This window comes from Anopheles arabiensis, chromosome 3 (assembly GCF_016920715.1).
Source record: "Anopheles arabiensis isolate DONGOLA chromosome 3, AaraD3, whole genome shotgun sequence".
Taxonomy (NCBI): Eukaryota; Metazoa; Arthropoda; class Insecta; order Diptera; family Culicidae; genus Anopheles; species Anopheles arabiensis.
In genome coordinates, this window is record NC_053518.1 from 91,949,447 (window position 1) to 92,181,989 (window position 232,543).

General features: G+C 46.0%; 21 protein-coding genes across 47 annotated transcripts; 10 read left to right on the forward strand and 11 right to left on the reverse strand.

Annotated features, from left to right (window-relative positions):
- Nucleotides 1–1,860: 1,860 nt before the first annotated feature.
- Nucleotides 1,861–60,368, forward strand: LOC120903809 (receptor-type guanylate cyclase Gyc76C-like). Of its 10 annotated transcripts, none has more exons than XM_040313425.1 (16): nt 1,861–3,257; nt 15,530–16,356; nt 16,924–18,037; nt 42,603–43,321; nt 45,107–45,175; nt 47,445–47,654; nt 48,441–48,595; nt 49,264–49,483; nt 49,979–50,156; nt 50,312–50,508; nt 52,410–52,703; nt 53,477–53,809; nt 53,910–54,075; nt 54,158–54,467; nt 55,244–55,637; nt 55,704–60,368. In XM_040313425.1, the coding sequence occupies exons 4-16, from the start codon at nt 42,656–42,658 to the stop codon at nt 57,378–57,380; spliced, it is 4,869 nt and encodes a 1,622-aa protein (XP_040169359.1). In that variant the 5' UTR covers nt 1,861–3,257; nt 15,530–16,356; nt 16,924–18,037; nt 42,603–42,655; the 3' UTR covers nt 57,381–60,368. The 10 variants fall into 10 exon arrangements, with proteins under 10 accessions (XP_040169359.1, XP_040169360.1, XP_040169358.1 ...); XM_040313426.1 differs by having other exon boundaries at nt 16,927–18,037; XM_040313424.1 differs by having other exon boundaries at nt 15,530–16,343.
- Nucleotides 60,369–61,723: 1,355 nt separating this feature from the next.
- Nucleotides 61,724–63,680, forward strand: LOC120903812 (neuropeptide FF receptor 2-like). 3 transcript variants are annotated; one of them, XM_040313439.1, is made up of 4 exons: nt 61,724–61,902; nt 62,196–62,499; nt 62,563–63,062; nt 63,131–63,680. In XM_040313439.1, exons 2-4 carry the CDS (start codon nt 62,196–62,198, stop codon nt 63,611–63,613), a joined length of 1,287 nt encoding a protein of 428 aa, XP_040169373.1. In that variant the 5' UTR covers nt 61,724–61,902; the 3' UTR covers nt 63,614–63,680. The 3 variants fall into 3 exon arrangements, with proteins under 3 accessions (XP_040169373.1, XP_040169372.1, XP_040169374.1); XM_040313438.1 differs by lacking the exon at nt 61,724–61,902 and adding an exon at nt 61,937–62,126; XM_040313440.1 differs by lacking the exon at nt 61,724–61,902 and adding an exon at nt 62,026–62,122.
- Nucleotides 63,642–66,209, reverse strand: LOC120903814 (retinol-binding protein pinta-like). The gene is made up of 3 exons (XM_040313441.1): nt 65,660–66,209; nt 64,064–64,264; nt 63,642–63,997 (listed from the first exon to the last, which is right to left on the reverse strand). Exons 1-3 carry the CDS (start codon nt 66,131–66,133, stop codon nt 63,740–63,742), a joined length of 933 nt encoding a protein of 310 aa, XP_040169375.1. The 5' UTR covers nt 66,134–66,209; the 3' UTR covers nt 63,642–63,739.
- Nucleotides 66,210–66,945: 736 nt separating this feature from the next.
- LOC120904247 (retinol-binding protein pinta-like) lies at nt 66,946–68,575 on the reverse strand. 2 transcript variants are annotated; one of them, XM_040314110.1, is made up of 4 exons: nt 68,313–68,575; nt 67,636–68,160; nt 67,354–67,554; nt 66,946–67,286 (listed from the first exon to the last, which is right to left on the reverse strand). In XM_040314110.1, the coding sequence occupies exons 2-4, from the start codon at nt 68,107–68,109 to the stop codon at nt 67,029–67,031; spliced, it is 933 nt and encodes a 310-aa protein (XP_040170044.1). In that variant the 5' UTR covers nt 68,110–68,160; nt 68,313–68,575; the 3' UTR covers nt 66,946–67,028. The 2 variants fall into 2 exon arrangements, with proteins under 2 accessions (XP_040170044.1, XP_040170043.1); XM_040314109.1 differs by having other exon boundaries at nt 67,636–68,133; nt 68,313–68,572.
- Nucleotides 68,576–70,136: 1,561 nt separating this feature from the next.
- On the forward strand, nt 70,137–72,175 carry LOC120904010 (alpha-tocopherol transfer protein-like). Its single transcript, XM_040313710.1, has 4 exons — nt 70,137–70,565; nt 70,645–70,940; nt 71,007–71,382; nt 71,581–72,175. The coding sequence occupies exons 1-4, from the start codon at nt 70,497–70,499 to the stop codon at nt 71,842–71,844; spliced, it is 1,005 nt and encodes a 334-aa protein (XP_040169644.1). The 5' UTR covers nt 70,137–70,496; the 3' UTR covers nt 71,845–72,175.
- Nucleotides 72,176–74,706: 2,531 nt separating this feature from the next.
- Nucleotides 74,707–81,799, forward strand: LOC120902093 (glucose-6-phosphate isomerase). Of its 3 annotated transcripts, none has more exons than XM_040310591.1 (5): nt 74,707–74,843; nt 75,180–75,355; nt 77,243–78,065; nt 78,147–78,392; nt 80,886–81,799. In XM_040310591.1, the coding sequence occupies exons 2-5, from the start codon at nt 75,225–75,227 to the stop codon at nt 81,360–81,362; spliced, it is 1,677 nt and encodes a 558-aa protein (XP_040166525.1). In that variant the 5' UTR covers nt 74,707–74,843; nt 75,180–75,224; the 3' UTR covers nt 81,363–81,799. The 3 variants fall into 3 exon arrangements, with proteins under 3 accessions (XP_040166525.1, XP_040166526.1, XP_040166527.1); XM_040310592.1 differs by lacking the exon at nt 74,707–74,843 and adding an exon at nt 74,850–75,002; XM_040310593.1 differs by lacking the exon at nt 74,707–74,843 and adding an exon at nt 74,873–74,941.
- A 552-nt stretch (nt 81,800–82,351) lies between these two features.
- LOC120902096 (rho GDP-dissociation inhibitor 1) lies at nt 82,352–90,197 on the reverse strand. Of its 3 annotated transcripts, none has more exons than XM_040310598.1 (6): nt 89,917–90,197; nt 86,185–86,412; nt 86,005–86,114; nt 85,819–85,933; nt 85,483–85,491; nt 82,352–85,060 (listed from the first exon to the last, which is right to left on the reverse strand). In XM_040310598.1, exons 2-6 carry the CDS (start codon nt 86,363–86,365, stop codon nt 84,864–84,866), a joined length of 612 nt encoding a protein of 203 aa, XP_040166532.1. In that variant the 5' UTR covers nt 86,366–86,412; nt 89,917–90,197; the 3' UTR covers nt 82,352–84,863. The 3 variants fall into 3 exon arrangements, with proteins under 3 accessions (XP_040166532.1, XP_040166533.1, XP_040166535.1); XM_040310599.1 differs by lacking the exon at nt 89,917–90,197 and adding an exon at nt 89,446–89,640; XM_040310601.1 differs by lacking the exon at nt 85,483–85,491 and having other exon boundaries at nt 89,917–90,194.
- A 64-nt stretch (nt 90,198–90,261) lies between these two features.
- LOC120902097 (chromosome transmission fidelity protein 8 homolog) lies at nt 90,262–100,551 on the forward strand. Its single transcript, XM_040310602.1, has 4 exons — nt 90,262–90,444; nt 93,394–93,535; nt 93,605–94,441; nt 99,987–100,551. The coding sequence occupies exons 1-3, from the start codon at nt 90,425–90,427 to the stop codon at nt 93,947–93,949; spliced, it is 507 nt and encodes a 168-aa protein (XP_040166536.1). The 5' UTR covers nt 90,262–90,424; the 3' UTR covers nt 93,950–94,441; nt 99,987–100,551.
- Nucleotides 90,540–93,301, forward strand: LOC120902090 (general transcription and DNA repair factor IIH helicase subunit XPB). The gene is made up of 3 exons (XM_040310587.1): nt 90,540–91,007; nt 91,082–91,497; nt 91,564–93,301. The coding sequence occupies exons 1-3, from the start codon at nt 90,622–90,624 to the stop codon at nt 93,216–93,218; spliced, it is 2,457 nt and encodes an 818-aa protein (XP_040166521.1). The 5' UTR covers nt 90,540–90,621; the 3' UTR covers nt 93,219–93,301.
- LOC120901245 lies at nt 95,149–96,379 on the forward strand. Its single transcript, XM_040308946.1, has 2 exons — nt 95,149–95,873; nt 96,328–96,379. Exons 1-2 carry the CDS (start codon nt 95,149–95,151, stop codon nt 96,377–96,379), a joined length of 777 nt encoding a protein of 258 aa, XP_040164880.1.
- On the forward strand, nt 96,638–97,103 carry LOC120902092 (uncharacterized protein K02A2.6-like). Its single transcript, XM_040310590.1, has 2 exons — nt 96,638–96,962; nt 97,013–97,103. Exons 1-2 carry the CDS (start codon nt 96,659–96,661, stop codon nt 97,024–97,026), a joined length of 318 nt encoding a protein of 105 aa, XP_040166524.1. The 5' UTR covers nt 96,638–96,658; the 3' UTR covers nt 97,027–97,103.
- A 735-nt stretch (nt 100,552–101,286) lies between the features above and the next one.
- LOC120902091 (diacylglycerol lipase-beta-like) lies at nt 101,287–130,677 on the reverse strand. Of its 2 annotated transcripts, none has more exons than XM_040310588.1 (12): nt 130,533–130,677; nt 128,634–129,609; nt 122,526–122,732; nt 107,241–107,338; nt 106,922–107,134; nt 106,710–106,822; nt 105,358–105,910; nt 105,141–105,264; nt 102,663–103,166; nt 102,437–102,592; nt 102,262–102,374; nt 101,287–102,190 (listed from the first exon to the last, which is right to left on the reverse strand). In XM_040310588.1, exons 4-12 carry the CDS (start codon nt 107,333–107,335, stop codon nt 102,004–102,006), a joined length of 2,058 nt encoding a protein of 685 aa, XP_040166522.1. In that variant the 5' UTR covers nt 107,336–107,338; nt 122,526–122,732; nt 128,634–129,609; nt 130,533–130,677; the 3' UTR covers nt 101,287–102,003. The 2 variants fall into 2 exon arrangements, with proteins under 2 accessions (XP_040166522.1, XP_040166523.1); XM_040310589.1 differs by having other exon boundaries at nt 130,593–130,663.
- Nucleotides 103,162–105,294, forward strand: LOC120902094. 4 transcript variants are annotated; one of them, XM_040310595.1, is made up of 4 exons: nt 103,162–103,413; nt 103,464–104,245; nt 104,301–104,901; nt 104,967–105,294. In XM_040310595.1, exons 1-2 carry the CDS (start codon nt 103,341–103,343, stop codon nt 104,078–104,080), a joined length of 690 nt encoding a protein of 229 aa, XP_040166529.1. In that variant the 5' UTR covers nt 103,162–103,340; the 3' UTR covers nt 104,081–104,245; nt 104,301–104,901; nt 104,967–105,294. The 4 variants fall into 4 exon arrangements, with proteins under 4 accessions (XP_040166529.1, XP_040166530.1, XP_040166528.1 ...); XM_040310596.1 differs by having other exon boundaries at nt 104,340–104,901; XM_040310594.1 differs by having other exon boundaries at nt 103,464–104,901.
- Nucleotides 130,678–138,255: 7,578 nt separating the features above from the next.
- On the reverse strand, nt 138,256–141,203 carry LOC120904321. Its single transcript, XM_040314235.1, has 2 exons — nt 141,070–141,203; nt 138,256–140,996 (listed from the first exon to the last, which is right to left on the reverse strand). Exon 2 carries the CDS (start codon nt 140,882–140,884, stop codon nt 138,371–138,373), a length of 2,514 nt encoding a protein of 837 aa, XP_040170169.1. The 5' UTR covers nt 140,885–140,996; nt 141,070–141,203; the 3' UTR covers nt 138,256–138,370.
- On the reverse strand, nt 140,959–142,311 carry LOC120901246. The gene is made up of 3 exons (XM_040308947.1): nt 142,128–142,311; nt 141,070–142,013; nt 140,959–140,996 (listed from the first exon to the last, which is right to left on the reverse strand). Exons 2-3 carry the CDS (start codon nt 141,950–141,952, stop codon nt 140,959–140,961), a joined length of 921 nt encoding a protein of 306 aa, XP_040164881.1. The 5' UTR covers nt 141,953–142,013; nt 142,128–142,311.
- Nucleotides 142,312–142,925: 614 nt separating this feature from the next.
- LOC120902639 lies at nt 142,926–148,615 on the reverse strand. Its single transcript, XM_040311533.1, has 3 exons — nt 148,515–148,615; nt 148,236–148,335; nt 142,926–148,122 (listed from the first exon to the last, which is right to left on the reverse strand). The coding sequence occupies exon 3, from the start codon at nt 148,114–148,116 to the stop codon at nt 143,062–143,064; it is 5,055 nt and encodes a 1,684-aa protein (XP_040167467.1). The 5' UTR covers nt 148,117–148,122; nt 148,236–148,335; nt 148,515–148,615; the 3' UTR covers nt 142,926–143,061.
- Nucleotides 148,616–148,840: 225 nt separating this feature from the next.
- On the reverse strand, nt 148,841–151,086 carry LOC120902640 (uncharacterized protein F21D5.5). Its single transcript, XM_040311535.1, has 3 exons — nt 150,867–151,086; nt 149,226–150,789; nt 148,841–149,147 (listed from the first exon to the last, which is right to left on the reverse strand). Exons 1-3 carry the CDS (start codon nt 151,078–151,080, stop codon nt 149,024–149,026), a joined length of 1,902 nt encoding a protein of 633 aa, XP_040167469.1. The 5' UTR covers nt 151,081–151,086; the 3' UTR covers nt 148,841–149,023.
- Nucleotides 151,087–152,846: 1,760 nt separating this feature from the next.
- Nucleotides 152,847–164,340, reverse strand: LOC120901428 (synaptojanin-1). Of its 2 annotated transcripts, none has more exons than XM_040309375.1 (7): nt 164,125–164,340; nt 160,744–161,105; nt 156,972–158,417; nt 156,720–156,902; nt 156,533–156,644; nt 154,874–156,467; nt 152,847–154,796 (listed from the first exon to the last, which is right to left on the reverse strand). In XM_040309375.1, the coding sequence occupies exons 2-7, from the start codon at nt 160,868–160,870 to the stop codon at nt 154,485–154,487; spliced, it is 3,774 nt and encodes a 1,257-aa protein (XP_040165309.1). In that variant the 5' UTR covers nt 160,871–161,105; nt 164,125–164,340; the 3' UTR covers nt 152,847–154,484. The 2 variants fall into 2 exon arrangements, with proteins under 2 accessions (XP_040165309.1, XP_040165310.1); XM_040309376.1 differs by lacking the exon at nt 164,125–164,340 and adding an exon at nt 164,002–164,114.
- A 1,345-nt stretch (nt 164,341–165,685) lies between these two features.
- Nucleotides 165,686–173,417, reverse strand: LOC120901247. Its single transcript, XM_040308948.1, has 4 exons — nt 171,884–173,417; nt 170,453–171,818; nt 167,509–168,359; nt 165,686–166,934 (listed from the first exon to the last, which is right to left on the reverse strand). Exons 1-4 carry the CDS (start codon nt 172,786–172,788, stop codon nt 165,740–165,742), a joined length of 4,317 nt encoding a protein of 1,438 aa, XP_040164882.1. The 5' UTR covers nt 172,789–173,417; the 3' UTR covers nt 165,686–165,739.
- LOC120899717 (protein aveugle) lies at nt 169,565–170,370 on the forward strand. Its single transcript, XM_040305866.1, has 3 exons — nt 169,565–169,721; nt 169,789–169,902; nt 169,983–170,370. The coding sequence occupies exons 1-3, from the start codon at nt 169,668–169,670 to the stop codon at nt 170,166–170,168; spliced, it is 354 nt and encodes a 117-aa protein (XP_040161800.1). The 5' UTR covers nt 169,565–169,667; the 3' UTR covers nt 170,169–170,370.
- Nucleotides 173,418–177,794: 4,377 nt separating the features above from the next.
- On the reverse strand, nt 177,795–231,699 carry LOC120899716 (calbindin-32). Of its 6 annotated transcripts, none has more exons than XM_040305862.1 (15): nt 231,129–231,698; nt 211,720–211,771; nt 197,536–197,765; nt 195,157–195,242; nt 194,681–194,689; nt 192,145–192,234; nt 189,579–189,665; nt 189,368–189,424; nt 188,237–188,320; nt 188,044–188,099; nt 187,051–187,096; nt 184,072–184,092; nt 180,220–180,276; nt 180,068–180,139; nt 177,795–179,987 (listed from the first exon to the last, which is right to left on the reverse strand). In XM_040305862.1, exons 3-15 carry the CDS (start codon nt 197,675–197,677, stop codon nt 179,844–179,846), a joined length of 951 nt encoding a protein of 316 aa, XP_040161796.1. In that variant the 5' UTR covers nt 197,678–197,765; nt 211,720–211,771; nt 231,129–231,698; the 3' UTR covers nt 177,795–179,843. The 6 variants fall into 6 exon arrangements, with proteins under 6 accessions (XP_040161796.1, XP_040161794.1, XP_040161798.1 ...); XM_040305860.1 differs by having other exon boundaries at nt 230,868–231,698; XM_040305864.1 differs by lacking the exon at nt 184,072–184,092 and having other exon boundaries at nt 230,868–231,699.
- Nucleotides 231,700–232,543: the final 844 nt, after the last annotated feature.

The following is a 232,543-nucleotide window of genomic DNA, read 5'->3' on the forward strand; positions in this document are numbered from 1 at the left end:
TTTTTGTTGGTGGTGCGTGTTTTTTTTTTTGTTGCCAATTTGAGTTCCTTCTTTCTTTTCGCCGTCCCAAAAATATTGGCTACACTGCCAATCGCCAAAAACAAACAAAGTTCATCAGGTTATTATGGCCTAATGGTCGGAAGGAATGTGTTTAAATAAATTTACGACAAGGAATTCCAGGAAATAATTCCGATTCCAGCCACTATCAGCTGACCGAAAGTGTCTGTAGGTGGGGAGTGGGGGAAGCAGTGAAGGGAAAGGAAGACAAAAAACAGTTGAAGCCAGTCGTGCAATTAGCCACATTGAATGGGACGATGACGAAAGGTGCTATCAGCGAGAGAACCACGTGCGGGGTTTGGCAATTGCCTAGACATTGATATGCTGGAGGTCGCGAGCATTATGTTTGATTATTAGGCTCCTACCAGGTCTGACATTGAATCCTCTTAGCGGCAAACTTACACTTTTAGACGATGATTGTGTTTTGAGCTTTGCGAGCGTTCTAATCATCATAATATGTAATGTGATGAGTTCAACGGCTTGTACCGATTGGCTGACACTGAACTGCTCATTCGGGTCACGTCTGGCACCGGTGTCTAGTATTTTGGGGTGTCGCATCCCTACTTGACACTTGAAACGTAAGGTTGCAATGATCTCTAGCCACCAAAAGCTTTAATCGCTACTGGCCTACGTTTTCAAGCCTTTTTGTGCAATATTTTGTACTTCCTTTTCTTCTAATAACTAGATTTATATCATGTAAATGCATTCATTGCATTTCAATACAAACATAAATTAAAGCTATATAAAGCGTTAACCATATCATTGAGCAATGATGGTGCATACATATTTCCAAGCGTGCATCGTGATCTTTCAAACTGAAACTATTTCTTGATTTGCTATTTGGTGACCGATTTGCATAGTAAGCTATTGAACATTCGTGCGGAAATATTTAAAGAGAAAAAAAGAAAACCAGCAATCGCAATCACCCATATCTTCCGAGTGCTAAATTTACTCCTCCATCTCTATTAGCACTCAATTAGCTCCTATTAGCGAAAGACGGGGTGGTTTTTACACCTTCCTTAGATGAACGACACCAAAGTCTCGTTCAATTGTTTGAAAATAGCGTCACAGCCACGCTTAAAACACAAACCTTGTCCATGTGATATTCGCACATTGTCACTGCGCTTGGTAACAGACCCACAATGACATCCGCGGGACGAGATCATGACGCACGAATTGGTGAGCTTTGCGTGAATTTCGAGCGCAATCGACAGACATTTCGCGGACAATATCGAATAAATACAACAACAGAATGCATCTCTCGGTCTGCCTCCAATCGTCCATACAGTGCCGCACACTTGTTGCTTCATTTCAGCTGCATGCATTTGCTGCACGGCACTGTACCCGCGGGCACTGTACACGCACGCATTCCTCAGCCGTCGCTTCCGTTATCAGGAACGAAATGCATCAAACCGGCATTTTTGTGCAAGGCGCTCACGGTCTCTCACGCTCTCGCAACGAGCTCGCTCTTATCAGCGAATACGAATGCGCGCTCACACGACGACGACGACGACGACCAGGCCGTCTACACACCGTCATCGAAGGTATCCAACGGTGATGTGATGAGATGCCGAACTACAAAGGGCCCTCCACCAAACACCATGGCACGCTCGGATTGAAATCAACTTCCAGCCCGTGTGTCGGCCGTCCAACTGTGTGAGTGTTGGTCCCTTTCCCCGTTAGATGCTGCGTGAAATCAAAACAATCAGCCTCACACACAGGCCCATTCCACGATGAGATGACGACAGCCAGCCAGCCAGCCAGCCAGCCAGCCAGAGCGCGGTCAACGGCAGAGACACGGAGGCATCTCGTGAGATCCCTCGGCGTGATCGCGCGTGCAGCGGCTCGCGGCAAGTTGGGCCAGTTCGTGTTTGTTCGTTGAAATCGTGTCTCGGCCGGAGATGGTTGTGCGTGCCACACAGTGCCCCACAGTGCCACACAGTGTCGTCGTGCGTTAGTGAATGTGATTGATTGGGAGTCAGTCAGTTGTTTGTCGTCGTTTGTGCAGCACCTACACCACAAGGTGTAGTGTGTAATCGATTTACATCGTCCGATCGAATGGTCGAGCGAGGCTTTGGACAGGGAAATTCGAACCTGATCGCTCACTCAACGGCACGAAGGGACGGAAAAGGGAGTCTGTTGACTGTGTGTGACTGTGTGTGAGCATGATAATGGTAATGAAAATAGCAATAATGGGCCCTGATTGAACGAAACGGCGCTGGGAGACTGGAGCAATTTGGTTGCCTTCTTGGTGGTGGACTTGGTGTACGGGCCCTGGTGGTATGTTGTGTGTCGTGTTGTTCCGCGTGTGTACCATTGCGGGAGAATAGCGCGCGCGTGTGTGTGTGTGTACGTAATTCTTCTCGATCGCGCGCGCGGCCACTGCGGTAAGTGAAAAAGCGTGCGAAAGAGCAGATGATCGAAAGAGAAGAAAAAGGGCAGTGGAAAGGGCAGGGCAGGGCTGCGAAGGAAAAGGGAGAGAGAGTGAGAGTGTGTTTGTGTTGTGGCTCTGTGTGTAGCAACGTCTGCGGTGGGTTCGAGGATCGAACAAGTCGAGTTCAAAGCACATTATCAGAACTCGTCATCGTCATCATCATCATCACCATCATCATCATCGTGCCGAGAAAGAAGGAGAGAGTGAGAGGCTGTGTTGAACTGCGAAAGACTGTCGAGCGAGAGAGAGAGAAAGAGAACGTGAGCAAGTTGTGAAGGGTGTGCGTGGAACGAAGGGCTGGACGCAAGGGAAACACGAAAAACAGAGCAACAACAGGGCAGCAGCAGGGGACAACAAAGCACATGCAAACGAGAAACAGACGACAACAGCAGGCAGCAGGCGTTGCGTTGCGCAGTGAGTGAAGGAGAAGACGATAGAGGGTGCTGGTGGTGTATTTGTTGTGTTGATAATGCGTGCGCGCTAGAGACGTGTAAGTGTGATCAGGGGGCTGTTGTTGTTGCTCGTCGAAATAGTTGTTGTTGCGTTAAAATCGGTACACAGCAGGAAGAAGAAGCGATTGGCCCATGGAAGGGACTGATGAGGGTGAAGAAGAACGACTCGAAACGTCAGAAAGTGTGAGGCTGTGTACGTGTGTGTGTGTGTAGCAAGAGCCATCGAGAAACGAAAGGGAGAGAGAAAGAGTGAGTGAGAGAGTGAGCAGTTCGATCGAGTGCCATGTGAGCAAAGAACGGTGAGTCTGCGTGAGGTGAGTAGCAGCGCTGAGATGAGATCAGTGAGATGGAGAACAGCAAAGAAGGGAGAGAGAGAGAGAGATTTGCCAAAATATGTACGATCACGCGGTCGGAATGTGGAGTGGAATGGGGTGGATTGGGGAGGGTTGGGAATGTAAGACAAACAAATCCCCATCATCGATTATTCAATCAACGCGAGCAGCAGCAACTGTACGCTGGATCTTCCTCTTTTGTGGCTGAAGTCTTCCTTCTCATCGCCCTTATCAAGAGTAAGGGAAGTAAGGGGTCTGAGGGAGGGTGAGGATCGCGCAATGTATGATCGCGAGTTCGATCGTTATGCGTTTGATGGCAGAAGATTGGCCTCACTGATAGCAGGCAGGCAGGCAGGCAGGAATGCATGATGGTAACTCACTCTCCGACCGTCTGGACGGCACTGGACGGCGTCTGAAGATCGTCGATCTCCCCCTCTTGGGGTGGATTGAGGAAGGTGGCAATGGCGGAAGCAGCACACAACTCCCGTTGGAACTCTTCTGAAATCTCTGTTGAAATCGGTCGGGTTGAGGGATTTCGATGGGAAGTTGGAGGAAGATTATGGAGTCAAACACTCAGACGCGTCGAAATTTGGACGCAACAAGTGGCAGAATAAGCAGAAAATCACCATCTGAATGTGATTTAGCTTTGCGTTGTCAGCTGCTTGCCTTCGATTATTCGCTTGCGCACTTCGTTCGGTGGAGGTTGAATGTTGTACATCGACCGGTTGGTGCTGCAACGTGACCAGTGCACGGAAGTGTGCTTATCAAAGTGGGTCCCTGCTTGTTAGTGGGATTGTTTGTGTTTGTTTTTGCTGTTCGGGAATTCATTTATGGCTTCGATTTGTTTATTGGTTAAATTTCGCAGTGAAGTTATTTCATTGATCGAAGAACCAGTAATTTCACAAACAGTGAAGAACCTTTGCTTTAATCAATTTTCACAAAAAAAAAATCCACATAACCAACCTTTCCTATCAAACAACTTAAACACACACTGTCCATTTCAAAGTAGCTCCAATCTCAATAGAAACAATTTCTACGAATTTATCTGCATGCTACCAGCATACCATTCTTTTCAATATTTCATTCATCGGTCCAAGGTCCCGCAGCACCTTTCGCCCCCTATTGAACCATCTCCATCTTCAAACACTCCCTTCAAACTTGCAGCACCGTTTCATAACAAAAAAAAAACGGGAAAATATGTCCCATCCGACGCATCGTGCGCTATTGTGTGCGTGGCATCCTTCCTCCCATGGGGAAGACAATTTCCCAGCCATGATTGTTTCTCGGTATCGCCCTGACCTTGGCCATCCTGCCATCCACGGGTGTGTGTGCCGTGCCCTTGCTGTGTGTTGGATTTTTGCGGTGGCCTTTCCTGGAAAGCAAAACTTCATGTTTTAAAGCGCAGCTGGACATCGGAAATCTTCCAATATTGGCGCATCGCGCTTCTGTGCTGTTTGCATTGTTCGTTAAAGCGATACGGTTGACCATTTTCCGAAGAAACCATGCATGATGGCGGTTATGGTTGCATGTTGCTGTGCATGTTCTATACTTAACAGCTGGCTTAATTGTTCTGTCGCTGTCTCTTCTACTTCCTCCAAGTTCCTGGAAAGCAACGAGAGGGATGAAGCCAAACGGCAATGAATGAATGAAAATGCACTAGCCACCAATTGAGGGTAAATTGGTTTTTCCATGAATTGGATCCAGTGTCCAGTGTGCTCCTTCGTGGTATATGGAAATTGTGTTTATGTTTCCTGGAGCGTTATTAGCATTTATTGGAACGTACTGAAAAGGGCGTAAGAGCGTGAAGCCCACTTCAACCCGGGAAATGTCAATGACAAATTGGCAAATATATGAAAATTCTGCACAAATTTTAGAACATTGAAGTTGAGCCAAAAGTGAGCTTTCTTTGTCAATAATATCATTATTTAGGTGTCTCACAGTTTGGGTCATGTCCTCTATCGCATGATTGATCGTTTCCTGTGCTGTACGAAGTGCCGTTGTTCTTCCACGCTTCCCCCCTTGAAATCAACCTCACACATCCGCCCTCAAGCCTTTAGAGTCTCGTAGAAGGTGGCAGCAACACAACAACAAAAAAACAATCTTAATCCAACGAGGAAGCACACGAAACTAAAATCCCAAAAGCGAAACGGGTTTCAGCCGCAGGTCGTCGTAAGACTCATTTCCTCACGTCATTACGCCCCGGATGAGTTTGCTCGATCGCGGTGCCTGCGCGACAGCGGCTGTGATCGTGCTGTGACGCAAATGTCGCCACTATGGCTAATGTGCCCATCGGTTCAAGAGCCCGCCGCTTGCGTCAACGCTGTTTGGGGCTGCGTTGAAGGAGGGTGGAGCGATTTGGGGTGGTGGAATTAGCTTGGAACAAACGCACCGTGTGAATATGATGCCTTTAACAAGTGTTGTGCTGTGGTGATCGTGAAGGTTTGTTTTTTTTCTTCAACGAAAACAGGTATTGAAAACGACGAGCGGTCTTTTAAACGTTCTCGTAGGGAGAAAAAGAGAGTAGGAAGGGGTCAGAGCGAGAGAAGATGATTCTACTCAGCAATCAGTAGGGAAAAACTTTGTAGCTAATCATGCTGCGGGACCTGTAGACTGCTGGCAGATTGTCAACTAACTCCAGTGTGTTTGATAAGGGCTTTGGTCCAGAAATAGTTTCCCTTTGAAGCTGTAACACGCGCCGAAACACCCCTAGTGGAGGGCAAAAACGTCTCCTGTGAGCAGCCAGGGTTGCCAGTGAGTGTGTAATAAAAAGGTAAATAAAAAAACATAAAACTCTCCAGGCAGCACCAGACGATCTTCTTGCCCTGGTTGGATGGGCGATTGTAACCGAACAAAGTAACCGAGCAGCTTATCAGTGTGGCCGGCAGCAGTGTGTGACCTTGAGCGTGCAACACAGTGTGTGTGTCTGTGTGCTCATTTACCGCAAATAAAAGCGTTCGACATTGTCTTGCCGGGTAGGTTGCGCGTGTGGGGAGGCGAACAAACGGGGGAAAACGGGCGTTCAAATGCAGCCCCAGCCAAGTATCGGTACCCATCCGGTCAAACGATGACAGTTCCCGTTTTATGAAGCCAAACGATCGGCAAACGGATTTCATGTGTTGTACCAGCTCCTCACCAGCAGCAGCAGCAGTGTGGTGGCACAGGTGAGGGATAGTTTTGTAGCAGCAGTTGGCGCCTGCGAGAGCGTGATGAAATCACTCTGCCGGAAACAGGAGGCAGCTGGTGTTGGTCGGTGCCATTGTGTTTGCCAGTTCGTAATTAACTTCACAGCTTCGCAAAGCAAAATGACACCTTAATGCACGTATCACTTTCCGCACATTTGCATCATTACGGGAGCTGAGAACTGGTTGCTACAAATACAAAGTATCGAGTGGCCATTTGAAGCCATGTTCTTTGGAGTAATTTGTCGTACGTTACGTTCCAAGTTCCATTGAGTAATGTTGCAACAGTTTGCCTATACATTTCGTGATTTATTTCCGTGTTCAGAGCACTGTGTGTGAACGGTTACTGATAAGCTGTAGTATATTTTTAGTGTAATTACTGCGTAAACTGTACAACAGTAGTCAATTATTTGCAAGCACGTGTTATTGTAAATGGAGACGCATGGTCGTTTGTGTAAAAAAGGGTGTGTTGAGTTTTCTATTTTTAAGAATATTACTACGCTTTTGTGGTTAAACTTTTGATTGTCTTTAACACACTCATAGTTCTAAATAAGCTCAAACAAGCGACTGCTTGATGAGACACACGTTTAAATAAAGTGTGTAATGGTCACAAACGGCTTTGAAAATAATGCTAGAAATAATAAATGTTTCTTTTGTTAAGTAATGATATTTTATTTTGTTTATCTCTTAAACAAAACAAAACAGTAAAACAACAAAGTCATAAAATTACTTTCGCATCCCCATCAAGGTGCGTATACACATGGACGAATTTTGTGCACACCTAATGTTCTTCAAACCCCGACAAAAAGTGAAACACAGTATGCCTCGAGCGAACCGTTGGAAGAAGACAAAAAAACCGCTCAGCGTTTGCTTTGATTTTCGCACATTGTACCGTGGCGTACTTCTTTTGCGCTTCTCTTCATAACTTCTTTCTTTTCCCATTGCCCACTTTGTTTGCGCTGCCGGTGCTGCGCGAGTGCTTGTGTGTGTGTGTCTGCGCACCACCGTCTGCCGGTGCGGTTGGGAGGAAATTGAAAATTACTCGCGAATTATCTCGCATTTTGTTTATCCGCACGGCTAGACATACTGCCCTCCCTCCCCCTCGTGCATGCCATCCCCAGTGCGGGATTTGTATGTGTGTTTTTGGGGCATCGCCACCATCATTATCGCCGACCACCGACCCCAACCAGCACCACCACAGCCACCTTAAGCTCAGGTTCCGGTTGTCTGTTCGCTGTGTGCTGCTTTTTCCCCGTGCGCTATAAGGCAAACAGCATGCAAATGACGTGAACGCAAAACATCAAGGAAGGGGGGATCACGGTGGTGGTGGTGGGGGTGGTGGATGATGCTGTGTGAAGGGAAGAAGCACACGGGGCTGTGAGAGTGAGCGTTTTGTTAATTGTTAGCTGTGGGGTATCTTTTCTTACGGGGGTTGTTTGATTTAGATGTTATTCCGTTGAACATTTAATTAAGCTTCGCTCAACAGGTGACGGTGTGTGTGTGTGATACGGCTCTTTTGTGGGTCTCTTGCCTGTTGGGATCTATTCTCTACTCGCAGGCATTGTATGTACTCGGTTTGCTATTAAAAACAAGCTTCATAAATTCATAATAATTTCATTAAAAAAGTATGCAATTTTGCTCCACGTGTTAACGCCCAGTGGAAGAGCGATAAAAGAAGCATAAATGACCCCCACCACAAGCGTCGTTTTCTTTGCTCATTTTGTGTACCGTTTTGACACAACCGCACGCTACCACGCGATGGCCATATGATTTTTCGAATGCGCAGCGAATCGCGAATTAGCGCCGCATCATGTGGATCAGCCTCCTGTCTGGCTGCGTTTGTCGTGGCTCACCGCGCAAGAGTGACGTCACTTGCAATGGCAGTGTTTTTTGTTGTTGTTGCACGACCCCTGTCGCCTCTCCATGTGTTGGTGTCCGTCGCGGTAACAGTTGGACGGAACACGTATCACGATCCCATCGGCTCATCTGTACTTGCGTGCGTGTCGGTGGCGTAGTTTCTTCCTCACGCACACGCAGCGGGTGTAACGGGCACGTGAAGCTGGTCGTCGGTTTCTGTGGCTGGTTTGGCTGTTTGCCAATGTGTTTTTTTCTTCGCTTCGATCCTGCTTGTCTGTTTGGGTCGTTTCCTTTTTATCTGTCGTTGTCGTTGTTGTGTTGTACGGGGCCGGTTTTGTCTTTTTCGCGCTACCATTTCTTCCACGACGGTGTTTGCACGAAGAGCTGCGTCAAGTGTTGTTGGGTGCGGTGGTGGGCTGCGGTTTTTTGCTACACCGGTTCCGCGTCACATGCTTTTATTTGTTTCTCCATTTTGAGTTTGGCGATTTGTGTTGAGGGAAAAATGAGTTTGTGTGTGCGTGTTTGTAACCAAACGGTAGCGCACAATTTAAAGCGTTCTTTATCAACCGGTGGGGGGCTATTTTTAGTACCAAACCCCGTAGATTCAGTGCGTCAAACAGAGAGAGAGAGAGAGAGAGAGAGAGAGCGCGAGTGTGGTGTGGTCAAAGTATTTTGCGTCCGACAGTAAGTGTTGTAATTTTTGAACCACAAAACGCGATTGTCTGTGCCAACAATACTGGGGCAGTACGGGGCGTTACTTGCAGATAATTCCACGCCAAGGGCAGTCCCCGGCAATGGTAATGAGCCGCTGATTAGCGCCAGGCAGAACACGGACTGTGATTTTGTGTTGGTTGGGCTATATTGTGGGCTTTTTCGGGGTGGTTTTTTGTGGGTCTTTGTTCAGATGATTGCTGGTAGAAGGTTAGGTATCCAGTTTTTTATCAGTTTTTTTTTGTTAATAGAATTGAGAGTGTTTAGTAATGCTTTGCCCCTGTCTATCGTTGACATCAATTTATCGTTCAATTTCGTCTACTGACTGCTTGCATAATCTTTTTACTGCCTTTTCACCATATAGTCTTTATCAAAAACAATCGTCTTTAAATTAAATTCCCAACCTCAGATTATCCTTAGCTCGACGGGAGCGGAATCAAAAGGACCGCCCGTAGTGGCATGCCGAAGACGGCATGGAATCTTCTCTGGCATCTGACACGCATTTGCAACGCAAGCAGAAAGCTCAAAACAACCATCACGATAAATCATACCACTGCTATCACAGTTGGAAGAGGCCGATGCCAACCACAGAAAAACAGGCCGATAAAATTTCCCATGCAAATTGCCCACGAATCGAATCAACCAAAGTCATCCGAAATGCCGGCCTCTTCCTGCCCGGATCTACCACGGCCAGCAAAATGGGGGGGGGGGGTGTGGGAGTTTGCTTCCGGACGCTGAGACGTTTGCCACTGTGACGTGTACCGTGTGTACCACTGCTTACCATTTCCAAAGGCAAATCGGAAGCATGATTGGGGCGGTCCTTTGCTGTTGCTACGGGTATTGAACGCACGAAGCCCACCGCCGTCGTCGTCGTACATCAAACCTTCATTCTAAATTAAATCGAGTAGAGAACGGTGTGCTTGGGACGATTTAAGCCGGATAAATTTACCATTTAAGCTTCGAAATGGTACTACAGCTTTAAGTGTACGGAAGCTGTACGATGCCTCCTTTGCTTTACTCCATTACAACAAGCACTGATTGCGGTCCTGCCCCGGTCCATTCGTTGTTCCTTTCGCACGCCGTACGAGGGCCGACCTGTTGTCGATTCTCACCAACCGAGGTGGAAACGTGCGGAGGCGAGATGTACACATTAATTTTCTCGGAAAAAGGATTTTACTAGACGCAAGGCTCAATTGCAAAGCGAAATTTGCTGTGGGAGGTTCAATTGGAAAATGGGGAAAATAAAACGCGTTCACTCCGTGGGAGGTTTTGCTGTGTGTATACGAATCATGGGACCGTTTATAGTTTACTCAATTCCAGTAATGAGGGTTATAATGGATGAAAATACTGTGTGGGCAGTATGTATGCTTAGGGGAGTGTTGCAAAGGACAGTCTATTGGGAGTCTGTCATAAAGAGCTCTATCCACTTTGTTCTTCTCAAATGGATATTTCTTTCTTATAAGAAAAGCTATTAAACCCCTTGGTGCGTCATATCAAAGCTTACACGCTCAACGAAAGCGCAACGATCGCGATCATCCCGCTACCGCGTGCCGAAGTACCGATTGTACCGATTCCCGGCTGGAGCCACTGCTCTCTCTCTCTCTCCCTAACGCACCCATACACTCACACGCAATATTCTTTCCTTCCTTACGACAGTCTGTGTGTGTGTGTACTGGAACTGGGCGATAAGCCAATCGGTTGAACATTCGAGAGACACGTTTTTATGGGCGGCTCGCACAGACCTCTTAACGCGAAGGGGCGCTGGAACGAGTTCCAGAGGCAGGCGCGCGCGCGTTAACCACATTCTAAACAAGCTATTTATATGTTTGTTCTACGTGTGCGTGTGTGTGTGTCTGTGTTTTTTTACTCAGCGCCGATCTATTTTTAGACCCACCGTAAGCTTTTACCGAACCCATTCCCTTCCCCCTTGTTGTTTGTCCGGATTTGTTGGAGTGCTTTTTTATGACCACAGGCCGTCACACTCCCTAGGAAGATAAGGGAACACCAAGCCCAAGTCCAGCCCCAAAACTCTTGTCCTCTTGAGTTTAGACGTATGTTTGAAGAGATGACATGGGTTGGTTTATTGCTATGTTCTTTTCTCTCTCTCTCTCTCTCTTTCTTCTTCCTTCAAACCTTGTGTGCGTGTCTTTTGCGAAATTGAATTAATCGTTTGTTGCTGACAGTCAGATAATAGATGCCCACATTACTTTTAATGTCTCTCGTGTCAGGCAGCAGGGACTGGGGTTTTTGTAATTATTTATTGATGGGGCGATAGTGTGTCAGTGATTGTGTTTTAATAACTGGTGGACATGGTGAACATGGGTGGCGTGTGGTGAGTTTAAATTACTCGATATATTTAACCTGTTTGCTCGATACACCTTTTATTATCAATCGATGGGATTTATTATACTTCATTGACCGTTTTATTCTTCTTGCTGTTCATAAACTGAACAACAAGGGAAGCTTTTTATTAGAAAATGAAAAAAATCTCCCCGACCGATTGTTATCGCTGCTTGTTTTGCCCACGAATCGCAGGCAGCACGAAAAATGATCTAAATTGTCTCGCGGCAAAAGGGATACCGAATCGATAATGAGGAGAACAAAAAAAAGGGGAGGAAATCAACATCCTTTGGCATGAAAAATTGATTGAATCTTTAAAGGTTTTGCCTTTTCGTCTCGCTGTTCTTGTTTTGGGTGGACTTAATCAAAAATTCAATATTCAAATGAGCTCCAGAACATGATGCACTGTGTAATGTAAGATGACAATCAGCGATCGAGCTGTAATTTCATCCGTTTACACTCACCGTTCACTCCCACAGCATTCGAAGCGGGCTGCTAATGCAGTGCTCATTGCCAAACAAACTTTGGTGTGTTAATAATTGTTTTCTGCCAACTGTTTCCGTGCCGTTCCGTTGCACCGGAAACTTCGTTGCACCAACACCCCACCTCCGAACCATAGGCATGTGCATGTTGTTGTTTGTTCGCAACAACTTTGTGCGAGAGAACTTTATCCGGTTCCTGCGGTGGGTGGTTAGTGGTAGTGTTGCTTAAAATGGTCGAGTTTATCCTGAAATCTAGTTGGCGGAACTAATTCTATTGGCATTTGTTAAGGTATTTGTATCTATTTTCAATCCTGGTGCAATGAAGACATCTCCTAATTGGTTGTCTATAGGACGATGTTAGGACGTTTACTGAAAAGGGCTAAAATGGCTTCAACTTAATAAACTGCCCCTTTGATACTGGAATATTTATTGTCACATTATTATGCTTTCCAATGACATCACGTTGCTTGTTCGCATCCTTTTTGGCACTGGAAGACTTGTTGGAATGCTGACTTCCCGCTAGGAGCATAAATTCTGCACAAATCTTCATACAACAACACAAAAAACCCGCACAACTTCGTTCTCACGTACCAAGAGACGCTTAGGCAATATTCTTGGCTAACTGGTTTTGCGCGCTTTTTGCAAAATGGAATCAAGAATGGCAAACTAAATAAAAAAAACAAACATCCACAATCTAAGACCGTAAAGAGGAGGTATGGCGAGGCTCCCCACTGAAACCAGCTCCCCACTGGAGTCCGGACGGGGACCGATGGTTTCGTATCATTTTATGAACTGTTGTTTTATTTTTATCACCGATGGTGAAGCGTGTTGCCGGTCCCGGTTTCCCGGAACCGGTTCGAAAAAGGGGAAAAAACGAGCGAAGGGTTGGGAAGAGAGAGAAAGAGTGGCTATATGGGCTGGGAAGGCGGGAACATTCTGCGGTCGCTTGCCTCGCTTGCGGATATTAAAATTTGAATAATCCGTTTCCAGAGCGGGCGGGCATTACGCGGAAACCTGGAAAGCCAAGAGGGAATGTAGCGGGTGCGGGCGCACAACTCTAAAAATGATAAAATCAACTTGACCGTTTTGGAGTTATATTTGGTTATGCCGATTTGGCGTCGACTGTGGTCGGTACAAAACTGCACAAAACCAAGCAATGCTATTTCATTAATGCTGTCGACCGATCGACGATTGTGAGGAGTGCTCGTTTGTTTTTCAAATACCTTTGCGAGAGGGACGGAGGAAGAATTTTATGATTCGTGATTTCCTTCAACAGAGAGAGAAAAAAAGTGTCTGTCTGACAATGACACAAATAGCAACATGGCTTTGGGGCGGAAATGAGATTATTCTCTCGATGCAAATGTTCTTCACGCTGTGCCCCGGCGACGCAAAATTGGCGACGCGTGCTTTGAATTCGGCACTTTGGGTTTCGTGGCGCAGGGGCCTTTTCTGATGAAATGTAAATTTATGTATCGATTCCCGATAGTTTAACAACCATTTCGTGACCACACGCGTGTGTGTGTGTTTGTTTTGTTACCTTTACCGGTGCAATACGGCCTTAAACCTGGCGATCGGACACGCAAATTTAACGACCACCGGCTAAAATAGCTATAATTAGCCGCTCCATTCACAGTGCCGTGCCATTCAAATGGTGAAATAGAGCCATCTACGTACGCCATTCGGGCTGGATTGTGTGCGTTTTTTTGTGAATGAATATGTAAAATAGTTTGCCATCGCGGGTGAAGCATTCAACGCCATTGAGGAGACACCGATGGCCTAGAAACAAAAACAAATCTCCCGAAAAAAAACAGCCACCTCACAAACCGGTTATCGGTTTAAGAAATGGTGTCAATTAACGAAAATATCCCACCTTATCTTATTCGTTTACAGAAATAGCTTAACGTTGAAGCGTCGTTTTTACGGATGGGCGTGCAGGTTCAGCAAAGTAATAGTGTCGTTTTGAATGCGCCTCTGCTTGATAAATGATCGTTGGTGAACTTGATGGGGAGTGTTAAGCAAAGTGTTTGGTGGTGTACGGGTGGTCTTTGGGGGAGATTTTGTGAAACAAAGCTAGGGCATCAACGATGACATTAATTCCAACGCATCTGGGAATTGAAACATTCAACAGATTTGTAACTAAATGACCTGTTACAAGGGATGATGGAACAGCGACGGACTGGAATGTTGGAGTGTTTTACTGGAATAGGCTGAAGCTTAATTCTATTTAGCCTTTTATGTGTTCTAGCTATTTTTAACAGAGTCATAGAAAGTCATTTTTATGACATAAAAGAGCTTAGCGAGACTAACGTTCGATGACAAGAGCTTACCAATGGCAGTGGCCAATTTCCTTTTCAATGTTTGCGCTTTCGGGAGATTTTTACATGGTTCAATGTCTCTTTAGATGTCTCTATGTAAGCTCCAGTGCTGAGTGAACGTTTGATGCACCTTCGTTTGATGCTGAGTGAACGTTTGATACACTATAGTCTTGATAGATACTTTCATTGGAACACTTTTTACTTTGAATATGATTTCTGAGGTCTTCATCCCTGATGGAGGGATGGTCTTGTCTTGCATCAAGTTGAATAACCCCTTATTCCTAGTGAAGGTTAGGCAGCAACAGATTTGTTCCTGGATTTACAAGTAAATGATGTCTACAGATCTCATCAGACAAATATCAATTCCTGGATATTGAATTAAGGCAGTAGTAGACGTGTTTGATTGAGAAGTAAGTCAGGGTTCTACTTGGATTTTAGGAGAAATCAATATCCCAGATTTGTTCCAGGATGTTATAAGGGAATAATGTCTACAGATCTCATCAGACAAATATCAATTCCTGGATATTGGATACAGGCAGTAATAGAAGCGTTTGATAGGGAAATAATCCAGGGTTCTACTTGGATTTTAGTAGATATCAATCTCTCAGATTTGTTCCAGGATGTTATAAGTGAATAATGTCTACAGATCTCATTAGACAAACATCAATTCCTGGATATTGGATTAGGGCAGTAGTAGAAGCGTTTGATTGGGAAGTAAGCCAGAGTTTTGCTTGTGTTTTAGGAGACATTCCTATGTCTGTATAATCTCTAGCTTAAACTAGCCAATGGTTTTTGCTCACAAGGCTCTAATGTTCCTCCAAAAACGCATTCAAGCTCAACCTGCAGAGTCGTAAAACATTCTCCATAGCGTAAGCTCTCTTAATCGCGCAAATTAACATCGTCTCATTCGGCTAATTCAAGGTCAGAATCTTGAGAGAGAGAAAGAGAGAGAAAACGAAAGAAATAATTTGCCATCTTACACGCAGTTTGTAAAAACCCCTCCGTAGAACTGTTTCCCGTTGATAAGAGCATCCCATTTTTAGCATGAAATTTTTGCGCACCCGATTATAAATTACTCCTCCTCTCCGCCAATCCTTCCTTTCCTTGTTGAAGCTCACGAAAAAAAAGGTGGCGAGTAGGCAGGGAAGACACCAAATTGAGCAAACAATAAACACTTAAAACCCTCTTCCCTCTTCCCTAGCAATTGCCCTACCAATCGCCGGCCTCGTGTGTGTTGCAGGGTCGGTCAGTTCGCCCGGCAATAGTTTGGGCTTGGCTCGAACAAGATCGTCGTTCTCTCGTCCCACCATATCTGTTGTGTGTGAGTGTTGTTTTTACTCATCTTTTCCATCTTTCTGGTTTATTTTTAGCTCAACACCCCACCACACCGTGCCACCACCATGCCGCCCTTCCTGGGTACGGATCGCTGAAGTAGACGGCCCTTCCGACCCAAACACTCCCCCCCAAAAATGCCCCCGCTCGTAACGAGAGAGAAAGTGTGCGTGCGGGTTAACGCTCACTCGGAGCGCCGGGATCTGAGCCTTCTTCTCCGGTTCGTGTGACCGTGTGTGTGTGTGTGTGTGGGCACACGCAATTGCCTAAGATGAGTTCGACGACGGCCCAAAGACCCTAAGAAGCGGATGCGAGACGCCACCCAATAGGCCACCACGTCTGTCCCCGCCTCAGAACGGGAGAACCCAACGGGCAGCAGCTTAATTTCGCTCTCGCAGCCATCGCTTTCTATAGCAGCAAAGAAAAACTGCTCTCTCAAGCAAATGCTCTCGATGATCTTCCCTTGCTTCATCCCCCAAAGCGTGAGAGAGAGCGCACACTTCTCAACCCCCGACAGAGTGAGAGCGAAATTGCGTGCGCGTTCCCTGGGTAGTAGTGGCGTGCGTTCTCTTGCACCACCGCCAGAAACGACGCATCTCCCGTGGGAAACGGATCGTTCGATCATTCAGTGTGTGCTGGCGAGGCGCGCGCCCGCTCGTATGTGTGTTTGCCCTGTAGATTTTTGTTGTTGTGGCGGGCCTGAGCCGGGTGTGTTACGAGTGTGTGTCTCTCACTCGCCGGCCTGTGTGTCTGTGTGTGTGTGGGTATGTTTCCGTGGAGAGTTGGCGTGAAGCAAACAACGGGTCGCGGAGCGGAAATATCGTGACGTTATCGGTTCAGTTCTTAGCGCGAGTATGTTCTCTGAGTGAGTGTGTCACACTTCATGTGGCTGATCGTGTGGACTACAAAAGGCCCCCCCTTCCCGGCCCCGATTAAGTGGACGATCTTTACAAGCGTTAGGCAAAATATTGTGTGTGAAACTGCTCCCTTGCGGAAAGGGAAAAGCGTGCACAGAGAAATGGAATTTTGCATGTTTGCTTAATTGTCACCGTACCATCTCAGATCGGCTATCTTAATCTTGTGTGCAGCAGATTAATCAACGCAAACCCTTCCCCGAACGCAACGCAAACTTATCATCCCTCTTTGTCTCTCTCACTCTCTCTTTCTCTCTTGCGCTACGTGTCTTTTGCAGCAAGAACGGAAGAACGGCTGAGTTTCTTCTGGGTTTACTCTTGTCTGCTTCCACTTCTGGGTTTACTCTTGTCCGCCCCTTCCCCCCTTTCCACCCCACCCTCTATGGATCAGTCTCGATTCGGTCCCAGTCCAGCTCTTCGCATTTGTTTCTCACGATCACGTCTTGGCCCGTGTCCGTCCGTCTTGCGGTTCTATTGTTCTCTTTTGCTCATCTTTTCCTTATCCTCTCCCCGCTCAGCAGCAGCAAAGTTACGTCAGTGAAATTAGTGTGTGTGTGTGTGTGTGTGTGAGTGTTTGTGAGTGATTGTGAGTGTGAAGTGTAGGCCTTTTTGGAGTGAATATTCAAGCTAGCACCCCGATTGCCAAACTCAGCCACAACGGCAACGGAAGTTGATGCTGCGTGCCGTAACGATTTGCGTATGCGATCATACGCTCCCGTTTTGCGTGTGTGTGATTTGTGTTTGATGGTGGTTGGTGATTGTGAGTAACACACACACAGATACATGTGAAAAAAGTGCATAGAAAACAAGGCCCAGAAGGTTGACAAAAATCGCAAAAAAGTGTTTGCTGTGAAAAAGAAGTGAAGCTGTGTTGTGAAAGCTCCATGTGTGTGCAAGTGTAAAATTGTGTAAGTGGCTGTTGTGTGTATGGAAAATGAAATGCTAATCATCCCGTGTACGTCCTATGTGTGTGGCATTTATTCTCCGCTGCTTTGCCGTGAGTTCATTCAGTTGTGTGTAGGAGAGTGTGCGAAAAAAGAGTAATTTTCGGCGTGCAAAGTGGTCCAAAAAAAAAGCAAGGTGAAAGAAGTAGCAAACAGCAGGGAAGAAAATAATAGGTCAGCAAATTAGCAAAAAGTGCCACGTATTATCACCAGCATCGGCGTTGAACCCAGGTTCGGGTCCAGTGTATCAACGATCAGCGCAAATTGTTCGCTTCCTTCGTTGTAAAAGGAACGTCTGTTTTGTTTTGCTAATTGGGAAGAAGCTCCCTCCCCCCATAGAAGTGGAGATGAGCTAGTTCCAGCGAGGGGAAGATAGTTCATTGATCGCAACCAAACGGGAGGCGAAAATTCGGAAAACAAAAGTGCAATACCATTCCTCAAGTCCATCAGTGAGAACGCATTCTCGCTTTCGGTGGTCCGTCTGCAGTGAGAGAAAAAGAGCAAAATAAATCTCACTCCCCTCCCGACACGATCACGATCGTGCTGCAGAGTGGCGTGAACAACCTCCTTCCTCCCCTACCCATCTCCGTGCAACCGGCGCCGGCATCTTTCACACCCCACAGGACGACGATTTCACGTTCAAGGCGAAGCGCGCGAAACTATTCTCAGTTCGGCCTTCGAACACATGGTAAGTTTCGGGGTGTTGTCGTTGTGTGTTTAAGATTAGCTCCAATGGGGACGAAGGGGGAGGAATGAAAGTCTAATAAAAAGGCAGGCAGTGGCCGGCTGAAAGGGATGAGGGGTTGTGTCGTTAAAGCACACAAATACACACACACGCACACAGAACAGTTGCAGGGCATAACGGGTGTCTATTTTTAATCCATGTGCTGCAAAACATGTGGAGCGAGCTGCTGCAAGATCGCTCAGTGTGTGTGATTGTAACAGAAGAACGGGGGAAGCGGACGTTGCAGAAGGAAGCAGTGGTGTCTGTTTATATTTTTACTGCACCAGAAAACTGTTTGTGTGGCGAGCGTTTGTACCGAGGCGGCAGGCGGCAACAAGCGGTTAGCTGCAGCCCCCTGCCAGGTTGGGGCTCGTGCATGTTTATTTGTGGTTTGCAGTGTACGTATTTACCACCATTCATTGCGATTAGACCAACGGACCAACGGAGAGCAAAAGCAAAAAGAGTTGAAGTAAAAAAACATAGATTTGCACTGGCCGCTTTGCGCCGCAACGATTCGATTATAGCGCGCTTCGCTTTCGGGAAGGGTTGGGGGTTGTCCGTTTACGATGCGAAATATTTTGGCAACTCGAGCTCGAGGGGTGTCGGGATAAAGATGGGATTGAGCGGGGACCAAGGCAGTTGAAATTCAACTGTGTGTTTGTTTCTGTTTGAAAAATAAATCAATTTCTCATTTCACTTTCAATTCAAATGCAAGCAATTCACGACCAACGCTGAGATTATTGTTGATTGCGATGATTAATTTTAAAAATAAATAAACCAGAAGCTGATGGCCGATCGATGATGATGATGATGATGTTGTTATGCATAACAAGGATTGGTTTTGATAAATAGAACAGCTGAGCGCTTCCATTAACATTCTTTGAACAAATAAAATGGCTCGAAAAAGGATGAAAGTTTTAATGCTAACAATGCCAAACTTTTGTTGTGTAATTTCCTGTGAAAAGACTCTATCATTAGAGGAGATTTCTAGGAATTGTCATAAACGCAATAAGTTTTTAAAAGCTGCTCTATGTATGTGGGATGAATATTTTCACCTCCGGTAGTTTAAAATGTTCAAACAAGCATAAACTTTGCCCTTTTAAAAGGAACACTATGTTCGGTCAATGGCCAGTACCGTTTAGGCAAAGTGTTTTTCTAGCTTTTAGAAAATAAGTGTATCAGTAGGTGACCTTTCGAAAGCGCTTTCCTTATTTGTTTACAATCCTATTTTTCCTCACTCAGGCGGGTAACGATGGCAATGGAGCCGCCAGGTCACCCGTACTGAACGGGTCGTTTTTATTTTGGAAACATCCGCATCCGTATGAATTTGTATTGTTCCTACAATAACTACCCAAAAAAAAACAGAAAGACTGGAAAAAAAAATCAATTACAGAGAGGTGCTTTGAATACAACAGCTCATAAACGGGATGAGAACATAAAGCAAGACCATAAACACGGTTTGCCTTAATATCGGTTGCCATGCGCTTGAAATAATCTCTTTTTTTTTTGGTTTAACTCCACTTTCAAATCCACCCCTTGACGATTCTATCACCGTGCAAGAATAGCTTTTATCAGAGCAGTTGTTAATTACAAAAAAAAGAAAACAAAAGTTCAATGTTCTTACCGCACTCCGATGCTGTCTCTAGTTGAACATCATGTTGATGCTATTTAGCAAAAAGTCGAGTCTATCTTTGCGTCACATTGCACAGCATTCTGCGAATAGCAGCTACACGTAGAACAATGTCCTACGGATGCCTTCAAGCATCAAGAACCACTTTTAAGCGCGCCTCAGCTTCTTGGAAAGCACGAAGCGAAATGGTCCTTCATCGGCGGCGTTGGGTTACGCAAAGCTCTCCTACCTTTCAGTCTCGGGACGGCAACCGATGCCGAGGACTGGGCGACGCCACGTGACAATAAATCATTCCACTGGGCGAAAAGTTTTCGGTTTTGGGCTGTGCAAGTGCCACACCGGAACGGCGGATTGCTGTCTGCCCGCGCATGGTACACGTGGTTCAAAACATTTCTATCCCTTCCGTCCGTTTCTCTTAAATGCCTCTTCATCGTGAAAACTTTAAACCCCTGCTAAGTGAGCAAGGTTGTAGTGGTGGTTTGAGGCTAGGTTTTGTTTCGCCTGCCCGGAGATCTCACACTGGAAACTGATTTTACCCAACTCAGGGGCAGGTCGTAGTGGAAACTCCCTGAAGTATTGTTAACATTTACCGGAAAATGTAGGACACATTCCAGCAAAGGGGAAACCATGTCGGCGGGATTCGCGTGTAGCTTACGGTCGGGAAGCTGGTTGGTTAGTGTTAAATGTATAAATAACCCGAAGCAAATGAAACGAGATGTACGTGGGAATTGATAGGAACGGTTGTAGAAAGTATTCTCAAGCTTTGCCAGCGAGAAGCAACTTTTAAGCAGAAAGACAAACAAAGAGAAATAACAAACATACATTAAAATAAGCAGGCAAATCACTCTCACTTCTTTACTCCTGTAAAAGCTGCAATAAAGGCATCCTTGAAACATAAAACATAATTTGACAGCAAAAATAAGCTTCCGAGAAGTAATCACTCTCGTCGCCGGTAGACTTTTAAGCTGCAAAAGTTCCTTCAAGTGTCCCATTTTACTTTCTACAATGTAGCACACACACAATGGCAAAACTTCTTTATTAAGCTGCTATTTTACAGGTACAAAGGAATTATTAAAACAAGTATTTCCACCCAAAAAAATACCCCAAAAGCCTGTACACGACTCAATCAACAGCGAGTTCATTGACATTGGTCGGTCCTTGAAGCGCTTCGGTTCGGTGTTTTCATGCTTATGATAAATTAAATCGCAGCGTGCAGCGTGCCCGATCGCTTAAGTACTCCCGCCCGGTACAGAGTTGGCTCACAGAGAGAACAACTTTTACATTCACTTTGGTTCTACTGTAGCCTGCAGCTCATGTTCATCGACGGGGAAGGTATCGTAATGCAAGGCTTTCCTCGTAACTGCATGCACGTGGAATGTAACCGTAGGTAGTACAAAGTACAAGGGAAACTTTTCCCCCGACGCAAGGTTGTTGCGCCGTAAAAGGATGCACCGGTAGTGCTTCTGTTTCTAGAAAACGCCAACATTAGCTTACGAGCTGTGCACACTGACGGTTCGGAAGCATTAAAGCCCACCGCGTGAATGAAGCAACACATCCGATCCGAGGAAAGTAAAGTTTAATTTAAATAATTCTCAATTTTGCAACCAATAAACCCCACACCAACCAAACTGTGTAGGACGGAGAAATCACCCACAATGCTCCTTGTGTCCATCCATGACACAACCCTTTAGCCGTCGGTGTGTGTGGGGTAGAGTTTGAGCTACAGTTTGAACCCGCCTAATGGACAGGATCGGCCCCGAAGAAGGCTTGGCACTACTTCGATCGGCGCTAAGCATACAACATAACTGTCAGCCCGTCGGCGGCATAAATTAATGGCTAATTGTTGGTTTTATCGGCCCGGCCAGGCCACACCAGAACAGCAACGGTGAGCCCCAACTGCCGCCTTGTTGGTTTGTTGGGAACCCTTTTCTTTTTATCGGCCTCCTATGGTGTGAGTGGAGTTTTGATGCTTCAAGGATCGTCTTCGTTCGGCTTCGAGGCCGCTGGACGGTTGCTTTTGGGGTGGTGGGTGCAGGTGCGGGAAGGTAAATAAAACCCGCTAGCAACATGGAGGTGGACATCCCCGGCCCGCCGGGGTTAGGGCAAACAACGCGCTGGTGCGCGTGTCGATACGCGTTTCGGTCTCATGTTGCAGCCAGCCCCCGTCGCCCTGGTGGTTGGGCTGGAAAACATCCTTCTTGTGAGCGATTTAGTTGTGTTTGTTAAATGTTTTGAAAGTTAAATAACGAAACAATGTTACGCTAACTTATACCTTAAAGCTCCAGTGGAATAGCAAACAACGCGGGTGCCTTTCGCTCGTAAATGTCATTGACACTACGACACCAAGAGGGGCAGACACGTGACAGATCGCGACGTTTCAGTGCGATGGCACCGCCTGCTTGATAGTGCTACACGTTTGCACAAACAAAACACACACACACACCCATACACATTGATAACTTTCCAGTCCTATTTTTGTGTAGTCTAATAACGGTGTTAGAGAGAATCGCAATAACAACAAAAAAGCGCTCCAAAGTCTCGTCATCGTCAGTTTGCAAGTCGGCGGCAGAGACCGGGCAAGGGTGCCAACTGTGCGAACATATATCGGCGAACAACCACGGCATCACTCCGCCCTATCGTTTGGTCTGTGTGTTTGGTTGGGCGACTGTTTGGTTTGTTCCTGTTAGGTGATAATTTATCGTGATGGACGAGGGTAAATATTTAATTAACACATTCGACAGCCCGGGAATGGAGGAGATAAATATATTTAAGCGGCTGGCTCTCTCTCTCTCTCTGAGAAGGACACATGTTTCGTGGTGTCGCGAATTGGCGTTTTTTGCGTCGTGGTTATCTGGGTGGGCGAGATGCGTTTTGTTGTTGCGTTTACTGTTGCTCTTCCCTGCAGTAGAGAGTGTAAGAAGGGGTTTAACGATGATTGAAATTGAAAAATTCAACCACGTTCCCGTGGTTTGCGATCGTTTCGGAAGTGTTGTTAAGTACGGACGGTGGATTTGCAACGTCGTACTGCTAAGGAAGCGCCCTAAACATTCATCCCTTACCCTCAGCGACAGTGGGGAATATACACAGAACAACAAAGCCTCGATGAAATGCAAACTTGGTAATGCGCACGATACGCGATAAGTGGACGTGGTCAATTAGTAACTTAGGGCGGACAATCTAAACCCACCGCCAGGACTGAGCGCCACCGCCCAAACAATCTTGATTAGGAGACACGGGTGCTACTTGTTGGCTGTTGCTTGTTGCTTGCTAGTTGCCCGATTAGCGACGAGCTTAATGTTTGCTGCGCAAATCATCGATCCACTCGAAGTGGATTTGAGTTGATGCCACTAGTGGAACGTTTTGTTTTGATTAGAACACACGTTAATTAAAAGGTATTAAACATGAGGTTTTTTTGGGTAAAATGATGGTAAATGAACGGAATATGTATGACAAACTACCATTATTTACATTCCATCAGTGTGTAAGTAGTCTAATTATATTTGATATAATATATAATATATCATAAAAGTGAACTAAAATACATAAAACTAAATACAAATAATGAAAAACCTTGAGATAACGTGTGTAGTTCTTAAAGATATGCAAATATACTATCAATTGCACATATTTGACCGATAGATATATACCCACTGATATCAAAACATAACAAGAGGCGGTGATCGAATGGTTCACAAGAGCGCCATCTATTGCAAAACCTATGCAATTACTTCAGAAGAGTGATGATGTCTACTAATGCTCATTTTTTTCACGTCAAACGATAAACGATTTGTTTAGTTTTAATTGCAACAACATTGAAATAACACACACAAGATGAGCATTTGAATATAAATTGCAAAATGTATGTTAAACTTACAGATGGACGCCTTTTCACGCAATTCACTGTAAATCACTATCATTTTCTAGTGCTATCACAGAAAAGGTAAATATTTACAAATGCTCACAAGGTGTTTCAGCGTTGTGTTTGTTTTCCCCGTTGGAAGAAAGTCTTTACCACACACGAAATGTGGGGACGACCTACTGCTACTAGTGCTAGCACCACCATCACCACCACTACCGTTACTACTACTACTACTACTACTACTGCTATTACTCGTCACCCATTCGCATCCTCTCCGTGCACGGGCTTCCCGAGACAAGGCCAACGAATTGCAGCCAGAAATTAATCGCCCACCGGTCCACAAAACCGGTGACGCGTCGAGAGCAAGTCCCAGGGAACCGGCACCTCTCTATGGTCTTCGTTGTCGCTCGTCGCAGGTATGTTTGGAACCGCCTTGAGAAGCTAGTCCCCGCCACCCTTAGACTTGGCTTCGGTTTGCGCGAAACAGGTTAGACCGGGCCGGATCCCGCGGCTTCCCGTGGTCTGCGAGTTGTTGTGATTCCGGTGACACTCTCTGCCGGGGTTTGCGAGCAGATGTCATCCCGGGGAAGTTCCCGAGACGAGGCCCCGTTGTGTTGGGTGCTGGGTGTTGTGTTGTGGAACGGGTGCGAGAGGTCAATGAAACTGCTGCACAGCCTAGGCAAAGTGGTTTTTCGAGGCGCGAACGGGCGCCTCGTGTGCGCTCGCGTGGTTGTGGTTTTGGTTGACTTGCAGCGTGCAGCTTCCCCGGGCACTACATGAGCTCAGTGCAAACTCTTTGAAGTGTTGCAAGTGCAATTTGTGAATATTTGTGCCAGAAGTCGTGCTGGAAAGATCTTCCTTCATTTGGGAATTAGTGCAAAGTTTGCATTTAATTACAATTAGGCTGGAATTTGCAGCAGCACAGTTTGGCCATCAGCTCCGTTCAGCTTTCTTAACCCATCCAGCTGTAGTAGCAAGCCACTGCAATCACTAGCCACTAGTTCTGTACGGGGTTTTTCCTCTTCACCGTGCCGGCAAGAAGCGGAGAGAAATGTGATTTAGAGGAAAAGTGAGGAAGAAAATACGAAACACCCTGTCAACACAACCAGGCACACCGGAGTGCGATAAAATGTAGCCGTATGATAGCGAATGATCCTCAACACAACGAGTGTGTGTGTGTGTGTGTGCTGGAAATGAAAAACGTCCAGTCGTGTGCATTCGAGCGAGCTTCCGATGGCTCGGATGGCTGTCCTTTTGCGACATGCACACGCGTGGCACTGAGGCACTGGATGATAGTTGCCTCCCAGCCCGAAACCGAACCTAGCTTTTGCCACAAGCTTTTGCCACCGGAAAATACACAATTCTGCAGATGTGTGTGTTCGTGCGAGTGTTTGCAAAAAGTTCTTTTTTCCAATCCCAAGTTGCCCATGGAGGATTACTCGTTTCTTGGCAATCCTATTCGTGTCACTTTTTTTTTGCCTCCGTAGAAGGCGGTAGAGTGCATTAATGCAACGCGTGTCGGTGACAGCACGCAGCGTAATGTTTTGTGTTGCGCTTTTGTGTTGCTTTTTTTCTTCCTCTTCTTCTCGTAGCTCGACCTCCCCTGGGGTACAGTCGAGTCACGGTCAAGGCAGTCCATTGCAGAGAGGAAAAATCAAAAGCTTGTTCGTACACAAAAGAGACAAGATAAAGGCATGCTTTGAGAAGGCTTTTTTGTGTTGGATAGTTCTTTAAAACTATCTTTATTTATTATACTTGTTTAAGACAAGGAAGCTTTGTATAATAACTCAATGTTGTGTTGACAGAACGGGTCTAATCATCATAATTGAAGCAAACGTTAAGGAATCATTCACTACACAGTGCAATCGTGCCCTCGTTAGCATGATCTGATTGGCCAAAAATAGTTCATCAATATAACCGAAACCGATCAGTTCCCCGTTTCCTTACGACAGTCGTCGATTACTTCCCCCCGTTCGCCCCGGCTTTGCCCTCCGAAACTTTACCCAATCGCTCACACTCGTCCAAGCGTTTCGGAATCCGGCACAAACCGGCTCGCGTTGGCCGAAACATTTCACCCGCCATAACTGAACCCATCCATCATGCTACTTTGTTTGGGTCTGATTGGCACACGTTTCGCAGTTTGAAGTCGTCATGAACTGTACACGCACACACACACGCATGCGAGCACACGCGTACGTACGTTTTTCAACTCTTTTTTCATTACCATTTGGCGACTGGCCGATTTCCGGTTAGCTGTTGCCTGACGAAGCTGTACGCCAGAAGAGCGAACTGATGATCACCAGCGATGACCATGAAATTTCCGTGCCCGCACCAAAGCACCCGATCGATCATCGGCAGAACTTACGTGCTCCCGCCGTTTTTTTTTATGCTTCCACTGCTGTTGCTGCTCCTTTATCGTGTTTCTCTTAAACGCTATCCCATGCTACGTAGTGACTACGGTACGCAAAAGGGCGGTTGGACGGAAGATAAACTTTTTTTTCTTCTCTTCAACATGCAAAAGCCTACCCCATTCCCCTTCCCTCTGGGTGGGTTCATGCGGTTGGCAAATCAATTAATTTAGTGTAAAGAGAGCGAGAGAGATGTGGCAAAAGACGAAGGGTGGTGATGGTGTACTCTCTTCCTGTCTCCTGCGCCACTGCGCTATCGATCGGCACGGCAGCACACGGGCACGGGAATATCAAGACATTCCGAGACAATGTTGCAAAATTGCCCATTTGACTTCCCGACTTTGCTGAACGGGGGCGGAAGGAGGGGGTATGGTGGTATGTAAAGCTGGTTTTGGACAAACGTGCCGCAACGGCCGCCGAGAGAGGTTCCCCGAGGTCTGGCTGACTTTGATCGACTTGAACTTGACCAGCCCCCACCCTTGGAGGGGGAACTGGCGCGCGGGGTCGAACTCCGTCCACCTCGGGGGCCGACGACGTTGCGGTCGCGCTTTTGCTATGCGCATAACGTTTTACAGCCCCCGACTATTGATTGATAAGTGGCTTGGAGGAAGTGTGTTCATCTCTTTTGTGGTATAAACAAATTTCAAGTAGGGATTCGGTTTCTAGTTTTAGTTGTGTTGTAATAAAAATGTTGCCGTCTTTCAATGTGAATCATAATCCCGAGCCTAAATCATATTATTCTTATGGTATAAGGAACATGAATGTCGAATATTAATTTCCCATATTCATCCATTCAAGGCTCGAACTCGGGATTGTATCTATGCATTGTCGCGCGTATACGATGCTACCATGGAGTCAGTTTGATCGAATGAGGTTATAACGCGTATTGGTTGATCGACCGATATTGTCTTGAAATTTGTATCCTTGACTGTTTTTAATGTTTTGCTCATGTTTCATACTTCTTTAAACAATGGATCATAATAAAATAATTCAATCTTACGTTAAATATTTATGGGCGAAAATCTGCTTAAAAGCACACACTTTTCATCATGAATAAACAGCAAAGCTCGTTGATGCGTATTCCCGAATCTTTGCGTGCAACGATTGCTGGCGCAAAATAAATTGATGAGTCAAGTGAAGAAGGAAGCAAAAGAAAGCCACAATACCGCAAAAGCAGAAGAAGAAGACGAAGACAACCCGTCTCGATCCTCTTTCCTCGATCATTCTTCCCCCTCACTGCTGGCGGCCGGTCGTGGGACGGTGGCACCCGGTCGTCCGATCGATTATGATCAGGCATAAATTATTGGCTCGAAGATTCCGTTTCGTTTCGTCCGTTAACGGCCGGCTAAAGCGAAGCGAATCAGCCTGGGGAGGAAGCTAGCTGGTTTGGTTTTAATTCGATCGGGGACCACCACGAAACACCACCGGCATGCTGGTCAGCCGCTCGCAGTACTCCCGGGGCCTTCGATGGTCCAAGGTCTCCTGTTCCGGGAAGCAAGTCCCCGTTCGGGCGTGATTCCAATGACCGTGGCAAGAGGCGGTTTGCGCGCCGGAACGGTTAAAAGACGCACTGCAATGTACAGCCACAGTTATTACTTAATTAGTGAAACAAACCACCACCACCACCAGCAGAGGGAATAGGGAAGCGGCGGCTGTGTGGCACAAGCAAGCGTCAATTCCCTCTCCGTACGCACGCGTTGCTACATGCCGCGGCGTAAAGATAATTCTTTTGCGGATGACAAACTATGACAGCGCTACTGAGCCACTGAGGCGCGTCCGTCCGCCGGTGTGTACACTTCCGGGCGCTGCGTGGGACAAAATAATTGAATCGCCACCACAATGTGACGGCGTTCTGTGACATTTTGTTAAACCTTATGCATTGTACCTGATTATGCTTTCATTTCATTACAAAACATAACATTAATGAATTGCTCTTATTGTTCATAGCTGATATTAAAAAAGGATCTGCAACGAATGCAAATATCTTCTAAAACCAGATTCTACGCTGACAGTGAAGAAATTTCCATAGAAAATCAATCCACTGTAGACACAGCACTCAAATTAAATCACACTCATGGCTCAACCACAGTTTACACTTGACCTGGCTTCACGTTTTCCCGGAAAAAAGTCAAAAGAAGGGCACAGCCACCCACGGCTCAAATCACAACTTCGATCCATAAACTCTTCATTTGAATAGAATTCGTTACAACAGCAACATCGGAAGAGAAGCAAAAAAATTACTCACACGAACAAGAGCATAAAGCCGACGAGAGCATATGTAAACGAGCTGTAGCTTCGATTTCTCGGTCTCTCTCTCTCCCTACAGTCGATACTTTCGTTAGTCTGAGCCACTCTGAGGCGTGTGCAAGGATGCGTGTTAGACGCTGCATTGAATGTGCTGCATTTGCAACATGGGAAGAGTATAAGCTGAGCTTCTTTTTTCGGACTGGGTGAAGTGAACCCAATCCATCAATCTAACCATTGAGGGTTATTTTTTTGCTGCTCTCCTTTGCCATTGATGCATTTGCCGTTCATCGAGTTTAATGAATTCCATTCAAGGATTCCGGGCAGGCTCGCTTGACGGGCCCAGATGGAAGGGAAGGGCCTGCCTGAACGATCGCAGGGGATAAGAATTTCCATACCGTGCTTGTGCTTGTGGCCTGGTTCACGTCTTTTGCTAGGCTCGTGTTACGGCACCCAAATATATACAGTTGTAGATGAGTGTGTGTGTTGAACTCGTTTGCAAGTTTTACTCACTAACATGCATACATTCTTGCAACGATATCGTTTACCAATTGATCATTTCATGTGAACATTTTTCCCCCGGTGAAATGAAACATACCGCACGCGCTCGCGAGCTGCATGTCCTTTTGTGTTGAACTCTAACATTACTTCCATACCTGTAACGCACCACGCTTTGCTAACGGTGCACCGGCTGAACGATGCATCATTGAAAATTCTTGCCGCACGAGTGTGTAAACTGCCATTTGCCAAAGCGGCCCGGGGTAGGTGGGGGAGATTGAATTTTGCCCACGCAAATGTTGCACGCTTTGTGAACGTCTGAAGGCAGCTTCTTCGATGAGGTTTTGAATGTGAAACATGGTCCATTTTCCACGCAATTTTCCCTTTGCTAGATTGCATTTTTGTGCAAACGACAAAGAGATGTTGTGAGATTATTATTTCAAACAGCAACGCGACAATGGAATGTGGAACGCGAAACTAAAAATGACACTTCGATTACGGTTCCACTGATACAGGACCTCTTTTTCCAATGAATCTGTAATTTAGCTGCGCTGAAAACTGGCTACAAAAAAGGCTCATCCCACAAAGGGCTGCTGTTCTGCCGGCCACCACCGGCCACGCCGGATAGTGCATTGTTTCTTATTGAAATTGGATTCGAATGAGTTTCATCCGATTAGCATTAGTACGGCACCGTCCCGTGTCGGCCTTTGCGAACGTGAATCCAATAAAGAGCCGAGCCGAGCTCGCAAATTGCCACGGGCAGCGGGAAGCGGCTAATATTCTCCACGCTCCACGCTTCATACGGGATGAAAGGAACAGTGTGGTGCAAAAAGTACGGCGTCAACTGTGTCGTTGTCTGTATCTTTTGTTCCAGTTTTAATGTCAATGTTTCGAGAGCTTTGAAATGAGATTGCCGCTGCACACAGCTCACTCGATTGCGTACACATTCTAACTGTACCTTAATCTAGTTCCAATTGGAATCTTTTGTAAATTCGAACTCTCGACTGGGCTGGTGCAATAGTGAGCCACACTGTGCAATCAACAGGTCGTTCTCGAAAAGCGCACTGTTTACGGCTGCTACCGGAAACTGTACCATCGTACCGTCGCCTGTTGCCTTTCTCGCAACCGACCGTGCCGTGTCGGCCAGCATCTTTGACGACCTTTCGTTCCAATGGCGTATGAAGGCGGCGCACGACCCGGGGTTGACGGGGGTTGAGGAGCACGCGGCCGCGAGATCATTGGTATGGGGGGTACCAGAGCCAGTGCGAGCGCCGTCATTCAGTGATTGATTAAATAGCGCTACCCGGGTTCTGTTTCCATTGGCTTGTTGGTTCAATTAGATTCACCTCCTTCACGCAAATAACTCCATCGACACACACACACACACGCTCAAATACGGAACGGAACGGGCACATTCCGTTGTTCTGGTAGAATCGTCTGCCGAGCCGAGTCGATCGTTGGGACGGCAATATTCGTTGATGCTCGTACGAACCAATGGGAGAGCCAATGTTTGCACCTACATTTCATTTATTTCCTGAACCCTCTTGGCTGCTGCTATCCCCCCTCCCGCTCCCGGGCTGCCATCATGATCAATTAGTGTCGACAATCGGTTGTACCAGTTGAATGGGAAGTGTGAGCGAGAGAGGGACAGGGAAGCCCGATTGACAATTTAATTTCGAGCTTCGACGCAAACCGTTTCCCGTCGTGTTTGTGAAGCGGGTGGCCGGTTTCGATTTAACATTTGGTTTGACGTCGAGAACAAATCATCGTTGCTTTACCGTATCGATCAAATGATCAGTATGCGTGTGTGATTTATGATTGTGTGTGTGCGTGTGCTAGAGTAGATGCAGTTTAATTGAATTAAGTGATCGTAGAACGATCATACTTGTCATATTATGCCTGTCGAATGACTATTAAGATGTTAATAGATCAATAGATCAGTAAAACGGCGTGGAGACAGTAATGATAAGAATGATTACAACTGAATAAGTGAAATTATACAAACCTCAATATAGATTATGTACTCCAATTTCATTTGTAATAAAAATAATCCAAATTATCATCTCTTTAGCTCGAGTAATCATAAAATAATTATACTCAATCGATCACGAACGATCCGTCATGCTTTGTAGCGCATCGTAGAACGTTGCGCAAACCCATTCATGCACCACCAGCCACACACACACACAAATTAAAAGCATAGCAATCCAATGGTTGCAGGGCTGTGACTGAGGTTTAGAACTCAACAGCCACAGAACAGGTTGTGTACGATCGCGTCCGAGGCAACGGGCGTCCGAGCGATCGCGTGTGTGTGTGTGTTGTTGGCTGCGCGATAGCCCATGCGGTCCGCATGCGGCTCGTACTTGCCAACGCCGGCCCCGGGGTCGACACCAAACCAAGGCCAGTTATTTATACCGATATCGGCGGTGGGGCTAAAAATAGCTACACTTTTAATAAATTATCTACCCGATTGCTGCACCCCCCCCCCCCACTCCCCCCTTCCCGTTCCCTTGGTGATTGTTGTGTACTGTTGTTTGTGTCTCCATTGGGGTGTGTGCTGGCGCATTCGAACACTTTCGACACTTGAGTCGTCGGTTGAGCAACGGGATTATGTGAAAGAGAGAGAGAGAGAGTGTGTGTGTGTTGCACTGCTGTTGTTGTCGATGGAAAGGCAAACACCACGCAGCCATTGGACGGACCCTTTTTTTGATAGAAGCGTCTGTGCTGTGTGTGTGTGTTTGTGTGACTACCCCAGTCCCCGGCAAAGATGCTTGACTTTGTGTGCTCCTGCTTGAGAACGTGCTCCTCCAGCATTCTCTCGGGCTGGAGTGCTATTTACAGCCAACTCCAAAGTCTTGAACGGAGCGTTTGTGTGCTGATGTCTTGGAGTCTTTCGTGCCCGGCTTTTGCACAGAACGTGCGCTGAACCGTCAACGTTGAGAGACAGAGAGAGAGAGATAGAGAAGGGCGCAGAACGAAGACGATGGATGGCCCCCGTGCGTAAAAGAACGCAATGCAATGTAGTGTTCATTCGCAGCTCATCAGAATAAATTAAACCACTCAATAGCACAGTGGATCGTTGGGAGGGAGAGAAAAAAAAACACACACACACACACACTGGAAGACGACGATAAGTCACCCAGGGAGCACACAACAAACCATCCCCCGGTGTCCCTTAGCGACAAACACACGCGCCTCTGGTTCGATAGGAGGTAAGGTTTGATTGGGGAAGTTGTACGGTGTGCTGGGACGAGAGAGTGTGCGCGCGCCCGTTTGCGCGTTGATTGACTCTGAGAGGAACACATTGAGCGCGGCATATATCCATCTATCTCCAACAATGCACACGATTGGAATATCACTTTTCAACAACGGGGGCACGATCGCCCCTCCCCGCACTCTCCGTTCCGGGTGGATAATAACAACAGAGGCGGGAGAGGTTTATTGTGATTTTTAATATGGGTGTTGTTTATTGGTCATAATGTTTAATCGCTTTTCGCGCGTGCTGTGTATAAGGAAGTGGAAGATATACACAACAAAGTAGGGTTGGATGAGGGAGAGCTCTTTTACCAAATGTCAAAAAACAAACGATCATTAGCACGTGTTTAGTATTATTAAAAACGCTTCACAATATTAACAATCATTTCGATATTTGTCCGGAAAAGAAACTTCATAAGAGCTTAGGAAGAGAATTGAACCAATACCGTTTGCTGTGGTTACTCGACAGTTTCGCATGACGCCATGGGGACGCTCGTAGTACTGGAAGATTAATTAGCGTATAAGACAAGTCGCAAAGGATGTTTAAATACGAAAAGATTAGCCTACGTGGATTGAAGGAAGCTTTTAGATGCTTGCGAGGATAATTCAATTTTATTATTATGTTATTTTTTGGACTGGTTTTCCTAAATTGATATTGGCGCCATATGGTGACGAATTAACGTGCCCAAGATCAAGATGCTTGGGTTCATTTTATGACCTCTAATCATATTCTGATTTGTTTTATACCCCTACTTCCAAACAATTCTTAAAATTAATCGTCCTAAAACACATTTTCATCATTTAGAGTGGAATGTTTCACTTTTATTTTGTTGACGATTAAATTGAATTCACTCTAAAGCGCAAGCTGTTTTCCAGCCGAGCGCCGTTTAGTGGTTACTGGAGTATGTTTTTGTAACACTATCGGCGCGACATCGGTTGAAACGGAACCACAATCCACAACACCGCAACACAAACCACAACAACAAAAAGAAGGAAAGAACGATGAAAGAGGAAACCTTAACACGATCGCTCAGCCACCACAGAGGCTGGTTTGAGTATGGCAACTGGAACGAGAGAGAGAGAGAAACACACACACACACTGGGCTCCCCTCCGTACACATTCCGGGTACGTCGATCTCGTTCCATCCATCATGCTGCTGCTGTTGCTGCTGCTGTGGCGAGCCTTTGCAACCGGTTGATCCGGTAGTCACGACCGCGCGCGCGGTTTCGGTACCACGGTGGAGCTATTTTTAGAACGAAAAATAATATTTATTTATTTACTGATACTGTGTCGAGCCGTAGTGTGTGTGTGTGTACGGGTTGTGTCCTCCCCTGTACATTCCAGTCCGCCCGTCGTAGCATCGTAGAGTTGGATGATGAGGGTTTGGTTGGTTCGGCTGAACGGACCTGTTGCTGGAGCGGCCGATTTACAATATATCATCCCCAGCAGCAGCAGCAGCAGCAGCCTCGACGGTCCTCCTCCTCGTGTGTCGTCGGCGGTCGTGTCCGGATGATTAACGTTTGGCGATGATGGGAGGGCTTTTGTTGTGTGGCCTCCCTGCCATGGTTGGTGTGGATTTTGGAGATGGCCACGAGTGTTTTGTGGTACACACACTCACACAGCCATTGCCAGACAGTGGCAGTGAACTCTCCAAGAGGGAGCACCTGGAATAAGGGTTTGGTTTTTGGTATGGACGACCTCAACGACTTGCCCTTTGAGGGTTAAAACACATGAACACATGCAGTTTTTTTATGTGCTCCTATCAATTCCTGTCAATGAATCTCCTTGAACTATTCTTCTTTTGCTGTGAAATCGAAAACAGCTCGTACCCCTTCTTCCCATACCACTCCAAACCTTGTTTGCTTGTACAGCTGTAATTGAAATGGGTACAAACAGCGCGGTAGAGAAAAAAAAACGGCACAATGACGACGAGCTCCATGGAAACGACATGGCCGATATTTTTAGCGCCAACGTGTACGCCCGCTGTACGGCAGCTTCATTTCATATTCCTGTCAACGACACTGCCGGACACAGCCAACCGCAAACGGATCTGCCGCGCACCAAACAATACGATCCACTGTGGCGGTAGTGTTTGTGCGTGAATGGAATTTGTCAAAAGCACTGCCGGGCCCCGTGTGGACTGACCCTATGATAAAAAACACAGTCAACAAGGATGTTGCTTGGAAAGTGGTGCGCACCGTGTCTGCGATGGGACAACCAGCCCTCTCCCCTTCCCATTGTATTAGCATAAAGTCGCGCGCGCACGGCCTCAAAAGCACCAATGGGGCGCGGGTGATTGATGTGTGGTTCGTGGAAGAATTTTTGATGTTCAAAGACAAAAAACAAACAAAAAAAAAACAGCCACGCTCTTGAAGAATGGAAGCGCGAATGGGAGTGGATTGTGTAATGTGTACAAAAAAGGGGGATAAAATACACATTTGGGAAGGAAAATAAAATAAAAGAGAGAAAGAGAGAGAGAGAAAGGAAAACGATAAACATGCTCAAATCAAAATCAAATTAAAAAAGGCGAACGCTTTCACATCAAACGATCGTGAGACGCCGGGTGACGTCAAACCGGCCGGGTATAGCCAGAGAACTGTTTATAATTACACCTAATGACGTTCTAGGTGTAAATTACTAGAATGGAGAGGGGCTCCGACCAAAGCTTCTAAATAATCCTCAAATTGAGATTTAATGATAGATGATGTGGAGCAATTTTCGAATCAAATGGGACTTTTGGTGCTTAAACTTTAATTACTGTGATTTACATCGTTGTTGATTAATGTTGGCATTATGATTGGGTGATGGCAATAAATTAAACATCCATATTGAATTTTTCAGTAGGTAAATGGCCATCAATATAATATAAATTATTTAATTTTCTCATCATCGATTACACAACAAAGTCAACGTGTATGCGCTTTCAATTGGAAAAAAAATCACCAAAATTCAATCATATCACCATAAAATCCCAAAATCTCATTCGAATGTAGTAAACAAAGACAGCGCAAACGGGAAGGCATATGCGCACACCCGTGCGCTCTCTTGCGACAGGCCAACGAAACCTCAATTTTGGGTTAAACCCCCCCCCACCCACTCTCCCGTCCCGTCGCAAAACGTGCACCACGAAACGCTAAATGTTATTTTTACCAATCCGGTTTTGCGCTTTTGTCTGTCGTCCGTTTGTCGTCACCCATCGTCGTCTAGCGGGGTTGTACGCACCTTTCGCCCGAGAGGACCTTCGCCGTCTTCTCTTCCTGGGCGGGAGAGCGAGCAGGACTCAAAAGACAAGCTTCCACACCGGCAGCTTCCAGCGTGTTTCGAATTTTAGTGGTCATTGATGATATTCGGCTCGGTGTATTTTCGTGGTCACGGCAACGATCATCATTGGCGCGGTGACCGTGGTGTTGGTGGTGGTCGTTGCCGTTGTTTGGTATGCCGCACCGAAACCAGGCACCGCCTGCTGGCTGTGTACAGTGCTGTGCTTATTTATGGGTGCATGGAGAGGTTTTTAAACTTATTGAAGATTTAAATTTAATAATTGTTGTGTTCGGATTTGGATATGTGACGCGAACACAATTAATACAATTAAAACTTATATATTAACAAATAAAATTATCAATCACGACACACGTCTGCTCGCAACCAAGCCCGAATCAAGAGAGACCGATCTGTCCATCTCCCAAGCCCTGCACGGCTCTCCGAATTCCAATCCTAATCAATCTGCTCTCATTACACAATTACACCTAATTTGCCGCCTTCCTAGCATCATGGTCCGACACCGGTCATGAGCCAGGGGAGTACAACTCGCAGCCACAACATCTCCTTCCCTTAATTCAGTTGGTACGGTTCAAATCTACAAGCCGGTCTTCTAACACGAGAAGAGCGGCGAGAATATCGTTCCAACTGGCATGCACTACTATGACTTTGCCGCGATAGTATATCTAATGGCAGTTTAGCATTTTTCCTGATCATTGGTCGGATTACACTTTCGTAGTTGATTTATATGCCGTCTATACCTACGGTTATCACCAGTATTGATCTCATACCTAACATTTCCTATACGTTTAGTTACTTTGCCGGAAATCCATATATAATTATTTTGCATGAAATATTTCATATATATCAATTCGCCTACATGCAACCTCGGTGTAACATCGACCGGTTTAATCTCCCCATAACTAGGTTTAATTAAAAGTGACTTTGGCCAATTTACTATTTGGTCTTTTGATGATGCTTGTACTGCGACCTGACATGTATTACAATTGTTAACCACCTTAGCTATGTCTGTTTCTATTAATGGCCAGTAAATGCAACAACGCGCTTTTGCTTTCATATTAATTATGCCTGGATGACCCTTATGCAGCTGGTCAAGGCATCGCTTCTGTAGTGCATTTGGTATTACTACCCTCGCTCCAAATATTATGCACCCTTTTTCTATAGTTAAGCCATCTTTAACGTTGTAAAAACTTTCAAGCTCTTCGTTAAATGGAATTTCACACGGCCAGCCATTCTTTACATAATCGTATAATCTGCTAAGTATTGTATCTCTACGCGTAGCATCGGCAACTTCCTCATGAACCATCGGAATTGCGTTTAAATAATCGTTTGCTACACACTTTAAATCATCATCTATCTGCACATTGGCGATCATACCTTCTATATCAGGATATTTATGGTTATTAATCATTAATTGGCTTGAAAATGCATCCATTGGAATTGAACCTAGCTTCAAAACATCAACCAAATCTGCGCCAAGAAGCATCAGGTTAATTTCTGTAACCCGTATTGTCGCCTGCGCTGTATGTTCACCTAAGCTAACGGTACACACAAATTCACCATCAATTGCCAACCGTGACCCTGAAGCATTTTTCGTTAGAACTGACGATGGTGCCAAACTAGGACTTCCAATATGTTGCCATGTCTCTCGATTTATAATAGTTATATCAGAGGCTGTGTCCAATTGGAGACGGACTGGAGTGTCGTTAAGCTTAACATCCACGAAACGACGGTGAGCTTTTACATTTGCCACATTCACTGTCATAACGTTAGTTTTAGAAACATGCCGACCATTATATCCTGAATCCTTTTTACACTTAAAATTCTGATACTGATTCTCCTCTGGGTTGCAATAACCGTCTTTGTGACCAAAACGTTTGCAATCACTGCACTTATTGTTGCGAAACGGACACTCGCTAACCCAGTGTTGCTCACCACACTTGAAACAAAGGTACCTGGGCTTTCTAGGTTGCACTGGTTGCGAGCGTTGGAACCGCTGTTCCCGAGACTGCACGGCAAATACATTACTATCCTGAGCATTCGATTCAATCATCGCACTGTCTCGTTTTAGGTTTATGACCCTATGGCACTCGGCAGATAACTGTTGTAAAGTTACATCTGGCTTATCCTCAATGCGTGCTAGCATCCTAGTTCTCATATCTTTATCAGTTTCGTCTTTTAGACCGCACACAAAAAGCAAACACTTTAGTTGCTCCTCGCCCATTTTGTTAAGCTCAAAATCTACGCACGCTTTGTTGAGCCGGCACGCAAACGTAAGATGGTCCTCACTGCTTTTTTTTACATAATTGTAGGCACTTAAAACGCTTACTTAGCAACGATTCACGCGTATCGAATAACGTTTCGAGCTTTAATATCGTTTCCTCAAATTGAAAATCACTCGCGCGCGCAGGTAGAATAAAGGATAAATACCTGTCGTGCTCCATGGGACCTAGCTTGCGTAGCAGCAGACGCACCTTCGCTGCATCATCGATACGGGCAGCATCTTTCTTAAACAGCTCATCGTAGCGTGAGAACCACGCTCTGAAGGTGATACCGCTCTCATCATCAAAACGAAACTCCGTGATGTTCCTGGAGAGCGCTTCGATAATTTGCTCCGGCTGGAAGCTGGGGACAGTTGGATTCGGCGTATACATCCGCTGACCCAAAATCTGCTTCAATAATTGCTGTTGCTGTGCCATCTGTTGTTGAAGCAATTGTAACGTCTCTGCCATCGTGTTGCCGCTGGTGCTGGAACCCGAGATCATCGACCCCGTTGGCAATGGTTGCGATGGTCCATGTTGAACAGCAAAGAGCGATGGCGGAGGGACACCCGAGTGCAATGGCGCAGGCCGGTCATCTCGCCCAAAATTTGCAGCTTGCTCCGGAAAGGGGCCGGGATGGTGCTGCGTTACACTTCCAATAACTGATCCAATGTGTTGTTGCACCGGGTCCAATGCACTGGATCGTCCAAATGACGAACGCCGCTGATCTTCTTCGGGCTGCACGCCGGCACCGTTAGCTTCATTGGTGCTCATCCTCCGTCGTTTACGTTGTGGTCGCGGAATTTTCGACACGTGGGTAAAATAAAACAGATAAAACGAAAAATATTAGACTCGTCGCCACTGTTGTGTTCGGATTTTTGATATGTGACGCGAACACAATTAATATAATTAAAACTTATATATTAACAAATAAAATTATCAATCACGACACACGTCTGCTCGCAACCAAGCCCGAATCATGAGAGACCGATCTGTCCATCTCCCAAGCCCTGCACGGCTCTCCGAATTCCAATCCTAATCAATCTGCTCTCATTACACAATTACACCTAATTTGCCGCCTTCCTAGCATCATGGTCCGACACCGGTCATGAGCCAGGGGAGTACAACTCACAGCCACAACAATAATTTAATCAAATAATATACAGGATAGTTCGAAAAAAATATAGTAAAATATATCCTTATTTGTCTTAAATTCATAAATTCAGTTACTGAAGTGTAGCTATCATCGAAAAAGGACCAAACTTAATTACTTTCACCTGTTCTATGCGTTTTGTTCGGAAAAGTTATAAAATCACGCTCAAATCAATGTGTCCCCTTTACCCCATTTCCAACGAATTGACCAAACAGCAAGCTCGTTCAGCGCAAACAACGCACCAAATTGGCTTCAATATTGCTCGCACCGTAACCAAGGCGACCAGATGCTCCAACACCAGACTTTTCGCCCCAAACAACAACAAAAAAAATACGAAGCTTAAACAAACAGAAAGCTCATCCCCGACCCCAATCACTGAAAAACTCAAACGGTCTCAAATGGGGTTCGGAAAATGTCACCCCGGAACAAATGCCGAAATTCGATAAAGCCGTTCGGGTTTAGGTTTTGCCCATTAGTCAGGTCGGCCCCTCGCACACGCCCGTTAATCACCGTTACGTGCGAACTCTGCGCACCAATGGCGCACGGGCGCGAACGCGAGGTCAAGGTTTCGCCCGCGGGACGCCCGTGCTCTCCGTGGTGGTGGTGAAATGTTGTTCCACAGCAGCAGGAAAGAAAGAGAGGAAAAGAGTGGCGTAGGTGCCTGTGTTGGCGTAGGAAGGTGTAACAAACGCGCGTTACAACGCTCTCTCCACTGTTCGGCGGTGGAAAGCAACGTTTCCTTGATGTTGTTTGTTATTTTAAATGTGGTCCGCCCATGGGACAGCGAAACCGATTTGGCCTGAACAATATTTGAGCAGCTAAAATAACATTATTCCGCGTGCGAGCAGCAGTTGAATAATTAAGCTTCCAATCCAATTGCAAACTTTTGTTTGCTGTTGGGCCACGTGGATGTGGGCATTTTTCGATCAGCACAATCTTCTAAGTGGAAATATTTCGCGATAAGCAAAAAAAGTCTTGTTAACTGTGTTTGGTTTTCCATCCGAGCATGGGGAAGAGTTTTGGAACAATATGTTCAGCCCTCCGAAGCCTGATACTCTACACGATGACGGTGCTTTTTTCGGAGTTTATATCAACTTCTGAAGCCTGAAGGCAGGTACGGAGCAATAGCTGCAAGGATACCGCCAAAGAGCTTGTATTATTTTTATGTTGTAGTACAAACACTCCACCTCCACAATCGACAAACATACTTCGGCCCACATACTTTCGTAAAACTGCCTCCACAATCCTCGCCACCGCGTGTTCGGCAAAACAGGCAGATAATCCGCCGCGTCTGTGTCGAACTGGTCGGTTCCTTTAACCGCAACAAATTTACATAATCGTATCTCGCATGTAATTGAACCCATCATTAATTATTACTAATCGTTCGTCAGTGCTCGTCTGCGTTGTCAGCACTCAAGGAGGAAATACACGCTCCAAAGGATCGCTTTTTGGGTACGGGAAATAAAACTTCCAAAGTGGATTAAACAACCAAGCAACCGACCAGAGAACGAGTGTTTATCTTTCCGTCCGTGTCATTACTTGCAAAGCGCTTAGCTGTAATCGGGGATCAAGTAACAAATCAACCGCTTGTTGTTGTTGTTGTTTGTTCCTCGTACCCTTTATTTACTAAACAAGCAATACCAAAAAAGTAATATTTACATCACCGCCAACGAATTCTTGGAATTTGAAAAAATGAGTTTCAAAATGGATTAAAGAAAATACGATAACAGATAAAAGTGGCAAGGTGTAGGCGATGAGGCTAGGCGTCCATCAAAACTTTTGATTGGAGTTTGAAGGAAGGATTATTCGTGAGAATGGTTCAAAAGATCAACCAGCATGATCTAAATTGGAATCGAATCTTTTGTGGTTTGCTAGAGTTTCTAGAGCTTTAATTGGAAACTTTGCAAAGGTGTGCGAAAATCGTATAAGAATAATGGTCGATTGGATGGCTTAACGAGTGTTTGACGACCACTTTTCGGTTGGTTTTAATAATTCTACTTAATACTGATCGTTAAGAAACCAGTGTACATTTCAATCTACTTTCCACTCCTTCAATTTCGGTTTCTCGCTTCTCGAACCAGCATTTTAATTGCATGTTTAAATTACCTGTCAAATGTGCAATGAAAGATCAAAAGCATCGATTAAAGCCAAGAACCGACTGCGTAAAATGGGGTTTATATGTTTCGAGGTAATTATTAATTATAATGATGTGAGTTCAGTGCATTTAAACACCGGTAAATCGACGGTTTAATATGAACAAACACTGTGAATAATAATGTTCCTAAATAGCACAGTTCCTTGTCAATTAGTCTTGTTAAAATCTCACTCCGTACACACATTTAAACACACAAAACACGGTCGAGTGTCAGTGAGTATGTACTTCATTTTCGGGGGATCAAAATCCCTTCACCGAACCGATTGTGGACATCATTACGTACCGGCAGGCAGCTGGAGTGTGCTGGCCACGTGAAAGCATAAAGCACTACTTTTACTATTTGCTCCGGTTACCCTCCTATCGCTGCTTCCCAATCCCCTCCAGCACACAAGCGCCACGGTACGACATTTGATCGAATAATCCGGCACACTCCCGGCACGTGACGACCAGTCACCGTGTGTGTGCAGCGAAATGTGGTATGGTAAACTGGTGGGTTCCCGTTCAGCTGAGCAACAAGTGCCAACCTGGTGGAGGTGGACGTGTGTGTGGACCGGTCACTGTGAATCTCGTTGTGATCAGACGCCAACCGTATTTGCACGTTCCATCCATTTGTGGCGCATCGTGCCGGGCCGCCGTGTAGGGAACAATAAAGAGTTGAGTGTGTTAACGAGAGGGAAGGGCAATTAGTTGTGCGAGAGAGTTATACAGTACAGTGCGAACCAAATCCTGTTGCATGATAAGTCTATCAGCACCATTTAAGGTAACATTACTTGCTCTAAATCATTTAAAACAATTCCTTGTCACACAATTTGTACTTTTCCAACAATTCTGGACAACTACGAAGTTCGTTTGCTGTGTAATTAAAGTAAAGGAAGGCATCGAATTTTTCTCAGAATATTGCACTGCCATGTGTATGCAAACTTTTCCACCCACCAGCTGCACCATCACGTGCTGAAATGTGAAGCTGATTAATTAAGTGTGCCCCCTCTTACGAGACCGAACAGTTGTGTCCTGTAGTGTGGTTTCGGGTTTACCGTGTTCCGCCACTCCACGCCACTCGTCAAAACCCATTAACTAGTGGTTCGGTAGTGATTACTAAGCAGCCTAACATAATTAGATGCATGAGTGAGCGATTGCTCCGTGCGCAGGTGATTACATTTGCGTATTATGGAGTGAGCATGTTGAAGCAAAGGATTCGAGTTCGAGCTGGTACACTGGTGGACATAAAAATAGGAACTTTTTTCTGTGACCGAAAAACATAGTTCTTGTCGGAAATATTTGGTAGCCCTGAAAAGGACTGTTTAAGTGGTTGTTAGGAGGTGGTGTTGCGGTGTTCCACAGAGCGGAAACATATTCTAACGGTCAATGTGTTGACCGTTATTCGCTATCACTTCCTTAAAAAAACACACAACAAATTTTTTTCCTATCTTTTTGTCCACCAGTGTACCTTGTTCTGCTAAATCCTCCCTGGGGGAAATCGTGGGATACAGCTCAACCTCATCAGTGGGTTTAGCATTAGTTGGCAAGTAGCGTAGCAGGCACAGATTATGCTCTACTTGATGTTGGCAGCAGGCGCTGAACTTTGTGACATGGGAATGTGCTGGAAAAGTTATGATGAAGCTATGCGCTCCCGGTGTGATGGATTGAAAGTGTTCCGTGTAGAGGAATTTTAAAGGGGATGATGTGGCACAAGCTGTACTTTAAGCTCACTGAAATGTAATTTATCCTCAATTTTACGCAAAATTACACATAAATTCTAACGATTCTGTGTCTTTCTATTCCACAGCCGGTGTTCGAAATCGGTTGGAGTCGCGCTGATCGGCCCCATTCGAGGGGGCCATGACGCGTTGGCCCGTCCTACTGCTTGCACTGCTCTCGGTGGCGTTCGGTCATGTGCCGGCCGCGGTCGCCCTAGTGCCCGGCCCGAATGGCATCGGTGGCGGCAGTCTCACGCCGAGCGGTTCCGGCGGTGGTACCGGGAGTTCGAGCGCGCCCGAAGCGTCTGCCTCGGCCGCCCTTCCCTTCTATCATGATCCGTATCAACCTCAGTCACTGCTGCTGCAGCATCAATCAACGAACCAGCAGCACCAGCAGCAACAGCAGCAGCAGCAGTCGCAGCCGCCGCAACAGCAGCAGACCCACTCATCCGGCTCGTACATTACGAAGATGCCGGAGAACTCGCCGCACCAGAAGTTCCGCAACAATCGGACGGTGCTGACCCTCGGCTATCTGACCGCGGTCAAGGGTGATCTGATCGAGAAGCAGGGCCTCACCATCTCGGGCGCGCTCACGATGGCGCTGGACGAGATCAACAACGATCCGGAGCTGCTGCCGAACGTGACGCTCGCGCTACGGTGGAACGATACGCGCGGCGAAACCGTCGTCGCGACACGTGTCATCACCGAGATGATCTGCGACGGGGTGGCGGCATTCTTCGGCCCGGAAGGTACCTGCCAGACCGAGGCGATCGTTTCGCAGAGCCGCGACATACCAATGATCTCGTATGTGAGTATTGCAATTGGATTCTATGTTATCGTGGAGTAATAGGAGCCTTTCTTAGAAACATAGAAGAATGTACACGAATTAGACACTCTAGCGGGCGTATTCACACACTAGAAACCATTGCCCCAGAATTGCAATCAAACCATTCACTTAGTGTTTCGTGCCATCTTGTTCGTTCCTTCCCAAGAGCAGCGCGTCTTCAATCAGCCGATGTTTTCTTATCAATAATCAAACCATTTGACCGTTGCCCGTTACGTTCCATCAGCCCTGCTCGTAGCGATTACAGCGCGCGATAATGGGAGATGGAAAGCGATGGATTCGACCTTTCGGCTTGTTAGTGGACGTTGACGCCCTGAACCACGTTGCGATGCCTCTTGTTACAACACTGTGTTTGTGTGTTAGATGTGTTGACCTGCTGTGTCGCCCCAAGCACCAAGAACAATGTGTGCAAAAGTGTCGCACGAAAATGAATAATGTAGCGCTAAAAATAAAACCCACTGGTTGGGTACTGCTGCCCCTGCTGGTGCTGCTGTCCAGTTGTTTGTATGCTTGTGATGCATTCCAAGTCTCCCTCGCCCGATGACATCCGATGCGTCAAAGGAGTTGATTGCTGCTGGGACAAGGAGAAGCAGGAAGGCAGGCAAATGATAAATGCAGAAAAGATGAGTTGGTTCATAAGGGCAGGGGCACGGGCTGGGTGCAAGATGCTCCATCCTGCATAATTATAAGCATTCTTGGGGTGTTCGATCGAGCTTCGGGGGTTTGTTTACTCGCCCGGGCGAACACTTGGCCTGGGCGAACGGAAGGCATGGAAGGCATTCGGTATTATGGTAATTGATGATTGCTAATTAACTCAACAATAGCAAACATCATCGTTCCGCGTTGGGCCAACAGGGCGACAGTATGACATCGATAGCGGCACGGTGATCTTTAGATAGCCATCGATCCGTATTTAATGAGGGAAAGGTTGCCGTTTAATTAGGAAGAGGGACAATATGACATTTTATACATTTTCTAGCAATTTGTTTGTTATTCTGGTGGATGGTGGATAAATAGTAAAAATAATAAAACATTCAGTGGCGACCACCGAAAGTCGGACACCTCATGACTTTGTGGCACCCTTGATGACCGCCTAAACTAGTTGATGGACCTTTAGTAACTGATTTCAAATGATTTAAGAACCATATTGGTCAAAATTGGCATGCTTCGTAGTCGTTTAGCTATGAAATGCAGACAATTTTTTTAACCTTATATCACATTTATGCATGGTGTTTCGAGATTTTGTACGATATCGATCTGATTTTTTGCAGAGACATAACTGAAGAGTGTCCTCAACGATGGGATGGGTTTTCCGATTAAAGGTCTAGGGAACTGTCCAGGGTGCCGCAAAGTCAGATTAAAGGTGAAAATATGAGGTATCCGACTTTAGATGGGCGCCGCTGTATATAAGCCGCCACAGGAAAAGACTTTACTAGTGCTAGTACTAAAATAAATCAGCTTAAAAAAGGAATAATTTCATAGTTTAATATATTTAAAAGCAGATAGTTATTATGTATGATAGGTTGAATGCAAAATGCAACACAAAATAGGATTAAATCTCGAGCAATTCATGGTTTACATTCATCGTATCGTACAACAAACTGCGCACTAAAAACTCCGCCAAAAAATGAGCCCCCCTCCCCCTCCTATTCCCTGCACCTCCCCCCTCCCCGGACTCCAAACTACACCTTAAACCTGAATCCGATTACGAGTTTAAAGCTTGTGGTGTTGATTTTGTTCTATTTGCAGAGATGTTCCGAGCTGCAGCGTAGCTCACCAATTCCTACCTTCGCCCGCACCGAGCCACCCGATACTCAGGTATGTTTGTGTGTGTTTGTGTTTGTGTTCTATTTCCCTCCCCCCCCTCCCCGGGGAGTGCTAGTGACAAATTGTCCGCTCTATCCCTCACTCCTTCTCTTTGTATACAAACATGTTACCGATTAGAGAAATATGTGAAAATAGGTTGCGCTGCTTTATTTGTTTCATTAAAAGGATGTTCTTTATTCAGTATCCTTCATTACCCATTTCTCCTTGCCAAAGAACAACATCAAAGCATCTGTTTTGGATGGCACAATTCAAAAGGTTGTCCTAAATAAATAGCTCTTATTAAACGGAGTGTGTTAAGGCAGGAAATTAGTTAACAGGATGGCAAGACAACATTCAAGCAAAAATAATAAAAAAGAAGCGATTTCCTTCTTCGTCTGCGATATCATCATTAAAATATGATTTTCGTTCACATTTCATTCTCCTGAAATAGCTCCGAAAATAAGGCAATTGCACACACACACACAGAAAATCCCCACAAAATCAAACGGAAGCGTGTGTGCTTAGCATATTGATCGATTTTGTCAATCGTCAAATCGAAAATAAAGCAAAAAAATGAAAAAAGCTATAAACCGGAACAAGCACAGCAAAAGAAAATATAATTACGTTCTACGCGTACGGCACATGGCGGTTCCAGTCCCGGATCTCTTCCGTGCTCTTCTTCCAAGTCTTCCAATTACCTTTACGGGCGGCGGTTGAGCCGAGCAGTTGACTCACAGTTTGCACCGCGCGATGGAGACCAAATTGGAGTAAAGGCGTTCAATTTCGCTGACAATTTAGCAAAGCAAAAAGATAACGCACAAAAAAACGCGCACCCTACACACCACCTGTTGCTTTGCGCATTCATACGCAAGCACGGTGCGTAAAAGTGGCGTACATGATTCCAGCGATACCCCACGGTCAGCGGAATGTTCTTCCGAAGCGTGTCCTCTAAAAATAATGTTGTGCATTCGCCTGCTGAGATGTGCAAAAGCAACAAACAAACCCAAAAAAAGCAAACACTACAGAAAATTTGCCTCTCTTGGGTGACGCTTATTACTTCCGGATTGAGTTCGTGTGTGTGTGTGTGCGTGTGTGTCTGCCGAAGCTGAGCTGAAGGTGTCGGGAAAGCTGACACATGACACTCGACACCCTCAGGGCTCAGGCGGGTAATTTATTTTTGCAGCACCGATCGGAAGTACTGATGGAGCAGTTTTTGCACCGGAGCAAAAGAACCGAGCTTGTTTTTATTCCCCTTTTTTGGTTTTAGTTTGTTCGGCTGCTTCGGCTTCTGAATGAATGGAAAATTGACTCCAAAGTGAATTATTACACCGCCTGGCCACGTCACGTTGTGCCGTACCGACGATCCGCGCGGCACGGCACACGCGCGCTTAAATGCTTGGGGAATCAAATTTCTTGCGCCGATTATGTGGCGCTCGTGCGGCATCAATGAAATACCAGAGACTCGAAGAGCATATGCCTGAAAAGAGGTGGAGTGGTTTCGACATGGAAGTTGTTTTATGGAAAGGGTTTATTTGTTAATGTAGAAATGCCTACAATATACGGACTTTAATCCTGGTCATGGCACCAACATACAAGCAGGATTACGAGGCTGCAGGACTTTGAAATATGATTTTCTAAACCATTTCTGACTCGTGTCCTCTGAAAATATGCTACATAATTTTATTTACTAATTTGAGAATGTCCGTTCCCTCTTTTGAATCAGTGAAACATTTTAAATTGACTCGTACATTGGCCATGTATTTGAAACTGTCACTCTATTTGCCTCCTTACTTCGTTGCTGTGCCACTTAAGCTCAGCTGCAGGTGACATTTGAAAGATGAAAGATTCCAATACACGCTGTGCTCGATCTGTGCTATTCTAACATCCCCTTCCCGAAGCAAAAAATGAATAAAAAGCTACACATTTCTTCATCTTGTACATGAACTCTTGAGGTTGCCAATGTTGGAATGTTACTCTCCCTCCAGAGGATGCTCCCTGCCCGAGTCAGTAGTTCGTTTGATGTGATACAGCGCTGGTGACATTTCAATTTCAAAGACCCCTTGCTCGATGCGCAGCTCTGTCTTCTCACAAATATAAATTAAATATCATTTACAGCATAAAACGCAACGCATCTACGGTGAAGGGGGAAATATGCGCGCAGAAAACTACCTTTCAGCCAGCTAGCAACCGCTCAAATTGCCCGAATTTGTTACAGTTTTGATAACGCTTTTCGTCTTATCCCCTTTCTCTCTCTCTGTCTCTCTCCCCTTGTCTATGTCAGGTTACCAAATCCATCATCTCGCTGCTGACGTACTACGGCTGGCGGAAGTTTTCGATCATCCACGAGCAGCTGTGGAAGAACGTGGCCACCTCGCTGGAAACGCAGGCCAAAAACAACAACCTGTCCGTCAACCACGTCGAGATGGTGTTCGACAACTACAAGTGCTGCCAGGACGATATGGACTGCTGCCGTAGTGGATATTGGTACACGGTATTATATTATTACAATAAATAATTAAATGTTGTCTAAGCGCAGCGGCGCTGTGGCGTTGTTGTTAGTGCTTTGGCCGTCGTTTTGTGCCCATCATCCCCATTCCCCATTTTCATCATTGCACATACCCATGGACGAATGCTTTAGACTATGTTGTACGCTGATTTTGGAACATGTAGCTCCCTCGTGTCAGGACGTCTGGCCTGGACGTGGGGCGCCGTTTAGTTTGAGTACGGTTGAGTACGGCTTTGGAGGGTTTTGCGCGTTCGTTCAACGGAATTGTTGCCAACTATTGTTGATAGAGACTTCGAAAGTTGAACAATATTTTCCAATCGAAATTTCAGGAGTTAAATTTAACTAATTCTTGGTAGATAATAGATAGACAAAGCCCAACCACCCTCCCGTATCCTGCCCGGGACATGTGTAAGCGTGCAACAAATGAAAGCGCGCTTCTCATCCATGTTACACTCATCCGCTCTTAATAGGACCGTGTTTAAAGTATCACTTTCCATTATTTAAGCTGCTTTCTTTTGAAATCCATCCCATCCACTAATAATGCACTAATGCTCAAACCATGTCACTCCTTCTCTCGTTCATCCCGTTGCTCACCATTAACGATGTGTATGGTTTTGCGCGTTTTAATGTACTCGTATGTGTGTGTGTGGCCGTTGCGGCACCGTGTTTCCTGATCAGCTCTCGTGTTTCAACGTACGCTTTTCCGTTTCTTCTTCTTCTTCTTCTTCATTCTCTGCTTGGCCACCTGGGGCGCCATACCCACAACCACAGGTCATACAGAAAACGATGAACAGGACGCGCATCTACGTGTTTCTCGGGAACAGCAACCAGCTCGTTGACATGATGGCCACCATGGACGGGATGCAGCTGTTTGCGAAGGGCGAATACCTGGTCATATCCGCCGACATGATGACTTATTCGCCGAAGTAAGTAAGCGAGCTGCCTGTGTGCCCCTCTCTAACGCCAAGTGGGATGGTTTTGGGGGATGGAAAAGATACAGATACAGATACAGGAAGCAACATTCTCCCAGCAACATTGGTAGCAACGGTAGCAAAATTGAATATGGTAGTTTTAGAGAAAGTTTTCCCCGGAAAATAAAGTTTGATTTTCTATTTTTCCTATCCCAACCTGCTAGAAGATGGTAGCGGTACATTCAAGGACAGTTCTTCTTCGTTTCTTTGGAGTGCTTTCCTAGTTTAGCGTGGTAAAATTTAGAACTTTTCTTTCAATGACGTCTCCGGTTTCTGCTTCCAACTCGAGCAAAAGGACTTGAAATGAGCAGAGTTCGTTTCATTGGCCGGTTAATATGTTCAGCTCTGTGCAGACTCGAGCAGGGTTGAGAATATTTTGACTTGAAGCTGTAATCGTGTATGTTATAAGCTATTTAGTACACATTTCCACAGAACTGTGAGTTGATAATGGTAGTCAAGTTAGAAGGCCAGTGGCACAAGAGAAGATTTCTGATTCAGTTTCTTATTACACAACTTGAGGAGTTATATCTGAAACCCACGTTTTAGCCACTTTTAGCTCCAAAACTGTAATAAAACATTACTTCTAAATCACTTTTTTTGTTTGCTCCCACACCCACCCACAGACTGTCGAACAAGTATCTGTGGCGCGTCGAGAAGCCACCGAACGTGAAGAACTGCATGGACCTGCCGGGGGACTTTGAGCGGCGCAGCAAGAGCTTGCTGGTGGTCGTCGCCTCCGAACCGCTGCCCACGTTCGAAGCGTTCACGCACAAGGTGCGCGAGTACACGCAGAAGGAGCCGTTCTTCTTCAAGCAGCCGTCGCTCTTTCATCAGTTCGTAAAGGTAAGGGAGCCCCTTTTGTTGCTTTGAGCGCCCGTATTCATGTTCTGCCCGTGCTCGTCGTCAAACTTTCAAAAAGGTTCTAATTTTGCGTTCGTCACTTTGTTGTAAGCTTTTTCATTAAATATTCTTTCATTTTTGATGTTTCATTTCAAATGTGCCTTTGTACAGCACACACGTTTTGTTCTTAATGTCTTCAGTAGGTAAAAAGGTCGCCCTGAACCTTCAATACCAAGATAAAAAAGGTAACATTGCATAGCTTCGGGCGCTTCTTGCTTTTTAAACAGCAAGAATTTCTTTTTGACTACCATCAAAGCAATCCTTGGCAACCGTTTCAGTGGAGGACTATTGTTTCCATCTCACTCCCTCTTTCCAATCCAATGTAATGGAGTTTTCTCTTTCATTTCGTTTCGTACACTTGGATTGAGTCGGCTGTTTTTTTTAACCATCGCTTTGTTTTGTTCCTTTGCATTCCTCGGTCTCGCATATTCCCATCAGTACGTGTCGATCTATGCCGCCTATCTGTACGATTCGGTGAAGCTGTACGCCTGGGCCCTGGACAAGCTGCTGAAGGAGGAGCAGCAGCACCGGCCGCTGACGAGCGACGTGATCCGGGACGTGGCCAGCAACGGTACCAAGATCATACAAACCATCATCAACAACCGAACGTACCACAGTGAGTATAGTAGCGTGTAGCTGCCACTGCAACACACACACACACACACAAAAAGCCATCCCCCGAAACATATTGCGCGAATGGTGCGAACATATTCACATTTCCATTTTCCCCGGGCGGGGGCATTTTTTTCGTCCATTTCTCTCACCATGCAGGCGTTGCCGGTGCGACGATTAAAATCGACGACTACGGCGACTCGGAGGGTAACTTTTCGGTGCTCGCCCTCAAGCGGGAGTTCTACGAGGAGGCGAACTTTTCCTGCGAGTTCCAGATGCGGCCGGTCGCGCACTTCCAGATGCGGCAACCGCAGCACCTCAACGACACGAACCAGCACCGAAACGATGAAATTCCAGTGAGTGAGTCGTGATTGTTTCCGTATTTGTTTTAACAATCGGGTGGGTTAGGAAGAGGGTGTGTGTGAGCAACAAGGGGAGGGGTTTTTGTGGGATTCGTGTCGAAAGCACGGTCCAAGCTAACCGAACACAGCGTACCGAAAAATAATCCGAATTATTTGAAGTGAAGGATTCATTAAAATACGAATTGGTTTTGTAGATTTTGTGGTGCGCTAGCTCGATAGAGTGAGGGAGATAGGTAGAGAGAGAGAGAGAGAGGGAGAGAATAAGCAACGAGAGGGATATACCAGTCAGAGATGTGTTATTTGATTTACAATTATATATGCAGGATCTATTGCTGACATTCGAGCACGATGATGAACGGGGAGCTTGTTAAAGCGTTGTTCTGCTCGAAGGATTTAAGGGAAGGATGGAGATTGTAAATTGTTTTAAATCCTTTAGACTATTTACACAATGTTGTGTGTTCCGCTACACCGCTACAAATTGCTGTATCAATTTATTAGCTTAGTTGGTCAAGCGTTTAGAACATCTATTCCAGGTGTTAAGTAATTGACATGTTCTTCGATAGAGTTCTACAGATACAAGTTATTACGGATTGTGAGGTTGAAAGTTAAAAAGTTGTTGGTGTATTTTGAATTATTACTCCATTACATACACTCCCAATACTGTAAATTATTTGATTATCAAAAAAAAGGCAATATAATGTATCAAAGTTATCACTAACTTATTTGTACACCCAACAAACCGCAGTTCAAACGAACATTTTCCTCAATGAACCGGACTGGCAGTGAAATTACGAGAATGAATTTAGTGCTGTAGTGTCCTTGGGTTGGTGCCTAGGTGTGGGTGACTAATTAAAAGTGGCATATTGTAACGAACGCAACACTGTTGGCGATGTGTACAACACGCAACCACATTGCTCTAAGCAAAGCGCAACGAAGATCTCTCAAGTGAATGGATCTGTAGTTTTGTTACTCCTCTGCCCATCCAATCGGGAGTTCGAAGTTTGTTACACTGTCTGCAGTGTGGCATTGATTCACCATCGTTGCCGTGACCGCGCGGTAAACACTGCGAACACAGAGCCACAAACAGAAGGACGCTCAATACACTCAATCAGCATCGTGACTATGTACTCAATTTCAGCTCGGGCAGCAAGTTGACTAACTTCCGCGAACGAACACAAAGTGACACCGCGAAACAAAGTTGAGTAAGGAACGAGGAAACAACCAATCGCATGGATGTCCCACCGAAATGTAAATCAGCGAATGAGCTGCTGGACAACCGCCATAACCCACGCTCGCACACCCATCCGGCGTACAATTGGATTGGGATTTTGTGCGACGACTCCTGAAGGATTATCAATTATTTTTAACCACTCCGCGCTCTGGCGGCATCAGGCCCCGCTGCGTTGATCCGGTTGGAACTGGTTGGCCGGTAACGAGCTTTGCATTGTATGTCTCCACGGTTGCCACGGTCCACTTGCATCCCCGCTGGCCCCCCCAAGGGGTAGTAGTTAAGCTTCCGATTGTTCCATTCTATCACGTGCAATCAAGCGCAGGACATTGTGTTATGGAAAAGGGGAGCAGCAGGAGATGATGAAAAAGGCGCTTTCTCAGAGATTCAGATTGATTTGATTTGGTAGTTCCAGGGAAAGAGCACAATGCGAAGCAGGATATTCACTGTGAGGAGTTGTCTTCTTTTTTTTCGTTGCGGGAAGGGAGGATTTTGTCTTTCAATTGTGTTCCTCTTGTTTCGCCAGATAAAACGAACAGATCGTTCTTTTTTCTTTGGTCACACACTCTCACACGCTTGAACAGGGATCAATCTATATGTCGGCTCTCTTTCACAATAACTAACCACAAACACACACACACATACACACACCCGTCCATCATTGCAGGAGTTTAAGCTGTCCAAGGTGGGCAACGCGATCGACTGGCCCGGGTCGGACCGGCCGATGGACGAGCCGTCGTGCGGTTTCATGAACGAGCACTGCATGAAAGACGACACCCACATCATGTCGATGGTGGTGGCGGGCGTCCTGGCCCTCATCCTGTTCTGTGCCGGCGTCATCACGATGAGCATCTATCGCAAGTGGAAAATCGAGCTCGAAATCGAGGGCCTGCTGTGGAAGATCGATCCGGGCGACATCAAGGGCTACTTCAACACGGAAATCGTATCCTCGCCGAGCAAGGTAGGGTTTTTTCTCATTGTGCCGGTGGGTGGGATGAGCATTGTGAGAGGGATGTAAACAGTAAATGGGAGTTTTTTTTGCGCAACGACCCTCTCAGTGCGGTAACGCATCACACAGTCTCGTTAACCTGTGTAGAGCCTAGGATCAAACTTGAACGAATTTATGGAAACGTCTATGTTTGGTACATTTAACTTCATTCTTATGTTATTTTTATGAACGAAATGTCCTATTTCATGCTATCTCTTACCTTTGCTTTAAGCGGAAGTGTTATGTATAAACAATTCTGGGAAAAGGGTAGAGCTTTAAGACACTCTAACCTGTTCTAAATGACTTGAAAGTCCGCTTCAGGTCCGATTTATTGGAAAATTGATGCTTCAAGAAGCCTCCAATAACCTAGCTTCACAACTATACATAGATCTTGGATTGGTTTCGAAGTAATCGGATAACATTTACCTTCAGGATAATGCAATTTACTTATCCATCCATTTCGCCAATCGGCAACCACTGGAATTCGTCCGCTTTAACCATTTTCCATCACCGTAATTGCATACGCATGGACCGTTGGAAAAAGCTTTAAAGCCTCAGCTCACCGATTCCAGAACAGTTTGTGCGAGTGAAAGCGTACGAAGCGTTTCCGGTGTTGGTCAAACTCGTAAACTTCACCACCGAAACCGCTCTCCAACCGACGGACGCCGACTAAGTTTGTTTCTCCATTTATTTCCACCCATCATTCTCATCTCTTTCTCCTTCCTCTCTCTTCCCTCACCCAACAGCTCAGCCTGGCCAGTGCCCAGTCGTTCGGGTCGCGGTGCTCGAACCAGGTGTTCACGCCGACCGCCCGCTTCCGCAGCGTGGTGGTGCGCATCAAGGAGCTAAAGTTTTCCCGCCGCAAGGACATCTCGCGCGAAATCATGAAGGAGATGCGGCTGCTGCGCGACCTGCGGCACGATAACATCAATAGCTTCATCGGGGCTTGCGTGGAGCCGATGCGGATATTACTAGTCACTGATTATTGTGCCAAGGGAAGCCTGTACGATATCATCGAGAACGAGGATATCAAGCTAGATGATTTATTTATTGCATCACTGGTGCATGATTTAATTAAGGTGAGTGAAGTTTGCGTTTGTCCGCTTTGGTTCGGAGTTTGCTGTTGAGATTCTTTTCTCGCTAATGGGTTATTTTTCGCTTGCGCTTCCCATTCTTCAGGCAATGATCTACATTCACAGTTCAGCTTTAAACTATCACGGTAACTTGAAATCGTCGAACTGCGTCGTGACGTCGCGCTGGATGCTGCAGGTGACGGACTTTGGTCTGCACGATCTGCGCCACTGTGCGGAGAACGAGTCGATCGGCGAACATCAGCACTACCGAAGTGAGTCACACTACCAGCTTTCCTTGATACACACCTCTTCCTTCCAGCGATACTGAACACAATCCTCTTCACCTTTTTACAGATCTGTTTTGGAAGTCACCGGAGCTGCTTCGCCAACCAAGCGTGTACGGCACGCAAAAGGGAGATGTGTACGCGTTCGCGATCATCCTGTTCGAAATCATTGGCCGGCGGGGCCCGTTCGGGTACACCGAGCTCGAGCCGAAGGAGATCATCGATCGGGTGAAGGCGCTGCCCGAACCGGGCAAGGATCCGTTCCGGCCCGACATCGAGAGCGTGATCGAGAACGAAAATGTGTCCGACTATGTGATCAACTGCATACGCGACTGCTGGGACGAGAATGCAGACCTGCGGCCAGATTTTCCCAACATTAGGTAAGTGAGTGCTGAGCTGCATGCTGAGTTAGAATGCATGAATGAGTCGAATCTGTGTTAGGAACAGCTTGCTTAATCTCATTTGGGGTTTAACTCATTGCACCGATTAGGAACTTCCAGTGAGTGAAATAACTCTTTTGAGAGTCAAATTTCAATGAGCGAATTAACTCTCAGTCCCGGAAGCTAGTTCTCACAATGAGCTTTGGTGAGTTACAAAGCTCTCTAAAGAATTAAATCTTGATGAGTGATCTAACTCTTCGCATCAATTACTAGCTCATTGCAGAGTTTAATTGTTTTAGAGTTAAATAGTAACTCGTTCGAAAGCTTCATCACAGTGAGTTATGAAATGAGTGAACACTCGTTCCTGACTAGTTGATGACTCACAGAGAGTTGAGCTGGAATGAGTTGTTTCAAGCTCCAGGACGACCACTCACTACCTCATAGTGAGGTAACTCATGCGAAAGAGGAATAACTCATTCTAGAGCTTAGAAAGTTGACTCTTTGTGTCAAATTGTAACTCATGTGAATGATTCGTGAGTTTGAAAGCTGATTATAGGTCTAGACTTCGATGACTCGATGACATGACTCTAGAGAGTCCAAACGCTTTTCTGACACATTCATTCTGAGTTCACTCATGCTACCGAGTGGCTATTCTGATCACCAGAAAGATCGCTCTTTTAGTGTGAAATCTTTTCTTCAACTGATCACAACGTAATAACAATCTCTCTCCCCCCTCTCTCCCGCTCTTCTCAACCCATGCACTCACGCAACTCCAGGAATCGATTGAAGCGTATGCGCGGCGGCAAATCGAAAAACATCATGGACCAGATGATGGAGATGATGGAGAAGTACGCGAACAATCTCGAGGAGATCGTGCAGGACCGGACGCGCCTGCTCTGCGAGGAGAAGCGCAAGACGGAGGATCTGCTGCACCGGATGCTGCCCCAGCCGGTGGCGGAGAAGCTGACCAAAGGGCTCGGCGTCGAGCCGGTATCGTACGACTCGGTGACGATCTACTTCAGCGACATTGTTGGTTTTACAGCGATGTCGGCAGAGAGTACGCCGCTGCAGGTCGTCAACTTCCTGAACGATCTGTACACGGTGTTCGATCGCATCATCAAGGGGTACGACGTGTACAAGGTGGAAACGATCGGCGATGCGTACATGGTGGTAGGTATTTCCGACGGTCCGCCCGCCTTTAGCTTTGCCACTAAAACCTCTCTTTCTTGGTGTCAGGTGTCTGGGTTGCCAATAACGAACGGGAACCGGCATGTCGGTGAGATCGCCTCGATGGCACTGGAGCTGCTGCAGGCCGTCCGGAGCCACCGGATCGCTCACCGGCCGAACGAAACGCTGAAGCTGCGCATCGGCATACATACGGGGCCGGTGGTGGCGGGCGTAGTCGGGTTGACCATGCCCCGGTACTGTCTGTTCGGCGACACTGTCAATACGGCCTCGCGCATGGAGTCGAACGGGGAGGCGCTGAAGATTCACATCTCCCAGCAGTGCAAGGACGCGCTGGACACGCTCGGTGGGTACGTGATTGTGGAGCGTGGTCTGATTGCGATGAAGGGCAAGGGCGAGGTGATGACGTACTGGCTGGAGGCGGCCACCGAGCAAGCGATCCAGAAGATCCCGGTCGATGTGCGCGATCTGCCACCGCCACTGTTCTGTCGGCCGCGTCGCAGCCCCAAGATGACGTACGATTCGCGCCATCCGAGCATTATCGGGCTGCCGGGCGGTGGTATGATCACGACGGTGAGCGGCATGGGCAGCTACATGCCGGGCAGCAGGCGCCAGTCCTGTGCGCATCGGGTCGGTGGAGGGGCGGACCACGAAAGCAGCTACAGCCTGCAGGGCTCGATGTTTGGCCCGATGGTGCCGATGATGCGGGCTGATTCATCGCCGCCGCCCCGCCATCGACTCGATGCGGTCTATCGCGAGGGTTCGATCGCACTGATGGACGACGGGGAGGATGGTTACTCGCAGTGTACGCTCGACCAGCGACCGATGGGACCGACGGCCCCCACCGTCACCACGCTCGGGAGTAAAATCGCTTCGAGCGACAACCTGAAGCGCGCGCTGTTCGGCACAAACAGCCCTGGCCGACGGTTGAGCCACAAGCTGCGCTCGATCACGTCCGCGGACGATTACAAGCAGCTGTGCAGCAGTATGGCCGCCAATGGGGGCCGATCGCCCGAGGCGGCGCTACTTCGCGAGAGCCGCTCGCTCGATCCCTTTCCCGTGACGCTCGAGCCGCGCCGCAAACGGTTGGACGCGCTGACCAAGCGGGTGCCCCGGCTGGCGAAAACGATCGCCGCACCGTCCCGCACCGGCTCACAGTCATTCGTGTCAGTGCCGCCCGCCGTCTCCACCATCAGCCACGAATCGATCGCCGACAGCACGGTGCGACTGGAGGACGATCAGCACCTGCAACGGTTGAGTGGGTCGGGCCATGGCAACGCCAAACCGCCCAACAGTCACGGCGAGACACAGCACCACCACCATCACCACCACCACCACCACAAGTATCTGCACAACAACAACTGCAACGGGTCGATCGGAAATGGGGCGGCGGAAGAGCAGGCGACTTGTCCGCTGCTGACGCGACAAACCTCACTCACCACGCCGCAGGAGCACGAGCACCACTGCCCGGGGCTGTACACGAACAACAGCAGCAGCAAGCGGTGGTACTCGCTCGAGCACGTCGGCGTGCCGGACGAGGACAGCTGCAGCAAGAAGTCGCTCACGCGCAGCTCGCTCAAATCCTGGCTGGTTGGGTTCATACACGGGAACGGCTTCAAGTCGAGCGACAGCTCCCTGCGCAAGGTGGGCGTCCTGCCGGTCGGTGTCGGCGGTGTGACCGGGTTCGGGGAGCTACAGCCAACGCCCGAGAAGGAGAGCATGGTTTGAGGCGCGTTCCACTGCACTTTGATTCCATCCCGCTAGTGAGAGAGAGGGAGAGTGAGAGATAGAGAGAAAGAGAGAGAGGGGCACACACAAGTACGTTGTAGAAACTGGCTTACCAAAACAAACAGACGGGAGTGGGGCAATTTTACGGGGCAGTTACGTATCGTTAGAGCGGGCGGGATAAGGGGGGGGGGGTTATTTTATGTTTTAAAAGTTTTAATTTTGTTTTTTTGCGAGTGTATGTGTGTGCGAGTAAGAGCGTTTTTTTGTAATTAATTTCCTCATGTATTTTGTAGCCTGATTGTAATCTGAGTGCCATCTGCGTTTTGCAAAACAAAACAAAAAAGCGAAACAAGTGTAATAAGCATAAAACAGATAGACCTGTGCTGTGTGCGCGTGTGAGTGTGTGTGTGTATGGAAAGGAAGAACCCGTTCTAATTGTAAAAAGGACGACTGTGTGTGTGTGTGAGAAGGGATTATGGTAACTCACCCTTGAGGACTTGTTCCACTTTCTTGTTTGCTGTATTTTCCACTTTTTAATGTGGCTTGCCCATGGCACACTGTGTGCTGAGCAGGGCACTACTGAGATGGGGAGAAACGTTCTCAGCTACGTGCGCCTGCCCCACGATTTCAATCTAGGCAGCACAGAACGGCAATGATTGAATAAACAAGAGAGGGAAATGTGTAATGGGGAAGTGATTTCATAGAAGAAAACCCGTAAAAGGATGAATGGGGAAAAGATAGAACGTAATGTTGTTTGTGTGAATACGTAAAAGAAAGAAGTGAAAAAGAAAGAATCGCTAATTGAAAAGCAAACAAAAGGAAGGGAAAACAAAAGAAAAAGAGAGAAGAGAAAGGAACACAGAGAGAGAAAGAGAGAAAAACACAACTAGGCTGTGAAAATAGAAGTTAATCAATTAAGAATGTTTGTCATTTGTCTTTCTGCCTCCGATTGTTTTGGGGCGAGAGGCGGGCTGGTGTCCTGACTCCCTCTCTCCACTTCTTCATTTCGGTGGCCATTTAGGGTATGTGTGTGTGTGTGTTTATGTACGGGCGAATGAATGTGAAAAAAGCATTCTTAGTGTTCGGTGTGCTTTATAATTCGATCGGAGGGACATTTAACGTAAAGCTGTGTCCAAAGTCCCCTCTCACCCTTCCCTAAAGAGGAGGTTAGAAAGTCAGGGAAGTGACATCATCCACATTACTCGTGTATGTTGATGATATTGTTGTTGTTCTTGTTGTTTGGGGTGAGAGTAATGCGTGAAAAAAGGCTATAGAAGCTGATTACCGCCATCACCGATTACTCCTCTTGTACTCTGTACCCCCGCCCCCCCTCCCCACCCATAATCGGTATCTCTGTACGTGAATGTATGTGACTGAGTGTCTGTGTCAGTGTATGTTTGTATGTATGTTGGTTGTTATTTCCGCAGACCGTTCGCAACAACCGCGCACCACAGCACAGCACAGCCGTTCGTTCGTTCGGTGTTTTATTTTTGTGCAAAATGTACTTTAAACAAACAGTGTAACAGTGTAGGGCGATTTTTTGCATAAGAAGAAGAAGAAGAAGAAGAAGAGGAAAAACACACGCAGACACACACATACAAAAGTAAAATAAAATAGCAAGGGAAAAAGGATTGCGCACGCACACAGTCAAATACGCAGTGGGGAAACAATTGAACGTGAGCTTAACGTTATGTATGTATGTATGTATGTATGTATGTATGTATGTATGTATGTATGTACGTGTATGTGTGATTATTTGTTTACAATACTTCTACTCGCTAGGTTAACCGCAGTGCAAAGTGCTCTGTGCGCTTAAAGGCATATCCCTCTGTGTCTGTGTGTGTCTGGGTGTGTGTGATTGCGAATGTATTTGTATCATAGCAACGGGTTTTTAACCATAAAGCGCACGATAAAGTTACCGTACAATTAGCGAAGCAGAATAATGTAGTGTGTGTGTGTGGCTTTTCAGCTCTTGTAATCAATTTTACAACGAAAGTGCACAAACACACAAAAAAGTGCAACAAAATGTATATGTTATGAAGAAAAAAACAAAACACCCACAACACACATTAAACTGTAAATTGACGTTTGTAGCGATAATGATTGCCTTGTGCGGCATGAATCTCAGTACAGTCACACCTATCATTAACTGAAAATGGGAAAAAGTTCAGGCGTGCCTGTATGTGCAGTGTGCTGCTGTGTTATGTATGTGTGTGTGTTTGAAAGAAATATGTGAACATATATTTACAACTTTATGAACCATTAAGAGAAGACAACAAAAAATGAAATGAAAACAAAACAAAACCCATTTCAGGAAGGAATTGTTAAGAATTAAACAAACAAAAATGCTGTGTGTGTGTTATCTTAGAAAAGATATTTGGAGAAGTTAAAAAGAATCACTGAATGTCGTATGTTAAGGCCCACAAAACAGCACACAGCAAATGAAGGAAAAAAGGAAGAGAAGAAACAAATAGAGGAGAAAACATAAGTGAAATATTCAACCAAAACCGACCCGCCTATGGGACGAGCAGTGCAGAGCAGCAAAGAGGCAAAGCAAACAAAGCGTACATGTGTATGTGTGTGTGGCTGTTAGGCACACACACACACACACACGCGGAAGTTCATTAGTAGGAGGTCATTTGTTTATTTCTTTTAGTCTAAACATAACGGGTTTTAAAGCTATCAAATCATTCACTGTATAGAAAGCGTAGTACGTATATAGAAGATAGATATGTATATGTAAAGAGAGAGAGAGAGAGAGATAGGAAGAGAGAGAGAAAGAAAATACACACAAAACTATGATGCACGTTAAACGAGTGCTCCCGGTATGGCGCGCTGGGGAGGGGTAGTGTGATAGTGTGATAAGAAGATAGAAAGCATTCTTTTCCAGCACAAACTCTACCTTGCCTAGATACTCGGGACAAAATAATGAGGAATGTATATTTATTGAAAATAATAAAAAAAAAACAAGATACTACAAAACACAGAGTTACAGAAGTTGGTGGTGGGTTTTTGTTGAGAAACATTCGAAATTGTTTGTGGAGAGTGGGAGCCAAAAATATAGCGAAAAAAAGATATGCCGCTTCATGTTCACTCATCGTTTTTTCTAATAAAAACAGATTGATATTGGATACGCTACTGTGCTTCCTACCTGCCTTACTATCAGCTCCCGGGATGCATGATGCATTGCCGGCCATATATCATCATACTGCTCATCATCACACACCGCTAGCCATAATTCATTGTGCCTGTGGAATTATTTAGTGCGATTAATGGCAACACCCACCCCCAGATTGGAGCATTAATCGCACCGCAATACAAATATTGGTGGTTTTGTTGCGGTATACCAGCAATTGATTGAATTTTTCCTATTTAATACTTTACAATACCTTTGAGCGATTTCCATCCATTATAATTACACATCGCAGTACGAGCTATAATTTCCTCACATTAGTTAAAAAAATATTTTCTAATACACTAATAAATTCCAATAATCCATTAAATAATAATTATTATTAAGGACATTTGCAGGCTCCTTTAATGGAGGCGCCTGGTCATTTTTGAATGGAGGCGCCCAGTATCTGTTCTGTATCTGAATGGAGACGCATGGTGCTTGGTAGTAGTTTGCCATTTTTACCAATGAAACTATTAATTTAAACGTATTGCTTTAATCTTTTAATGCCAAGAGTTTTGCTCATAGTTTAAAATAGTTAATATTGCAATTTATTCTATATAAGAAGAAAGACATTAAGATCATTGGAGACCAAAAACTCCTCTTAACAAACTACTTATGTTAAATATAATCTTTTATATTAAAACCCTTACAACATAATCTACGTTTTGCTCATTACAAACACACAAGCCATACCCCAAACGACCCTCTGGTTCTTGGTTGTTTATGCGACCATTTACTGTTACACCAGCACCCGACACCCGACATAGCTTGAATTGTTTATCCAAAAGCAACAGGCAACACGCTCTAATACGCTTTCACCTTCGAACCCTTCGAGCGATGAGGGGAGGGGGGGGGGTTGAGAAAGGGAGAGAGCAAAATCAATTGCCCGCTTATCGGATGAGATATTGAAACACCCGCCCATCGCCCGTCTCCGTGATTGGGAATCGTGGCTGCCCATCGGTAAACGTCCCCAAAATCCCAACCCAAAGCGGGGAATGAGTCCCTGAACGAAGTGGGGGGTATGATAGTTATTACACTTCGAAACCGATACCGGAGTGGTGGTTTGCGTATCGCCCAACGGTCTGGCTATCGATAGGCCCCCGGTCCGGATTCACTCTACAGACCTTCTACTAACCGAGCAACAGACGACCGAACGCTCGGCTGTTACGTGCAGAAATTGAACGTGAGTGTGCATGCATTTAATGCAGTATTGCTCTTGGCCGAGACCGAGCTGAAGTGCAGTTCCCTGGGGTGGTAGGAAAATAGCACCATCTGACGCGAAGCAAAATCGATAATTGACTCAGTGCACGGAGAGATTGTAAAACCCCGGTTGTTTGCTTCTCCAAAGTAAGTGCCGTGTGCCGCCCAGTGCTTGATGCAGTCCATTGCGAACAGGGTCGGTTGTGTGATTGAGTGGTTGCGTTTTTCCATTGAATTTCCATTTTAAAAGTAAAGCAGAGGAGAAAAAAGCTAAAATTTCCATCACGTAAAACCGTTCAATGTATCAGCTCATCGTGGAAGTGATCGCCAAGCTTAACGTCTTGATCAATTACACCGACGAATATCCGTCGGTAACGTCCTCGCAGTCGCATCTTCATCCTCCAACTCTGATCTCTCTCTCTCACATTCTCCCATTCTAGATGGACTTTACCGTTTACGACTATCCGCGTGAGATTTGGCACCTTAAGCCCGGCTGGGAGGTGGCCCTGAAAACGATCACCTTTCTGCCCCTGGTACTGTTCGGTGTGCTCGGCAATGCCGTCCTGTGCTGTACACTCGTCCAGATACGTGCCCTCCGGACGCCAACGAACCTGCTCATAGCGAACCTAGCCGTCGCCGATCTGGCCACGCTCGTCATCTGTCCGCTGATGTTTATGTTTCACGATTTCTACCAAAACTACGTGCTCGGTGCGATCGGGTGCCGGACGGAGGGTTTCCTGCAAGGTGAGTGGTTGTTTAATACTTACCCCGGGAAAGCGTGAACTAAACGCAGGCTTTCACACCCAGGTTCCCTTCTCATCACGTCCGTCCTGTGTCTGTGCGCGATCAGCTACGATCGGTTGACGGCGATCGTGTTTCCTAAGCGCTCACGCCTTACCAAGCGCGGTGCGGTTGGGTTGATCGTCGCCTGCTGGGTCGGGGGCTTTCTGCTCGCCCTGCCGCTCAGTCTGCACCGAGCGTACCGGGAGCGCCAGTGGAAGAACTATCTCGAGACGTACTGTGCGGAAAACACGACTTTTCTACCGAGCTACTGGCACGTGCTGATCGGCGCACTCGTTTGGTTTCCGCTGCTGGTAATGTTCTGCTGCTACAGCCTGATCTTCCTCAAGCTGGACCGGTACGAGCGGCGCGTACTGCGCAAGGAGCATCCGATCTCGGTGTCGTACAAGCGGAAGGTAGCGAAAACGTTGTTCATCGTGCTGATCGTGTTCGTGCTGTTGCGCATACCGTTCACGACGCTCGTGTTTGTGCGCTACAATCGCTATCTGAACGACAATCAGAATCAGGTTAGTTGAGGGTGTTCTAAACTGGAGCGGTTTTTACAGTCTTTTTTTTTGCTGCGCTCTTCCAACAGATTGGCAATGATTTTCTCATCCTCTGGTACGTTTCACACTACCTCATGTACCTAAACGCTGCCCTCAATCCGCTCATCTACGGCCTGACGAATGAAAACTTCCGCAAAGCGTTCCACAAGATAAGTCTTTCCCGCCTGCTGTGCATTCCCGCTCTGGCAAGCCGCGGTCGCTCGTCGGCTGGAAAGCACCCAAAGCACGCCCGCAACGGAAAGCGTAACATGGGGAAACTAGATCCGGCGCTTGGCATTGCCACGATTGGAGGTCGCTTGCAGCCCCGGGCACCCTGCGGCACGAACGACAAAATGGCCAACCTGTCCGGATGGGTACTGTGTCCAGCGGGGCACGGTGGACCCGATTCCCAGCCAACGAGCCCCTCGAAAGATACCAAAACTTCCCACCTCAAGCTTACGACGGACACGTTTGGCGGCGGTGATTCGGAAATGCCACGCAGTACGACACTCGTTTCGGACGGATTTATGTGACGCAGCAGGGGCAGTGTTGTTGTCAGTGTACTGGTGTGTATGTCAATAAAAAGTGCCTGTCTGTGTATTTGGTTTCTCTATAGTACAAAGCCAACAGGGGCCAAAGTCTCACTCAGTCAGTCGGGCTCAGTCCACCTCCAGCCGGCGGAAGGAACCCTCCATGCCGAACAGCGAGTCGGCCGTCTTTGCCTTCCCCACGCGCTTGCGCTCATCCGTGCCGTACTGGTCCTCCTCGAGGAAGTACTCCCGGTAGGAGAGGATCTTTTTCTCCCAGTTGGCCGTGATGTCCTTGAGGGAATCGCCCTCCCCGCCGTACTCTTTCGGCAGCAGGCGCTTTGGGATGTGTTGGTAGAGCTTCTCCAGATTGCTACCGTGGACGTACAGCTGGAGGGATTGGAAAACGAAACCCGTTAGGAGGCTAATCCAAAGATAAAGGATTGGTATACCTACTCTCGATCGGTTCTTTTCGCTCATGAACGATTTGAACATGTTAAAGACGGTCTCGAAGCCGGTCGGTGTGTTGATGTAATGGAAGCCCTTCTGGCGCAGCGGTGAACCCTCCTGGCTCATCATGGTCATCTTTTTCACGAACGTGGGCGTAAACTGCAGGAAGTGGGCACTGGTCACGTTGGCTAGATCGAGGATGCCGACCTGAAGAAGAAATGGTAGAAGAAAATGAGATGAGATGAAAGAGACTTCCATCGATTTGTTTGAGATTTGACAAGGCACTATCGGAACACTGTTTAGAGCATGAAAAACAAGCTAAAGGTCTCAATTGGCTTCAACCTCAAAGGGGCTTGGCATTCAGTACAAGGTGAAGCAAAATATTCAAGGTCATTAGACGTCCAGATGGTGTTTTTGATTGATCTGGACGGTTCTTTGAGATAACAACGATCATACATCCATTGCGAACTGGTATTTTTACTTTAAACTGGTCCAAATACATAGTAAACTATGTTCAAGATGACCAAAAAATTGAATGGAACGATGGCCACGTGTTAGAGGATTAAGGTTTATGTTCAGTACCGGGACCAGTATAGGTTCAGCGCATGTATCAAGGATGATATGGGTTTTAGATCAATTCCATGATCGGTATGGGTTCCGTATAAGTTCCACGAGGTTCAAGATGAGTTATAGGTCCGATATGGGTTCAATATAAGTTCCAAGACCGATGTAGAATATGGATTCAGGATCAATTCTAGGACCGATATGAGTTTGTGACCGTATAGTACAGGTTCCGAACATATTTCAAGTCCAATATGGACCAAATATCAGTTATAGAATCAATCCAGGATCTGTTCCATGATCAGTATGGGAGCTGTATAAGTTTCAACTATAGTGTGGGATTAAATATCAGTTCCAGGAATGTTATGGATACATAATCAATTCCTGAACTGATATGAGTTCGTTATCAATTCCAAGACCGGTATTGTTCGGGATCAATCTCAAGGCTTCTATGAGTTCAGAATCAATTCCTATGCCGGTATGAGTACAATATGAGTTCCTCAACCTGATGTTATTGTATAGTCCTGAAGTTATTTTACATAGCCCTGTAGTCAAGTCCAACCAGGCCTAACCAGAGAATCTGTTGACCATAACCAGGTCAAACTAATTTGTCTCACCATACGGGTCGTCTTATCGTACGCAGTAAGCGTTGACAACAATCCATAACAACATCCGACACTTACGTCATGGAGTGAGTAACAACACAAACTCTCACGCGCATGCGCACACACACCCTCAGTGTACACTTATCCAAGCAGGCACTCCTGCATGTCTTCAACAAAGCGAACACTCACGCACACCTCACCTCTCAACCAATCTCTGTGACACGCGACCATGTATTGCAAGATAAGGCTCATTCATTCCAAAAGGGTGAAAGCACACCACATTCCACACACCAAGACACACACACACCAACACACACTATCACAGATTGCAAAGCCCTAGAAGCTTCGAGGTGGGGGAGCGATACCGTGCCCTCAAGCTCAATGTGTGTACGTGCAGCGAGCAACCAGTTCGTCGCCTAGCGTCTGCGAGACTCACCTGACCCGCGATCACCATATTGTCGTCCTCCAGCATCAGTATGTCGTTGATCATGGTGCTCACTTTGATCACCTCCTCGATCGTGTACTGCTTCGGGTCGTACACCCCGGGCCGGATCAGCATGATGCGCGGCGCATCCGGCCCATCGGTGAGCGGCAGCGGCAAACCCACCCCCAGCCGCACAATCTCCCGGATGCGCCCCCGGTCCGGGTCACGGTTGCGCATCAGCTCCGGGATGGCCGTGCGCACACTGTAGAACATGTCGATCTTTTCCTTCGCCCGCTCGAGACTGTACTTGCAGCCGCGCAGAAACGTCACCAGGAACTGGTCGTCGATCCGGGCCCGGATGTGGGGCGTGCGGGCGAGCCATTGCCGTAGCGCGGCCAGATCCTCCTCGATCCGCTCGGGCTTTTCGTTCAGCTCGCGCTTAGCCTTTTCGTGCAGGGCGGCCGATATGGGCCGTAGATTCACCATGACGTGACAGTCGAGCGAGGGACTGCACTGCACCACGGAACGAACGGTACACTACTGGCAGCAAGTGTTGCACTACACACCGGACACTACCTGTTGACCGCGGCGGCCCGATAAGCTTATCGATGGTATCGCTGCCGTTGCGCCCTCTGTCGGTCACGCGGGTAAGCAGGGTGTACAACAGGGGGCGAGTTGCCGGCAGGGTACAATGTAAACGCGATTGAGCTAAAGCGAACGGATTGATCGTGAAACCGCGTGGCTTCCCTTTGTACCGGTGCACCTGTATTATCTTATCGGTTGGTGTGGGGAAGGTCTGATAAGCCGCACGGCAATGATGATGGGGCAGATTTTGAGTTGTGCGATTTCATGCTCACCCCCTGGCCACATCGTAGTGTGATGTCTGGTGCTGGTAATGATTGGTCTGTTTTTACTCAAAGTAATCGGAATTCCCGAGCTGCAAGGTGTAAAGTTGTGTGCAATCAAATAATCAAGCAACTGTTGGCAGTGACAAATTCTTTGAAGATGTAACCTTGAGGACGAATTCTTCAAGAACTTTGCAGAAAATCGATGTTACTTAGAAGATATCAGCTCTGCAGCAGGATCTATATGTCAGGAAATTGTTCTTAGATTTTAAACACAGTTACAACACGATATACCGATTAACGATAAGATAAGGAGGAACCTTGCGATAATAAACAACTCGTCTACTTTGACAGCTTACAAGCACTAAAGTTGTTCCACAAATAGAGCTACTTGGATGATACATTCATTCCAGGGCCTACTGATGACGTCTTCAAGCAAAAAAAGACAGTTCATTCACATCTTCCCAGCTTTCCTCCCCAAAAACAAAGAAAGGAGATCTTTATTGGAATTCTCAAAATCACTCCCCTAAGTTCATCTAATCAACCTCCAGCTTCCGGAACGAACCCTCCAGCCCGAACAGGCTGTCCGCGTTCTTCGGACGGCCCGGACGCTTCTTCTCATCCGTACCGTACTGGTCCTCCTCCTTGAAGTAATCCCGGTACGAGATGATCTTCTTCGCCCAGGCATCGACGATCTCCTGGATAGGGCCAGCATCTCCACCGTACTCTGCCGGCAGCATGGCCTTCGGTATGTGCTCGTACAGTGAGTCCAGATTGCTACCGTGCACATACAGCTGTGGGGGAAAGGAAGGAAGTTGCTAAATGTGCCGCCCAGGGATTTGGTGCAAGACGACGGCTTACCCTCGATCGGTTCTTCTCGTTGAGGAAATTCTTAAACAGATTGTACACCACCTCAAAGCCGCTGGGTGTGTTGACGTAGTGGAAACCCTTCTGGCGCAGCGGCGATCCTTCCTGACTCCACATCGTAGCCTTCTTCACGAACGTGGGGCTGAACTGGAGGAAATGGGCCATGGTGCAGTTGGAGAGATCCAGAATGCCCATCTAAACGCACATACAAACGACAAATAGTTTATGTTGAAAGCTTCCAATGATGCTGATTCCCCCCCCCCCCCCGAATCTCACCTGCCCAGCGACGACCAGGTTGTCATCTTCCTTCATCATAATATCAGACATCATGGTGTTGTAGCGGAACACCTCCTGGATGGTGTACTTGCTCGGATCGTACACACCCGGGCGCACCAGGATGATCCGCGGCCCGTCGGGCGTTACCGTGTTCGGCAGCGGGACGGCCACACCCATCTTGATCAGCTCCAGCAGCTTCGGCTCCTCCGGATCGCGGTTGCGCATCAGCTCGGGCAGTGCCGTCCGGACCGTGTAGTACATGTCCAGCTTTTCCTTGGCCCGCTCGAGGCTGTGCTTGCAGCCGCGCAGGAACATCGTCAGAAACTGGTCATCGGTGCGGGATTTGATGTGCGGGCACTTGGCCAACCAGGCCCTCAGCGCGGCCAGATCTTCGTCGATGCGTTCCGGCTTTTCGAACAGCTCGTCCGCCGCCTTCTTTGCCAGCTGGGCAGACAGCGGTCTTAGGCTCGGCATTATCGGGCTCGATTTATTGATAAGCTGGTGGGGTTTGAGGGGGGAAATAAACTGGGTGCTTGTAAGATAATGCTGGCAATTGATTCCAATTTCTGTACTCTGTAGCTCCTCAAGGTCACTGGAGCAATCTTCAACAAGTTTGGCACAACACACGTTGTTTATGCAAATCAATTGTCCCCCTTTTTCCCTGTTGCTTATCTTACCTTGCTCTACACAACACTCTTGCACCGGACTGTCCCTTCCACACGCACACACGCGCGAAACACCCTTGACAATGCACTCGACCGAAGAAACGCGTCCGCGTTGCGGAATGGTGGCCTCCGTACTGAGATCTTCTTCCGCGGTAAGCAGCCCGCAGCGGCCACTTGACAGATTGGCAAGCCCGCGCGGGCTAGTGAACTCCAATCGCTATCGATCTCGCTAGCCCCCCTTCCTTTTCGGGGTGCGATTAATTTATTGATCTTCGCGCTGGCCGCACCGATAAGATACCCGACGGGCCGGCCCCATGGCAAGCACAACCACTTTCAAGGTGCGCTTTCGGTGGGATCTTGGGTTGGGATGATAGGGCGATAGGGCGAAATGGGGTAGAAACCTAAAAAGGCTAACCGTTGTTTTATATTTGCACGGTCATCGCAGGGTAGGGGGGTTCGTTTTATTGTGCGTGGCAAAACTGGCCAAGATAGCGCCGACTGAACTGGCGATGGTGGATGAAGCTTTCGCATCGGTTGCGCTACTGCTCGATAGAGGGCGCCATTGGCAAAGCGTGATTTTGATTTGAATGTTGAATTGGCCGTTGGAACCATTATCGTTAGTAGGATAAAGACTCCAATAGGAGATGAATGAAGTATAGAAAGGAGTGTTTAATAAAATAAATACTAAAACTAAATATATTCAAAACAATCATATTACATTTTTTGGACAAAAAGTACCGTTATTTAAGTTGTGATCTATTGTTGTTAGCTTAATCGTTAACAACCAGTAAAACAACCAATTACCCACTTTGTTACTACTGTTTAATAGTGTTAGTTAGTACTGTTAGTATTATACAAGCTTTGGGCTCGTATATATAAGTGTCAAGAGAAAGAGCAGTAACCGATCTGAGCTTCTCTCATCGCAGGCATCCTAAACAGTATTCCAAGTATTCCGCTCTAGTTCCCTCCAATACATTATAAAACGGACATTTCCTACCTCTGTATCTTGTATGAGTGATGTGAATTTGCTGATAGTTGGTAGTGTGCGTCGTGTCGTGTTCTGCACGACAACAGATAAGATAATGGGAGGGTCTTTTGAATAGTGACTGAAGTAACAATTAGAGCGAACTCTATAGAGCAATCAGTGCACGAATGGTAACAAAAGTTCAAGTTCGTACAATCCACAAGAATACCTTTTTTAAGCCATTTTAGCTTATTTATTCTTCATAAGTTAATTTATGGTATAACGTATAATGAATATTTATGAACATCTTCCGTAGAAAGACAGCACATCCACAATCATCATGATGATACCGTAATAGCACATCCATGTCCCTATTAATACCCACTCAACCATCCTCTATCGCTCGAGTGATCGCACTTTCTTCAAGATGTTTGAAGTGTCTTTACCTACTTTTCTTTCCCACAAATATTTGCCTTCCATTACGACTCCCATTCTGATGAGATTGTTTCCCTGTTTTCCCCTTCACACTGTAATACATATTCATTTATTCACACTGGTTCAATCGAAAAAACAACCGTAAAAGTGCTTCAATGAATCATACAATCCGCCCTCCGAGACAAAAAAAGGAAAACTAGAACAATAATTTAATCTCCCCAAAATCAAACCCCAACCCCCCCTAACACGAATTAATGTATTAATGAACTTCCGCGAATGTGTGGCGCGTCCGCAATACTCACGCGCGTCAATTTGCACCGTCAGCAAACAGAGTGCCTGGTCATGCCGGGAGACACGGGAGACAGCAAACCACAACAACACCACCAACAACAACAAGGCAACCCATTTCGCGCACCAACGCACAGCTCCACCGGCGCTTATCTATCAACGCCACCGGAGAGAATGTCAAAAACCGGATCGCGTTCACGTTTGCGCCAGTGTGTGTGCATGTAGTGGTGCGTTGAGATTCACTGGACCACCGACCGGTGTGTTGCATCTGACGCTCTCACCACACCACCCGAAACGTGGCCACAGTCGGACGGTTCCAGAAGCGTGCGGCGGGCTGCCTCACACCACCACTGCCAACGCTTGCTCTATCTTATCTGTGAGCTGATCAATATATCCTAAAAAAACAGTGCAGTGAACGTGTAAAGTGTATATGGCACATTGTTAGCGGGACTGGTGCGTCAGTAGTGTGCTGAAATTTGGTGCGGTAAGCCGGTTTTTGGTGGAGCGAGATGAGCGTGAAGGTCGATTCGGTAACAAGCGAAGTGTTCTCGGCACCGGCGACAGACAGAAAGATGATCGTAAGTGTTGTGAAATCGAGGTGTTGAATGTCTCTGCTGTGAGTGGGTCTAATGATACCCCGTTTTCCCACATCCAAAGCCTATCCGAACGATTCCCGAATGTCTGAAGCGAAAGACAGCGGAGGAGTTGAACGAAAAGGAAGGCACACTTACCGAGGAGCTGACGATGATCAAGACCTGGATGAAGCAGTCCGGTCACATCCGGGGCCGGATGGAGGATCAGTTTTTGCTCGGATTTTTGCGCTCCTGCAAGCACAGCATGGAGAAGGTGAAGATCAAGCTGGACACGTACTACACGATCCGCTCGGTGCTGCCGGAGGTGATGCGCAAACGCGATCCACTCGATCCGTTCGTGCGGAGCGTCATCAAGATGGGGTAAGTGGACCTTTCTCCCGGGGGGAGGGGGTGGAAGTACTTCGATACTGATCTTGCTCGAAACAGTGTTACAGTGCCACTGCCCAAAACGGTACACCCGGACGATCCGAAAATCATTCTCATCCGGGGTGATGCGTTCGACGGCGACGTCTGTGACTTCCCGGATATACTGAAGGTGTTTACGATGATTGGCGATTTGCTGCTGCGGGATGACGATCAGATGATGATCTGCGGCCAGGCTGCCATCATCGATCTGGGGCACTCTTCCAGCAGCCATCTGTTCAACTTTAACCTTTCCTTCCTGCGCAAGGCATCGATTCTGAACCAACAGGCATCACCGCTCCGACAGAAGGGTTTCCACTTTATCAACACACCGAAAAGCTTCGATCTGGTGCTGAACATCTTCAAAGGGCTGATGACGGAGAAGAATCGCAAACGAACGGTAAGTGTGCGGGTTCCCAGCCAATTCCTTCTGGATGCATCCACGCCATGTGCGTAAAACGGCAATCAAGCGTGCGAGATAAGCGCTGGGAAACGGGCATCAAAAAAGACCCCGCGTGATATCGACCGAACATGGCGTGGTCACACACACACACATAGAGGGTTGATAAGTAGTAACCGGTTTGTTGTTTTCCCCCAGATCGTATCGCACGGTTCCAGCCTGGAGTCACTGCACAAGTACTTCCCACCGTCCGTACTTCCGGCTGAGCTGGGTGGGGAGCTGGGTCCCGTCCAGCAGTACGTGGATGAGTGGGAGCAAAAGCTGATCGACAATCGGGCGTACCTGATCGAGGAGGAAGGGCTCGGCGTTGATGAAGGCAAGCGCCGAACGACGAACCCGCTGGCCGAGGAGAAGGATCTGTTCGGGACGGCTGGAACGTTCCGAAAGCTGGAGATTGATTGAGCTGGTTGACTGGACTTTGCGTGGGTATATTAGGCAAGCTGTCCTGAAGCCAGAAGGCACTGGGAGTGTTGTGAATCAGACCTTGGTGTGTCTTTGTGTCTCTCATGGAGCGTTGTTGAAGCTTTTCATGCAATTGGTGACACACGCGTGAGACGCTCAAACCCAACTCCAGTGGTTGCTGTGATGCACCATACTGTAGAGTAACCATGGAAAAGCTTTTATGATTAAGTTTTATGTAAACAAATGTCTGTAGATAAGAGCATTTTAGTGAATGTGTGAAAGTAATAGGTTAGTTTTAATGTTATTTAACTAATAAAACAATATAAAGAAACATATTAACTGCATCAATAATTAAATCAGGGAAACTCAATGAGATATCTACCAGGAGTGATCATGTCCATTCAACATGTGCAACACCATAAAAAAGCGAGAAAAAAAACCGGCGCTCTTATCAGCAATCATTATTGGACCATCGAACGAATTATCTCGTCTGGGCTACCTTTTCTTTTTATTTTCGGACCACTACAATCATTATCAGGCCCCCTTGTCTTACCCTTGTCGTGGCTTTATTGGTTGGCAATTTGGGGTCGATTTAATTTCGTCCCATCGTGGGATAATCAATCGTCAATATTGAAGGAATGATCTAGACGAGGAGACGAGCCTATGCTCGTACAATGTTTATAGAACCATTTGTTAGGAATTAGTTTTTGAAATATAGAGTAATTTGGAATGTACAAGTTCTAAGAAAATCGCACTTACCTACATCAACATGTAGTAGTTCTCTCCCTCCCAATTGCACCACATACTATTGATTGCTACTGCAGACGAATATATCAATTTGAAGCAAAAAGAAAGCAGACCTCCCCAAACAAAGCGCAATGCTTAATCTCGCTAACTCCACATTAACCTTACGCTAATCCCGTTAAATACCTACAAAAGCGCCAAATTGCAATCGATACGATACTAGAACGAACTAGTACTACATGTTCCGTGCCCGTGACTTGTGTGCGATAAATCGTCTGCGGTGTCTACAGTCTAGAGAGAACACCTCCCGGGGCTGTTAGACCGCCTGATGGATGGGAAACAAAGTTTCACCCGCTGTCGCTGTCGCACCCCACGAGCCCCACGAGCGAATATTATTACGCGTCCTAATCGTTACCAGAACCAATTTCCGTGCGACAATTGTCGACGTGGTTCGTGTGCCTGACTTCCGGTCGAGCGGGAGAATGGCGGTATTGGTGGTAGTACTTGGACGGCACACCAAACACCGATCCATTAACCGTGAGAAATCGTGCCTGGAACGCCGTTGAACCCTGTTTCGCTGTTTGCAGAATTTATGGTACGCAATCGAATGGGTACGCAAGAAGGTCAATTGATGGTGTTTGGCCACGGGCAGGAAAAGCTGCGTGAAATGGTATTGCCAGCCTCAGGCGAGAGAGAGAGAGAGCGGTCCGGTGGACATTACGCGTACCGGACCTTAGCGCACCTTTCGTGAACCGAGCTCATATCAATTGTGGCCTCCCTAACCACCAATCAGTTGTGTGATTGTGTGGTCCGAATCAAGACGCATAAATTAGCCGGATGTATGTAGCCCTAAAAAACGGGGAAAGAGCAAAACACAAAAAAGCAAATCCTCCAACGTGCCACTTCACGCCATTTTACCATTTCGGCGGTAAATCGCGGACGTAAAGTAATTAATAAAAGGACCCAATCTCGGGGGTTCTGGGTAAGAAGTTGGAAGCACACAAGCACTGCCTTGATGAACTGGATTAAAGGATTAACATCTCGAGCTTGTGGTGCTAAAGTTTCGAAACGAGAATGAGCTGGGCCCTTTTGTCGGTGCTAATGACTTTCGAGACGTTTTAAGTTGTTGAGCTGAAGCTTGATTTCGTTATCGTGCGACATCGGCCCGCAAGAAGCCACGGTGCTACGGTGCTATCGGACGGCCAATTTACGAACTCCTCGGCTTGGGAGTCCCAAAGGGTTTTGGTTGTGAACATTGCTCAGCCTAACTGTGGCTGGGCATGCAAATTTCGTGTGCCTGGGCAGATGATGTTCCTACCGAGTTATTTCTTCTGATGTTTTCCCTTTCCTGAGAAACAAATTACGTGCAAAACACGGAACGAACCATCGCATCGGATGATCGTTCTAATCGTTTACTCGTTTTCACTCTACTAATCCAGACAAGTTGAATGATTTTACGACGATAGTCTTGGTGCTTAGCAAGAAAGATAAAATGATGTGCTGATGTTTTGTATTTACTTTTTAATTGACAAGGGTTTCATAGCTAGAAATGTGCTTTCAAAGTTAATTTATATGATCTGAACATATGAACAAATTGCTTATCTTCCATTGAATACATTAGAATTTAAACAATATAAGCCTAAATAAAATTATTAACAAACAATAACGAAGTCCAATTCCTTTCAAAACAACACAGTCCACGTGGCCGAACAAAGAAATTGGTTAATTTAGTCCATTATTTTGCCGCCCTTTTCAATTTTGACCTTTTCGACGCATGACAGTTACCCACTGTTTGCTCACAGTTGGTTCTGCTGTCATTCTCGCGTTCGCTCTCTTTCTCTCTCTCGCGTTTGTTTACAGTGGAATCGTTCCACACTGAACACTTTGGTTGACTCTCTTTTCGTAAATTTGTAACAAAATGGGAAATAAATACCATCAATTGCAACACTATAAATATGCAAAGTTGAGAACAAAACCTTGCTTATTTCAAAGATAATGGAAAGATAAACAACATCCAACCTCCCGCGGCTCTACTGTACGAGCGAGAGAACAACAAAACACCCGATTGTCATTCGATGATACTTTCAAGCCGGATTGAAATCCTGCCCCCGTTCGGTACAAAACCACGCATCCACGCATGTACGGGGCCGTGCTGCGTGACGCGATCCAAACTCAAGCCGGCTTCGGGAGTACGAGAGCGAATGTTTTTCATTTGACATTGAGCCCGCAACGCCGAACGAAGAAGCAGCAAGAAGGTGAGTGTTTCTGTGGCGATCACGAACGCACGAATCCAGCCAGCGCCGTTTGCAACACACTCGGAGGTCTCTCCATTGGCTGCCCCTTTGCTTGCGAGGTCAGAACGGTGTCCTTTGCGAGCCCTGTGGTCAGACAAACCGTGACCGTTGAGCCCTCCGGTAGTACAGTGCGAACCGAATACCTGTTTTTCTGTCCGCCGCGCGCGCGAGCGTTCCTTCTTCCAAAGCTAGCTCTTTTTGCCCCCGGCTAGTTCGGTGTTATCAGCAATTAATTAGCAGTTTATGCATTTTTACCCCCCTCCCCGTGTGTGTGTGTGCCTGTGTGTTTACTTTTAGTGGTGTTCAACTTCATTCCCGTGGAAAGTGAAAGGTGCAGCGAAAATGTCGGGCCGAGTGCTACTGTCGAAAGATTCGGTGTACCAGCAGATCAAGGAGTATTACAACGCGAACGGTGCCTCGATTAACATCAAGAAGCTGTTCGACGAGGATGATATCCGTTTCGATAAGTTCCAGTAAGTTCGTTTGTGATTTTACACCTTTTTTGCACTATCGTTCTAATACACAAAAGGCAGAGCGAACGAAACAGTCCGTACGATGATGGCGGTTCTTTGCGATCATGTCGGGCCACGCTTGACCTCCGCGATCTCTAACGAAACGGCGGTCAAACGACGCAAGCCGGAGGCCCCCCCATAATGTCGACCGAAACCGAACAGCAAGAAGTGCCAGTGCCTGATCGGAGTGAAAGGAAACGGGGTGCGGTGGCGTTTTGCACCGAACCAAACACCCCTAGAGCGCACAATTTGTTACAATCTGTTGCTCTTCTTGGTTCCACAGTTTTGTTTCAAATTGCACACCTCCTTACATTTGATGTAATTTGGTGCTTATGTTACGTCGCGGGCCGGCTGCAAGATTATGAACGGAACATGACGTAAGGATAATGAGTTCGCCATTTCCTTTTCCACGAAAGGTGCAACGAGAATGGATGGCTCGTTAGAAGCCCGTTTCGGCCCATTTCGGCAACCTTTTCCTGCGAAGCAAAGATAAGAATTTTTGCAACGTCGCGAAGTGAGTTCAATTGTTATCAGTGATTCAGGTTCTTTTGAAGAGGTTTTGTTTTTGATTACTATTAGAATCTTATTTAAACATTGAATTTTGCCAAATTTAGCCGTTAATTCAATTAGCATATTTATAGCATTTTTCTTGGTCAGTTCTGATGCAATTTTATTCGTTTGTTTGCGTTTGTACAAGTTCTGTTTCTGCAGTCTGAGTGAGATTTTAATTTGTTTGCTAATATTTGTGCAACACTTATGCAAAATCTAGTTAGATTTCCTTCACAATATGAATTTTTAACCTACCTATATCAACTGAAATGAGCAAAGCGATAAAATCTAATACGATCGGCTAATCCAATAGAGTTCAGGGGTTGGCAATCGGTTCAAATAAAGGGACGGAATTGAGGGAATTCATAAATTATGCGGGTTACTTTTTCGAAAAAGTAAAAGTGTTGGTTGTTTTTCGATGTTAATGCTTATAATATTTACCCCCAACATTGAGTAACTTTTGTACCCAGCCTAAAGCAAGATATTAGCAAGGTTTACCCACTACAGTGTAGATATTTTCTGAACGTTCTAGCGTTTTACATTTAAGTACTTCCCGGTAAAATGGTCCCAAGAGCCAAAGAGATTTAGCTCCAATGACCGGACTTTATCTCGACCCTTGGGTTAGAGTAGTTTTGCTAATTTTGTAATTTACGAATACCTCACAATACTAGGAGCTGTTTCCTTGAATATAAGAGTTTCTTATTACAGATTATTATGTTAAACTTTATAGTAATTCTAGTGCGTTTTTGTGTCAGCATGAATTGATTCAATTTATAGTACAAAAAATCAAATTTATTATTAGAACAGAGATGACTTCATCACGCCTATGTTTTACCATCTTTTGAAACACTTTTATTACCTCTATGCACAATAACTAAGCCATAGGTTCAATACTTTTCCTCAATCAATCGAATTGTTATCGTAGTATTTAGGTCAATGTTTGAGCGATTCAGTTGTTTTTCGTCTTGTGTTGTTTGAACCATTTTAGAGACAGAAGATCGATATAATTCGCTCTTGCTCTCTCTTCTCGTTTGTCATTACCTAACCTTTGCAAAAGGTACAATGCCGTTTTAAAAACCCCATCATAAATAGAGTGGCTTAACGTAAAGTGAAGGGAGGTTGGGTGGGAGGTTTATACGAGAGCGGGTGAACTTGTTTGCCACGCAGCACGTGACATAACACGATGTGGAGGGCACGTTCACCCCGCTCCGGTACAACAAACACACGGGGGTGCTCCAATAAATGAATCGAGATGTAATTTATACCTTCATTTCTCTCGTCACACTTACCCCCTCACAGCTTGAAGCTAACGACCCCGGCCGATGGTGACATCCTGCTCGACTACTCGAAGAACCGCGTGACGGACGATGCGTGGAATCTGCTGCTCGAGCTGGCGGAATCGCGCGATGTAGTCAAGATGCGCAACGACATGTTCAACGGTGAGCGCATCAACGTGACGGAGAACCGGGCCGTGCTGCACGTGGCACTGCGCAACCGGTCGAACAAACCGATCCTGGTCGACGGGAAGGACGTGATGCCGGAGGTGAATGCGGTGCTGGCGCACATGAAGGAGTTCACCGAGCAGATCCACAACGGAGTGTGGCGCGGCTACACGAACAAGAAGATCAGCGATGTGGTGAACATTGGCATCGGTGGGTCCGATCTGGGGCCGCTCATGGTGACGGAAGCGCTGAAACCGTACAACCAGGGCATCCGGTCGCACTTTGTCTCGAACGTGGACGGTACGCACATTGCGGAGACGTTGAAGAAGCTCGACCCGGAGACGACGCTGTTCATCATTGCGTCGAAAACGTTCACCACGCAGGAAACGATCACGAACGCGACCGCGGCCAAGCGCTGGTTCCTGGAGCGCTGCTCGGAGAAGGAGCAGGTGGCGAAGCATTTCGTCGCGCTGTCCACCAACAAGGAGAAGGTGGCCGCGTTCGGCATCGACACGAAGAACATGTTCGAGTTCTGGGACTGGGTCGGTGGACGCTACTCGCTCTGGTCCGCCATCGGGCTGTCGATTTCGCTCGCGATCGGGTTCGACAACTTCGAGAAGCTGCTCGAGGGTGCCCACTACATGGACAATCACTTCATGACGGCACCGCTCAATGAGAATGTACGTAAACGGGTGTGGGAGAGGGAGAAGAGCGTATAACTTATGGCTTATTCTTCTTTTAAATCTCCCATATAAATTTAGGCTCCAGTCATCTTGGCGCTGATGGGCATCTGGTACTCCAACTTTTACGGTGCCGAAACGCACGCACTGCTGCCGTACGATCAGTATATGCACCGCTTTGCCGCCTACTTCCAGCAGGGCGACATGGAGAGCAACGGCAAAGGTGTCACGAAGGCGGGCGAAACCGTTGACTTTGCCACCGGGCCGATCGTTTGGGGCGAACCGGGCACGAACGGTCAGCATGCGTTCTATCAGCTGATTCATCAGGTAAGTTTCTGTTAGCTTCTCAAGTGCCCTTTTTCCACTTCAACTGGACGCTCTTTATCTTTTTTCCGCAAACGATTACGAGCGGTGTCGTGCACTACAAATAATTGAATTGATAAGTAGTGCATCACGTGTTATCGCCCTCCTATGGGTTGTGTTGCACACTTCGAATAACACTACCAAGCACAATAACACATCTAGATTGACCTGTAAACGTTTCCGGGGTTGTTTTAGCATTAGAAATCCCATCCACGAACGATGATTGATGAGTGGGTTGGCAGTTACACGATACGAAATTTGATTTAATGAGTGAAATTCATCACCCTCTTAATTCGCCTTTGTGGATACGTGCTGTCGTCAGATCGAAATCTGTTGACCGCCAGACGGTCAAAAGGATAATGAACCAATTCCCAGAAAAAGCTTAGGAATTCTTGTAGCAAGTGTGTAAACGGCCCGCCATGAAAAACGAACTCTCAAATTGAGTCGTAACCATTAACGGTTCGTTCGTCTGTTCGGCCGGCCGCAGCAGTAGTAAAACGCAACAGATTGCTCCACTTTCAGCCGCAGAAAAAGAGCTCTCCCCCGCGTTACACTGTGAACACATATTTTTCAGTGCTAATTTTCTCAACCTTTTCCAACCGCTGCGCTGTGCGCGTAATTTATCGTTTCCTTCCTTCCGGTGACGAAGCGAAGATTGCTTTCGATCCAGCGGCATGTTGTTAGTCGCGTGCTGTGATAAGCTGCTCGAATCTAACGCTGCAATTAGGTTTGTTTGACGTGTCCCCGCGTCGATGGGGAAAGCATGATACGGGGGTTTCATGTGACGATTTTCAGGTTAGGGTTTGAGGGCAACCCGTGAAGAAAGTCAGCTTGATAGTAGCTCGATCTCTATTAATCAGGGTCGTGTTGTAAAAATGACCCTATCCATGGGTGGAAGAAAATTGGGGCACACAATTCAAGTGAAAGAACATGTTCCCAACCAAGCGCACAAATCAACCCATTTTTATTATGATAAAGTGTCATTATTATCACGCACTTAAGTAATATTGACACGCTCCACATGAGTGCTATTAACGAAAAGCATGTAAGTGTTCCGAGCCAAAATATTGCAGTCATTAATAATAAATACTACAGAATATATTATTCAAGTCGTGAGAATTGTGAAGAAAAGTAATGAAAAATGAACGCAAATGAGAATTCATTACCAAATCAGACTACTAAATTTACTTATAAATATCAGGACATGCAATCAGCTCAATCTGAAGGTCTATCACGCAGCCACTAAGACTTGATAGAATGTTTGGGACTGTGTGATAAAGTCTCCATTTTATGACGTGCCTAGTGCCTAGCTTTCTTCTGGAACTGCTTCCAATCAAGCCGACACAACAGGAAATTATACATTTCCTTAAAAAATAGCACCCAAGATTAAACTCATTGATTTGTAATCCACAAATCTGTTCTTGACCGGACTTCGACGATCATTCTTGTACCGTGTACGCAAGGAAAAACAATTCCCGTACCGAATGTAGGCCAAGGATTTCAGGATTCATGGTTTTAGGGTCTTTTCTGGACCTAAACAAGTGGCGATATGACCTAATTACGCCCGATGTAATAATTTAACATATAAATGTACCCAATGGTGGTAGGATACCCTTCAGAACGAAACAAATCTTAAAACGCACATTAGCTTCTTCCAGTAGGACACAACTTCATGTTCCATGTGACCCGGATGGAGTGCGCTAAAATGTACTTAAAATGTGTTTGAAGGATTTAAAAGGATTGTGCTCATTTGCTGTAAAGGGGAATACTTCTCCTTCTTGTCAAGACGCTGGTGGTTCGACGCGTATTACTAAGAGCCACAGCACATGCCACCGGGCAATTACAGAGTTCCACATTCGGCACTTTGAACGACGAGGAGGAGGAGAAAATGCGACGCAAAAGAGTAACTCAAACACTAAAATGTCCCAGCTCGCTCACTGTAACTTTAACAGCATCGATTGCCCACCGCCGATATGAGGTAACTCCCCTCCAACTCCCCCGATACACTGGAAAAGGGAAGGAGGTAAAATGCCTGGCGCCTTTTGTGGGATGAGGATTGAATTATCCCGACCCCGGTGTGATTTGAATACCGGACGATTGGTCGTACCGATATATAGCTCAGACCGCATGACCTTAAAGCCCGTAGAAGGGGAACCACAAACCCGAACAAACGGTTCTCGTTGATGGCCTCGGCGATATCGCGCGATAGCGAGAGCGCGATGGTGTTTATGTTTATGGTAATTTTCTGCGAAATTGATCGCTCTGTATACACATTCACAAAACACCTCTCCTGCGCTACTAATGTCCGAATCGGTCACTGGCTATTAAATCGTGTTTCGCCCATTACCCACCAACGGGCCATTGACCGCGCCGCACTCCGTCGATGGATCAATATCACTCTTTGAACACAACAATAACTTCTCTTTTACATTACTTTCCTTCCTCCTTCTCCCACAGGGCACTCGACTCATTCCGTGCGATTTCATCGCCCCGGTGCAAACGCACAACCCGGTCGAGGACGGCGCTATGCACACTATCCTGCTCGCCAACTATCTCGCCCAGACGGAGGCACTCATGATGGGCAAGACGGCCGCCACGGCGCAGGCCGAACTGGAGAAGGCGGGATTGGCGGGCGAGGCGCTCGAGAAGCTGCTCCCGCACAAGGTGTTCACCGGCAACCGGCCAACGAACTCGATCCTGGTGAAGAAGGTGACACCGTTCGTGCTGGGCGCACTGATCGCGATGTACGAGCACAAGATCTTCACGCAGGGCGTCATCTGGGACGTGAACTCGTTCGACCAGTGGGGCGTCGAGCTCGGCAAGCAGCTGGCGAAGGCGATCGAGGTCGATCTGGCCGACCCGAACCAAACCACTACGCACGATTCGTCTACCAACGGGCTGATTAACTTTATCAAGATCAACCAGGAGAAGTAGAGAGCTGAGGGAGGAGGAGTAGAGATCGAAGGGGTGTGTGATTATTTATTTAAAAAGTTGAAAAACGTGGTTGAAAAACCATAACACATACGTATGTATGTAGGCACCACACTTACTCTCTCTCTTTCTTGGTAGCTACACATTTGGATGTTATCTACACCCACACAAGGAAAATGGTAAAAATCTCGTTACACACACACTCAACTCAATTGAGATAAAGAGTAATTTGCTTGCAGAGATATAGATCGCATGTAGTCCCGCTCTTATCACACAAGAAACATTTGAAAAAAAAACGGTGCAATATTATTAAACTATTTCTCGTAGCTTCTCGTAACTGTGTGTGTGTGTTTGTGGCCACATACACACACATACTAATATGCATGAGTTGTCGCGCTCAAATGTTATCCAATAAAGCTGTAACAGTGTTAAAGTCGTAACTTCGGAAAAACGAGCCAAAATATCATTCCGAAATTCGTTAGATTTAATCGCAAAAAACGGGCGCCACACTGGCGCGCGAGGTAATTAACCTTTTCACCTGTTAACTGATTATGCTAAAATCTGTATCGCGCGCTTACTTTCCCGTCCCGGCTCTGTACTGCTTGCCAAGGTAAGGTACACAAGAAATTAGTGGGAAATTTATGATTCTACTCCATCTTTTCCCCCTCGGCATCCAGCCACAAATGGCACAAATGTATGGAATTGGGACACCAAGAAGCCGTTGGGCTTCGGTTACAATGTTACCAAATGGACTTCTCCCCCCTCTACATGTTTCGATCCTCGGATAACGTCCCCCCTTTCTAGCCGACCGATAGTCACATAACTTGATGCTGACAGTGATGGATGGGGCGATGAAATCCTCCGAGCGGGAGAAAGCGGGCGAAAGCACCGCTGAATGTTTTTTTTTGCCCTTTTATTACTAACTTTGGTCATATTTGGTCACTACTACTTTCCAACGCAGTCAAGTCACAACACAAATCCGTATGAGTATGTATGTGTGTGTGTTTATGTTTGTTTGCTTTTTATTATTGGGTAATTCTTTTGTTTATCTTTTACACAATCCAAAAAAACAAATTGAGCGCAGTTTTGTGTGGATTTTTCGGTATGATTTTACAGTACACGCGTTGGGGGTGGGTAGGGGAGGATTATCAAAATGGCGCGCCCACCAACCTCATTATTATCTTTTTGCTTATTTTATACATTTCTTCATGTTTACACCACTTGCTACTTGCCCACACACACACACGCGCGCGCATGTGTCTCATATATGATTTATAATCACACTTTTCCACTGTAGTTGGTAGTTGGTTTCCTTTTTCCACTTTTCTGTAAGCAAACTAGCACATGTGTAAGAAAGGGGAAAGGATGGCGTTCGCTTGTGTTTTACTGTAAGGATACTGTTTCTTTTTTGGCATTCATGCACGCGTGTGATTTTTGAGTGGGGGGATGGTGATGGTGTTAAGGTCATTTTGCAGCACCTTTTCTTTTGCTTTGAAGCGATTTTTATTGATTTTTGTCATCGAAAAAGCTGTGTCTTAGTGCTCTCTCGCTCCTCTGTACATCGCGTCTAATCATTAAGTGCAATTCAGACAATTTAAAAACACACAGCGTTTGCAGTAGCATTAGCGGAGGCATCCTATTTTGGGATCGCTCGGTTCTAGATACAGGGTGGAAGTGACTGTTTGAATTGGGGAAACTGCATTACTATTCTTACACACACCGTCCAGCACCACAAATGTATTGCTTTCTTTAACACCTTGAAATGCCACTTCTTTCCGTCGATCTGTTTCTCTGCCTGCTTAATCCGCGAAAGGACATTTATAGCGTGAACCCGATGCCTCTTTCGCTTACTTCTTTAAACCCTAAAAATCGTGCTCTAAGAACTCCGACTTCTATTAGCTCTAAAGAGATAAACCAAGAGCGGGCAAGGGGGATTCACTCGTTTGAAAGGCGCATATTTTACGATTTGTTCACTAAAAGAGAACGCACACACACATCCTTACATCTTCCCCGGAAACACTAGCGAAAGAGATGCGAATTGATTGAAATGGCTAATATGTAAGAATTGTATAGTATTCTCTCTTGCCCTGTCCTGTCGTCTTACGCTATTCAAATACAATGCACTACACTCACACACACAAGTGCGCGGAGCCCAATGGCTAGTGAAACATAGCAGTGATTTATGCGCTGCAAATCCATTACGTTACGCTCCCACAACCTGAGCCCTTTCTCTCCTCCGCAGACTCAGATCGTTTGGTGCGCTAAAATCGCGCACCTTCATCGCTTCAATTCACACTAAAAAACGGACTCGAAGCAAAAAAGGAAAGGAGAACTCGCCACACTAATAAAAGGGCATTCTCGCTGTATAATTGCACTTTCATGTATTGCGGTGAAAGTGTTGATGAATTTCGCAACTCAATAGTTCAAAAAATGCAAATAATAAAAATGCACACATGTTTTAGCACACGTCGCTAAACGGCAATAATCGCTTCAATTCAAAAGGCTGGATAGTTTTTAGAAACAAAATGGAATAAGCATAAATTGGAGCTTTTTGCACAGCATATTCTCTACTCTACACAATGTGCAAAATAAGAAAAAAAAAACAGGAGAGCAAGCTTCTTGTTTATGCCTGAATGCTGATTGAATGGCAAATACTGAAGTAAACACCACCATCACAATCACACAAAAGGTGGAGATGGGGGGAGAGGGAAAAGAAAGGAGCGATAATACAGACAAAATGCAACGTTGATTTTGTTGTTTTTTTTTTTTGTTTAAAGCGATTTAGCGCTTGTTTCCTCCTTTCGGCTGATTTTTACTTTCACACTTATTGCTCTGAACTGTCAGCGTTTTTTGTAGTCTCATTTCTCATGCTTTACTTGGTTTGTTTTTGTTTTTTGTTTTTGTTTTGTATTGTTCTACCTTAGGAGGAACCTTTATTTCTGCCCCGGCTAGCTATAACGTCTGCATGCTAGTTACTACTACTGCTACTATCTCTTGTAATAAATTCTTCTTACGCCCGCGGATTGAGCGTCGCCTTTATTAAAACAAAGAAAGAAGGGGGGAAATAAACCTGCAAAAACAATCCTCCGACCTGTCTGTGTGGCACACTGGATTTCCTCTTTTGCCCTTCTTCACCACACTTTTCCTTGAATGAATGTGCTCATTTGCTTTGCTTCCACTTTTTCATCTTTTCTGGCTCCCTACACCCTCCTGCTTATCAGAATCCGACCCCCTCTTCTTAATACACACACATACCTGACGCTAGCCACACACTGATATAAGCATGCCAATATTCCCGTTTTTTTGTTCTGTTTCGTACCTCTTTATCCACACTAATAATAATGTTTCTTCACACAAACACACGCTCTCTCTCGCTCTCTCTACTCTACTTTCAACTCAACACGCACGTCTGTTGCGGGGAGGGGTTTTTTCTGAACCGGGTAAGGGCAGAGCAGTGTCCTGGTACAGTAGAAGAGTTACGGGTGGAGGGAGGTGGTTTGCATTTTACTGCCAGTCTTTTTTAATCTCAAAACTCCAGTCCCACTTCAGGTGCTCGTTCTTGTCGTCGTCGGTGAAGAGGGAGGTGACGGAGTAGGTACCGCGGGCCATCATGCCGGACGGGGCCTCCTCGAACGGGGTGGTGTAGCTCTGGATTTCCTTCTTTGGTGGATAGGAACCAACCATCTGGACCATTTTATCGACTGAATCGGGGGGAGGGAAAACAAGATTATTGTAACAGTCGGGGAAGAATCGAAACAGGACATAGGATCGCATATAGGTAAAACTAACACGGAAAGCAAAGCATTTGTTGGTAGGGAAAGCGTAATAGCAACAAGGATAGGGAAGGAAAGTCTGGAAGGATTGGGAGATCGAAACGAAATAACTCGATCACTGTTCATCTAAAAGTAATCGCATTTGATATTCACTAAGTGTCATGTTCACTCTGTTTGAGAGTGCAAAACGTGTATTAATTCTAACACTAACAACACTCGAATTAGAAATACGCTAAAAGTGCCAAAAATGTGCACACTAATAACACATCGGCACATCACTAATTGAACTTGTGCTCTTTCCTATAGTGAGCGTTTTAGTACGAACTTTTACTCCCTCTACTAGTTCTTACCATGGATGGCTTTAACGCGAAAAGGTTTGTTCAAGCCACACACACACATCCCGAACGAGTATAGACGGTGAAGAGGAATAAATAAAACGAATCAATCAAATCACACATTACCATCTTGGTCGAAATGAAACGAGGAAAACGATATTGGAAAGGGAGCAAATGGCAATGAAAATATATATGAAAATGAACAAATAAATGAAAAAGTGGCGTTCATGTTTCGTCCTTTTAAACATGACACAACCAGGGCAAAAGGCAATTCAATTACACCTGTACATACAACACACGATATGGATTGTTGTGTGTTAAAAAGCTTGAAAGCGAACTCCGCGCTCTTACCTGGGACGCCCATTCGGTAGGTTTTCTGTACATACTTCAAACCGTGCACAATCTCCCGCTGCACTACGAAATCGATACGAATTTTGTACTGAATGCCTTCCTTAATAACGAACACCTACAATGGAAATAACGTTGAGAATGTTAGAAAATATTTGGCAAAACTTATTGCACGACAAAGGGACGTACATTCTTTTTCAGCTTCGTTAAATCGCCAGTCAAATCGAGCTCCATCGGATCACGATCGGCCACCAGCAGGGCAAGCTTTTTCACGATCACCTTCCGCGGATCGGATTCATCTGAAAGAATAGTAAAAATAAACGTTAGTAAAACGGTCTACCTTATGCCAAAACATCGTTATCAACGCACCAAAGATAATCTTTTCCGCCTGTGCCTCGCCGAGCAGTGCCTCCTTGTACTTTCGCAAGCTTTCGTCCTCCGCATCGGCGGCCATAATTTCCTCGATCGTTTTCTGCGGCGGTGGCTGATAGTTGCTGTCGTGTTCCTCCTGCTCCACCTCCGCGGGATTCATTTCCTTTTCGGTCGACATTGCTTACGGTAAGCAGTAAACACTGTTTGCTGAACTCGTTAAAGTAACTGTAGAACAGAGAGAAATGGGTGTGATTAAATTACTGTTGACTGAATCGGTACAATGTTTCGGTGTCGTTGATGTGGTAGCGTGAAGAAGTCAAAAAGGTTTCAGCAAACGTGTATATCATGAACCAACGTGTATCAAATCGAGATTTTTTTTTCTTCTTGGCGATTAGTAAATGTATATACTATTAGTAATCCATCGCGTTGCTCATTACAAACCACAATACACACACACACACACCCAGCTCACATCGATTTCATATCGCGCGTTGTTTCTTATCACAGCGCAGTTTAACACAGAAAATGATAAAAACCAACCCAAAAGGGTGTGTGTATGTGCGTGTCTGTGTTCCCTCTTCCCCTATGGAAACTTCTTCAACCAACCAAAATGAATTATTTTTTGAAGGAAGTTGATTCGGCATGAGCATGACATTCGGTGGGCGACAAATTTATCTGACCACAGCCCACCAAACAACGTCACAAAACGACCGCGATAAGAACTTTCGTCCACAGAAAACCCACCGCATCATGCACCACATAGCACAGAGAAGAGCTATGAGCTATATTTTATTATTTCTCCACGCACGTATTTTATTGTTCGATGCAAATGGACAAGCATTGCGCACATTTCATTCCGCTGCGAATAAGCGAACGCAAATGAACGCACGCGTTACTTCAGAATATTGCAATTCTTGTCTTTTTTCTGTCTTTGCTGCATCGCCACAAGCACATCGGGGGGAAAAGGCCGATGCGAAATGACAACACTCCGACCATATTAAAAGTAATCAATAAAATTGATCCGATTCAGCTGCCGTGGCCGCTTGGTTTCAGCGCACGAAAGCGGTGATGATGGATGTGCCGCCGCCGCCGCCAGACACTGAGACCTTCACTTCATTCCACTCGCACCTCCCCGGTTCCTCGCTTTTGGGTGTTAGGCTCTCTTAAAAAGGCAACCCACCCAGCACGCCCGGGTGGGAGGAGGCTTCTGTTGTGGATGATTTACCCTGTGCGGTTGAGCAGAAGTGAATCATTTACATGTGTGTGAGTGTACAGGGACCCTCTTTTTTGTTTTCATTAGGTGTTTCTTCCGCCGGTTCATTGCATAAATCGCAAGGCGTAAAGTCCAAGAGCGTCCACCGTGTTCGTGTATCACAGTGCAACAAAAAGACATGCTGGCTAAAACGAAAATAGCAAAACAGTAATAAAAAAATAATAACGCAACAGCTTCACGCATATTGTTGCGCAGATAGGCAGACACATGGGGCAGCAGAGATGCTTTCGCGATTAGTCATCGCGGTCGATGCGCGCCGTGCGAACGAAATTTTAATGCACGCATGCATGCACGAAGAAACTGTTCCGGATGGGTTGGTTGGCCGATCATGATCCCATACATCCATATACGCACACGGTGCACGCCGGAATGTGCACGCAGTCATCGCTCCGGGATGCATAATAATCATGCTGTAGCCTTCCGTCCGTGCATGCTTTGATGTGTTGCGGTTTTCCTTTCGTTCGATAGAGTTCCCCAAGCATGAGTGTTTATGGGATCTTTTTTTCCCGGGAAATGAATGCCATATTTTCCTTTCTTCGAACCTTAAAAAGCACGAAGCAACGATTAGCGGGCGTTTGGTAGAACGGAGCGAAAATACCGACAGACATTTTCTTGTAAATAATTTCCTCCCTTCTCATAAACATACTGAACCCGTCGCCGCCGGCCGTATCTGTGTTGGCCGGTCAGAGGACAAGCGAATGTTGCGATGGCAACAAACACCTTTTACACTCTCCTCTTCTGCTTCCCGTCACCGTCAATTGACAATGGATGCAACCACACTAAGTACACTTTGCTGCTCTCGTTGCCAAAAAAATGGAAGGTGTGAAAATCTTCCCTTTAGGTTGTGCTGGGTGGTGTTGCTTTCCCGACAGGTTGGCGAGAAGGTCAGAAAACGTTGACCATGATGGAATTCTCTAGAGGTGGGGAGCAGCAGGGAGGGTTGGGTCTGTATCCAGAGTAAGACAGAAAACCCCGGCACGTCCGAATCTAATTTTAGGATAATGATGCTTCTTTAGTGGAGCTCGGTCGTAAAAGGGGGAGGCAGGGATGATGTGTGTATGTGTGTATGGTGGGCCAGCCAAAAACTGAGCCGAAAAAAGCATGTACCACACACATTAGAGTACTCGCCCCTTCCCCCCACACACACAGCGTGTTTTTGGAACAAAACGCATTCGGATGGAAAGCGGAAGAGCGGTCCGAAACACTCTGTAGGATGAGGGAAGAAGGAGGGAACGAGAAGCGCCATCAGCACGCCTTGTGCGTTGTGTTCGCTAAAATCATTTTCTCGAAGAGCCAATTTTGGTTGTTTTTCGGGCGCGGGTGCCTGGGTGGCCACTTTGGCCTTTTCTGTCGTTCCTCATTTTCCTCTGGATGGCTCACCCCACCGGCAGGGGGTGGGGAGTCGGGTGTGTACATAAATGTGTTTCCTCTCAACGCCGCCCGTCGCCGCTTTTCGTTAGTTTTCCATCGCTTCTCCGGTCGGTCCGGTCTATAGGGGCAGTTTCATGCTTTATTGGTTCTGCGCCTCGGCACATCGTCTGGCGGTTGGCTGTGTGTATGTGTGTGTAAGTGTTGATTCATCGGCTTTCCGGCCACCGCCTGCTTCTCCATGCTCTTAAAGGTAATCCGGCAGCAAAACCGGTGCGATAAGAAAGATCCGGAATGTTCAGTGGGGAACCTCGTCACTCGTGCTGCGGATTCCTCCAGCTTTCTCCTCCTTTTCTCAACAAACGAACATAGCTTGCGACTGTTTTCCTTCAATTTTCACCTAATTGTACAATTTGCAATAATGCACTCTGGATGAGTCACACTTGGAAGAGCTTTGAAAGTAAAGCACAGCTGCAGACACACAGGGCACACACGCACACACCTTTGCACGTGCGGCAACAAATATTTTTTTCAGATAAATGTGTCACCCCCACCCCACCTCACTGGACTTCGACAAGAGATAAAATGCAGTTGCAGCAGAAAACAATGCAATTCACCTTGTTGTCGCATTCACACTTTACCACACCACCACCACCAATACCTCCACTGCCACTACAGACTCTTCTTCCAACAAGCGAACGAAACACGGTGATAACAACGGGACACCCCCCTCTAAGGGAAGGGGAAACCAATCGAAGCAGCCGCACGGCACGGAACAATCGCGATTTGCTTGCACCGCCACACACACACACATACACAGTCACGTATTTGCACGCAAAACACACACACGCAGAAGGCACAGGGCGGCTTCGACAGAGGCAAGCGAAGGAACCTTTTCAAGGAACAATCGACCGCACCACACACTCACTCACGAGGCGAGAACAAGAAGAAAATGTCCCCACACGCCGAGCCAGAATGCAATGTGAATGTACGTACGTATGTGTGTGTGCGGCAACAGTAGCCTCAAGGGAAATGACTGACCAAAAAAAACGACCCACACGACAAAGGCGTAAACAATCCAGACGTACCGTAGAAGAAACAATAAAACGCACACGCACGAAACGAAATCACCGAATAAACGATAGCGCGCGGGAAAGAGGGGTAGATGAAAACGTCGAGCGACGCAGCTTTTCCGGCACCGGCCGTGTTCTTGTTCCTTCCTTCCGTACGCACACACAAACACACACACTATACACGCGCTGGCGAATTCGCGAAAACTACAACAGGACGAACGGAACGAGCGACCAAAATGCGTTTTGTCTCCTCCGCGGGGGTTTCCTTTTTGGCGAATGGTGCGATGATGGATGGCAGCCGAACTGTCACCGCGCGGCCGCCCGTTGGAATGTCAAAAAGCCGTTGCGCCGCGAGCGCCCTCTGCGGGCAAATGGGGCGAAGCTGCTCACAGAAACGGTGCGCGCCAAAACGCGTTTCCAGTTTGTTTCGCGGAAAGTGAGGGTGAATTGTTTGTGTTTGTGTTCAAATTCCTGGGATTCAGTGCAATTAAACGATAAAGTAGTGTGGGGAGTGTAGCCGGAAATGCCGATTTACATAAGAAAGTAAGTAAAACCGCCGATTTATTCCTGTTTCCATAAAACAAGCGGCTGGAGCGAAAGGAAACAAAAACCTTCGCCCTGCCGTAGCTGTCAAACTGTGCTGTCAAAAAGTCGGTCGTGTTTGTTGACGAACGGGCAAACGGGAGAGCCGCTCTTGTGCATTCGCATCGCCTTGCCACGATGGGTCCTCCGAAAAAGTCCTCCAAAAAGGATAAAAGTGGTTCCGGATCGGGCAGTGCCAGCGGGTTCGTGGAGAACAAGTGGAACAAAAAGCGACGGACGGAAGATGAAGCGTACGCCGCGTTTGCGGACGACGACGACAGCAACCTGGGCGAGAGTGACTTCGTCCCGGATGCGGCCACGAAGAATGCGGAAAAGAATGACGATGCGATCCAGGAGGATGAGTACGGGGCGAAGGACTATCGGTCGCAGATGGAGCTGAAGCCGGACAACGAGTCCCGGCCGCTGTGGGTTGCGCCGAACGGGCACATCTTCCTGGAGTCGTTCTCGCCGGTGTACAAGCACGCGCACGACTTCCTGATTGCCATCTCGGAACCTGTTTGTCGGTAGGATACGGGGAAGAAGGAGTGGAAGGGAGTATGTTTAATATTGAAATAATGACTGTGTTTGCATCTTTCAGCCCGGAACACATACACGAGTACAAGCTGACCGCGTACAGTCTGTACGCGGCCGTGTCAGTCGGTCTGCAGACGCACGACATTGTCGAGTACTTGAAGCGGCTCAGCAAAACAACCATTCCGGAAGGCATCGTGGAGTTCATCCGGCTCTGTACACTGTCGTACGGTAAGGTGAAGCTGGTGCTGAAGCACAACAAGTACTTTGTGGAGAGTCCACATCCGGAAGTGCTGCAGAAGCTGCTGAAAGACCCGGTCATACAGTCGTGCCGGTTGCGCCGCACTGAGGAGGAAGGGGGCGATGGGTTCATAAAGCAAACACTGGAGAAGGGGAAAGGAATAACGGCGTTCGGACAGACGAAGCTAGCTCCCGGACAAACCACACTGCCCGCCCCCGGCGCAACAACAACGGAGACGGGTGGTAGGTGAAATTGGGGGAAAGTGAGCAAGGAGTTGATGATTCATTAACCTTGTTTGCCTTTTATAGAAAAACTCGCGGAAGGTGGTGAAACGGTCACCGAGGAAGCGGCCGTACCGGAAGATATCACCAACTTTTACGACAAGATGGACAACGAAGAGGAAGAGGAGGAAGCAAACCTCAACACAGTTTCGTTCGAGGTGAACCAGGAAAAGATTGAAGTGCTGCAGAAGCGCTGTATTGAGATCGAGTTCCCGCTGCTGGCGGAGTACGATTTCCGCAACGATACGATCAACGCCGACATCAACATCGACCTGAAGCCGGCCGCCGTGCTGCGCCCCTACCAGGAGAAAAGTTTGCGCAAAATGTTTGGCAACGGGCGGGCCCGATCCGGGGTGATTGTGTTGCCCTGCGGTGCCGGCAAATCGCTGGTCGGCGTAACGGCCTGCTGTACGGTGCGCAAGCGTGCCCTCGTGCTCTGCAACAGCGGCGTGTCGGTGGAGCAGTGGAAGCAACAGTTCAAGATGTGGTCCACGGCGGACGACAGTATGATCTGTCGGTTCACGTCCGAGGCGAAGGATAAACCGATGGGTTGTGGCATTCTCGTGACGACCTACTCCATGATAACGCACACCCAGAAGCGTTCCTGGGAGGCGGAACAGACGATGCGCTGGCTGCAGGAGCAGGAGTGGGGCATCATGGTGCTGGACGAGGTGCACACGATCCCGGCGAAAATGTTCCGCCGTGTGCTGACCATCGTACAGTCGCACTGTAAGCTCGGGCTGACCGCAACACTGCTGCGAGAGGACGACAAAATTGCCGACCTAAACTTCCTGATCGGTCCGAAGCTGTACGAAGCGAACTGGTTGGAGCTGCAGAAGCGTGGCTACATTGCCCGGGTCCAGTGCGCTGAGGTATGGTGCCCGATGGCGCCCGAGTTCTACCGCGAGTATCTCATCGCGAAGACGTCGAAAAAAATGCTGCTCTACGTAATGAATCCGGCCAAGTTTCGGGCTTGCCAGTACTTGATACGCTACCACGAAAAGCGTGGCGACAAAACGATCGTCTTCAGCGACAACGTGTTTGCGCTGAAGCATTACGCGATCAAGATGAACAAACCGTACATCTATGGGCCGACGTCACAGAACGAGCGTATTCAGATCCTGCAGAATTTCAAATTCAACCCGAAAGTGAACACAATCTTCGTGTCGAAGGTGGCTGATACGAGCTTCGATTTGCCGGAAGCGAACGTACTGATTCAGATCTCCTCGCACGGTGGATCGCGTCGTCAGGAGGCGCAGCGTTTGGGTCGTATCTTGCGTGCGAAGAAAGGCGCTATCGCGGAAGAGTACAACGCGTTTTTCTATACGCTCGTGTCACAGGACACGCTCGAGATGGGATATTCGCGCAAGCGCCAGCGGTTCCTGGTGAACCAGGGCTACAGCTACAAGGTGATCACGCATCTGGCCGGCATGGAGAGCGATCCGGATCTGTTCTACAAGACGCGCGAAGAGCAGGGCCAGCTGCTGCAGCAGGTGCTGTCCGCAACCGATATGGACTGTGAGGATGAGCGTATGCCGGGCGATGGGACGGGCGTGCCACGACCTGGTGGATCGAAGCGTACCGGCGGGCTTAGCTCGATGGCCGGTGCGGATGATGCGATCTATTACGAGCGGAAGAAATCGGCCCATCAGCATCCACTGTTTAAGAAGTTCCGCTGCTAGGATTAGGGCGTGTTTGTGTGTAGTTCATTAAGATGCAGTTCTCAATAAAAATGGATTGGAATGTGGTCTATCAAATTGATTTACTTAAAAAGACTTGTTGCTTTTTTATATTATTTTATTATTTAGTTTATTTATATTGTACTTTATTGTAAATATTCTGATTCCTTTTTATTAGTCCTACCAAAAATGGAGAACCCAACAGCACGCTGGAAGAGTGGAGCATCGTGGAGCTGCAAGGTGATCTGGACGTCCGGGGCGATCGCATCATGTCTGGACAGTTCATAGGCGATCTTCTCTACAACAAATACGGCCAACCGGTATGTTAACCCTCCTCAACGAGAATTCCCAAGATAAATAACTAAAAATAGGCCTTTCTCCTACTTCAGATTCTTATCATTGGCCATCATATACTGCAAGGAAGGATGCAGAAAATCGACAAACCACTGCTGGTGGTCGAAAAGTGCGATCTAAACCGCCGGGATGACGATGATGAGGGCGATGAATTGATGCTGGACGTCAGCCAGCTGCCGATGACGCAAGGCAGCGAGCATGAGCTGGACTCGACGGCCCAATCGGTCACCTCGAACCGCACCGTACTCGACTCGACCGTTGCGATCGAACACAAGGTGGTGCCGAAGGTCGAGTACCGGGTGCGTGCCGTCGTACGGAGCAAAGTATTGTTCAAAGCGCGCCCCAAACCAATCATTGCAAACGTTTCTAAAACGGTGTAACATTGTTGTAGTTTATAGGTAAAATATAAGCTTTCTTAAATGTACTAATTAAGGTGTTAATGAGTCACACCGCCGTCGCCCTTGTGGCGATGCGTGCCGCGCGAACCGGTAATGCGCACATGCCACACCGAATATCACACCGATTGCGGCCGTATCTGATCTCTTTTCCCGCCCAACGTGACATCACATTAGTGTGCATCATCACGGTTTTGCATTTCCTGTTAATAATTTTGCAGTCGCTGCGAGGTGAGCTTTACAATGAAACGATCAGACAAACTGCTCTGCCGGAAAAGGGGCATTTGTCACAGGTGCCGGTGTTTCTGATACCGATCTTCTGTGTGCTGTACTATAAAAGGCTCCTTCATAGTGGCTTCGAGCAAGCAGCTACCCACTGACAGTGATCACGGTACGTTAACACACAGGCGAACGGAGCGAAACAACATGAACAAAGCAATTGGAGCGATTTTTCTACTAGCGATGGTGGTGCTGGTGGTGAGTTGAGTTTGGTAAAAAAAACGTAAAATGTTTAAATTTAAAATCATTTCTGTTGTGGACGGAATCAAAGTTGCGCAACATTGTGCTCTGGGCCGCTCGCTACGTGCGACGGTTTTCAGACGCTAGAGCTGTCAACAACCACGTGCAGCTAAAGGGCGCAGCCATCGCGATCCTTCCGAGGACCGAGGTCGGGACGACGACCTCGGGGTGACCGTTGACATACACTTCACTGCAGGCCATCCGCGATAAGAGGTGCGAGCGCGAGCATTAGGGACTAGCGGGCGTATAGGTTTTTTGTATGTAAAGTTTTATTGCGTTGTACATCGTTATTGTAATATAGTGTTTTAAGTACTTTTTATCCTGGTGTTCGGATTGTTTATTTACGTGTTAAAGAACATAAAAGTGGCGACGAGAAGTATTTTCCTCATCAGTGTGTAGAACCTGCGTTGTAAAAAAAAAGAAAAAAAACTGCTCCTTCTCTAACTGAAAAAAACGTGCAGTGCAGTGAAATTGTTTAATAATTAAAAAAAAACCTATTCAGTGAGTGTAAAAGAAAAAAAAGTATATAAAAAGGATCATCAGAACGTGTGTAGTAGGATAGCTAAGCTCAGTAGCTTGATTGAAAAGTTCGTGTACAGTTCGGTTTTATTTTTTTTCCTGTCGAGGACAATTTTTTTTCTCTCTCTCTGCAAATAATTTATAAAATGAATACCAGTGGTGATGAAGAAAGGCGCTCTAGTGCGGGTTTTAATGTGCAACCGACGCACCAGCTACAAAATGGTTCTGGAGAACCATCAGTGCAGCAACCTCCATTACAAACGCCGCCATCGGTGTCGATGGATAGTTCGTCGATGATGCAGATCTTGAAATTAATGCAGCAACAAATGGCGCAGCAGCAGAACATTTTGGCGCAGTTAATGCAGCAGCAAGGGTCAGGCCAAAGTTCATCCACAACACCGGAACAAATCTTGGATTCGTTGTGCAGCCACATTAAAGAATTTAAATACGATGCTGAGGCTGGAACGACATTTGCCGCATGGTACAACCGCTATGAGGACCTGTTCGAAAGAGATGCTGCCCGGTTGAGCGACGAAGCAAAAGTGCGCCTTCTCATGCGCAAGCTAGGAACTCTTGAACATGACCGGTATGTAAATTTTATCTTGCCAAAGTTCTCACGAGATTTTTCATTACCAGAGACGGTCGCAAAGCTGACAGATTTGTTCGGAACTAAGGAGTCCCTGTTACATCGACGGTTCAAATGCTTAAATACGGTGAAGGGGAAGACGGAAGATTATCTAGCGTACGCATGTCGCGTCAACCGGGGTGTAGTCAACTTTGAGTTAGGCAAGTTGACGGAGGAACAGCTTAAATGCCTTGTATTTGTTTGCGGGTTGAAAGATGATAAGGATGTGGAAATTCGTCAAAGACTGTTAGTGCGGATCGAGGAACGTCCTGAAACCACCCTGGAGCATATTACAACCGAATGTCAACGCATTATCAACTTAAGACACGACAGCGCAATGATCGAAAGAGAGAACACCGAACAAGTCTATGCAGTGAAGCATAAGGAAACACAGTTCCAGCATTATCGAAGCAACCTGCCATACGATTCGAAACCCCCTAGCAGATCGTGCTGGCTATGTGGAGGACTACACTGGTCTCGAGACTGTACGTACCGTACTCACAAATGTACCGATTGTGGAAGAATAGGCCACAAAGAAGGATTTTGCAAAACGTACAACAATTATCGTCGGAACTATAACCAAGCGAATTTCAATCGTCAGCAAGCAAATACTAGAACGGTCTCAGTCAATGTGCACAGCGTTCAGGAGAGAAGGAAGTATGTACCTCTCAGCATCAATGGCATTCACCTCCGGCTACAGCTCGACACCGCTTCTGACATATCAGTCATTGGCAAAAATACCTGGAAACTAATCGGAGCACCCCCCCCTTTCCCCGCCAACAGTCGATGCCAAAACAGCATCGGGAGCAGTGTTGCATATAATCGGCGAATTCAGTGCCAACATCACCATCAAAGAAGAGCAGCGTGTCGAGACGGTTTATGTTTCGCAAGCGGACTTGAAGCTGTTGGGAACCGACCTAATCGAGGCTTTTTCCTTATGGTCAGTGCCTGTTGACCAGATATGCAACGCCATTCAATCATCAACGAATAAGGAGCTACGACTACGTTATCCCAAGCTGTTTGGAGAGGGCATGGGCCTATGTACAAAGGGAAACGTTACTCTGCAGCTGAAAGAAAAGTGTCGTCCAGTTTTCTGCCCTAAACGTCCAGTTGCGTACGCTATGCTGGATGCAGTCGACAAGGAACTGGACCGGCTGGAGAAGCTAGGAGTCATCACACCGGTCGATTTCTCTGACTGGGCCGCACCAATTGTCGTCGTGCGGAAAGCAAACGGTCAGATAAGGATCTGCGGAGATTACTCGACCGGTCTCAATGGAGCCTTGCACCCCCAGGAGTACCCGCTTCCACTACCAGCAGATATTTTCGCCAGGCTAGGTAATTGCACTCATTTTACACAAATAGATTTATCGGATGCTTTCCTTCAGGTCGAAATTGCTGAGCAGAGTCGGAAGTTTCTAACCATCAACACGCATAAAGGGCTTTACTCCTACAACCGACTACCACCGGGCATCAAGGTAGCTCCTGCGGCTTTTCAACAGTTGATGGACAAAATGCTCATTGGATTGCGGGGAGTTTCCAGTTACATGGATGATATCATTATCGGAGGTAGGAATCAGAAAGAACATGATGATATTTTAAATGAAACGCTCGCTAGAATTCAAGATTATGGTTTCACAATTCGCGTAGAAAAATGTTTTTTTAATGAGAAGCAAATACGGTATCTAGGGCACATAATCGATAATCAAGGCATCAGACCAGATCCGGAAAAAGTTAAAGCTATAACCAATTTGCCAGCACCATCAGATGTCAGTGAAGTAAGGTCATTCCTCGGAGCAATCAATTATTATGGGCGCTTTATTCCAAATCTACGAAATTTGCGGTACCCACTGGATGCACTACTAAAAGAAGGGAGAGAATTTGCGTGGACTGCAGAATGCCAGAAAGTTTTTGAAAATTTCAAATCAGTATTGTCTTCAAACCTATTATTAACCCATTATGATCCGCGACTTGAGATAGTGGTATCAGCTGATGCGTCTTCCGTTGGTCTGGGAGCAACTCTAAGTCACAAATTTTCTGATGGCAGTATGAAGGTTGTACAACATGCATCACGATCTCTTACAAAAGCCGAGCAAAGATACAGTCAAATCGACCGGGAAGGGCTAGCTATCATTTTCGCAGTGACCAAATTTCATAAGATGATATTTGGTCGGCATTTCCGTCTTCAGACAGATCACAGGCCTCTGCTAAGAATATTTGGAAACAAGAAAGGTATTCCTGTTTACACTGCAAACAGGTTACAGCGTTTTGCCCTTACGCTTTTAATGTACGATTTTGAAATCGAATATGTAACCACGGAGAAATTTGGAAATGCCGACATCCTATCAAGATTGATAAGCGAGCACAGCAAGCCAGATGAAGACTATATAATCGCCAATTTGGAGCTAGAGAAGGATGTAAAATCAGTAGTCATCAGCAACATCTCATCCCTACCAATCAATTTTACGGAAGTAGCCAAACAAACGGGAAAAGATTCAATTTTATCAAAGGTACTACATTTTACACAAAACGGTTGGCCACATAATACTATTTATACAGGAGAATTAGCAAGTTTTTATGCAAGAAGGGAAGCGTTATCAGCAGTGGATGAGTGTTTATTATTTGGCGAGAGAGTCATAATTCCAAACAGCCTTCAGGAACGATGCCTCCGACAGTTCCATCGTGGCCATCCTGGCATTCAAAGAATGAAATCGTTAGCTCGTAGCTACGTATATTGGCCATCCATCGATAAAGACATAAGCGAATGCGTAGCCTCTTGTGAGAGGTGTTAAGCTGTTTCAAAGTCACCTGCTCATTCAACTCCTATTCCTTGGCCTAAACCTTCATCACCATGGCAGCGTGTGCATATCGATTACGCTGGCCCTCTGGAAGGGGACTATTTTTTAATTGTCGTGGATGCATACTCAAAATGGCCAGAGATTGTAAAAACATCAAGCAATACGGCATCGGCGACTATAGCAATTCTACGAGGAATATTTTCACGTTTTGGAAATCCAGTCACGCTTGTAAGTGACAATGACACGCAGTTTACTAGCGAGATTTTTGCTGATTTTTGCGCTCACAATGGCATAGAACATCTGAGAACAGCACCATTTCATCCTCAGTCAAATGGCCAGGCTGAGAGGTTTGTAGACACGTTCAAGAGATCGATGAAAAAGATTAGTGCAGAAGATACATCACTTGCGGAGGCATTGGACATATTTTTACAAACATATCGATCGACTCCAAATCCGTCCACAGAAGAAAAGAAATCACCAGCTGAGCTCATGTTAGGTCGTAAAATGCAAACAACTTTGGATCTGCTTCGTCCTACCTTAAATCCATTTAAACACAGTGTACCTGAGAAGGTGAGAGAGTTGTCCTGCGGAGATTTAGTGTACGTCAAGACATACAGCAGAAACATTTGGAAATGGGAGCCAGCAGTCATAACCGGAAGATGTGGCAACGTTATGTATGAAGTTGTAACCGGTGATCAACGTACACTTCGAAGGCATGTAAATCAAATGCGTAGGCGTAACGGAAATCAGCAGCATCAGCAGAGCCGCTCTTCGAAACCCTTAGCTCTGGATGTATTTCTGGATTCATGGAATGTAATGCACGAGCCACCACCGTTGCTTGACGATCAGTGCACTCCATCACCTGTTCAGGCGCCACCGTTATCGTTATCATTGGCTCCAACAACGTGTCTTCCATCACCGAGTTGTTTGTCACCATCGTCATCGTCGACTCCACCATCGTCTACAATACCGCCTGAGTCTGCTATCACATCGTCTGCGTCCTCGCCATCGTCATCGTCCAATTCGGGTTCAGTCTACACTTCCTGTTCACCTACATCACCTGAAGAGTCTCCAACAGATGAACTAGATGACCACAAGGAAGAAGAACAGCTGGTACAAGTACCACGTAGGTCTTCTAGAAATATAAGACCCTCACGTTGGTTGGACCAGTACCAGCTATATTAACAGGGGGAGATGTTGTGGACGGAATCAAAGTTGCGCAACATTGTGCTCTGGGCCGCTCGCTACGTGCGACGGTTTTCAGACGCTAGAGCTGTCAACAACCACGTGCAGCTAAAGGGCGCAGCCATCGCGATCCTTCCGAGGACCGAGGTCGGGACGACGACCTCGGGGTGACCGTTGACATACACTTCACTGCAGGCCATCCGCGATAAGAGGTGCGAGCGCGAGCATTAGGGACTAGCGGGCGTATAGGTTTTTTGTATGTAAAGTTTTATTGCGTTGTACATCGTTATTGTAATATAGTGTTTTAAGTACTTTTTATCCTGGTGTTCGGATTGTTTATTTACGTGTTAAAGAACATAAAAATTTCCATTACTTCTAGCACTACGCATCCGCTGAGCATAAGAAGCCGCAGGACACACTGACACGCATCGACAATGTAGACGGGATTGAGATGATCAAACCGCTCGACGATGTGCTGAGCGCGATGGAAGGCTTGCGAATGCGCCGTTCTGCCCAGGGTGGTGGTGGCGGTGGTGGCCAGGGACAGGGTGGACAGGGCGGTAAACAAGGTGGCGGCCAGGGTGGTGGACGCCGTGGACCACCAGACAACAGCCAGGGCAGTGGTGAAAACTAATGCCACCGTGAGTGCTGAGAGGGGTCCACCGATCGCTCTTCCTATCAAAAACCATCGTAAAAAACCTTTCTTTAAAGTATGATCGTTGGTGGGATTTTGTTTGGTTGGGATTTTAGAAAACGGAGCAAATTGGTGTTCCGTTCCGTAGTTCGTCTGTTCTTACTAGCCATTTGAACTGATCTTTAGTTGTAGAGTTGTTCGAAAATGCACCCCAAAAAAACATGTTCGCAAAATAAAACACACATAATTTATCAAATGCAGATGCTTTTGTGGTTGAAAAAAGGGTTTATAATTAAGTTAATCATCAGCACCTTCGCCAAAGGACTTTAGATGACTCTCTCCTGCTCCTCCAAGCCACCATGTAAGCTGCTTTTGTTCGGATGTATACTTCCTAAAGGCAAACGCACTAAAAACACAATTCTACACCAGAGAGAATATTTATATAAAAATACACACACACATATATACATATACATGCAGGGACGGGCTCGTATCCGGTAGTCATTATTTTACTAATAATTAAGACCGTTTCCTTATCTTCTCTCTGTCTCTCTATGTCTCTTTCGTATGCTTACGCCTAAACACTATCGAAAACAAAGGGCTTCGTCGTCGGAATTTCTTCTTCGATAACCTTAAAAAACAGACACAGCGCGCGGTATTCGAAACTATTTAAAACACGAACGAAAACCAAAAACAAAAGACACACACGCACAGACTTTATCGGAATGGAAAACGCTTATCTTTCTGCTTGGAAAACAAACACAATAAAACTTCATAAGTTAATAAATACCTTACGTTTCTGTTTTGTTCTTGTTTTTTTGTTGGTTGATTATTGTTTCTAAAATCAATTTTCCCTAACTCCTATTACCCTATGGTCTGTGCTTTTTTTCTTTTTGTATCAATTTCCTATCACAACCAAGTAACGAACATGATAAGAATCGCACACTGCGCGTTGGAATTTTGGTTGATTTTGGCTTCTCTCTCTCTCTCTCTCTCTCTCTCTCTCTCTCTCTCTCTCTCTCTCTCTCTCTCTCTCCCTTTCTCTTCCTCTGTGTTGGGGAGGAAAACTTGAATAAACAGGAATGAAGTAAAGGAACCAGGATGAAGCGGATTTGGATCACACACGATCACACAACTTGTCTTGCTTTTTGCTTAAAAATTATAAAAAATCACTTGCGCGTTTCGTTTTCTCTCGTACAAGACTGCCTCTGACTGCCTCTTCCCGTTCGCACTTAGGTACTACCTAGCTACTACTATCACCTCTACGTATTAGGGGATGGGGGAAGAAGGGTGGCAGAGTCCGACCGGCCGATTATCTAAGCTATCTAACCACTAGTATAATACATTAAAATGTGGAATGTTAATTTGGCTGCTATTCTCGCTGGAATGCTCTTTGTCATAATGCTTAAAGTCAATTTGCGCTTTGTTTTGGAGTGTTGGGCGGACACACAAACATGCACGCAGTTTAACGACCGAAAGGACGGGAATTAGTAGTGTAATATCATCATCATTGTTAGGTGGTATTTCGTTTTCGTACGCTGCATCGCCCAAAGGTGGTTGGAAAGATATGATGAACCCTTTTGTAGCTTTTTTTAACGTCCGGAGACACCCGGGGGACCAGGTGGTTGTGGACCATCAACCACAAAACAACAACCATATATCATCCCACGTTTAGGCAAGATTCACATTCACATAAGGCACTGTTCGGTTTTGTTACATCCCGGTGGTTCCGTTTCGGTTCCCGCCCTGTGTCCCGCGGCGTTCAGATTTCCTGCAGCGACAGCACGGACCCGTTGTGCGTTTTCTGGTCCTCCAGGATGGTGGTGAGCGTTTTGAAAACGTTGTCCGGCAGATGGTCGAGCAGCATGCGCGGCATCACCTTCAGCTCGGTAAAGTCTTCCGCCGTGGCCCACCGCATCTCGTACGTTGGTCCACCGCTGTTGGATTTCCTGTTGGATTTGGGAGGTTAAGATGATGGATTAAAAATGTTGAAAATCAGACTAACGACAAGGGAACTTACTTTTCGAGTTCCGTTTTCTTCCGCCGCACGATGTGCAGTATGCGGCCACCGGTGTACAGGCGCGTTTTGGCAAACCGGCGTAGAGAGATTTCGCTCGACAGTAGTCCACCCTCCTGGAACGATATAAAGCAATTGAGTAAATCCGGTTCGAAGGACTAGTTTTTGTGCAACTTACCGCAGTGGCCACCGTCTGGATTGGGCGCTCACCGGACAGCAGTGGACTTTGGGCGGCCTTTTTCGTGATTTCCGTCACATCGTGCCAGGTCGTTTCGAGATCTCGCGATGGCACCCCAAACAGCGCATAACCGAACCCGTTCAGCATGATGCGCCACTGTGCAAAACAAGAAGTCAAAAATGAGCAAAAAATAACAAAAAAGAAACCTCACAACACACACACACACCTTTGGCAGCTTACACGCCCGTATCGTTTCGATAACGCTCGTGCGCAAATTCTCGATCGAATCCACGCCGAGCCGCATCACGAAATCGTCCCCGACACCGATCGTGAACGCGAAGCTCTCCGTACAACGGGCCGCCTCCCGGCTCAACAGTCCCGCTGGCGTAGCGAACGCGTACACGCGCAAATCCGGAAAGCGGCTGCGCAGTTTAGCCGCAAGCAGAATGGAAACGCCCGCACCGAGACTGTGCCCCGTAAGTACGAGCGTATACTCGGGATAGGTCGCACAGATACGCTCCAGTATGTTGCCCTCGCGCAAACGCTTCAGCATACAGTCAACACCGGCCACCATGCCGCGGTGGGCGGACGACTCCGGTGGCATGCCGGGTGCATCGAAGCGTTCCGCATTCGCGACCAGATCGGTGAAGACGTCCCGCATCGACAGACTGCCCCGGATCGCGATGACGATGCTTTTCGTGCTGTGATCCGCCATTATGCAGAATGGTAACTGTAGGGGAGAGAGGGGGTGTATGGAGAATTAGAATCTTCGAAGTACTATGAACATAAAGATAGGAATGTCTCATTAAAATTGCTTTGAGATGGGCTAATGAAGGGAGAAAAGTCATATAAAAGCACTGCGGCTGACTAGTCTGAGCGAGAGACATTCATCACTACTCGGAACATGGACATCTGTTTGTTTGTTCTCTTCTTTGGAGCCGTCACGTTGTCTGTTCTTCCTCACATCCAAGCTGATAGTAAGTGACAATATCATTCCAAATCTTCAACACTTTCAACACTCCAATCGCTCATCATCGCTCCTCCATTGGAGGTCTCGTTGTAATTTCCAAGCGCTACAGCAACAACTCCTACTCCTGCTTCGTTCGCCACACCAAGGACGGTCTCGAGTATCATTTGACCTACAATGTGTGCATCTTGGACCCCTCCACCATCAACAATGGCACTGCAGTTACCAACAATCTGGTAGGATCGCTCCACTGTCTACTCTACGAGTGTACCATCACCGCCGACGAGCTGATGTCTGCCGATGGCCAGCTGGAATGCTTCCGTCATACATACACACCACCCGCGCCAGTGCTCGATCGTTTCACCACCTACAGAAAGTGGCCTGGTACGCCGTTCTCGATACCTCGAGAGAGACGAGTTGGGCGCACGAAGCGTGACTTCAGTTGGGTCACCTTCTTGGAGAAGATCTCGTTCATGGGACGGCATCAGAGCACGGTTAGCAAGCAGAATGAAGCGTACTTTCATTACAACTTTATGAACAAACCATCGAGTGGTGGTGGTGGTGGTGGAGGTTCTGTTGGAGGTAATCGTCCAGTACAGCCATCTCCGCCGGTTGCCGATACCACTACACCAGCCATACCAGGACCACCGATTGAACCATTGACAGCAGAAGCTTAGCAGGCGTTGGAAAATGAAATACATAAACAGTGGTTCTAAAACAGTGTTTTGAATGCTTTCTGGAACACAAAACATCGCTGGAGGACTTCAATGTTTACAGTAAATTGAACAAAAGTGAAGATCTCTTTAGCGGACATTCAGCCTAGTTACAACCATTGCTTCCAAGTAAGTACAGGAACATGCAATATCCAATGTCGCTCGCCAAAAATAAATCAACCAGGTTCCCCTACCCTGGACTGACACGCCAAAACGACATTAGCCTCGAAAAACTGTCAACTCGCCTCCAATTGCCGCACTCTAATCTAAAATGGGAAGAGCGTGAAAGGTGTTGCATTTCACAGCGCATGACACCTGTCTTCCTCCCACATCAAAAACCTGAAACGAAACGGCTGCAGCTCCGATAAGACCCGCCACTTTTTCTACGCCAAAAACACTGTTCAGGGGAAATTGTCTGCGCCATGTTATTCATAAATTATTGTAAGTCTTTCTGAAAAAACCGGTCCTACAACCACCGACGGGTGTAGTTATCAGTTCCAACCTGCGACGCTCCGTTTCTCCGTACGTGGACGTATAAAGCGATCACTCGCACCTCACTCAAGTGTCAGTGTGTTTAGTGTTGTTCTATTCATACCACATCAACGTAAGCTCGTTCGTTACCATGGAAATCATTTGCTTGAAACGGTGCTGGCTTTCGATGCTACTGCTAGCGATGCTGATGGGAATGATCTGCACCGGGGCACCGTTTCAGTGTGACGAAGGAGCAGAAGAAAATGCGGAGGAAACGTACGGAAAGCTGCAATCAATTCCACCGTCCACTACCGGTAAGGTTCCTGTCGAGAATTCCCCAAAAAGTGCTCTTAGGTTCTAATGGAACTTCTCATTCCAGAGTTCGCTGGTCTGCAAGATGAACCGGTAGACTTTGTGCCTTCGAAATCGCAGCACGACATGCTGAAGTCCCGGAACTCTAAATTTCTCGGTGTAGATCGCAGCTCGGAAGAGGAATGATCGGGGACGATCGTAACGTAGGAGGGGGAATAAAGCAAGTGTGGTCTCTTCTTACCTCAAATACATGATTTTTGAATGACGCGTGTAGTACATCTTCACTTCGCAACCGGGACGTGTACCGTACGCCGGCCAGATGACACAGGCAGCAGTTGTCATCGATGATGATTTGGGGTTTTCGTCTGCAATACAAACACAAGAGAGAAATCCGAGACGTTTAGAGTCAATTCATCCTGCCTTTCCACCCTGTATTTCCCCGAAACTCATCCACTTACCGGAAGCACGCACAGCACGTCATCTTCGGTATCAACCGATAGGGTCCCGTGCAGCAGTTCAGATAGCACACCATCGGCCAACCGTACGCGGCCAGCGCGAAGCGTAGGAAGTGCCGCGCATTCTTGATCGTCATCCAGGCCGGCGAGGTGGCAAAGACGCGCGTAATGTCGGTCGAGTACCGCGGACCGTCGTCGTTGAGCATGCGTATCCGGCGCATCTCGCGCGTTTCACGCTTCTGTCGGACGCGCAACAGCACACAGCCGGCCACAATGTCGGACGGTACGAGATCGGTCCCACGGAACAGTGCACTCAGCAGGCTGGCGACCTGCGTGAACGCTTCGTGCCCGAACTCGTCCCGGCGCAGGCAGCAGAAGGCCCACCGGAACCGGCGGAACCATAGCTTCGACACCTTCCGGTGGATCGCCGACTCGGTCGGTCCGTTGTCGTTCGTGTCGCGCCCATTCTTGTACTTGGCCGAGCCGAGCGGGTCAAACACGATCGCCAGGCCAAATATTATCAGCGCAAACACGACCCAGTTGAATAGGACGATTGCTGGAAGAGGGTTACGAGTTAGTGAATTAGTTCAATAAACCTTTTTATTCGTTAAATTTAAATTAACACTAAACAAGCATCTATGGAGTGATTCTAGGAAAGAGATGTCTCATTCGCACAGTATCTTCGGATAGGACAAATGGTACCGCTGCGCCATATTACGCACATTGTAAGCAAACAGTTTTGTTTTCTTCACCTGATCCACCTGCGGAAATAGCCTGCTGTACAGCTGAATCAATCTAGCCTCAGTTGGTACAGGGTCTGGCTGTCTGTCTCTACGATCGTATTTCGCGTAGTAAATTAAAAGCTTTACATTCCATCGGCAAAAATAGGCCAAATCTGCTAAAGAATCTGAAGCATGCAGTCTAATTGCAATCGAAGTCCAAATCGAATTCCTTAACTAACTCAATGGTAACTTTCATCAATTTTAAATAAACGGTTCAGAGAAAAACATAAACAAGCAATGCTCATAGGAACATTTATACATTAAGCAGTAAACATTAATGGTCGTCGAGAATACATGTTTACTCTTGAAGTGCAGAAGTACTATTTCGAGAATCCTTTGATTAATAGAAAGTTTCTTTTTCTTGTTATTTATAGCGATAACCGATTAAAGGGGCCTGATATCATTTAGTCGTCAAAGAAGCTTTAGTTATATCTGCATAGTTGGGAGGCTTGTTAGATTCGAGAGTTGAACTCGTGACGTGCATGTAAGTAGTAAGGATGTGCGACTTGACGACTGTACCACGGGATCACTTGCTTTAGTACCTGTACCAATAGGTTTTGATTCGGCACTTACCTTCGATCACAGTTCGGGATACCTTATCATTGCTTCTACACTCGAACGTTCCACAGAACGCCCACATGGTGCCCAGCACGTTCAAGCCCGTTTCCGGTAGAATTAAAAGTATTCTAGAAAAGGAATAGTGAGAGAAAGTAATTAGGATGGTTTGAAAGGAAGCAACCGTGCAACCTTTTGCAACTGCAACGCGATGTTGCATCTTAACTCACTTGATTACTAGCAGCGGCGCGACCAGCCGGCGCTTGTGCACCTCGGTAATGCTGCCCTGGGCGCTGCGATTGACTAAGATGACGAGCAGTAGTATATTTACACTAATTAACACTATCGTCCCGACCAGATAGATCCGGACCGGGACCGCATCCTCACCGCACTCCTCGGTCACGTTCCAGTAGGTGGACGTTACGCACGAAATCAGCCCCAGCCTGGCGGAAAAGCGAGGAAGAGGAAAGAAAGCGACGTTAGAAAATGGCAACCTTTTTGGCATGGCGTGACGTGGGTGAGCATGGTACTGTACTGTGCGATACTTACCATACGATCCGGAAGCAGATTTCGAACACGCACGGAAACACGAGGTCGTCCGAGGCGGCTAACCATTTCCGGCCAAACAGACGCAAAGCCGGCATGACCTGGGCGGGAAAGGGGAGAGAGAAAAGCGCAAACAACTGGTGGTGAGAAAATTTATTGCTCAATCATGGACAGATGATGCAATGACGGTGTGCGAGGGGGGGGGGGATAGGGAAGGGAGAACAGATTGTTTGAATAGATGGAGCCGATGGATAAGGTTGGATTTATCTTTCCGCAACACCGTTGACGTAGTGTGTACGGTTTGCTGGCTTGGGGGGTTTTAATTTTGCACGCGAATTGTAACAAAACGGTTGAACAGATACATTTTCTTACTTAATTTAGCATTTATTGGTTTTATTTCAAATTATTAAACTAAATATTATAACAAACCGACGCATAACGCTACCGGAATGGCTTCTTCGAACGTGACACATCTCGCAACAATGTTGCTTGCTGTTAACAGCTGTGCTGTGTCTCAAACCATTTCAAAGCTTCAAACGTCGATCGGTCGGTCCACCCACCCAATTGCCGTTGGAAGTGACCGTAGGAAAATGTTGCAGGCAATTAGATTAAAACCACCACCGGGGGGCGGAAAATGCGGGCATTCATTCCCCCAAGTGGTGTGGCTCCATCCCCGGCTAATGCATATTCATACCCGTTTTGCTATTCGGAGCAGATGCTCAGCTGAACTCTTCACAGTGCACCAGTGCGCTCAATCGTTATTTATTCTAGAATCCGAAAGCAAAAAACAAAAAACCAACAACCCCGCATCATAACACATTCGCATCTCGCATACACCATGGAAAGATGCGCTCGCCTAATAATCGAACCGTTCTATCTCGCGCGCTCGCGTAGATCGTGCACCCTTCCGCGGCGCTTCATTGAGCACTTCTAGCACGGGGCATCACAATGCTTTAATTAAAACCTCTGCCCGCGCTGTGGTTGAGACGGGGAGTAGGGGAGGCGGTTTTGAGTGGTTGCATAATTGGAATTTATGGCGTAACGTTTCGCCCTCCCGCCCCCTTATGTCCTACCGTTTAACCGGGGGGTTGAGTCAATCCATCGATTGAAATGGTTCAAAAGAGGAGGAGGAGCAGGGTTAGAGGAAAGAAGCGTTTCGGAAGGAAGATACACAGCGGAGTGGGAAATGCCAAAAGCTTCAACCTTCTCGTGCGTCCATCGTCCACGATCGATCGTTCCGTCGAGATAGGTTCTAATTAATGCCAGCAATCCCACAGCAGTGGGCAGATGCAGATGCACTAGAAAGGGAGTCAGCAGCTCACCACGGTCACCACGGGGGCAGGGTTGTGCGGGGAGGAAATGAATTTAGGAACTCCCAGCATGGCATTCCATGGTAAAAGCAAGTAAATCAAGCGACCGAACGTCACTTGCTTCTTCTCGGTCTCTGGAGTGGAGAGGGAGATTGGTGATGGTTGGTTTTGAAATACGAACTGCCAGCATAAAATTGATTGCCTTAATTAGGAGAGCAAATAGCGCTTGAGCGTACGCTTGAGAGGGATTAATTCGATTTAAAACAAAGTCCATTGGGGGTAAGAGGGCGTTTAAACGGCTTTATTGCAATGCTGGAGACGTCCGTAAAGGTAAGGCTCCAATCGTTTATTCAAACAATTAAAAATTGTTAAAATTATTGTAACTGCGAGCACAAAACAGCACAATTAAGGCACATTAAAGATCCCGAATCATGAAACAAATGAACAAACAAAAGAAAGCGAACATCGAAACATGAATTGCAAATGACAGCATAACAAACAGCAATATAGCATTGTTTCCAATTCAACGACTTTTGCGACTTTCACGACAGCATAATACAAGTTCAAAGCAATCAAAATCAAAGTAGAGATATTTACACAACGACTCAAAGCGGCGAAGAAATGTCACTCCTTGCCCTAAGTGTTTGATGCGACACGAAATCTCATCAGATTTCGATTTCGAGTTCAAGTGATCACGATGCGACTGTTCTATTTACCTTTTCCTTTGAAATCCCAAAACACCCACTTCCATTGGGAATGTAGCGCCCGAAATCAATGTAATGTTTCATTCTACTACTAACGCGAAATGGATGGAAACAAACATAAACTGCAGCACAGCACGAGGTCCACACACCGTTCGAGAGTGTAAATAAATCAACATCGCGGGACGGTTCCCCTGGCGCGCAAGGGCACGAACCCGGGACGCAGAAATGGGAAGAACAGCAATGTGAAGAAGCGACTTTTGTGCAGAACAACCGGTAAATGTCCTTGAACGACGTCGGTAGGTCGGTAAAACCAATTTCCTTGCCTCCCACGGAACGTGGTTCCACGGTCCCCGCGTATGCCGCCGCCGTTGGGAACGATCGGAGGCTGTAATTCACACTTGACGTGTGTGTGTCGCCGCCGCCGCCTGTCCCTCCTTGGTCGAAGGGTGGATAAGACAGGAAGTGTCACGGTCAAAAGCTCCAGTGCCTGACCTGACCCGCTCAACGCGTCAGTGACAGCGAAGCGCGCGCAAAGAAGCGACACAAAACGCAAGGGGCGGACGGATAGTTTCAAAGGGCGTTGGTCAGAAAGGTCGTCTCCGGGCAGGCAATAAGAAAGCGAAGGGGGCGATGGGAATGGGGGAATGGGAATGAATGCAAAATCAAAACGGCGTGCAAGTTCGATGGATTTGTATGCTGCCTACAGACGGAGACGGTGGGGCAACAGTTCACCTTAACCTTTGCGGTGTGCGCGGCTTATTCAACCTTTTTGTTTTCCTGCTGGAACCACCACCGCCGCCACCCGCATTGAACTTTAAACCAATGATGCTAATGATGTTAACCCTCGCCCGTTCAAGGCCTTCCCGATAGGCGCCCCCGGTATGCGCAATTGGGATGGAAAATCAAACCAGATTTAGAAGTGTATTGCCATCGAGCAGTCTCGTGGTTCAATGGTAAAGTGCTCGAGTTAGCACGTGACAGGTCTTGCGATCAAATCTACTCTGCACCCAGCTCCAACTCCTCAAAACTTTTAATTGGCTTTGAACAACCTAATTATTGTAAAGCGAGAGAGAGCTATTAAACGAGAAATTTATGTTTAATTAACAACAAAATTTATAAAATAGGAGGAAAAGCAATAACAAATCATAAGCCAAAACAGACAGGCCCCCCTCCCCCAATAGAAGAAGTAGTAAACAACACAATTAGCAGCAGCACCCACACAGCTTTTTCCATCTCATCAACACTTGAAGGGTTTAGCCGTGTTTTCGTGTCACCATCATCATCCTGTCACACTTTTGCTCTTGGTTGCCCTTACCCCATGCACACCGGTCGCACTGACACCGAACACCACCTCTGTGGCCACGTGTGCAACCAAGGATTGTGCTCGCGAGGGGAAACTATTGACTTATCGAACCTTCCCGCGCCTCCTCCACGCTTCGGGTCGATCGGTTGTGCCACTGCTCGGTTGTTATGACCGCGTCCGTCCGTCCGTTGCCAAGGACAAGGTGGATTACAATGGGGTGACCCGAGTGATCCAAGGGTTTCCTCCATCTTCTCCTTCACTTTGCATTGCAGCACCACTAACCGCCCACTCCCCACGGTTTGAGGGAGGTTATTAATTTAGCGACGCAGAAGATTATTGGTTTGCTTTGGATCTCTCACTCCCTTCCCTGTTACCTTCACCTCCCCGCCCATCGATGGGCAGTTTGTGGAACTTTTTCTCATCTCGGAACGATGCCGAGCACTGGTGGCACTGGTGGGCGCTTAATCATGGGCAGAGCAACCAACCGCTCAATTATATTGTTGGTGCCGTTGCTGGTGTTTTGTGCGCTGGTTCACCCCCCATCATACTATTGCTCTTTGCTTGTGGAAGTGGCAGGAAATAGGAAACGAAAAAAAAGAAACACGTGCAATACTGGCAAGACTTTCGTCGCAACGTGCCGCGCAACAAGTGTACTATGCTCGGTGGTGTGTTGGAGCCGTACCGTACCTACCCGGTGGCGTCGATAGAAACGTGTTCCGGTAAGCACATTGCGACCGTTTCGGGTTGATTGCTTTGGCTTCGATCGAACGATACTGTAGCCAACAATTGCAAACCATTGGGGCCTTTCTGTTGGAAGAGTTTCCCATTTCAAATTACATCTAAAAGCATTGTTGCGGGTAATTCTTAGCTTGAACTACTTTCAATTAGTTGGAAGAAGCCTTATTAACAGCGGTTTCACAGTAATTTTAAATTATTCTGTAATATTGCTTTTATTACTCGCAGTACTGCAGATCGCAAGAGTTCAATTCCTCAATAAACAATAAAACATTAAACGAAATTACAACACCACCTCCATGACCTCCAAAGGCCTTTCTGCCTTCCTTATTGAGCGAGAAAAGTAATTTCTTCTGCGTGAAGCAATCGTTCCCAGCTGGCGCTTTGTACTTCAACTTTACCCTTGCAAAGGCAAACCACCTTCATCCTTTTTTACAACACAACCCCGCTTTGAGGTCGAGTTTTCTTTGCGCAATTAAAACAGCAAATCAACCGAGAGGCGGCGATTTCTTACATTTCTTTAACAACAAATTTAACCCCAACCCTATTGAGCCTTGCGCTTTAAAGCATCGATAAAACCTCATTTTTGCCATTGCACGTTTAATGTGGACACGGGACGATGCAAAGGACACGGTCAGCGGTCGGTAGAGCGGTCAACAACATGCGGCACATGGGAAGATAATGATCGCATAAGACCAACTGGCTTCCCTTTTGAAAGCCCCGTCCTTCGTGTTCGTTTATTAATCATGTACTTTTGCGTAAGGCCACAATTGATCTCGAGTGGTTGGAGATGTTTGATTGTACGTACAGGCCACCACAACAACAATTGATGAAACTTTACTGTCCAAGGAGGAAATCGCGCTCCGCCCCAACAGCCTGCCGCGGTCGAAGGCGCGTCCATCGGAATGGAAGCGCAAGGTCCCCGTTGTTTGCGCAACGAGCGCAATCGAGGGCAGAGCAGCGATCAACACAGAGAGAAGATGATGATGGTGGATGCTGTTGCCTCTGATCTATCGCGCTCTTTTTCTCAGATGTGTACGAAGGTTGGGAAAAGGTACTTGCACAGGTGGAATTGGGCTTTTAAAGGTAAATAACACTCGCAAATGTGATTTTACAAGCAAAAGTTAAGTCTTGTACAGCGTATTCCACCCTAATATCTATGCAAGATTTATTAATAGCTGATCAAAACAAATTATTCACTACAGCATGATTATGAACGATTGGGTCGCCCAGCGCCTGACGCCTGACCATCCACCAAAACCATCCGAAATTGGGTCTAATCATTATACAGTACGCGAGGCTCATTTAGTTAGACGGCGTCCAAATTTAGACAACGCTTTACCATTCCGAGAAGCACTTAATTAAAATAACTGTGTAGGTAGATAGGTATGTAGGACATCCTACTAGCCCTCCTCCTTTACGTCCTAGTAAATCCCCTCAATAAGGGCTTGCGGCGAGGGCGACAGGGCAAAAACAGGGCCGGCCACAGTTATATCCCTCCGCTGCTGGCCTAACATCAACATTAAACATTTTTTAATTATCTTCGCTCTAATGCTTCCCGGAAAAGAGCGTCACTTGCTTCGTGTTGATGTACGCAAGATCTGTTGAAGCAACGAGTTCATCGTTAACCTCCGGGGCGAGTCAAATGTAAAGTTAGTTTTGCGGTTCAACAGAAGAGAAAAACAACAATAATGATACAAGTGATACAACACAACGACTTAAAGCTTATTTGTAATTCACGTTTTTCGTTGTTTTTTTTTTTCTTCAACTTAATTCAACATCCTCGCTCGTTTGCTTGTACGTCCCCAGAGCATTGCCACTCTATAGCACATTAAGAAGGCAAAGTGCACCTCATCCATCTAAACGTTGGGCTGAAATTATCCAATTAGAAAGCGACGAGCTTTACGACCAGACTTACTTAAAAACAGGACTAAAAACCTACCGCAAAAAAATAAACCACATCCCGAAGATCAGTGCAGGGCATTCGGGGAAGGTTAATGGGCGGCGGCAGTTTCCATAAGCTTAGAGAAGGCAAGAAGAAGATAAGGCCTTTTGCCGCGTTCCAAGCAAGCAAAACAACCAGTCCGAGAGACTTCTTATCCAACTCGAAACCGACGCCAACGTAGAGCATTTCTTGTCGGCGCAAAAACAAAAAACAAGTAGAGGGACTGGCAATTGCAATGTAAAAGCCTGGTGGGGAAAACCCCACACAACGCCCCAACAAAACACAACACAAAACGTCTGGCGTCTCATTAGGCGGACGCGAAATATGAGAAGCCATCTTTCGTTGTTTTTTTTGCCAGCCACGCTCGGTAAATGCGTTTGATAGACGCCGCGCACTCGCGTGGAAGTTGAGCTCGTTTTGTTGATAGAAATATTAGAAATTAGACGGAGGGCAGAGAACCAGGTAGCCAAGCAAGCTATAAATAATTACCTAAGAGGATTTGCTTTACAAAAAGATACAATTAGGGGTCTTATGGGGTGGGTACGGTAAATTGCAGCTCAATTCCTTTGACTACTGCTGCAATATGCCAAGAAGATTGGAATATACTGCATGAAGTAATATATTTTTTATCTTTTCAATTTTATCGTTTTAAGTGATTCATTTTGTCATTTTACCACCGAGATGTAGATTAACTATTTCAGAATAGAATGTTACATCGAAGGTAAGAAGGTCTGGGATACCATAAAATCTCTTTCCAAACGTCCCACCTTTTTCCCTTCCTAGCTTTCCCTTTCTCAATCCCTTTAAAGAGGCGAAAGAGACTCATGAGGTCCAAAATATGTATAATTCTATAACAACAGCAAAATTTTGTTATTTTAACTGAAAAGATAGGTTCATAAGCTACGGTGAACACATTGAATGCACTATCAACCTCATTGCACCGCGAGTGGCTAGCTAGTGTGATGGACAGGCACGCCGATTTCTCAAACACCGTATTGGAGATCGATCTCTTCCAAACCCCGGTATAATAGAGCATTTTTCAGTTTTTGCCATTGATACCTGAAGAACCTGGGGCGGGTCCCGTGGTACAGTCCTCAACTCGAACGACTCAATAACATGCCCGTCATGGGTTCAAGCCCAGAATGGACCGTCCCCCCGTAGCAAGGATTGACTTTCCGGCTACGTGGTGTAATGAATTAAGTCGCGAAAGCCTGTATAGGCCGTCACGTCCGCGTAGGACGTGTTACGCCAAATAGAAGAAGAAGAACCTGATGACCCTGCGGGGGAACTGAACGTGTCTATATAATCCGCCACATTGAATCTCATAGTCTTCCAGCCAAAGTAAAGTGCCTTTTTAGTGCGTGTTGTCAATCAGAAGAGCGTCTTTTCTCTCAACTAACTAGATGACGAACAACTCTTAGATGACGAAACAGTCATTTTTTTCCTAAATATTAGAAAAAAAAGCTTTTAACGGTATAGGAAAGGGTGTTCGGACGTCGGTGTTCTCTCAAGGGAGGCGTCAGTTGATTACACCACCGACACAGGTGCAGTAACACTTTCTGTGACGTACTCAGGGACAAACGAAAAAAACCCCTCACACACACACACACGATCCTGTTTCCTAGGATCCGTACCACTCAGCGCGTATGATTAAGTTCACCTGATGCATGCATATTCAACACCCGCTCCCGGAAGCGCTTGGGTTGTGTTGGATGGGGAAACGAGGCTTAGCGGCATCTCCTCCCACCGAGTGTGGCCCAACCGTGGTCGGAAAAGATAGAAGACAGCAACCAAGTTTCGCAACCTCCGCCACGTGGAATTGGTTTGAATGGAAATTTTCTTGCCCCCCTCAATGGGTGAGTGTGTGTGTGTGATGGGCGATCAATTTCAGAGCGTGTGATGGAAAATTGTTCCATGAAGGCGGTAAGGTAAGGCGGTGGTGTAGGTGTGTGAGTACTTGGAGAATAAATATAAATGAAAATAAATCACTCCGATCGGCAAGTCGGGTGTAAAAAAAAACACTCAGCGAGCAATAAATACTTGCGACGTGTTCAACGCGATGTTGTGGCGGAGAAGCAGCAGGGGTGTACCCGCACGTGTGGTGGACAATTCTGAATGGTAATGAGATGTGCAGCAGCCTCCTCCCTCTTGTCGACGGGTTTGCTTCACGGAATGGAATCGAACGCATGAGTCAGGATTAAAAGTTTCTGCTGGAACTTTCCCATTCAATCATCATCGCGCCTCGTTTACAAGCTTCACACGAGTAAAGCGCGCACTAAAAATCACCCACCAACGCTTACCGTTAATTAAATTTGCATTATTTATTTTATTTTTCCATTCCTGTAGCAAAAAAACAAATGTCCCATCGATAAAGAAACATCAATCGAAGGAATAAATTTAATATCGGCAAAACAAGACGACACAATAAAAGACTTCCCTTTTAGCATTCTTCCCAACAGCGAAGCAAGACAACGAGGCAAGATCCTAACATCAAACAGATGCCCTCCCAATAAACGGGCGAAAGCACGAGAAAGCAAAGGACACAGAAATGCGAAACTCGTACACCCGCGGTCGCCGAGAAACTAATCAAATAAGCTCGATCTGCCAGAGCATCAGCAGCTGCTCCGCGAACTATGCTAACCATCCATCGGGCACACGATCTTGGAAAGGAAACAAACGAAATGAAACACACCCAAAACGTAGACATCATCCTCCCTCCCTCTCTGTCCCGAATAACATTTGCGCTATTGCGAACTTTGCGCCCACGGACAGGGAGCATCCCACAGCAACACCACTGCCGGCCTGTGCGAAAACAACAAAATTTGCCAGCCAAGAGAGTTTGACGTCAATCGACTACTCCACGACTCCGCGGCGTTCGAGGGAGTCTCGCGGGCGTTGCCATCGCCGGAAGTTTATGTGTTTGTGTGTTTTGCTTTTGGACAGCATCTCGTTCCCCCCCCAAAACTTTGGCCAAACACACCAAAACACGCGTGCTGGGGTTTCTTCCCTAAAAAGCACCTATCTTGGGTTGGGAGATGACGCGCAACCACCAAAAACCGGTAAGTCATCGTGCATTAGTTCCAGCAGAGCGTCGGAAAGCTGCAATTTTGCTGCCGTTGTTGCTTTTTGGTATAGTAGGGAGCTGCTGCTGGCCAGCAAAACCTCTGTGTGTGTAGTTTCCCCTTGAAATGTTCGGTGAGTAATGCGTTCAAATGGCCACAAAGGTACATCAGACCATCCTAAGGTACGCCGTTTGCACACGAACCCCCACTCGTCCGGTCAGACGTCGTTGTTGCAAAAGACACGCACAGACACACAAACGCACGGACGGCAAACAAGTTGCGAGAGTGCTCATTGGGTCAGGGTACTCCACTGCACAAGATTTGCACCGTATGGCCGTTTCGGCCGTACTTAGGAAGGGAAACCTACTTTTTACTCCACCTCAGGTAGTGCGCTAAGTTCTTCTAGGTCGTTGATGACGGCGTGCGTTAGCTCCATTGCAGCCATAGCCCCCGGGGCTCAACCATAACCTACCTGACGACGCCGTACGTTTCGTGGACGGTTGACAAATCTGGGCGACAATTCTAGAGCGCCCACTGGTCCCAGCTTCTAGGTTAGGTTGTTTGCTTTGAGGTTACCACCGTGCGCCATCTGCAGCTTCCCTACCATGCCGCATTCGTGTGGTTTTTGCCACCCAATACAATCGAATTGCCTCTTGAGATGAGAAATAAAATCCCAACAGCTCCGGGGTAGGCAAGGTCAGCAAGGTGGTTGTAGGCTACGGGAGGACATAAACGAACATAATCAGGTGGCGCACTTATGAGGAGAAGCACACGTCAACAACAGCACCATGCGACCATGCATTCCACACCGTAACGTGCAACTTGAAACGTAGTGTTGATGATGCTGATGCTTCAGCTACAAGCATGAGCCATCCTCAAACCCTTTTTATTTTCGAGGTAACACACGTTTGAACGAATCTGAACATCCCTGCCTTTCTAAACGCTAAACCTCAACTACACGCAATTCCCACCAAACCGGTGGTGGCTGGCTGACATCACGTTTCATTGGCGTTAGTGTTCTTTCAGTGCTGATGAGGATCGTGATACTTTGCATTCCACATTTGATCTCGTTATAACCACAATTAGTTGACGGAGTCAGGCAGTTCAATGAGACAATTTTAGCGAAATAAAGCCTAAGAATGATTCTAGTATTGGTTGGACTACGTGGAGCATTAGAGCAGACATTCAGACATAAGATGGCGTGAAACGTCATTGGACATTCAAAAGACCAATGTTGGAACCGAGTGCCAATGAGTTATGTGATCATCATTAGCAAAACTAATTATTGCCAACATACTTCTTCGCTTTTATCAGTGAAAACGCGAGAACTTTAGTAACCCAACAGGATCTAACACCAGAATCAGCATCTCCAAACGAATCAGGCTAATTCTGGTATTGATCTGGGATATTCAACCCGAAAGTAGGATCTAGTTAAGATCTTTACGACTTGTGATCTTTGAGATTATAGTCATTTTGCCCAACAAAGCGTAGGATGTGTGTATTTTAAAGTGCTCTCCAGCAGGTAGTTCCTAAATAATAAAATAACACCTTGCAACCTGCGCCATAAATTAGCCGAAATCTTTCGGCATACAAAATTTCAAATATTTAGATGCACATTAAAAAACACTAAGCAGATATACTTACTCAAGAACATGTAAATCCACGACAAATAAGCGAACAATTAATACTTAATTTCTTAACCAAACATTTCTGATTTCCGACACTAAATTTGCGTTTCAAAAGCCCGAAAAATGCCACTAAATCGTCTGAGATGATTCACTATCCACCCAACTATACAAAAACCACTCCTTGTGCGCGCAACTATTTGCGTACCGTGGTACTCTGTGAGCGCTGCCCCAATGTTGTATTTGCCGAAAAGATTTGTACACTGTGTTGCCACTGGCGACGCACCAATAAAGAACTTTTGCAAACTTTTTCTACCGGCTTGTGTTCGTCACATTGAGGCGTGTTTTTCATTCAACAGCAGAAAAAAAGCACAAAAAATAAATAGAGAAACGAACGAATGAGAAAAAGGCGATAAAAATCTGCCCGACCGAAAACGGCAGAAAGCGAACCGACCGAAGGGCACGGGTCGGTGAGCATGGTAAGTACAGCAGAGTGGGCAGCAGCAGCAGCCGCATTCATATTTGCTTGAGTAACAGCGTTTACAAAAATTTCAACACCCTTTCGGGGGCCACCACATCTCCCCCGAACACACCCCGCTACTGCCCCTCATTTCCCGGCCGATTGAACACTTTGGTCAAGGTCAAAATCGTACTGACGCCGAGCGTATTTTCAGGCCATGGCGCGTACCCCCACGTTTAGGGATTTTGTCGGACTGATTTTGGTTGTTTTACACATTTTGCCCTTAGTTGATTTTGTTTCAAACACTTTTCCGATGCGGTAGTGTGCGGCTAGCGGCGATGCGGCCAAAGCGGTTCAATTTCAATCAGGACTGCTGCTACGATGACGATGCGAACCCCCCGTCGCCGTACCATCATAGCTGTCAAATGTCATTATTTAACAGCGGTATGGCAGTAGGCAACGAACCGGCGTTGCCATGCCTAATGCTACGCGAAATTGCTCCGTCACGCAACCGCCGTCCGCGTATATTCTCGCCGGTTAGCGCGAAACCATGGTGTGACGGGGGAAATAATAGTGCAAATTACCCCCATCCAACCCGGAAAAGAGAAGTGAAGTGCCTGAGGCGTCCAAGATCGATACATCCGGAGTTAAAAAAAAAAGCTTATCACCACAATGCGAACAGTTGCGCAAAACGAGACGAGGCCAAGATGCGAAGTTCTACTTTCCCAAACACATTGAACACGCGCTCTCCTCCAATCAATCAGGCCCACATCGCGGCACATTTAAAACCAAAGTCCAAACAACAGAATTCCCATGCACCTCCCGCCATGGGTAGCCATACCCCTCTCTCTCGATCACGTGACAGCGTAACAAAATAACTGACCTGTCGCACGTCCGGGCTAAGAATAACGGCTCTGTCGAAGGGGACGCGGATGGCGGCCACAGCAAACGGAAAGCACGGAACGCATCATCGACATGCACAGGGCATCGATGCGAACTGTCTCGTCCACGACGACGGTGGTCGGTGGTCTTCGCCGCCCGTACGCACACGCAACGGGGTTGAATTTTACAGTGCCGGGCGGCTATAATTGCTGCGTGATGTGAATTTAATGAGCACTCAGTGGCTCATTTCGGGAGAAGGATGTGTCTCGCACGCCCAGAAGCAGGAAGAGTTCAAAGAGCTGGTCTGATGGGTTCGTTGTTTGAAATTCCACTTGCTAGTGAACGGGTAGAATTTTATAAACTGAGGCACTAGCTTTGCATTAAAATTAGCAACAGAAAATGGCAAGGAGAGCTGCCCACGTTCCTGAAAACGGAATAAAGAACAACGAGCGATAAGCTGTTTGATTTTGATTTCGTTAGACTCATCCATATTCATATTTTCTGAGAATACACTTAACAGACGTTCAAGTCAAACTTCCACAATATATTAGGCTTCATCAAATCCATAACAAAGCACCAAAACTAATACCCTGTACGTGAGCTTTTCGTCTGTGACGCACTGTAGTAGCTATCGACAAAGACCTCGAACACGGAAGCACCGCCGGGCCGGTTACTTTCGCACGTCACGCAATCGACACAAACTGGGCAACTTATCAATGTAACAATGGCACTGCCGATAACACTCCGATGGACTAACGGATAACACAAACCCCCCAAGGGATCTTGTGTCTGTGTATGTGTGTGTTGCGAATTCAGCCCGCATAGAATCCGCAGGGCCCGGTCCATCACACTCCAGATAAGAGAGGCTACCCACCCTTGGGGCCTAAAATACATTAGCCTTACCTTGTTTGGAATGCCGCCTGAAGGCTACCGAAAAAAAGGAACAAAAATCAAGGTTCAATCAAGGTGGATCCCGGCTAATGGAATGAAATCAACAAAGCTCACCCCTCGCCTACTGCGTTGGCTCTCAGCCTCAGTGGATAAGACAACTTTCGAAAGGAAAGCAGCAATCTTCAACTTATTCTCCAGCGTGCTTCGCTCAATCTACGGGCTCTGGCTGCCGTAATGCCGTAATGAAATCAATTGACATGGGAAATTTGCAGCCTCGACGGAACTCCCCTCAGAACTCTACCCCTTCGTTGGTCACATTCTCGCAAACAAAACACTGTACAATGATAATTTATTGCTCAACATGCAGCATGTCGTTGCGGTTGAACGGGGCGCATCTTGATCGTTTGTCTCGCCGTTTTAATAAAGCAATTGAGCGGGCATGGGGAACGTGTGTGTTCTAGCAGTACACGGCAGGCACGAACCGATGACGTTTGATGGCGATTGGTTTGCATACAATTTTAGGATTTTTTTCTTCTTACAACGCCGTTCGGTGTAAATGTAACCCCCTCTCTTACTAAATTTATGTGCATCGGCAATCGATAATGGATGTTATTACCTCGCTTGCAAGCGTTTACAAAGTAGAATCGGAAGATTGCTGACATTGATTGTGTTTGGTTGATGGAAGCGCCATCGAGAGGGAAATAAATTTAAAGACAAAATTACATCTATATTAGAGCAACATTATATCTTGTTTTTTATCACTTGTTTATGATCATTGTGACATAGCGCAAAGCTTTATCTGCTCTGCAACACGTTGGACAGGATAATGAAATATACAGCATACAAAAATAGGGGGCTATCGATTGATAAGCAGAATAATGCCTGAGCTAATAAAACTTATTTGCGGTAGGTCAGGTGTCAATTCACATTTCCTCCATGCCCATTCTTGGTATACAATGGTCAGATAGCAATAAAAATAGACTCTTAAACTAAAATGACAGCAAACTTCTGCGAACTAGAAGCTACGGCATGTACACTATCAACATTGTCATTTGCTTGAATTTCTTCCGAACGGACGTAAATTCGAATGGAATATTTAAAGCTTTTCTACTAGGAATTCGTCAAATCACACCGAAACCCCATTTCGAAGCATTTCAACTTTGAAATGCAATTATAAATACAATTCAAGCGAATGTGTTCAATTCGAAACAGCGCATACAGATTCATTTGAAGCACTACTATTCGGAGATGATCGCATAGTGTAGTTGTTAGCACGCACGAGTTTACCTAGCCAGTGCCAAGCGGTCGTGCGTTCAATACTCATATACAAAACAGAGCCCAACTATGTAACATTTTTCTAGCCAAAAAAGCGTACTTTATCATACAAAACATGGTTATAGACGAACAAAATCCCCATAGACACACGTGGTAAAACTCTCGCCGGGTGGGGCCAGTGTTGAGAACGCTTGTTTTCTAAGGGTCATAACGCGAGCGTTTGCGCTAGCACACTACACTGGTCAAGGGGAATACCCCGACCACGCTCTCGCCATATACACACACAGAGAACGGTCAAAGGTGGTGCCGCCCCACGGCACCCCGCGCTCTTTTTCCTTGTGTCGTGCCCACAAATTAAAGCCAATCGATCGAAGGATAGCAAAAATCGCGCCGCAAAATTCCCAGCAAGCGAGGAGGAGTGAAGGTGGTCCCCCTCTTTCCGTTCGCAATGCAAATCAACCAGTAGGTTACATGGCGTTAGTGGATGGAGGAGAGTACACAGTAGTGTGGCGCGCTGGGTCTTTTAATGCCCCTATACTGCTCCGTGGGTCTTGATTAAGCTGTGACCCTTAAATGATACGTTGCCGCCGATACCAGCCTCAGCTCCCTTTTGGTCAATTTGCCTAATTATAGCGCAATGTGTTTCCTTCTCTATGTTTCTCGATCGTTTATAGATTGAACGGAAAAATAATGCGCCGTCCTTACTGTCAAATGGTTTATGAGCCCAGGAAAAGGACTTACTTTCTTCACCTGCAAGTAGCCATGCGGCACGATCTATCCGCATTAGTGCGTGCTAATAAATTGTTGTTCTAAGTAAAGTATCCCACGGTGGGTGGGTGGTAGCTAATAGCCCAGCCGTCGGTGCGGAAATCGCTAATAACCGGTGAACTCGTGACTTGTATCGTATCAAAATAATAAGTTACGGCTACGCTGCGAGATACACTGCTGCGGGTTAAAGATAGAGCGGACTGCAGCGATTGAGCCGATACAATCGCTTCCTCTGTTTAAGGTGTGCACTTCCTGCAGTGAATGGTTCGAGACGCATCGTTTCGAGGAAAGATTACACATGGCAAAATCGTGGCAAAATCACACTTACCCTGACTGGTTGCTTACTGGTACCGATTACCAGACCGATGGTCAAATGAATGTCACTGATGCAGAGCACCGATCCTGTCGCGTAATAGTGCTGCAGCTGCTCGAACGCATCGCACACATGGCTTCAGCCCGCGCGTCGCCTTCACCTTCACTGTGCGCTGGACGCTGATCGTAGTCCGTTCTGGTTAGCGTTGAGCATAGAAAGGGCCTTAGGGAAAACAGGGATAAATTGGGGGGTAAATACGATATTAATTTTTTGGAATTTATTTAATTACTTACTCATATTGAAACGAGTAAAACAATCAATCATTCAGTGTGCAACGTTTAGTTAAACAGTCTTGTAGCCACAGCACAACCAGGTGTACAGTCCCTTTCACACGCAAACGTCGTTTTTCGAGCCTGCTGAACCTACCCCAACACCATTCCACGGCACAACGCCTTACGCACGGGGGCGGTTGGAAATTCGATCAATATAGACAGCATTCCATTCCGTGTCCCGTCCCACCGATGCAAAAATGCACCATCACCACCCAATATGCAACAAAAAATGCGAACGGTGGGAGTGGGTTTGTCAGTGACCGGTCTAAAAAAAAAGGAAATGCACCGGAGGTAGCAAGAAAAAGAAAACTACAGCCGTGCAGAAATAAAAGCAAGTAGAAAGGGAAAATAAACCTTTCTGCCTGCGATTAAACCCCAAAGGGGGAGAAGGGCGGGTGGAGACACAGACCACACTGTTGGTGGCCGCGGACATTCACCATGTGTTCGGGCTGACGTTCGGTTTTCCTTTCCATTGGCGATTTCGTTTTCCACCGCACTGAGATCAATTCAGGTTTTTATTCAGGCTTCGTTTCGTTTCGAAGTGTGTGTTTGGATTGGAAGTGAGTTGGGGGGGGGGAATGTTTGATTTTCAAGTTTTCGCTTTTTGCACACCGTACCGTGTTTATGTAAGTGTGAGTGCGCACACACTTCCCAAATGGGTTTGGTTTGCAATTTATGAGCGATTTTTTCCGTCTTTTGGCGTGATTTTGACAAAAATGTTTAATTTTAAGGCAGTAAATAATAGTAAAAGACAGTGAGAAGTACTAGATTAAGTGCGAATTTAGGAGGATTTTAATAAATTTGAAATATTTTACTCCAATTATTTCATGAGAAGTTTAACAAGGTTTTGCTAGAAAGAATTGAGAGAAAGTAAACGAATTAATTTATTTTAAAATTACAACAAAAAAAAGTAAAAAAAAATCCCGTTTACATGGCTTAGTGCTCTTAACAGGTTTTGAAACCTTTTTTTTTTTTGGTAAATATAACATTTGTTTTAGACATTTTTTAAAAATAATTGATTACAGATAAATGAGTAAATATAACAAAATAAATAGTATATTGCATACTTTCAGGCGCTTTACTACGAGCGCTACTCTTCACTTACAACCCAGTATAATGTAAAGGGCATTGAAAAAAGGTCTCCATCTTTTCCACCACCAAAGACGATTCGTACCTTGCAGCGGCACCGAACCAACCCCCCCAAATAGGGACACACTGACGACAAACGCTCTTGCGAGGGAAGGAACCCGACCGCAACCAGCGTTAGGACCTTGACGGTCGTCCACATACAAACAACTAAACAAGAGCCAGAGCCCCTACCGAATTGGCCCGTCGTGCATGTGCACTGTACTGCACCCGCTGTGTCACGATGCCCGTCGCAAAGTATTACCGCGAGCGCGAAGTTAAATCCGACACGCGCAAGCCACAAGCCAAAAGCATGCCGATTGTGCAATGTGTGTGCTTTAGGTACCGGTTTTATTTTGCTGCCAACCTTAGTTCCGCTAGCCAACCAGTTCCGAGCGCTGGCAGTGTCGTGTAGGGATCGGCGATGGCAGTTGGATGGAAATTCGCTACGAAAAGACGCTCAAGTTTCAATCAAATATCAAACCAACGTAAATGGCAAATGCATGTCGTGATTTCTGTCCAAAAAGCAGCATAATAAACATACGGATAGCGCATAATTCGCGTACGTGTCAGCACTTGTTTGCTAAGCTGTCCCCTTTACTGCCACAACAGAAGCTCCTTAACGAACCACACTCAAGAGCACTACCCAAATGCACAGACACGCGGAGACTAATCCCTACCACCGCGCTCGCTTCCGTTTTGCCAGTAAAGTTCTTCATGTCCCTTCCATACCACTGGCATCTCGCTGGCTTCTTCCTTCGCGTTCTGCGACTGAAATTCCACTGCATTTCGACACAACCACCACTCGCTGGCTGTGTGTCTTTGTGCACCTTGCGCAATGACAAATGCTTCTCGACCACGGACCACGGAAAAACAAGTTTGTTGTCGTGGCAGCGGCTACACGACGGGGCACACGGCGAGAACGCGTACCCAGAGGAAATTTAGCCATTTATGCGATGCAGCTCTTCAGCTCGGCTCTTCTGCCCTTCCATTCGCGCTAGAAGAGACTTTTATGCACTCTTGCCGGAGCGCCACCGCAACTGCATTTAAGCAGCCAGCCAGCCAGCCAAGGGCCAAGATAATGGGAATAACAAATTGCCTCCGGTACAGGATTTGACAATACGGAATGGAAGTAAGCGGCCATTATGCATAACGAGCGTCGGAAAGATTCTATCTTTAATGTTTGTCGCAACCGTACCTTGTGTTGTAGGGTTGAGGATTTGCATTTTTTGTGCGATCCGTGGGCAGATAGGATTTAGAGTTTGCAGAAAATAATGGACATGAGTTATGAATGAAGAACCATTTTAAGGACGCATTCGGGATGGTTAGATGTTACATAGAGCCTTCAAACGAGTAGTAGTTCGAAGCTTCACAAAACACAACAGACATTTTAATTGGGAAAGCTTAAATTGTTTGTTTGTAATCCCGCGTAATGACGATTGGCCAAGTCTAAAGCACTCTATTTGAGACCAAAAGATACACAAACAAGGGGGCTTAAATGTAATGGACCTTGGCAAAGCAATGCCCTTTGTATTGGTTTTTCATACAACATGGCCTTCATCATATAAAGAACACATTTAATCATTTAATCCGTCTGTCTTTAATGCTACGGCAACATAGCCGAAGTAAACAACGTTTAGAAGACGTAGATATGCTTTTAAAGACGTATCCAGTAGCTTCCCCCTATAATCTCTTCTCGCTCAATCGTTAACCATTGGTTCCACGATGAAGGATCATCACCAGCTGGAAGATTAATAGCTATTTCAAAGCAGTTCGTTAGTGGCTTGAAATCGAACAGCAAGATAACAGGCATTAAACAAGCCGAAAATTTATGTATAAAATTAGCAACACGATCCTCGATCATTCATACAATTACTGGCGTTACTAACCCGTTACATTATTTTTGCATCTTCGTTATCATCCACGCAGAAGCACCAAGGCAGGGGCAGGAAATGAGAATTGGCAAGATAGGCCCGTACACATAAATCGTGCAATCGGGTTAACACGCCACAAGTGTTGTAAAATTGAGTGATTTTTCTATTTTTGAGGCAAGGCGTACGCTCTATCTTTAAACAGGCAAGCAGTAGGTGCAGGATGATAAGATTTAGCGCCTTTATCAGGTGGTCAATTTTTGCCCCCCCTCCTAAAGCTTACTAGATCGAGCGGATGAGCGGGTCCAAAGGGTGACTTCAATATGGCAGAGAAATATAAGTCATCGAGCCGCAGTTTGTGTCATAATTGATTTGCTTTTAAAAAAACGAAACTAATCCAACAACAGGAACACATTCTAGCTTAAAACTCAATTTAATTTGTCTTTCCGTGATGCAGTCTCATAGTGCCGTGACAATGTCCCTGACCTAACACACCGCAGGTTGTGAATTCAAGTCCAAATCGGATCGTTTTATTTCACATGGAAAACAACTATTCTATTTCATCTAGATATATATATTGCTAGACATCCATCGACTACCTTAAATACGCTCTCACTTCTACCATGAACCTTGAGGACAGTAAAAATACGGAAGCATGTGACAGCAAATCGCGCGCCTAAAAATCCAGTCACAAATTACTTGGGTAAATACACGCCCGACAAAATCGTGTCTCTTTAGCTTCCTGTAGCCCCCATCCGAAACACTGATTTTTATTTGTCCAACACGCAAACCACCAACCATGTGTGTTTGTTGCCTAAGCACAAAACCACACTCCATGATCAATGATTAACGATGATCACACTCAGTGTTGTGTATCCGCGTCGCTGTTTTATAGTGGCGTCCAGATTTTGGCTCGTCGTTTATCGTAATTGTTCAACTACCACCAGCATCACCCATCGTGACGATGCGTCGGATCGCAGTGGATGGTAGTAGTGGTGGCAACCAGCCTCTACACTTCCCATCTCGGCGGACCGATTCATCATCACCGAAGATGATGTAATCTCGCACTTTCAACCCAATCGTGTCGCGTACGCGTCTGCAATGACTGGGCGCAAAAATGCTTTATAGACGCTCCATCCGACGACGATCAAAAGTGTCTCAAAAATCTCAGACACCCTTTTCACACACACTGTATCAGTGCAATCAATTTACCTTCCCTATTGGCACGATCGACACGACCATTACAGGGTGCACCAAAACCCCTTCACAAATACAACGGCAAATCCACATCAAAATTGTCCAGGTCCGGGTTCGGAGGGAAAGGTTCACATTTAATTCCATCGCAGCCAGAACCGGAACTAAGTTAATAGTAGATTGAATATCACTCAGCGATTACAGCAGAATATTCTCCGCCTCGGTTAGTGTGTGTGATAGAGAGAGAGAGAGAGAGAGAGAGAGAGAAAATCTGGAAGCAAGACAGCTCCAGTCTCATAAACAATAATTAAGCGTGCGCAAGTGGATGTGTCATTATGGCCGGCGTGGACGCCAGTCGTACGTCATGCCAGGTCAAAGGTTCGGCTTTAAGTGGCTGCCCATGTACATGCGTATGTGTGTGTGTTTCTGTATGGGAATCCCAATCGATTAGAGGCAGTCGGTGCTAATCAAATCGGTCTAGCAATTTCGACTCATTAAAACAGTGCGCTGCAGACAAAGCGCACCGCATTGAGCGATGATAAGGGGAATTTGTTTCGATTCGTCCAAAATCAATGTCAGCAGTAACCATAGCAAGTATGAAATGGAAGTAGTAGTTACTATCCATTTGTTTTGAGTTCATTATTGAGTGGAACTGATGTAACTATCTAGGCTTGAGAAACTATCTTGTCTTTTGAGTAATTAAAAAAGCTAATAAAACCACTCTATAATGCCACATCTCATCTCAATATGAACAGGGTAGATCAACTCACAACCGAACAGACTGTGCCTTTTTGCAGCTCAGTATTCACTACACTCTTGCTCGACGATTAACTCGGTTCCCCTGTTGGCTGCCAGTTTCCTTTCCGTACGGTGCGTGCGTGCATGCGTGGTGCTTTATGAGGCCTTTTGCTGGCTTCTGACCGCAACGAGCTAGAAAAGGTAACACCGAGAAGGAAAGAAATGAGACAGAAAAGCGAGGCTTAAGCGAGCAAAACAAGTTATGCTTCGGTGCATCATCATGCTGCTGGCGGTGCTCGAGCAGGGCGAAGCAAGGAAGGTGGGTGGACAGCATAAAAGCTTATACAACTACAACTTGCAGCGGGGTCGCCCGGCTCACCGCACAACACCAAGAAGGAAGTGGGTACGGCTGCAATGCTGAGGCTGAAACCCCCGCGGACATGGCGCGAGACGGTTCAGTATCGCAGTTTTTCCAGCACATATCCATGGCACTTGATAAGTCTCTAGCACTGAATCGGACAAACAAGCGAACAAACTGGACAGCAAAAAGTACACATCAAAGTTTTAAAATTTTGATAATTTTTTGTCAAAAAACTTCTTCCAAGTTTAGACTCTCCTGCAGGTTTTGCGTACAGCACTGTAGAATTAAACAGCAGAAGCAATCAATGTGCTCTGTGTGAGTGGCTGTGCAGTATGTTTATGATGGTATTACATTACATTTTGATTCGTCGCTTTGGTTCGGTAGCCCTGTTATCACTCTCGACAAAAGCAAGATCATGCCAAAATTGCTGTTTTTATGTAATATACACTATTTGCCCGCTATTTTTTCCTAACACTTTTATCACATTTTGTAGCTCACTTACCTGTTTAATTACTTTGTTCTCTCGCTCTCCCGCTCTCTTTCTCCAAGCCACTGTTGTTATTTTTTCCTTCCCTGTTTTGCTCCGTTTTCTCTGTTACTTCTCTCTCCCTCTCTCTGTATATTTTGTTGTTGCTTCTTTCGCTCGCTTTATACCACCCGTTGGCGGCCCTTACTGTACGTTGATAGCTAACACTTCGCCTTTGCCATCACTTGCTTTCACTTTGCGGCAAACGATCTTGTGCCGCCCCGTAAGCACCGCACCACGTTTCTTGCTCGCCTCTGTTTTATTGCTACAACTATTGCTTCTTATTTTTTGCACCACCACACACACTTTCCCGCTGCCCTCACATCATTTTCATTCGCTTTTCACACTTTATTTTTTTGCTTGCTTCACACACAACGAACGGACGGACGAACGCACGAAAGCACACCACCACATCACACCACCATCAATTTTCAACCGATCGGGCACAGAGATCGAAGTTGGCTTTGGAACATACACACACACGCACACGCGCGCGCGCAGAGCACTTATTTTTCTCTCCCTTTCCTCCGATGTGCCGCTTGGACCACTTGGACCACCGTACCACAACTGCACCAGATTCCCGGCCCCGGCTATGTAGCGCACTACGCTCTCCTAAGCAGCATCTAATACGCACCGCGCGTCGTTTACTTCTGCGCCCGGTGCTGTTGCGCTGCTGTTGCCGAAGCCCTACGGCAGCAGCAGCAGCAGCAGTAGCTAATCTCCCCTCCACTGCTTTCTCTCTCGCTCTCTCATGCGCGCACACACATAAAAACTACACAATTGCCTCCCACCACCACTACTGGCCGCAGTGTGGTGTGGTTCGATTTTTCCTCCAGCGGACGACCATGCACACTGTGTTCGAAGCGTTACGAAGCGTTACATGGCGTTATGGTTGGTTGAGATTAGGCACCTGTTGGGCACGGGGCAGCCTCGCCAGCATCAGCAACAAAAACTAGATCAACCGAATGCGAATGGGACAGAGAGAGAGAGAGAAAGATATTGATAATATGAAACCAAAACATAAGGTTAAATTGAATTTTGTCACTTCGAAATACATTCTTTGAGGAAATGTATAGAAACTGTTATCGGCAAACCCAAAAACGACCCCCAAGACAACGGCCCGTTTGGAAGCTTCGCGGTGACTGCGGTCAAGTAAGTTCACCATGGAACTCGTTTACCTTCCACTCTCGCGGATTCGCAAACTATTCGCAACGTTTTCGTTCGTCTCACACCAAACACGCACACACACAGACACAAGCGCGCGCGCAGCATCTTGAAAGCCGGTTTTTGGGGGGCCGCTGCATGTGGGTTCGTGTTGCAAAATGTTTGTGTATGATCGTGTGAGTGTGTGAGGGGTGTTTGTTATTTGGTTTTATGTTTCCATCTCCCTTACTTCAGGAAGTGAGTTTCAGGGAGCCAGCCAAATCCAAGGAAAACTGCCCTTCCACAGCATAATTGTTGTATTGCGTTTGTGTATTGTATTTTTTAACATTTTTGTCATATAACTTTATGGGCAGATAATGGAACATTTTCTAACAAATCGTTATTTGTCCTTTTTATTAATAAAATCTGCGTATATGTTGTATATAAATAATGCAATTCACACACATTCACACACACTGGCGAGGTAACACTGCACCCAAGAAATTTGGAGTTCATCAGCTGATCCTTTGCACTCTCTCTCTCACACACACACACCTACATGACGACCGCAAGCTGACCACACACGTTTGACTTTCTTTATTTCATCTCTTGGCCATGGGCACAACAAGATGGTGAATTTTAGACCAAATGACGCCGTTGTATTATTCAACTACGTATTCTTTTTATGCTAAACACAACACAGTACACATTTACCAAAAGGCTCATACTCACAATAGTTAGGACGAGGCAGAGAAACAGCTTGCTAGTTGATGTTGATGTTCATTTGCTTACAGTTTGTTACTTGCAGCTTCCCGGCTAGTTCGCGCCGTGTTGCACTTGCTCTCCGGTGTGCGTCCGACTGGCACGGAAATTCAAAATAAAATGAAAACACGCACAACCGGTACATGCGATAGACGAGAGAGAGAGAGAGAGAGAACGTGAGCGTGAGTGCGAGAGAGAGACATTTGAAGTTGAGAGCGAGAGTGTAAGGGCGAGAGTGGAAACGGTAAAGCAGCCTTTACACTTCAGAGAATCGAGGCGAGAACTGCTGAAAGTGCCTAAACAGGATTGAATGAAAAATTGTCGTACTCATACACCCTCTTGATATTCGCATTATTTGTGATATTCGTAAAAAGGAAGTGTTTACACCGTCTCTTGGAAGCTTTTGCGTTTTGTGTAAAAGCAGCATAATATTGCAGCCGGAGAGATTATTGGAAGAGAGCGGGAAGCGTTTTGATGAAGGAGCTTTTACACCCATTCCTCAAAGCAACTGAGTTCGGGGCTAAGAATATAAGCGATTGAGCATTTCCTAGAGTTATTTAAATCGGTCCATTTTCTACTTACCTACCTAAGGTTTGTAAAGTGTTTGTAAAAGCTACAAAATTCATAATTACAGGATTTGATTTCATTTGATATTTATCAAATTCAACAAATTCATGCGGCCCATGTGGCCCTATTGAAGCGAGGTGATGTGATATGGGTGCAGGATGATGTACGTACATGGTGTAACGGTGATGTCTACCCTTCAATTAATCACTATTTCTCAACTATATTATGGCTGAAAAACGCGATATTTAACATACGCGAGAAATTTGAGTTACGCGAATGCCTCCTGAAAGCATCATTCGCGTAACTCGGAGAAAGACTGTACTAATAAGATCACATAACTGGCATGAAGACCTAACAATCATACAACTTTATCGATTGTACCACCCAAACTAGGGAAGATAGTTGCAGTAAATCAAGGAACCAAAAGAACCTATATTGACGGCGGAACTCGGGCCAGGCCACTCGAAGGAAAGGCCTTCAGAGTCCTAAGCTCCAACCGCAAGAGGGTTTATAGAAAAGGATGAAAAAGGAAATTGTGTATTAAACTTAGAAAGCTAGTGTTCACAGTCCGTGGGAGCCTATGCTATGCGAAAGTGGCGCAATTGATACAATTTCTTTTCGGATGAGGCAGAGTGACCCGGGTGAGACCTAAAGCAAATTCTAGTAAATGCCAAAACGTTCAAAAGTAAATCAAGACGTTTTCTGTTATGGTTCTGTATAAAATCCGAACTTCATTAAACAAAATCGGTTTTAATATACTAACATGTTTGATGGTGTTGAAATGTGTCCGAATTCCAATTCTAAGTGTACCAATTCAAAGATTTATTTTACTAACCTTCGCCTATTCGTCTTGCTTACGCTTATCGTTGAACACAAGTATAGGGACGTTTCCAGAAATGTATGTTTATTTAGGCCAGCGATCTTGTTCTCATACGATAAGTTACAATTTAAATCTCTCTCCAAATTCAACCGTTGTAAACGCAATATTCATTAAATTTCAAATCGCATCAAACCTATTCGTTGCTCGTCGCAACAACTCATCTGATCACTCCGCTCATCATTACGAGAAAGTGTAATCCGGTTTGCTATATTTCCATTTCGCTGCAGTGGCATAAACCTCACTCCACTCATCATGCTCCTCCGTGTATTCATGCAAGTACCAAAAGAACTTCGTTACCTTTATCTCGTGTTCCTCCGTGAGTACATGCTTCACCTTGTCGAACAAAGCCTGCAGCCGTTCTTCTGCTCCACCTACCACGTGGCTAATCTGGCTGTTGACGATCGTGCGAGCCACACTAAAGTTTTGTTTAACTATTGCAACATCCAGCACACTGTACCCTGCGATGTCTCGTGCCGTCAAATAGTCGCTCGGATCCGGTACTGCTTGTAACATGTACTTGAATATTATGTTCGGTGAATCAGTTTCAAAATGTAGCGAATGGGCATTGTTCGCTCTGGATGCGATGTAGTGGAACACGTTCCAGCCGTTTTTCGCATTTGCTAGCGATACATCGACCCCTTTCTGAACGAGACAATGCAGCATAAAGAAGCATCCATGTTGGGCGATCGAGTGCAGCAAATTTCGACCCTCGCTATCCGTCTGGTACAGGTTGGTGGCGTGCTGCAAAAGATATTTAAACGTACCAATGGATTCTTTATGGCTGACACCTTTCGGCAGTAGGCGCATAATCTTCTCTATCAACTCGTTTGTCACGACCGTTTCAGTCATCTGCAGCACGTAACCAGTTTTCTCAATGGAACCAATATCTATCGTTCGAGCTAAAAGACATTCGACGATACATTCATCCTGAAAGGGTATTCCTTCCTGATAAATTGGCAGATCATTGTGTATGTCCCTAACAGAGCGAACACAGCAACGCATATTCTCAATCCTACGATTAAACTGTTCATCTCCGGGAGCATCCGGAAGCTCCTCGTGTAAAACAGCTGACTCATCAATGCATCGAATCTTGCGTTGCAAACACAGCTGTTTGAAAAGAACTTTAAACGTTGACATTTTATACGATCCACATACGCTGACCAGAACGCTGGAAAATCCGGCAAAATGATCCACCCACGGGAGGGGAAAGTTATGTTGCTCGATGTAATAGTATACAAAGCGGGTATCCCTGCACAAGAAAGCTTTTTGAAATAGCCCATTAATGTCTGCCGCCAACACACGGTACGGATCATCCGACTGTGCTACAAACTCCAGAAACATATCATACGCGCCGAGCTCCGTACAGTACTCTAGCACTGTCAAGGAATTAAGTTTCTCAAGGCGAGCGTTCAGGTTCAGTTGCCTGTCGCGTAAGATATGCTGCACTACGCTTGTATGGATCTGTCGCGTTAAGGCGCGCGTGGCGTCGTGTTTTTCTAGCAGATTCACGAGAGTATGGGAGCGCTTAAGTAGCAGGTCGATGTCGCTCGTCTGCAGCTGTTGCAGTAAAACATCTATGTTGACATCGGGGCCGAGTGTTAACAGTTGTTCTATATACGTCGTATTATTACAGACAAAGGCGTAGTCCAACACGCTCCACTGCAGCAGCTCATCCTTCAACGAGACGGTTTCGCGCACCAAAATGTTCCTTTTCATAAGCAATTCCACCGTCTCATTTGAATAGTATCTTGCCAGCAGATGAAACGGCGTACGCCCTACGCCATCTCTCTTGTAGATTGCAGACGGGTCCTGCGATATGATTTCTTCCACCGATGATGTTGAACGCTTTTTAATTACATTATGGAAAGGGTAGTCGCTACACTGTCTGTCGACCATTGCTTCAAAAAATGTGTGAATCTCTTGATACGAATCGTCATTCCAAAATGTTACGGAGCGGAAAAAGCTCACGCTTCCCAGGACTCGCCTGTAGTGCTGCGACAACCAGTATGCTGCAAAGAACTCCGCAAACGATCGATGAACAAACGAGGGCATGCCGTCTTGAATTCTATCAATGAGACCCCCACTGTCCTCGCCTTGTGTTATGTTATGCACGTATAGTGCTACTTTCTTGAGCTGCTGCTTGGTAAACAGCTCATTCCAGCACGACTTCGGAAACATGACGTACGCGCCTAGCAGTCCATGCTCTGCCTTTATATCCCGCACAAGCAGCTGCTCGATCTCCTTGGCCCCGGCTGTAACGGAGGCAGAATCGGTTAGGCCTGCCTTCTCTACATTGTATATGCGCAGCTTTAGGTCAACGTACGTTTCCACCATGTCTAGCAATGTCAGGCCTTTTTCGATGAAAATTTTACCACAAATTTGCTGCGCTTCAAAGTCCACGTAGCGCTGGACTTTGGGCAAGAAAGTGACATACAGCATGTGAAACATTAGCGGCACATTTTGAATCGTGCCTACTTGGAAATTCACTGTGGCGTACAAAATTCCCACCACAGGTATAAGCTCATCGAAACGGCAATCGCTGTATGCGGCAATCTTTGAGCGAAGAAATAGATGCAGCGAATAGATTTGATCTTCCTCTGTAAACGGTTTCAACTTACAGATGTTACAGTTGCTGAAGGCATTTTTAAACGCTTCTACAAATCCGTACGGACGGCTGGATATGTACAGGTTTCGTAAACCATCTAGCTGAGCGAAACGAGCGAAACACTTCATCACCACATCCTTGTAGTAAGGGGCGATCTCATCGAACCCATCGAGGATCAGTACGAGCTGGTTTTGATTAAACTTCTCTCGAAACAACCGTAGCTCGATCAGTTGCATCGTTGTAAGATCTTTTGTCTTTGTCTCGTCGAGCACTATTCGTCCATTTGACAGGCTGATCAGTTCAGCACATCGATCGGCCTCAGCTCTGTGGACATCCGTCTCTTCGATCGTACGCCTGCAGACGCTCGGAACAAACAGCACCAGGTGAATGAAACGATACAGAAGCCTCACGATCTGTGTGTCATTCCAATGGTCTACTTCGCATTCTTCCAAACGTTCGAAATCGGTCGAATATTCCAATGCGATCAGCTTGATTACATACAGCGACCGATCGTACGTTGACAAGCGCCAGGCCAGCCAGGTGAAGTAGCTGGTCTTGCCCGCTCCAGCATCGTTTAGGAAAATATACACCTTTGTACCACTACCAACGTCATCCGCCATCCCTGGTGCAGTACATGCGACACTCCCCCTATCCCATGCCCTGCGCACTAGGGACAAAACAGTTGGTTTTATGGCTTCAAATATTCTTGCCATCTGGGAAAATGACACATCCTGATAGTAATACCATTGTCGCATTTGTTGCATAATTATGTAGCTTCGTCGCAGGAATACACGACCTTGTTCCTCTTCCGCAGTTTCATAAGGCACGTGGTACCGTTGTATGTACCAGTTATCAATTTTGGAGAAGTTTCTGCTGTTTGAATTTGTAGGGTCGATGCCATCGTCTTGATTACATAGCTTGGATACCGATAGCAAGTAATGAAAATCATCTGCTTCTTGTACAATTCCTGTCAGTGAGGTAACTGTTCCATACAGTTGAAGATTCTGATTCATCAGTTGCTTTTTGGCCTCCTTCGTGAGATCATTTACCGTGATCCGAAGTTGTTCAGGCCTCTGCTGTATGATGATGATCTTTTTCTGAAGGATAACAGACATACATTGAATCTCGTCCAGCATATCATGATCGAGTTCACCTAAAATCGTTACCACCTTGATGACAAGATGATCTACATCCCGCAGGTAAGACAATACGTCATGCAGCTTATTTAACATTTCCTTTTTCTCAAGATATAAAGCACTGTCAATGAACAGTGTCTCATACTGATGTAATGATAGCGTCTGCTCTACAATAAGAGAGCTCACATCCATACTGAGAGAGCACTTGAACTCATACATTCCTCCAGCATTCTTGCTAGCAATAAAACTATTCAGCTCAGAGCGCCTTAAACGATCTGGATCTATTTTTATGTGAGGATGTTCCCTAATCCAGCCGGTCAAATATTCGTTGGATCTACTTTTCACAAGCGAAATGCTCGGCTTGAGCTCTATTTCCATAAACTTCTCCCTCACAAACTTCAAGTCGACCGGGACAGGTTTCGTACTTTTCATTGCTTCAAACAGTAATACCTGCAACTTGTCCAGCACCGTTCCGTGTTCGGCATTGCACCACTCCGGCAAAAGCGTCATAGCTTGTGTACGTAGCTTTTCTTCGTTCAAGGAGTTACATACGAGCACAAATTTTTCGTAAAACCTGTGCAATTTCACATTGAACTTTGCGCTCCATTCTGGATCACCTGCGCTAAGAGCACTGGCGAAAGAGTTTCTATCAACCCTGATTTTTAGTTGGCGTGTTACGTCCTTCTTTTGCTTACTTTTCTCTATCATCATGTCGTATTCTCTTTTGAACGCAGTCAGAAGCTTTCCGGCTGGGGTGGATGGATCTGCAGGCTCGTCATCTTCCTTGATCGTGTATGAGATTTCAGATGATTCGTCATTTTCCTTTTCCAATGGCTTCAGACATTCGCTTATCAAGCTAGCGAAAGTGTTGAATAACGCGTCATTGAACTTGATCAGAACGTCTTTCATCATGTGCAGCGCGATAAGCTTTCCCAATTTAGCTAGACACGAGTCTCTGAGCGTATCAGCCAGATTTGGGAACGGTATATCGCGATCAAACTGATAACACGTGGCTCCTATATCGTCGCACAGCTGTAACAAAACGGTGTCCTCTTGCTGGTTTGTCGTAAAGCAGCTTTCAATGCTCTTATCAAGGGCAGCATTCGTACAGAGCACGTACCGAGCGTCCTCTGGAAGGTGTTGATCGACTTCGAGAAATGACATAAAATACATCGGAATTGAGTACGTTGCATTCGAATCCCAAGCAGCAAGTAATGCACTTTCCGGTATCATTGATCCTTTTGTTGGTTTCGGTGTTCCAAAATGGGCCGATTTAGCTTTTCTTTGTTTCGAAGACGTAGCTTCACGGCCAGTCATCTGCTTATGTTTCGCCTGTATGAACAAGGTCCCCGATGATAGTGAGGACGTTGAGTAATGGAACATTATGTCGTCGAACTTTCCAGCCGCAGCAACTTCCAATGCAATTGTAAAATCAAACGCTCCGTTTTGTCGATGAAATTTAAATGCCCGAAGAATCATTATTACAGCCAGTTGCAGATGGTAAGAGTCGCCATGTAGAGTGGATCGGCCTTTGTCTGTTTTATTTAACACGGCTCGAATAACATCGACATCGGATGAGACTGGTCGAACGTCCGTGTCTTTTGAGACGTTGGAACGATCGTCATCGTGCTTGGGTTTACCGTTCATTTTGGACCTTGATGAGAAACAAGATACATCCGGACTTGTCGACAGTCGGCGCTTTTGCTAGTAGACCAATGTAGCGGTTCTGCAATTGAAGATTAACCAGAATTTAGTCTTTTGCCAGAACTCAGATTTGTCTAGGACAGTAAATTTATATTCCAGGTTGTAGGGATAGAGAATCCCTGTTAAAAAGAGAACATCTGCAATGCACTCACGTACATAATCTTCCTTCCTGTGCAACCTGACATATTGAGACAATTTCACGCCGTTTTATTTAATATCATCGAATGTCATCGATTGTGGCTTCACGCTTCACAGCACAACGTGATTTGGTGGAATGTGTGGTTTCGGTTACATTCTAATACAATCCTATTGCTCTGTTCCGTATTATCACATTCATTTTTACCTTATTGGTCTACTCACCGAGATAGATTTTGATGCAAACACTTTACAAACGTAGACAAAACTGTGTCGAATATATTACTGTACCGTATGTTAGCGCTCGAATCGTTATCCATACCTTACATATCTGGATATCTTATCTTACTACATTATCAGGCAGCAATGATTTTCTATGTAACCTTTTCTTCGAACAAATTTGATTCTCACAATTTTGTTTAGCTAATTCGCTGGACAGATAAGGGCATATCAGTTGCATTGTCATTGGCATTGGCTGGGCGCCAATTATTTTCTTCAGGCTTATTAATTTCTAGATTTCTCGTTGATCGGACAAGCGATTCAACTATTGAGAGGTTCATTTTTGTCTTGCACATGTACCATTCGAGTCTTACGTTTTTGTTAATTATTTTATGAAAATATTGTCCAATAAATTCCAAACATGCCACCTGGATACTATCTGCCTAAATGCCTTAAGAGTGATTCAATCTCACAAAAAATCACATAGGCCTGAAACCGATTACACGATCACTTTTTGCAATACAAATAACTCACACTTGCTGGCTTGGCCGGCATGATCGCCCTAGGTCGGTCGTTTGCTCTCACGTTCTCTTTCCAAAAGCTGGTTGTAAAAGAATTGCACTTGCTCAAAAGATTCTGTAAAAAATGACGGCGATTGAAGAACACTTTCCTCACCCACACATGGCTCGTTTTCGAACAACCAACAAGCTGCAAAATATTCAGCAAATAGTCGATATCTAAACAGAGGCACGCCATCCCGCACGCCTTCCACAATGCCCAGCAACTCTTGGCCTTCGGCTACCTTTTCAATGAATTCCACAGCTTCAGCCTGTTCTTCAATAGACAGCAGTTGGTCTCTGCCGTTGCAATCTAGCATAGCGTACATGGCCAATAGCATGAGCTGCTCTTTGAGCAGTTTGAGCATCCTTGCCTTATTGCTTCGCGCCGCAACCGTTCTGGCAGCGGCATTAGTTGTCCCCATTTTGCTTGTGATGTAGTTGCTCAACTGTTTGTCGATAAAGCCTTCCACCAGATGCAGTGCGTCCAGTTTTGTTTGCGCAAAAATACGTTTCGAGATCGATTTGGAATCGAAATTTACAAACTTCATTGTTAAAGGTAGTAGCATAACCAGCCCGGTGTGTAGCCAAAGGGGTACAGTTGCCAGATCGGCCAGAGCATCGTCAACAATTACATAAAGTACAGTGAGTAAGTGCCCCCTATCATCCCAATCGCAACGAATGTAATCACTGTAATTAGAGAGGAGAAATTTGTAAAGAGATAATATCTTGTCATGCTTGGAATATTTCGTCAACTGGAACAAACTGAAGTCGCCAAATGTTTGCTGAAATGCTTCTACAAATTCATACCGACGGCTGGATATGTACAGGTTTCGTAAACCATCTAGCTGAGCGAAACGAGCGAAACACTTCATCACCACATCCTTGTAGTAAGGGGCGATCTTATCGAACCCATCCAGGATCAGTACGAGCTGGTTTTGATTAAACTTCTCCCGAAACAACCGTAGCTCGATCAGTTGCATCGCTGTCAGATCTTTTGTCTTTGTCTCGTCGAGCACTATTCGTCCATTTGGCAGGCTGATCAGTTCCGCACATCGATCGGCCTCAGCTCTGTGGACATCCGTCTCTTCGATCGTACGCCTGCAGACGCTCGGAACAAACAGCGCCAGGTGAATGAAACGATACAGAAGCCTCACGATCTGTGTGTCGTTCCAATGGTCTACTCTGCATTCTTCCAAACGTTCGAAATCTGTCGAATATTCCAATGCGATCAGCTTGATTACATACAGCGACCGATCGTACGTTGACAAACGCCAGGCCAGCCAGGTAAAGTAGGTGGTCTTGCCCTCCCCAGCTTCGTTTAGGAAAATGTACACTTTCCCATCATTTTCGCCATCCCGGCAACCAGGAGGTTCTTGTGTTTCTTCGCTCAACGCTAGAGTCTTCTTTACATCTGACATAGTGTCCTTATCATTATGAAGAACATATTTAGCCAGGTCTGCAAAAGGAACTTCTGCTTGCTGCTCAAACGGATTTGCACTATACGTTACGTTGTCATTTCGTATGATGTTCTCCTTCTCTGGCGGAGTTCCAAATGATACGAATTGGCGGTGAATGTACCAAGGTTTAATTTGCTCATAATTGTGTTCGATTGAATCGTATCTAGCCATCTTTTCAGGCTGATTCAATACCTCTAACACGTTCAACAAAAAGCTCAAATCATCTTTTTCGTGTATAATGCTGGTCAGCGGTGTGACTGTACCAAAGATGATTTGATTTTCATGATCATGGAACAGCTGTTCCTTTGCTTCGCCTGTAAGATCATGCATAGTAAACCTTTCTACTTTCAGATCGTTGTAGTCGGACAGTTTCTTATTGTTCTTAGAGAGATTTTCGAGTACTATGTTTGAAATTTTCGAACTGTATGATAAAACTGTTCCTAAGTTTATTTGATTCTCATGTTCAAAGTTTTCAGCGATTCCCGTCTCCATTACAATCACTACTTTCTGATGGTAACGTTCAGATAGATTCTTGATTTCGCATAGATTTTCTTGCTCAAATCTCCCTCGAATTGTTATCACCTTTATAGTTGGATGATCTACATCCCGCAGGTAAGACAATACGTCATGCAGCATATTTAACATTTCCTTTTTCTCAAGGTATAAAGCACTGTCAATGAACAGTGTCTCATACTGATGTAATGATAGCGTCTGCTCTACAATAAGAGAGCTCACATCCATACTGAGAGAGCACTTGAACTCATACATTCCTCCAGCATTCTTGCTAGCAATAAAACTATTCAGCTCAGAGCGCCTTAAACGATCTGGATCTATTTTTATGTGAGGATGTTCCCTAATCCAGCCGGTCAAATATTCGTTGGATCTACTTTTCACAAGCGAGATGCTCGGCTTGAGCTCTATTTCCATAAACTTCTCCCTCACAAACTTCAAGTCGACCGGGACAGTTTTCGTACTCTTCATTGCCTCAAACAGTAATACCTGTAACTTGTCCAGCACCGTGCCATGTTCGGCATTGCACCACTCCGGCAAAAGCGTCATAGCTTGTGTACGTAGCTTTTCTTCGTTCAAGGAGTTACATACGAGCACAAATTTTTCGTAAAACCTGTGCAATTTCACATTGAACTTTGCGCTCCATTCTGAATCACCTGCGCTAAGAGCATTGGCGAACGAGTTTCTATCAAGCCTGATTTTTAATTGGCGTGTTACATCCTTCTTTTGCTTACTTTTCTCTATCATCATGTCGTATTCTCTTTTGAACGCAGTCAGAAGCTTTCCGACTGGGGTGGATGGATCTGCAGGCTCGTCATCTTCCTTGATCGTGTATGCGATTTCAGATGATTCGTCCTGTTCCTTTTCCAATGGCGCGTCATTGAACTTGATCAGAACGTCTTTCATCATGTGCAGCGCGATAAGCTTTCCCAATTTAGCTAGACACGAGTCTCTGAGCGTATCAGCCAGATTTGGGAACGGTATATCGCGATCAAACTGATAACACGTGGCTCCTATGTCGTCGCACAGCTGTAACAAAACGGTGTCCTCTTGCTGGTTTGTCGTAAAGAAGCTTTCGATGCTCTTATCAAGGGCAGCATTCGTACAGAGCACGTACCGAGCGTCCTCTGGAAGGTGTTGATCGACTTCGAGAAATGACATAAAATACATCGGAATCGAAAATGATGCGTTGGAGTCCCACGTTTCAAAGAAAACATCCTCTGTTAGTGCCATATTCTTGCTTTGCGTTGCTTCCCGATGCTTCATTGTGGTTTTTTGAGACGGACTGTCCTCACTATCTGCAATTTGTCTATGTTTCGCCTGTATGAACAAGGTCCCGGAGGCCTGTCGGACCGACGAGCGATAATGGTACATAATGTCGTCAAACTTTCCGGCGGCAGGAACCTCCATTGCCATCGTAAAGCCGAACCCGCTGTCCTGCCGGTGCATTTTAAAGGCCCTGAGGATGATAACCATTCCGAGTCGAAGATGGTACGAGCTGCCATGAAGGGTGGATCGTCCTTTGTCTGTGTTCAGGACAAACTGAACAGCAGCGAACGATGGAGTGGAACCCCCCGGTGGAAGACCACCGTCATTGTTAGTGTAAACTCGTTCCATACTTCTGACGTTACTGAAGTAGAGCGTGTATAATATCACTCATCTGTTTCAGCCTTAATTCCTGAGAGAACGTTAAAATGGTGTTAGCGTTGGTACAACTTCTTTTCCATCGCCCCAGTTCATGTGAAAGCTATTGTAAAATGAATGCTCTTCGGGATTGTTCAGAAAAACTTACCGAAACCAGAGTCCTGCAAACGATCGCCGTACCACAGCACATCATACACGTCTTGCACTTCAGGCAAACTGAGTTAAAAGCCGTTTTTAACTCCTCACACACCGCACGATTGAGGAACACTGATTATTAGCACACTTGTCACATATTTTATGCCGCGTGTTCCATTCACTTTATCTTGGAAGTAACTTATCTGCTCTGATACGAACGAGCTTCCAGCCTGCTACGTTTGACATAATACGTAATTGAACGTGTAGAAAGTGCGTTGAAATGCCACTAGAGGGCGAGATAGGGGATACTAGAACTATGTCTTCGCCATCTAGTGGTCATCGCTACACTATCTGTACTGGGAAAAATGGTACGACCTTTGTATAAATTTAAACATCCGGCGAACTTACTGTTTTATTTAACTGCGTTCCTTCGTTCATTCAATTCTTCAAATATATTCGAATTCTCTTCCTATAGCTGGCTGCCATATCATTTAGGGTGTGATGATTGAATTGTGTAAAAAGGTACAAACGTAAACTGCTATCTAAGAATATAAGACATTAAGCGTTGCCTAGAGTTTAAATCTGTCCTTTTCTACCTACGCTTGCAAAATGTTTGTAAAAGCTACAAAATTCGTATCGTAGTTACAGGATGGAGTACTTATTCTAAGTGATTTTATCGGAATAGTGCTGTAATTGATTTTCCTACATACCTGGCGTAATGGTGATCCCTTCACCTTTTGCTTACCTTTTCCTTTTTTTTAAGATTTGAACTAAATAAACAGTACACTTATATAACATACAAAGTGTTTATTTTAAAATAATCATTTAATTCATCGAAAAAAAAAACTATAACTAACAACTTTTAGTTGCGATGCCACAATGACTTGTAGTCTAAGTAGTAATTTCAAATAGCAATCCTATACCTCACCTTATAAGATTATGCAACTTCAAACAACCGGTACCCTGCGAAGAAGGCTGTCATAGATGTTATGCCAATTTCCATCCTCCGATAGTCCATTCCAGCTACTATTATACCATACAAATAACAAAAACTTAAGTACAATTTCCGTTTCATGTTGTCGCAGCATTCGTTTAATCAAACTCAAAAGCGCACTCCGTTTTCGTGACTTCAAAAGGGCCTGGCAATGTGTTTGAAATAGCAACTGTGCAACAATCCACTGCAATCTATTGATTGCAAAGTTAAACAAATCCTCGCCTGCAGTTTTCCAGTCGCTATTGGCATGATACGGTAGAAGGCGTACCAATGTCTTAGGCACACGTAAGCCGACTTCATCCAAACAGGACACGAGATAGTGAAAACCATTCCAGCCGTTCTGTGGATTAGCCTCGTTCGGATCGAACCCTTTCTCCATCAGACAGGGCAACATGTAGCAGCAACCGTTTTGAGCGATCATGTGAAACAAATTGCGACCCTCTACATCAACACTACGAAGATCGATTGTTTTGTGGAGCAAATACCTGAACGCTGGTATGGATTTTTTGTGACACAAAGGTTGTGACTTGGGAAATAATCGCATAATCGTCACAATCAGCCTGTTTGTTACGATCGTTTTCGTCTTTTGCAATATGTAACTAGCAATCGATACGTTTCCTACATGTACTGCTGTAGTTACCAAAACTTCTATTAAGTAGTCTTCCACGTTTTCGTCCGAAAATGAATATTCCGGTACTGTGAGCTTAACGTTTCCGGAGTGATATACACAGCATTCATTTTTTAAACCAATTTCTACTTCGAATGGTTCAAAGATCTTTTTGTCAATATCATCGATGAGGTCGTTTTCAGCCGTACAGATTATTTCTCGTTGCAGACACAGCTGCCGGAAAAGAATTTTAAACAGCTCCACATCGCCGTTTTGTATTGCCTTTTTGACACCATCGATTAAGCCACGCATATCGTTTATCGATGGCAAGGGAAGTTTGCACTGTTCAATAAGATATTTAATAAACTTGTGAGCCGTTTGCTCGAAAGCTATCTGGAATAAACGATCGCCCAGACCAGCGGCCATGTTCTGCATCAGAGGTGCACCAACCTGTGCGACAAGCTGATGGAAAAAACGATCAAAGTTAAATTTGGCGCAAAATTCTAAAACCGACAACGAGTTTAATTTCGTACGCGCAGTGTAAATATCTAGCATTCGTTCGTTTAGCAGACGTTCTACGACACGACTGAGTATTTCATCGGCGATTTCGACTTTTGAACAACCCTGCAAAGACCAGGCGTAAGTGATGCCCTGCATAATCAAAGTATCTGTATCATCATTGGAAAACAGCTGATCCAATAAAATCTCCACATTCAGCTGCACGCTACACTTAAGAAGATTGCCTATTGCAATATTATTGTTGCAGACAAATGCATAATCCAAGGCATTCCAACAGAACAGTTCATCTCTCTGATTGATTATTTCACATGGAATTATCTTTAGAAAGCGATCATTATAGATTATCCCATTGCTGGAATCTACGTGTAACGCCAATCGGCCAACACTATCCTTCACAGTCAGGGAGGAAAGCTTTCTCTTCACAATGTTTTGACTCAAATCATAGGACCCATCCACCACAGCTCGGTGTAGATCACATCCTTCGCTTTTCTGCAGTATCATTCGATTGAAAAACTCTCGCACTTGCTTCATCGGCTGTGCCCAGATGGTTTGAGACTTGAATACGCTTTCCTGCTTGAACCGGGCCATGTTTTGATATAGCCAGCACGCTACAAAATATTCTGCAAACATGCGATGCACAAACTGAGGTATACCGTCTCTTACTCCTGAAATGATGCCCGTTTTCTCTTCGCCCTGCATCGCTTCCTCTAGCAACTCGATGGCTTGGGCTTGTTCGCGACCGGACAGCAGCTTTGCCCTATCTTCACTATTGAACAGAGCGTACATGGCTAGCAATGCGTGACGTTGTTTAATGCGTTTGTTCTCTTGCTCTTCCTTTTTCTTAGCAACAGCTGTCTTGGCAGATGAGTTGGTCATTCCGGACTTGTCGGTGTTAAAAATTTCCAACTTCCTAGCAACGAATTGCTCCATCAGCTGTAACTTGTCCAATTTGGCAATCCCCAAAAGACGGTTTGATGCTCTGCAGGACTTGAAATTCACGTGTTTCCGGATCGTAGGCCGTAAAGTAAGAAGTACCATGTCTAACAAGAGTGGAACGGAAACAGAATCTTTCAAACCATCTGTTATAATAACATACAGTATAGTGAGGAAATTCACTCGTTGATCCTTTTCACAGTCCCTGTAATCTTCTATGTGCAGCGAAAGATACTTGTGCAGAACATGTATAACATTTTTCCGAGATAACATCTTCAGACGATTCATTTTACAATTCTGAAAGGCATTCTTAAGATCGTTTTCGAAATCATACGGCCGGCTCGAAAGATACACGCTACGGATTCTCTCGAAACGCGCAAACCAAGCGAAACATTTCATCACCACATCCTTGTAGTAAGGGGCGATTTCATCGAACCCATCCAGGATCAGTACGAGCTGGTTTTGATTAAACTTCTCCCGAAACAACCGTAGCTCGATCAGTTGCATCGCTGTCAGATCTTTTGTCTTTGTCTCGTCGAGTACTATTCGTCCATTTGACAGGCTGATCAGTTCCGCACATCGAACGGCCTCAGCTCTGTGGACATCCGTCTCTTCGATCGTACGCCTGCAGACGCTCGGAACAAACAGCGCCAGGTGAATGAAACGATACAGAAGCCTCACGATCTGTGTGTCGTTCCAATGATCTACTCCGCATTCTGCCAAACGTTCGAAATCTGTCGAATATTCCAATGCCATCAGCTTGATTACATACAGCGACCGATCGTATGTTGACAAGCGCCAGGCCAGCCAGGTGAAGTAGCTGGTCTTGCCCGCTCCAGCATCGTTTAGGAAAATGTACACTTTCCCATCATTTTCGTCATCCCGGCAACCAGGAGGATCTTGTGTTTCTTCGCTCAACGCTAGAGTCTTCTTTACATCTGACATAGTGTCCTTATCATAATCATGAAGATAATGAACCATTTCTGCAAAATGAACTTCTGCTTGCTGCCCAAACGAATTTGCACTATAGGTTACGTTGCCATTTCGTGTGATGTTCTCTTCCTCTGGCGGAGTTCCCAATGATACGAATTGGCGATGAATGTACCAAGGTTTCATTTGCTCATAATTGTGTTCGATTGAATCGTATCTAGCCATCTTTTCAGGCTGATTCAATACCTCTAACACGTTCAACAAATAGCTCAAATCATCTTTTTCGTGTATAATGCTGGTCAGCGGTGTGACTGTACCAAAAATGATTTGATTTTCATGATCATGGAACAGCTGTTCCTTTGCTTCGCCTGTGAGCTCATCCATCGAAAGATTGTCATGTTCTACGCTATCTAGAATCTGTTCTACAATCACTACTTTCTGATGATAGTTTTCACACAGTTTCTTGATTTCGCATAGATTTTCTGCCTCCAGTTTTCCCCAAAACGTTATCAACTTGATGGTGGGATGATTGACATCCTTCAGATAAGACATCAGATCGTCCAGAATATTCAACAGTTCCTTTTTATCCTGGTGCATGGCACTATCAATGAACAGTGTCTCATACCGATGTAATAATAACGTCTGCCCTACAATCAGAGAGCTCACATCCAAATTGAGCGCGCATTTAAACTCATAAATACCACCAGAATTCTCGCTAGCAATGAAACTGTTCAGCTTCGAGCGTTCTAATCGATCCCGGTCTATTTGAATAAAAGGATATTTCTGCTGCATCGAGTCTAAATACTCTTTTGATCTACATTTTAAAAGCGTAAAATTTACGTTGGGATCAACTTCTCGGAACTTTTCTTGCAGAAATGTCAAACTAATCGGATCCGGTGTCGCACTCTTCATTGCATTGAACAGCAACGTATGCAGCTTATCTAAAACCAGCTCCGCGCTGCACCACTTTGGTAGCAGGTCTTTTGCTTTGCTCATCAGTTCCTCTTCGTTTGGCGTTTGGCAAACGAGCATGAACGATTGGTAAAACTTTGAAATTAACTGTTCTAAACTTTCTTCCTTAGAAAGCGCTGCAGTCAATGAGCTTTGATCGATCCTTATTAAAGCTGTTTTCAAAATTTCTCTTATTTTTAATTTGCCATCCTTCATTAACCTTTGGCACTCCTTCGCAAACTCTGTACGAAATATTCCTATGTGTGTGTTTGGTGCCGCATTGAAGTAGACTTCGTTAAACTTGAATCCAGTTGCGTTTGCATCACAACGATCCACACATTTGTTAATGAACCCAGCGAAGGTATAGTACAGTGAATCTTTGCATATAATCTCTTTTCTATGAAACACATCGTTTGCCATCAACTTTCCAAGCTTGGCTAGAGCGCTGTTGATCAGTTGATCCTCTAATGTTTTGTTTTCATGCTCTGGATTAATCTGGTAGCAGGTTGCCCCAACATCATAGCAGAACTGCAGCATATCTTCATCCGACTGTTGTTCCCTCTCGATAAACTGTCCTTTTAAGCTTTTATGCAGCACGTAATTGGTGCATAATACATACGATCGCGTTGTTGTACCCAGGTTCTGATCCACCTCCAGAAACGAGATGAAGTATTTCGCAATCGAGAACGGTGGCTTGGGCTTACTGTCCCATCGAGCGTGCAGCAAATCTTCCGTAAGCACTCCTTGTTTACCGTCATCGCCATCGCTTTGCTTATGCTTTGCCTGTATGCTGACAGTGCCAGAGGAAAGTGCCGGGTCCGATGAGTAATGGTACATGATGTCATCGAAATCTTTCCCGGCCGGATCCTCCATGGCGATCACGAACGTAAATGTCCTGTCCAGTTGATGCATCCGGAACGCACGCAATGTCACCACCAACCCCATTCCCAGCTGGTAGGAATCGCCGTGACGGGAAGATCTTCCTTTACCGCTACTTACTTGCGCTAACAAGTCTGCCTCTTTTAACAGCTCCCTTCGCGGTGCATTGGGAAGAGCTTCTTCACTCATTTTGCTCTAAAATGAAAAATAAAAATATGGCTTCAACTTTTTTGGAAATGAGTTTGGAATGCAATATCCCAGCACACATAAGATTTAGGCAGTGAAACACAAATAGAGAGATGACTCACCTCAATGTGGTTTCCTCTGCAAACGTTTTCAATTCTGCTTTAGCTAAGAAGTTTCTTTCCTCAGATGATTCCGTTGTTTGTAGCTTTGCTCCCTTAACATCTGCAGAAGATTAGCGTTTATATAAAATAACTAATATTTTACACTTTCACCACGGCATTCTACCGGTCGAATTGTTTACTAATAACTGATGACAGTTTGATGATGACGATGATCAGCTGATCGATGCACTATGGTATATTTAGGTGGACATAAGCTTTGTAAATTACATTATATATTACCCATATTCCAGACAACTGGCTCCGAGGGTTGAGTGGAAAGCCGTTTTAACTACTCTTGCACCACACGATTGAGGAATACTGATTGCAAGCGCACTTGTCCCCTATTTTAAACCGCGGATTTCGTTCACTTTATCTAGGAAATATTATCTGCTCTGATACGGGTGAGCTTCCAGCCTGCTACGCTTGACTACGTATTTTGACGCGATGGCAGTGCGTTGAAATGAAACGCTAGAGGACGTAACGTCCGAAGCAGGGACAATCATGTCTTCGGCATCTAGTGATCATCGCCACACTATCCGTATTGGAAAAGAATGTACAGCCCTTTGTTTAAACTTTCGGCGAACTTATTGTTTTATTTAACTGTGTTCTTTCATCCATTCAATTATGCAAATACATTCGAATTATCCTCCTAAAACCGGCTGCCGTATCATTTAGGGTGTGATGGTCGAATTGTGTAAAAAGGTACAAACGTAAACTGCTATCGAAAAGGTAAAACCATGCGCTACTGTCTACTTTTCCAGCAAAAACATCCGGTACAGATCTTCGTGGCTCTTTGAGGCAAACTTCGGCACAAACTTCACCTTGACGATTTCCGTGAAGCCTTCCGCAACGGTCGGCTCTTGAAATTTGGATCTAAAAAGGGAGCATAAAACCAAAGGGTAAGTTAATAACTACGCATACATTTGCTCCGGCCCCAAGCCCAGGCCTTACTTGTACGAATTAAAAACCAGCTCCGAGATGGTGGAGTGCGACCGGTCCGTCATCTCCCGAAACTCGTTGTTGTGACGTGCGTGCTTGTAGCCGACATCCATCAGGAAGCAGCGCACCGGGACCTTGGCACGGTTCGCCACCAGCACGTACCGCTTGCGGCTTTCCACGTCCGGGCTGAGGTTGTCCACCGCCACACTTTTGCCCTGCCGCAGCGACAGCTCCATCTGCACCACGCACTTCTGCCACGAGCCAAGCGTATCCCGGTTCACAATGTCGTATCCCTTCGGCGCGAGATGCTCCCTCACGAAGTGGCTCTTGCCCGAGCCCGGAAATCCCACCATCACGATCACCTCCTGCCCCGACCCGGTCAACGATGCACCGGCCGGCACTAGGAGCGGCTCGGTCACCGCCAGCCGGCACGCCTCGCGCGGATCAAACTCCGGCTTGGTCCACGGCATCTCGGGCAGGTTCTGAAAGTGTTCCTCGGGCGTCAGAAAGCGAATGCCCACGTTCAGTGCGAGCAGCCGGTCGGCCGATGAGTGATCTTTCTTGCGCTTGACGGGCTTCTTCAGCTCGGGCCGACCGGCGGCATCGCCGACGTAGAAGCTGCGGGCTCGATCGATCTGCACACCGTCGTCCTTCTGCTGCCTGTCGCACAGCGTTTGCCACATGCCCGTCCGGGGCTTCCGGTACTTGCCTGAGCCGGTCGAAATGAACACCTGCATCGGGACGCCCAGCTTCCGCACGAGCGATTCGATCTTCTGTCGAAAGTCCTCGATGCGCACCTTGCCCTTCCCGATGCCGGCCTGGTTGGTGAAGATGACCAGCTTGTAGCCGTTGCGGTGCAGCGACTTCAGCTTGGCCGGCACCTCCGCGAACGCGATCTGCCAGTCGTCGATCGATTTCGGGAACACGTTGCCGGATTTGGTTTTTATCAGCGTGCCGTCCATATCGTAGGCGGCCACCTTTTCCGACGCCATCACGCCGGCACTGGTGAAGATGTGTAGCAGCTTATCGTCTGACGCTTCCCACCTTCCTTCGGTCGTGGGTGCTAGCGAGGGCTTTCGCTTTTCCACCGGAACCGGACTGGCTGCTTGTTTGGATCGTTTCGGGGAGCTTTCCTCACGCGAACGCTTTTCGCTGCTCGAGTTGCTGGCATTGGACCGGCTCGGGCTGCTTCTCTTTCCGGAACTGGATCGTTTCGATGTCTTTTCCACCTTTGGCACGAGCTCCGTTTCCTCCTTCGGTGAACTTTCTTCGCGTGAACGCTTTCCATTGCTGGTGCTGCTGACATTGGTCCGGCTCGAACCGCTTCTGTTTCCCGAACTGGATGCACTGCTGCTTTTTTTGCTTGTCTGGGGACCTTTTTCTTCCTCGCTGGTGCTAGGCTCGTATATGAAGTCAAACACGTACTTGTACATGCCGGGCACCAGTTCCAGTATGTCCCCGTGTACCGCCTCGTAGCCGATGTTCCGCTTCAGCTCCTTGCCATTCAGCACGGACGGGTTCAAGCCAAGCGATTTTACCAACACGTATCCTTGTTCCAGATTCGCTTTCAGGCAAACTGTGAGAATTAGCAGAGAAGGTTTATAATACCGCACACACCATGGACCGTGTCCGGCGCTTCCATCTCTGGCCTACCTTGCTTTCGCGAACAAAGCTCATCCTGTATTTGTGTTTCCGGGCTGCGGCCTACCATCGTTTGCTCCGTGTTGATACGTATCGGTAGATATTCGGGCGACAGGGGCTTTATCACACATTCTTTAAGGATTTTGGACATGTTTTTACAGGAACGATTCACAGGACAACCGGCCAACAAGCGGCACAAAACCGCTGGACGAGTAAACAAACGCATTCGCACTCAGAGTGACCAGAAATACCGATCTGTATTCCTACCGATTCACAGATAAGCCTCCTAAAACTACCGATTTTTCATTTAACTGTTATGGAGGCGTTTAGGGCGAAATGCGATAAGTGAGCCAACCTGCGCAAACAGTCCGGCTCCGACTGGCTGGTCACTCAGCGAGCCGAGAGGCCACTCAGCACGATCGAAAGGACGATCGTGCCCTCTTGGATTAAGGCGGCCGAGCGGGACGGTCACACACAAAAAGGGCTTAGGATTAATAAATTATATATTACTGTTTTGTTTTTAATAAGTACAACGTCGTTTTAGCAAAGCCCCACAAATATCACAAAATTAACCTACCGAAAATCACAGATATTTGATTTTTCAGTCGTTTAAGCTTAATCTGTGGCGCTTGGGATGCTGTTTCAAGGGTCGCTATCCTCATTTGTTAATTATCGCGCTGATGCACGTTTGTTTGCCTGGCACTCGAAAAATGCTACATGCGTTTTGAATTCAATTTAATTTTTTATGAATTTACATTTTAATTCATAGCTTCACACAATCTTGCTTCAAACCACACACATTATGTATAACAGTCGCACACTTTTTCATTCTCTTAGCTAGTAGGGTACAAAGAAATTAATCGTTACAATAATTGATTAAAATTAAATGGTTGCGTTCTCAACAGTGCTCCTGCCGAAATCAGCCAATATATTCTGGCCACACTGGTCCGCAGGTCAGGCGAGCTTTTTGGCGGCCACCGTCGCAAAACCGTCGCAAAACGTCAAAACCGACGTCACAAGTACTGCAAACCGACGTCGCCTGCGAGCGAAACTCGCAACGATTTCGAGGCGCTGGCGACGTCGGTTTGCAGTACTTGTGACGTCGGTTTTGACGTTTTGCGACGGTTTTGCGACGGTGGCCGCCAAAAAGCTCGCCTTGCCCTGTCGTCAAAGTGACCAGAAATACCGATGTATATATATATATATACATATATATCTAGGGTTTGAAGGAAAAAATCACTACATCGCAACTACAAAACTCGGCCAAACAATTAAATCAATCTAAATAATCCAGCGAAAATCAAATGACAGCACGTACGATAAAATCGTATCCAAGGAGCACTGCTGCGGTCCTAAGCGGTCGCGTGGAGCCCCGAGAAAAAGAACTTGTCACCACAACAAAAAATGTGCATCTTAGTCCTTCTTTGGCTTAGAATTCCAATTTTCAGATCGACACTTCAGAAAAATCGTCATTTGTGTAACCGCTGAACCAAATCTAATCCATATCCTAAATAAAGGATGCATATTCTCGTGAGATGGAACTTTCATTTTCCGCATTAGCACCCCCTCCCATCGTGCTTAAAACTTCTTTCGCTTTTACTTCTTTTAAGTTTCGAGTTTTAACCTACCGAAAACTACCGATAAAATTTTGGTGCGCCTACCGAAAACCGCCAAAATAATCTGGCCACACTGTTCGCCACGCAGCGCCCGCTTGACAGTTGGTGCGATCTGCGCCGTTCGAGCAGTCGCCTGTAGAAAAGTGCTCGAATAGCAGAGACACAGTTTATTTGAATTTAAATCCAACAGAAACGGCTACATAATTTGCAATATCAAGAACGCTTATGAACTTGTTGTCGTTTTATTACGATTTTTATATCGCTGTAGGTATTTAAATCGCATGGACAAGAGATTTAACACCCAGCGTCACATTTTTATACCGTATATTTGCCGGGAACTGCTTTTCTTTCTTTCTATATACCAACAACCGGTGTAAATGGTTTTACTATGTTGTTTATTCATTCGTTTCATGATAATATGTAATTGTGTATCATATGGGCTGCTCTACTGCTGCCTTTTTGCTTGCGCTTCCCAAACCCAAACAAACACACACCCGTCCATGCACACATACAGACGACACCATTCACAGAACACTTTCAATCGGATAAATATTTTCGCAAACGCAACATTATTACATTCATACGCCACACCTGCAATAACCATACGCGGTGGACACTGGATAGATACACTCGTGTCAGTTCGTTTAATTTCGCACCCTTCCCGGTTGCGCAATATAATGCTGGCGTACCCTACGACGTACGCTATTGGTAATGAAACTGGCAAACACACTTGCGCTAACAATAAATTTTGCGATAACTGTTTTACTTTATATTATTAAATGGGGTGGTTTTACGGGCGCGCATCCTTCCTTCGTCCCTTCGGATCGGAGCGCAAGAAGCTTTGCTAAGCGTGTAATGCGTTAATGCTTTTTTTTGGGAATAATCGGCCAACCCCCGTTGGTTTAGCTTGCACGATAGTAAACGCAAAACGTGGCAGACATATGCGCTCTGCCGGCGATTCTGTTGCCGATGTTTCTTCTGTTTCTAATTGATCCTATCAGCTGGCCACTACTACTTACCGCACCCCCATATACTTAATAAGCGTTGTCAGTTTTGTTTCCAATTGCTCTACTATTGCTTCAGCTGTGAATGCATTCGTTTATTTCTCCACCTCATGCAGCGGCGGACCCACACCAGCGCCTCCGCATTCGTTTATAGTGTAATAATAGTTTTTCATCTGCCTATAGGTACGATGGATTAAATTATTAATCCCAATTTCGATAACAGACTTGATATTCCCTTGCCGCATAATTAACTTGTCTCCCCGCAACCAACCGCATTGCTTTTAACCACTACAATAATAATAATCATAATAATAATTAGCGGTAAAATAATATTATCAATAATATTAATCGTTAAATAATATTCATATAATAATAATAATCTTTGCCTTCTTCCTCCAAACACCTAAGGTAATGAAAACGGACTGGCAACGGATAGTGTAACTTTAACATCAGTATTTAACGAGGAGTATATCGTAACGTAGGTCCCAATGCATTCGTTCCTGGTGATGAGTGAGGATAATAAGTCTACTCTACGCTTTTTTGTTTCGTTTTTTGGAATGTCACACACCCGAATAAATAGAGAAGCATCGGATTTCTTCTATCGCACGATGCATGCTGATGGTGATGAGTGGTGTAGTAGTGTGTAATAATAGCAGTAATAGCTGTACTGGCTATTGTTATAATAATAGTTGTAGTACGGTAGCAGTAGTTCAACACAAATTCACACAATTGCTGCAGTTATGCTAAATACAGTTCAAATTTTTCCTATTTCTGGTCAGCTCCCTTGGGATGAGCCTTGATTGCAACTACCCTGCTTCTAAATTTTCTTCTTTCAGTGGTGGCGATGACGCTACTATGATGCATTGGCGTCCTCTCCCCCCCACCACCGTGTCCACTGTCCGGGGATAGCTAGATGTGATGAGATGAGGAGATAGATTAGCTGTGACGTCAGTCAGTCACACTGATAATGATGCCCTTAGGTGGTAGGAATGGGAGGGAAAGCAGCTCCCCTAAGGATTGTTTGGGCGGGCCGGTAGCGGCGGTGGACCACCGCTTCGATTTGGTATGGGAGGGGGTGCGCCCCGTCGCATCGGAAGTGGTGGCGGTGCTCCCTTGGGTGGTCCCGATGGTGGTAGTACACCGTTGCCGCCGGTCGTAGATGAGGGAGAGCCCGCCCCGGAGCTGCCGGATGTGCCCGGGGGCGAGGATTTGGTCGGTGCCGATTTGCTGCTGCTGTTGGTGCTGTTGCTCACCACGTCCAGGTCGTACACGTCGCTCCGTGGCGGAGGGGGCGGTGGTCCACGCGGCTGCTCGGGAACGGGCTGGAAAAGAGAGTCGAATGAGAGCAGCTTAAGATGACCGTATTCGTCATCGTCGACGACGCACTGCGCGTACTTACAATGTCGTCATTGATTTCTTCGTATATTGCACCGGTGTCGACGGGCGGTAGGTTGGAGCTGCCTGGTTGCTGCTGTCCCGGACCGTGCGTCGGCGAGCTGGGCACGGGTGACGAGCTGGCGTACTCCTCGACCGGTGGTGTCGGTCGCTGCGGTGGGCAGGGCACGGCCGGCGGTACCTTCGGCTGTTGCTGCTGCTGCAGCTTCGAAGCCATCAGTATCTCCGGGCCCAGGCTGATGACGCCCGCCCGCGGGTGATGATGATGGTGCTGCTGCTGCTGTGGCTGATGCTTTGGTGATGCTTGCGGGGACTTTGGTAACGGTGGGCGACTGGGCGGCCCCGGACGGGCGGACGGCTGCTGCGGTACCGAGGGTGGGCTTTTCGGGCGCGCCGGGATCTCCGGTATGCCGAGGCTGTTGTAGTCGCCCCCGGTCTGGCTGCCGTCGCAGAAGCTGACCGTGTTCGGCGTGCAGAGCAGTATCTCCTTCTCCACCTGCTCCACCCAGTTCTCCGTCTTGAGCTTGATGGAGAGCTGCACGCCGCACACCAGCACCGAGCGCTTCTGGGCCGCGGTCAGGGCCGACTGCCCGTCGCGGAACGTTACCCACATCGTGTCGCCGACGAAGCGCACCAGCGTCACCTCCCCGATCTGCGTCAGCTCCTGTATCAGCGCCGCCATCAGGTTCTCGTCGTAGATGCTGCCCTCGTCCTCGTCGCCCGAGTCGGTGCCGGCCGCGGACGGGCTGCACGCCTGTATCAGAATCGTGCCGTCCGGCGGGCCCAGATCGCGTATCACATCACCGAACACGGTCGACCGGCGCTCCGGATCGATGTAGTGCACCTCGATGTCGATCATGGCAATGACCGGCCGGTGGTCGCTTTGCTTCAGCTCCGCCCGCCCGTAGTGCACCAGCCGGCCCGGATTCCAGCCCGGGTGCCGGTCCGCGTCCGGGCTCTGCTTGCGCCGCCGCCACAGCACCCGGTCCGTCCAGGCCGGCGCGCGGCACTTTTCGCTGGTGTCGTAATCGTCGCTGAACAGATCGTACTTGTACGTCGGCGGGAAGCTGATTTCGCCCTCGAGAAACTCGTTGAACACGCTGCCCGCGTTCTGCTGGATGCGCAGCTGGTCGTACTGCAGCACCGCGGTCAGATCGTGCGGCGACTGCTTCAGCGCCTCCCGCAGCTCGTCCTTGTCCATGTCGATGCGGTAGTTGAAGTCGCCGCACCAGAAGATGTAATCGTGCGACTTGAGCGAGCGGCCCATCGGGAACGCGATCTTGCGCGTAATTTCCGCGTAGTCCGCGTTCCGTTCTGCCACCTGCGACTGCCCGGCGGCAAAGTGGGCGCACACGAAGCAGATGGAGGTGCCGTGCAGGACGAACCGGATGGCGGCCGCTCCCTTGTTGCCCGTCGCGCCACCCAGCCCTGTCTTGACGCAATCGATTGCCACGTCGCGGATGTACTGGGCGTGCTGGGGCCGTATGTAGATGTACAGACAGACGCCGACCAGCTGCTGGTAGGTGAGCAGCACGTACTCCCGGTCCCGACTGACCACCTTCTGCAGCTCTTCCGCCCACGCCTTTGCATTGTCAGAGCTGTTTTAGCAAGAGAAAGTACGATTAATGCGAGGGAATGGAACACTTTTGGTCGATTTGATTACCTTGCCGCGACAATGTTCGATGCGTTCAGGTCGACAATTTCCTGAAATCCAATCGCAAATATGTCCACCGGAGGTTCGTTGCTATCGTCCACCTGGCTGAAATCAACGAGCGCTGCAAGCAAAACAGAAAACGGGCAAACTGATGAGCAAAACTTCTTTGTTAAACGATCGCATTCTTCACACTTACAGCGCGATCGTGCCAAACGATGGCAATCGAGCAGCCAATCCGCCAACGAAACGTCCTTGTAGGCGACGCTGCGGAAGTGCTTGCCACCGTTGACGTTGTACGTGCCGCAGGCCACCCGGAACACCAGCGGATTGACGTACTCCTCGTACCGTTTGCACATTTCCCTCAGCACCGGCGTAGGAGCTGCAATAATAAACAATGAAAAAACCCAATAAATCACAACTCGATCTTTCGTACCCCACTCTCACTTACCGTGCAGCATATTGGAGGGCAGCAGTATCCGGGCCCGATCGGCCAGCTCCGAGCTGAGCGTGGAACCGACCAGTAGCACATCGATCGCTTCCTGCTTCGAATTGTCCAGCAGATTGTTCTGGATGGTGCGGGCGGCCGATCGTGCCCCGTCCATCAGCTTCGAGCCGCCCTGGATCGCCCCGGTGCCGGCGTAGATCTTGCTCACCTCGTTCCCGTTGTTGATCCACATCTGGCGAAACACTTCCTCGAACCGGGAGCTCATCTGCTGCTTCTTATCCGCCAGCGCCGCCATCAGTGTGATCTGTTCGTTCAGCATCTCCAGCCCGATGTACGTCTGCACGCAGTTCGTCCGGTCGAGACAGTCCAGGCAGTTCGTGCGGATGGCGCCCCGTTGCTCCCGGTACACCGCATCGCCGATCGCGTAAAACATCCCAAAGTCAGCGCACGTTGCGTCGATCTTCTGCCGCAGCTTGGACAGTGCGACCGTGTTGCCGCCCCGGCACTCCTGATGGTAGTCGAATACCAGGTGCGGCACGTCCGTGTGCTCCGACTCGCGATGGTGGCGCTGAAATTCGTTGCTCAGCATCGCCTCGCCCTCCTTGCTGCCGATCAGGCTGGTGCCGAGCAGGTTCACGATCGCCTGCTGCCCGTACCTGGCCTTCATCGTGCGCATGTGCCGGTCGAACGCGGACCGGGACGCTTCGAACCCGCGCGACAGTTTCACCTTGTGCGAGCCCACCTGTACGCCCGGCTGCTCCCAGAACAGTGGCACACTGCCGCGCGTCTGCACGTACGACGTGATCTCGTTGTCCAGATAGATGCACTGCTCCGTCTCGACAAAGTTCGCCACGCAGCCCTCGTCGTTGGTGCCGCGCACGTTGAACCGGGTGCCGGCCCGTTCGCAGCTCAACCGCGAAATGATGGCGGCGCGTGCCTGCTTGCTGCCCGCGTACACCGTCCGTATCTCGACCGAGCCGCACATTGCCTTCAGCAGCCAGAAGTTACACTCCACGCCGAACCGCAGCAGATGGATGAACAGCATCCGGTTCCAGAAGAAGCGATTGTCGGTTTCGCGCGTCCGGCGTCGCCGCTGTGCCGACAGCGTCACATCGAACCCGAACGGCTGGGCAATGGTCGGTCCGGTACCGCCACCACCGCTGCCAGCCACATTCGAGAAGGAAAAGTAGAACGTGCCCGAGTTGAGCACCTTGCGTATTTCCGCCACCTTGTCCTCGTTCGTCGGCTGGTACTGCAGCGAGACGAACTGCGTTTGCGTGATGCGGAAGATTTCGCTGTCGAGAATTTTGCCCACCGAAAAGCACCCGGTCACCATGACCAGGTAGAGCAGGGAGCTGTCGCCGGCGTTCAGCTGCAGCACGCCCAGGCAGCCGTACGCGTCCAGCACTTTGGTGTACTGTTTGCGGACGATCTCCGTCTCTTGGGCCGCTGTGTGTGTGGGAGAGAGAGAGAGAGATAGTAAGCATTTGATTAGTAAATGTTATTTAAAATTAAACCGAGAGGGAAATGTTTGTCCGTAAACTACCATAACAAAGCAAACTAATTGGTATTTACAACAAAAAACGCCTACACTTCTAGCACAACTTCTATATTTGATTTGCCAAAATGATGATTAAAATGTATGACCATCGCTTGGGGAGACGGGGGAGGGACAAAGTTTTATCAACACCCACCATTCCACCAATGACCGATTGCTCTGCTTGCGCGTTTGCTATGCTGCATGCGGCTATTAATCATTTTCGTCGTTCTTCCTGCCGGCCTAAGGGACGACCACACAGCTGACACGTGAGCGAAAGCTTCACCTTTGAATCGATATTTTCTCATCGATATTGTTGGTATTTTGTTTTATCCGACCGGCCGGTCAAAGATTCACCTTCTGGTGGCAAGCTGTGGTGGACGGCAGTTGGAACTGAAAACCCTCCCCTATTCTATTTGAATTGCTAATAATTGGGTCGAAACTAATAGCAATGGGAGGTTTAATTACACACCCAAAGTTTGATCACAACAAATCGATGGGAAAAGGAAAAAGGGTTACAAATACATAAAAAGTAACTGTTTGCAGAAAAACTCGATATAAAATACAGTGGTTAACAAAATTGATACCACAGTTTTGGGATAACTTGGCTCCACAAACTCTTTGTAAATTCTAATTGGATTTGTCTAAGAAGGATGCTATAGAGCCCAATTCCCATTACATTAAGCTCATTTCATATAGGAAAGAGTCAATAAAGTGTCCCACAGCTATGGGAACTCCTGGAAAACCCTGTTAAGCATAAAATACTTATAATTTATGTTTAAAATACGATTTCAAATAGTTAGTATCACACAAGGGCTTTGAATTAAGGAGTTTTTGTCAACTTTGGTTTAGATATTGCAGACAAAGCATAATAATCTAATAGCATAATAAGGAGTTCTCATAGCTGTGGTACACTTTAAGGACTCTTACTTACGTGAAAAGAACTTAATGTAATGGGAATTGGACTATATAGCAACTAGTGGTTTGAGCTCGGAATCAAACCTACCCGATTCCGATTCCGTGTTGAGAATCAATTCCGGAGCCGATTCCGATGCTGGAATCGATTCCGATTCCAGAGCCGATTCCGATGCTGGAATCGATTCCGATTCCAGAGCCGATTCCGGAGCCGATTCCGGAGCCGATTCCGGAGCCGATTCCGGAGCCGATTTCTGAACCGATTCCGGAGCCGATTCCGGAGCCGATTCCGGAGTTGGCTCCGGAGCCGATTCCGGTGTTGACTCCGGAGCGAAATCAGTCCGGGAATCTCCATGCGAATGGATCTTTTACAAGTAAATTTGGATTTTGCGGTTATCAATACGTAGTATGATTAGACCCAAACGCCTTTTTTATGGCGATGCCGAAACTGACTCCGTTTGGTAGCCGATTCTAATTTATGAGCCATTTCCGATTCAATAGCCGACTTCGATTCCGGAACCGATTCTGGAGTCGATTCCGGAGCCGATTCCGGAGTCGATTCCGGAACCGATTCCTATTCGGAGCCGATTCCGGAATCATCTTTGGAGCCGATTCCGGAGTCGATTCCGATTCCGGAGCCGATTCCGGAATCGATTCCGAAACTGATTCCGGACCTACTAGCCGGAATCGATTCCAGAAAACTGCGGAGCTAGCCGAAATCGATTCCGACAAAAACTTCATTTTTCCCATCACTAATAGCAACCGTGTTGGCCAAATCCAATAGGTTCAAAGAAGCCTCTCCAAAAAGGGTGCCATAGAGTTCAAATTCCAACATATGAAGTACACTTCCCATACGAAAGAGTCAAGGAAGTACTCCACAATCATGAGAACCCCTCGAAAATCTATCGAATGGTATCAACATCTTATATCTTAACTTGAGAACCGGCCATGATATTTGTACAAAGTAAATTCCAGGACTGTTCCATCAATTCCATGAGCCACTGCAGATTTCTATTCGAAATCTCTCGCACCACAACGAGCATCGAAGCATTTAAACAACCTTGAAAATGAGACGCTCGCCTAAAAACCCTGACCGCTGGTGCATTCGGCGCAACATAATCAATCTAGGTGCCCCTCTGGTCGGAGTAAGCCAACCGTAAACTATTTGGACCGTAAGAACATCCATCCATCGACTTCTGCGTCATTCTACACACGTGAGTAACACTAGAGCGATCTAGCCAAAGAATACCTTAAAGCCTACGCGCACACACACACACACGAAGCGAACTGTTATTCGAGACGTAACGCACGGGATATACTTACACAGCACGGCCACGGCCTGCGACTCGAACAGCAGCGTTTCCGGCTTGTTCCGATGCTCCAGCAGCACGCTGTGCGGGGAGGGTGGTTTGGATTTCTCCAGCACGCGGAATCCCTTCGACATGGCCATGGTGATGCGGTTTGGATGGTTTTGGACGGCGTGTCGATTGCAGAAATGTTTTGTTCACCAAGTGCCCTTGTGCTGGATCGCCGGCTGATGAGCAGCAGCAGCAGCAGCACTTTCACTTTCCTGTTTTCCTGTTACGCTTTCGCTCCGAAAGCGCGCTCCGTCCAAAGACGGCCGGTTGCGCGCGCGGTCGTCTCTTGCCGCCTAGTACACTCTATCCTCGCTCCCTGGCTGGTGGCTGTGCGCAGAACATGCAAAGAAACAAACAGACAGTTAGGGTATATAAGATGTTTGTACTCGTCCGGCCCGCCCGTATGACATATTCCCAGGCACACGGTGGAGCCCGATTTCCCACACCAAAAGGGAAGGGATCGCAACGAGGATCGGATTCCCATCGGGAGCTTCTTTCCCAGGGCTGTTCCGCAGTGGCGAGAGGATCGAGAGCTGTAAGAAGGCGATCATCTTAAGATGATGTGTACACCTCCCCCCGGTCCTTCACAGCCTCCTCTCTCCCTACAAGCACGCACAAGGTGCGATACAAGCACGTATCTTATTCTAACTTTGTTACTGGAAACAAATACTGCCACACCGGGCGCGCGCGATCCATTCCAACCCCCTTTCCGCCCGTCTTGTCGCATGCTCCTTCATCAAAGAAAAGAAGTGTGAGAGAGAGAGCGCGAGATCGCGAGGTACACACACACACACACAAACACTTCCGAGAATGATCCGGTCGTTTTGAAGGCGATTCGGTGGTCGCGGGAACCGGTTCCCGGCATCGCTGTGTGTTTGTATGTGTGTTCTAAAGGGGCAGCTCGCAGCAGCAACCCCTCTTCCGGGGGGCAAGACGTGGCGGCGATGGTGGTGATGGTTCTCCGCACGGTGTGTTAGGAACTTTCTCACGATTCGGAAATTTTCCCACGACAAATGTTAATTACAGATTATGCCTTTTCATTCTTCGGCGTTCTAGTAGGGGAGGTAGGGGGCCGGGTTGTGGGAGGGATGGTGGTTCAGGTGGTGCGAGTGAAGATGGCAACAAAACGATCCCGGCCCCGGCCTAGACCGACGGCAATTGCTTATGGTTTATTTTTCCTTCCCTTTTCCCTTTTCTCCATTTGGGGCTGCTAGCAAAATGAATACATTTTTACGTTGAACTTTAAATTCATTCGATTGTTGGTGTGTGTTTTTTTTAATGTTCATTACATTGTTGGTTTTCCAATGTTTAGCGGGGGGATGAGTCCGTTGTGTGTTTGTGTTCGCTTCGGTGTTGGAGCTACAAAAACAACCAAAACCACACGACTCATTCAATCACGGGGAATGTAGTGGAAGTGACCAGAAAACACTAATACGGGTAAAAAGGGGAGGAGGCGGAGGTTGGGGTGGATTAAAGAGTGGAGAAGATCGGCGAAACAAAACAAAAAAACATAGGAGGCTGTGTTCAGCGCGAAGGAACGGTCCGCGGCTAAGTCGTGGCATTCTCTTCGCCAGTCCCAGGGCGCGTTCGGTCAACTTTGCGTTTTTGGGATTTCCTTTTTCCACACTCTGTGTGTTTGTGTGCACATATTTCTGACTGTGTGTGGGTTTGTTACGCTGCTCTTGACCGTCGAAGGGGAGAGGAGAGGAAATGTTGTTTTTGTTTCTTTTTACTCGGTTTTCTCCCACGCGGTCGGGCCGGACTGCCAAGAACTTTGGCTTCACCTTTTTGGGACCCGATGGGTTGTTTTTTTGTTGTTGTATATGCTGCTCCCTGCAGAGCTTTAACTTGCCTTTCGGCTCCAGTCTGGAAGATGTCCAGAGTGCGATTTTATTAACAGATTCTCTCGGCGGTTGTCGGGTTGCTCGGGTGCTGGTGGCAAGATTAGCGGAAGGAAAAAAAGTATGTGTGTGAGTGTTCCGTTTTTTTGGGGGGCTGTATCCACTCAACGCCTTCTGCGCCTACTTTTGTGTGTGATTGATTATACCGTAACTATCTGCACAACCGCCGCCGTACAAAACCGGGTGGGCCGGCAGGTAAAGCAAAGAATCGAAAAAATGTAACATTTTTAATCGTCGCAGAGATATTTAATATGGCAGAGATACTGGCCGGAAGTTATTTGATACATTGACTATAAATAAAATCAACTTTTAATAAGTTTTCACTCAAATGTCCGTCATAGTATAAAACAAATAAAAACCCTTAAGTATTAAGAATGGATTAGTACAAAATGGGTCATACAAGATAGAGAACAACCATGAAATTGATTAAACATTTCTCTAAAAAAACCCTCCGACAGCATCATGTTCCTCTTTCCATCTTTTCGTGTCTTTTTGTGGCCTTGTGGCGCGATGGAAGCGAAATCCCAATAGGCTGGAATTTTCTCCAACACTTGAACGTTTGACCTTTCCAATGCGCTGGGCGGGAATGTCTCCACTGTCTACTTGGATGTTGCTTCTTTTACCAGGATAACATTAGTTGAGATTGCACTGCTTTGTTAACCATCAACACAACACGCTTGTTGTGCGCCGATTGCAGCCATTTTTCTGTTCCACAGCATGGCAACAAACTGTAAAGCCTAACGCCCCCCTTGCACAAACCATCCACCGACACAGGCACACACGTTGCACAAATCCTTATCACAGTGCGTGTTTTATCACACGGATTAAATGCCTTCACAGTTTCACTATTCCACTGGCACAGCACAGAATATGATTCTTTTCGTGAGAAAATCACGGCACATGCGGGACGCGTGGGATGCGACCCACCACAATATGACGTAAGCAGGCGAAAATCCCCCTTGGAAAACTCCTGTGATCCTTGCTGACCAAAGGGGGGGGGGATTGGTTGGTGTGCGTGTGTATTGGATTTTTTTTCTCGCACCTTATCTTCCTCTCCTTTGCAAACGTGTACACACCAAGACGCTCCCGAACCATATGTGGGGCCAAGGAGGACTCACCCTACCACCTTCAGGGGCTTTCTTGCCGTGAGGGGTCACGCATTTAATCAATAACACTGATTCACACACACACACCCACACACAGGCGCGTTCCATCCACGGATTGAAGAACTGTTTGGTGCATTGGTACACTTTTTCGGGGTGGAAAAACGAAAGAACTACATCCCCCTTCCCACTTTACCAACAACCACAATTGGGGCTTACCCGTGGAAGAAATGTGCGTGCGTGTGTATGTGGGAGGAATCAGGCAGTGTCCCTTCCTCCTTCCCCTTGGCCTTTGTTTACCCACTGAACGCCACAACACAACAACAAAACACACACACACACCTTTTGCACAGTTTTCACATCGATTGACCGTCGGCTAAGGGCACAACGGGCATGGTGTCTCTGCCCTGCCACACACAAAAATAGGCCCAAAATGGTGTGGGAGCAGCAGGCCCTTGTTTTTTTTTCTTTCACTCTTCGCAGATGCACTCGCGACGTTTTCTTTCCGCGGACGTGTGCGTGCGCCCGTGCATCCGTCCGTCTGCTCGGTTGTCGTGCGTTTGGCTGTGTGTTGTGTTTGGTGCTGGTGGAGCCCACACTGACAGCTGCACAGTGGGTGTGAAGAAACAGTGGAAATGGACAAAATTTCTATCGTTGTTGAAGATTTCCGAAGAATTGAAGGGATCATTAGCTAATGAATGACTATAAATCTCCACTTTCGCTCATTTGCTTTGTCAAAAACAACATGATACACAAATTCCAAAATTATGCGGTCGAAAATGAAATGGTCAGTTTCACACGGAAAGCCCACGATGCGAACCAAGTTCGAACGCTGGGACAGGCGCTTTCGAAATGACAACATTCAAACGTGCCGTTATTTCGTCCTGGCTGTACATTTTATCAGTTGTTGGATAACCAGTTAAATTGGTCCGATCATAAACAGTAATCCAGAATATAAGACACATCTAGGGAATGGCAAGAGGTATTTAAAAAAGACTGAATGGCACATGGGTGCATAGGGCACATCAAGAGAGTTTGATTCTGTACCTCCACCAAAAGCGAAACTGTTTGCAAACCCACACCGGTTTTGGGGTTTGAACTAGTGGTGGAAGCTCGGAATTGGACCTACTCGGATCCAATTCCGGAGTTGAATCCAGAGCCGATTTCTAAAACGACTCCGGAACTGGATCCGGAATCATACTCGGTTCCAGAATCGGAATTGACCTGAGAATCGCAATTTGCCCCAGTAACGGAATCAGGATTGACTCCAGAATTGGAATATGCTCCGCAATGAGAATCAGAATTTAATCCGAGAATCTTCAAGAGAATGGATCATTTACAAGTAAATTTTTATTCTTTGCGGCTATCAATCGTAGCATTCATTCCGACTCCCAGCCGATTCTGGAACCAATTCCGTAGCCGTTTTCGGAACCAATTCCGGAGCCGATTTTGGAACCAATTCTGGAACCGATGCCGAAATCGAATCCGGAAACAGATTCCGGAACTTTTTGGAAATGGATTCCGACAAAAGCTTCATATTTCCCATCACTACTTTGAGCCCATACCATTCCTGGAACTGGGATCCGTTACCTAGACCACTTCTAGAGTTCATCCTCAATCTATACTGATCCTGGAACTGCTCTGAATCCATAGCGATCCTAGAACAAATCCTGAATTCATACTTATTTTTGATGTAATCCTAAACTCACTCTACTCCTGGAACTTATGCAGAACTCATAGAGGTACTAGTCCATATGCCTCCAGGAACTCATATCGAACCCATTTCCCTGAGAAACAATTTACATTTTATCTAGATATAGTCCTCCATTGGAAGTGTCCTCTGAAGTCGCTGGAAGAATTCAATCAAATTAAAATGATTAAAACAACTTGAACCACAGTTGCATTTAGCATTTGCACACTTTGAATCTCTCAGAGCAGATCTAATCATTTATTCGCCTTAACTTTCCTCCGAATCGCTAATCACCTCCGCCTTCAAGCTATCCTCCTGTCTGCTAACGCTCCGGGCCGGACTAGACGCCGGACTGTCGCACGAAATCTTGATCAACCCATCGTCGTCCCCCTCGTCCTCGTCCGAATCCTTCCCGAGCGGCATCAGCTCACCGTTTACCTCCGTCAGTAGTGCATTAAGCTCCCCCAGCGCATCCAACAGCGAGTTCGCTACGGACCGCTCATTCCCGAACCGTTCCTTTTCCGCCACGAGGCGCGTTTTCGTGATGCTGAGATTCTCCCGCTGCAAACCCACGAGCTGCTGCAGCAGTGCCTTAAATCCACCGAACTTCGGTGGCGGCGCTGCTGTCCTAGCGACCGCTGCCCGTAGTGAGGGAAGCGTGGAGGTTTGAATGATTTTCCTAGTGATTGTTGGCGGACCTCCGGCCGTGCTGGTTAGTAGCTGCTTGGGTTGGATGCTTATTTGCGGCAGTCCCGACACGTGTGACGTTCCCTGCAGTGATACGCCGGTGGAGGTGGTGTAGATCTGTTTGCCCGTGGTCGGTGTGATGAGCTGTTGCTTGGGGCCGGTTCCATCTTTGGCCAGCGTGTTGACTAGAAATACTTTCATCGGACCGCCGGAAGTAGTGCCGCCGGCCGCTGAAACGGTGTTAGTGGTGGTGGGTGTTACTCCGGTGCCTCCTGCTCCACTCGCATTAACGGACACGATCGGCGACAGGCCGGGCGTGGGCTTGGTGGTTGCGATCGAGACGGTCGGTTTGGTGTACAGTTGGATCGGTTGCTTGAAGCCTTGCAGGTTGGAGGCGGCTTGCGGCTTCAGGAGGAAGTTGGTCGGCACGAGCGAGATCTTGCTTGGGGTCGTGGTGGTCGTGGTGGTAGTCGTGCCACCATCCGTTCTCCCTGCCAGCGTCGTCATGCTGACCGTCGATGAGCCGGACGATACGGCGCTTACCACGTTGGCAACGGAGGACAGACTTATGCTACCACCGCCAGCATAATTGATGATCTTTATTGATGGTACTTTCGGTTGGGCTGCGTTGCTTGTGCTCGTGGTAGTACTCGTGGATGTGCCGCTAGCAGTCGCGGATGTGGTGGTCGGTACATTTTTCCCGCCGGCTGTTGGGTTCGTCTTTTTCGGCTTATGTGCTCGTCTCGTCCGTCGCCGTAAACGTGTCGATCGATCGCTAAAATGAAAGAGAGCAAGAAGAACAAAATGTGTAAGTCAAATGAACTGTTTGAGAAATACGAAAACCACCTGTTGACGCGTGGTGCGAGGGGAAAATAACAAAAACAAAGTCGAACACCCGACCTAACACGTGCGACACTACACGCGCCTACTTTGCGCAGACGCAAAGAGCGCCGGCAATCGTCCCCTCCCTTTACTGTCAAAATAGGGGTGAGTTTTCCCCTTCCTTTCGGTTGCTGCTGTGTTTGTTGTGCCAGACGGAGGGGAAATGCATTGGCTGCCCTCGCTTACGGTAAAGAGACTCGGGTGTGCGCAAGCGCCGAACCCGCTAAGGGAAGTTGGGCATTTTGCTTTGCTTTGCTTTGGGATGGACTGTACACACTTTACAAAAGGGGTAGGTAGTCCGATTAACATCCTTTTGAAAGGAAGTTTCATTAGAACGCTGAGTTTAATGCATTTGAATGAGAAATAAAAATCTAATCAAATACTGCACGGCGAAAGGCGCCAATGAGTTCCTCTGTCGCGACCAAAAAGGACATAAACGTATTAATAAAAAAAAACGGCCACCGTACCTCTCATCCGCCTCGTCCATGCCGGAGCTTTCGTCGTCCGTTTCGCTTCCGCCCTCGTCCTCAAAGTCCGGATCGTTTGGATCATCCACCTCCTCCTCCTCCATCGGTTCGTCCTTCGGTATTAGCAGGTTCGGTTCCTTCAGCTCGACCTGTTCCGCGTTCTTCAGCAGGTCCTCCGGATGGAGCATCTCCTTCTCCTCGTCACTCACCAGCTCCAGCTTTACCTCGATCTGGTCCGGATCCAGCTCGGACAGCTCGGCCCCGCTCACCGAACCGGCCGACAGCCGTGGGCGGGTGATGCGACCACCCGATGACGTCGCTGCATCGGACGACCCACCCGCCGCTGCCCCCGGCGTCGGTGGATACCGGCTAGCCGCATTCGCACCCCCGAACACTGGCCGCGTCAGTATTTCGTCCATCGCCTGGAAGTGCTTCCAGGACGGTTCGTTAATGACGCCCGTCTCCAGGTCCTTCTTGATGCGGTTGTAGAAGCACTTCAGATTTTTGATGCGCGTGTTAATCTCCTCCGTGGAGCGGTTGTAGCCGTACTCGCGCATCTTTTCCGCCAGCTTCGCTATCACCGGGTGCTTCTTGTGCGTGGTGATGAGCGTCCGCTGCACCTGCGGATCGCCCCACAGCGATATCAGCAGCTTCGTCTCCTCGCAGTCAAAGTTCGGGTTGCGGCAGTGCGGCTTCTTCAGCCCACCGACCGACCCGATCAGCACCTTGTTCGTGGAGACCCACATTTTGGGCCACGCCGCTGGGAGGGTTTGCTTGCTTTGCTGTCGCCGCGCCCTGCTGCCAAGGGTGTTTCGCAAACGCAACCGTATCGTGGCGGCCCGCCTTGGTGACATTCAACTAGGGACACCCTATCCGCACATACACACACACGCACACACACACTGAGACACAATCACTTGGAACGTGTACCTAAATGTGACTAGGCGGACCGCGAAACATTACTGTCCACGGTCGCGTGTTTTACTCGCCTTTATCCCGCGGCGCTGCCAACGAGCGAGGAAAAATCGATATCGAAGCAGGCCGTGTGTCCTGTCGTTCCCCTGCTCGCTTTTGTTAGTAAGCGTTTCCGGTTCGAGAGAGAGAGAGAGGGAGACTGAGAGCGAGAGAGCGCGAAATACACTCACGGGAGAGTGTGCACAGAAGGCTCGCACGGTTTAGGCGCCAGCGACGATGCGTGGTAAATGCGTACACGCGAACGACTGTCGAATGCGCCTGGTTCGATTCCACGTTGAAGCGGCGTGTTTGGTCATTGCTGTTCCTGCGCCGCCGCCGCCGCCGCTTGGGAGGGTGCGTTTTTTCATTGCATTTTCCCTCCAACCCCTCGTCGGCTCGTCGGTAAACTGGGTACGCAAGACACGCATGCGCGTGCGTGCGATGGTGGTTGCGTAGTACGAGGCTTCTCGTCCCGCGACGTAGCCTTTGTGCCTTCGGACCTTCCGGGTCCTGTTTTTATTGCGTCACTCCGGCTTGCGACTCAACCTTCCCGTCACCCTCTCACCCCACACCCTTCTCGGGAGGGCCATTAGACAGATGATTAGGCGCAGGCTTGCGTGTGTACGTTTGTGTGCATGTGTAATTCGTATCGGAAAGTGTCGGAAGAATTGCCGCAATCGCATGACTGGTAAGCTGAACAGATCAATACTTTTCAGCCAATGGTCTGCGCACTTTCCTCTTGATATTGGTACTTACCTCATGAAATAAGGAATAAGAAAATCGAGTTTTTTTTCTAAATGTAGTTGAGTAATTGCTGTTTTGTTTACTTACGCACTCTAGGCTCTATTTGGTACTGAACTGTTAAGCTAGGAAGATTTTGAAACACTTTTTTGCTAGTTTTTCTACATAACCTACCAAAGTTTCTAAACGGACTTAACCTTTCTTTTATTATTCTAAATAATATATAATTTCCACACCAAAACACTAGGAACAATAAAAATAATCGTTCTCCGAAACGCCACCTAGCCTGCTACAATGGCGCCCTCTGTTGCGCGCTCCTTGTACTACTCACACAGGTCCAAATGTTTGACAGCTCGCCCGAGCTTTGTTTACAATCGCTGTCCGGATTTGTTTATCTTCTTCTACCCGTAGCACCCAGAAACGCCCTGAACAAAAGAAAAACGGTGCCCCAAAAGGACTGGAAAATGGTCGAGGAAACGGTGTTGATGCACAAAACACAGGAGACGGCTCCGATGAAGGTAAGCACCAGCAACCAGCAACGAGGGAACGGTGCACGCATCACCTCAAACGCTTCATTATTTGCAGCTAAAGATGGCCCGCCCCAAGCCGGTGTATATGTGGACGGTGGCCGATACGCTCAAGTGGCTCTGGCGGCACTGCAACGAACGGTGCGTCAAGTATCAGGAGCTGTTCCAGCGGGTAAGCTTGCTTTACGTCATTTCTCGCCCAATCGTTCATAGTGAATGCTGTTCCTTTTTCCCCCTCCCGGGTGTGGCTAGCATGAAATAACGGGCCGGGCACTGTTGCGCATCACGGACGAGCAGACGCTGTACCGGATGGGCATCCACGACGAGAAGGACCGGGGCGACATACTGCGCGAAATCATCAAGCAGCGGCTGAAGACGGACATTATGGAGATACGTGATATGGAGCTGATGAACAATGTGTACCAGAATTGTTACTAGAAACTGTCCTGCACACACACATCGCAGGGTTTTGCGTGGAATGTATTTCATCTCGTTTTAGATCTTACAGGGTTTTTTTCCCAGCCCGCGAGCTGGTAATCGTGCAGTGTGCCTGAACGAACATAATTCAATAGGGGTTAGATCAAAACCTATACCAAGCGATAAATAGAATGGAATGTAACGAAGCAATCGAAGCATCGAAGTGGTCTTAAAGAAAGCACTCAAGAAAAAACGAACGAAAAAAAAGGAACAGAAAACTTTAAACGTATGGCGCATCGCGTTCACTGCTCGTCCGCATCGCTGATGATTTCCGTCTTGAGCGGATCGTCGTCCGCAGGTCCGTGGTTAGCGTCTCCGGCAGGCTGCGCTGTGTTGTGCTGCGCTGAGTTGCGTGTCATCATGCGGCGCTTCTTGGGCAGCGTCACGTCCGACGTGGATGTCGCCTTCCCGGTGGATGCGGCCGGCACGACGGTAGAATCTTCCGGTGGCGATGAAGAGGATGGTTCGGCTGGTCGTTTCGTACCACTCGCATCCTTCGATTCCTTTTCATTCTCCCCAGCCGACACCTTCGTGGTGGATGTGGGCGATGCAACCCGCGATGTAGAAGCGGACGAGGAAGGAGAGGACGAAATTTCACTCAACTCCAACGAAGCACCACCAGTACCAGCAGCAGCAGCGGTGGTGGGAACGGCTTCCGGTTCTTTCTCCCCGATCGGTGGGGATTTGCTGCCGTCCGGGCTTTTTCTTCCCTGCTCGACCGGGGATTTGCTGTCCGCCGGTGGTGCCACCGGGCGCTGGCCGGAATCCTTCACCTGGTGCTGCTCCTTGCGCTGCTGCTGCAGCATGCCGGCAAAGAACGTGCTCATGTTGCGCACCATGCCGACCAGCGAGCCACCGAACTGCTTCTCGAACTCGAGTCGCTCCTTCTCCAGCGCGAGCCGCTCCTGGTTGAGTGCCAGATTTTCGCGCTGTATCGTAACGAGCTGGGTGAGCAGGGTGCGGAAACCGGCCGACTGGCCGCCGGACGCCGAACGCCCGCCGGTCGCGCTCGGTTTGTGCTGCTCGAGGCCCACCTTGCCGGGCACATTCATGGTCGGTATGGTGACGATCGGGGACTGGCCGGTGACCGAGAGCGGCAGCTTGGTGTGAGGCATCGCGGCGGGCAGCAGCTTGGGCATGCCGGCGGCCGTCGCTTCCGAGGCGGGCGTCAGTATTTGCTGCGTTTTGCCATCCTTGCCCACGGTGTTCACTAGGAGCAGCTTCATTGGTGCTCCCGGAACGCTGCCAGCACCACCGCCGCCGGCGGAAGCTCCCATCGTGCCCGGCACGGCAGACGCAACGCCCTTCCCGAGGCTCATCGTCGGCTGGGTGTAGATCTGTATCGGGGTGGCCATGCTGGACGCGACCGATGCTGCCGTCGGTTGCTTCATCAGCAGATTCGTCGGCACTACGGATATCTTCCCGGCCGTCGGTATGCTCGTGGAGGTGCCGCCCGTTGCCGTAATTGTAGTACCATTGCCGGAGGTAATGGTCTTTATCACCAACCCGCTCTCATTGGTAGCAGGTTTCGGGCCGGCCGGTTTCCCCATGGTGTTGGTTTTGGTGGCCTGCGCTTTCTGGAGCAACTCATCCAAGCCATCGTTGAATTCACTGTAAAGAAGAAAAGTAAGGTTAACGATCCTAGTAGACCTCTGCTGAGGGAGTAAGGGACTTACTTTTCCACATCAAAGTCGCTACCTTCGTCATCGTCCTCTTCTTCCTCGTCGTCGTCGTCCTCATCGTCGTCCTCATCTTCATCCTCCGTTTGCTTCCGTTCGGCGGCTCGTCCGTTGGTGGCACTCTTCCCATTCTTACTACCACCACCGACGGCACTACCCCTGCTTCTTCGCATCGACCGCTGGCTCGGTGTCGGTGCTGGCGAGTCGTCCGGAAACTTCGCATCGATGGTAAGCAGATCTTCCGCCCGTATCTCGGTCGGCTCGTACTCATCATCGTCGTCGCTCATCAGCTCCAGCTTCACCGGCAACTGATGCACCTCGTCCTTTCCACCTTCATCCTGCTCATTTCTTCCTTGCTCCTCCGACTCCGACTGATTCGTTTGCTGCTGCTGCTGCTGCTGTACCTGCAACCGTGCCGCATTGTTGCCAAACACCGGCCGGCTGATGATTTCATCCATCTCGGCGTAATGGCGCCACGTCGTCTGGTTAATAATGCCCGCCGCCATATCCTTCTTGATGCGGTTGTAGAAGCACTTCAGATTTTTAATGCGCGTGTTAATCTCCTCCGTCGACCGGTTGTACCCGTGGGCTCGCATCTTGCGCGCCAGCTCGGCAATCACCGGGTGCTTCTTGTGCGTGGTGATGAGCGTTTTCTGCACCACCGGATCGCCCCACAGCGCGATCAGCAGCTTCGTCTCGTCGTAGTCAAAGTTCGGGTTGCGGCTGTTGATGCGCCGGCCGCACAGGCTGCTGTTGAGGATCTTGTTGGTGGAAATCCATGGTTCGCGGGCACTGCACGACGATGAGTCGGTGCCGTCGCTCGGGGTGCGCTGCTTCTGGCTGATCCGGCTGCTTCGCACTTCCGGCGGGCCGCCGCCGGCGGACGACGACGTTGTTGTCATTGTACACGCTGATCCGGTGGAAATTAGTCGTTTCTTCCCGAAGGAAAGAGTAACTTTACGTCAAACGAAAGACACAAACACACACACACGCAGCTCAGTGAAAAGCGCACTTTAGTTTCAACATCCGGAAAGCTCGCTAGAGTCGAAAAAATCGATACTTTTGCCAGCACGACACGACCAACTTAGGACGCTGCCGTCGCTTGTCACGCAGCACACCACTGTTTGCCACTTGCGCCAACTCACGAGATTAGATACACTCACACACACGCACACCCACAAAATTGGAGGGTGGGCAATCACACCAACTTCCGGGCGCACCGCTCTAAGTGCGACGGGGTGTCCTGTCGATGAAAGCGCCTCACACACACTGCTGACTGGATGGAACTGGAGTCGCGTCCTGGTCGTAGTCGCACTAGCCCGAACCGCTCAGCTGACTAGATTTTCCCCTATTTTCAGTAGCAGCAGCAGCAAGGATGAACGCAGAGCGGTGAAACAGAGAGCGTAAGAAAGCGTGTGCGAGAGAGAGTGAGTGAGAGAGAGAGAGTGAGAATCCTTTTTCTCGCAGGTTGCTTAACCACTCGCTTGAGGCGCCGTTGGCGTATTGTGTGGATTTTGGGGTGCGTTTTTTTTAAGACCGTCTCTCCCTTCTCCTCTTCCTCGCTCTCTCTCCCTCTCGCACGCGTAATTTGCGCAAGCCGGTTGCGGGAAGCTTTAAATTATGGGTGCTCCGAGGCTGAAGGTATCGATTCGAATTTAAGTTGGTAATTTCACTCCTGCTCTCCAAGTTGTTAAAGTGTTTTTAAATTGCGCTTTTCCTCAAAACAATTCCACAACGAGTGCGCTTTCGCCCCGCGTGTCGTCTGTTTGCTTCTTGGCCAAGCGGCACCCCGGCACATGCGCACCCGGTACGGATGGTACGCAAAACGACGAAGGGTGCCAACAAAGGCACGGCCGAGACATGCACACGCACAAATCTAGCCTGGCATGTACACTTTCTCCCCCCTAGTTGTTGTTCCCATGGCTAAGCATAATCGAAGCAGTCTGCTGCAGCTGTTTCTCTCAGCCCGCTCTTCGCCCGGCTTCTGTGCCATTTGTGCCATGTTGTACGTACGGTTCGGCTGAGCGTTTGTTCAACCCCTACCGGGTTTGCTGCGGAGGGACAGTTTTCTTCGATCGATAAATGCGCTCGCGGTCTACGGCAGTACGGACTCAGCTCAGTGTGTTTGGCTTGGTTTTTCCAACCCCTTTTGGCATTGAGTTTTTGTGTGTATGAAGGTCGTAGCAACAACCCCAACATTTGGTTTTTTTGATAGCAAGGAGCGCTTAAGTTAGGAGTTTAGCGATGGCTGGACATGAATTGGTCATATTTAATCTAGATTGTGATTTGATTAAAAACAATTTTATCGTTTTCATTTGTACAAGTCTAAAATGTGACAAAAAAGCACTATTAAACACATTTTGGTAGACATTGCCTAAGTTTAGGTGTAATCTCTTTGGCCACGAAGGGTTAAAGGATATAAAAATCCATTCATTGTAATGGAAACTCCGATGGTTTTCCCCCTAAGCGATGTTATGCCTTTAATTTACTCTCAATGTTTATTTACTTTCATTTTGATACAAAAATATTCAGACTTGATGGGCTTAACGCTTTTTAAAACAAAAATGTAACAACATTTGCATACATTCAGGCGGTTAGCTTAAAATAATTGTACTAAAAACTGTGAATGTTATTTCACTCGCTTTGATCAACGTGATTTGATTCATAAGCTATGACTCACATGATCCAGCTTAAATGTGTCCCTCCTATCCTACCTCTGTCCCTCGTAGCTTAGTTTTGTTGGCTTAAACCCCGAGCCATCTGGACGAGTTTGGTTTCCTCCACTCCCTTTTTACCGTCCCTCGGTTCGCATTTAATACAGCGCTATACGGCTTCCTCGAAGGGATGTCGACCCTGGTTTAAGCCACACTTCGGGGCAATCGCGCCGTATTAGGGCAATTGAACACGCACACGCTTAGGGTTGCACTGATCCTTACGATGAATAGTGCCCTTTGTTGGTCCCCTACTTTATGGAACATTTTATTCACCTCTTCTTCATACAGCGTACGCTGTTGATCAAGTTCGCGTACGCAAAGCAGCATAAAAACTTGTTCTTGCGACATGAGAGACTTAAAATTCTTCCTGATTGCCTTTTTAAGCTCAAGCAAATATAGATTTGTAAGAATACAAATTATCTTATTTTTAAAATTTGAAATTAAACAAAATTAAATCAACAAATTAACAACCCCCTTTACACTCTCCGTACCAAGGGATGAAACAGCCATTCGTATCTAGCTGTGGTAGGGGTGGCATGTTTTTCTTTTTGTTGTGCTGTGTTTACCGCTTTCCCTTCGCGTCACTGCAACACAAACGCATGGCTGTCGTTGCGCAGTGCGCAGTGCGCAAGGTGGCTCGTGCGCAGACACAACGAGCAACGGCGGGTATCGAGAGATTGAACGGGCAGAATGGTGTCGAGGGTCGAATGTGAGGGTGTCTTTGGGTCCAAAAAACTGGGGATTGCTCCTAGGTGGATTTTTTTAATTCAGGAGCGATGTCATTGCCGTATTGCTTAACCTGGGTGGCTTTTGATAAGCTGTTAAAGAGCGATGATTACAGGTGATAAAGAGTTGTGAAATATGACTGAGTAAGATGTAAGATTGAATTTAAAAAAAGAGATATAATATAGAAAATGGATTTTTTTTCCTAAACTGACTCAACCTGTACAAGTAATTGCAATTGAACCATTTGCTTTAAATTTAATTGTTCAAACATATATTCTTATTTGGGTTTTTCTTAAAAGACATGCTTTAAGTAGGCTTGAAGTTTCGTATTGGAATGTAAACATTTTTTTTTTAGTCTATATATTGCTTGAAGAAAAGTTAAAAAATTGTGTAAGTATTATATTTAAGTAGTTTGACAAATCACTGTCAGTAATTTGGATAGATAATAATAATTGAAATAGATAATAATAAGAATCATGGTGTTGCATACAATTATAGCTTAAAATTTGAACAAGCAAAACGAAAAAAATCATTAGCTCTTTAAAACAAGAGCAATAAATCAAATTATGTGTTTCGGCCACTTCTCCAGCTGAGCTGTGTTGGCTCCGTCATTCGTACCGCTCCGAAGCCTTGCGATGCGCCTGCGCCTCCCTGACGTCATCCTCGACGTGCCGAGGACGCTAAGTTCCCTTCCTGTTTCTCCCTACCATGAGGCCAAACCCATCAGGTGCTGCACTTCCTCTCACGTGCATAACATATTTCACATCTACACTATGCCTGCAAATAAGCCATTCGGATAGTAACTCTCTGTTCCGAGGCTTTCCTTCAAGGCGAAACGAAAAAAAAAAACACACACACGCACAGGGCACAGTGGCAGCGACTGAAGCGCGGGTTCTGCGCATGACGCTTTCTGCACCGAGCAGAGTAGGCTGCGGTTGCCATCTCATCCGTGCTCCGTGTGTTGGTGGCTGAGAGGATTGCGTGCCAAAACTGGGTATGTTTACCTGTGCATGTGTGTGTGTGCGTGCGTGTTTGGTTGCATGAGTGTGTGCTTTTTTTTTCTTTTATTCTCACCCCACCTACCCTTGTTTTATTGTGTGCGCTGGCGATGTGTTGGCTGTACGCATCAAACGATGGTAGAATGTCCTTTTGCATAAATCGGTACCATGAAGAAAGAAAGGAAAAAATGACCTAAGCTTCCTACTTCTTGGGATAAAATGCACAAGATGTAGAATATTTGTCCTCTCTTATATTGTCTTGTAGAAAGGAAGGATTAGTTAGGATCAAAAAGTAGTAAGATTGAAACAGAACACGAGCAACATCAACTGAAACATGGGCTGGTTCTTTGTGAATCGCTGTTTAGATAATTTACTAAGCAGCTTTTTTACATTATGTTCCCATGTTTCGTTTTGATCGCAAAAGAATTATAACGTTTAATAAAGAATTATAAATAAAAATTGATTTACTGAAACAAATAATGTGCTAGGAAATTTGCAAAAAAAAATGTAAAAATATTTAGCAAAATAGTGATGCATTTGTTTTCCGAATAAAAACGTTTCAGCCTTGAGATATTTTGTTTCTCCTCATTGCATGCATTCGTGGATTTAATTAAGGATACATTTCCTTCTGCGCAAGGACATCTCCCACCGCGGAAGCAATCCTTTTGCCGACAAACTAACATCGAGCGCCATCTAGTGACGGGTGAATGAAGTAGGCTTCGGCTGAAGCTTTGCGCGAGCTTTTCGAATTAGAACGTTGCAATTTCAAACTGGAACAAGGAAATACGTTACAGAAAGACGTTCTTTTTTGGGGAGCTATTGCCATTCTGCCCTATTGTCATCGCGTAAAATGAAATAACTTTCCAAATGCAACCCTTTTTTTGGTTTGTTACGTGTTTTATTTCGTTTTTATTTTTATCATTTAACAGTAATATCGTTTTGCACTTTGCACTATAGTGCGAGTAAAAATCTGGCGCTGCGCTGGAGTCTAATTAATAACAAAAAGGCATATGTTTTCTGTTTTTCAATCTTTCTAGCAGTACTGCCCAACGCCCCACGGGAACGGGTTGTTGCCTGTTAGTGTTTCGCTCTGCTAATGTGTGCAGTGTTTAAAGTGTGTTTCTGTGTGTCATTACATACTGGTGTTGTTTGTCGTTAGTGAAGAACGGATACGTACCACCTGAAGATACAAACAGTTCAACGCTAATGAACAGATTGATTGTTAATTGTGTTTGTGTGAAAAAACTGAAGCCAATTAAAGGATTCTTATTAGTCTTTTCTCGTTCTTCTACTGAATGCTTTTTTTGTCTGTAAGCTATGGCCGGATATTACAACCTTCTCCTGGGATTGGTTAACTTTTGTTGTTACCAAGCAAAGCAAATTCCAGTTCCAATCAATGCTCACAACAACAGTAGAAACAACTGGTATGGATTGAACAGGGGACATACGGGGGATGGAAGGAGAATTGGATTTTTCATAAACTTTCCTATTCCCGCCCAACGTTTTATAAGATAACGATAACGATCAGCAGCAGCGTGAAGAATGTGAGTAGCATTAAAGTTGTTAGACGATGTCTTGGGTAGGTACATCGATAAGGGTTCGATTTTTGTTTTGTTTTTTTAAGGAAACATTTAGATATAGATAGTGAAAGATTTAGCGTTAATATTCATGTTTTTTTGGGTTTAAGTAGGATAAAAACCTTTCTGCTGCACCGTTTCGTTCGTACGCTTCTCACTTGTCCAACATTAACAACTCTTCCATTCTTGGTTTTGCTTCATTTTAGTATTATAGTTAGTAGACAGGACAGCGGAATCAACAACATCTTTCTCCACATCAACAAGGGAACAAGTAACAAGGGGTTTACAAGCCGGCACATTGATAACGTCATGCACATGCTGTTTCGCTCTAGCTAGGCGGTCGTGAGTGGCGGGGAAAGGGGAAATACAAAACATTGAAGGGAAACCAACCCGGAGCGTTTTTGAAATTTTCCACTGGAAGGCATAACATGGGGGTACAATTTTCTTCATCCAATAGACACATCACACATCAAATACATCAACAAACGGTCAACCGGCCTTGCAGCCAGTTTTTATAAGCTTCTCCTAACTATCATGCTAGTTTTCCGTACTTCATAACATTCGTCACAGGCGCGGTTTGCGCACAAACAATCGATAAGCGCGCGCATCCAACCGGCACGTGTTTTACATCCTTTCTGGCTATTTTTGTTCCATTTCGTTTGGTCTGGATCGAATTTGGGAACCGCTTTTTGGCACGGCATGGTTAAAGGGTTTTTTGTTAAAAGTCGGTTCGGCTCCAAGTACTGAGCAAATTTCGTTTCTCATGTTTTGTTGTACCACGAACCCTCCGTATCCTGTTTTAGGCCATTCAGCGAATTCTATCACTCGAAAGCCATTACGTACAGTGGCTGAAGGAGTTGTTTCAACAACTTGTGACCTATGCCTGAGAGATGTTGCTATTGTTCTCCTCTTCTTTCTAACATTAGCTCTTTGTACGTATATGTGAGAGTTGGTTTTGTTTCGTTCAACTTAATCACATCTTAAATCCTTCGTTTTCTCTACCAATTTAGTTATCCTTGTTTTGAGCAGATTCTCTGAGGCTAATAAACTGCAAGCTTCACAAGAAAAGCGCATTAAACACGACCATAATAAGAGAGGAGAGGTGCACAAACGGCGTTAAACAGTTTCAGTACACAGCTAGATAATATGTTTCAAATAGATCGATAAGAAGGACGAGGAAGATAAGTGGATGTTGCGGTAGAGTTTGCGCTTTTGCGAATGTAGATATGCTTGTTAAATCTCTGTGTGTATAATGTTCCGATCGCAGACTGTTTCGCTCTTCTTCCCCCCAAGACGGAGTGAGTACACGTTAACATGTCCTTCCACGCACCGTGTTACCGTGCCGCTTCTTCATAAGCTTTCCTAATTGTACGAGTCTTTCGTTTGAGACGGCGTTGTTTAAGTGTCGCATAGCCCGCTGGCTGCTTTTAACCGTTCTATTAATCATTTTCTGTTCATCAACTTCCTTTCCTTTTGTGTGTGTGTTTGTGTGTGTTAAATTGTTTTCTGGTGTTTTTTTTTAATTTTAATAACTCTCACTACGGCCCCTCTGTTCCCGCTCTCAATCGGGATGCGGTGGACGAATGAGGGAGATGATGCATCGTTTGCTAGTTGGTTTACGAAAGCACTACGCAAAAAAGAAAGAACAACACGCTCACACTAAGAAAGCTGCCCTATAGCTGCCCTGCCCATTTGTGGTGCTTTGTTTGCTGCTAGTACGGTGCAAGGTTCTCGGTGCAGCCTTTCCCTCCCGGTGCTGCCCGCGCTACTCTTTTTTGTGAATCTTTCGCCGAAACTTACGATACAGATCCCGGATGCCGTCCTGCACGCTCGCGATGGGCGGAAAGAGGTCCTTGGTGATCGGGTCCTGGCTGCTGCTACCACTACTACTACAGGGCTGGCTGCTACTAGTAGTCTCGATGCAGACCGCCGACGCCATTAATTACTGGTCATCGTCCGGCGGCAGTTTGGCGAGCGCCAGCAGAATCATCGTCAGCTCTTTGCGCGAAATTTTGCCATCCTTGTCGTAGCCGACGCCGCGCAGGATCGTTTCCTCGAACTCGATCAGATCCTGGGCGTCGTAGTCCTTTTTTGGTTTGGGGCGGGCGTAAGCAATGGGAAAGATAGGTGAGAAAATATGCGGGCAAGGTGCCATAAGCGACGAACCTTCTTTACTAGCTCGAGCAGATCCTTCAGGAAACCGCGCAGCTCTTCGTTCTCGATCGATCCATTATTGTCCTGTTTGATGGAAAAGTAAAAATAGAAAAGATTCGCATTAATGATAACATATTACAAATGATCCAATGCTCGTTTCTTACTCTGTCGTAGAGTGAAAACACTTTTTCGATGTCTTCTTTCGTTAGCTTAGCCGCACCCTGTCAGGTTTATTATAATGTAAAAAAAAGAAAAACACCAGCACTAATAAGTAAACGCTCTTCGTCACATTGCTTCGCAGAAAATGGGAAAAAGCATGGCAAACAGTCCACATAAGAGCTGCATTGTTTTTGTCTTTCAACATTTGCGTAAACCTGAAACAAACCAGCCATAATGTAACAAACACAACTCTACTGCAAAACATGTACAGTTCATCAACGATGCTATAGTATGTTCTTTAAAGTAAGAAACAAACGCCAGTAGTAATAGTATTTCATCAAACAAACGATCAGCCAAAGCTACTTGGTAAATGTATGGTTTCATTATGATATGGTAAACTTTAACAAACAAATATATAAATGATATATCCGACATCGGATGCATGAAAGTACAGATGTTACGAAGAGTGGCTACCTGTAAACATCAATTACCAGCGGCAATGTATAATAAACTCCAGATAAATCCATATAAATACTGTAATTAACTACGAAGTTGAGGTAAAGAATTGACAGCAGAGACGTAGAAATACTGATACATTTTCATAATAATTTGTTAATAATGAGTTTATGCAATGTAATGAGGAGAAGTTGTATGATAACATGATAAATGAACACTGGTTTTAGGTTACGAAAAGGAAAATATCATGAAAACGAAAGACTTATTGCATACATTTAGGCGCACGAAGTGCAAAACACATAAGACGCCTTAAACTACGCAATTATCATTAAAAGTTATGCTTATTTTCATTGGAATAACGGCTCGAATCCTAAACATAGACGTATTTGAAGCATATTTTACATCAAAAAGGTAAAATTCATAGAAAGATCCCAACTAAAAAAACTTCTAAGTAACATGTGAAGGGCTCTCTTGGGACCATTTTTTATGTGGAAAAATATGAACCAATCAAAAGCATGGACGGCATTCGTACGTCACTGCGCTAGATCGCTCGACTACAAAGAATTCATAACGATGAAGTAAGGTTCGCAAGAAAACTCGCACAATGGGCGAGCCTGGCTTAGCTTTCCGTCTCGTTGGGCACGCTGGGCTTCAGGCCAACTGCAGGAAGCGTACTTTCGTGTGAGGACAGTAAAATAATCATCTTAATGGTGATACCGAGCCGATTGCTGAAGTTCCGTCCCCGATGGACGCACGGTGGAGCGGTTTTTTTATGCACTCTCATCATTACATTGGCATTTCCTGGAAGGCGTCCTCTTCTAGGCGTCCTTGAATGGCACACATTCGCTCGAAAGAAACAATGCCATACAGCGTTTCCTTTGCTTTATTTTTTCTCGCTACCATCCCACTATTTTGTTGCGGGATGGCGCTCTCTTCACAAGCCAAACCACGGCCGGGTTTCTTACGCCGTCTTACGAACGTATGGTTCAGTGCATAATAATCGTTTCGGGGGCATTCTAACGAGAGATCAGAGATATGAGCTGCTTATGTGAGTCGGACGCCGGCTGGCATGTGTTGTGGACGCTACTGCGGCTCGGTGCAGCACTGCTGATGATGCTCCAACGAGACAGCATTGAATGGACAAAAGCTTCTTGCCGGGGCTTAACAAGGAGGGTTATTTGTGATGATGGTACTACCAGTAAAGTTTAGTTGGCGTAAGTGAGTTCGCGAAATTTTACTCCACACAGCAATCTTGTTTTCTGTGCGATAAAGTGAGCAAATTTGTATCCAGTATGGCCCTTTGGATGCTTATCAGCATGGCTCTTGCAATGAAAATCAAACCTTACGTAGCGTGGCTAACAAACTCCAGTTTAAACATAAGCCTTTCGAGTGATTTTTGGACCATTTATTCCATTTTCATCCGATCCGTTTGGCAGAGTTACGAAAGCGAGCTGCTCTTGTGAGCGTATTGATTTAAGCTATCTGGCACGTGCATGCCTGTCGGTCTGCCAAATGAAGCTCACAGAGGAGCAAGTCAGGTGATGCGTGATCGATTGCGATGGGATGGAAAGTGGCCAAGAAACGATGTAACACCTTTCGCTTCTTATCAACTCGCTTGCAGACAACACACATCGTTCGTACGGGGAATAGGGACACACCGACACATAATCTGTGTTTTATGAGAGTATGGGGTTGTTGGGGCGCACGTGTGTTACATGCTCAGGTAGTGAGAATGACAGCGCAACGGACACCACCGCATTGGTGTACCGGAAAGATGTCCGGCCCGTGTCGCATGCTGGAGGAGTGTTATTAAAAGATTGTTTGTGACAAAGGTACGACATATAGATGCGTGTGGTATGCTGCAGTACGGATTGTTATTTGTCTTAAGGGAGTGGTGTGCTATTGCTACAAGTTGCATCAGCATATTGGTGTTTGACCTAAAGGGGATTCAATTCGTAAAGGAATGGAATGAAATACGATTGTTTGTATGATGTAACCATGTTCATATAAGAAAGGATGTCACATGAAGGTTATGCAAAATATTTACCATTTAGAACCATTCAAAATGAAGGCTAAAGTAGTTTTAGGCTAACATCTCTTTAATAAGCTAACAACGCTATGTATTTTGCATAACTTTAGGCGCTGGATATTGATTGTGCAAAGTGATAATTTATATGGGAAATAACCTACTAAAGTGTGAGAATAATTGATAGGGCGAGGAACTATTTCAATCTCTAGCATGCAACTTTAAGGAAGTCTAAGTGAACTATTCATGCAAATTAACTTTCATGCTTAATGTTTAAGGGTTAATTTAACCGACTGTACTTTTTGTTTAATTACGTCCGGTACGAACTCTGACAGTCTACATGTTCTGCAGTGTACGTGTGTGCGCGAATAAAGGGTAGCAGGACAGTAGTGTTCCAAAAAAACAGAAACACAGACCACTCGATTTATTGTCCCCTCCGTTCTGCTATCACAGCAACTCAACTCATAAAATCGTAATTAAATGGCAAACGAATGTCGAATTTATTTATGGTCACACCTGCACCCTGCCACAAATGCAGGTTATGAACAAGGGGAAAAATACCAAAAGAAAAATCTCTCCCACAAAAAGCACAAAAATGTTCCAAAAAACGTGTTCCTTTATAGCACCTGTGCTAAGCCGGTAACCGCACCGCAAACGCGGTTGTCATTACCCACTGTGGCATTCACAATTGATTCCATTTTCACCAATTTTCATTCCTGTCCTCTGTTTTTCAGCGAGATGAGCATGAAATTCCTATTCGGTAGCAAAAAAAGAAAGACTAAAAGCACAAAAGCTACTACAAAAAATGGGACGCTGCAGCGTAAAAAAGAGTCAACATATGAACAAACGAACATATGGGAAACGTTCACGTGAGCATGAGCGTTAAAATATCAATGCAATTTTCAGTGGAAAAACGGAAGAAAAAAAAACGCGAATGAAAATGGTGCAATTCACCGAAACAATTCACAAACAGCCTTCAAAAAGTATGAAAAAAAGGATCCTTTTTTGTGGTACCATACAAACGCTGAAACAATATGAATGATTTTTCATTGCCTTTTTCCGGCTACCGATCGCGACGCGAAAGCGAGAAACCCGCTCCCCCCGGTACAGTATCAAACACAGCAAAACACAGTGAAACAATCGAACAATCGCATAGCTGTATTTTGGCAATTTGGGGTAAGAAAAACCACAAACAACTCGTTACTGCTAAGATACAGAACACACACACACTCACAACCAGTAAACAAACGAACCGAAATGCTAACGAGAAACTGAGAAAGAGTAAAGAAGTAGAGAGGTAGAGCAGCACAAATCGTAAAGCCTCTAGTTGCATTGCATTTGCTGTCATCGCGAGCAAGAGGCTGATGGTACTCACTTCTTCGTCTATTTTCCCTTCCTAGAGAATTCGCTTGTACCGGGGCGAAGGAGGAGATGGAAAAGGGAAGTTGGATTTGATTTGGGTATGTTGTTTGGATGTTGTTTTCGTTGGTTGACGTTTTCGACGGTTCGTTTTTGGTGTTGCAATGTTGGCGGAGTTTGCAAAACAAACCACCCCGTGTTGAAAGGTGTTGATTTTTATTAGAGTATTTGAAAGTTTTGTTGTTTGTTTGTTTGTTTTTTGTTTTTTTACGCAGTACAAAGTGACACATTTCCACCCACACGGAAGGAGTCGGTGTTGATGTGGTTTTTACGTGTTGCGGGTGTTTGGCGATTTGTATAGCGAGTTGGTGGTATTTTTAGTTGGATTTAGTTATTGTTTTGTTTTAACATTTTATTTGTTGAAGCATTTTACGGTTATTACACGGTCAGTTTTGCAGCATACAAACAAGTTGTGCAGGGACAGAGAGATTTAAAAAAGAGAAGAGAGGAGTGATATTATTATTTGTTGCTTAGCGCGTGAGATGAAACTGGGCAAGAAGGATATGTATAAAAAAAGAGAGCGAATAAAAGGAACAAAAGCGTTTATGCAATATTTAGAAAAGAAATAATGAACAAAAAAAAGTAACAAAAGAACAATAAAACAAAGAACAAGAACAAACTGTCTAATATGAAGAGTGAAGAAGAAAACTAAATAATTAAAATTCTAAACACTAACGAAAAAAAGTATACAATAAGAAAGATGATAAAATAAAACGAAAATTCGAAAAAGAAAACACTAAAAGAGGAAAAAATAAGAACAAAAAGGATGCAGTGGCATAATTTTTCAGTGAGCAAGTGAAAAGCGGTTGCATTTGGTGGATAAACAACAGTGAGATTAGGGAAAGTTACAACCAAGAGAGACAGTATTTGAATCAGCAAAACACACACATACACAAAGACAGAGAGACGGTAAGACGAAAAGGGATAAATCTGAGAAACATTCGAAAAGCCGATTACGACTGATGCTTTTGCCGTTTTATTTCCTCCGCTACACAAACTATTGCTCCACTCTTTTCTTTGGTGCAGATTCAAAACATTCAGTAGATTAATTTCCATTTCAATGTACACCCAAACCCCTTACCCTGTACAGCAACGCAGGGAATGTCTCTCGCTCACAGACAGCAAAAACCCACAAAATCCCACTGCCAAACCTTTAGTGTTGGCTTTCGTTATGGTGGGTTTTTGAGCCCTCACCAGACAACCACTATCTTCACCCAGCCATCCCAGGTCGGGCCCAAAAGTTAATGGTGACGAACAGGGAGCTTGGAGAAGTTTTTCACCGAACAATTTTCCTCCTTCGTCGGGATGGAAGATGGGGGGGAGTGTAAAATTGTTTCGGTCGTTCGTACTTTGCTAGAAGAAGGCGCCGCTCTTTGAAGCAGTTTTTGGAATGGAAAGAAGGATGTTCAGGGGTGTAGTTTTGCGGTGCAGTTTACGGATCAGCTCCGATCAGCTCGGTGCGCCCTTGTCGAAAAGGTTGCTTTAGTTGTTGTTGCGAAAAATTGCGCCGGAATATTGCCAACCAGCACGTGTTGGTGAACAATTTTGAAGAAATTTCAAACGGTCGAAGAAAGTTGGACCAGCGAAACTGTGGGTAAAGTTTTGGTAGGGCAAGTTTTGGGACGAACATTTTTGTCAGGGTAGTTTGTTGTTAGGGACAGTTTGCAGATAAACCCTTCGTGTGCTTTCAAAGCGCTTGGACTTCCAATAACTCTTCGCTTAATGTTTTTAAAAATATTCCAGGTATTGGGTCAGTTACTGATCATTTAAGGGTTAACTAACCATCGGCACCTGAACGGAGCATACTTTTGCCGGCCTCGGGCGTGTACGGACATGAAGACAGTTTCTTCAGAATTAGCGTAATATGTATCCTCGTGGCACTGCCACGACTTGGAGAAAACGATACAGTCTGTAGCGAAACGGAACCAACGAAGGATACGGTCAAACAAACCAGAATGTCCCGTCGCCATCCGCCCTGTACAATCCCTTCCAAAGGCGTAACTTTTTCTTTCAACCACTACTGCACACAGTTGGCCTGATTTTCATTCCTTGTTCTTTTTGAAAAGGTCTAAAATGACAGGAATGAGTTCTGACTGACTGCCTGACACAATGACTGACTGAATGGATCGAGTCAGGCATTTAAAGTTTCAGCTTTGCTTCCCAACGCACACAACCATCCATGCCCTTCGCAGGCATAAATCAGTGCACGCAGCATAAATCATCATTTAGAAAGGCGAGCAACAACAAAAAAAAAACTCACGGACTAGTGGCATTAATATGGTGGAAGTTGCGGTTTTGCGAGGAACTAATGCACTCAATTACTTTTAACGGCACACAATCAAGCATCGATGTAGCTGAATTGATAACATAACTCACGTAAATCTCACGGGAAAAGGGAGCTGAATTGAGGTTGGCATTCCCGAGTGGGTGGATGGTATGAGCTAACTGTGGGTAGAGTTTGGATTATCGCGGGTAAATGTTGCTATTGTTATTGCCGAAGGGTCCGATTTTTACATCTACGTGATTCTCTTCCTAGTTTGGTGCGAGGCAGGAGTTTTTTGGTGCGGTTTTGTGTAAATCGGGATTACTTTTATCGCAATTAGCAGGCAGAAGGATCGTTACGCCCTAATTAGGTCACTAAATGCTAATGGTTTTGATGCTTTGGATCTAGTTGCTGGTGTAGATAAACATGGGTTTCCTGGAGGGTAATCATAACAGAAGCTCTAAGGGACTCTTTGGTTCTTTGGACGTGAACATTTAATCCCTTGAATGTACATTTATTTTTAAACCCATAACAGACGAGCCAAATTCCACCAAATATCTGGTGGAATCGTTTACCCGAACAACAATCGATTTAGGTCGTTTGGAGATCTCCCCAACTTCTGATCCGTACACTAAAAAATGGTACATGCGAAATTAGCTTATTGACACCTACCTTGAACACCTGCCGGCACAGGAAGTTTTCTTTCACTGGAAGCAGTCTGAAACGAGCGCGAAAACGCAACAAAGCGGAAAGTGGAAAGTTTAATTAAAACAACAACGAATCAAACTTCACGCGAAACGGACGCAAACTTTTCCACGAAAATCGTGTCGAGCGCTTGGAACTTTGCGCGCGGAGGCGACGACCGAAGCACGTGCCACAACTTGTACTTGGTTGTTATTCTTTTGAAGCAAGTTCAAAGCCAAAAATGTGTCTATTTTATATGCGTAAATTTATAACCAAGCACGGGCGGCTTTTGTTTAGAGCGATGAATTTGAATCGGGGTTTTGTTCGTTTGGCCAACTTTCCTGAACAAAGCCGATCACAAGTGTGTATTTAAGCGATAAATAATAAGCTTCTTGGGCGCTCGTGTCCCCCCTTGCCACACAAAGGATGTGAATTCTTTTAGAAAGGGTGTGAAAATATGTAAAAAAAAACAACTGGCCCTGGTAAAAGTTTTGCTTTCAATTACGAAAAGGAATGTTTTAGGGTGGTTTGGGGCGGTGATTTTTTGTGTCTTTGTACATCGCTCAAGATCCTTTTTGGAAATTCTTTTCGCACCAACCAGTTTGGAAAGATTTTGACCAATGAAAAGGAAATAATTAATAGGGGAAAAGGTACGCAAGTGTACCCTTACAGCAGGGATACTTTTCATCTTCTGTGGAAGCGTTTAGACGTCGAGTTCGAGTTACGAAAAAATGACTACAGAAATTTTAAGGTCCAATAACATAAATGCAACCTAATCGAAAACATAAATGATTTGAATCCATATTCAAACAACATCTCGTATACGTCTAAACGCTGCATTACAGGTATCACGTGTACACCCTGCTTCTCAAAAGCTCCACACAACTGTACGAAAAGAAACCGCGCAAAATAGAAATGCTATCATTGCGCTAGATAAATGCAGAGAAAATTGGCCAAACTTTCACCCACTCACTCACTCACTTTGCCATCTCCGACAGCTGCAGTCTTCCATCTTTGTTTGCATCGAACACTCGGAGCTGCGGAGAAAATGGAAAATAAAAGTGAACCGTTAACACTCGTCAATGATGTCAAACCGTTTAACTGCACAAACGGTACCACAGGACGGAACCCCCGTCCACCACCCCAAACCCCAACTCCCCGTTTGGGGACTTACCATTGTATCGGTGTACTCGATCAATTTGTCCTCCGACACGTCGTTTATCTTTTTCGCCTCCTTCAGCAAATCCCGCAGGAAGTTCTGCAATCGCGAGGAAGGGAAGGGATAGAGAAAATAAAAGAGGTGAAAGCCAGTGGTGAGAGCTTGGTACCGCAGTACCGTATTGGTAAAGAGATTATGCTGATTGATGTGGCGCGGGTTTTTTTTTTGTTTAGCGTTGTTCGTCTGCTTCCACTGTGGGTGACGATGTTACAGAGAGATGCAACGGGCGGACGATGCTCTTGGTTGCGGTGGAAGCTAATTAAGACGATGCTGAGAGCCACTTTAAATGTCCTTACGCGAGACAAGCACTGGCACGAGCACGAGCAAAGCCTTTATGGCACGGGGAGCAAATTATGTTTCTAGCTATTTGTCACGGCTGTCAAAGTTTGGCCAACCTCCGCCCCCAAAACCGAAGCTTTCACGAAGCAGTACGCGTACAATAGGCCCACAACAGCCGAACCGAAGCGGAATTTCCGAAAGGGCGTTAAAACGCTACTTTATTAGCTGAATTAACCCGCGAAATTCCCATCCCATCCTTTCATCATCGTCCGGCCGATCCGGTAGGCTGGGACGGATCGCGGGCGGCTTTGACGCGTGCCGAATGCCAGAGGTTGTGGATGGATGCAAAATTAAATTGTTTATTATTGTGTCGCGCGATCGTATCTTGGGTGGGCCATTATCTCAGGGCACCGTGATTTACCGGAGCGAAAACCCACCACGAGCCCATGAGCCTTACCGAAAGAGCGAAGGTTACGGTCAGGGAAAATTAATGGAAAAGGTTTAGATCGAGGCGTTTGATTTACAATTTACGTTCTATTACGGGATGAATAATTTGACGGTTCGTCGTTTGGTCCCTTTGTAAATTAAGTTCAAAATTTCGCCTAAATGTATGCAGCCCTTTAATGAAGTTCGAACTGAAACGCCTAAATGTAGACTATCTTTAACACAAAATTTGTCTTTAAACGTGTAATTGCAGCCTATAATCCATTCCAAGAAGCACCATTTTCATCCAAATTTCACACAGAAGTTCAACAAATTGTTTTCCATTATTTTCTCTGCAACAATAGCCGTCAATCCGCTACTCACCTTCAGTTCATCCGCTTCGATGTAACCGCTGTTGTCGGAGTCATACTCGCGCCAGATCTGTCATGAACGTGAAACATGAAATCGAATCAATTAATGCAATTTTAATTACCTTTTCGCCCATGCACATGCCTTCATCGGCGGCGTACAGTGTTTTTATATCACACTCATCCCATCTCAACTTCCCTTGTCTCCTGCCTTCCCGGTTGCTTACCTTCATAAACTCAACGCTCGATTCTAGCGGATTATCGAACCGAAAGAGCAGCAAAAAGTTCTCCTCCATCGGGAGCAGCTGGGCAAGCTGCAACGAAAACGGACCGGAAGAAGACACACACACGCACACACACTCTGAATGACTAAATGCTGATAATATATTGCATCATAAAATTATCACGCTTGATGATATCGGGGAAAATAAAACGATTAACTTTTATCGCACACCCCGCACAGTGCGATTTCCGTGGAGCTGTGTCATGGCTATGGCAAAGGATGGTGGTGAGCGAATCGTTTAAAATTCAATTCCCCGTCCGTGATCCGTTCGCGGCAGCAGATGGTATCATCACTCTCTTCCCTCTCTCTGCCGCTAGTTGGCAAAAACTTGCCACTGAATTGTCTTTCTGGTTATATTGCTCCGCGTTGACTTCATTTCAGCGCACTAATTCCTGTGCCGAGTGATGATAATTATGCTACAATTAGTTTCATAACGATCAATTCAATGGTTATTCCGCTCGATTCGCTCCAAACACAATGAGCAAATGGAATCATGCTTCGCAGGGTGTCAGAGATATCCCTTGGCTGCTTGTAAGTGGACACCATACAAGCCTTAAGAAACCAGTTCCAAGAAACAATAATCCAAGAACGGAAGATAGGAAGGAGCAAAACTCATGGAAATGGAGAAAAAGAATATCCAAATGCTTTCCTCATTGTTGCGCGGTAATGGCATAGAAATGGGTGTTTTTTGCTCTGCTATGGTACAATTTGTGATGCTTTTGATGGCTTTCCGAAGCAAGCATGAATTTTCGCAGAATAAAAGTGCGTATGATGAATGGTGGGAAATTCAGCAAAACCAGAAGGACATTTGAACATGTCATGAGGACATGACATGAGGACATGAGAACATTTTTTGTGTTACTTTGTTTGATATGTCGGACAAACAGGAAAGATACTCACGAGATAGTACATCAAATGAAAAACATTTAGAACTCTAACTTCACACTTAATCACAATTTCAGCTCAATCCTCTTGATTTGATATTTCTGTCTGCAACAGTTCATTGCATGAAAATTAGAATGATTTGAAATATGTGTTTGATTTGTCAACAGACTCTGAAGAAGTTCCTGATATCTTTTGACCATTTGCCCAGTATTTCGCTCAAAAGTGATCGGCGACTGCCAAAGCAAGGGGCGCTCGAAACATCCTGCCTATCGGACAATGGAAAACTCGGCAAGAAAAGGCAAATGCGAAGGAATCTGCCTATGCTCGTAGCTATAAATAGACTCAGGCTATACCAGTGGAACGAGTCTGGTCATGCTTTTCGCATTTTCCCCTATCCCGGGACAGCACACTCATGCAGGCACACAAAATCAACCCGAATCAGCCCTACTTTTCTTTCCATTCCGACACTTTCCGACGGCGCGTTACGAGGCGGCGAGGTAGCCAAAAAACCTGCAAAGGATGGATTTATGGTAAAATGATTTTGAATACATTTCGGTGCCGGTGGAATGGTGGAAAGCGCAAAGCGAAGCAGTTGAAGGCGCAGCATGATGCTCACACAATTTTTGCCAACTATCGTCGCGAAACGTGCGCTGCATACCAAGTGGGCGACTATAGAGTTGGCGTTAGGGTTTGGCAAGGAGCGGACCGAACTGCGGTCCAGCAACACCAGTGTGTCGGAGCCGGGGGGGGGGGGCTCTGGTGCTTATGGGCAATTTGCCAAATGAGGATTTCGTCCACGGCGCGCGATGGGGCTTTGATCCGCATGGAAATTGTGCTGAGTGGACGAATATTTTAACGCGAAAACGCGGTCCGGGGCCCAAGTGGATGCAGTTTTTGTAGAAAGCGTTTGGGCTTAAGGGCTAGCGCGCTGCGAGCTGTGATTGCGTTGCAGTTTAGCGATGGGAAAGATCAAGCGAGTCTGAAGGAGTTTGCAATGGAATGAATTTCAATGCGAAAGGTTTCAAAATATTCAACTCAATGTTTTCAGCTGCGTCTTCAATTTTACACAACAGAATTGGAGTCATGTTAGAGGGGTTTTAGCTGTTCATAGTCTATAGTCTTTCATAGCTGTGAAGTTGGATATCTAAGAACAGAGAAGGATCACAATATCTAGAAGACACTAAACATTTGTGCAAGGAGGTTGTGCTCGTTAGTTCTTGGACAGGTTTGGGATTGGACAAACCTCTTCAAGATGTCGTCCATAATCATTTTAATGACATGCATTGACTTTTTGAAGTTACTCTACTGTCTCTTCTCTGAAATTCAACAAACAACATATACCTGTGTCTAGACAGACATGTTTAAGATTTGGACATAGTTCTTCGCTGTTCGTCATCTCTAGTGTTAGGTCCAGATCGCTCAGAGAGTGAATACAAATGTGAAATCAGTGAAGTGAAATCTTTGAAATTCAACAAACAAGAGATGTTCTGTCTGAAAATCCCTGTCTGCGAACGATATCTTAGGATCATTCAAATTACTCGGTCCAATTTGAGCCTTTCATTGGCGATGCTATACCTAAAGGATGCAAATTTATCGATTGCTGAATGCCCGAGTACGCTACTCACCTCTCTGATGTCAATCTTGCCGTCCTGATTATCGTCGTACGCTTCCATGAAGCATGACTTCAGCTCTACCAGCATCTCGTCGGTAAGGGACTGTTGTCGTTGCCGGATCGGATGATGCACCGGGAATGAAAACGGACACATTTCAATACGATTGTCAAACCAAACGCTATTACGCAGCTAAAAAAAAAATAACGGAAGCATATGTCACACCGAAGCAATGCGCTACATTCTCGCTAGTAGATCTAGTATCATGATGGTTAGTCATCTGTTAGCTAACGTTTAGAATGAGTTTTTTTTTTCCCAAAGAAAGGACACAAAACAAAACGATCCTAAAATTGATCCAATCCCATTCAGTGCAAATAATTTGGAGATGCAGGAGATGCGGGTGAGCTTTCTGCCGCGGGAAAAACTGTTTGCCCAGGAGAACAGTGTGACCATATAAAACACAGTGCTGAGGGGGGAGGGTTGTGAGAGTGCTTCGCTGGACCAGCAAGAGTGATGTGATTTGTAATTACATGGCAGAAGTTGGTGAAGCTAAATAATAAATAATAAACATCTTATCAGCAGCATCGGGGAAAGTCATTCCATGTGTTATAAAAAAAGCACTGAAAATGCTAATGAGACGAAAAAAGAAACAAAAATAATGTGTTTAAATGTATCATAAATCTAGCAAAAAAAAAACCCAACAAAAAAGCACTAAATCTCAATTAAAGCGACAAATTTTAACATTTATTACCAACGCCCGAACGGCGCACGTGATAAAACGTGGGCCTCACCACACTGGCAGGGCAAATATTCATGAGCGATGTGGAGCAAATGATTTAAAGCTCGGTCAATGTGTGGCCTCGGCTCGTAACGGTCAACCTATAAATCAGTTGAGCGCATTCCGGCTGCACGAGAACCGAGCGAAAAAGATATCTACATTTGCCTTAAAAAGTGTATTTCAGCACTGTAGAGAAGCAGCTGCGCGTCTAAGCACTTCTTCTTCTAAAAAGTGGGGTTGATATGTCCCAAAAGCTGAGTGGAAAATTACGGACCCTTTCATTCAATATCGGCAGCTTCGCTCGTTATTGCGTGAAATTTATGTTTTATCGTGGGCGCAGCACCAAAACCAAACAAGCAAAAAAAAACCCCTCTATCAAATTGCGTGCTGAGTGAAATTTCAATCATCTCCACCTGACTTGACGATACCTCGTTGGGGCTAACAGAATAGAAATGGGGCAGAGGGAGGATTGGACAAAATTATTTATATTGCCCCTTCCAAAAAAAAAAGCCCACGTACAACAGCAAGCGCATGATCGTTTTTAGTGTCCACGTTTTTCGTAAGAAGTTTTCATTTTAACAGCGGGGAAAATGGTTTTCTACTCCTATTTAAAATCGCCCCAACAAATCGTCTCAAAGGCAAGAGCTTTCACCGCTGAGTGATGAAAAATTAATCTAGACAACCGCCAAAAAACGCGACGTTATTAAAAGCGCACTGTGTGCGCGGGTGGAAAGCGGGTGGGAAAAGCACGGAATCGATGGTGCACGAAATTATGAAGGACGCAGGCAAAAAGGGAAAGGGAACCACCGGAATCAATTGCGACGCTGGACACACCGACATTGGAAGCGCACGTGGACAAGGCACGTGGACAAGCGCGGACGTGCATGGCAGGTGCGCAGCAGGTTGGTCGTTGGTCTGTGTGAGGGCAACATTTCTAAAGCGATTGCTTTCGCTGTTGCTTTCTTTTCTATTTTCCTTGCCGCAAAGTGTCGGTAAAAATTTAATCATAAAAATCGCTACCAGAACGAACGAATTTCGTCCACCATTTGCTATTGTCTGAAAGCAATCAAGCGATGATTGTGGGCGGGGAGGGAGGTGGAGGGAATTTATCGAGAATGTGAAACTATTAACAGTCTAGTAGGGTGGAAGGGAGAGGGAGGGTGCTGCAGCCATCCATCCTGATCCCTTTGTTCAGCTCGTTTAAGTTTGACATTGTTTTGGAAAGCGGAAAACGGTTCAACGGTGTCAAGCCATCAATCTTGAGAATTGAGTTGTGAAAATTGGACTCGTTTGCTTTGGAGGTCGTGAACAATGGTATGTTTTGTTGAGAAAGGCTAGGATATTAATTTCGAAATCTTTGCAAAACTTTTTCAAGACGATTCACAGTCTAATCTAGATCGTACTCGCAGCTGCTCGAAAGGTTTCTATTATTAAAGGTGTCAATGGCAGGGGAATTGAGTGACCTTTCTCAACCTCGTCCTAAATAAAGGTGGGTAAATCTAGGTAAATCTAGCTGTATATTTCACACCTTTTGTACATTTTGTTGTTTGGAAGTATTGGAAAACAGTGCAAAAGATCTCAAAATCAAAATTTTCACAAATGTTTCGTTTTTCCGCAGTACAGGAGGTTGACGTTACTATGCTGTCAGGACGTAGGAATTTGTAAGTTTGTTTGTTAGTGGAATGCAGCTATTTTGTCCCAAGCTCTACCACAAATCAGTCTCACACGTATACACACACACACTCTAACTAAAGGCATTGACTACATACTAACCACTTTTTGCTGAAGAAACCCAAAAGTAAACAAAATGGTAACAACACGCGGAAACGGAATAATGAACCGAGAACCGAAACGGAAAACAGGAGAAAGAAAAAAAAGGAACAAGAAAACAAAACCACATCAGTGAGTTACTCAATGGACTTGAGATATTGTATACGACTGGTGGTGACGGAGCTCGGATGGTTGGTGGGCTGGAAGGGACGACACCAGAGCACAGGATTGATTCACGGCAACCAACCAGCGTGATGCCGATGGGGAAACTCTTTCAGAACAAACACACACACACACACAACACCCACAGCATAGTTTCACAGACACACACACACATATACACACTCTCATTCTTTCACATACAAACGAACGCGCTCACAGTTTTGGACAACGAGAAGAGATCTACGAGAAATGGAAGGCAACGTTTCATGATCGAAAGAAAGTGCACCGGTCGGTGAAAATAAGTTGGCGGAACTTACCTCCGGGCTGATGTCGGTTGCGTTGGCGCTCGAGACGAACTCCTTGAGAAATCCGTCCAGCTCGGATCCTTCGATGTAGCCGTTCCCTGCGTAGCGCGAGACCGAGGGGAAGAGGAAGATAAAGATTGCAATATAGACGGTAATTGAAATGTATTGCAAAAACACACAAGTGTTTATTTATCCGACCGTGGAACGGCAGCACAAGGGCCAGTAGTACTACAGTGAGGGATTTTTCTCAAGTGGATTAAGCTAAGCCGTCGTAGAAAATGATAGCAATATGTTGAAAGAATATTAAATTTTTATCTTAACAGCAGCTTTCCTTGAACATACTTTCCACAAGGAGATGTAGAAAACTTTATCTTGTACTTCCAATATTTCTTCATTGGAAAGCATTTTAGCTTTTACTGATATAAATAAAAGCACACAAAAAAGGGCGTTATAACTGTATACACGGGAACCTGAAGCAACAAGGATTAATGTCAATAATGTCCAGCTGTTTGCTATCAACTCTGCAATGCGATCCGGCTTAAAATTTAAGTCGACAGGCAACGTTCGCCCTTCCCTAATTAGCACGTACCGTACACGATGTGCCATCATTAACAAAGTTTTTCGGGTTCAATAATACGATCATTCGAAACCAAACCAGTTACGTGACAAACTGTTGCGACTCGCACAAAACTCTACGATACGGTATAAATACCGCCGGTGTACCGCTTACACACGCTTACAAGCAGTAATCATTTTACGGTTCCACAGAAAAAGGACTCAACGACGGCATTACGTACTTTTATCATCGTTTGTCTGTATTGTGTGTGTGTGTGTGCTTGTGAATGCGCTCGTATCGATGCTCGTTTACGAGACTTTAATGAAGCTTTGGTTTCAGGCTTTGCTGTTTTGACTGTGCTGCTTGCTGAATTGTTAATTACAGCAACCTTTGAGCGATGCGGCTTCCTGGCTTTTAGCTCAATGTGGGAGTTGGAAAGAGATGTGGGGGAGGGTTTGGGAGTTCTAATGAACAGCGAGTTTTAATTAATTTATAAATCATCAACATCATGAAAAGCGGTTGGCGGACGCCCATTGCTGTCTGCACCAAAATGCCACCCGAGCTAGCTACAGATCGGTTGTTTACGCGGCTGATTGGAATTAGACATATCAGTGGCAATATGTTCCCCCCTCAAAGCGCAAAACAGGGAAGAAAACATCATGTGTAAACAAACATCATCAACGACAACAATGAGGTAGAGATCTATAAAAAAGTTCCATCATTGAGCGACGCTTCATTTAGCACACTGGGCGGACGATAAAACTTTCTTGCCTCCCCAAAAATGAACTGAACACACATTCTAAACCGACCGGAAGGGGCTTTAATAAAAAAAGGCCGGAAAACACACACACACACATCGGACAGAAATCGGACCAATAAATTTGATTAGATATGCAGTTCGGAAGGCACGGCGGCGCCAAAAGTTTCACCACAGCCCCAAAGCTCTACCATCCCAAGGTTCGCAATAAAACTTCTGCCACAGCGCGGCAGACAACAAACACACCGCCACCAATATTAAGGTGGGCTAGAGAGCTTTATTGCGATAGCCATTTCGACTTTTGTGTGGAGAGGGAGAAGTTGGCAAAAAAAAAAAAACAACACCAAAACACCGGGCATGAGATATAAAAATTCTTGGAAGATCGTCCGTCGAAGGTACCGGCACAATAAAAGTCAGGCGCAAAAAATAAAAAAAGCCAAGATGCCTAGCGGGCTATCGTGAGGACTGTTGGTGTGCTGTTTTGCCTTTGCTCCCTGCCAAAGTGACAGGCCATTGCTTTGCGTTTGTTTTTGCGCCTCCATTTGCTTCCCATATTTCCAATGCCAACAAATCTGCTCCAGCACTAAAATGAGAGATCGGTGCGCGGTGGTAAAAAAGCATACCTTCTAAATGCCAAATGTGGCATCGAAATCTTAAAAAGTTATACCGTGCGAAGAATGTAGACGCAAAGAAAGAATCATAAAATAAATACCCTTCCCGTGGGTTTCCACCTCCAGCCGCGAGACCTTGAAGACGCTGGGTGTGCTCTGGGTGTTAGCAAAACAGTTTTGAAATGATACATTGGGTTCAATTGAAATCGACAGGCACCGGAGGACGAAAACCACGCACAAAGCGGAAGTACCAATAAAAAAATATGCCGTGTAAGCAAATATGCAGGCGCCTCGATTCCTTGGGCGAAACACGCCCCATAACAAAAAGAAAAATCGCCCCCGGCAGTACCTAAAGCTATCTTGAGATCTGTTTCACTTCCGAAAGAAAAGTTTATGAGTTGTTATTTTCGTGCAAAAGGCGTGCCAACTCTCCCCCTGAGGGAGGGTGCGACACGCCGTACACTCACCATCGCGATCGTAATGACTCCAGACGTCCATGAACTGGTTGGCGGACAGCTTCTTCAGCTCGCGCGACTCCGGATCCCGGTACTGGCGCATAAAGTTCTGTGCCTTCTCCAGATGTACCTTGCTGTTGGCCGATTGCTCCATTGTGTTCGGTTCAGCAAGGGGTGAATCAGCAGCAATAGGGAAGAAAAAAACGGATGTATGCCGGCTGCTCTCCGATGCCGCAAGTCGTCTGCAAGTGCGATAAAGAGAACGGGTGTGTGAGTGACGTCTCGAGTTGATGCTGAAGGAGATGAACGGGGCGAAGCAGAGGAGCTAAAGGTCTTGCTCGAACAGCACCGAAACATAACTCAGAACAGATTGACCAGGTCCGGTGGCGACCCGACGGGTAGTACAGGACGGTTCTTATGAAGCGTGTAACGCATTGTGGAGTTGCTCTTGTGGATACGGATCGATGCGTCCCGGGGGTCGAAAACATGCGTTCCCCAATGGGTATGACAGCTACAACCAAGAGAGGAGGGGCAAGAGGTAACCAGCTCGAGACCAGAAGCAAAACCAAACATCTTGACAAGAAGCTCCCTTCGTCAAGATATTGATTCTTGGGAAGGATTTAAGCTCTGAAAGCGTGGGGATGGAACAGCAGAAGGAAGGCAACAGGACAGGCGAACACACTCGTCTGTAACCCCTGCTTACGGTTGGTTCGGAAGCCGGTTGAGTAAACATGCCAGACAGCACTTGTTGCGAAAACTCGCCGCAAGCTTTTACTACTGTTTTACAGATTGTTTTTCAAAAACCCTCCCTCCCTTTGTCTGCGCCGAGCCGCAACAACCGAGAACTACTCTCGTGTTGCTCGTATCTCGAAAGCAAAATGACCGCAGGCAACGAACCGTACCGCGTACGCAAGATATACGCGCCGCTCTGGAAGGCTCCGGCTCTCCGATAGCTTGTAATTTGATTTCCGATGTTATTGTACACATCTTGAGATGGTTTCGAGGTGGGTGGTGCTTTTTAACCTAACCGTGTTGGCGGGTGGTGCTAGTTTTGATAGCGATGCATAAATTACATTAGCTTTTGTGTTGCTGTTTTGTGTTGCTTGCAAATACACATGTTACGCCTTTAGGGGGGAACTGAAGATGGCAACATTGTTTGAGAAGTTTAACAAATGGTTCTGCGATGTTTGTTTGTGTAGGGTTTCATTTGTTGGGATATCGCTTACGAGATCATAACAACCATAACAGCAATAGATACCAAAATGAACCAATTGCTCTTAGATACTGATGGAATTATATAGCAAAATGAAAGTAATGATATATTTAAGCTAAACGCATCAGAAACACAATTAATTATCCCATATTTAAATGTATCAAATAACGCTACCCAAAAGAACGTAACATAAAAAATACATAAAAAATATAAAAAATGCACACAATTATGTACCAAATAAGCCATCTTTTCTAGGATTTATACCATTTCATTACTAACCTACAAAACAGTACCACAGCAAATTTTCCTGCCACCGAAAAAGTGCTTACGAATGCAATCCTAACCTCGAAACCTCCTCTCATCTAGGAGGAAGTTTTTAGTGTTGTAATCCGACAAAAAACTTTTCGCCCATCCTCTCATTCTCTACCTTTCCGCCCCAAAATTGTCAGCACCCAGGGCGGTGGAAGTGCCATAAAATATTCACACTTTGACTCAATTATCTCGAGCTAAACGCTAATCCGAAAGGACAAACGTTGCAACTTGAGACCGAGGAGTGTGTGCTGTCGACCGCAACCACCGCACACAGCACCACCGGCGCAAGCGAGATTATGTAATTGATGGGTCCACTTACGGTGATGAAGCAACATGCTCTTCTTCATGCACACTACGTGTGTGTATGTGTGTGTCAGGCATGATATAATTAGTTGCACCCTAGAGCAACCGAACTTGAACCACGCAAGCGGATCCACCCCGGGCATCGTTCAGGGGAGTGGTGTGTTCCAGTGCCGCAGTGATGCATGATGGAAAAGATTCCAGCTTTGGGAGCATCCCGAGCGGAAGTGAGAAAAGAACAACTGTTAGAATGTTCGGTGTAATGTTGCAGGTTAGGGTAGAGTTTGGCAGGGCACCATGTCGTTGACGCTTGCGTTTCCTGGAACTGAGTGGCTGGCGAAACCACGAACCAATCTTGGCGGAGAAACTTTCGATTAGCTTGCCGTGTACTCCGGGGTCGAGTAGATTAAATGCGCCCGGCATAGTTCGCTCCAAGCTGTGTGGCTTAAGTGAATTTATGCTGGAGCGATTTAGTACGCCTGTCCGATCGTGTAAGTGCATTTATGAGAGGTATTTAGTAGGTGTTTGTTGCTGCAAGATGCTTGGGAAGTAACGGAATGAAGATATAATAAGAAAAAATGGAATGAACTTAGCAACATGGCATAATTACATAGAATCATCAAACACGAAGTGAAGAATGAACAAGATAAAGCCAATTAAGAATCGCTTTTTTGTAGGAAAGATATTGAAATGATTATAATAATAACCCTATAACTAAGAATAATTATTTTGTTTGTTGTTGAAATCCGATATGAAAGACAAACGAGTAAAGAAAACATGAACATCCATAACTACAAAGACAAATTCCAACTGTCACGGAATTAGTACAAACTTTGTGCTTCGCATTGAAAGCTTTCTTCTGTAACTTTTCCTTCATCCTCCCAGAGTTCACCTCCACCTACCCAATGCACAGTGAGTACACGGTTACAACACGTCTTAACTTCACCCGGACAATTCGGTCTGTTCCGCTGCCAATGTGCTAACCACCGCAACCGGGAAAGGCCACGGCATATTTCACGGATGGGTGTCGCATGCCAGCACAAAAACACACCGCTGTGGCGCACACCGAACCTCGCATCCCCGAGCAAAAGTGGTTCCGGGCCAATCGAAACGTTGCTTCCGGTAATTGAAACCGAGCGTATCGGGATCCTTCCTCAACCGAAACCGAACCGAGCGAGCATGTGTGGCGGGTAAACTTATACCACGGGGTGTCAGGTTGACTACACATGACCACGACCACCAGCCGCGGTACATGTGTGCGGTACACCTTCGTTAAGTGCACCCGAAGTAAGTAAAAGAGCGGCGAAACTTTTCTAATTACGGCAGTCACCGGGGTTACAAAAAGAGAGAGAACGGAGAGAGAGAGAGCAGGAGCAGGAGCAAAGTTTTCGGTTTCAGAGCCGCGCTTGGTAAAGGAACACCTTCGTTATCACCTGTGCAGAACGGTTTCGATACGTTTAGCACGGTTGATGTACTTTTGGAAGGCAAAAAATGACAAACACAGTGTATGGAAAACGTTTGGAGCTTCAGGAATGAAGAAATTAATACGGAGATGTTTCTCAAAAACTTCGGGAGACGTAATTACAGTTCACATGCAGTGGAACATTTTAGAGCATCATTTACAGCATGCTTCGTAAATCTGATTCTGAAGATTCACCTAGTGAAATGCAAGATACGCAACTCCCAAAAGTGGTAAATATCTAAAGGATTGAACGATACTACAGAACCGGTTTCTAAGATTCAGATTCGTGATTCAGATGACTCTTCAACAGTCGCATGGAAGAATGTTCTCAAAAGTTCCTTTAAATTAAAAGTAGACTACTTACTCGACCTTTTCCTGAGCGTCCCAAACAGACACAAGCGACAACTCAAACAGAAAACAAGAACAATGTTAATCTTATTGCCATCAATGCCATCGAAATTCCATCGTACTTTCACTTCATGAAAACCATCGACCTCGCTGCTCGACGACAGGCGACCACACATTGGAATGTTACTTTACCGAGAAAAGAAAGATGTTTCCGCGGTTAAGTGATACCGAGGGCGGTAAAAAGGACAATGGTACCGGATGGTTTGATGTAGTCTCTGCCAGTAGCGTGTCAGCCGAGCGACCATTTCGATTTCTCCGAACCATCGGGAGGCGGTGGAATGAAAGCAATGTCGTAATGTCATGTCGAAGGTTACACCCGTACGACGGTCTAGCAGCACCACCACCAAGAGCATTGGCACACTAAAGGACAGCACCAGTTCGCCCTCGTTTCAAACGGACGATAATATTCGTTCCTCTGTCTTCGCAAACGACATCGTGGTCCCGGTGAGCGTTACTTTGCTTCCGGTCGGATGTTGGTGAAATTGGTTGGTGCAAAAGCCAGCAGAAGCAGACGCAGCAACCCTTTGGCCAACGCCAACGAACGGATGCAATTTCTTGCGTCCCAAGGGGCAACCAGAGCTCCCACCAGCACTGGAAGCTCCGTCCCGCCCGAAAGCTTGGGATTTGAAACCATCTAACGAGCTTTAATCCGACGGCATCCCTTTTGGGTATGGTTCTGGTGGCTGCTATCCTTCCTTTGCTATCTAACGCTTCATCGAATTGCGAATCGAAATTGTAACATCCCACTCGCGTGTCATTGCCCTCACCGTCCTCGACACAGCCATCGTCGTGTGCTTTTGATTTGCTTCAGTTTCAATTTATATTGACTTCCTGAGGCCATGCGGCCGACGAAGCTGAGGTTTTATACGGCGTGGATTCGGTGAAAAGAGCTGGTTCTACATTTCTGCAGTTGACGCATGAAGGGAGCGGCCACTGCTCTGCGTCAGGAGGATTAGCGGGTGGGATTTGAATGGGTTCAACCAACCTAGGGGGTCCTGTGTGTCTTCTTCATTCGAGAGGGCACGCTCGAACCGTCACACCATTGTGCGATAAGTTGTGTGAAAGGATTTTTGTGGGAGGATTTTCCAACAAAAGTGCCTTGTGATGGAGGAAATATCGTATTCATTTTGGCCAGATGTATTTGGGGAATATAATATAATCTAATAGTTTTCTCCAATGTTCTTTTTAAATCCAACGCCTAGATCCGTTTTGAAAGAATTTAAAAGAGGCATTCATTTCAAGTCGCACGAATGATCGTAAATCGATATCATTTCCCGGAAACGAACGGCCCAATATTTAATGCCTTTTTATGCGGCAGAGTCCATTATGCAAAGCAGCAAATCAACGATGCACAGAGGCGAAACTCTTTCTCTGGCGTATGGAAAAGTGCGAAACGTGTTTCCATTTGCGAAGGACATTAAGTTGATTTAGTCATTTCCTGGCTTTATTCTGCCACACACTCTTTCTTGCTCTCTCTCTTTCTCTCGCTCGCTTTATCTTCCTTTTCCAAACAGCCTGATGTGCGCCGTGTAGTTATGCAAAACAGCTCAAACGATAAATGACACCCGATTGCATCTCAATCTCCGGGTGTGCGCGCAGAGGCATGAAAAATGCACTCCTCCGAGCCAAGGCTTTTGAGTCCCGTTTTTCCAAACACCGTTCAGGTACCGATTGAGCAGTACACCGGCACCGATGTGATGCTTGATGCTAGAGATATGACGCTCGCCCTGGCTCATGCTAATCTGCACTATCGTATCAACACGGACCACGCATAGCACACCCGCATAATTCATTCCGTTTTCGCCCTGACACTCACTGTGGATGGAGGAGGGTGAAGCAAATAACGAACAAGAAACTGAGCTGCATTTCAATATTGCAAGCAAAGTGGGTGCAATAATTCTCGAGCTAGCGAGCGAGACTTATTTCCCTCTCAATCTATTGGGAAATAATATCGCACTCGTTCAACGAAGAAAAGTGGGAAAAGCAAAAACTCGGCGTTTAGAAAGATTTGCTGCAGCAGTGGTGCAATTCCAGTTTAACAGGAAACGTTGCATATTGACACAGAAAGACGCAGATTTCAGGATTTTTGGTAAAATCGAAAAGAGAATTCAAATTTGAAAAAAGACAGAAATTTATATCAAGATTTGTACAAAAACATGCTGCTTCCTATACCTAAAATATCAACAATATCGTACTTGTTCAAAAGCTTCAAAATATCATACTCTCTTTGCCAGTTGTGAAAAGCTCCGTGGCAACTGTTAACCAACCGTGCGCATACTTAACTGCTTTTGCCGCATTGTGTGGTTATGTTCGCAGAGCTATGCACACGGACATATCCCTGTGCCGCATGGAGTGTTCCCATGAGAAGCGACACTCAAACTGGGAAGAGCGAGGAAGCACCCACGATGATCATGATATTGTATTTGCCCCAACCGACTGCAGCTGCAGCTGCGAGTGACTGGAACGAAGCCGTACACCGGACTCCGGGCTTTTGGCATGAGTTATGTTTTGCTAAAACTGCTAGCGACGTTTCGATTCCGCTTGATAAAGCCCATGCAACCATCCGATTGTTCGCTGGCTGAGCTGAGCAAATGGCACAACAATACGTGGAACGCTCTGATCTCGCACACAAACAAACGGACCGATGGGGCCGGCTCGAAGGAAGCGAGGTGAAGCTTGCGAAAAAGCCTGGCATTAGCTTCGTACTTCGAGCTATGATTTGTGCGTCCCATTGTGGACCACAGTCTGCAACTGCATGTTCGGTATCGATGTAAGGGGCAATAAAACATGCCATGTATACGCGTCGCTCGAACAATTGAATTGTCACCCGAGGGGGGGTGGGGGCGGTTGGTTGAAGCTACGTGCTGAGATTGTGAACGGAAAGCTTCCGGGAAAGTTATCCGTTGGATTATGGGGCTGTACTGGGGTAACGATTTGCGGTGTAAGTCGTGCCAAATTAACAGGTTTGAATTTCAAGCATTAGACGCTGTGGATGACGCTTCTACACTTGCACATTTTGTATCTAAACCTGTAAGAGATGACTATACTTTAATGCTCAGTGCTGACGTTTCTCTTCACAGACAGCAAACCAGAGTGAAGTACGAAGTACGGACAATTAAATATTCAATCGGAATTGAAATAGAAAAATTTGAAGTCCTAATGTACTGTTAGGACCTAGAGATTTAAGTTTTCTATTAAAGCTATTGTACCTACTCTTCAAAACAAAAACAAAAACAACCTAAGGTCCCCACGCTAAGGTCCCCACGCTCATGTGATGTGGATTTAGCTGGATTTTTTTTAGCAAACAGCAATCATCTACCACCCAAAACAAACAAGAAGAAACGAATTAAAATCAAATCATTCTACAGATATAAGCGGAACGGTTTGTACAAAGCAAATAACCAACCATGACGTTGCACGTGCACTAGTAAACTACATTTCTATCAAAATTTCACTCTCCTGACATTCTCTCGTTCTTCTTAAAGCAAAAAAAGATGCAACTTCACACAACAGAACCACCCGGCTCCACCGTAATATGTTTGCAGCCGGTGTAATATGGGAATGTAAATTTGATTTCGTAAGATTAAAAGCATAAACCATTCGGTGCGCGATTTGGCTAACGCCAAGCCAAGCCAAGCCTGCTACACATTCCGCTGCTAAAGCCGGTGCAGTGGAGATTGTGCATTCCGCGAGCGAGAGGAGCAGCAAAATGCAATTTCACTCAGATTGTGGTACTCTCTTCGTTTTTTTTTGCCGCATTGCATACCTTTGAAGCACCGAAAATCGTTTAGGGAAGAGTTGAAGATGTATGTCGTTTTCGCTTTTGCATTTTTCACGATAGGACTGTGCCATTCGAAGCAATTGAAATAGTGAGCAGTTAATTGCATTTGAACGAAATGGAAAACTTTGCAGTAAAAAAGACAATTAGTAAAGCGCGATTTGAAGAACTCCAAATCAAACAATTTTCCGTAAGCAATTCGTGTTGCTGGATGAAGGAAATTTGATACTTCACCTCCAGTCTCCAGTATTGCTTCTTCCAAGAGAACAGCTCAATGAGCGAAACGCTACCCCGGACAACGATACCGGAGCCGAAAGAAATTCGTTAGTGGTTCGATTGGGATATTTGCTGCTCGTGCCAGCCAGTTCCAGGAAAAAGTTACGCTTCCGAATTGTGAGTCATGTAATTTGAGAGTAGCCAGAGTGAAAGCTCAAGTGGCTCGATTCCGTTCGGACAACACCGTTACGGTCACCATGGTCTCGCCTGTGTGTGTATGTGTCAGGATGCGAAAAAAACCCGAGGGAACATATTTATTTATAGGAAATAAGCCGGATACACGAAGGGTTTTGAGGCGGTGTAAGAATGAAAAAAAAACACACACTCTCGACCCCCAAGAAATAAACGATCATAAATAGATAAACGTGGAAAACCCTTATCGATTTGGAGGAACACTTCACTGGAGCCAAGTAAAAAGGGGTTTAAGAGAACGCTTTTGGGTTCGATTGTTAAAACCGTTTCGGGAAGGTTACACTGTGTACGGGGCAGAAATAAGAGAAATCTAGCAAACGGTGGCCAATTTACTTTTATAGCTGCAATGAAAAGATTATCCAATGGAATGTCGACCATCACACGCGTACGCCCCGATGGGCAGGAGGCAGAGGGTAGGAGCTTTGAGCAAGAGAGTGGTAGGCAACGAAATAACGACAGTTTCAATGAATTTTAAATTAACTTCTACCGAGTGGCGGGTGTTAAAAAATGCAAACAGCAGAGCTGCCATGCAAACTAAAGATGCCAAGTGGAAAAGAGACCAACGACCAGAAAAGCGTCGGAACAGAACTGGAAAATGCCACAGCCAGTAGTGTCAGTCGGTGTGTGTACAAATTGGTAGCCAGATGTTTGTTCCACTGTACGAAGGACACGGCGAGAATTCTGATGATGATTATTGTGTGAGGAAATTCGTAACTGTCTTGGGGGGTTTGAATAAACAATAGTTTGAATAATAAAGTTCGCAATCGTGACTGAACACACCAACTACCAGCTAAAACTCTGTGAAATTGTGATGTAGTAATACCCTTTAACATGAGTGTAATTTCTAGTACAGCAGGATAAAGTTTTTTTTAATTATCGCTTATGGCGTCGAGACTTGAACACAGAACAAGCGAGTTGCGATGCCAACAACTTACCTACTACACTACGGATCTGGTACCCGTCTGCAAGGCTTAAAAACAATAAGCTTCCTGTATCACTATTTACTCAGCATTTATCGCGCAACAAACGTTTACGATGCAGAAAGCTCTTAAACTTCCTTCCCCTAGGACGACTTTTGTCCATTTTCCGACTTCAACTGAATTATGCTGGCTAAGCGTATATTTAAGAGTAAATAAATCTTTCTAATCGCAGCTCTACTTCCTCTCCAGCCACTCCGCCCTTAGTAAACGATTGTTTTTTCACGAGCGGAAACCTATTCCAGGAAGCTTTTGCTACAATCACGAAACCATTTCAGGCGGTACGAGAAATAACGAAAACAGATGCAAGAATATTTATGTACGCTTGCAAGGAATTTCATTCCGTTTCTTAAGATTCTACAGCAGACAATTCATGGTCGGTTTAATTCAAGCCCCGATAAAATGCTGCTATCTTCCGGATGAGGCTAAAACGCGTCTATCTTAGCGAGAAGCTTTTTAGTTGACTTGCACAAAACAACTCTAAAAAAGGGCTTCTCTTTTGCAACCACCGAGCAAGTGACAGTGTTTCAGCATTGTTAAATTTTCAGGTGCGTTGCGTGACAGTTTGTGCCCATTTGGAACGATGGGGAGGAGTCATATACTTCCGAGAAGAAACCACCGGAATTGTCAACCTCTGGCAAGAAAAGACCGACACCGACGTACGTACAGGAAACGGTGGCTGGGACGGTATGCTTTTCTAAGGCGTTTCTCTTCAAGGAGTGGTTTTGTTGAGCGTTCTTCCACGAATTTAGCATTACAACATTCCCCCGTACGGAAGGCACAGTTTATGGGAGCTACGTTTTGAGGTGTTTGCTTCAAGTTGTTCTATTCCATGAAGATTCATGAAAAATGAGAATGTCTTTGCGTGTTTTCTGAGGGAAGTGTGACTTCGTTCCGGCACGGATATTGCTGGCAGTCACACCATGCAATGATATTGCATTTTCGTTTGTTTATCGAAGGTGTTGTCAATAGCAGTAAACTGGTAAATGTTTGTTTTTTTTTGTGAAACATTCAAGATTGAATTATTTTAACGTCAGGATCGTGTACCATCTTCCCTAATAGATAAGTGTTAGAAAAGTTAAAATACAACAATCACTCCAAGAAAACTGAGTTTCTGCGAAAATCTACGATCAAGAAAAGAAAATCCAATCTACTGTCCAAACAAACAAGCACTCGAACGCGTTCTACGCTCAAGGACTTCTGAAAACGAGCTCAACAACCGTCTCGAGCCGAGGGTGTCTCTTCCATATTCATCAATCACGGGCCCTAACCGAAGTGACTACCGCGCACCAACATCAAAGCATCGGGAGCGCTAATTGATTACTGCTGCCTGATGAAGTACTGACAGCTCCCGTCCGTTTTGACTTCCACTCTACGGGGCGACTATGGGCTTCGAACGACGAGATCCGTTCGCCGCGGTTGTCAGAAGGCGCTCACTTGTCGCTCAGTTTTAAAATAACGTACCATTGAGAGACCGTAAGAAGCGCGCGAAAGAATGAGTTCTACCTGCCGGGGTCGAACGTTCCCGTTTGTATGGGGAGAAATCCGCGAGGTTTTGCGCTGCGGATTTGGAACGAATGTTGTTTTCAATGTAACGTTTTGCTTCAAATTTTGCTTTAAATGATTGAAGTGAATTGAACTTAGAGGTATGTAGCATTTTGAAAATGTTTTGTGATCTATTTCCAATAAAAAAAGTTTTCATCAGTTTTGTAAATTTATATAAAAAACATAAAATATATCGGAATATAAATATACATACAAATATCTATAATAAAAAAGTAATACATATATATATATATATATATCTATATAGTAATACATCTACATATATATACATAGATATTTTAATATTCATGTAAAGGTAAAATTTAATGTTTTTCATATTTTTATTTCAACTCTAATGTTTTTCATTTAACTCTTTAAAATAAAATCAAACAGTATTTTTATACTTTTTTATAAAGTAAATCCAATCCTGTCGTCCCTCCTAAATTTGAAATAACTTTAATTCAAATTTAAAGAAAGTGAGTAAAGCTACCTTATAATTCCTAACAAATCATCCAATAATGATGTAACGAATGAAATCCAATACCAACGGCCAAAAAATTCAAATTTCAAAACTTAGCCATCCTTGAATCGTAGATATAAACGTCTTTAAATGCTTGACAGTTGTATCTCATGATTCTCATTCTCTCATGAGCGTCGAACGGATTTCGTCGTTCGAAGCCGGTACTCGCCCCGCTAGACTCCTTCAATACAGTCCAGCAAAGGAAACCTCACGCCCAAGGACACCGAAACGAGCACAACCGTTTATAGTGTGTCATATCTGTAAGCGGCCGTTTGAAGGCAGAGCAGGCTTCTTAATCCTGGACCTACCGAACAACCGCCACTATACCCCGCATAGTCTCTCGAGACTACTGCCTTTCACGTCAAGGACACTTGTTGCGCTTCCTCGTCGAATACAACGTTGCTTTTGCGTGCGACCAAGAAAAAAAAGCAAAGCTGCAAATCATCCACAGTATGTGTGCTGTAAAAAAAACAACAAACCCACACACACAATCCACTTCCACTTTCTTAACCCGGTAAGCAAGGCAAGGCTGGAAGTCGTTGCACAACCACTGCTGTGGTCAGTATGATTGCTGGGGTTTTTTTTTTCCCTTTGTCCATTTCCTCTCGTACAAAGCACGCAAAATATGAAAGAGAAGTTTATCGTTCCGGTTTCTGACACCTTCATCGTGGTTGTTGATGCAGCCACACAAAAATGTGTCTATAAGTGCCTTCAACCGCAGAAGATAAGCGGAGAAAGGTGGATGAGAGTGCAGGAGGTGAGCGTTCTCTTTCCTGCTCCACTTTCAATTTCCTGTGTTACATCGACTGTTCGACGTGCCGGAATGGATATACTCGAAGTGACATCCAATTACCTATAGTGAAAAGCTTCTTGCTGGATGGACAGGCTTTCAAGCAACCAAAAAGAAGGAGTTTAATAACATAATAGTAAGTAAGGATGTAGAAAATGTAACAAAAGTTGAAGAACGTTTTTCAAAATTGAAATGACAAACTATACCATTCCAGGCGTAAATGCTTATCATTGGTCCAATGGAGCCGTGGGTAAGTCCAGAGACAACCATTCTTCAGATCGTGAGTTCAAATCCAACCTGCATCAACTTGTTGCCATATCAACTTATAACTTTTTATGATAAAAATCCAATCATCATCAAGTCTACAAATGACCGTCAATGACTTATCGTTGCACAAATTACTCCGAACAAGAAAAAGTAGAGTAACTCGCAATTAAGGGAAAAACGATCTACACGCTGATTTAAATAGTACAGCATCACACTTAAATTAATTAATGATACATACTTATGTCACTCTTGGGCACACACAAAAAAAAACCATGGTCAGCATATACTCACATACAGATTGGTGTGCAAAAAATGGCACCAATTTGTCTGCCAATCGAGCGCGGGACCACATTTGGCGCCGGCTGCCACCTCGGCCATTTGGTAGACGAATAGCACTACTCTTCACACAGGACCGGGCCATGAGCCCATGGTGCTAACGACCGAACCTCGGGGGCTCGGGTAAAAAAAAACAGTATCGGAGTTCCGCTTAATGGTGGCTATCAATTTTCCCTGGCCCTTCCCATCAACGTCAATACCTTTTGGGGGATCCATCAATTATACTAATATTTATCAGCACCCGCAAAGCGGACAACGGGATCCCGGTTCGCTTTTTGTTTCGTTCGTCCGCACTGATTGGCATCACACTTCGCGGGCACCGTGTGAATAAACTTTGCCTTCACCATCCGCGGGCGGCCGGTCGATCCCTTCGATCCCTTCGCTTCGTTGTCGACGGTGCGGATCGAATTGTATCCGACGGTCGATCGAGAAGGAAGGATGTTTGGGATAAACTGTAAGTGAGCTTCCTTCATTCCGCCTTTCCCCATCGAATGATCTGAAGCTCTGAGCATCGGAATGTAAATAATATTGGCTTCGTTTGCTCAACCATTCCGAGCCTCGTGGACGGATGATCGACACATTTGTAGCTGTTGCTTTTTAGTTCACCGACTATACACTTCCAAAGGTTCACGGTCACTTTGTCACGTACGAAAGTGCCCAGAGGGCATGCAAAGATCGATGGTGTGATTTACATTTGATGAATGACTAACCGGTGGTGTGTTTGCTTGCAGCCGGTGACAAAGCTGACAGGCAGACATGACACACCGTAATAAATGTTATTGGTGCCCTGGAGGTAAACAATATTTTATACAGAAATATATTTGCAACGTGGTGTGTTTGAGTCAGCGAAACTGTTTGTAGACTTTTCCTCGTAAGCTGTACAAACAATTAAGCATTCCAAAATCAAAATAACTTTTTGGATTTTAAATTAAGTTTAAACCAACTTTTCCCCGTTTCCTTTGCCTTTGTGTCGTATTTTCAAAAACAAATACTGATTTTTTTGATCGTCTGTACAGAAGTTGTGAGCGAAGTTACTGCACATTTACTCAACTTTTAGGACTATTGCAAACCGGCGACCGCCCGCCAGTTTGAAAGCAACGCAACGAAAGCACGATTCGGCACAGACCGGCAGGAAAGCAGCAGCTGAAAGAAAATTAACTATTTAATTAGATTTTCCTTCGCTCCATTTGGCAGCGACTCGGACGAACCCCGCCCGGAGAGAGCTTTATCACGTCGCACCACTAATGAAATCGGATCGACGGACGAGAAAACTCAACACACACACACCACCCCGGTGCTTTTTTGCCGCTGTTTACACTCGCAATCGATTGGTTTTGCCGCTTGTCTCGTATGCTTTGTGTGAAAGCAAACCCGGGAAAGCTTTACTTTTACATTGCACAGGCAAGGGAAGGGGAAAAAACGAAACAACAAAACATTGAGGCACGAACGGTGCAGAGTGAGTGAGTTTCGATCAGCGTGCATAGTGCCATTTTTATGGCATGTAGTGGTGATTTTCCAAGGAAATTTCGTTGTGAAGGAAACGGCGAGTGAAATAAGCACTCGAGCGCTGGAAGCACGACGGGGCGATAAACCTAATCAAATGAAATGAATGCTACCGGTGGTATTGCAGTGTTGTTCGATTAAGGTACAAGATTAATGCAAGAGGTAAGGATGAGATTCTTTTGCCTTTCGGAACAAACAATTACTGCTTGAAGATTAAATAAAGCTTCTACAATTTGAGCTTCTCTATAAGCATTTTTCGAGAAGTTTGTATGAATATGATAATTTCTTATTAGATTTTTCCAATAGTTTATTCTTACCTAACCACGGATAGTGTTTTCTTCTAGGCTTTTTGTCAACTGTTCAATGATCCTGAAAAAAAATAAAACAAATCAGAATTACAAATTCAGTTACGAATCTTCACAAATCACGAAATCATTAATGCTGCGCAATATTTAAACAACAGCAAACATAACCATCCAAACCATCATTTTCTGAAGCTCACAAACAGTCCTCACTTGCTTGTGAAAGATAAAAATGTCTTCCCCATTCGCCGCCAAGCCTCATCCACCATGCCAAGCCTCCATGGGCGCGTCGTCTGTCGATATTAAAACGACTGCGCGTACAAACAGCGCTTGTTGTTTGGAGACAAATAAACATACACAGCAGCGCTCAACAGACATTCTTTCGCCGAAACCACCATTTCATCGGCACCCATTTGCGGACCCGTCCTTTAGCAAACGGACCATCAAATCGTTTCCGGTAACGAGCGATGGGCAGGAGCGCCACCGTTCTGCCAAACTGCTGCAAATAAACTGCTACGCCCCGGTGTATGCAAATGCCAACTTTCCGCCCGGGTCTCGGGCTGTATTTTACCACCAAATTTTCGTCAGTCCATCCAGTTTGCGGTTGGGGCTAACGAGCTAGGAAATGGGGTTTGTTTTATTTTCGGTTCGGCTACGCAAGCTCTTCAAAGCGCGTGCCAGGACCTGTGGTTAAATTTTAAAAAGTCTCCCCCTTCGTTTTGCATGCATTTAAAATTTTACAATAAAATCTACCCCAACCACTGCATTGTGAGCTTGAATTACCGCTTAAAACATTACCATAAACCTTCTTCCAATCCTTCATATTGCCCACGTATTATCACTAAGGAGATTACGATCAAAAGATTATGATTCATTCCATTTTTAATAAGAATGTATACCGCCACCGTGATTTATACTTCTAACAGCTTTTTTGAGCACCAGTTTCTGTGTTTTTTTGTTCTGGTCCCACTCTATACCCTTTCCCATGTTTGCTGCCAGTGTTTGTTTCACAGTGGAAGGAAGCGTCGGGCTTTCGCTACCCGATTTGCAACAAGCCCGGCGCCACAATATTCGAGCAATAAACAACGCACGGCGGGACAACAGCGCGCGGGTCGCGGGTGTTCAAAATTTAATCATAAAATATTACTTCGACAGAGAGGCTTGTGCTGTACTTGGGCCGTTTTTACTTTCCACCCTCGGACGGGGATGATCAAAGGGCCAGCCTTTTGCAACGAGGCAGAGGGGATAGGAAGATGTGGCTACGGGTTTGGCAAATTTTCCCACTGCAATGTTTTATTACAAACCATACATCTTTTCACCACACAGCCCCTAGCGACTCCCCTTGGCAATACATTGCGCAGATTACGCGTGGTTTTATTATTGACCCTCGGAGCTTTTGGCAGTGTGTCGATGTTGAGCTTGAAAACAGAAGAAGTAAACAGCACTAAAAAAAATAAAAGAACAACTTCAAACGCGAAATAAAATAGAAATTAATTGTTTGCATGCGTTACATATTAAAACACAGTGTTATATGTACAAGATGAATTGATGTGAACATCGACTGTTCACTTACACATTAATACAGTGACATAAATTTTTCTAAACAATATCATCGATAAAATACTGTCTTTTCCAATTTTTGATAATGCAAAAACGCAATCAAAACATGTCCCCATTGTCCAAAAACATGCATTTCTCAGAACTATGCTGCATGTAACATCCACAATCATTGCATGATGATAATGCTTCAAATCCATTAAACATTCCTCAAAAGAGCTGGAAGAATACATCGATACAACTTCAATGCCTAGAGTTAATGTGTAGCTGTATTCACTCCACTCACAACCAGTGAGAGACCCAACCCAACAGACATGTGCCCTAAGAAGCAAACATAATCAGAAAGAGCAACAAAGTTTAATTACAGCGTATGTTTTCGTTTGAAGAGGTTTGGGTTGAGTTTTCAACGACCCTCTCCAAAATCCGGCAAACGGGCCATTTACGGGCCTATTTTGGGGACGAGGTGGTTTGAAGGCCTATTGGATGGACAGGGCGGGGGTTCTGGTGTGGTCTACGAGCGGTTTAATTGCCGGTCGCCATCAAGCGAAAGTCCGATTGACACTCGCTCAACCGGCATGAGCCCGTAATCGCATTTGTGACGACCACACACGGCACACACGCATTATATACCATACACGTTTGCTGGTAGGCTCTTAGGATCTTGACACATCGATGTGATTGATAAGTTCAGATAATATACACCTTTGATACAAAGGCGCTGTGTGTGATGTAACAATGTTAGACGAATTTGGACCCATACTTTGATATTATTTTAACAAAAAAGAAGCCGCAAAATGTGAGTAAATTGGTAAGGATTCATAGCTCAACTCCCTTCTATTACTAACGCTTTTCAAAGCTTCCATTACCGGACACGGCAGGCCGAACACACCAAACAGTGAAGCACTCTCTACGGCTCACTTCATCCGTAGCCATATCAAACCGATTGGGTTTTCATTGACATCTGCCGGGATGTCCCGTGGGTACCCGTCCTTGGGAAGTGCCCACCATATGTGGGAGGGTGCATCGTTCACACTGGTGTGGTTGGTGTGGTGTGACGTTGAAGAGAGAAAGGCTTAAACAAGAGCACACTTCTACAATCACAGTTGAGGGTCCTGTTGACCCATTGAATTTACTCCACTGGCACGCCTCATTGCATCACTTCCCTCACAGAGGGTTATGTTAATTTAATTTACTCAACAATCAGTACCTCACACAAACACACACACACGAGCATACAGCAGTATCGCAATCGAAATCGAAATTGTTCGCCTAAACAGTGCGTCGTAGTGGAAGGCTTGAGTACTAGAGCGGGAAACAAATCGCTATTCGATTGATGCCATTAGAACGGAGCACATGCATTGATTGGGAAATCGGGGTGATTTATTGTGTACGCTGCGATGAAATAGGCAATTCCAAAGATAACAAAGCTTTGACGTTGAATTTGTGTACAGTTTAAATTAGAGAAAAAACAATTCACCATTTCAATAAACCGCTTCAAAATATGAAGAAACAACTAAACGTTTCCCTCCACTTAGTTGCTCACTTTCCACAGTTGCAGTACCAATTATCACGAAATTTCCACGCGCCCGCGTGTTGCGCTTTTAATCACACTTAAAAGCTAATCCGTCCCCTGAAACAATGGGGTGTGTTCGTGCGTTTGTGTGCTTCATTAAACTGTACTCAATGCTAAATGCTTGCCGGATACGGTGCCCTAATTGCATAGATCGTGCAAATTCACTAGGCTCGCCGAGATTTATAAAGCCATAAAAACGGGGCTCTGTACCACAAGCCGTGATTGACGCACCGAAAAAGCTCCAGTCACGCAAACACGCTCAACAGTGGTGTCAATTACGTGTTACCCAGGGTAAGGCTGGCTTAGGCGCAAAAAAAGCAACAGGAACACCAGCAGGGTGAAGGATGTTAACGATACGCGACGCGATGTCGAGCTTTTAAGTATCAAGGACCTAACCGTTGTCGCTTCCTGTCGCGGTGACAAGTGCAGCTCATGCAAATGCTGTCAATGCTGTCAATTACTGACGGGCACAACCGTCCTGCACTATCCGTCCTTATGCGAGTAATGCATTGCTACTTGTTGGGTGGACGGAACGTTCAAAACTTGAAACCTTCCCGGGCCTTCATCATGTTGCAGTTAAAGCGAGCAGCCTTGCTTAAGACAGCAGTGGCTTTTGAACGAACCCGAACAAGAAATCTCGCCAACCAACTTTCTATAAAAGTCTGTCAAGGGGAGCGAGGGAGAGGATTGCTAAACTATCTACTTCCAACTAGTGCACACACACACAAACCGGTGAACCGGGTTGAAAACGGATGGCTGGTGGTCGGGTGGTTTTTCTCCACCCACATGCCCATTTATCACTCTGACAGGTTGCCAGGTTTCGCCACGAATGTCGTGCTAATGGGCGTGGGGTGCAATTCATTTCGAAATAAATTACAACACACACACCACTATCACCAGGGAGAAGCGTGGAGTGTGTGTGTTAGGCGTGTGCCATTTGAAAACGAGCCCCAGTATGCACAGGTGTTACTCGGCGCACGTGTGTTGTTCGTTGGGAGTTGGGGAAACTGTGATCCTCGCGCTGTAAATTACCACAACCGAGCGTGAGCACTCTGCTCAATCTTGTCGAGTCGTTGTGTGAGTGTGTATGTGTGTGTAGATCCTCGACTTTGGAAAGTGTGTCGCCCAAAGGATACACGCGATATCGCACCGGTGAATAGAAATGTCACATTAAAAATAGTTTCCTTTCGAGCGCTTTTCCTCCTCGCGCATGTCGGGAAGATGCATTCATTTCGAAATGGAAATGGCCAAGGTTATTTAGGGATGGTTTTAGGAAATGTAAAACGTAAGGATAGGAATGCGCAATGCTTGGAATGGTGTCATTAAGGAAAAGAATGAGCCATTTAAGTGCTATGAGCAAAATGGAGTCGATTATTCAACAAAAAGTGTATTTTAGAGTAAACAATTTGTAATTCCCAACGTAACATTTTTGAGGCATTTAGTTGCCTTTAACTTTTCATACCTTCAACACACTTGTTTGTCACTCTCAAGTGTTTTAATTCTAAATTAGTGCCGGGAATGCAATAAATCTCAAGCACACTTTGGCTGTTGAGTTAAAAAGTATCATTTTATCAAACCAGCAAACAAACAAAGAGCACTTTCTGCAATGCACGTGAGCTCACCGATCGAAAGCAACGAGAGGTTAAGCAAACGGTTTTTGTCTTATCGCACTAGCACTTTTTGCCGCTCAAAAGTTTCAAAGTAAAATTCATTCGCCCTGCCATTTGCGCCCATTATCGGACTGCAGTGACAGTGGGGGGGAGCGCCATAAATCTAATAAGAAGCTTAGCGAAAGTACTGATAAACGAGCAAATGATCGCTTCAAGGATGGATAGCTTTGCCACGTTACCGCCACGTGGGTTTGACTTTACAGACAAAAACAGCGGGAAAGCGTTGCTTTTTACGGTCGATTTAACCATTTGGTGCAAGAACAGCACACTAGCATTTTGTTCTATTTTCTATGCTCCCTTCGTCAGACAGGACAGGGCGTGATTACAGGAAGCATTTTAGTTTAAATTACACAAATACAAAAGATTCAATTCTGAAACAATAGTTAATAATCGAAAATTATAATAAGTACTTGGTTTAACGGATGTTTCGAAAGCACATAAAGAAACTTTTGAATTACATCAATGGTAAGAATATTTTAAAACTCATTTCAAGCAAATATTTCCGTTTTTTGTGCAGAGTAAACCTCCACAAACATCGCAGTACAACCAAACAGAATGACACAGGATTTGTACAGATAATCGTATTAACAATCTCTTATTCTTGGCTGTCCACCTGCTGAAAGAAGCTTTTCACCGGACTGAAGCTGCTAACACGTATCCCATGCGGACGCTTTCAAGCTTACCCTGAACGACAAAAAAAGGCCCCATCACCACCTCCCAACCGGAAACGGACCGAAACTGTCCGGGCAGTGCAACGGTGCAAATAAATTTGTTTTGTATTTGCCCGCAGGCAAGGAGGACAACCGGAAGCAAAGTCCATGGTGCTGCTGCTGCTGCTGCTTGGTGAAGGACAGCCTGATGGCTGCTGTGCTGAGTGGGAGACACTTAGCCAACCATGAACAAAAAATGGATGAAACAAGAAAGGGGAAAAAAAGTTTCTCTGTGTCCCTTTTATTCTTTCCGAAACACGCGCTGAGATGGACGGAACCAGGCGAGTAGTATGTGGTGGTGGTGGTGGTGGTGGAACGCTATCAAAGCCATTTCAACTCGAGCATCATAAGTCAGGGCAACAAAATAAAAGAAATGACTCCACAGTGCATCCCAACCAACGCCAAGTGGCGTCGAATGCAACGGGGGCCTTTGAAAACGGGAACGGCGTACTTCTCGGCCAACAAAAGCTACGACGTTGTGCGCTGGGAAGGGGAAGTCCCATCCTCACACGGTTGACTGTTTTGTGGCGGGCAGTAAGTGTGTGTGTGTGCTAGTGCACAGCAAAGCACGACCACCAACCGATGGGTAGCGGCCGCCCAGCCCAGCGTGAAACGAATCAAACGAACTCCGATCTCGAAAAATCCGTACGGAAGCGTGGCAGGCAAGCAACGCGGCACATGCAGTACAAATTTAACATTTATCACAAGGGAGCATAGAACTCGTCATAGGATGTAGGAGGGTGCATGCTACGTGCACGATAGCAGGACAATAAATATGTGCTGTGTAAATAATACCGACAACGGAGGCCATTCCGTGTCACAGTAGGAGAAAGGGTAAAGCTGTTTTTTTTTGCTTTTTATACTTTCCTGCCTTTTAGTCCCGTTTGTGGCAATGATCTTTTACGGTGGCCGTTCGAATCACGCTGAAGCTGGTAGAATTAAATGGGTTGGCTTCATTTACCAGCAACAAAATAGTGTAAATACCCTCGCACTGTTATTGATGATGTATCGAATGGGATTTGATCAGATTAGCGCTATCGCTTCGCGTAAAGCAAAGGTAGCAATATCAAACGAACTTCTGCATGATTTATTTCATACCGTGTTTTTCGCTATTCCGCAGTGGTACGTGGTTTTGTGTAAGGTTTCCTGGATTTGGAGAGAAATAACGGATTTAGCACCATTCGGTGATAACAACGTAAATAACTCGAAAAGTAATATTATAAATAAATACATTGTAATCCTAAATTAAGCAAAAGAGTAAGGCTTATCCCTATTTTTACTTTATTTTTCTTAACTTAAATTAGTTACTATCAATAACATGCAGATTTATCACACTCTAATGGTAATAAATATAAAACAAAGATAGTATCAACATAAAATAGCATTCATATTAGTAATTCATCATACCATCATCGACACATCTTTACGGTGCTGTGGTTAGAGAAGGCGACTGCTACAAGGTCGAACCTATATCAAAATCTCATTCCGACTTATTTCGCACATCTTGAATCTTACGATTTGATTCATAAAGCGTCAAAACAAACCTATTTTAAATGAATTTGATTATGTTCTGCGCTCTCTATTATAGCGCAGACAAATCAACGAATTCCATTTTGTTATTGACGCAACATGTAATCCTTCCAAAATGAAAAATCCTTCAAAATGAGATTTACAAAATGAAACACCAATACGGATTTAAAGCTTGTTTCAAACCGTCCCGAAATCGAATCGAACGCGCAACACATGCTCCCTCCCAGGCTCTTCTTTCTCCGGCAGACGATTGCTTCGAAATTGAAGCCAAAAATCAAACAACCCTCATCACTCAACCACACACCGATTCTCGACAGTCAGTAACAGATTTACCATTTAGGCACTCGGAAATGCTGCATTTTCTCTTCCTCGCAACCCGCTTCTGCCTACTCTCTACTCCACTTCCACTGTGTGTGCACAATCCCAGACGTTCGCTGATCTGGATAATTCAGTCCATAAAATTACCATCCATTTTCGTTTGCCCACAAAGGAGACTGAGTTCCCATACCGTGAGCAACAATTTCTTTCAATGTTTCCGAGCGAAAGCTGAAAAAGCGTACAGAACCAACTTCGCACTGCTGTGGCAGCATAAATTGGAATGTGGAAGACGATAAAATCGTTTCAAAATCTAGCAAAATCGCGCTCAAATCACGAAGGGCAAGAAGAAGCAACTTTACAGACTGATATGTTGTACCGCAGCTTGTCAAACGAATCACTACTGCGTTGCTGGCTGTCAAGATGTAAAGTGGCTGGTACGAGAACCATATGCACAGCTTGTCCTTGTCCCCTTCTCTACTCGTTCTGCTTTACCTTCACCACCAAAGAAGCCTGCTGCTACCGTGCCACAGATGATTGATGCATCCTCTATCACCCGGAGGATGACGGAGGCGTATGCTAAGGACTCGTGACAGATAACCATCTGCCTTCAGGGGAACTCACCACATGTGTGTGTGTGTGTGTGTGTGGTACCAGATTGCTTTGTGCAAACTCCTTTTTTCTTCGCTTTCCTTTATTGCTGGTCGTCGCATGGAAAACAGCGATTTTACAAACACACACTGGCGTTGTGCTGTGAAGGGAGCCAATGAGTAATCGTTCGTCAGGCCGGCTGGATCGATTGATCGATGCAACAATCCGTGCTGGCACCGGACCGGACGGAAGGAAGGAAACCGATTTTTCATAGCCACCAAACGCCGTCAACGATGGCGACAATGGCGTCAAAAGTGGGACCGGCTACGTGGAAGGTCAACTCTGGGGCGGGAACTGGGTTGGGATTATCTCAGTGTCAACTAGTGCCCTCCCTCACCAAACGATAATTGAATAGGAGCGCCCAAACTGACAAGGGCACCATTAGTGCACGTACCCCGCTCGTGTCTCACCTCATTGGACTCTTGACAGGGCCCGGGTTAACTTCCCTTTCAGCGACTGACAAGCACACATCCGACAGGTCGCTTCCGGACCGGTGTTCGCTCCGTGGCAGACATTGCTGCGGTAGTGAAGAGTGTCGCTGTACGGTTAACTCTTAATTGCTTGGACGGTTTAGAGGCGGCGAGAGATAGTAAAAACACATTACGGAAGATACTAAGAGATGAAAGATAATAAAGACAATGAGACCAGGGTATTAGCTTTGTCCTTTGAACGGAGACTTAACCTCGTATGCTTACCATACTAACACAACAAAGAGCTCTCGTCTTAGCAAGAGCTACTGTAACTCTTCTGTTCTCGTCTCTTGAAGACTCCAGTACAATCAAACATCATTAAAGGATATTTTAAACCCGATAAATTTACCGACTGCAATTCAAAGCCACCCAAGCAACACAACGGCGCAAAACCCATGCTCCATGGTCAACCCTTTTATCGATATCCTTATAATCCCAACGTGTGTGCGTGTACCGCACGTGCAGGGTGCTGAATAAATGATTGCTGGCCGCTATCTAATCGATCAACGTGATCGATTTCATTCTACCTATTTTTAATTCACCTTTTCCTGCCCTTTCCTGCCATCGTGCCGCAATAAAGGGGTTTCTTGTTTTGCGACGACACTGCCGCCAGTGTCCTCCCCGGACCCTCTAGAACTGGTTGAGGATGAAAATAGAGCCAGTGCGAACGAATGACAGTGACCTCGAATAGTGCGGATTAAGTATGCAGTCACCGTCAGGACTGACAAAAATCAATACCATCCCTTTCGCAGCGAATGACGTCCGATGGGAGATGGCTCCGGCCAACCAGGACATTGGATGGACAGGTGCAGAAACATAACTAGACACGGCAAAGGATGTGTGACATTTAATGAACCCAGTGACGGTTAATTAGTTGAATTTGGATATTAACATAAAATCATTCCAAACTTAATTTTATCTAAAGTTTGAACCATTCTTTCCTTAAACGATGTATCAAAAGTTATCACAAAATAGCATACATCATGTAGCAAAGGCTCTACAAAGCATGACAACTTTCTGAAACTAAATAGAAATCCTTTTATGCTTAGCAGCTCTGTGTTACTTCCCAAAAAGCATTTTTCGTACAAGTTAAACGCTTTATCTCTTCCTCCACAATGTCAAAATCACACCATTAAGGTGGTTATCATCGATGCAGCATGGAAGTATCCCTATTTGCAAACATCTTCATTGCAATCATGTCGATAACACTTTACTCTTCCGGAATACACTGCCAGCTTCATGAAACACGATGCCAGATGTAAATTTGCAGATCATCTGCACCGAAATCCCAACAATATCGTAACCAGTCAGTGCTCTCCGTACATACACACACACACACACAAACACACAGACAAATGGCATAATCCACCCGAATGGATGTAACAAACCCCCTAATTGCACAGCAAACATTTGCACAACAGGCAGCAGCATCAGCAGCAGCAGCCAGGTCCTTCCTTCCCAATCTACATGCCACCAAAAACAGCACACACAAACACACACAGACAGACTGAAGAATCAACTTGCCTGCGAGCATTCGAGACTCATAAATTATGCCCACGGTATCTCGGTGTTCCATGTCCTCCCTCCCCACCTTGCTTTCACCCGCTTCAGTGCCGCAGCGGATGCATTTGTTTGCACGCTGCGTTTGAAAAACTGGAGAGCGGTGGCGTACACATCCGTCATGCAGGACCTGCTGTTTGCTGTGCGCGCTGCGCTTGGTCCATCATCATCATTACAACGGACTGCCGTGCTGCACCGGAACACCGCACCAGCCGGAAGTGCCTGCGTTTGCGTTGAAAGGCAATCAAATTTAACAAACGCAGCATGAAAACCGAACCAAATCCCCGTGTACCAGCCAGCACCGGTGGCCATGGGCAGCAGTGATTGGCATTGTACTTTTGGGCACCATGGCAAGGCATATCCCGGGGTTGGGTTTACCGGGGGGTAAATCCTGCAAATAGAACAAGCACCGAAATGACATGCCCCCAACCGACGCAACACTTTACACAGTGTTTGTATGGAAAACAGGAATTGAAACGATGCCAAAGGTGAACCCGACGGGCGTGTTTTGTGGCTTTCCTTTCAATAATAATATATGTGTACCCCTTCGCCACGCCAAGCGATGGAGACGCATGGTCGCTGTCGAAAATTGCCTTCTGTCCCCTCTTTCCCCCTTGAGCCTCGTTCATTAAATTGCCAAAAGGTTGACCCACTTGACCGTACATGCACGGTCCGTTCGATATCGGGGCCCTAATTGAAATAAGCCCGGTGCTACCAAACTCGGTGTACGGCACATACGGTGTTGTTAAGGTGAAAATAATTAAGCAAACGTGCTGCTGCTTCTTTTGTTTTGCAGAGCGAGTGAAGCGAACACGTGAGCGCGATTATGCAGAGGGCAACGGCTGAGCCCAGTGGGGTAGAAAGTATGTTTAATGTGTTTGAGTGTGATAGAAAGGATGAATAATTAAGCTTGTTTAATGTGAGGAACGTGAGTGTTCGTCTCCTGTCAGAAGCATCATACACTCGACAAGCATTGTTTTCTCTTTGAATGCGGTCCGATCTTAAAATAATTTGAGCATCATTCAGCTATCCTTTCCATGATGGTTATATGAGTCACTGTTACAGAGTTTCAAAGCACTCCAAAATTCCAACTCCAAAAAGAGATTTATGAAACACGCCATTTATTCGAAGCCAATCGATTGAGTTTCACACCACCTCGGGGCATGCCCCTCCAAGTATGTTGATCGAACAACAAGCGCATAAATCGCAAATTGCTATGCAAATAAACATCCTAATTGCCAGCCACCGTTTAAGGTCAGTGAGTTCTCTTTCGGCGCGTTCATAAATTCCAAAACGCCGAGCAGCCAACGAACGCTACCTTATTTACATTTGCGTTTCGTTATGAAAACACTATTTTCCATACAGCAAAAAGAGGGGGGGGGTGTAATACCAAGCACACCCAGCGGGGACATTCACCACTGTCGATTGGGTGCCAAATTGTGTCCAACGCTGTGTGCCCACTGGGATGCAAATTTATTGCCAATCAAACCGTGTTCACCACCAGCGGACCTGATCCAACGTTTTGCTTCATTTCCGCACATTTCTAATGTAATCTAGAGAACCCGGTAACGAAACACACCTGCCGACTCCCGGTGGCTTTTGAGGAAGAAAAAAAGAAAGAAAAAACGCACAACACAAATAAATAAGCAGTGCGAAAACTGCTTCGCACACAAGATGGCAGACATTGCTATTGGCCGTGCTCTGGGCTTGTAATGAAATTCAGTTCGAGTACTTTTACGGCGGCCCTCCCCCATAGTTGGGCGTTCGGTGGCCCTCAAAACTAAGGTTAGCTAAGGGAAGCTTCGTTGACTCGATCCTATGTGAGGTAACATTTCCCTCAAGCTCAAGGTGTAAAGCTGATGCACGATAGCGTTGTGTGTGAACATTTTCCAAGTGTTTTGTGTTTGAAATAGAAATATTCTAATCTAGAAATTCTTAGAACACTACTTTTGTGACTTTCGGAGCTTGTGATTGTTATAGAAATAGAATATCAAACCATGCAAAGTGAAAATCATTCCCCATAAAGACAGACACACAAGCAAACAGTTCTAAACTGAAGCACTTTAATCACCCATCCAGATGTTTTCCCAGAAGCTCTTCCCAGCTGAACACCTGCTCAAACACACACACACACACACACACACACACACACACACACACACACACACACACACACACACACCGGGATTTTACGCGTTATTCGCGGTTTTCCTTTTATTTTTCGGGGTGGAAGCACATTTTCCCGTTCGTTGAGCCGTTAACGTTCGTCACATCGTCACATCCCTCCCGGGGACTAAAGGTGTGTGTGTGTGTGTGTACACACATCCCAGTATCGATGACGCAAGCGAGTGTGTGCGATACATCGGCCCGGGTAATTGGTGCCACCTTTGATGGCAGCGCAATATTAACGCAACGCAGGCCGACGCAACGGTCTAAAACAGTGTCAACAGTAGTCCTTAGCACGCACCGCCCCAAAAGTCTTCTTTGTGAAAGAGGAGAGAAGGCGGCACCGTCATCGTGCGGACGACTCGCTGCCAAATAAGGGGCTAAAAACGAGCAAGAAAGTAAACCCGCCCGAGCACGACGCAACATCAACCCAACACGGCAGCGGTGGCGGCAAGAAAAAAGCTCGTGAAGGATACAAAATCGATATCTCAATAATTTGGATCGAGCTCGGCGGCTCGGAGGCAAATAAAATCGTCGTTCTGGCCCGGTATCAGTATCGCCCCCATACGGACGGAGCCGGGCCGCAGGAATGATGTGTGATTTTGCTCCAGCCCATGTCGTTGTTGCTGCTGTCTGCCGGCTCTTACGTGCCCGGTAGAATGGTTTTGCATCACAACGAGCCCGAGCACAAAAAAAGGATACGGTTGCGAAGACAGCAAAACAACATCAACTCCTGCACACACATACACACACACACCTGCATGAGGTAGGATTTACCAGAGCCAAGCCTTTCAGTCACACAATGTGATGGCCAAGTTCGGGGAAAAATCCTCTCGGGGAATCCGTCTGCACTCGGTACTCGGTGAGTTTGAGGCGAAAATACACTACCCTATTGTTATGCAACCGCCCCGCTGGAGCATAAGCAGGTGTACTCTCATTCAGATGTATCGAGGCTGCGGCACTGGTCGCTGGCAAATCGGAAAGTTTTACAAAGCGGAAGTTGGTGCGCGGTAGGAAAGTGGATCTTTTTTTCTTTCTCCAGCTCCGATTAAATGCGCACCGGGATGCTGAAAGAGATGAGCTTCAAAAGGGGAAAGGGAATGAACGAAAGACAAACAAGGCAGATGGATGGATGGAGGAAAACGTGTACTTTTGTGCCATTTTCATTTGCGCAATTTTAAATAGTAGTGTTTTGTGAACATTTTTAGCGGAAGCAATAAATGGAAAAGGACTCAGAAATATTACGACAAACCTCTATTATTCCCATCTATTTGCCATTTTATGCCTCTGGTCGATTTCAACCTATCTAATCTCTTCTGGCTAGCTGAATATGCCTTGCTACTTGAAGCTCATAATCGAATAAATGCAGCCAAGTGTAGAGGATAATTTGATGGGCATTAGAAAATTGAAACCATGGTCGAGTGGGTAAACAAATTACCATACAGAAGATGCAAAGCACGTTTAAGTGTGGGTTTGATTACAAACAGCATTCAATGAGCAGCTTAAAATGGGTAATTACTAAATTACTTCAATTTCTTTTTTCATTTTCTTGTTAAAGAAAACTTATTATAACCAGATAAAGTTTATTCCAAACCTGTTTAAAGCTGATTTTTGAAAAAAAAATCCGAATAAACTAATATGCCTACAACACAATTACCCATGATGTAGATTCCTGTGACTAAAAACGCAATTAAATTCTATTCTTAGATACTGTTAAGGAAACGCTTCGTCATTGTCCATAATTCCATAGGATGTTGTGTTTTGCTTTGAATTTTTAACTCTGTTCCCCCTGGACCCTTTCGACGGATTTACGGGGGAAAGCTAACTCTGAAGGGCGTTAGTAACTCCCAATGTCGTGATCAGAAAAAAGAGTATAAAAATTATTGAAATAGCTCTTTGCAAGAGACAAGGAAAGTACAAATTTGAAGACTCACTCATGATAACCCAGCAAATCATCAGTATCGCTCACAGTATCAAGCTAATGTATTACTTTTTCTGTATAAAACAACGCAATTCGAAGAGGTTTATAGCCAAATTAATAAAAAATAACATCATGTAATTACGATACCAACTTCACGTGTAATTGCTCTGAAAAAGGAAGCCGTGTCATTTTTTTTTAATACTTTTTCTTATGGTAAATTATACAATTTGTCAAACAGTCGCAATCACGCACAGTCGCTCATTGCCAGCACTAGGAACCACATTGATACATTAAGGTGTTTCATTTCACACAAAAAAAACTATTCCAAAACAAGAAAACGAACTAAAAACCAAGCATTTGCACACACACACACACGTAGAGGCAAATGTAAAAATAGTCATCACCTTGGGGTCGAGAATTTGCACACGAATCATAAATTTACCCTACCGAGAGAGAGAACGACCGAAATGGAGCCCCCGGAACACACCCCACCGAAAACGTAATGACGAAGGGAAAAGATCGCAATCTTTTGGACCAGAGGTAGATTTCATTACATTTTTCACCTTGTCGTAAGTGAAAGTGCGCAACCACCCTGTCCCGGCGAGCGGCAGGTAAACGCACAACCACACATGTTTCGGCCCGTTGGACAGATCGAGAGCAACATTGTACTGCCACGGGAAAGTCACGGTGAAGGTCGACACTCTGGCCGACGAGCACCTCGACGACGACGGGAACTAGCATCGACAACAAAAAAGGCCAACTCACACAATTGTTAATGCCTAAACCATTTGCCGCCCGTCCCACTCCCACCTGTCCCACACGGAGGCCACGCGGGAAATCGATATCGTGCGTACAGCAGCACGGTCCGCACGGGCGAGATAGAGAGGTAGAAGAGGGGGGGCAGTAACGAGGCAACGATTTTCGGTCCCGGCTCGTTTTTAGTCATTCTCGTGAACGTAAACATTAAAATCCTCATCAGTGGCCGGCGGCTCGCCGCTCGGAAGCAAGAAATCGAAGCAGAATAAATAATCAAAAGCAATTTATATGGAAGCAGCAGCTTGGTTTATGCACTGTCGCCAGTAGGAACGTTGCCTTGGTACGGCATGAAACACAGGCATGAAACACACAGCGACACATTCACAATCTAGGTCGTGAAAACTTTCCCAATCGGGCACTTGCCGCGTTCCACTTGCCACGGGTAATGGAAATTTTTGATTTGCTTTCAAGAATTTCTCCGAAATGGTTCCATTCTTTGAATTAAATGTTTATACAAAACACACTTTTTCGTACGGTTTTTCTAAATATCATGGAAATTTCTGTAAAAAAACTCGATCACTATAGAGAGAAAGGTTTTTATCACAGATGTTTTAAGAGTAAAAAAAGAAAAAGTATCCAATGATTATTCTACACAAGTTCATTTATGTTAAAAGTTAAATTAAAATAAAATCTTGTCTTACCAATCAGTTTAACTAAGTCTTCAAACCCTTAAGCTTGATCATGGCGCTACGAATTCCATTAAGAAATTGAAGCAATAAACTTGCAACCAATGAGGGAGCTCAAATCCTGGTCACGGCACCACAAAAAAGCCCTTCAAAACACTGACCAACAACGGTACGCCAAATCGTTTATTGAAGAGCTTCGCAGAGACAAAAATAAACCCATCCATCCAAGGGTTTATTACCACTGCCAGCATATTTGCAAATGCTTAACCGAGTGGGGGGTGGTTCAGTGCCCACCCTCGTTACGGTTTCTTTTTTTTTGCATGACTCAACAACGCACAAGCAAACTCTCACCACCAGCAAAAAAAAAACCAACACCAACCGTACCTGAACCCGTCCCCATATGGCCAGCGGTAATGGAATATGTATCGTTGTCGCATAAACAATGCACCCGAGCGGAAAAGATTGTTTACACCAACGGCGTAAAGAGAAAGGAGCTGCACGCCGAGGTGCGAGAAACGCATCCTGCTGTCGTGGGACGCGGTGAAAGGTAATGATGGTAACGATTTTCCAAAATTCGTTTAAATTCAATTTCAAGAAAATTGCATCCATCCATTACAATTTTGCAAGAAAAACACATAAAACCATTTGGAGATCGGATCTGCAATGAAACAGCAAGCAGTAATGAGAAAACAGAAGGGAAAATCTTTTTCGTTTGAATTTACACACTACCGGAAACAACCGGACAGAACGGAAAGGAATTGAAAACGTTACACCCGCCAAATAGACGGATCCTCTCTGGCTCAAATTGACGAGATGTTTTCCGTTACACAGTCGCAGCAAACCGATTGACATTGTCCAGCCGTGTTGCTTGAGCCGGAAGCAGTGGGCGAAAGATTGGCGGTCGATGTGCGATCACGCGAGCAGATTAATGATGTTATGACTTTCGGTTTGTGTCGGCAAGATCAATTTCGTTTGATTGCCACGTTTGCCGGTAGCAGTAACAAATCGTGGACAAATTGCGGTACCCGGTTCAATATTGATTTTGCGGATGTGTACAATGTCAGTGATTCAGGATGTATAGTAAAACAACCATCGTAAAGAATGGGTTACACTGCTCTACAGATGGATTGGCAGGATGATAGTTTTGGTGTAGAATTTTGGTCCATTCTTTGAATTTCTCGCAATTTTCCAAGAAGACAGTATAAATAAACCAACTGCTTCCGATTGAATCTTTGAAAACCTTAAAAATATCAACCGAAAAATTGAATTACATCACTCATCACTTTTTCACTTCTAGGGAAAAATTCCCTTTTCAATATTGAATTCAGGTAAATTCCATTCCACTCGGTGATAAATTATTACCCAACCTAGCGTGACCCGTTGCCATAACATACTTTAAATTTTAAAACAGTGTATGCGTACGAACCGCTTTCCACACCCGTTTCGAAGCACTTTTTGCAATATTCATCTTGTCACGAGATGTAAATAGCAATCCGTAGCAAACGGCCCGGAACTTTCTTCCCTTCGACGCGTGTGGAAGATGATGTAAGTGTACGCTTGGTTTGTTTGGTGTCTTGGACAAGCGAGTACAAAGCGAGCAAACGAATGTGCAAATGTTTTATCACGTACGAGTTGCGATACATTTGAGTACAAATTGTTTTACTACTACTGCTTTCAATGAAACCATTTTCGCCATAAATTACTTGCCAATCGAGCTCCACTAACCAGCTCATTACAAAACGGCCACCATTAACTAGGGGGTCCATTAAGAAAGGGCATCAGTTATTCGAACACCGTACGGTACCTTTCATGCCAAAACGATAAACGGTAATTAAAAGAATCATCGATTAGACAATTAGACGCTCGCAGCCAGCAGCAGCAGCAGCAGCATGACAGCGATGGCGTATTGAATATGTGTTCACATACACACTACATCCGGCTGTGAAACAGTGAAAAGCTAGCATAATGAATGAAGCTAATGAAGGCGGACGAGCACGATGCGGAGTGTGTGTTAGTTTCCGTTCAGCTCGTTCGCAAATGAATCTGCTAGAACCACGCTGCCGGCGGCGGCTTACGCGGAGCTGATACAAGAGCTTACATACGCAGTATGGAGCCGTTCACTCCGTTCGGTTCTAAGATCATGCAAATGGATTTTCACACACACACACACACACACACACACACACACGTGCGCACACAGTCGCATTGAAAAGGTAAACGTGTTCGGCCTTGATCCAGGCCGCTGTTAGCACACAGCACACGCCAAGCGTACGAACAAATGACAATTAGTGTGTCCCACCGTAGTAGGTCTTCAAATTGCTTTCTGCTCCCCCTCCTAACGGTGTTCTCACCCACACCCACACTGACAGAAGGTTCATGGCAAGCGTGTCGACTCGACTGGGGTTTGATTCTAATCAAACCGTTCGTTCGATGGATTTCGGCGGGGATGGAATGGGTTCAAACTATCTTTCTCTACCAAACACCAGGCGTCTCCACCCTAGTCCGGACGAACCGCTTTTACCTTCCAACTGATGGTAGCCGTAAAGCGTGACACGATAATCTCGATTCACACCCAATCCCACCCGCAGTATTACGGCACCATGCATGGATAGGGCAGTAGTGTAAAGGAAAACCGTACCATGTGTGTCCAAACGGGAGCAGTAAAGTACGGGATGTGGCTTAAGCGGTTAGCAGTAATAGTGATTGGGGATTTTAGGCGTGATTTAACTAGCGAGATCTTATTTGATTAGAGTTTTATGATTATTCTCGATGCAATATTATATATTTTACAACTTTTTATCGTTTTTTGAGTGAAGAAATTCGATTTTTCTGGTATGGGGAATGATTTTCAATGTAAAATTAAACGCATCGATCGATACCGGACTCTCGCATGACTTCTACAATAACCGTGACCCACTGGTTTAGCCTTCCCGAGCCGTAAAGCGACAGCGATTTAATGAGTACGAAACGAATTTCTCACTAAAATCCTTTCCTCCCACGCCCGACGGCGTAGTAGCTTCATCGATTAAACATAATCAAACCCACGAAAAACAAATCAGCGAGAGCCTCTGGCGAGGGACCTACTGAGAAACAGGACTTGGAGCAGATCTTTCCAGGTAGGCAGGATACACCAACCAAAACAACAAATGCCAGCAATTAAAGGCTGCAAAGCAACCGGGAACCGAAAATATAACGAACGCAGTACAATGCGCGGGGTCGCGGAACCCTGAATTCGCCATTGCGCGCTTCTTACTTGGTGGTAGTGGGAACGGCGCTAAACGCGAAACGCGACACACAGCCAAAACAACCACTTTCTCTCTTTTTGCGCTACAGTCGCTGCTATACATACACGCAAAACAACCTGTAGACGGGTCGATCCGATCCGGGTTGCCGCCGCCGGTCGGGATGGTTGTGTGATAATAATAACGATTACGATTATAATGTGGATGCGAACGAGCAGTGCCCCACAGCGGGAAGGGGAGTTCGTGTCCTTTTGCGTGGGTGTGTTTGTGTGGGTGTGGGATACAGGAACAGGGCCAGGGGTCGACCCTTTTGCGACATAATGATTGACACTTTTGGGAAAGGATAGCACACTTACTCTTGGTCCGGCTGGACGGGCGTTTCTGCTGATGCTGGCACAAACTGGAGAGTGTGGGGTGAAACAATTCTACTGCTTATCACCGCACCGTCGGCGCACCATGGCACACACCAAACGTTCGTGACACAGAATCACACACCAACAGCACACGCACACACAACACAGTAACGCACTGGCTCTTTCGCTGTGCTTACAGTCAATTGATAAACAGAGCTCACGGTACTACACAAACGAGCGAACGTGGCGCAGGCGAAAACTTACCCCAATCCAAGTCACCACACAGCCAGAAGCAAATCACGTCCCACGGTGTGGGTGACGAGCGACCAAGAAGCGTTGGCCCCCTTTTGAGCCGTCCGTATCGTTCGGTGTCGCAACTCGCAGTGAAATGTGTCCGCATCGTGCGAACCGTATTAATAAAATGCCGTCTCTCCCCCGTTGCGTGGTCTGGCCGCCTTCCCCGGTTGCGTTCCACGGGAGACGAGTTTTTCCGACCGAACCCCGTTCGGGATTTGCCACCCGAAAGCTTCCGAAAGCTTCCGAAGGTGGTTGAGTTTTCTCTCCTTCATTCCAGTGCGTCTCGCCCATCGAGCGAGTGTTTGTTGTCGGTATTTCCTGCAGTTCCCGCACATCATCTGTTCCACCGTTCTGGGCAGCGCTTGTTCGCCGAGGCTGTTGTGCTTCTCTTTCCCTCACCGCCATTGGGTTCTGTTTTCACGGTCGTCGGCAAACAAGACAGTCGGCACCAATACACTGGCAAGCGGAACCTTCCCGGAGCTATCCGGTACACGCAAACAGACGAAACTTCCAACGCCTTGTTCGAAACGGGCCCATCTCTTCGGGCGTTTTCGCAGCGATTGCTGCGATTCATTCATAAGAAGAGTGCTTGCGTGGTGGCCACACAAACACACACACAGAAGACGGAGCAGCAGTGCCAACGTGATGGTTTGAACAGGCGACGCGAATGACTGCGTTTTGTTTTTGCAGCAGCAGCAGCAGCAGCACCACCCGCACCAATCGGAATCGAGTCGGAAAATGCGGTGGAATTGGCCACCAACGGTACCAACATAAACAACACAGCAAGATCCACACGTACGTATATCCTTTCTTCGGAGAAATGCTTTGCTTCCGACGGTGTGTGTGAGTGGTTTTAGCCGCACCGTCGAACTATTTTCCGCATTGAAGCAGGAAAGCGCCTGAAAACGAAAAAAAAAACAAAAACCTTTAAAATGTTGCAGAGAAGGATATCAAGATGCTGTAATGAGGTGGTATTAAGCAAGAGGCTTAGCTCTTCCGGTAAGATCAATTAATTTCGAACCAAAGTTAACCCGCGCTACATTAACAGAGCTTCAGTACACGCGTACTTGTCTCTCTAATACGCCTTCTAGCATATCAAATGCATACGATTGCTACGATTGAACCGCCCATGAATAATGCATACATTGCAAGCACGAGGGGAAACGACCAACTTTTACCACCGACACACAATCGCATTCCTACCGCGTGCCTACGATTATGATAAATAGCTTCACTAGTAAACGACTCCATCCTTATCAAGCTCGTTACCCATCTTCTAAAAGCCGCCGCCTCTGCTGCCGCTGCTGGTGGTGGCGGTGATGGTGGTAAGCCCAGCAAAGTTTTGAATTATATCTCCAAGCATCCGGCACACGACCAATCTC

Coding starts and splice junctions, on each gene's coding strand:
- LOC120903809 (XM_040313425.1), top strand. CDS start 42,656: ATGACGCGTTGGCCCGTCCTACTGCTTGCACTGCTCTCGGTGGCGTTC. Junction 47,655..48,440: donor GTAGTGGATATTGGTACACG/GTATTATATTAT, acceptor CCACAACCACAG/GTCATACAGAAAACGATGAA. Junction 50,509..52,409: donor ACCGAAACGATGAAATTCCA/GTGAGTGAGTCG, acceptor CCATCATTGCAG/GAGTTTAAGCTGTCCAAGGT.
- LOC120903812 (XM_040313438.1), top strand. CDS start 62,055: ATGTATCAGCTCATCGTGGAAGTGATCGCCAAGCTTAACGTCTTGATC. Junction 62,127..62,195: donor ACACCGACGAATATCCGTCG/GTAACGTCCTCG, acceptor CTCCCATTCTAG/ATGGACTTTACCGTTTACGA. Junction 62,500..62,562: donor GACGGAGGGTTTCCTGCAAG/GTGAGTGGTTGT, acceptor TTTCACACCCAG/GTTCCCTTCTCATCACGTCC.
- LOC120903814 (XM_040313441.1), bottom strand. CDS start 66,133: ATGGTGAATCTACGGCCCATATCGGCCGCCCTGCACGAAAAGGCTAAG. Junction 64,265..65,659: donor ATATGGTGATCGCGGGTCAG/GTGAGTCTCGCA, acceptor TTTCTTCTTCAG/GTCGGCATCCTCGATCTAGC. Junction 63,998..64,063: donor GCGAAAAGAACCGATCGAGA/GTAGGTATACCA, acceptor CAATCCCTCCAG/CTGTACGTCCACGGTAGCAA.
- LOC120904247 (XM_040314110.1), bottom strand. CDS start 68,109: ATGCCGAGCCTAAGACCGCTGTCTGCCCAGCTGGCAAAGAAGGCGGCG. Junction 67,555..67,635: donor ACCTGGTCGTCGCTGGGCAG/GTGAGATTCGGG, acceptor ATGTGCGTTTAG/ATGGGCATTCTGGATCTCTC. Junction 67,287..67,353: donor ACGAGAAGAACCGATCGAGG/GTAAGCCGTCGT, acceptor TTTCCCCCACAG/CTGTATGTGCACGGTAGCAA.
- LOC120904010 (XM_040313710.1), top strand. CDS start 70,497: ATGAGCGTGAAGGTCGATTCGGTAACAAGCGAAGTGTTCTCGGCACCG. Junction 70,566..70,644: donor CGACAGACAGAAAGATGATC/GTAAGTGTTGTG, acceptor CCACATCCAAAG/CCTATCCGAACGATTCCCGA. Junction 70,941..71,006: donor CGGAGCGTCATCAAGATGGG/GTAAGTGGACCT, acceptor TGCTCGAAACAG/TGTTACAGTGCCACTGCCCA.
- LOC120902093 (XM_040310591.1), top strand. CDS start 75,225: ATGTCGGGCCGAGTGCTACTGTCGAAAGATTCGGTGTACCAGCAGATC. Junction 78,066..78,146: donor CGGCACCGCTCAATGAGAAT/GTACGTAAACGG, acceptor ATATAAATTTAG/GCTCCAGTCATCTTGGCGCT. Junction 78,393..80,885: donor TCTATCAGCTGATTCATCAG/GTAAGTTTCTGT, acceptor CTTCTCCCACAG/GGCACTCGACTCATTCCGTG.
- LOC120902096 (XM_040310598.1), bottom strand. CDS start 86,365: ATGTCGACCGAAAAGGAAATGAATCCCGCGGAGGTGGAGCAGGAGGAA. Junction 86,115..86,184: donor GGCGGAAAAGATTATCTTTG/GTGCGTTGATAA, acceptor CTATTCTTTCAG/ATGAATCCGATCCGCGGAAG. Junction 85,934..86,004: donor TAACGAAGCTGAAAAAGAAT/GTACGTCCCTTT, acceptor TTTCCATTGTAG/GTGTTCGTTATTAAGGAAGG.
- LOC120902097 (XM_040310602.1), top strand. CDS start 90,425: ATGCCGATTTACATAAGAAA. Junction 90,445..93,393: donor ATGCCGATTTACATAAGAAA/GTAAGTAAAACC, acceptor CCTTTTTATTAG/TCCTACCAAAAATGGAGAAC. Junction 93,536..93,604: donor ACAACAAATACGGCCAACCG/GTATGTTAACCC, acceptor CTCCTACTTCAG/ATTCTTATCATTGGCCATCA.
- LOC120902090 (XM_040310587.1), top strand. CDS start 90,622: ATGGGTCCTCCGAAAAAGTCCTCCAAAAAGGATAAAAGTGGTTCCGGA. Junction 91,008..91,081: donor ATCTCGGAACCTGTTTGTCG/GTAGGATACGGG, acceptor TGCATCTTTCAG/CCCGGAACACATACACGAGT. Junction 91,498..91,563: donor AACAACAACGGAGACGGGTG/GTAGGTGAAATT, acceptor TGCCTTTTATAG/AAAAACTCGCGGAAGGTGGT.
- LOC120901245 (XM_040308946.1), top strand. CDS start 95,149: ATGAATACCAGTGGTGATGAAGAAAGGCGCTCTAGTGCGGGTTTTAAT. Junction 95,874..96,327: donor GTGGAAATTCGTCAAAGACT/GTTAGTGCGGAT, acceptor CTCCGGCTACAG/CTCGACACCGCTTCTGACAT.
- LOC120902092 (XM_040310590.1), top strand. CDS start 96,659: ATGGGCCTATGTACAAAGGGAAACGTTACTCTGCAGCTGAAAGAAAAG.
- LOC120902094 (XM_040310594.1), top strand. CDS start 103,341: ATGGACATCTGTTTGTTTGTTCTCTTCTTTGGAGCCGTCACGTTGTCT. Junction 103,414..103,463: donor TCCTCACATCCAAGCTGATA/GTAAGTGACAAT, acceptor ACACTCCAATCG/CTCATCATCGCTCCTCCATT.
- LOC120902091 (XM_040310588.1), bottom strand. CDS start 107,335: ATGCCGGCTTTGCGTCTGTTTGGCCGGAAATGGTTAGCCGCCTCGGAC. Junction 103,167..105,140: donor TCAAAAATCATGTATTTGAG/GTAAGAAGAGAC, acceptor TCTCCCCTACAG/TTACCATTCTGCATAATGGC. Junction 102,191..102,261: donor AAGAAAACGGAACTCGAAAA/GTAAGTTCCCTT, acceptor CAAATCCAACAG/GAAATCCAACAGCGGTGGAC.
- LOC120904321 (XM_040314235.1), bottom strand. CDS start 140,884: ATGACGCTTTTGCCGGAGTGGTGCAATGCCGAACATGGCACGGTGCTG.
- LOC120901246 (XM_040308947.1), bottom strand. CDS start 141,952: ATGGAACGAGTTTACACTAACAATGACGGTGGTCTTCCACCGGGGGGT. Junction 140,997..141,069: donor CGACATGATGATAGAGAAAA/GTAAGCAAAAGA, acceptor CAATGCTCTTAG/CGCAGGTGATTCAGAATGGA.
- LOC120902639 (XM_040311533.1), bottom strand. CDS start 148,116: ATGAGTGAAGAAGCTCTTCCCAATGCACCGCGAAGGGAGCTGTTAAAA.
- LOC120902640 (XM_040311535.1), bottom strand. CDS start 151,080: ATGCGTTTGTTTACTCGTCCAGCGGTTTTGTGCCGCTTGTTGGCCGGT. Junction 150,790..150,866: donor GCTTTGTTCGCGAAAGCAAG/GTAGGCCAGAGA, acceptor TAATTCTCACAG/TTTGCCTGAAAGCGAATCTG. Junction 149,148..149,225: donor CTGGTTTTTAATTCGTACAA/GTAAGGCCTGGG, acceptor CTCCCTTTTTAG/ATCCAAATTTCAAGAGCCGA.
- LOC120901428 (XM_040309375.1), bottom strand. CDS start 160,870: ATGGCCATGTCGAAGGGATTCCGCGTGCTGGAGAAATCCAAACCACCC. Junction 156,903..156,971: donor GCCCTCCAATATGCTGCACG/GTAAGTGAGAGT, acceptor TTATTATTGCAG/CTCCTACGCCGGTGCTGAGG. Junction 156,645..156,719: donor TCGTTTGGCACGATCGCGCT/GTAAGTGTGAAG, acceptor TTTTGCTTGCAG/CGCTCGTTGATTTCAGCCAG.
- LOC120899717 (XM_040305866.1), top strand. CDS start 169,668: ATGGTCGAGGAAACGGTGTTGATGCACAAAACACAGGAGACGGCTCCG. Junction 169,722..169,788: donor AGGAGACGGCTCCGATGAAG/GTAAGCACCAGC, acceptor CATTATTTGCAG/CTAAAGATGGCCCGCCCCAA. Junction 169,903..169,982: donor ATCAGGAGCTGTTCCAGCGG/GTAAGCTTGCTT, acceptor GGGTGTGGCTAG/CATGAAATAACGGGCCGGGC.
- LOC120901247 (XM_040308948.1), bottom strand. CDS start 172,788: ATGACAACAACGTCGTCGTCCGCCGGCGGCGGCCCGCCGGAAGTGCGA. Junction 171,819..171,883: donor AGCGACTTTGATGTGGAAAA/GTAAGTCCCTTA, acceptor TCTTCTTTACAG/TGAATTCAACGATGGCTTGG. Junction 166,935..167,508: donor ATGGACGAGGCGGATGAGAG/GTACGGTGGCCG, acceptor CTTTCATTTTAG/CGATCGATCGACACGTTTAC.
- LOC120899716 (XM_040305862.1), bottom strand. CDS start 197,677: ATGGAGCAATCGGCCAACAGCAAGGTACATCTGGAGAAGGCACAGAAC. Junction 189,666..192,144: donor GCAAGATTGACATCAGAGAG/GTGAGTAGCGTA, acceptor TTTTCGTTGCAG/CTTGCCCAGCTGCTCCCGAT. Junction 187,097..188,043: donor CAGCTGTCGGAGATGGCAAA/GTGAGTGAGTGA, acceptor CGCTCGTTTCAG/ACTGCTTCCAGTGAAAGAAA.